Source organism: Doryrhamphus excisus, linkage group LG6, assembly GCF_037039965.1.
Source record: "Doryrhamphus excisus strain RoL-2023G ecotype Guam linkage group LG6, RoL_Dexc_Guam_v1.1, whole genome shotgun sequence".
Taxonomy (NCBI): Eukaryota; Metazoa; Chordata; class Actinopteri; order Syngnathiformes; family Syngnathidae; genus Doryrhamphus; species Doryrhamphus excisus.
This window is the reverse complement of record NC_136362.1, coordinates 7,206,530-7,424,029: the sequence shown is the minus strand read 5'-3', so window position 1 is coordinate 7,424,029 and position 217,500 is coordinate 7,206,530. Positions and strand designations below refer to the sequence as shown.

The window sequence follows — 217,500 nt, the reverse complement described above, 5'->3', positions numbered from 1 at the left end:
CATGTCGGAGAGCTTTGTCCCGCCTTAAATATTGATGTTGCACTCTGCCTTTACATTAGAATCCCTTTCAGCTTTTCAGCTAACATTTTAAGACTCTTGCTGTTAGCCTGTCACAAGCCTCGCATAGCATACTAGCATAGCATACTAGCATAGCATACTAGCATACACACCCCGGCCGGGAGACGCTCCCTTACCAAAATATGAACAACTAACATGAAAAAACATGAAATAGAACTTATAGGTTCAATTGCATTTCATTTGAGTGCAGTAAGTATTTGATTCCCTACCAACCTGCAAGCATGGTGACCCCCCCCCCCCCCCCACGGAGCCCCCACGGAGCCCCCACGGAGCAGTTACGTGTCCATGAAACACACAAATGAGTCCTGTACCTTTAAGAAAGTACTCAGAATCTCAGCTCATTAAAAGACACCTGTCAGGCTAAACACTTCCTTCCATTCAAACCGCCCCCCCCCCCCCCCCCCCGACCACAGCGCTAAGCTCAGGGACAAGATTGTAGACCTGCACCAGGCTGGAATGGACTACACTAGCACCCATATACCTTTGTAGACCTGTGCACTACTGGAATCTGGAATGGACTACAAAGGACTACAAGAGTTTGTAGACTTGTACAAGACTGCAACAGACTTGAAGACCTGAATGGACTAAAAAGGTACCAGGAAGGTTGCAGACCCACACAAGACCCTGGATAATAGGTAATTAGTAAGAATAACATTTTGGGTGGGTTGTTGGTTTTTTTGCCTTGACTCGTGTGAAAGGATTTGTGTACTATTTGACACAAAGCTGAATTTAATAGCTTTGATAAGGGGGTGATCGAACACGCTGGCATCTACTGGTGTAGCCCGGGGGGTGTCAAACTCCTGCCACGGGGGGGCCGAGACACCCCAGGTTTCCTTTCCATGTCAGTCACTAAAGCAGGTGATTTTAATGATTAATTTGAGGGGAGGAGCTTGTCGATGAAATCACCTCCTGGAGGGAAAACCTGCAGTCCTCCGGCCTGCTGGTGTAGCAGTCAAGTTGCCAGATGTTCATGTGATGTTTGTGTTGTCATGTCATGAGATGGCATGTCGCCGACACTCAGCGATCGCTTTTTGTGATCGGCTTTTAAAGGCATTTATCAGCATATGCCGATCACATGGTTTTTAACGGAAATTAGCCCATAATAATTGGAGCATCTCGAACTACAAGACCATCAGAATTGTAGACCTGCACAAAACTGGAATGGCCTAAAAGTCCGTCAACAAGATTGTAGACCTGTACATGGCTGTCAATAAGATTGTAGACCTGCACAAGACTGGAACGGGCTACAAGTCCGTCAACAAGGTTGTAGACCTGCACAAGACTGGAATGGCCTACAAGTCTGTCAACAAGATTGTAGACCTGTACATGGCTGTCAATAAGATTGTAGACCTGCACAAGACTGGAACAGGCTACAAGTCCGTCAACAAGGTTGTAGACCTGCACAAGACTGGAATGGCCTACAAGTCTGTCAACAAGATTGTAGACCTGTACAAGTCTGTCAACAAGATTGTAGACCTGTACATGGCTGTCAACAAGATTGTAGACCTGCACAAGACTGGAATGGCCTACCAGTCTGTCAACAAGATTGTAGACCTACAAAAGACTGGACTGCCCTACAAGTCCGTCAACAACATTGTAGACCTGCACAAGACTGGAATGGGCTACACGTTCATTAACAACATTCTAGACCTGCACAAGACTGGAATGGCCTACCTGTCCGTCAACAAGATTGTAGACCTACAAAAGACTGGACTGCCCTACAAGTCAGTCAACAACATTGTAGACCTGCACAAGACTGGAATGGGCTACAAGTCCATCAACAACATTGTAGACCTACACAAAACTGGAATGGGCTACAAGTCCATCAACAAGATTTTAGACCTGCACAAAACTGGAATGGGCTACACGTTCATTCACAACATTCTAGACCTGCACAAGACTGGGAATGGCCTACCAGTCCGTCAACAAGATTGTAGACCTACAAAAGACTCGGCTGGCCTACAAGTCTGACAACAACATTATAGACCTGTGCAAGACTGGACTGGCCTAGAAGTCCTTCAACAAGATTGTAGACCTGCACAAGACTGGAATGGCCTACCTGTCCGTCAACAAGATTGTAGACCTACAAAAGACTGGACTGGCCTACAAGTCTGACAACAACATTATAGACCTGCGCAAGACTGGACTGGCCTAGAAGTCCATCAACAAGATTGTAGACCTGTACAAGACTGGAATCCACTGCAGGACCACGAAGAAAAGTTTGGTTAGAAGGAGAGCAATCATTGATAAATGGAAGTAATCCAAAACGACAAGGGAGGAGCTGGATGATGTCAAGGGAGTTGGGAGCACACGAACCAAAATGATGGACCAGGCATAGGATTGACTTACTACATCAACAGGGGATCAAATACTTACTTTGCCACTGAAAGTCTTACATACGAGTAACCGTACTTCAAGAAGAAGGAACTACAGTATTAGTACTTCCAAAGGATGAATGCTAGTAGTAGTAGCGTAGTCGTCTGCATGCTGCTGACTAACATCTTCCTATTCTGACAAGTCATCCTTTCCACCTCTGCAGCCATGTCGGGCCTCGTCGTACCGCCAATGTAGAAAATGTCCCCCGTTGGAAGACGAGGACGAGAATGAAGGAGGCGTGTCTCCAAATGTCAGTGGGCGGGACCTCAAGCTGCAGCCGACCTATCCGAGCAGTCTAAACATTATTAAAAAAAAAAAAAAAGAGTTGAATATCGATTGGATTTGACTCCGCCCATGCGTTCTTCATAGGTCATGTGTCGCCGTGTCCGTGTCTGGAAGTCCTGCCCTTGCACTTGAACCCGGCTTGTCAATTTTTAACTCTGTTATTTTTTTATTTATTTTTTTTTACCAACCTTTGTTGTCTAAGTGGTGTGTGTGTGCATGTGTGTGTGTGTGTGTGTGTGTGGTCACTCAAAGCCGACCCTTCCACCGTTCTGGTTTTAATTGTGGAATTGTGAAAAGTTGATGTTTTTCTTCACACAAAATAAAAATAAAATTTGTAAAAATGACATATCAAGTTGATTTTTGATTTCTTTTTCATTTACAACATTGACTATCACGGCTGCACGGTGGTCGAGTGGTTAGTTTGGAGTACGGTAATCCCTCACCAATATATTCCATAATAAATAATTGCTGTTAATATTAATAGCCAATAAATACGCATATTACAGCACAGATTGATGTACTGTTGACGGTTGTTGAGATTAGGACAAGTGGTTAGCGTGCAGGCCACACAGCTCGGAGACCCGAGTTCAATCCCACCCTCTCTGTGTGGAGTTTGCATGTTCTCCCCGTGCATGCGTGGGTTTTCTCCGGGTACTCCGGTTTCCTCCCACATTCCAAAATAAACATGCTAGGTTAATTAGCCACTCCAAATTGTCCATAGGTATGAATGTGAGTGTGAATGGTTGTTTGTCTATATGTGCCCTGTGATTGGCTGGCCACCAGTCCAGGGTGTACCTGATACATATTTATATCAGGTGCACCTTTTGGGTGTTAAGTTGCTATGTGATGAATTTAGTGCTGTTGGTAGTGACAACATCATTACTGTCACTGTACACATTTGGCACCTAGACCTCACAGCTAGGAGACCCGAGTTCAATCCCACCCTCGGCTATATCAGTGTGGAGTTAGCACATTCTCCCCGTGCATGCGTGGGTTTTCTCCGGGTATTCCGGTTTCCTCCCACAAGGCAAACCTAGTGAGGAGAAAGCAACATATAAAATGGATGGATACATTAGTAGAATCCCATAAAATTATTTTCCCAAGACCCAGGTAGTAAAGTCCGCATTGTAAACAATAAGAGGCAGAAATCCAAATAGATGGATGTCCTCCATTAGTGCTGTTCAATTAGGCCTCATATTGATCATCTTTTCTCTTAATTAACCAATCGGCTTGGGATGTGCCCTCATTAGAAAGATCCTTAGTATCAATTGTCCCGCCTGCAACCTTTAAAGTTTGGTAGTTGAAGAAAGAACAGGTGAACTTCTTGTTCAAGCTTGTAAAGCCATGACGTTGTGTACGTTCTACAAGACGGGAATCAAGTAAATTGTTGGTGTATACATGACAATCAATATTTGGTGTATGATATCAATATTTGGTGTAGCACTACAGATATTCATTCATTCATTCATTTTCTACCGCTTTTCCTCACGAGGGTCGCAGGGGATTGAGCCTATCCCAGCTGTCTTGGGGCGAGAGGCGGGGTACACCCTAGACTGGTGGCCAGCCAATCACAGGGCACATATAGACAAACAACCATTCACACTCACATTCATACCTATGGACAATTTGGAGTTGCTAATTAACCTAGCATGTTTTTGGAATATGGAAGGAAACCGGAGTACCCGGAGAAAAAACCCACACATGCACGGGGAGAACATGCAAACTCCACACCGAGATGGCCGAGGATGGAATTGAACTTGGGTCTCCTAGCTGTGAGGTCGAGGTGCCAAATGTGTAAATGTGCAAATATACCAGTGTACAGTGACAGCACTAAATTCATCACATAGCAACTTAACACCCAAAAGGTGCACCTGATACAAACATGTATCAGGTACACCCTGGACTGGTGGCCAGCCAATCACAGGGCACATATAGACAAACAACCATTCACACTCACATTCATACCTATGGACAATTTGGAGTCGCTAATTAACCTAGCATGTTTTTGGAATATGGAAGGAAACCGGAGTACCCGGAGAAAAACCGCGCATGCACGGGGAGAACATGCAAACTCCACACAGAGATGGCCGAGAGTGGAATTGAACCCTGGTCTCCTAGCTGTGAGGTCAAACCACTCGTCCACCGTGCCGCCACTTACAGATATTATATAGTATAATATAGTACAATTCATAATATACTAGCAGTAAACATAGTAGTAGCATCGAGTGATACGACGTTTTTGAATGTCGAATGTCATCAATCAGTCATGTGGTCTTGTTGCTGTGGCGACGCCCCCCCGCCCCTCAAAGGGCGGCCATGTTTGTTGATTCAACTGACACAAGACAAACAAACTAATTACCTGCAAACAAAGCCGACGGCTCAGTGAGCTAACGAGGCTTAACGAGGTCAAGCACACACAGACGAGGTGTGTGTGTGTGTGTGTGTGTTTGTGTGTGTGTGTCGCTACATGGACACACACACACACACACTTAAATAATGGATGCTTCGGTGCATTCACGCTAACACACACTTTGTCTGCTTTCGATAAAAGTGTGTTGAATAAAATATCGCTTGTCATGTCGACGGATGAATTATGAATCGACACATCACCGAACCTGTCAATCACGCACACACGCACGTTCATGTCGTGTAGCGAGTGGCTTAGCTAGCTATGAAACATAAAACACACACACACACACACACGCTAACAACGTGTGTCTGGTCACATGATCTCTTTCCATGACTCGCCAACTAACTGTGACGAGTCGTCTGACATGAGACAAGAAAAGTGTTTTTTTTTGTTTTTTTTTTTTAAATTCCTGGCAGCCAATCAGAGGCTGAAATGAAAGTGCGCTTTAATCGGCGATGGCGATAAAAAAGTGTTATTATTTTTCTTGGAAAAGTTGGCTGTGATGGATGTCGGCTGCACATTCCACTCGGACCAACGAGGCAAAAAAAAAGGAAGTCTATTATTTCTTATCATCTTTGTTACATTACAAGGACTTTTATCAGCGCACACCCTGATTGGCTGTCACTCAGCCCCGCCCCTCCCCCCTGTGATGGCATCACGCTGCGTATATGTGGGTGGAAGAGGGTTGTGGGGTGTGGGGGGGGGGACTGATAGAAGATTTCAGCTGCGATTCCCTTCTTGGTGAGGATGAGGAGGGCTATCGTCTTCCTCGGCAGGAAGTGTACGGAGACCACTTCCTGTTTTAACTTGAACCTGCTTTACGATGTGTTAACTTATTCCCTACAGTGGCATGATGCGGCGGCGGCGGCGGCGGCGTAGGCGGGATGCGGAATCAGTCAGGCACAGCAAACAGGAAGTGACACGTGCAAGCCGGAAAACATTTAGCTTAGCATGTTCTGCTAAAAGGCTATTGTTGTTATCCAACACACATACATGTTAAATAACACATGAGTGTTTCAATCGGCCGACGGAGCATCGGCGCCGTAAATAAAACAAGAGTTTCTATGATTGACAGCTCCTCTAAAGTCATGTGACAGGGCAGTAGTGTTTTTTCTATTAATTTGATTTTTGGTCGTTTTTTATGGCGTATCTTTGTTGATGTTTGGGATCAGACTAGTCGCTGGATCAGCTTGCTTTATGTAGAACAGGGGTGTCCAAACTGCGGCACCTTTGCTAAATTAATGATGAACCGCCGTTCCAACGTTGCATTCATCAGTCGTCAAGGGTTCAGTCGCCATGATGACTTCCACTTGACGGGATGACGACCCCTCCGCTGGCAGTGCATCATGGGAATGAAATCAAACCCGCTCCGCTTAAATGAAAAGATGAGTGCGGCCGCGGCAGAGCGAGAGGCTGTTCATTAGTTCAGGAGCGCCGCAGGTCCAATTCCCCCAGAGGACGACGGCGGCTGCGAGACGCGACGTTTGCGGCCTCGCAGCGGCGGCGTTGAATCAAATATGGACGAAGGCGGCGTTCCCCCGTGGAAACGCCACACAAATAAACTCTTATGGAAATGTTGTTTTGTCATAATCAATTTCCCATTACCCGTCACCACGGCAACACGCCGCACAGGAACACGCACACAAACACACGGCGTGAATGAAAAAGTCATTTTGAAGGGAAGAAGCTACAGAAAAAGCAGCTGAGATGAAGAAGAGAAGAAATGAAAGCTCCAATGAAACTAAGTTACATCACGTTGCTACGACGGTACCAGCAGTACCGTAGTATGCTAGCATGCTAAAACCTAAACCACAGGGTCCGCGGTTTTATTGTCTCACTCAATGTTTTGTTTAAATAACTATGGATGTATGTATGTATGTATATAAGTATGTATGTATGGATGGCTGTATGTATGTATGTATGAATGAATGTATGTATGTATGGATGGATGGATGGATGGCTGTATGTATGAATGTATGTATGGATGTATGGATGTATGTAGGTATGTAGGTATGTATGTATGTGCGGACATATGTATATATGCATTTATGTGCGTATGTACAAATGTTTGCATTTATGTATGTATGTATGTATGTATGTATGTATGTATGTTTGTACGTATGTACATACGTATGTATGTGTATATGTATGGATGTATGAATGGATGTATGGATGTATGGATGTATGTAGGTATGTAAGTATGTATGTACGTATGTACGTATGTACGTATGTACGTACGTATGTATGTATGTGTATATGTATGTATGTATGAATGGATGTATGGATGTATGTAGGTATGTATGTATGTGCGGACATATGTATATATGCATTTATGTGCGTATGTACATATGTTTGCATTTATGTATGTATGTATGTATGTATGTATGTATGTATGTATGTATGTATGTATGTATGTACGTACGTATGTATGTATGGATGGATGTATGAATGGATGTATGTAGGTATGTATGTATGTGCGGACATATGTATATATGCATTTATGTGTGTATGTACATATGTTTGCATTTATGTATGTATGTTCTTACGTATGTATGTATGTATGTATGGATGTATGAGTGGATGTATATAGGCATGTAAGTATGTATGTATGTACATATGTATGTATGTACATATGTATGTATGTGCATATGTATGTATGTACATATGTATGTATGTATGTACGTATGTACATATGTATGTATGTACGTATGTACGTATGTATGTACGTATGTATGTATGTATGTATGTGTGTACGTATGCATGTATGTGTATATGTATGGATGTATGAATGGATGTATGTAAGTATGTATGTGTATATGTCTGGATGTATGTATGGATGTATGTATGGATGTATGTATGTATGTATGTATGTATGTATGTATGTATGTATGTATGTACATTTATGTATGTACATTTATGTATGCATGTGCATACATTTATGTATGTACATTTATGTATGCATGTGCATACATCTGTATGAATGAATGTATGTATGTACGTACAGAACCCATGTATGTATGTATGTACTTATGTATGAATATATGAATGTATCTATGTCTGTATGTCTGAAGCTATGCACATATGTATTGATGCATGTATTGATGTAAGTACGTATGCATGTACATATGTACGGAATGTCTATGTATGTATCTAATGTAAGTATTGAACATATTGGACATGCAAAACTACAGAAGATCAATCCTGAAATTTCATCCTGAAATATCTGAAATAGCTTCTTGTGAGTAATAGGTATGTATTTATGTAAGAACGTATTTATGTATGAATGTATGAATGTATGAATGTATGTAGTAACACATGCCTTATGCATATCAACACAAGACAAAGGGGATGCTAATAACGTCATCGTACGTTTGGCAGACTCTCAACCTTTATATGCTGATGAAAGACAAATGGCAGGATTGCAACTGTGTGCGTGTGCGTGTGCGTGTGTGTGTGTGTGTCATGTGACACACACCCCGATCCGTGCGTACAAAGCTGTGATGATGATGTCATTAAGCGGAACGTGTCACATGAGACATGAACGAGCTTGTTGTCGTGATGCACTTTGTGATGGAGTCCCGATGCGCTTGAATATGACAGCTTCCTTGTGTTGCCGGGGGCGACGGCTGTTAGGCGCGTGAATACAAAGGAGCGTGTTGCCACTTCACTTTATGCTGAGGCGGCATTCATGCACTCTGACGCTTTGGCCGACGCGTACGAGGGTTCTATCGGTGTGTAGCCTTTTAAGAAATATCTGGGATGATTGGGGGGGGGGGGGTAGGGGGGGCAAGATCTTAAAGAAGACTTCAAACGACTTAAGTTTTATTCATTTTGACACTTTTTCGAGATTCTACGCTCGAGTGCTTCAAACTATTCCCAACATAAAAAGTTGATCTCCTTCACGCCATTTAGGCTAACCACAAAAACATTCACAAATTACTCCGCCCACTTTTGTGATAAAGGTGCTCTCGGCTACGCTACGCTAACCTTAGCATGTAGTAACATGAGTTGCTCACGTCAGCGGGACGATGCGTCACAGGGGGGGGGTCAGAGGTCACGCTCCGGCACGGCTGCTTGGAGGCAGATATGACTTCCTGTGGGTGTGGATGACGGTTGCTATGGTAACTGTCTTGTCACGTCAAAGCGAAACGAGAGCCTCATCGCTCATTCTCGTACGGCCATGGAGACAAGTGTGTGTGTGCGTGTGTGTGTGTGCGTGTGCGTGTGTGTGTGTGTGTGATATCCATCTGGATTACACACAAGTGTATTTGTTTTTGTTTGTTGTTGTTTTGCCGCCAAACTAGCAGCTCAAGTCACATGACGGCGTTGCGTGTATGCTACGCAGTACCTGGACTGACCTGTGAGAGGCAGCAGAGTGCAGCATGGCACCCGATTACAAAACGAGAAAGAGCTACGATGCTAACTGCTAATTCTCTTCTTGAAGAGGACATAAGAACGGAAATAAGAAGACGGGAGGACATTAGCGCTTAGCGTTTTGTTTAATTCCTGTCAGTCATGCGTTATCATATTTATATCCCAGTTCGGAGGGGCGAGGATTTTAAATTGATCTTTCAGCACATCTGACAGGCGTGAGGAGGTGCGAAGAGGCGTGAGGCGGCGCGAGGAGGAGCAACGGGGAGGAGGAAAAGCGGAGGCGGACGTTTTCGGGCGAAATGCCAAACAAATGAGTTTACGTGCTTTATTCGTGGAACGACAACACAACAAAGGTGACGACGCTTTCGGACGCACAACACGACGACACGAACGGCGTTCGCCGCTCAAACCTTTACGCCTGTGTTTCCTTGACGACAGACAGGAAGTGTCAACGAGCGCTGGTTCATAAATGTGCTCATTAAAATGAGAGGTGTTAATAAAATGCTGCTAATTGATCTTTAAGAGGAATACACGTTGGAACTGACAAAAAGTCATCAATCACACTTTTTTTCCCTCTCTTTTTTTTTACACACACACATGCACACACACGTGCACGCGCACAGTGGGTGAAGTGGCGGCTGACGAGTTTGAGGAGGAAATGAACAAAGTCCAATTAGCATGAGTTTAAACGTGTGAACTTCTAAAAAAAAAAAGTTGGTTCAATTATGAAACTACCATTCAAATCTTTCTTAATTTAGTGTAGTAATACAGTAGTAGTAGTAGTAGTGCCGCTATATCATTAGTGGCAGTATTAGTAATATTACCATACTTTAAGATTGATATCAAAATTGAACAAAATTATGGAACAATATTAATTGTGGCTTTTAACGTGTTGACAACATGACATCAAATGTTAAAGTGGACCTAAGATGCTTTTTCCACTTTTGTGACCAATAAATCTCGTTAGAATGTTGGATTCTGGTGTTAAACCATGCCAACGTTTCAGGAAGTGAGCCCTGAAAGACATTTGGAATGGCTCAAAACGCTCAGTTTCAGAAGGCGTGGTAAAAGTGGCCCTTTGTGATGTCACAGAATGCGGACTTCCTTATATGGGCAGGGCTGTAAGCCAGATACACTGGGTTTTTCGAATTGAATCTTTCCAAATGACCTTTTCCGAAGACAATGGTATACATGGAAAGGAATATTCCAATCTCCCGTCTACATGCGCCGCTATAATCAAAGAGAATAGTCAACGGGGCATGCCCAGTAAAACGTAAACATCAACATCACGTGATCTCGCTCAGTCTCGGAATTTAGTTTGGATCAAAAACAAAGAAATATTTATATATTTGTTTGTATATATTTATATAAACAAATACTGTCTCACTGTTATGAGCAACAAGTGGTTGGTTTTTTGCACGTGCACGTTTGTTCCCTGTGATTTCCAAGTGTCCCTGAATGCAGCGGCAACTTCACCCGGATGAGCTACGTACATGATGCACGTGAAAGCAGCGTTCTTCGGAAAAGCTGTCACAGCACCGACCAGCAGTTTGCTAGTTTTGATCCCCGTAAGTACGACGTGTCCATGATCGGACTTTCCTTCTTCATAGTATCCGCAATGCAAAAACAAATACAACCAACGGGATAGTCTCATATTCGGGTGGGTTTCCACTCACTGAGACAGGCTTCCACCGCTGTGCCGTGTGATGATTGATTGGTATTGGAAATATATATATATATATATTAATAATATATATATAATATATATATTCCAGGTGAAATACTCTTAAAGCACAAAATAATCATTCAAACGTACTTATTTGCTTGTCTGATGCACACGGAGCAAAGTCAAAGACAACTTGACACTCAGATCCTACTATTTGCTGCTACGGGCTCCTGCCGTGAGGCGTTCGGGCGCACTCGTAATTGTGAGTGTTGGGCGCTAATTGTGCTAATTGTTTTTTTCATTTTCATTCACGTAACCCCGGGGCTACGTGTATACTACTTTGGGGACCTGGAGTGGTAGAGTAGTTTAGAGTAGTGTAGTGTAGTGTAGTGTGGAGTAGTGCAGTGTAGTGTAGTGTAGTGTACTATAGAGTAGTGTAGTGTAGTGTAGTATAGTGTAGTGTAAAGTAGTGTAGTGTAGTATAGTGTAGTGTAAAGTAGTGTAGTGTAGTGTAGTGCACTATAGAGTAGTCTAGTGTAGTGTAGTGCACTATAGAGTAGTCTAGTGTAGTGTAGTGTATTGTAGTGTAGAGTAGTCTAGTGTATTGTAGTGTAGTGTAGAATAGTGTAGTGTAGAATAGTGTAGTGTAGTGTAGCATACTATGGTGTAGTGTAGTGTAGTGTAGCATACTATGGTGTAGTGTAATCTAGTGTAGTGTAGTGCAGTGTAGTGTAGCATACCATGGTGTAGTGTAGTGTAGCATACTATGGTGTAGTGTAGTGTAGAGTAGAGTAGTGTAGTGTAGTGTAGAGTAGTGTAGTGTAGTGCAGTGTAGTGTAGCATACTATGGTGTAGTGTAGTGTAGCATACTATGGTGTAGTGTAGTGTAGTGTAGTGTAGCATACTATGGTGTAGTGTAGTGTAGTGTAGTGTAGCATACTATGATGTAGTGTAGAGTAGTGTAGTGTAGAGTAGTGTAGTGTAGTGTAGTGTAGTGTAGTGTAGCATACTATGGTGTAGTGTAGTGTAGCATACTATGGTGTAGTGTAGTGTAGTGTAGTGTAGCATACTATGGTGTAGTGTAGTGTAGTGTAGCATACTATGGTGTAGTGTAGTGTAGTGTAGTGTAGTGTAGTGTAGCATACTATGGTGTAGTGTAGTGTAGCATACTATGGTGTAGTGTAGTGTAGTGTAGCATACAATGGTGTAGTGTAGTGTAGAGTAGTGTAGTGTAGTGTAGTGTAGCATACAATGGTGTAGTGTAGTGTAGTGTAGCATACAATGGTGTAGTGTAGTGTAGAGTAGTGTAGTGTAGTGTAGCATACTATGGTGTAGTGTAGTGTAGCATACTATGGTGTAGTGTAGTGTAGTGTAGCATACAATGGTGTAGTGTAGTGTAGAGTAGTGTAGTGTAGTGTAGCATACAATGGTGTAGTGTAGAGTAGTGTAGTGTAGTGTAGTGTAGCCTACAATGGTGTAGTGTAGTGTAGTGTAGTGTAGTGTAGTGCAGTGTAGTGTAGCATACTGCGGTATAGTGTAGTGTATTGTAAGCACCCTTGGGTTTGCGCTGATGTATTTTCATTATGTTTATTTAGCTTTCACACGTACCCTGTGTTGTGTTCCTGATGATTGCTTTCTATGTTGCCATGGTGACGAGGGACTTATTGACTCATTTAACAACATGGAACATAATTGAAACCAAGGTGAACATTTGCAATTAAAGTGAAGTGTGTGTTTGTGTGTGTGTGTGTGTGTGTGTGTTCTTCCATTTGAAGACTTATTTTGATATTGCAGTTGATTGATTGACGTGTACACGCCGTTTGTTTACTGTTGGATTTTTACAAGAAACTACGCAGAAAGTTCAGTGCTCACGTGCACGCACACTTGCCAATGATGTAGAAAATGCACGCTCAGCACAAGAGTTCCTTCTTGTACCCCCCCGCCCCACCCCCCGCCCTCCTAAAGACGTGTCATTGGTCACACTGTGACATTTGCTTAAACGTCGTTAAGGCGGCGGCGCCATAAAAGAGCACCGCTATAAACCATCCGTACTTCTTATTTAACTCTACATCAGGCCCAGATCCCTGGTCAAACACCCCCCGCAACGGCCCCCGCCTACACTAGACCACAATAGAGTCAACTGGGATAGGCTCCAGCTTCCCTGCGACCCTACCGGTAACTATAAACAATGACACTACATAGTAATAACACAGTAATAACTATATAAAGGAAATAGCGCCGTATAGCAGAATAGACCGGAGTGGATATGAGGCACCGAGAGGTGCATGATGGGTAAAACGAGGAAGATGAGACAAAAAAAGGTTCTTTTCGCCATCATGCACCCGTCACACGACCTCGACCTTGAGCAGGCGCCTCAGAGGACGCGCTGGTCGTTGGAGGAAATGTGTTTTGGGCTGCGACAGACGGAGATGGACGGGGCTGCGAGACGTTAATAAAATCCAAGAGGCTGATATGATCAAGCATGAAGTACATTACAAAGGTAATGTGAATTTAAAACCACTTCCTTTCATTATCAAAAACACTGAGCCGGCGCTCGGCGGCGCCGCTCGCCGAATTTATGAGGCCAACTTCCTGAATCTAATAGAAGGATTCAGGTGTTACTAATGGACGTGCGAGGGACGTAATAGAGGGGAGAGAGAGCTAATATGGAGTGATGGACGAGAGAAAAAGTTGGAGACAAAGAAGAAGACAGGAAGTTGAAGAAAAAATCATGTTAAAAAGGCCCCGTGAATGACTGGCAATACCTGATTTCGCCACAGGGGTCGTTGTTTGCTCTGCATCTAGCTGGACATTTTTTTCATTCCTAATCACAAATTGACTTAACCTCGCCTCGCTTTTTGTGTGTGTGTGTGTGTGTGTGTGTGTGTGCACATGTGTACACGTGTGTGTGTGTGTGTGTGTGTGATCACTCAACTAAAACTGCAGCACTAATTAAAACTCTGCTGAGTGTGTGTGTTCTTGTCAGTACAGCTTTAGGCCCACTTGGGGGGGGGGCTGTGTATGTGTGTGTGTGTGTGTGCATGTGTGTGTGTGTGTGTGTGCGTGTGTGGCCGCTATTTCATGAATGTCACTGTGGTTGTGAACTCTTAAAGGGTCAACACACACTTTCTGCTTCTCCATTTTTTGTTCCTTCACTTGTGTCATTGTCTCCGTCTTAGCCGGACAACCCCCCCCCCCCCACACCCCCCCACCCCCATCCATCACTCAGCTACTCAAGCAACACATTACTAGCTTCCCCGCTCACACACACACTCTCACACTCAGCTGAGCATCATTACCAGGCGGCAATGAAGCAGAAAAGCTTGCTAATAGCAGGTCAGCGCCTGGTGTGTGTGTGTGTGTGTGTGTGTGTGTGTGTGTGAGCGGAAGAGTGTGTTGACCGCTTGGCAGTTTATTAGTGTGATGTTCTGACACGTGTGACGATGTTTGATACCGTCTGCTTCCGTCTAAGCGAGGCTAAGCTACTCGCTAACAAACACACAGGACACCCCATCCCGACGTGTGTGTGTGTGTGTGTGTGTGTGTGTGTGTCTGTGTGTGTGTGTGTGTGTGTGATTAATTCATGTATCTCTGAGTGCTTTGAAACAGGAAACCTCTCATCTCCATTTAGCTACAGGCACAATGTTCGCTGACCCCAACTGTGTGTGTGTGTGTGTGTGTGTGTGTGTGTGGTCAGCCGTGTCTATTACAAAAAGCACACACTTTGTTCCGTGTGTGTAAACCTTATAATGCACTGTGGAGTGTTGGATTTTGGTTGTCCCTAGGAATGTCCTTTTTTATGTCCGATACGGTAAACGATACTGCAGCCCTGTGTATCAGATGATACCAATACATTACATACAAATAATACAATACATGTTCTCCTCGCTTGTCGTATGCGTACTCTTTATTGTTGTGCATTTCAACGTGTAAGACTGGCCATACTCTTTACGATTAGCCTTTAGTTTTTATCACTTTTGATAGTACCAGTGGCGTCAGTAGGCCTATTTTAGCCCTAAAATGTTCTTAAGCCCCCCCTAAATAATTTGATATTTTTTATTGATTTGTTTTTATTTTTTAGTGATTTTTTTTCACAAAAAAAATCTGACAATTTTCATATAATAGGGCAAAAGCAGGCTAATAAGCAAGCTAATAAGCAGGCTAATACTAGCCTACTAGTACTAGTACTAGTAGGCTAGTATTAGTACTACTAGTACTAGTACTAGTAGTAGTAGTAATAGTAATAATTACCAGTAGTAGTAATAATCAGAAGAAGAATGAAAAATAAATAATAAAATAAATAATTTGATTTTTTTTTTTATTGATTTTTTTTTACAAAAAAAATCTCTGACAAATTTCATATAATTGGCCAAAAGCAGGCTAATAAGCAAGCCAATAAGCAGGCTAATACTAGCCTACTACTAGTAGTAGTAGTAGTAATAATAATCAGAAGAAGAATAATGAAAAATAAATAATAAAATAAATTTAAAAAAAAATGTTATTGATTTTTTTATTGATTTTTTTACAAAACAAATCTGACAAATTTCATATAATAGGGCAAAATAAGCAGGCTAATACTAACCTACTAGTAGTAGTAGTAGTAGTAGTCATAATTATCAGAAAAAGAAGAATGAAAAATAAATAATAAAATAAATAATTTGATTTTTTTTCATTGATTTTTTTTTAACAAAAAAAATCTCTAACAAATTTCATATAATAGGGCAAAAGCAGGCTAATACTAACCTACTACTAGTAGTAGTAGTAGTAGTCATAGTAATAATCAGAAGAAGAAGAATGAAAAATAAATAATAAAATAAATTGTTTGGGGTTTTTTTGTTTTTTTTTTTACAAAAAAGTATCTGACAAATTTCATATAATAGGGCAAAAGCAGACTAATAAGCAAGCCAATAAGCAGGATAATACTAGCCTACTACTACTACTAGTAGTAGTAGTAATAATCAGAAGAAGAATAATGATGATAGTAATAATAATAACAGTCTAATTAATAATATAATAATGATGATGATATCATTGATCACTCTCCACTGGACAGAATGGTTTCAGAGCTTGAGCAGCGGTTTTGCAGTATAGATTGTGTGTACTTGTGTACATTTAATGGTATCTCTACTAAATCTGTCCAAAAGTGGGAAAGTTATATCCCGGTTCTTGTTCCTTTGTTGTTTTTTGGGATTTTTTTGGAATGTTTATTACATTCATATAATAATAATGTTTAATAATAAAAATAATAACGTTTTGCTGTTGTTGGAGTTGTTGGTGGTTGTGTTTCCAACCTGTTTGGTTGCACGTTGTGGGGGGGTTTGAACCTCCCTCAACGTCCCCATGCTGTGAAAAAGTCCCTGAACGCACCACGGCTGTCATCAAGTTGACGGGATAATGTCGTTCGTAAATCTCAGTTGACTTTATGAGTGCATATGAGATTTGATTGACACACACATGCCTACGGACACACCCGCCCCCCCTCCCTGCTTACCCCCCCCCCTCCTGGTTGCCGTGGTTTACTGAAGGTGCGACGGCGCTTCCAAAGTGAACGAGGAGTCATTTTCTTCTGTTTTATTGGCTGAGTCAAGTCTGTCTGTCTGCTTGACGAGCTCTCATTATTAGCTCGTTAGCTCATTAAGGGGGGGGGGTCATTAAAGAGACAAACTGACCATCCTCCAGACATTCTCACACACTCGCACACACACACACACACACACACAGCAGCTGTTCAAGCACGACATTAAAAGTCTCATTTTTTCCTTTTATGGTGTCGTTAATGTTTTTAGGGGGCTGCTAATGATATCACACACACACGCACACACACACACACACACACACACAGGTAGAATGAGGAGTCGTTAGCTTTTAGTGACCGTAGCTGTTGACCTTTAGGACAAACCCAAGTTTCACCTGACAGTCAAACAGGAGCAAAGAATATTCCCATATGTGGACACACACTCACACACACACACACACACACACACAACAGGGCTTGTTTTTCAAAGTTTATGTCCTACTGTTTACCCACTCCCGCTCGATACCGACTGTGATACGATAACGACTACCGCGGTGCCATCCCTTGATGAACGCTTCTTACGCAACGGCCAATGAAACAACTGGCGTGTTTGTGCAGCTCGTTAACCGCCTTTGATCGGGGCTTGATCAAGTCATTAGCCAGGCCTGCTCCTCGTTAGGACTTTTAAAGCTAACGAGCGAGCTAAAACAAACACGTGTTGCTCTAACTGGGGGTTTGACCCCCGCTCAAGGTCAACCGTGACGTCGCTGCTGGATGGCCAAGTGCTGAGTCGTGTCAATCATCCTCCCGATTTGTATCTTTGACTTTATCATCAACTAATATGAACACACTGCATGGAGGAAGAACTTTATATAGACTTTCACAATAAAAGTGTTGTCTTCAAGGCGGGCAAGCGCGTTTGACTCCAAGAACATGGCCGCCAACAAGCGAAGAGTTTGCAAACTTGGTGTGTGTGTGTGTGTGTGTGTGTGTGTGTGTGTGTGGTTCACGCACGCACATGCACAAGGTAGCATCCAGCTGGCGTGTGCATGTGAGACAGACAGGAAGTGGATCATCTGCTAGCAGCAGAAATCCCAGAGAGGATTCTAATCGGCTTCACTGTGGTCACATGACACGCAGAGATAAACACTAAATGTGTGTGTGTGTGTGTGTGTGTGTGTGTGCTGGCTGGAGTTCTGTTCTTTTCTTTCTGGATGATTTTTCTGGATGACCTTGAAATGTCAGTACTTTTATGTCATGTGAATTAGTGTGTTTGTTGTCATACTTTGTTACGAGTTTGGGAGTTTGGGACTTTTTGTTAGGAGAAACAGAATTCCAGCAGAAAAAGAAGAAAAAAATCATTATTTTCCAAATTGAGGTGGGTTCCTGTCCTCCATTCGAAGGCGCTTGGGTCTTTGCACACACACACACACATACACACACACAAGAAACCTTAGGGCTTCCATTTGTTTTTATTTCTGTGTTGATTTTTTAGAATTACATGAGATTAAAGCTTAAGGAGATTTCTCATTCAGATAAAACCTGGATAATAAATCAATTAATCACACGATACGCCCACGATACATTAGCATACGTTAGCATGCATTGTTAGCATTGTTTCAATACAATACAACTATCTTGGTTTGTGCACATTTTCTGGTTAGCCTACAATACGGCGTGTGTCTTACGTTACGTCACGTTATTAATACACTTGAGAAGAGTTTTTTGCCCTTTTGTGTGTCAACTTGAGATAAATGAATCGTTTTAGTGTGTGAGCAATTGGGGTGAAACCCGTACTGTAACACGTACGTCGCTGTCGGCACGTCAACGGCGCTCTGCTGCCACCTGCCGACTGAAAATGTCACTGCCGAGTCCCGCCAATTTGCCGTTGAATGGTGACGTCACTTGGTGATTCACTTCAAAACAGAGTTTTAAACAGCATTTCCGGTTTAGCTCAGGGAGTTTCAAAATACGCAGTCTCAAACGTCATTTTATCATTGACAAACCTATATTTTAATAATTACATGGTTCAAAATAGAATAATAAGAAAACTACAAGCTGGTGTCCGTGGTAAGTAAATTGTACGTTATAATTATTTGTTAAAAGGCCATCCACAATAGCTGAATAAAATGCACTTTTCATGGCGGTTCAAGATATGTTTATGTATTCAATTATATGTTATAGATTCTCAAAAAAAGACGCATGGTGTGCTTTTAATTTGAAGAAGCCCTTCACCCACGGAAGTGACGTGTGTATAGCCGCTCGTGTTGAAAACTGGTCGTGGTCATTCAGAGGACAGAGCCACCACACAACACAGCGCCTGTCAATCAAGCAGTTATCCCTTTCTATTGGGCGGGAAACTACCATTTGCTTGATGCTAGCCTCAAATTCACTTTCAAGTTAACCGGATGTTAACTTGGCTCCTTTTTGACGCTTAGTTAGCCAGCCGGTATTAGCATGCAGTGTGATCGCCTTGTAAAGAGGTGTTTGGAACCGGAAGTGGATCTATGGAGCTGTAGAGCGGTGAGGAGCGTGTACGTGCGTGTGCGAGCTCTAGTCAGTAACTAATGATTTGTAATCAAGTAATTCGTCGATTGTGTAGAAGCGGGTCTGTTTGGAGGCGGGACTTCCGGCTTCTGACGATCCAATGGAGTTCCTCCCCACTCTGATTGGAATGACTCGTCAGGAGGACTCTCAGGTCGTGTTCCGACCCAGAAGTCCTCAGCTCTGTTGTTCCAGATGTCTGGCAGGGGAGCCGGTAAGACAAGATAAACTTTATTTATTGCACATTGGCAAGATTACGTTGACAATGAGAAGAAGTTGGAGAGTCAGCGTTAGTATACACAACGCAATGTTGTGCTGTCTGTCGTCTTTCAGGGCCACATCAACCACATGATGCATGAGGGAGGCGGGGCTTCGGTGAAACCACGCCACTGATTGGTGGAGCTGATGACGAAAGCGACAAACAGGAAGGTAGTCGGTTTAGCGCAAAATTGAAAGAATGTTTTGATGACGTAGTTTTATTTTTGTAATTTCTCAACTCAAAGGCATTTTGTTGACATCACTTTATGTTCTTCTGAAATTAAAACAGTTGACCAAAAAAAGAGACTAAATTTAATTCTGTGCTGCATAGCAGTGAAGTAATTATTCACTTGCTAACTAGCTTTCATGCACTGAGGAGGGCGGCGCTTATCCAACATGACTGCATCAGTCCTTCTGCTGAGTTTTGACTCGTTTGGCTGCAGGCACGTCACCTGCAAAGGTAAGAAGACAAAAACATTAGAATGGTTGATTATATGATAAATAAATGCAGAGTCACATACAAGAGGAGGGTGTAGCCCCTGGCTGGCAGGAGGTCTCCTTGGAGATCCTTCTGGTGGAAATGACACCGCTTGCCGTCTTCCTGGTTTCTGATCACACAAGTCACCTTTTATGTGGACCTTGTCTGACACCACTCACTTGGTATATCTGCGGCGGGAACTTACCTGCGTGAAGTAAGACTGATCGACAGGTGGAGGAAACGGCTGCTCTAGCATCTCCGTCTGAGAGACCAAACAACGTACTTCTGAGGACCGTGTCAGGAAAACAACACCCACATAGGGCACGGTAGGCTGTGCCAACAGGAAGGATACAAGTTGATGACATCATAGGGTCCTCTCAGCTCCAGAGGCTGAAGAGAGAAAAACGTGTGACATGTAGTGACCATCACAACGGGTCAAAGTGAGGGGTCACGCACCTTCTCAGCCGCACTGGACACCATCACGTTCTGAAAGACACACCACCGCATCAGCATCATTGTTACTGAATGACACAAACATCCGTACCTTCCCTTTGTACGTCTCCGCCAGGCTAATCGCGTTAGCAATGGTGTACCGTCTCATGGTGGCGTCTCTGATGGCTGCGGCGTATGAAACTTCAAACGCCACACCTCTCTCCACAGCCTACACACAGGCGCTGACTGTTAGCATTTTTTATTAGCATTGCATATAAAAGAGTAGTCAATCACCCCGCTGACTGGAGCTCTCTTAAGGAGGAACGGAAGTTTCTCCGTCACGGACACAGTAATGATGTCCACGTCTAACTGCATGCACGCCGCCTATGTCAACAAACAGAAGCGTGTCACTGTGTGTGTCGGTGTTTGTGCGCGCGCACGTGCATGTGTCTCACGTGAAAAACTTTTTCTGTCGTTGGGTGCACCGCTATCAAATCAAAACCTCGATACTCTGCAGCATTCGGCCTCTGAAGGAGAGAAAAGTAATACGAAAACACCGTGTTAAAATCATCTTTGACATCTTTGAGTGTGATGGTGCAACATTAACATTACTTACAAAGTGACACAAGTCTGACATGACCAACGTCAGTCTGTTGAGCACTCTGATTGGCCGAGAGCGACCCTGTCATACACACACACACACACACACAGTATTACATGAAGTAAATATATTTGCACGGTTGTGCTGATGTTACCTGGACAATAGGTAGCTGAGCGATGATCTCACTGATCGGCGTGGGGGAGGGAATCTCCTGCAGACGGGAAAATACATTACATACAAGTGGTTGAACTTGTGTGTGTTTGTTTCTCTCTTACCTGTTTCTTTTTGGCTGTGGGTTCAAAAGTGTAGTTGACGGCTACTGTGGAAAAACCAACTGGAGGTAGATAACCATATTATTATTATTATGGTAATATTTAATTTGAACATGCATCAGATTACAATTGAGTGCATCCCATAATCAGTTCCCAGTTCCACATGTCCAAAAGGAGTAGGAAGAAGCAAAGCTTATTAAATCCTACCCCTCTATCTGGTACTTTTACAATCAGTAACGGTTACATTTGTTCACTTCCTGCTTTCCATAATACAGTTTAATAGTTTTTTTAATAATGTACCTCGTACCGAAGTACAAGGTGATATGACCATACAATGACATAATGGGTACCCTAGTAAGGTGGCATTATGAATTATCCTTACTGACCTTTTTTGCAGTACCTTTAGCGAGTGAAGATTGCTTTTATAGTTATTAGCCCATATTTCCACACAATAAGTAAGATATGGTAGAACCAGAGAGTATTATTATGAGGCAAAAAGTATTTTGTCACATATACAAACACACGTATTGGTATCTTAATAGTTGTTCAAGTGTTTCCTACACAAACAAGCTAGCTTAGCTAACTACTCTAGCTGTAATAAAGTCGTCTTCGGAGTCACGCTTTCATTATAAGTTACATTCGGGAGACTCACGATGAGCTGCAGTCTCAATCAGTCGCTGCATATTGCTTTTATCTTGCGAGAAAGTCAGGTTTAAATCCATGAAGACAGACATGATGTAGCGATGTGAGCGGTCGGACTCCACAACACGCGGATTGCCACAACGAAAGGCATTGTGGGAAGCGGAGTCCTCGTGAAGATGCATTGCATTGGCCAGCTGTTTCCAACTCCATCCGCGAGGGGGCAGACCGACACGCTTTGGAGTTGAATATCGAAGACGAAGAAGAGTATGGAGCGGAAGAAGCCGAAGAATTGGAGGAGGGGGCGACCTCGTCGTGAAGCTGTGGGATTCTGAGGTCTGAATTGTTGTCCAAAACCCGTACCGCATGACACGAACTTGTCACTAAACCTGATAAAACAACATTTAATGTACATTCTGACTGTTGGCGTCTGTATATACAAAAGACGTACGATGTAAACACAACACTCCTGGCTGTTCTAACTTGCTGAGCCGTCAAAAAAAATTTAGGTGACCGGAAATACACCCCCCGGTATTATTTCATGTGTCCAATTCATTTTAATTTTTTATTGTTTTCAAGGTGCTTCATTCTTCAACCATGTTGAAACCTCTGAACTTCCTGTCCGCATCATCATGTGTGATGTTCTCCCGCCATTCAAGCTTTGTCTCCAAGATGAGGTTCCTGTTCCTTCACACGCTCACCCTAACCACAGACATTTATCATTTATTGCTCAATTGACTCATTGATTGTCCTTGTACAGGTACATGAACAAACTGAAGCAGGATGACGAGGCGTGCGTCGACGCTCTTCTCAACGGTCGTCTTCTTCTCTTCCATCGACTTGCGCCTCTGCTGCGGCGAAGCGAAGGAGGACGCTTCCGAAGCAGAATGCTGCAGTGCTCAGGTGAACGAGACATAGTCATCATTTCCTTTTATTACCAAGCAAACAAACAAAAAAGGAACAAGGGCCTTGTCTCCTGTTGCCTCTCTTGCGCTGGTACAAAAACCATAGGCCCACCCCGGTGCGGTGTGGGAGGAAACCGGAGTACCCGGAGAAAACCCACGCATGCACGGGGAGAACATGCAAACTCCACACAGAGATGCCCGAGGGTGGAATTGAACCCTGCTCTCCTAGCTGTGAGGTCTGCGCGCGCTAACCACTAGACCGCCCCAACAAAACAACAACAAAAAAGAAATCAACAGATATTAGAAACCTAGGAACACACTAATAAATAGCTCCTGCAGTGTCATTAGGGAAATATGGATATTACACGCTAACGATGGATCTGCGCGATTGATCGATAGCGCTGCGCCCGAGATGGATTCATCGTCAGCGCACAAATCGATCGATTTCTGCGCTCACGATGGATATAAACTGTCTTGCGCTGGAGACCGATGCTTTGACACTGCGCTGACGATATAATGACAATCGTTGATCTGCTAATTGCGTACAATGACAGGGTTAGGGTTTAGGGTTTACACTCCCCCCGCCGAGAACGGTAACAAAGTGAACTGCTTGACAATTAATCAAAGATTTGAAATTTGCATGCATCGACTTCTTGTTGATTCTTGTAAGTAACAACGCTCAGCGCTGCCATCTGTTGGCATCTAAACAAACTACACACATCCATCCCGGGCGCAGTAATATACCATCGATCGTGAGCGCAGAAATCGATCGATTTGTGCGCTAACGATGGACCCATTTTGGGTGCAGCGCTATCTATCGATCGATCGCGCAGATCCATCGTAACATGGACATAAATATCTAGAATGGTCGCCACCCCAACTAGATGCGTTACTGCCAAATATATCCCCGTTTGCATTGGTGAGAACCGTTTTCATGGGTTCAACCACAACTTTGTGTGGTCATGTGATTGCAGATGTGCAAGCTGTTCTTCAGAAACTTGGCACCGACGCATCGTTGGTGAAGGAATCGTTTCTGATCGGCTGTGAACAGAACCAGGCTCAGTTCTGCCTCGATGTCGGTAAGCTAAAAAAAATGCATGTTTAACGTCATCTCGGTGCTTTTGTTTTCACTGTCGATGCGTTTGGCAGGCCAGCTGGATCGGGTCTCAGTGGAGAACTTGTGTGAAGGAACGTTTGTTGACCTGAACAAGGCTTTTTTCCTCTTGTCCGGGGTGGAGGCGCCTCTAGTGGCCAAGGTGAATACTGCGATTAATTGTATTGTTACTGCTGTACCTAATAATAAATGGTCTCTTTCAGGGTAAGGCTCTGCTGCATTGGCATCAGACCAACAAGTTTTGCGGCGCTACCGGTCAGCTGACCTGCCGCAACCAAGCAGGAAGTCAGAGAGTGTGCAGCAGCAGCGGAAAAGTCTCTTATCCCATGGTAACGTAGCTTCACTTTGCTGAATTCAGAGCACAACATGTTACTCTTCTTTGTGCTCGTTGTCGTCCAGATGTCGCCGGTGGTCATCGTGCTAGTGTCCGACGGGAAACGTTGTTTGCTAGGCAGACAGTCGTCCTTCCCGCCGGGCTTGTACAGTGCCTTGGCTGGATTCTGTGACATGGGTCAGCGCTTTTTTTTTTTTTGTTAGCATTAGCATGCTGCAGTCATATGTCCGCCATTTTTTTCTAATCTGCGTGTTTCAGGTGAGAACCTCGAGGAGGCGCTGTGCAGGGAGGTGGCAGAGGAGGTGGGTCTAGAAGTTCAGAACATCTCTTATAGCTCCTCACAGCACTGGCCCCACCCACACAGCTCCTTCATGCTGGGCTGCCATGCCTCTGTCAGTCCCGCCCACACTGAGGTGAGACACCAGTCACCAGTCGTTCATGTTTTTTTTTTTAATGCTACAGAAGTTTTGAAAGAGCGAAAAAGTGATTTTGTGAACATTGGTTTCATCCAGCTGAGTGTGGACCACACGGAGCTGGAGGACGCGCGCTGGTTCAGCCTGGACCAACTCACCGCCGCCCTGCAGGTGAGGGCTCCGCCCCCCAAAGGCCAGCGTGGCGTTCTGTGGCTGCCACCCAAACACGCCGTCGCCCACCACCTCATTAGCGAGTGGGTTGAGCGACAGCGGCGCCTTGAGGCGGGACAGGAAGTGGCTCCGGCTTAGTTTAGAAATTACAAATTAAGTGTCCGGGTCTGAAGTCCAGTTAGATTTTTAAAAATAAAACAAAATCTGATGTTTTTAATATTTTGACTTTTATTCTGAAAATAACGACCAACGTATGTCTCCTGATCTTCAAAATAAAACGCTTGATTACAAATAAAATGTGTTTTTATTCATTCATTTTCTATTTATTAAGCATTTCTTTCATATTTTGACAAATCCATGTAAAACGATTTCCATCAATCCCTCTTTCACAAACTTCGTTCACCTGCAAATCTTCTTTGAAAGCCTGCCTTTTTTAAATATTTAAATTCCTTAAAAACATGTTTTAACATTTTGTTTTACGTCGTATTTTTGGTTTCTAAAACTTCAGAATGTATTAGCTTTAAGAACATTCGTACCAGGATTGGACACTGCCAAAAGAGCCGGAACCGGAATAGAAATAAAGCCACTTCCGGGAAACATTACTTCCACTTGTTCGGTAGATAACCCGGCTGTCGTTTTCGTCTTAAAACTTTGTACGAAGTGTAAACCAAACAAACTTCCGGTCGTTAGCATTTAGCCTTTAGTGTCACAGCATGAGCGACCCCGTGGACGTGCACGCGCAGCTGGCAGCCGTCATGGAGTCGCTCGTCCACGCCGCGGTTGCCGAGCTCCAAAAGCTAGCCGAGGAGCAGCCTCTTGTAGCGGGCAACGTTCACAGACAGAGCCGGGAGAAGTTGGTGAGTGGACGGCTTGGATCCGGTCTGTGTTCCCATTGGTTGATTTTTATTGGCGGTCAGTACTACCATTAAGACAGATGGTCACGTGCTTTTTCGGTCTTAGGTACGCTTTGCCGTCATCATGGAGACGCTGGCCAATGAGACGTTAGGAAAGATAGTCAACATCGTGGAGGACGTCAAGCCGTCGGAGGCGGAGGCGGAGTCCAGGCTGAGCAGCAAAAGACCACAAATCAGCATCATCAGCATCCTCAACAAAACCTGCGTGGGTACGAGCCAAGCCCCGCCCCCAAAAAGTTAGCACCAATGATGTCACAACTAACCCGCTCTGTACGCAGAGGCGGAGCATTCGTACGGAGTCTCTCCACTGGGTCAGGACGCAACCCTGGCTGTCAATCATACCGCTTCAGTGACCTCAGTGATGGAGGAGGAACCCCAGGAAGGCGACGCCGAGACACCATTGGTCCTGGCTGTCAGCATCAAAGACCAGCACGGAAACGTCAACCTGGACGCCATCGTCGAGCGTGAGAATCTCGATAAAGATAACGTAGCTGTGATATGACCATGACATCCAATTTCCTGTCTTTTCTCAGGTGCTCAACTTGAAGCTGCACCGCACGCCAACTCGGACTCAGACGTCAAGTGGAAGTGTCCCAGGAAGACCTTCACGTCTCAGAGCAGCTCGGCGTCGCACAGCCAAGCGTACAAACAAAATGGCGGGCGGCCGCACACGTGTCGGCAATGCGGGAAGTGTTTCGCCAAGCTGGCGCAACTCAAAACGCACGCCGTGGTGCACACGGGCGAGAAGCCCTTCGCCTGCGACCTCTGCGGCCGCCGTTTCACCCTTCGACAAAACTTGCACCGCCACGCCCACAGCCACACGGGCAGGAAGTTCTTCTCGTGCGGCGTGTGCGGGAAAGGCTTCACGCGCTCGGTCACGCTCAGGACGCACGAGCTCATACACACGGGACAGAAACCCCTCAAGTGCGAGCAGTGCCCCAAAACCTTCCGCCACGCCATCAACCTCAAGAACCACCTGCGGGTCCACAGCGGCTCGCGGCCTTTCGTGTGCGACGTCTGCGGCAAGAGCTTCCGCCAGTCGGTCAACCTGAAGATCCACTGCCGTGTCCACACCGGCGAGCGGCCATATTGTTGCAAGGAGTGCGGGAAGACGTTCAGCCAGCAGAGCAGCCTGATCACGCACGGGCGCACGCACTCCTCCGAACGCCCCTTCGCCTGCACGACCTGCGACAAGAGCTTCAACAACGCCAACAGCCTCAAACTGCACGTGCGCGTGCACACGGGCGAGAAGCCGTACGGCTGCGACGTGTGCGGGAAGACTTTCAGTCAGGGCAGCCATCTCCGTACGCACAAGAGCCACGTCCACGCCGGGGGGAAACGCTACATCTGCGACAAATGCGGCAAACGCTACGCCGACCAGCGCAACCTCAAGATGCACAAGTGCGGCTACGCTTGAACATCTACTGGCGAATGGACCAATCAGATCTCCTGGACTCTGTGCTATGACTTCATCAAGTCATCTCAACCTTAAAAATGTCAATTATGAAATTATGAAATCAAATTACATTTTTAGGCTGAATAAATTATTTTATTTTAATGAAAGTTGTCTGAGAGATGTCACACTGATGCTTAAAAAAAAAAGACTATATTAAAAACTGTCAACAAACGCAGTCAATGCATTTTGTCCGTCCGTCCGCTAGGGGCGCTGTGACTGCTTTTGCTCTTCCGGGTCACAGTGCCGCGCTACACGCGTGTAAGCTAGTAGTTGTTCAGAAGGCGTCAGCTAGCCTTTTAAAACAGTAAAAATGGGACAGGTAAGCGTCACTTTACAATTGAAAAGATATTTTATATGACTTGTACTTACCTTGTAGGAATAAGTTTGGTTATGTTGGCATTTTGGCATTTCCGACGAGTTCATGTGCCGTATTCTGTAAAGGAATGTGTGAAATTAAACTTTCCATTCATTGTCATTGGATTTTATATTCGTTTTAAATGTCTGCTATTCCTGCTATAGTCGGTCTGTTGTATTTAAATGTAAATGGGAATTAAGTGGCGTTGATATAATAGTGTAATGTTATGTGGTGGTCATTGTAACCAGAAGTATTTCTGTAGTTTTTAGGTGGCCTTTTTTTTTAGGCCCCCAAGTAGTCTTCATCACTTATTTATAATAGATATCTACCCTTATCAAGCATTCAAACGTCACTGTTTTGCCTCCTAGAAAATAATAACCAACTTTGAACAGGATTTCATAAAGATTATTGCAGATCATGTCTGCTTTCCTTATGTTTGTTTTGACTTCCTTCCTGTGACTTCCAGCCCCGCTCAAAGAAGCGCCGGCCGACGTTTCGGCGTCTGCTGAAGACGAGCAGCATGAAGCTGGACAACAAGCTGAAAAACCGACAGATGAAGCAGCAGAATTCGGCCAAGAAGCAACGGAAAGAGCAGAAGAGACTGCGACAGGCGGTGAAGGGCGCCGTCCTCAGCGTGCCCCGCCCACTGGAGACCTACAGCAAGAAACCCGGTAAGAGTTTTCCGGCGGCGAGGTGAGTCTGACTTTGCTGATGTTTTGTCATGTGATCTTCTGCGTGTCAGAGGAAGAAGAGGAAGAGGAGGAGTTCCTGGAGAGTCTTCCCACCGACATGATTGACGACGGCGATCTGCAGCAGATGGCCTCCTTCCTCGGCAGGGACTTGTCGTCATGGTAACTGCAGTCTACACACAAGCGGGGATGTACGCAGGAAGTGTGTCTCAGCCTCACGTTCGTACGTCGCAGCGGCCCCGTTCACAGCGGCAAAAAGCGAAGATCGGAGGCTCTTCCAAGTTATGAGAAGATTCCCAGGAAGATGGCCCGGGTGGAGGAGAAGGAAGTCATCCATTTGCTTCCCATCAAAGACAAGACCGGTGTCATCCCGCAGAGTCTGGAAAGAGGTGACCACCGCAGTATTGATTATCCAGGGCTACGCTATTGATTACCGGTATTGTCAGTATGCTAACGATTGATTGTGTGTGTGTGTGTAGTGATGACGAAGCAATCAGATGACGATGACGAGGAAGAAGAAACACCACACGAGGCTGAAATCGGTACGGATTTGGTAAAAAGCACCAACCTGTTTGACTTTCAAACATTTGACCACGCCCCCTTTTTAAAAAGCAGACCTCAAGGTGAAATGATGTCTTCCTGTTTTCAGGCGAGGCGGAGCCACAGAGCGCGGCGCCGCTGACGGCGGAGGAGCGAGAGCGAGCACGAGCTCAGACGATTAGAGAGAGGAAGCTGACCATCGCCCGTTTGGCGTCCGCCGTCACTTCCAACCCCGTTAACAACGTGAGAGTGACGCCCACGTCTACACGCCGTTGTGTGAGCTCATATTTATATATATATATATATGTGTGTGTGTGTGTGTGTGTGTGTGCGCACGTAGATCAAGTGTGTGAAGCAGCTGCGTGGGATGCTGATGGAGGCGGAGCCTTGCGTGGCGGTGACGGTCAGGAAACTGGTAATGGTGTCGTTAATGGAGATCTTCAAAGATATCACCCCCACCTACAAGATTCGACCCCTCACTGCTGCAGAGAAAGCCGTCAAGGTGTGTGTGTGTGTGGGGGGGGTGGGGTTAGCACACTAGCATGTCTAGCATGTTAGCTTCTGATGTTGTCATGGCACCGCAGGTGAAAAAAGAGACGCTGCAGCTGCGGGAGTTTGAGGAAGGCTTGGTGAGTCAGTACAAGTTCTTCCTGGAGGACTTGGAGCAGACCGTCAAAGGTACGTGACCACGTCGCCACCCGTCCCCGCACGTCAGCTGACCCGAGTTTTTTTTGGGGGCGTGCAGACTGGAAGCAGATGAAGAGGAAGCGCAGCCAGACGGTGGCGTTCGAGTCTTACGGCAGTCTGGCCCAGGTGGCCGTGCGCTGCCTGTGCGATCTGCTCCTCGCCATGTCACACTTCAACTTCCACAACAACATCATCGTGGCGCTGGCGCCGCTCATGAACGACTCCACCAAGACGGTAAGAGAGGCGGCGCGCGGTCCGTGCCACGGCGTCAACGCCATCGTGTGTTTCTGCGGCAGGTCTCGAAGATGTGCTGCGACGCCTTCGGGAAGCTTTTTCACCAGGACAAATTGGGCGGCGCCTCACTGGCCGCCGTGCGCGTCATCTCGGGTCTGGTCAAGAGTGTCAACTATAACGTCAGGCCCGAGGTAAGCGGTCACGTGACATCTCCCGTGTGAGAGCGACGACTGAGCCGCGTCTGCGTGTCCACACGCAGGTGCTGAGGACGCTGTTGAGTCTGAGGATCAAGGAAGTCCACGTGAAGAAGGACCTGCAGGACTCGGCCCCCAAAGTGAAGATGATGACCAACAAAGACAAGAAGAACAAACTGTCACGCATGCAGAGGAAGGTAATGCCCACCGTGTGTCACATGACCGTGGATGATTGACCTCCCTTCACAATGCTGTGTGTGTGTGTGCGTGTGTGTGTGTAGTGGAAGAAGGCGGAAGAGAAGTTGAACCAGGAGCTTCTGGAAGCAGAAGCTTCGGAGAGCAAAGAAAAGAAAATCAAACTGGTGAGTGGAAGACTCTTTTTTTTGAGTCATGTGACCAAAGCCAACTTCCTCCATCTCCTCCCCACAGCATACAGAAACGCTCAACATCGTCTTCCTCATCTACTTCCGAATTCTCAAAAAAGCTCACAAGTCGGTTCTTATTTCCGCTGTGCTGGAGGGGCTGGCCAAGTAAGACGCGCACACACACACACACACACACATAAACATACACACTCTAACCGTGATGTCACTTCCTGTCAGTTTTGCCCACTTGATTAACTTGGAGTTCTTCGATGACCTGCTCAATGTGCTACAGCGCCTCATTCAATCAGGAGTGAGTATAACACTGACTCCGCCCACTAAAAGTTATTGCATTGATGACCAACTGATGTGTAGGATCTAACCAATCGGGAGAGTCTTCACTGCATCCAGACCGTCTTCACTATCCTGTCCGGACAAGGTGTGTGTGTTTGTGTGTGTGTGTGTGTCACTGGCAGCAAGTGCAGGAAGTGATGACATTCCCTGTCTTTGTATCTCAGGCGACGTTCTCAACATCGACCCGCTCAACTTTTACTCGCATCTCTACAAGATGTTGCCTCAGCTGCACGCAGGTGGGTGTGGTCACACGTCTCTGAATTAGGTGCTGGGGGGTCGACAACGAGCCTTGACATCAATACCCGGGTCACTCAGGAACGCCTAACGACGACGTCGGCATCGTCCTGCGCTGCTTGGACGCCATGCTGGTCCGCCGCAAGAAGCAGGTGACGCTGCAGAGGGCGATGGCGTTCGTCAAGCGACTGAGCATGCTCAGCCTTCACGTCCTGCCCAACGCCAGCGTGGGAATCCTCGCCGCCAACAGAGCCACCATGCACGTGAGTGCGTCCACTTGACGCTTTCAGTCTGACTTTTTTTTTTAGTTTAGCTCCGCCCCTACTAGCCCAGTAAGGAAATATTGCTAATGCCTCAACGTGTGTGTGTGTGTGTGTGTGTGTGTGTGTGTGTGTGTGTCAGGCCTTTCCAAAGTGTGACTTCCTGCTGGACAACGAGGTTCAGGGCAGCGGCTTCTACCTACCAGAACTGGACCAACCGGAACACTGCAATGCTCAGAACACAGGACTGTGGGAGCTACACACACTACAGGTACACACACACATACACACAAGTCACACACATGTCAGCTGACGTCATGTGACGTCCCGTTATAGAGACACTTCCATCCAGTCGTGCGGCGGCTGGCGGTCCATCTGAGCCACGGCGCTCCCAGCGAAGGCAGCGCGGCGCTCGGCGTGGACCTGAGTCGCAGGTACGGTGGTGCGATGTGTGCGGTTGCTATGGTAACACTCCTTGCGTTGCGTTGACCCCGCGGGTTCTGTCACGTGACCTCTTTTTGTCCAGGTTGCCAGTGCAGCTGTTTGAGGATTACGCCATGAATGATATGACCTTTAACCCCCCAGTGGCACCACCCAGCAAGAAGAAGGTACACTCACACACACACACACACACACACACACACACGCCTGTTTATATGCATTGCGTCCTTAAATTGTTTTCCTTGTTTGCTTGTTAGGATCGTTTCGTAATCGGTACGGTGATGTTCGATGCCGACCTGCAGCGGCTGGTCGACAACATCCTTTCCGCCACTGAGGAGGCGGAGCTAGACTTTACTACTACTACTACACACACGCCCACCAAACACACACACACAGTGTGACATCATCACATGTCCCAGTTGCCTGTAGAATGTTTCTTAAAAAAATTAAAATGTAATTTTAAATGTATCAATTCTATTGTTGGTCTTCATGGTGAAATTGATGAGTCGGACCCAAAGAATTTTTTTTAGCGATAGCGTTGTTGTCTCTTCCTGTCCACTGATGCCTTCAGGATGGACGACACGGCAGGTGACATGATGATGACTGGCGTCTTTCTCGGCTCTTGAAGGCATCAGCAACAGCTCGCAGCGCCGCCTGCCGGTCACTGAGCGCCACTGCACACCTTAACATTCCTTAAATGATTCCTAATTGGACAAGACTGTGGAGTCTGGAGACATATTTAACATGCTAGCATGCTTCACGCGTTCCCACGGGAGCGCACACACACGCGCTTTCCCATTTTCGGGCAAAGTCAAGGAAGCGACTGGAGACAATGGTGATCAATCGGTGGTCCCTCCCCGACATGTTTCCTGTCCTTACATGAGACTAAGACGGGGAGGGGGGGCATGGATCCTTTCAGCTCCATTTTAGGACTTGATGACACTCGGATTGTTTTGCTTCATGCTGAATTTCTTGGGCTTTTTTCCTACAAGGCTCCGTGGGCGGAGTTTGGGCGTAGAAAGTCTGCTTTTCCCGCGGTAAAGTTTCCTTTTAAGGAGAAGAGTGCGCATGTCCCTCGCGATGCTTCCTACTGCAGTCGATCATGACTTCTATTGATTGCTTTTTACTTTTGCTGCCGCTGCCGGGAAAAAACTCGCCACCAGCGATTGGTGGAGCCGGCTGGAGGGGGCGTGTCCCAGGATGGCGCGAGGACAGCTGGACGCCATCACTCATCCCAGTCATCCCAGTCAGGACAAGAACCTGCACTTTCAAAAACCATTAGGGTGCTTTCTTAAAGCTCCGCCCCTTTTATTGACACGTTGACCTTTAGCCTCAGCAATGCACGATGGGAGACAAGCACTGACCACGCCCCCTGGCATGATGGCATGCCCTGGCATGATGACCCCCCCCAGGCTGCCCTATAAGGAATAGAGGATGAGAGTGAGGAAGGCGGCAATGGAGGACCACTCCATGTTTGGGAAGGAGGGAGGAAGGAGGGAAGGAGCAAAGGAGAGGAGGCTTCTTAAGGTCGCTCCCTTCTGCTCGGACCCTCACTTCGTCTCTCCTGACCTCACCTTCATCTCCCAACACCACGGTAAGATACTCCTCATCCTCACTTTTGTCATTTTCTCACCACTTTCATCTCCTCATCTTCTTCATCTCCTCACTCTCAACTTCATCACCTCCTCGTCCTCACCTTCATCACGACCAACTTATCCTCTTCCTCGTTCTCATCATGAGGTTGAGGGATGGTCACATGATGATGTTCGACTTAAGAGACGTCTCCTGGGCGTGTAGGTGATGGTCCACATGAGATGATAGTCTGGTTGGAGGCCAGCTGTGGAACGTCAACATGACCAAATACGGTCAACACAGCTGAAAGGAGGGTGGGGAGGGGGAGGGAGGGAGGGAGGTAGGGGGGGTATGGAGGGCCGAGGATCATGCCCAAATTAGGAGTGCGTTGCATGTGGACGTGTGGCGGTTCTGTTCACGTCCTGCTGGACTTGAGTGGAGTTTGGAGCTAACGTGTCCACCTCGGTGTCCCCCGCAGCGTGACTCGGTGTCCTAGCCCCCCCCTGCTGCCATGTGCGACGACGAGGAGAGCACCGCTCTGGTCTGTGATAATGGATCAGGTCTTTGTAAGGCCGGTTTCGCGGGAGACGACGCCCCCAGAGCCGTCTTCCCGTCCATCGTGGGCCGACCCCGGCACCAGGTGACTGGTCCACAGCGTGGGCGGCTTTCACAGAAGTTCAGTTTTTTACAAATAACGTGCGTGTGTGTCAGGGTGTCATGGTGGGCATGGGACAGAAGGACAGCTACGTCGGCGACGAGGCTCAGAGCAAGAGAGGAATTCTCACCCTGAAATATCCCATCGAACACGGCATCATCACCAACTGGGACGACATGGAGAAGGTCTGACATCACTTCCTGTCAAATTTGAACTCCGACCTTGAATGTGTCTTCTGCACCTCAGATCTGGCATCACTCTTTCTACAATGAGCTGCGAGTGGCCCCCGAGGAACATCCCACCCTCCTGACTGAAGCTCCGCTCAACCCCAAAGCCAACAGGGAGAAGATGACCCAGGTGAGGTAGCACTCTGAAGACCAGCACTCGTGTCACATGGGTGTCAGCCATTGATCTTCTTGTGTTCAGATCATGTTTGAGACCTTCAACGTCCCCGCCATGTACGTAGCCATCCAGGCCGTCTTGTCCCTCTACGCCTCTGGACGCACGACAGGTATCTTCTACCTTCTAGATCCTCCAACCACGTGCGTGCACGCAAGTAACCATTATGTGTGTGCGTAGGTATCGTTTTGGACTCCGGGGACGGTGTGACCCACAACGTTCCCATCTACGAGGGCTACGCTCTTCCTCACGCCATCATGAGGTTGGACCTGGCAGGTCGCGACCTCACCGACTACCTCATGAAGATCCTGACTGAACGCGGCTACAGCTTTGTCACCACAGGTACGGTCCGCCCGTGACATCGCCGCCGGGGCGACGGGACATCGCCTCTCTCACCATCGTGTGTCCTCACAGCCGAGCGTGAGATTGTGCGGGACATCAAGGAGAAGCTGTGCTACGTGGCTCTGGACTTCGAGAACGAGATGGGAACAGCGGCGACGTCGTCCTCCCTGGAGAAGAGCTACGAGCTCCCTGACGGGCAGGTCATCACCATCGGCAACGAGAGGTTCCGCTGCCCCGAGACTTTGTTCCAGCCTTCCTTCATCGGTGAGTCCTGAAGTCCGCTCGGTTTCCGTGTGCACCCTAACGCTGAGCTCCGGCAGGCATGGAGTCCGCCGGGATCCACGAGACCACCTACAACAGCATCATGAAGTGTGACATCGATATCCGCAAAGACCTGTACGCCAACAACGTGCTCTCGGGCGGGACCACCATGTACCCGGGCATCGCCGACCGCATGCAAAAGGAGATCACGGCGCTCGCCCCCAGCACCATGAAGATCAAGGTGAGCCTTCAATGTCGTAACGGGACGTTGTTGTTGTTGTCGTCGTCGTCGTCGTCGGCAAGGCTAAAGATCCACCAATGATGTCTCCCAATCAGATCATCGCCCCCCCGGAGAGGAAGTACTCGGTGTGGATCGGCGGCTCCATCCTGGCCTCGCTGTCCACCTTCCAGCAGATGTGGATCAGCAAGCAGGAGTACGACGAGGCGGGGCCGTCCATCGTCCACCGCAAGTGCTTCTAGGCACGCTCACGCGTCATCTGTCATGTGATTGTGCTTCCGGTCCAACTTCCTACCTGTGAGACGTCCCCCAACATAAGCCCCGCCTCCATAAAGTTATCTTTTTTTTTTTATTTTGGCTGATAAATATGAAAGGCGACAATTAAAAGCTCTCAGACGCAAAAAGTGTGTGTTTCACTCTTGTTGTCACGGCAACAGCAACAAGTCATCGAGCCTTTCAAGCCACATATGAATTTATTAGCAAAATGCTTAGCTAGCAATAGCAATAGCAAGAGCACATAAATGCAAGTTAGTCCTCCTGCCTCTAGGGGAGCTAGACCAACCTGTCACCTGTGTCACCTGAGGTCCAGCACATTGATGGTGGCGTCCCTCACCTGCACATGCTCACACACCTGAGAGGACAGACGCATAGCAACATGAGCGCTGGCGTTGGACTTGCTAAGCCGGTTTGCGTGGCTGCGGATGACGAAGACGACGAGAGTTTCTCACCGAGAAAAGAGGCGGGTCTTTGGAGTGAGGATGGAAACCTTTCAGGCGGCAGCTCGAAACCTCCGACATTCCTGCGCAGGTAAGCCTGAAAACGCCAACGCTGAGACACAACAACATGCCCTTAGCTAGCGAGCCTACCAGCAACACGTTAGCATAACCAGGAAGATGTGCTTATGCTAAGCTAGTCTCATTCATTTTCACACATGGGGGCGGAGTCACATGACTTAGGGGAATAATGCTACTCACTCGTTGTGTTTGGGAGCACAGACGATGGCGACGGCCTCCGGCAGCATCAGTTGGTAGGCGCCGTGCGTGTGGAGGTCCACGCTGGACAGGAACGCCGTCTGAGTGGGATGAGTCTGAGCACACAGACAAACACACGCACACGCTCAAACGTAGCAAGGAGAAGGTCTGAGCAGGATTCTAAAGAGGCTAAGAAGAACCTACGTGGATCCAGCCCAGCGTCAGGAGGTTATGTTGGTCCTGGAAGCTGAACAGCTCCTCCACGTTCTCCATGTCGCAGAAGTCGGGACCGGACGACTGTTTTGGGATCACCAGGAAGGTCACCACAAACTGGTCGTGTTGCTGCCAGAAGAACGGATGTCAATTAATGCACCGGACGTGACATCATAACTCCCCAGCCGTGATGTCATAACTCCCCAGCCGTAACATCATAACTCCCCAGCCATGATGTCACGGCTCACCACCCTGTCATCATAACTCGCCTGCCATGATGTCGTAACCCACCAGCCATGACATCATAACTCCCCAGCTATGATGTCATAACCCACCAGCCGTGACATCATAACTCGCCAGGCATGATGTCATAACTCCCCAGCCGTGGCATAACTCCCCAGCCATGATGCAATAACCCACCAGCCATGACATCATAACTCCCCAGCCATAATGTAATAACTCCCCAGCCATAATGTAATAACTCCCCAGCCGTGACATCATAACTCCCCAGCCGTGACATCATAACTCCCCAGCCATGATGTAATAACCCACCAGCCATGACATCATAACTCCCCAGCCATGATGTAATAACTCCCCAGCCATGACATCATAACTCCCCAGCCATAATGTAATAACTCCCCAGCCGTGACATCATAACTCCCCAGCCGTGGCATAACTCCCCAGCCATGATGTAATAACCCACCAGCCATGACATCATAACTCCCCAGCTATGATGTCATAACCCACCAGCCGTGACATCATAACTCGCCAGGCATGATGTCATAACTCCCCAGCCGTGGCATAACTCCCCAGCCATGATGCAATAACCCACCAGCCATGACATCATAACTCCCCAGCCGTGACAATATAACTCCCCAGCCATGACATCATAACTCCCCAGCCATGATGTAATAACTCCCCAGCCATAATGTAATAACTCCCCAGCCGTGACATCATAACTCCCCAGCCGTGGCATAACTCCCCAGCCATGATGTAATAACCCACCAGCCATGACATCATAACTCCCCAGCCATGATGTCATAACTCCCCAGCAGTGACATCATAACTCCCCAGCCATGATGTAATAACCCACCAGCCATGACATCATAACTCCCCAGCTATGATGTCATAACCCACCAGCCGTGACATCATAACTCGCCAGGCATGATGTCATAACTCCCCAGCCGTGGCATAACTCCCCAGCCATGATGCAATAACCCACCAGCCATGACATCATAACTCCCCAGCCATAATGTAATAACTCCCCAGCCGTGACATCATAACTCCCCAGCCGTGACAATATAACTCCCCAGCCATGACATCATAACTCCCCAGCCATGATGTAATAACTCCCCAGCCATAATGTAATAACTCCCCAGCCGTGACATCATAACTCCCCAGCCGTGGCATAACTCCCCAGCCATGATGTAATAACCCACCAGCCATGACATCATAACTCCCCAGCCATGATGTAATAACCCACCAGCCATGACATCATAACTCCCCAGCCATGATGTCATAACTCCCCAGCAGCCATGACATCATAACTTCCCAGCCATGTCATAACTCCCCAGCTGTGACATCATAACTCCCCAGCCATGACCTCATAACCCAGCAGCCATGACATCATAACCCAGCAGCCATGACATCATAACTCCCCAGCCATGACGTTATAACTCCCCAGCCATGATGTCATAACTCCCCAGCCGTGACATCATAACTCCCCAGCCATGATGTAATAACCCAGCAGCGGTCACATCATAACTCCCCAGCCATGACCTCATAACCCAGCAGCCATGACATCATAACCCAGCAGCCATGACATCATAACTCCCCAGCCATGACGTTATAACTCCCCAGCCATGATGTCATAACTCCCCAGCCGTGACATCATAACTCCCCAGCCATGATGTAATAACCCAGCAGCGGTCACATCATAACTCCCCAGCCATGATGTCATAACTCCTCAGCCATGACATCATAACTCCCCAGCCATGACATCATAACTCCCCAGCCGTGACATCATAACTCCCCAACCATGACATCATAACTCCCCAGCCATTACATCATAACTCATGACTTCATAACCAGCACTCTCACCAGGCGGCCGCACAGCACACCACAGGTTTCGATCCCGTGGGCGGAGTTGGAGTCGGCCAGCAGAAGGAAACGAGAGGTCAAGTCCTTGGGAATCACCATTCGTCTTAGAAGCTCCGCCCTCTCACCTGGACAACATCACACACGCGCACTTACACGGATGTGCAGATGACAGAATATTCTGGAAGGTCGCTAGGTGAACTTACTGTTCACAGCGGCCAGCGTGGCGGCTGATTGGCTGACAGGAGGAGGCGGCCTCTTTCTGTTGGGCTCCGCCCGCTGCGATCGTACGCCATCCCTTATTGATTGTCGAGACCAACAGGAGCCGTCTGGCACCTCCGCAACCTAAGAAACGGTGGTTGCTATGGTAACACCACACACCGACTGTCAACTCCAGCGAAGCTAACAACCACCTTGTGCTCCGCCCCCTCGCCTCTCCTGTTGTCCACTTCCTGTCGCCTCAGCTGCTCCTCAAAGTAGCGAAACTGTTCCGATTCAATCTGCATGCGTCGCATGGCGGCGACGCGCTGCCTCTCCGACTCCAGCAAGCGGACACGCCTCCTGTCCTCGTCCAATACGGGGAGGTGCTGCAGTGGCTGGTCCCGCCTACCATCGGCCTCCGCTTGTTTCTGAGGGAGACAAAACCTCAGGTCACATGACTAACTCTCTCAACCGTGCTTCCTTGCTAATATGAACACAGAAGTGGCACCTGGACTTGCAGGAAGTGGGCGTGTTCTCTGCTGTACTTCTCCTCCAATCGTCTTCTCAGTTCATCCTTGCGGGAAAACGCAACATCCTGGAGTTTCTGCACACAGTCAGGAACAGGAATAACGCCCCCTGCAGCTGATTGACAGACCGGAAGACCTTGGACCACACCCACTCCATCTTATTGGCTATACTGTCTGTTGACATACAAATAGCATTAGCTTTAGCTTCACCTGCATGACGAGCTGCTTCTCTGGAACGCGACATTGCTGGTAGTCCTTGTGGGCCGGCAACTTCTCCACAAATAAGCTGGACACACACACACACACACACACACACACACACATACACACACACACACATGAATACGTGATGCTGCGGAGGAGCGTCCAACAGTGCGTTCTTACGTGATGAACTTGGTGTACAGGACGTAGGCGTTCTCTAGGCTTCCCTCTTCCAGGTAAACGGCGGCCATGCGCTCCATCTCCACGCCAGAGCGGAAGTAACGCCACGGCTCCACGTCCTCGTTGATCTCGACGTTGGCACCCATCTTGGCGAGCGCTCGTACGCGCTCGGGGGCGGTGAGCGACACATCGGTGTAGTCGGCTTCCGCCGCCATTTTCTTCTGTACAATGACATGACACCTTTTCAAGACTGTACTAATCTGACCTTTGACCTCACCCCCACCCCCCACCCACACTCACCAGTGTAGTCAAGCTGAAGCCTTGGTCCATCACCTACTGTGTGTGTGTGTGTGTGTGTGTGTGTGTCACAGGATCAGGTTGTCGCTCGGTGGTCTTGTGTGTGTCAAACTTCCCATGACGCTTTACTGCAGAGACGATGGACACACACACACAAATACATAGGACTACATTACCCATGATGCCATGCCATTGTAGCAGGTGTACTTGGAAGAAGTGGAAGATTTTTCAAAGTAATGGTAACAAATTGACATGAACGGGAAAAAACAAACCAAAGAATAAATAAGAGCTGACGTGAATAAAACAAAAGAGACAATTTACCACTTCAGTTTCGGTTGCCCTGGCGTGCACGTGCCGAGCGCGTCACCGCGACCACACGAACACGAGGCGAGCTCTCATCCGCCCCTGACGCTCCCTTGGAAAGTGACGACGACTGGACTTGAGCTAAATAGAAGCTAGTTGTGTTTACGAAAAAAATCAAGCTCGTTGTGCTTAAAAAAGACGCTAAAATGGCTGAAAGCTCATCATGCTTCCGCACGCCGAGGGATGGTGGAGCTCAAAGATCGTCTACAGACGAAGAGACGACACTCCTAACGAGGTGCCGCGCTCCTTTGTGCGCATGCGCTGACCAAGCTAAAACACGATGAGATGCTTACTCTGACAAATATTTCAGCTACACTACAGCAGAATGGCGCGGATTCAAAGTTGTCTTCTTTCTTAAAAACTGAGTCTGTTTCTCAGTAGATTTGAACGTTAGATAATAGAAGAATAGATTATAATTTCCTGCTTCGTCACATCACAAATAACATTTTAAGTGTTATATGTACGATGATATGTACACTAAACGAGTACGCTCAGAATCCATCGTTAAACAAGTACGATTAAAAAAGGATTTTATTTTGAAAATGCAGGAAGTGTTGCAGTCAGGTGTTGTTCCCGCTGACTGGCAGACATGGGCCAGGTGTACTCGCAGGTAGGAAGACTTTTCTTTTCAACTTTGCTCCAACCGTCTCAAACTTTACTTCCTGTTTGTAACACAGAGTGTATGCGCGCGCGCGCATACACACATAAACACGGTGTATGGCGGTATAAACTGCAGCAGTGTATAAAAGTAACGACCGTGTTTGTGTTTAACGGGCGCCATGATGCAGCAGGTCCAACCGGTTGATTCGGGATGCAAATGAGTTAGCTCCACATAACTGGTGTGGTAGCTTTCACCAAAAAAGTCACGTGTCACCAAGTGACAAAGTGACTTTTTTTTCCCGCCAGCCTGCGTGTCAGTTGGCGTATGACGGCGACGTCCATCGGCTGTACGCTCTGGTGAGCCAACATCCCGGTGCCATGGACGCGCAGGATGAGGACACCGGGGACACGCCCCTCATCGCTGCCTGTCGCCGTGGCAACCTGAGTGCGGTTCAATTCCTGTTGAACAACAGTGCAGACCCGGGCCTCAGCAACAAGGTGTGAGTGATGGCGGCCATGATGCCTTGTTGTTCTTTATGTATTGTAGTGTATTGTTGTTGTTGTTGTTGTGTAGAAGCATCGCACGTGTCTTCACTACGTGGCCAAGCAGAACTTTTCAATACTTGACCACCTCATCATCCTCATCCTCATGCCCATACTCCTGCTGGGATACTTCCTCATGGTACGTGGTATGTAGTACCATGTTGTATCGGCCTTATATGGCATCATTGTGTGTGTTTGTTAGCTACACAAACAGCGGCGTAACGAGGCTCTGATGAAGGAAGTGTTAAACAGCAACGTGGACGTCAACGCGCCGGATTACGTATGAGCACACGCACACGCACATGAATGATGACGTAAGAGGATGTGACCTCGTGTGTGATATTGTGTGTGTGTTCAGAAAGGAAACACGGCTCTTCACTACGCATGTCTGAGGAAACGTCAGCATTTGGTTCCTCTGCTGCTCCTCCGAGATGCCGACCCCCACGTCAAGAACCACGTACGCGCACGCTAACGCATGTCAAGCGGACACGGCCAAGCCGGTGTGACCTTTTCGTGTTTGCAGGACGGAGAGACGCCGTTGGACATCGCCATGAGGTTAAAGTACAGCAAAGTGGTGCGTTTGCTCAGGAAGACGCAGTGACGCCGACTTGGTCCTTGAAGGTGGCGCCACTAACGTCATGAAGTTTCACAGTCAGCTCAAACCTTCTTCCAGAACATTCATCGAAAGGAAACATATTTATTTCACTCCAAACTTGATAGTGGATTTTTTTTTTTATGAAATCGTAAGGACGAAGGAATGACAGGAAGTTAAAAAGTCAACAAAATGGACTCCTTTGGTCTAAAACAGCCAATAAAAATGTGTAGAAATGTAATCTTACTTGTAGCTTCCCCTGAGGTCTTTATGTGATTTCTCTCACACACACACACACACACACACAGAGTGGCCCCGCCTACTGGTATTTCTGCAGAAGCTTCAAGACCATCGGAAACATCAGCTGAGGAGCATCAAGCCCCCATATGAAGTCCAGATGTTCCCAATGTTCAATGTGCTGATGGAAGACCAGATTGGACACCTAGACCAAGACAGACCAGTTACACCATCAACCGTATCTCACCTTTAAACCCAACCAGCACCTGAGTCAGGAGGACGGCCATGTCTTTGGGGTCGGCCAGCGTGTCCTGTCCCCCCGAAAAGATGGCCGTGGGAACCTTCATGTCTTGGACTCGGTACCGGGGGGGAGTTGACTGAGAAGTAGACAGCAAGTGAAGACCAGGCTGACAATGGAGGTGTTGGACTTTGAGCATCCTCACCTGGTTGTAATGTTCCATGTTTCCTGCGGCGCCAAAGTCAAACGCCATCAGTTTCCCGCCTCTGACGGCCTGAAGACACAAAGAATCGGACGTCACTTCATATTGTCTTTGTGTGTGTGTGTGTGTGTGTGTGTGCGCATGTGCACCTGGGCCCAGTGGAGCATGTTTTGGACGGATGTCCCAGCAGGACAGTGTGTGGTGTAGACCGCTGTTCGAGTCTGAAACAATGCCCAGTTCAGGTTCACGTCTTCATGACTTTAGCATCATTAGCATTGTTGCTAAAGATATCAAATCTAAAGCTCGACAGGTTGCTTCAGCAGACCACAACGATGACGAGACGATGGAGATGTAGGTGACACCAACCATGTTGAGGTTCTTCTCGTCAAAGCCACACAGGATGAAGAATAGATTTCCACACAGCTCGCTAAGCAGATGCTTGGCGCAAACATGCTCCGCAAACCACTCGATCATGTGACTCTGAGGCAGGAAATCCCGCCTTCCAAACAGGGTCTGGGGGGACAGCACACTTTTCATTACATTAGGTCATGTGACTGTTGCCACGTTGTTGATGGTGTGATGGTGACTGTTAGCATGTTATAGGTGATGGCATCATTTGACTGTTAGCATGTTATAGGTGATGGCATCATTTGACTGTTAGCATGTTATAGGTGATGGCATCATTTGACTGTTAGCATGCTGATCATTGGTGTACTGGCGTGATGTCGCTGTTTGATGGCGACTGTTGGTATGTTATCGTAGGTGTGATTGCATCATTTGACTGTTAGCATACTGATCATTGGTGTACTGGGGTCATGTCGCTGTTTGATGGCGATTGTTGGTACGTTATCGTAGGTGTGATGGCCTCATTTGACTGTTAGCATGCTGATCATTGGTACGTTATCGTAGATGTGATGGCCTCATTTGACTGTTCGCATGCTGATCATTGGTGTACTGGTGTGATGTCACTGTTTGATGGCGATTGTTGGTACGTTATCGTAGGTGTGATGGCCTCATTTGACTGTTCGCATGCTGATCATTGGTATGTTATTGTAGGGGTGATGGCATCATTTGACTGTTAGCATGCTAATCATTGGTACGTTATCGTAGGTAAGATGGCATCATTTGACTGTTAGCATGCTGATCATTGGTACGTTATCGTAGGTGTGATGGCCTCATTTGACTGTTAGCATGCTGATCATTGGTACGTTATCGTAGGTGTGATGGCATCATTTGACTGTTAGCATGCTAATCATTGGTGTACTGGTGTGATGTCACTGTTTGATGGCGATTGTTGGTACGTTATCGTAGGTGTGATGGCATCATTTAACTGTTAGCATGTTGATCATTGGTGTACTGGCGTCATGTCACTGTTCGATGGCGACTGTTGGTACGTTATCGTAGGTGTGATGGCATCATTTGACTGTTAGCATGCTGATCATTGGTACCTTATCGTAGGTGTGATGGCATCATTTGACTGTTAGCATGCTGATCATTGGTGTGACCGCATCATGTCACTGTTCGATGGCGACTGTTGGTACGTTATCATAGGTGTGATGGCATCATTTGACTATTAGCATGCTGATCATTGGTACATTATTGTAGGGGTGATGGCATCATTTCACTGTTAGCATGCTGATCATTGGTGTACTGGGGTCATGTCGCTGTTTGATGGCGACTGTTGGTATGTTATCGTAGGTGTGATGGCATCATTTGACTGTTAGCATGCTGATCATTAGTATGTTATCGTAGGTGTGATGGCATCATTTGACTGTTAGCATGGTGATCATTGGTACGTTATCGTAGGTGTGATGGCATCACTTGACTGTTAGCATGCTGATCATTGGTACGTTATAGGTGGGATGGCATCGTTTGACTGTTAGCATGGTGATCATTGGTACGTTATCGTAGGTGTGATGGCATCATTTGACTGTTAGCATGCTGATCATTGGTACGTTATAGGTGTGATGGCATCGTTTGACTGTTAGCATGGTGATCATTGGTACGTTATCGTAGGTGTGATGGCATCACTTGACTGTTAGCATGCTGATCATTGGTACGTTATAGGTGGGATGGCATCGTTTGACTGTTAGCATGGTGATCATTAATACGGTATCATAGGTGTGATGGCATCACTTGACTGTTAGCATGCTGATCATTGGTGTGACTGCATCATGTAACTGTTGGCACGTTACCATTGGATGTGTTCGAAACCGCATACTTACCTACTACTCATACTAACTATTTGAGTATGCAGTGTGTCTACACTGGCAGTATGCGATTTTTGAGTATGCGAGAAGTTATATATTATATATATAGGATATATTGCGAGTTGGTTCGCTTCTTGTTTTCAAAGTAAAAGCATTAATTTAACACTATGTTTTTTTTGTATGAGAAAATTAAGGGGGCGTTTTATTTTGTGAAAATAACCGAAAATGCGTCGCTCACAAGCTAGGTTAAATTTTGCCGAATTCGTCTGAACGAAATTGTAAACGCTTGGAAAAATAAAAGGCACACTCGGGATCTACACGTCACTTTCTCGCCTGATTTTTCTCGGGTAGGAGCGCAATGCATTGTGGTTTATGTAGTACGCCGTAGTGTAAACGCTTTGCATACTGTCTGATAGATTGGGTATGCAGTATGGAGTGTGGGTAGTATGGGCATAGAAGTATGTAGTAGTTAGTATGCGGTTTGGAACACGGCCATTGATGTGACCGCATCAAATGACTGTTAGCATGTTTTGGTGTGATGTGTCATATGACTGTTAGCATGTTATTGCTGGTGTGATGGCATCATGTGACTGTCAGCACGTCCTACGTGAACCAGGGTGTCGGGCAAGGAGGACAGTTTGGTCATGGGGCTGCTGGTGAAGGCCACTGTTGCCACGGGCGCCAAAGCAACAAACAGCTTGATCTTGGCAGCCAGTTGCGGTAGCGTGGAGAACGCCATGAATGCTGGGTAGTCACACAGTCTTTGTTAGTGTTACCATGACATGTGTGTACTTGTGTGTGTGTGTGTGTGTTACCTATGGTGGTCCCTTGAGAGTGTCCAATGTAAACAATGTCTTCTTGGCCGGTCTCCTTCAGGATGTAGTCCACAACGGCAGGTAGATCCTTCATAGCCATTTCATCATGACTGCATGTACACGTGTACACACACACACACACACACAGTTCAGTAGAAGTCATGTTGGACCTGAAGTGGTCTTGGTTAGCATACCTAAACCTCCAGAAGTCTTCCTGATCTGGGCGGAGCTTCTGGTGTTTCCTGGACCAGGTGTTTCCTCTGCTGTTTCCCAGCCAAACATCATATCCGGCGTCAGCTAACACGTAGCCCAGACTAGAAGCGGGCGGGTTGGTGATCCAGTTGCTCCCGGCTGCCAGGAGGCCATGTTGTAGTAAAACAGCCGGTCTCGGACCTGCACCGCACAGAACATCCCGAAAATGTAAACAGAGAGGTGGCGGCCACATGTGACATCATCACCACCACCTTGCATCTTCTTGAGTCCTACAGGAATCCTGTTCAACATCAGGATGTAGCCATCCTCAGTCAAAACCTCATGCTCTTCGGCCGGGTAGCCCCATCTCCTGATGATCTCTGTCTGCACCCACACACACACACACACACACACAGCTGACAATGTTACCATGACAACAAAAGGGGTTGCGTTTTCCTCACAATGTTCATGTGCACTTCAGGGTCCAGTGGTGGCTGTGCGCTAAATAAGGGATGCCTGGTTGGCGGTGACGTCTTAGCCACGCCCACAGCCAACAGCAACGTCATCCACAGCAAACATAGCATGGTGTCTGCACACACAAACACATAAAAACACTTTGTTTAAAGTTCTGTTCGTTTGAGGCCGGTCATGGAAGTCAAAGGTGAAAACAAGAGCTTTAATCTGAGTGGTGTCATAGCGTGACAACTTTGTAACACAAAAACACCCACGAAATTATCATTAAACACGGTGTTTGTTTAGTTTTAACGGAGTTCCTGTACTTCGAAAGTACTCACCCGAATCTCAGCTCAGCTGAACTGTAACCACGTGACACCGGATGTGATCTAACTTCGTGGTGACATGTCGGTCAAAGTACATCAAAAAATATTTTTATGCATCTATTTAAAAAAATCTACCAAAAGTTAATTAAGTGGTTATTTGTGCTCAAATTTGTGGGCCCACTATTTGAAGAAATACGGTATTCCTTTCCAGCTGTCTTTTGTTTTTGCTTCAACTCTGACCCACCACAGCACCAGACTACGTCACTTCCTGCCAAGGTGCTTCCGCTTCGCTTGAGGTGTTTGTGCTGTGTTTAAAAATGTCCCGGGTTCTAATCGTCGGTGCGGGTCTGACGGGCAGCCTGTGTGCGTGTCTGTTGAGGAGGGAGATGAACAACAAAGTCCACATCGTGGTTTGGGACAAATCCCGTGGTTCCGGTGAGAAATTCCCTTCCCATCAGTGTACTTGACATGTAGCTTAGCCTGGTTGCTAGCTTTGATTGACAGGGGAAGGCACCAATGAGAGGATGCTAAGCAGTTTTAGCGTGTAGTTTGGACCACTACGGTTCTCGACTTGCACGTGCAGCCTATTCTTTAATTGTTTACATTCTAAATTCTATTTACATACCAAAACGACATACAAAAACTAATTTTGCACATAGTATATTTTATATTTTTTATGGTGCGAAAGAAGATGGAAATTGTCCCGCCAGTTTCAGTTCATGCAGGCATTGGCTGGTCTGCATGTCAATCAACCAAGGCGAAATAATTGAACTTGTGTGTGCACAACACAGGTGGAAGGATGTGCACTTCTCGTCCTCCCGATTCGCTGTCTCACTCGGCGGACATAGGAGCGCAGTACATCACAGCCACACATGAATATGCTCAGTCTCACAAGAGGTAGGATGTTTGTTCTCCATGCAACATTTGAGAACATCTAACTCATCCAATATGGCAGTTTGTACTCAGAGTTGTTGTCGTCTGGTGTCCTGCGTCCTCTGGACTGCCAGATGGAAGGTTTGCGACACCAAGACGGGAGTCAGAACTACGTGGCGCCGCTAGGAATGAGCAGTGTGGTCAAACACTTCCTGCGCGAGTCAGGTGAGTGCGCATGACCCCCGACATGTGACCTTCCTGCGGCACATTTTGACTGCGGCCTCATCTCGCCGTTTTCCTAGAAGCTGATTTGTTCTTGGAGCATCATGTGACTGGGCTCTACCGCCGCGGTGCATCATGGGAGGTTCACAGGAAGCAGGGTGACAGCGAATGCTTTGACTCTGTGGTCCTGACCATGCCGGTTCCACAAATTCTGCAGCTTCAGGGAGACCTAAAAGACAGTGAGACGCCATGTTTTACATTTAAACACTCAGCACTCTCAATTGGTGCACTTGTATACTTACATACTTACATACTTAGACCTAGCCTTACACCAATTTTACACACTTAGGAACTAAGTACACAGTACAAATTGTATATGGGCTTGAAACAGCATCATGTTTTTTACTCATCCAACTTTTGGATGAAAGTGAATCATCTTCAACCAACCAGAAGTCGAGTTGCCTCTAATGCAGTGATTTTCAACCACTGTGCCGCGGCCCACTAGTGTACCTTGAGAAACCGTCGGGTGTGCCGTGAGGAATTATCCAATATCACTTTTTATAATTAACATTTATTAATCATAATTTGCAAATATTATGTCAATAGCCATTATGTCAATAGTATACATGGACCCAAATATTCCAATTGCATTTGCTCAAACGGAAAGAACTGAACGGGGATGGAATATTCCTTTCCCCAATCCGATTGAGGGATCTTGTACCCGCTTAAACGGAAAGTTGTCAGGGTGTGTTCTTCTTCCTGGTGTTTTTCTTCTTCTGTTGTTTATCGGCGGTTGGCAAGCAGCTTTCGTGTGCATTAGCGCCATCTGTGGAACAGAATCTAAACCCTTCTATACTTTATTCACAACTGCAGTTTTATTAAAAAAGAAAATATATATTGACATAAAACATGTCCTGAGTTTAATTATAAAATATTAGCAAGATTGAATTTGATCTTTTCCTGTTTAAATTGATCCCGGGTGCGTTCTTTCAGCGCATGCTCAGATATGACGTAACACGCAGATCCAGACGTTCTTCACTTTTAAAAATGGAGGCCAGCAATCGGCACTGGACTAAGCAAAGTTTGTTTTTGATTCAAACTAAATTTCAAGACTGGAAAGACGAAAAACTGGCAATACGGAGTTATTCCAACAAGTGAAAGAAAAACTCGGGGAAGCCGGTATCACGTGATGTTGATGTTTACGTTTTACTGGGCATGCCCTATTGACTATTCTGTTTGATTTTCACGGCGCATGTAGACATGAGATTGGAATATTCCTTTCCATGGATACCATTGTTTCCCGAAAGGTCATTCGGAAAGAGAAAAACTCGTCAACTGTGGAGTGTCTGTGGTGTAAAGACTGGCATAGCAATGTAATATTGGTCGGTGTGGCAACACCTGCCTTGTTCCTCCGATAGACTTATTGATGCACGTGTGAGGTCATGGTGACATTTTGGAACATTTTTGGTTAGTGGCGTGCCACAAGATTTTTCCAATGTAAAAAAAAGTGCCGTGGCTCAAAAAAGGTTGAAAAACACTGCTCTAATGAACCGTCGCGGATTACCAGGATATATATAGTACTACCAGGACATATGTAGTATTATGTGTTTTGTGTGTGTCAGTGTTGTCTGCCAAGCAGAAGGAGCAACTAGACGGGGTGGCGTATTCATCTCGTTTCGCCTTGGCGCTCTTCTTCCCCCCTGGTGTGGACATCGACGTTCCTTGGGGGGCACGCTACTACAACAACCACAATGATGGCAACAGCAGCAAGTCAAGCAGCATCTGCTACGTGACCGTGGAACATCGTAAACGCGGTACAGGTGAGTGACAAGCACGGACGGGATGACGATGGCGGTGATAATGATAACGTAACGTGGTGTTCAGAGGGGGGCGCGGCTTGCGGTCCGTCTCTGGTGGTGCATACCAGCGCTCCGTTCGGCCTGCAGCACGTGGAGCGGGACAAGGAGGACGTGCAGCCAATCGTCTTGCAGGAGCTCAACAAGCTCCTCCCCGGTTTGCCTCAGCCGGTCGGTATCAAGTGCCACAAGTGGAGGTACTCGCAGGTGAGGAGCGTCAAGACGCCACGCCCTCGCTTCTATCTGCCATTATTTCACCTTTGACCCCACCTCTCCTCGGCAGGTGCTGACCTCTGTGCCAAACTGCCCAGGTCACATGACCGTACTGGAGCACCCACTACTCGTGTGCGCGGGCGACGCTTTCAGCCATTCCAACTTTGACGGCTGCGTGGAGTCCGCACTGAGCGTGCTCGCTGCATTTAAAGCCAGCATGGAAGTTAATCTGTAACTTCCTGTCTGTGTTTAACCCGCCTCCAAAACAAAAGGACACTTGGTTGGTTGTTATAAATACTTTATTCACTTGACAGTGTTTGATGTCTTTAGAAAGGAGACGCTCCACTCTTAACGTTTTTTTCCGGAGACAAAATGGGCCGAACCTGAGCTCATCTTTGACCAGGAAACGATGACCCAAGTGTGTCCATGTCTTCTTCCTGTTAGCTTGCTGCTCAGAAAAAGCCCAGCAAGTTGTTGATTGACAGGTCATTACTATGGTTATCTCCAGGAATGGACGCCGACTCCACCCGTGTGACACGTCGGAGCCATCAAATCAAACACACCAGGGGTATTCCCAAGTGGCTGTACTGGAGGGACAGACAGGAAGTGGGATGAACATTTGTGTTCTCCGGACTGGTACTGGGATTCCAGTTGGGAGTTCTGCCTCTGCTGGCTCAGCACAGACCAGCACCAGGACCAGGACCGAAACATGGACCATGAAAGCAAAGTCTGCAGAATCAAGGAGGGAAGGACGAGGAATTGTGGGAGTCTTCCTGCCCTTCATTTTAACTTTTCCTCCTGGTGTCTTTGCAGCCTTCTTGGCCCCGCCCACTTCCCCCAGACGGATCACGTGATTGTCCAGCTGTGCGTTGAGTAGAAGATTACAGGGGGGTGGGGGTTCATCACACATTGGTGATCTGATCGCGGTCCTCGTCAAACAGCTCGTTCTCGGGGTCTGAGTCCGTGGTGTCCGAGTAGCGGTAGTGATCCGGTTCGTTATCGCTGACGTCCGGCGTCACCGAGGTGGACGTGCTGCTCGCCTCGCCATTGGCACCTTCCTCCACCGTCTTGGTGAAGAAGAGTTTGACCTGCGGGACGAGTCCATCAGTTGAGCGTGGTCACATGACTGACACACAACCACGCGGTGAAGTTCTTACCTTGAAGTTGGGCGAGAAGTTCCTGTTGGCTTTGTCCTTGTTGGCCTTGTCCAGGTCGTTCTTCAGCAAGGTCAGAACCAGGAAGTCCCCATCTTCACCTTCACCTGCCAGCAGAGCGCTACCCAGGTGCTGCTGCGTTCTGTCTGCGGCATCCCGCATCGTTCCCGTGCTGCCGTTCTCCAGCTTCTCCGGATTGTCCACCGGCCCGGGTATGAAGAAGGTGTTGACCCAGAAGTGGAACATCTTTTCCTGAGGGTGAAGAAAGATTAGCGTCCATGCGACATCACAACGATACGACATCTCCTCACCTTCTTCATCATCTGCTTGTGGAAGAACTCCACCTTGATGTCGCCGCACACAGGAAGAGGCTGCGGGAACTCGAACATCATCACCTTGTCTTCCCGCCGTGTGTAGGTGGGGTTAGAGGTGTGGATCTTCACCTTCAGCTGGTAGATGACAAACTGAGGATCTGCGGTGAGAAGAACCAGCAGCAGCATTGATTAGGCGAAGGTGTCAAATATGTGGCAGGCGGGATGGATGTGGACTCACTGCAGTTCCCGCCGGCAAACATGGGGATGGTTTCAAAGAGCATCTTGTGGAAGAGCAGAGCCACCGGCGTGTAGTGCAGCCTGCTCCTCAGCAGCGTGTTGTAGTACGTCACGTAACGTCGCTGGCTCGGGATGGTCACGCCCTACGCACACGCACAACTTTAATGATAAGCAGCGGGTTGTCTTTTGACTCACATGCTTCCGGGCTTGCTTTTCGCTACAAAAACCACCTTCTTGTCTCGGGTGCGAACTTCCCCGTAGAAGTCGAGCGCTTCCTGCGCCTCCTGAAACTTGCCCCGATGCAGCAGGTAGGCACAGATCATGACCCCCGTGCGACCTTTTCCCGCCTTGCAGTGGATGGCGGCGACGTGCTGCTCATCTTCGCTCAGCCACTGGTCCAGGTCTTCACAAAAGGGCTTAATAAGCTCCAGCTGGGGGGGATTGTGGTCCTCAAAGGGGTACTCGGCCACTAGCGGAGACAAGTCGAGTAAACCGGGGGAACTTTACTTAGCAGGTATAATCATGACACACATTGGCATTACTTTACAAGCACACGGTGCTTAATAAGAGGATTAAAGGAGACAGACATGGAGTCGTTCATTGTATTCAATAATGTATACACATACTCAAGATGATGAATGGATTCTGTGGCTGGAATCTTTCTGTAGTGCCCCAATGCAAATAAAAAAAACACAATCCATTCTTCCGAGACTAAGCCACCAACATGTGGATGCTTTGGTTGGCGGTGCAAAAACCGAGGTTCTACTCACTGATGTTCTGGGATTTGTGTGGCATCAAATACACTTTTGGGTCATGTGATCGTGTGTTATCCAATCAAATCACAATTGTACGAGATTGTCTTACCTTGACAGTTGAACTTGGACGTGTCGTAGTGTCGCTCCACACACCTGTGAGCCCACAAAAAACAGCAAAATGACCGACTTCCCACGGTGCAACGCGTCGCCGTGGCGCTACGGCCAGCAGCTTAACAATTACACTTCCCGCTGCGGCGCACTTACAGATTGTAGATCTTGTAGTGACTCTTGTGTTTTGCATCTAAAAACCTGAGAGACACAGAGCTGGAGTTAGCACGACAAGACACAGGAAGTAGAAATAAAAAGGGGACGCCACGCCGCCTCACCGCACGACGTCGTCAATGTTGTTCCTGTACACTCCCTCCAGACGCTCAGCGGGGAACCCCATGGCGATGATGTTAGGGTAGATGTCTGCTCAGCTTGTTAAGGAGCAACACGCCTCCATTGCACAGGTAGTGACGTCACAGGGTCGCTAATGAGTATCGGTGTGTGTGTGCTGGCTATCACCTGAACTGGACGTTCACCTAAGCTATTTCGTGGGGAAATGTGTGTGCATGCACTGACATTACTGCTTAGAGTAAGAACACGGTTAGCTTAGCATGTTAGCTGCTGCCTGAGACACGAGCAGCACCTCGAGAACCAAAGCGAGTTAATTTGTTAGCATTGAGAAGGATACAGGTCAGGTCCAGGTCGAATCCATCCTCCTGGTATCGTCTTTTATTTCTGCTGACAATTTCTTTGATGAGTGCTGCCATGACGACGGAGGAGGAGGAAGAGGAGGATGGAGATGTCTGAGGGCCTCTGAAGTGAAGCAGCGAGCCACCGCAAGCTGGATAGAAATCGACCGCGCAGGAAAAGATAGTAGATTGAATGTTAAAATGACAAAGAACCAGAAGGCGTCATCGGTCCCCGGCAGCTCCCAACAGGAGACGCCCAGAGAGGACACAGGCTAGCCGGCCTGCTAGCTGACAAACAGCCCAGCTACGGGTGCTATTTTCTGGGTCAGAACCAGGAGGAGTCGAGGCCTCCAGCCTGCTCGCACCGCAACCCTGGTCCTCCAGGTCCTCCTTCTAAAGATAGAACCATTCGAGTTCGGAATCAGCGTCCAAATGTCCAACTGTCCACACGTCCAAGTAGCCCGTCGTAGTCTTCGCGGCCTCGCCGTGATTGAAGGCTGAGAGCCAAACCCTCTCAGAGGCTTTCAGGGGGGAGCGGAATGAGTCAAGATGGTGACTGCAACACGCAGCCTTTCCGCTTTTGACTTTCAAAATAATAGTATAGTGCCGAATACTATTGGTTAGAGAAACTAGCTTGTGAGACTACACTTCCCGACGGCGACGGACACCAATCCGTCTCTCTGCACAGGATCAGCGTTGCGGAAAATATGATATAACTGTCAAGCTATTGTACGTAGCTTTTATTTTGTAAAAAATACTCGTATTGTCCTGAGAAATGACTACCTTTACCATGCTAGGTAAGCTCGTGAGCGTCTACGGTTGCCATGTTGTATTCATATTATCCCCCAGTTGACGATCTCCTTCTCGAGTCACATAAACAGTGCTTGAGCGAAAAACTCCCAACCTGGCAGGCAAACGAGCCAATTATCCACTTTGTTACTCAAATGCATTAATGGATTCGAATACTACAATAATTTTGGATGAGGGCACTTATGACGACACCGAGACGTGGTGTTTAGCTGTGTTTTACATTCACCTTCGATGTAATGGATTGACTGGGAACGATGACGTCATGCTCTCAATTGCTTTCTGGACGGTTGTCGGTTGTGTGCGCCCATCAAGAAACCATTACGTCATACTGTCAGCTCTTTCCAGTACGATTGTTGTCGGCGTGTTCCCATCCAACCGACAAAGAGACACGTCTGATATTATCTCCGTGTTTTAATTCAGACAACAATGGCACACGCAAAATTCTCTCCGTGTCTTAATTTATAAAACAATCGTACACGTCATTGTGTTGTGGACCTCATTCGCCTCTAAGTGGCAGTACTGAGGTATAGTTTGTAATCAGTTCGAAGCGAGGAAGACACACGGGAAGTTCCACCACCGGTCTCTATTAAAGGTATTTTTGGTCATTTCGCTAATCTATGTTGGTATTTCTTTATTTGCTCCTCTGTAATGTTTTGTGGTGTTTTACCGTCTTTTTGTGTCACCCTCCAACCCCCCCGGGGAGCCGCTTTGTAGTCGCGGAAAACCCAGAGGTCAAGCTAATGCTAATGCTAGTAGCGTTAGCTCGGAGTACTTTCGGTTTTGGAACAAACGTGACAACCGCAGTGTCCCGAACTGTGACCCTTGCAATTACATTCAGGAGCATCGTGATCATTGAATGACGCGAAATTAATCATCGAGGACTGTTGAAATTCCCAGGAACAGTTTTTAATTTGATCGAAACTTGTCGCTCCTATTTTGACAGCAACGTCATCGTGGTGAGGATGGTTCTGAGCGAGGTCCCCGCTGAAAACATCGCGCGTCCTCTCGGCAGAAACGAGGTTATAGGGCTCTTGTTCCGCCTGACCATCTTTGGTGCAGTCACCTACTTCACCATCAAGTGGATGGTGGACGCCATTGACCCCACCCGCAAGCAGAAAGTGGAAGCTCAGAAACAAGTGAGTTCCTGTCCCGGCTTTCTGTGTAGACACGTTATTATTCCCTTCTCTCTGTCTGACAGGCTGAGAAGTTGATGCGGCAGATTGGTGTCAAAGATGTGAAGCTGTCTGAGTACGAGATGAGCATCGCTGCCCACCTGGTTGACCCTCTCAGCATGCAGGTATACACACACACACACACACACATACACAAGTTGTGCAGCATGAGTAAGGCGATGGTGTGCACCTGACATACAGATCACGTGGCGGGACATCGGGGGCCTGGACGAGGTCATCACCGAGCTCCAGGAGACGGTCATCCTGCCCGTCCAAAAGCGTCATCTCTTCCATTCCTCTCGACTGTTGCAGCCTCCTAAAGGTTGCACACCTTGAAGTTGATGGTTGTGCCTTTTACACTGCAGGCCGTAATTGTTGTCATGACAACAGGTGTTCTGCTGTACGGGCCCCCCGGTTGTGGGAAAACGCTGATCGCCAAGGCCACCGCCAAGGAGGCGGGCTTTCGCTTCATCAATCTGCAGCCAAGCACGTTGACCGACAAGTGGTACGGTGAATCGCAGAAGCTCGCTGCCGCTGTCTTCTCGTTGGCGGTCAAACTGCAGCCTTCGGTCATCTTCATTGACGAGATAGGTCGTGCGCACACACACACACACACACACACTATGCTTGACACGATGTAGTAGCTGCAGAATGAAGACACTAAATTTTGTTTGCTTTTGCAGATTCGTTCCTGAGGAATCGCTCCAGTTCGGACCACGAGGCCACGGCCATGATGAAGGCCCAGTTCATGAGTCTGTGGGACGGGCTGGACACAGACCACCACTGTCAGGTGACAAACGGCGTGTGCCGCGTATGCTACGCTAGCACGCACAGACATCGTTAACACTGCGCTCGTGTCAGGTGATCATCATGGGCGCCACCAACCGACCGCAAGATCTGGACTCGGCCATCTTGAGGAGGATGCCCACCAGGTTCCACATCAACCAACCGGTACGCACTTGGCCTTTTAGAAGAGGGGTGGGGGGGTCCAGACTTTTTTTTTCACTGAGGTGTCACATACTGAAAAGTCAAAGGAGGCGGCCATTGTTAGCATTTGAGCTTTGTGGGTTTTTTTTTTTTTTTATTACTTACTAAATGTTTTGGAGTGGAATACAGCCTATTAGTATTTTTTAAAAATGCATATTTTATTTATTGTTGGCCTAAAACAAACATTTTCACCACCTTTCTGTGTGTGTTAGAGTTTGCATCAGCGAGAACAGATCCTCAAACTCATCCTGGAAAACGAGAGCGTGAGTCCCCTGGAAATGATTACTCAACCATCCGCTCAGTCCGATTGGCCCTGACGACCCGTTTGCGTTCACGCAGGTGGACGAGAACGTGCAGCTCTCCGAGGTGGCCAAGGAAACGGAGGGATTCTCAGGAAGCGACCTGAGAGAGATGTGTCGTGATGCCGCCCTTCTATGCGTGCGAGACTTCGTGCACCTTCACGACGACGGGTCGGTGTCCTGCGAATTGACGCGTTGCCGCAGTGTTCCGAGTTATGCAACGTCTCTCTTGTTTTGTCGCTTTCAGCCCGTCGGAGGATTTCATTCGTCCCATCCACACGTCTGACCTGCAGAGGGCCATCGCTAAGATGAAGAAATCCAAGACGGCAGGCGGGCATGGATCCCTGCTGCACGCCGCTCTGGACTAAACACAGCACCCCCCCCCTCACCCCTTTCCGCCCCCCTCTCCCTCCTGCAAGCTTTTTTTTGTGCCAACTTTTTTTTTTATAAAGCCCTCAAGGTTAGCTAATTAGGGTAAGCTGGTGATTAATATTGATTAGCATTTCCTGAAAAACTTGCCTCAAACGCGAAGCTGCTTTGGGGGGCTTTTATTTTGAAATGTGTCCCAACTTAATGTTATTGATTAGTAAACAAGTCATGTACATTGTCAATCATATCATATAAGTTATAAACTTAGGCTGGAAGGACAAAATGTCTTCTTGTTAGACATTTTGTTTCCAGGCTGGAATAAACAGTTTTTTTTTAAGTACATTTCTGAGTTCTAGTGAAAATATCATCACTGTCAGTCACGAAGAGGCCATTTTCAGTGAAACCACACTTCCCCCTCCAAACGTAATGTAAAATGGAGTCCACCAGTGTTTCCCATACATTCATTTATCCAAAATGGCGTCCTAACTGCTTCTTCAGCAGCGGGTCCTGCGACGTGATGATTGGCTGACGCCACATCACAGCTCGGTGTTGGGTCCTCGCCCGGCGGACGTTCCGTGACACTCCTTGTGGAAGTCGCAGCCGTCCAGCAGGTGACGGTACGTTGCGCGGACGTCGCGGTACAGAGGCACGTCCTCCGCCGACAGTCCCGGGAATCGAACCGGGGTCTCGTTGATGAGCAGCTGCAGTCGGGGTCCTCGCTGGCAGTCGTAGAGGACGAAGAGCACGTTGGCGGCGTACGGGACAATTTTGCTGGTTCGGAAACTTCGACCTTGCCATGAAAAAAGCAATGCTGGCGTTGCTATGGAAACACAATGGACACAACACAATGCGGGGCGGAGCTAACCATGCTGTCTGTGGTAGTTGTCTGCAGTGGGCGGAGCTTCATCCTTGTAAAGACCCAGCAGGGAAAGCAGGGGGAGGAGTGTCTCTGCGTGGCCAATCAGGATGGAGGCGGGCTCAGGTGATGCGTCAGTGGACCTAACCAATCCCGACAATACAAAATAAAGTTTTTGTGTATTTTATTGAGGCTTTTCATGTGAAAGAGCCTGACCTGCGGGGTCGTCCGGCCTTGTCGAGGGTCCTGAAGACATGATGGAAGAGCGGGCAGCTTGACAGGCTGTTGATGGCGTGGCCGTGCGCACGCTTCCAGTACTGCTTCAGGTCCGACTTGTACTCCAGCACCTGGTGGGAGAGAACCAGAGATTTTGACCTGTGTGCGGCAGAACCAGAAGACGTCGTACCTGTGCGTCATCTTCGTCAAACAGGAGGCACCATGGCGAGTGCTCGGACTTGATGGCCAGTTCGTAGGAGCACAAGAAGAACGCCGCCTCGAGCAGATCTGCAGGAGATGCACTTTATTGCCGCTTTTTCCCCCTGACTATACATGTGTTGCCACGGTAACCTGGTGTGAAGCTGTCCTCAGGAAGTCCAAGTCTTGCCGCCACTCTCTTCCGTACGCCATCCATCTCATGTCCGTGTTTGAACTTCTTGACCTCCGCCAGCGCCGTGCGGTTGTTCTCCACGCCCTCCACGTAACCACGGCAATGCTCGAAGGAACGCAGAAGTTCATCGTCCACTTGGTGGCTGTAGCGCACGTCTGAGACGGCTGGAATGACCATTTTTTTAGGAGAAGATGAGGAGGACGTGCGGAGCAGAGGACATCATTCATGAATGCGTACGTGACAGGTTGGCTTGCTGGTGAAGACCCTCCTGAAACGCCTCTACGCTGCTGATACAGCGATGCTTGGAGCTGGTCAGCAGACGGACACGCCCCCCTCGCACTTGCTCCTCCCCCAACAAAGATGGCAGCAGCACGGACAGACGCCTCGCTAGGTGGCGCACGTCTTCTCGGCCCTTGTGCACCAGCTGGCCTGAGAAGAAACAGAAGAAACAATGACCATGTTGTTGTTTTATGTACAAAAAACAACTTCACTAATGTATGACGTAACGTCACAGGTTAAAAAAAATGGCCGCTCACCGTCCATGTCGTCGGTGTACCACATTTTCCATCGCTTCAGGATGTCCCTCCTCCATCCGGTGGAGTCTTGCGGACTTTGGCTGCGAACCAACTCGCTGAGCTTGTCGATCGCCCGGACGTTTTTCACGGTCGGGTACCGGCTGCCGTGCCTGACCACCGCGGTTAAGTGAACCGGGGAGCAGCGCTCGCTGCTAGGAGCCCGGAGAACCGACTTATTTACAGACAAAATGTCCCGCAGCAGGTGCGGGTTCACCTCCTCGTAGCGGGTCTTGGTGCCGAAGTGAGAGGCGATGTTCGGGACGTCCGGAAGCGACAAAGCAGAGCAGCAACAGCGAATCATTACAGAGAAAAACAAAAAACTGGGGACCATTTCTAAAACCAGGTGGATTTTTGTTGGGCTTCAACCAAACGCCTTTGTTGCTATGTTGATCTTCCGGTTTGCCCACCTTTGACCTCTCCGGATTCGCTTGCTGATTGGACGACCAAACTAGTCCGGAAACTGAAACCCCCCTGCATTAAAACCTTTTAGAAGCCAGCATATTATTTACCTACCAAGATGTTATAAATAAAGGAAAGAGAAAGTTTCCACTTCCTATACTACAAAATAAAAGCAGCGACCCAAAAAGTAACTCTCGCTCTTTTATTATGTAAACAAGTACTGAACAAACACAATGATAGTTTTGACTTCTCTTCATTCTAAAATACATATGTGCGTATAAAACGAGGTACTGTAGCTTTAAAAAAATGTGCAGCACAGCGCCACCCTGTGGCCACTAAACGCTATCGGCAAATTACGCCCAACAATTAAAAACAATAATTCTCTGTTCACTCACACATCAAAAGCTCTATTTTATACAATAATTATGTATATTACAGTTCATTTTTATGACGTTTAATTCCGCAATTGTTAACACCTATCGAGTGTTTTATTCGTCATGAGTCAGCAGAACGTCTGCATGCGGGACAGCTCGCGATAGCGGCCATCTTTGATGCTCCTGTGACTTCGTGGGCGTGGCGGATGTGGGCTCACCTTATTTACCGCACGGACTTCCTGCCGATGACTCACCTGGGAAGCTAGCTAAGGTTCTAGCTAAGGTATCTATAGCAGGAGGCGGACTCTGCGGGAAACTGATCCTGGACTCTGTGCAGCCCCCTGGCGGCGGGAGAGTGAATTGCTCAGTTGAGTCCTTCGCTGACAGGCATGTTGATGTGCGCCGTGAGCAGCGGCGTGCTGCGCGCCTCGTGCAAAACAAACACCTTGATGATGTCCGAGATGCCCTTGTCACTTGTGCACTCTACCTCGGTCTGGACCGGGTACACGAGTCCCGGCACCAGCAGCGGGATCTTCATGTAGGGCTTGGTCATCCTGTACAGGTTCTCATCAAACAGGAAGGTGATGGCGAGGTTCATGATGGGTCGACACGCCGCCGTGTTCTGCATGTTGAGGGTGAGTTTGAAAGACGGACCCAGGCCCTGGACCACCGCGTTCATCTTGAGTGGTTCGCTGGGGCTGGATGACACCGGCGTCAAACTGGACTCCAGGGCGTTGGCGTAGGCTTTGGCCGCGGCGAGGCGCAGGCGTATCAGGTCCATCTGGAAACCCCGGTGCATGGCCACGCCGTTTTCACGCTCCCTCAGAGTTTGGTCCACGTACAGCTTGGTCTTCTTGGGAACATTGAGACGGATGCTCTGGGCGGCCGGCGGTCCAGGAGTGCTGTCCCGGTCCTCAAATGCGGCGGTCCTCTTCAGGATCTTGACTATCAGGCCGCCACTCTTTGTGGTCATAATGAGGGTCCCGTCCTCACGGCCGTAGCGGCCAAAGCAAATACTCGTCACCACGTCTGGCGTCCTGATGGTACTCAGCAGGTTCTTCTCTCGGTACAGCTGGACATCGCAGTTGGTGAGACCCACCAAAACCGCCTGGAAGCCTCGAGTCGGGAGGTCCATGGCGGCCATGGTGGAGATGGCAGCCGGCAGCACCACCTTCCACAGCTTCTTCCCCTGAGCACGGAACATCACATTGGTAAAACGGGATTTCTCTTTTCACGTGGGAGAGAAACCACCTCGTGACTTTAGACCCCATACAGTTCTTGTACGGGGCCTCAAGTGGCCTCAGGTTTACCTTCTGAGTGAATCCTTGCAGGCTCTGGTCGGTGGTGCCCACCACCACGTTCTTTCCAAGTCTCACCAGGCCCACGGGGTGTGACGACAACTCCACACAGTACTTGGGTCTGTCTGAGTCCCTGAGAGCAGACGCACACCACGTCAGCTGTCAGGTCTACATCGGACTTGGTCACATGCCGACACGATGGACTTGGCATTAAGCCTCCAGCAAGCTGACCTGTCCCGGATCCTGCCTAAGACTTGCTGCAAAGCACCCTGGAAAACGGAAATGATGCTTACCTGCGTAGAATGTAGATGTTTCCGTTACGACACGCCACCGTGATCCGAAACTCCACGTCAAACTGTCCCGTCACGTCCATCATGGTAGGGGGGGCGGGCAGCGCCATCTTCAACATGACCACACGCATACAAAGTATACAAAATTTACAAAGTTTGTACTCACAAGATCATGCTTCACACTTACAGGCCTTCAAAATAAGAGCGGCACACATCCTGTCTAATAGTAAAATAACTGTTTCATAAAGATAGCTTACATTAAGACTAAGTGTAAGTACACGCAAGTGTGCATTTATGCACTCAAAGACAAAGTACACAAGCGTGCACTTATTCACTCAAAGGACTAAATGTAAGTACACGAGTGTGCACTCAAAAATCTGAATTAAATATGAAACTGTGCACTCAAAATGTGCACGTTTGCACTCAAAAGACTAAGTAAGTATGCAAGTGTGAACAGCGAGAAGGAAGTGGTTACCTTTGCCAGGATGATGAAGGCTTCGGGGTCCAACACGTAAACATGGCTGCTCTCGGTGCCGATGACGAGGCAGCTGACGCCGTCTTCGTCAGCCGTGCTTTTCTTCAGGGTTGCGATGCAGGTGATGACAGTCTGTGGTGGCGAGGAGCGTGTGTCATGACGCGTGTGTGTGTGTGCGAGTGTGTGTGATGTTTACCTGTCGTTTGATGGCTTGCTGCTTGTGCAACTGGACAAAGTCGTCCAGGTGCTCGGCGTCCAGTGACAGGAAGTGGAGTGAGCGCACGGACAACGACACGTCTGCCTTCTTCCTGATGCCCTCCAACATCTCCTTCAAGGTCACGGGGTCAATTTGGCCCTCCTTGGCCTGCTGCCACACATCCTGATCAATGACACGACAGCATGGAGAATTGAACCAGCGACCTCACACACACGCGTGACGTAACACGCACACCTGCTCCAGCGCGTTGACATCAAGACCCGGCAGTGTGAACTTGAAGTAAGGCCTCATGTTCTTGTAGACGTAGACGCACGGTCCGGAGGCCACGGCCACGGCGGGGATGCGAGGCTCGTGCAGGTCCATGAAGAAGGCCACAAGGCCAGCGGGCAGGTCCAGCAGGGCGCTCTCGCTGGTGAGCGACGTTCCTCGGTACACCTTCAGCTTCATGGCTGACGAGCCGCTGCCCAAGTCGCCCACCACGAGGCCGCTGTCGCCGTCGCCGCTCAGGTCGGCCAGGTCCACGCACGACGTGAAGGTGTACAGCCCAGCCACCGGGTCGTAGTGGGCATCAAGCCACTTCCTGTCTTCGCCGCTGAACTCGGACATGACGTCGGCGGAAGAGGGGCCCCTGCTACACAACATGGTGGTCAGCTGACATGAACTTATCATCCAGCAAGGCATCATGGAGTCAGGTTTACACAACCTAAAGGACACATCAACAAACCCAGCCTCACAGATGGATATGACGTCATTTTCTGCTTCCTGTATGGAAGGAGGCCAAGTGGTATTGACAGGACATAACTTCCTTCCTCTTGAGGCGTAAGAGCAACATGAAAAGACTACAGTTCATATTTAAACATTGTTAAAACTACTATATGGCGCCATACAGGTGTCTGTGTGGAGATCTACCTTGTTGTCAGCAGCTGACTCGCCGTTGTCAAGGAAACGGACGGGGCGTTCTCCTCTTCCTGCCCAACGCTGCGTGCGTCCTCCAAAAATAAAGTATTTTAATGTTTTAATGCTGCAACAAAACAAAACCGAACAGAACAGAACCACAATGTTCGTGTGTGGCTTCTAATCCGCTAAATCCTCTCCGATCTTATTCAGCCTATCATGCCACTGTCCCCGGCTGATGACGTCACTTCCACACGACGCTACTCAAACCTACATTAAGTAGACATAAACGTTTTTTTCATAATGTAAAAGTAGTACAACTTGACTCACATGTCAGAATAATAATCTGTTGAAAATAACATAATTTTTAGTGTCATGCCTGGCGGCGCTGTGTGTGACGTCCCAGCTAACCGCTCTCCGATTGGTCCTTGCTTGCAGTTTAAAAAGTCGCCCGCGGTGGGTAGTCTAGTTAGCGACGACGCACCGTCTGAAGAATAAAATATATCCAGAGTGAGTTGAGCTTCATTTGGGAAGGCTGTCGGACACATAGGGCTCATATTACAACCAGTCGTTTTTTCTGAATATGTTAAACATGTATATTTTATAAACAAACCCCTGTGGGTTTTCTCGCTCGTCTGGTTGTTGTGGCTAATGCTAACAACAAGGGCAACACCGCCATTCATAGCTAACGGCAGAACTGCTAACTGCAGACATCTGAGTGGGTATGTAAAGATGCATTTGAAACGGCTTGGAATTTTAAAATTCGGAAACCATTGAACAAAGTGAGACTATTCTGTGTGCTGTGAAGCAAAAGGTAAAGCTTGTGTTTATTGGTGTGTTCGCCAGCCAAGATGATGGAGTCTTGTTTAGCTTTGAAACCGGAGAGAGTCGACCCGGTGGAGGTGGGCCACATCAAGAGGGACCTGCTGGAGGAATTCTCCGCTCTTCCGAAGCAGGTCTGTGACGTCATTATTGATCAGCAGTTCACCACGTTATTGATTGATTAAGATTGATGTGATGAGCTTGACGTTTGTTATCAGGACCAAGTTTCCACCAAGTCGGAGAACCTGCAGGTCTACCTGAGGGTTCGACCCTTCACAGCAGCTGAGAATGGAGAGTCACAGGTAACACACACACACAGTTAGAACCTCCTGTATTGTCCAGATATCCTAAAAACATTAATCTAGTACAATAGCAGAATACACATGGAGTAAATACAGTGTTTACATAATACAAATAATCAGGATATTTGGTCCTGACGAAGTTCTAAGTACGCATTTCTTCTGTTGCAAACATGATCAGGACTGCGTGACCATCGAGGGACCAGACACCGTGGTCCTGAAAGCTCCCAGGACCAGTCAAACCAACCGACAGGGTGACAAGCTCCTCCCACAAACGGCTCAAAGGTTTACCTTCACGCAGGTAACCACTCGTACGACTTTGTTGTCTCTGTGGCGATGTGTGAGATGGTGTCACTTCCTGGCAGGTGTTTGGGCCAGATGCCAGTCAAAGGAGAGTTTTTGAAGGGTCAGTCCATGGCTTAGTCCGAGATGTTCTTGAAGGAGAAAACTGCCTGGTGTTCACTTACGGAGTCACCAATGCCGGAAAAACCTTCACGTTTCTCGGTCAGGGAAGCAACAAACGCAATATCTGTCACGCTGTGTGTCTGTGTCACTCTATATGTGTGGGTGTGGGTGTCTCCAGGTCCGGACCATGACAGTGGTCTCCTGCCCAGGTCGCTGTGGGTCATCTTCAACAGCATTGAAGATCGGCTGTACACACGCTGCGATCTGAAACCTCAGCGCTGTCGAGACTTCAGCCGACTGACTCCGGATCAGCAGACGGCTGAGAGCAATACCAAGAAGAACCTGCTCAGGATGCTTAAAGAGGTAGCGCACACGCACCATCACATGAGAGACGTGTGGAAGTTGGAGGAAGTTGTCGTTCTGATTCATGTGTTTGTGTGCCCCCCCCCCCCCTTTCCAGAATGTGACGTCTGCTCGATCAACTTTTCTCGACAGTAACTTGTTTTGTTTTTTTTTTTGCTGGATATTTTTGGAACTAATGTCATTCAACCAACACACAACAGGATGTGTCGTTATTTAGTGTTTTTTTTTTTTTTTTGGCAGGCTCGTCCCTCAGCTCCGAATGCAGTGTCAACAGTGTCGGTGACGGCGACAAGTTCTGTCTGGACGTCCCCTCGACTGTTGGATTCTCAGTTTGGGTTTCATTCTGTGAGATTTACAACGACAATATTCACGACCTGCTGGACCAGGTGACACACACACACACACAACATAGGTTCTGATTAGTAGATGGGGTTTCTATAATAACACAAATGTGATTCGTGCACATTGTCATGTTTCTAACATGTCACTTGCCTGATTGGCTGATGGGCTCATGTGACCTTGTGTTCAGGTCCCTGGTGGACACATCAAGAGGACGGTGCTCCGTCTGTCTCAGGACGTCAAAGGAAATTCCTTCATTAAAGGTAACGTACGATGCCTCCAGCTTCCAACACACACACATTTCAAGAACCACATCTCCGTCGCGTGTGTCCAGATCTGAAGTGGATCCAGGTGAACAGCACTGAAGAGGCCTACAGGGTGATGAAGATCGGAAAGAAGAACCAGTGCTGCTACTCCACCAGGCTCAATCATCTGTCCAGCAGGAGGTGGGCCACTTCCTGTTTCCTTCTCGTTGTGTCCTACCGGCACCGGTACCCAGTCGTCACTTTGTTTGTGCAGCCACAGCATCTTCTCCATCAGGATCCTCAGAGTGGACCACAGCGGCGTTCCCAGAGTCCTCGGCATTAGCGAGTGAGTGCCGCCCGTCGATTGTCACGCCTCCACCGAGTGTGTGTCGAACCGTGTGCGTTTGTGCGTGTCCAGGCTTGCCCTGTGCGACCTGGCCGGCTCCGAGCGCTGCTCTCGCACACACAACACGGGAGAGCGCCTGAAGGAGGCGGGAAACATCAACAGCTCCCTGTTGACGCTCGGGAAGTGTATCAACGCCATGAGGCTCAACCAGCACGCCAAGTATGTTGTGTGTGTGTGGGGGGGGACGGGGGGTGCTGCAGAAAATTATACATTGTCCACCTCTGCAGGTTCCAGCACCATGTCCCCTTCAGGGAGTCCAAATTGACACATTTCCTGCAGTTCTTCTTCTGTGGTGCCGGCAAGGTGACCATGGTGGTCAACATTAACCAGAGTGCCTCCTGCGTGGACGAAACGCTTAACGTCCTCAAGTTCTCTGCCCTTGCCCAGAAGGTGCTGCCTTCACATTTGCCGTCATTCCTTCACCAATGCATGGCAGCCTCTGTTAGCGTGTACTTCTGTCTTTGTCCTGTAGGTGGTGGTGTTGAACACGAGGCCCGTCAGCCTGGACGTCGCCTCCCACAGGTCGGCTATGGAATTATCCATCCTCATCGATGAGGCGGACCAGCGCAGGAACATGATGATGGGACGCGGTCGCAAGAGCTCGCTGCTCCACTGGGAGACCAGTCTAGAAGACGTCCTGGAGGACGAGTACGATGAAGAGCCGGATGAGGACAAAGAGTCAGAGGAGGAGAGTCTGATGGAGGGAACGGTGCTGGAGGCTGGAGATGCGGAGGGGAACAAGACCATGGAGGAAGAGGAGAAGGTAGATGGTCTTCACATCAACGACCGTGGACACAGCTTAAGAGCATCAGGTGGGATTCCTTGGCTTTTCACCCGCCGCGTCATCTGTGTGTCAGTCGGACAGGGAGGCGGTGTTGCGTTTAGTCCTGGAGGCTCAGATCAGAGAAGAAGTCAGCGCTGAGTTCATGGAGCTCTTCAGCAAGATGGAGAAAGACTACAGGTGAGGAACATGACCCAACAAAGACCATCAGTGCCTCTCGCACGCCGGCGTCTGACGCTGTGTTGATGTTGCATCAGCGAGCGTCTGGAGAAGGAGCGCGAGGTCCTGGAAGAGCGCGCCGAGAAGAAACTGGAGATACTGAAGAACCTGGTCAGCAAGACCGCCGACTTGTCCGATAGCGTCCTGTGTCCCGCCAAGGTGAGTGCATCCTTTTTCGATCGCGGGCGAGTCCCGTAGCATCGCGTTGCCTGAGAGCGCTGCTGATTGGCCGTTGAAGGAGGAGCAGGCGGCGCTGTTGGAGGGAATCATCAGTTCCGTGAGCGAAGACCTGGAGAAGATCAGAGCAGACGCTGTGAGCATGCACCAATGTCTGAGCGAGCACACGCATGTTGCAGGTGCGTGCACGCCAGCAACACACTGCGAGCAAAAGCCATGACCTTTGACCCTGTGTGCGGTTCCCCCTGCAGAGCTGGAGAAGCGACAGTCGGGTGTCCAAAGCCTGCATGCTATCGAGGTGTGCTGACTTTCTTCTTCTGTGGTTTGCGGAGTGCAATGGATGTGATTAAGGTTGGACTCCATGTTTGCAGACACCCGGGACCTCTGAGCCAATGGACACGAGCCAGCAAGACCACCGCATCCCGGACCGCGTACCACACGTACAAGCCCCTCCCACTTACCCCCTACGACCAATCAGTGATTTGGAAGTTGAGGGCGAAAGGATGAGCACCAAGATAGGTGAGCCAGTGGTCATGTGGAGCGCTTCACCAAAACCAAGCCGTTGTTTGAACCCCGCCTGCCGCTCAGTGCTGCTGGAGGAAAAGCACAGGAAGGAGCTGAGCGAGAACCAGGAGAAGAGGACGGAGTTGGAGGCGGAGCTAAAGCAGCGGCAGATAGAAGTTCAGAAGTTGAAGGAGGAGGTGCAGAAATTGTCAGGTGGGCGCCGTGAGAGCAGTTTGATGCGACACGGATGATGTCACTTCCTTACCATGACACTTCCCGCAGCCCGAGAGGACGAGTGTCCAAACTGCGACGCCGTTGTGTCGACGCTCGAGCTGGAGCGGCGGGAAACATCCAGGCTGACGAAGGAGAACAAAGCCTTGGTGAACGGCATCTTCCAGCTTCAGACGGAGGTCCCGATCCTCCTCTTCTTTCTTGCTCACTCCCCAGCGAGCATTAGCATTAGCATTAGCATCTCACGGGGCGCCTTGTCTTGCAGGTTACCGACCTTCAGCGCCAGCTCAGACGGGAAACCGAAGGAGTCGCCAGCATGTCTGAGGAGCTCGCCGCCGTGAAGGCCTGCCTCCAAGGCCGTGAGAGCCAATCAGACGTGAAAGCTCAGCAAGTCAAGGTAGCCATATTGTTCACGATGGACGTGTCGCTGCAGTACGCGCTTTGACCCGATTGCGTCTGACTCAGGAGTGGGAGGGTCTTAGCGCCGGCACCAGCCAGTTCCACGCCAACATGGCCGAGCTGAGAAAGGAGAGCCAGGCGGCGCTGGAAAGATCCGCCCACAAATCCAAACTGATCCAAGAGCTGCAGCAGGAGAAGGATCGACTGGAGGAACGACTTGCGCTCAGGTCAGGTGACCTTTTGATGATTGATTGTTCTTGTTATGATAGCTGCTCGTCTTTCTGCAGAGATGAGGAGTGTCATCAGCTCAGCCTGGAACTGGCCAATCAGAAAGGAGAACACTCCTGGCAGCTGCAGAGCCTGAGGGCGGAGCTTGAGCTAGAAGAAGGAGCTCTTCGCAGGAAGTTGGAGGAGACGGTTAGAAAGGAGGAGATGAGGAAGAGCGAGGACCAGAAACAAATAGGAGGTGATTCGTCATAGAGTAAGACCGCAATGCGTGCGGATTGTAACATACGTGTGTGTGTGTGTTTATGTCAGAGCTTCAACGTCTCCTCTGCGAGAAGGAGAACCGTCTGGAGGAACTTGTGAGGCAGACGGACACAATGAGACAAGGTGACTGTCTCCAGCGGCGAGGTGGCGGCCTCCCATCATCAACTCTTCCACTGACTCCACCCACTTTCCTCGCCACCAGAAATGGCGCGTGTGACGGAAGAGCTGCAGAGCAGGGAGGCGGAGGAGCGAAAGGAAAACGAGGAGCCGAGGACGGCGCAGAAGCTGTCCCTGCAGGCGAGGAAGCACAGACGGCGACAGGAAGTGGACCAAAGCAAAGAGCTCGGGCCCATGGAGTACCACGCGCAGGTCCGTCACCATGACAACGTTGCACTCATGATATCACGTGAAGTATGAATCGTGGATGTGTGTGAGCAGGAACACGTTCATGTCGCCGCTTTGAGGAATGATGTGGTCGACCTAGCCAACATGGCCGACATGCCGACGTCAAAGGGCAAAAGGGTCGCCAGGAAGAGGAAGAGCTGTGAGGTCGAGGTAGGCGTGGAAAAACTATTTTTCATTTCATTAAAGTGAACCCTGAAAGACGTTTGGGACACTCGGTTTCAGAAGGCGTGGTAAAACTGCCCCTTTGTGATGTCACAGAGGGCAGACTTCCTTATATGGGTGTGGCTGTAAGCCTGATACACTCTCTGCCCTCCCCTTCAAGCTCTGCGTCTGTATTTATGTTGCTAGCAATGGCTAATAAAGGAAAGCTACATTTGCTTCCAATTCCCAAAAACGCCACCGTCAGGCACAAGTGGTTGGAGGTCCTGATTCCCTACCAGCATTTTAATCTGGCAATGGCATTTCACCCTGGACTGTTTGGTGAACATGGGCCACTATGCTGCTGGACTAGCCCAAAAACCTAAGCCCTACGCCTTGCCAACGTTACTTGGTGGTGTGGAAGAGTCAGAAGAGCAAGCAGGAAGTAACAGTTTATTAGTGTTCATTTATAACTGTTTTTATTCAGTTTATTACTCGTCTGTGTAGCATTATAGAGTGTGCATACAGGGAGCGGGGTTTGCTAAAAGGCGTTTCCCACCACAATTAGTGGCCACATTAGACGCTAAAATGTTGAAGCTACTTACCTTCGAGAGACTTCCTGAAGTAACCTTTGTCTCTACTTCTGGATCGTATCGGCGTTTATAATCGACTCCTATAGCGTTCACAGCTAGCAGTACAAAATGGAAGTCCTCTTAGGCACTTCCAGTGGGCGTGCCTGGAGGCGCACCGTGGGTGGAATACATTAAAACAGACCATTTTCGCTGGAACCACAAAATCCCCCCAAAATACAGCTGAATAGGTGCAGATTCAGGAAGAGCGTGAAAGCTGTGTGTAGCTAGGAGTCCACAACTCCAATACAAAAGGCTGAACACTTGCTAAACCAACATTGTACACTCGGTGTGTGTGTTTTAGGGGTTGGTGTCAAGCGGCAGCAAGCGAAACAGGCGCAGAGCGAACGTGGGAAACACGACACAGGTGAGATGTGCGCTACGATTGGTCAAGTCACTTCCTGGATGAGAGGATCATGACTAAAGTTACCCTCTGCTGCAGCAAACCCTCGACACGCCGAAGACGCACACGCTCAACGACGGGAACCACAAGTTGCCGTCTGCGCTGCTCTGCACAGGTGAGATGAGTCATCAGCTCTTTGATCAACGGCGCCGGCGATCCTTCCCCCGACATCACTATACGAGCGTATCTTTTGATAGTTGAACCTCACGTCGTCGTCGTCGCCGCCACCGCGGCGAGCAAACCCAAGAGAGGACGGAAGAAGCTGTACAAGGATGACTGCACGCCGCTGCTCACCTCTCCAAACATGGTCAGTTTGACCTCTGCTTCACCTTGACGGGCTCGCCTCGGACGTGTTGACATGCGAGCGCGTGTACGTTTGTGTTCAGGCTTTCGGAGGTGCCGATGAGGAGAAGGAGAGCGACCACATGATCATCAAGCGCCAACTGCGCTCCAAGAACAGGAAGTGACATCAGACCGAGCAGAGCTGTTGAAAAGTCATTGTGAAGAGTTTAAATAAATGTTTTTTTTTCTATTTTGTAAGTTTTGTAATGTTTTTCTTGAAAGCGTGACAACTTTTTTTAGCGTTGCACCGACGTCAACACGTCCAGTATTGGGCTCCACTCTGATTGGTTCTTCTGGTTTTCAGCCAAAGTCAACCAGTAGTTGGCGTTGGGCTCCCCTGCGGTTATTGCCATTAACTTCCTGTGCTGATGTATTGATTTAGAGCAGGGGTCTCAAACACGCGGCCCGCGGGCCATATGTGGCCCGCAGGACACTAGTTTGAGGCCCCCGCCTTGATATGAAAATTTAATGTTAGTGCGGCCCGCGCAAGTTTGATATGGATGCTGTATGGTATCATGTACTCAGAAAAAATTATTACGTTTGATTAATGTTCATGTTAAAGGTTAAATAGCTGTTAATAGTTATCCTCCCTATCCGTGTGGAAGTGGTAAGTCTTTGGCTATTTAAGTTTAAAGGAAATAACTTGGAGGCTACAGTTTAGGTCGCTAGCTCTCTAGTTTGCGAGTTAGCACGTGTCTCAAGACCCTGCAGTTGCGCAATATGTTGTAAATAAAAAGAGTATAAATGTGACTATAGTCGTGTTTTGTCATGTCTACAGGGCTCTAATAATGCTTTGTTCATTTTAATCTGAAAAAAATCATTTGTCTACCCACCAACTATATGTGGTTTCTTAAGTTTTTATTATTTGCTGTTTTATTATTATATTTATTTATTACTGATTGATTGATTTTTTTTATTCTTGATTTGTTTATTTATTTTTCATCTTATTTTGTGTAGAAAAATAAAAATTAAGATATTTGAGAACAGTGGAATGTTTTATCAGAGCTTTTATTGTAGAAAATCAATGAAAAAGTTTGTATATTTTTCTGTTTTTAATAAATGCATTTTTTTGGGGGGGGGGGAACCTGATGCGGCCCAGCCTTGCCCAGACCCTAGCTCCAGTGGCCCCCAGGTAAATTGAGCTTGAGACCCCTGATTTAGAGGTTGATTAGTTGTAATATTTGTCATATTTCCTAGTAAATGTAACACACATTGAACTCCTCATATATAGTTTTATTTTAGCACCCAAGTATTGAATGGTAAACTGAGCTTGAGTGTATCACTTGCGTTGTTGTCGGTGGAAGGAGTCGAAAGAGTCGTTCGGAGAGTCATTGTCCCAGCTGCGTTGTGGCAGCATTTCCCGATTGGAGTCCTGCAAGCATTCCGATTGGCCGCCCTGGTGGTGGAAGCCCTCGTCGACGGCGACCTTGTGGCAGCGTACCCACGTGCCGGTCGCAAGGATGAGCGCGCTGGCCAGCAGGGCGGCGCCACTGAGAAGGAAGGTGGCTGTGTAACTTCCTGTGATGTCAACGAGCCAACCTGCCGGAAGCGAAGACGACGACTTGAATTATTTATTCTTTAACAACAGCCCGCCTCAGGAAGTAAACCTCACCTCCGATGGGCGGGCTGAGGAGATAAGGGATGGCGTGGAGGAAGTAGACCACGCCCAGAGCCGAGGACAGGTACGTGGCTCCCACTGCATCGGACGTGACCACGGGAATCAGCGCCACATAGGCGCCGTCGAAGTAGCCGTAGAGGGCGGCGAAGGGCACAAGTAGCGGAAAGGAGCGAAGAAGTGGCGCCGCCAGACAGCAAAGACCCTCCATGGCGACCGAGAAGACGTAGCACAACACTCGTCGTCGTTTCAGACACCTGAGACCCACAAAATGGACGTCACCTTTGATGTGACGACAGACTGAACGAGTGCGTTCATACTTCCTGTCTGTCAGCCACCCAAACGTGATGTTTCCTACGATGTCGAGGACCCCCAGGATGGACATGAGGAAGGCGGCGTGCTGGTGTGCCACGCCCACACTGAGGGCGTAGGGCACGGCGTAAACAAAGGGCAAACTGCAGCCGCTTGCCAGGAAGACGAAGGACACCGCAAGGACTGCGAATTCTGGCAGCAGCAGGAAGGCGTAACCCTGCACGGACAGGAAGTGGCACCCGAAGACCCGCCTCCCTTTCAGCTGAGTGGCGGCCAGAAGGTTTCCCTCCATATCCTTCGCCAGTTCGGTGTTACCTGCGCCAGGACGAAGAACAAGATAGTCGGGAGCAACATAACTCTGTCCGCCGCCCATTTTCTCACCATGTAGCTCCGCCTCCTTATTTGGCTGTGTCGTGATTGGCCGAAGCAGCGCCCCGCAGACGCACAGATTGGCAACCACGGCGCTGAGCACAAGCAGCGCCCCCCTCCACGTGTAGAGTTCAATGAGCAGCTGCACCGCCGGCGCCAACACGAAGGTTCCAATTCCGCTGCCTGACATGGCGACGCCATACGCCAACGCCTTCCTGCGGCGGAAGTAACAGCCAACCATGCCGATGGCCGGCGTGTAGCACAACGCAAAGCCAAGACCTGCGGACACAATTCGGTGATAGTCGGTCCACAATGTGGGAGGGGCTTATCCGGACAGGTAACCTGTGAGCACGCCCATGCTGAAGTAAAGGTGCTCCAAACAGGAAGCGAAGGAGCTGACGAGGAGGCCGCACGAGGACAGGAGTCCTCCCGACATGACGGCCACCCGGGACGACCACCGGTTGGCCACCAGGCTGCCGATGGGAGCTGCACACACACACACACACACACACGCACACACGTTTACTGTCCTCCGCTAGGTCATGCTAGCTTGCGTGTGCACTGACCGCACAGCATGGTGCTGCAGTCCACCAAGCTGTGGATCCACGCCGTGGACGCGTAGTCCGCCTCAAAGTGAGCCTGAAACTCCACAAAGAAGATGGCCACGCACCTGCGGAAAACACAGGAAGTGGAGACAGCCATCTTTGTTTACAAAGGTCAGAGGTCACCGTCGACATGCGCTAGTTAGTTACCAAATCAGGCTAACGAAAAGCCTCTGTTGCCGTGGTAACCCCACCAACCACCATTACATGAAGCGCTACTGGAAAAGAAAGCAGCTGATTGGCTGCTGAGAAGGTATGTGTTACCTGGTCACCGCTCGTGTGCACACCGTCACCATGAAGCAGCAACCAACAACCACCCAGCCCCACCCTCCGTCAGGGGGCGCCATCGAGAGGGGGTGGGCAGCCTGTCCTGACCCGGGACTGATGGCTGGGAAAGAGACGAGGGGTCCCAGGTGGAGCAACGAGGAAGAAGAGGAAGAAGAATAGGAGGACTTGGTGGTTTGAGTAAAAATGTTGTCTTCAGTCAATAAGTCACCGCAGGACCCTCAATCATTAACCGCCCCCCCCCCCCACTCCCCGCCACGCCACCAGGTGAACCACCCTCGTGTACCGACTTACACGTGTGTGTATCACTAGACCCTTAGACCCACCCCCCCACCCCCCACCCCATTCAAGTCGTGGTGTCAGAGGTCATGTTTATTTCTGTCCTCGCGTTTACTGTTTGCCACTCAGGTGAGCTTAGCATCACACACACACGCACGCGCACACACACACACATACACACACACACACACACACACACACACACACAAGGACTGTTAAGTGTGTGAAGAACGTGGACTTTCACGTACAACACTAGATTTAGTGTGGGGCGGATGTCTGCCTCGAGCAGGAGTAGAGGCTGTAATATATCCATTCATATATTAATTCATGTATCCACTCATACACTCATTCATTCATTTATGTATCCATACATACATACATTTATTCATTCATGTATCCATTCATACACTCATTTATTCATTCATTCATGTATCCATTCATACATTCATTCATTCATGTATCCATTCATACATTCATTCATTCATGTATCCATTCATACACTCATTCATTCATTTATGTATCCATACATACATACATTCATTCATGTATCCATTCATACACTCATTTATTCATTCCTACATGTAGCCATTCATACATTCATTCATACATTCATTCATGCATGTATTCATTCCTACATGTAGCCATTCATTCATTCATTCATGTATCCATTCATTCATTCATTCATGTATCCATTCATTCATTCATTTATTCATTCCTACATGTAGCCATTCATTCATTCATTCATTTATTCATGTATTCATTCCTACACGTAGACATTCATACATTCATTCATGTATCCATTCATACATTCATTCATACATTCATTCATACATTCATTTATTCATTCCTACATGTAGCCATTCATACATTCATTCATTCATTTATTCATGTATTCATTCATACATTCATTCATACATTCATTCATACATTCATTCATACATTCATTCATACATTCATGTATCCATTCATACATGCAGCCATTCATATATTCATTCATACATGTATTCATTCCTACACATAGGTATTCATACATTAATTCATGTATCATTCATACATTCATTCATTCATACATTCATGTATCCATTCATTTATTCATTCCTACATGTAGCCATTCATACATTCATTCATTCATTTATTCATTCATGTATCCATTCATACATTCATTTATTCATTGCTACATGTAGCCATTCATACATTCATTCATACATTCATTCATGCATGTATTCATTCCTACACGTAGCCATTCATACATTCATTCATGTATCCATTCATACATTCATTTATTCATTCCTACATGTAGCCATTCATACATTCATTCATGCATGTATTCATTCCTACACGTAGCCATTCATACATTCATTCATACATTCATTCATGCATGTATTCATTGATACACGTAGCCATTCATACATTCATTCATACATTCATTCATGCATGTATTCATTCCTACATGTAGCCATTCATACATTCATTCATACATTCATGCATGCATGTATTCATTCCTACACGTAGCCATTCATTCATGTATCCATTCATACATTCATTCATTCATTCATGTATCAATTCATACTTTCATTCATTCACGTATCCATTTATACATGCATGTATTCATTCCTACACGTAGCCATTCATGCATTCATTCATACATTCATGTAAGACTGATGACATATGTTCCAATGGGGACATCTAGTGGTGGACTGTGCTCACTACAATCCCAGGTCAGGTGGACCAATCCGGTTTCTATGGTTGTTTTGTGTCTACTTGTAGATGAATGAAGATGATAGAACATGAACACGCCTTCCTTGACTTGTTTATCTCGTGTGTTTACGACCACACCATACGATCATGTGACCTTTGGATCAGAACCGGCTGATAAGGACAACAAAGTTGATGTGAGCTCCAAAACGCAAGTCGGTGAGTTGGACGTCTTTTGTTTTCTTGTTGACAAGTTGCTTGCCTTGTAACATATTTCATATATTTTTATCATTTGTATCAAATATTTTTTAATCTTCTTGTGTGTCTTAAACAGCTAACACTTTGTATCACATACTGTGTGTGTGTGTGTGTGTAAAGGTTTGTGTACATTTGTGTAAACGTGTTGTTTTCGCTGACAGTGTGACCAACAAGATGGCCAACAGGAAGTGTTGTGCTTTTTCCTCCTTGGAGGTGATGCTGATGGTGCTCTTTGTTGCCATGACGACTGTCAGCATCACAATGATTACGCTGATGGTGACTGGCAAAAGTGAGTTACGTTTCTTTCATTTTGTCTCAAAAAAAAAAAAAAAAACACAGACTTGATCATCTTCTCTTAGGTCCTGACCCGACTCCGCCCCCAAGTCCAGAAACGCCACACCAGCCTTTCCTAATTGGCGTAGGCCGCGCCGACTGCACGGGGCCCCCGGCTGACATTCCTCTGGTTGGTTGTGACCTGCTGGAGTTGTACTAAATAAATACTTTGCACACTCCTGACGTGTGCGTGTGCATGTGTGTGTGTGTTTGTAGATGGGCTATGCTAACCCTCAACAGACAGCCGCGGGAATTCACACTCGCTTGTTCAGTCGAGCCTTCATCGTTGATGATGGCCAGCACAGAGTAGTCTTCGTCACTGTCGACGTGGGAATGATATCACAGAGACTCCGACTGGAGGTCCACATACACACACAAACTACACCGTGTGCACAATGATGGGCTAGTACTTTAGTAGTACTTTAGTAGTACTTGAGTAGTGCCTACTACCAACTTCATACTGTGTAGTGCACACTTTGTAACACAAACAATGTGTGTGTGTGTGTGTGTGTGCGTGTGTATGAGCAGGTCCTGAAGGCCTTGCGGGTGAAGTATGGTGACCTGTACCGCCAGGACAACGTGGTTCTGAGTGGGACGCACACCCACTCAGGCCTGGGCGGATACTTCCAGTACACGCTCTTCATGATCAGCAGCAAAGGATACATCAAGTCATCCATACAACCCCTGGTAGCCGGCATCGTCAAAGTGCGGCTCGCTCGCTTCTTCTTTCAGTCATTCATTCGTTCATACACTCATCCATTCATTCATTCATGTATCCATTCATACACTCATGTATCCATTCACTCATTAATTCATTAATGTATCCATTCATTCATTCATTCACTCATGCATCCATTCATACATTCATTCATTCATGTATCCATTCATACACTCATTTGTTCATTCATGCATTAATTCACTCATGTATCTATTCATACACTCATTCATTCATATATCCATTCATGTATTCATTCATACACTCATTCATTCATTCATGTATCCATTCATGTATCCATTCATACACTAATTCGTTCATTCATACATTCGTTCATTCATGTATCCATTCATACATTCATTCCTACATGTAGCTATTCATACATTAATTCATTCATGTATTCATTCCTACATGTAGCCATTCATTCATGTATCCATTCATACATTCATTCATGTATCCATTCATAGATGAATTCATTCATGAAGCCATTCATACATTCATTTATTTATGTATTCATTCCTACATGTAGCCATTCATATATTCATTCATGTATCCATTCATACATTCATGTATCCATTCATTCTTTCATATAGCCACTCATACATTAATTTATTCATTCCTACATGTAGCCATTCATACATGTATCCATTCATAGATGAATTAATTCATGAAGCCATTCATACATTCATTGATTCATGTGTCCATTCATGCACTCAAGTAGTGAATGTTAAAGTGAGCATGAGTTTATGTTGAAGTAAACATTGTAGTTCAAAGACCAGTCAAAGACCAGTCTAAGACCAGTCAAAGACCAGTCAAAGACCAGTCAAAGACCAGTCAAAGACCAGTCTAAGACCAGTCTAAGACCAGTCAAAGACCAGTCAAAGACCAGTCAAAGACCAGTGTAAGACCAGTCAAAGACCAGTCAAAGACCAGTCAAAGACCAGTCTAAGACCAGTCAAAGACCAGTCTAAGACCAGTCAAAGACCAGTCAAAGACCAGTCAAAGACCAGTCTAAGACCAGTCTAAGACCAGTCAAAGACCAGTCAAAGACCAGTCTAAGACCAGTCTAAGACCAGTCAAAGACCAGTCTAAGACCAGTCTAAGACCAGTCTAAGACCAGTCAAAGACCAGTCAAAGACCAGTCAAAGACCAGTCAAAGACCAGTCTAAGACCAGTCTAAGACCAGTCAAAGACCAGTCAAAGACCAGTCTAAGACCAGTCAAAGACCAGTCAAAGACCAGTCAAAGACCAGTCAAAGCGGGTCCATGTCCAGAGTAGACCCACACACACCACGGACTGTCCTGTTCCAGAGTATAGCCATAGCCCACGGTACCATGCGCCCGGGTCGGGTCTACAGGAACCGAGGCCAGCTGGATGGCAGCAGCGTGAACAGAAGCCCCCACTCGTACAACAACAACCCGCAGGACGAGCGACTGAGGTTCGCTGCGGCTGTAAGCGAAGTCATTTGACCTCGGGGGGGCGGAGACCTCATCCATGTTGTTTCAGGTACGACGACAACATCGACAAGCAGGTGGTGGTTCTGAAGTTCACGGACCTGGACGGAGACGGCATGGGTTTGATCAGGTGACCCCGTGGCGGGCATCAATACGTGTGTGTTGCGTGTGTAACCGTGCACGTCCTGCAGCTGGTTCGCCGTGCACGCCGTCAGCATGAACTACACCAACCGCCTGTTGAGCAGCGACAACATGGGCTACGCCGCCTACCTCATGGAGCAGGACAAGAACCGCGGCGCGCTACCTGGCCAGGTGACATCATCGGCACACGAACGCATCACACACGGTGGCGCCAAGTGCTTGAGTGTGTTTGTGTGTGTGTGTGTGTGTGTGTTAGGGCGCTTTTGTGGCTGCTTTCTCATCCAGTAACCTTGGCGACGTCAGTCCAAACACTCGAGGTCCTCACTGCGTCAACACCGGATTAGCTTGCGACTACCTGAACAGCTCGTGTCCTGATGGAGGGGTGAATACACAAACACACACACGTACATGACGCACTTGAACACACCGTAAACAACAAGTGTGTGTGTGTGTGTGTGTGTGTGTGTGTCAGACTAAGATGTGTAAGGCGTTCGGACCCGGTGAAGACATGTTTGACAGCACCAACATCATCGGACTCAACATCTACAGGAAGGCCAAGGTACGTTTGTGTCATGTGACAAGACTTTACATGTATGTAAAGTCACACATGTGTCACATGTTTCCAGGAACTATACGCCAACGCCATGGAGGAGGTGACGGGCGCCGTTCGCTCCGCCCATCAGTGGGTTAACATGACGGATGTCACCGTGCACATAAATGACACGCATGTGGTGAGTACACACACACATACACACACATATATGGAGGAATGTAATTGATGATTGATGTGATGCGTTCAGGCGACGACTTGCAAACCCGCACTGGGTCACAGTTTTGCTGCAGGAACCACAGACGGGGGAGGAGACCTGAACTTTACACAAGGTGACACACAAATACAACCATCTTGGAACTATTATACCCCGTTACCGAATGTGTGTACAGGTGCCGTGGAGGGTGACCCCTTCTGGGACGGCATCAGAGACACCCTCCTGGGACCGCCGTCCAATCAGACGCAGGAATGCCACCGGCCCAAACCAATCCTGTTTAGTACAGGAGAGGTGGGTAGAACTAGAGGAGGATGTCACACACACATGTCAACAGTGTGTGTGTGTGTTTGTGTGTGTGTGTTTGTGTGTGTAGATGAACTGGCCGTCCATTCATCCATGTATCCATTCATACATTCATGTATCCATTCATACACTCATTCATTCATTCATGTATCCATTCATACACTCATTCATTCATGTATCCATTCATACACTCATACACTCATTCATGTATCAATTCATACACTCATTCATTCATGTATCCATTCATACACTCATTCATTCATGTAGCCATTCATACACTCATTCATGTATCAATTCATACACTCATTCATTCATTCTTTCACGTATCTATTCATACACTCATTCATTCATGTATCCATTCATTCATTCATGTATCCATTCATACACTCATTCATTCATGTATCCATTCATACACTCACTCATTCATTCATGTATCAATTCATACACTCATTCATTCATGTATCCATTCATACACTCATTCATTCATTGATTCATTCATTCATGTATCAATTCATACACTCATTCATTCATTTTTTCACGTATCCATTCATACACTCATTCATTCATGTATCCATTCATTCATTCATGTATCCATTCATACACTCATTCATTCATGTATCTATTCATACACTCATTCATTCATACACTCATTCATTCATCCATTCATGTATCCATTCATACACTCATTCATTCATACTCTCATTCATTCATCCATTCATTCATCCATTCATACACTCATCCATTCATGTATCCATTCATACACTCATTCATTCATGTAACCATTAATACACTCATTAATTCATGTATCAATTCATACACTCATTCATTCACACATTCATGTATCCATTCATACACTCATTCATTCATGTATCCATTCATGCACTCATTCATGTATCCATTCATTCATTCATGTATCCATTCATACATTCATTCATGTATCCATTCCTACACTCATTCATCCATTCATGTATCCATTCATACACTCATCCATTCATGTATCCATTCATACACTCATTCATTCATGTAACCATTAATACACTCATTAATTCATGTATCAATTCATACACTCATTCATTCACACATTCATGTATCCATTCATACACTCATTCATTCATGTATCCATTCATACACTCATTCATTCATGTATCCATTCATGCACTCATTCACGTATCCATTCATACACTCATTCATTCATGTATCCATTCATGCACTCATTCATGTATCCATTCATGCACTCATTCATGTATCCATTCATTCATTCATGTATCCATTCATACATTCATTCATGTATCCATTCCTACACTCATTCATCCATTCATGTATCCATTCATACACTCATTCATGTAACCATTAATACAGTCATTCATTCATGTATCCATTCATACACTCATTCGTGTGTGTGCGTGTAGATGAACTGGCCGTTGCCATGGCACCCAGAGATTGTTGACGTTCAGATCATCACGGTCGGATCCATTGCAGTGGTTGCTGTTCCTGGAGAGATGACGTAGGGAAACCATTACACACACACACACACACACGGTGCTGGGACACACAATGACCATGTGTGTGTGTGTGTGTGTGTGTGTGCGTGACAGCACTATGGCGGGCAGACGGTTAAGAGAAGTCGTCAAACTGGTTAGTGTCACACACACACACACACACACACACACACACATGTAAATCTGTACATATAAGTGTGTGCACACATGTGTTAGGAGTTAGAGTCTGGTGGTGCGTTCAAGGACCCCGAGGTTGTGATCGCAGGCCTGAGCAACGTGTACACTCACTACATCAGCACCTATGAGGAGTATCAGGTACACACACACACACACACACATGTCAATCAAGTAGAAAACATCATGATGATATCGTTCCTCAGGTTCAGAGGTACGAGGGCGCCTCCACCATCTACGGCCCGCACACGCTCAGTGCCTACCTGCTTAAGTATGCTCACCTGGCCCACGCCATTGCACAGGTGTGTGCCGCCATCTTGAACCGTATCGATCGCAGGTCATGGAACGCCGACATTGAACGCAGGTCATGTGATGTTTCCAGAACAAAGCTGGAGATCTTCCACTGGGTCCGCCGCCTCCGTTTTTTGAGAATAATCTCTTCAATCTGCTGCCGGCGGCGCCGGTTGACAGGAAACCGGCTAACAGCAGTTTTGGAGAAGTCCTGAAGCAAGTACTTCCTGTTTACAGACAGGTAGGACCGCCCCCCGAACATGCATTTGATGATTGAAAGGTCTTCTTAAAGCGACACCTTGGTTGCCGTTTCAGGGCGACGTTGTGTCCGTCACGTTTGTGGCGGGGAACCCGCGGCATTCCGGAGACGTGGTGAGAACCGATGTCGGATCAGAAGATTTATCAGATGGGACTTCCTGTTGACGAGTCTGGCTCTTGTGTTTCATCAGAGGGATGGAAGCTTTGTTGCCGTGGAGATGAGCGACAACACGAGCGACACCTGGACGCTGGTGCACACCGATGCATCGTGGGAGACCAGGTGTGTGACGGACAGGAAGTCGTTCCCCCGGGTGACAAGAACATGATGCATTCATGTCATTGCAGGTTTCATTGGCTCAAAGGCCCGAACCGCCACAGCAACGCCACGGTGGAGTGGTACATCCCCCCCAACGCCGCCGTCGCCGCCTACAGGATCAAACACTCGGGACACTACAAGACCATGAAAGGCCTGCGGCCCGTCATCGTGTCGTACGAGGGCGTGTCTGACGTCTTCCGAGTGGTGGCGAGTTTTTACTACGAGTGACGTCTGCTGGCGCTGACCCCTGCCACTTCCTGTATTCATAGCTGAGATAGGAAACCGCCAATCAGAGAAAGATCAGTGAAAACTTTATGCAAATAAATCAGTTGATAATCTGTGTGTGTGTGTAAGGAGAAGAAAGTTCTAGAAAATGTCCGGTCCACTTTAGAAGGTTCTGCAAAGGTTTTCGGACCAGGCGGTCCACGGTCTAAAAGTCGGCGTCCCATCCCGAGTTGTCGTCCGGCGGCGCCTCCTCGCTGTCTTCAGGGAAGGTGTCAAAGTTTCCGGTGTCGGTCGCCGAGGAGACCTGAACACAACACGACCATCAGGATCCTTGGCGGGAACCCCGTCATGTGACCCGCGACTCACATCAGGCGTGATGGGCGGAGTCAGCGTTCCTTTTTTTAGGCCTTCCCAGTCGAAGCCGTCAAACCACCTGACAGGAAGAGCATGTGAGTCCTCACTGTTTCACCAATGGGGGAAGGGGAGCGGTCATGTGACTCACTTGTGTCTCTGGATGTCCTTGACGCCGTTCCGCTGACCTCCGAGTCTCTCTTTGGGTTCGTCTCTGCGGGGTGGGAGTCCGGTAAGCTTTTATTTTGAAAGAGAAAGCGTAGCTCGACACGGTGGGCGCCGCCTACCTGCACAGCTTCTTGATGAGGTCGGCGGCGTTCTCCGCGACTTTCTCCGGGAACTCCACCGCCTCGATGCCCCCCAGGATGACGCTGTAGGTCCTTGCAGGATCCGGACCAGAGAACGGCGGACTGGAGGTACAGAGAAGAAACACAGTTGGACCGGAATGATGGATTCCACTTCCTGTCCGTCTCACCTGCCCGTCAGCAGCTCAAACATCAGGACGCCCAGCGACCAGTAGTCGGCCGAGAGGTTGTGACCTTTGTTGAGGATGACCTCCGGCGCCACGTACTCCGGCGTCCCGCAGAAGGTCCACGTCTTACTGGAAAAGCCCATCTTCTTGGCGAAACCAAAGTCTGCCTGGAGAAGGCACGCAGTTCTTAGTCAGGTGACCTGATGATGTCACAGCGAACGTACCAGCTTGGCGTATCCGCGACTGTCCAGAAGGAGGTTTTCGGGTTTGAGGTCTCTGTAGACGATTCCTTTGGCGTGCAGGTAGGACAAGGCCTGGAGGACGCATGCCGTGTAGAACCTGCTGCTGGTGTCATCAAAGGAACCCCTGGAAGAGCGAGGGGCTTCCAGATATCACAGAATAAAAAGAAGAAGAAGAAGACTTCCTGTCCTACCTGTCCCTCAGAAGAGTCCACAGCTCGCCGCCAAGACACGCCTCCATCAGCATGTAGAGATACTTGCTGTCCTTAAAGGTTCGATACAACCTGTACGTGGACACAAGATCATGTGGCGTCAGAGCGCTTTTATTTTGAAAGAGCTCGGATTAACAGCCGACCTGACGACAAAGCGGCAGCGCGTCTCGCTCATGATGACCTTCTCCGAACGGACGTGCTCCTGCTGCCCGCTGTCCACCACGTGACGCTTCTTCACCATCTTCATGGCAAACGTCCTCGCCTGGTTGCTCTTCAGCTGCACCTGAGCAGACCACGCCCACTCAAGCGTCAGGTGACCCCGGCCATGAACCTCGCCCACTCAAGTGTCACGTGACCGAGCGTCGTGCTTGGTGGAGTCATACCAGCTGAACGCGTCCGAAGCCTCCAACTCCCAGCGTCTCCATGACGTTAAAGTCGCTGAGCTGGAGGCGGGAAAAGAAGACGCCGTCTTCCGCCTCGTCCCTGGAAGAAGACAAACATCAAAGGGTCAAGAGGTCAGAGGGGTTCTGCTGGTCTTCTCCAGCTCCGAAGTACCTGCAGCATTTGACCACATGGAAGAAGGGGAACTTCCTGGAAGTTTGTACGGAGAAGGAAGGGATGGAGGGGGACGAAGGATGGCGTCCCGCCGGAACCGCAAGCAGCTCACGCATGTCCCGATCGGATGGAACAACCTGGAATTCCGTCAGTTCTGTCTGGTTGGATTGTTGATCAGGAGAAGGTTCTGTGCGGGTTCCTCCAGGTCCACTTCCAGATTCACTTTGCAACAAGACGCTCCAACCTGGTGGAGTCCGAGACCGAGCCTACTGACTGACCGGAGTGGCGCTGGAGACTTCCTGTCAGGGCTCAAGATGTCTCTATGATGTCACACACACACACACACACACACACACACACACTACTAATTTTAGCAGGGGCAAACATTGCTGAGAGGTTCCGATGCTAAAAGCAGCTCCGTCACGAGGACCTGAGTCCTGACCTCAGGACTTCGCCCCTTTTCATGCAGACCTTGACGGACACGCGAGCCGGAAGTGATGTCACCACAAACAACTAACTTGATCAGAAATTTGTATTTGTTAAACGTGTATACACATAACTCTGTATCAACTTTGTCACATGACCTTTGTGTGTGCGTGTGGAGTCATAACACACACACACACACACACACACACATTGAGTCCTTGAAGATGATGTTGCTGCACAACAAGAATTTGAAACGGAAAAAGTCAGAATGATTAAATTTAGTTTAATTAAATTTGTTATTAAAGATAACATTAGTATTAATGATGAAATTATTATTGTAAATAACAACATTATTATTATTAATCATTACATCATTCTTATGAAAGGTTATTGTAAAATCTAACATATTAATGATAACATTATTATTGTAATTATATTATTTAAAAATAATATTCAAATTTAACTTTATTTACATTGTTAAGTATGAAATTATTGTCATGAGAGAGCATTATTATTAGATATTTTTATTTATGATTAAAGTAGTTGTAATTGTAGATTCAATTGTTATCAATACAATTACATTATTATTAGAAATCACATAATTATTCAAAATGTATTCAACTTTATTTAAGATAATTTATTTACATGATTAAAATGACGTTATTATTATTATTAGATAACATGATAATTATTATTGCATAGTACATTATTATTAAAGATTACATTAGTATTGAAAACGATTTCGAAATTAAATATTTTATTGTTTTTGAAAATTCATTTATTTTGTTATAGCACATTATTCATAAAATGACCCTCGGCCCCCACCGTAGTTTGATTGAAGCACGGTTCACGGTTGGCGGGCTTGTCAACGTGATGACGGTGGCTGTTGTGCTAGCATTAGCCATTTAGCATGGAACTAGCTAGGGGACGATTTTCAACATCTGGGTAAAACATATGTACATTATAGACATGTGATTGATCCTATTTATCATCATGTATTGTATCGAACTGTGGCAGAACAACATGAAATGAAAAGCACTAAATGAATAGAGAGCCACCATCTGTCATGGTGGACTTTGTTTGTGTACCACAATGATGCACATTAGCACTCAGAGTCACCAAATCTTACCTTGATGCCTTCCTACATAGTATCAGCATTCGGTAGCACGTATGAAGTGTAAGAAAAAAGGGGGGAAATACATCCTAATACATCCTAATACATCCTAATACATCCTAATACATCCAAATACATCCATACATTTCTCTGGACGTCGGAGAACGGTAGAAGGTGCGTTCAATGACTCTCAAAAAAGTAGGACAAATCGCAGCTCACACGAAACATTCAAAAACTGTGGGATTTCAAATGAATAGTTAGAGTATTGTAATAAAATAATATTAACTGTAATATAATGATGAATTTATAGGTATTTAATGTGTTTTAAAAGAGAAATAAGATTATATTGAGTTTGCAATTTGGATGAAATGTTTTAGGAATATTGCCCTAAGTTTTGGGTATTTTCATTTGTACATTTCAGAAAGGAAAGGTGCACTGAGGCAAATCTTTTATAATAATTATTTCTGAATGTATTGATATATATATAATATATATCATATATATAATATATATCATATTATTGATAAAAACATTTCTATCTGTGATTAAATGTGATTAACTCCGATAACTATGGACAAAATGCGTTTAATTACAATCAAATATGTTAATTAATAGACCTAATAGCCCTAATATTTCCTTATTATTATTATTATTAAAACTTACATTATTATTGTTATTATTATATATTTTATTATTATTTGTTAAATCCCTTTACATAAAATTTGATGTAATCATCTTTGTAGTTGCACATCGAATCGTTTACCACAAAGATTTCCCATACTTATATTATAGATCATCATATCATATTATATATAATAATATATAATATATAAAATATATAATACTATATATATGATAATTAAAAACATATTTCTATCTGTGATTAAATGGGATTAACTCTGAGTTAACTATGGACAAAATGTGATTAATCACAATCAAATGTTTTAATCAATAGACAGACAGCCCTATATTTTTAAACATTATTATTGTTATTATTTTTTAAAGATTATTGAACACCCCCAGCAGAGGTGGGAAAAAAATAACATGTGTGTGTGTGTGTGTGTGTGTGTGTGTGTGTGCGTGTGTGTGCAGTGCCCAGTTGAAGCAAGTGTTTTGACTCGGTTTAAACCTTCTTGTTTAGTTAGTCTCAGTTGTCAAAACAAATGACATCTTCACACTAAAATGATATACCGAGGACAACACACACGCAGTGTGTGTGTGTGTGTGTGTGGTGTGTGTGTTTGTGTGGTGTGTGTGTGCACAGATAGCAGCAGGTTAAACATTAATGGCGGCTTGTAAAGCTAACACCAAGACAGTGAACCTTTGGAGTTTGATATGATGGCCCCACATACACACACATAGACACACACACAGACACACACACACACACACACACACGGAGCGGTCAGAATGACACAGGTGTGAGTGGAGGAGGTTGATCTCTGAAATTGCTCAGGTGGGTTTTTCCATTTTTCATGCAAACAACCAGAAAAAGGACGTAAAGCTAGAAATTAAACCATAGGAGTTCATGTAGTTGTGGCGGGAGTGGAATGTTGGGGGGGGGGGGGGGGGGGGGGGTCAAACGAAGGCAGGACAGCGGCATGTCAAGCTACAAGCTAACATGCTAACATGCTAAGCGTGTGTGTGTTTTTCATGTTGTTTTTATTAGCCCTTATTGTCTAAGTCTAATTCTTCACCGCTTTTATTGTTTGTCATTTTGACCTGATTTTGAATGATTATTTATGACTTTTCATCATATTAATTATCACCAATCTTTTAATCGTCGCTCATCATTGCAACCTTCAACCTCACACCGCCCCGCTACCAGATTGGTGGATGAGGAGGTCACATGACCTCCCGAGCGCGGCGGTTACATGACCTGCGTCCGACACGCCATGGCCGCGGGTCAAGACGAGGCAACCTTTGACCTTTACTGTTGTTGTTTTGGCAGCGAGCGCCGCTAATTAGCTTGATTTGCTAAGCTGTCAATCAAAGTCAATGGAAACCAATCAGAAAGCAGGAGGGGACGGCCTTGCCGGGATGCAGAAGGAGGCGGGGCTAAGGGCGCTGATACAACGGACAGGATATCGTCTGCAACAGGTGAGGAGGCCGTATGTCGCTCGTCATCGTCCGAGCTAACGCTCTTCGTCTCAGGAGAACGGACAGCGGCGCTACGGCGGACCCCCGCCCGGCTGGGACGGCCCACCCCCGGAAAGAGGAAGTGAGATCTTTGTGGGAAAACTCCCGAGAGACCTGTTTGAAGACGAACTGGTTCCTCTGTGCGAGAAGGTGGGAATGACGCCATACCAGGAAGCTAAGCCGAGCTAGCACGTCAACTTCCTGTTTGCTTGCTTAGTTCGGGAAAATCTACGAGGTGAGGATGATGATGGACTTCAACGGGAACAATCGCGGATACGCCTTCGTCACCTTCGCCAGCAAACAGGAAGCCAGGGCGGCCATGAAGCAGCTCAACAACTACGAGATCAGGTGACCTTGGCGGACAAGTCGCCATGACGCCACGCATCAACGTCTTTGACTCCACCCCCTCTGTTCCAGGAACGGCCGCCTCCTGGGCGTCTGCGCCAGCGTCGACAACTGCCGTCTGTTTGTGGGCGGGATTCCCAAAAGCAAGAAGCGGGAGGAGATCCTCGCCGAGATGAGGAAAGTGACAGACGGCGTGGTGGACGTCATCGTGTATCCCAGCGCCGCCGATAAATCCAAAAACCGGGGATTCGCTTTTGTGGAGTACGAGAGCCACCGAGCTGCCGCCATGGCTCGCCGTAAACTGCTGCCAGGTAACGACACGGCGTCCGCCACGTCCTCCCGCACGTGACTTCCTGTCTGTCCTCACAGGCCGCATCCAACTGTGGGGTCACGCCATCGCGGTGGATTGGGCGGAGCCTGAGGTGGAAGTGGACGAGGACACCATGGCGACAGTGAAGATCCTGTACGTGAGGAACCTGATGCTGCAGACCAGCGAGGAGAGCATCGAGAAGGAGTTTAACGCCCTCAAAGCAGGTGACTGTGAACACATCACCAACGCGCCGCCTTTGTGACCTCTGACCCCAGTACTGCAGGCGCGGTGGAGCGAGTGAAGAAGATCCGAGACTACGCCTTTGTCCATTTCACACACCGCGAGGACGCCGTCAATGCCATGGAGGCCCTCAACGGGAAGGTAGGTTCCGGCATCGAACCTTCCGCCTTCCTCCGTTTACGCTCTGTCGCTAATCTCAGGTTCTGGATGGGTCGCCCATCGAGGTGACCTTGGCCAAGCCCGTGGACAAGGACAGCTATGTGCGCCACACGCGAGGAACGGGAGGACGAGGAAGTTCACTGCTGCAGACCGACTACGCTGCCTACACTCTGGGCCAGGTGGGAGGGGCTTAAACAGGACGTCCACTTAGTGAACGATGGAGGATGTTTGATGGCGGTTCTCTCCCCCCTCTTCAGGTGTACGATCCCTCGGTGGCGTACCTCGGTGCGCCGGTTTTTTACGCCCCGCAGGCCTACACCGCTGTACCGGGTCAGTTCCGCTTTCCGGCGGCCAAAGGTCACGTTGGGGGGCGTGGTTTGATCAGGACGCCATCGATTCGAGGTGAGGTGAATTTCGTCTTGTGTTTTTTCCGTTTGTACGTAATCACGTCTGCTGGTTGTTTTCATTCGCACAAGACCGGCTAATTGATTTGCGCTATGCTAACTAAGCTGTTCCATGCTAGGCTAAGTACTGCACTACGCTATGCTAATACTGTCCTATACTATGCTATGCTACACTATGCTAATGAACATGTTATATGCTAACAAGCACAGCTTATGCTCTGCTAACCAATAATCATGTTCTATGCTATGCTAGCTAGCACATTGGACACTAACATGTTGAGATTCCCAAAGTTCCGGTTGGAACGCTGGTCTTGTGGCGATGGAAACTCCAGTTGAGCGTTTAAATCACCAAAGATGGAGAATGTTCCGGAATGTTCCGTCTCGGCTCTCGTGTGTTTCAGACGATTGTGGTCGTGATTCGAGGTGATTTCATTGATTTCGCTGCCTTTTCGGTCTCCTGTAGAAATTTACATGACTGTACCTGTAGGGGCCGCTGGGGTGCGGGGGCTGGGTGGGCGGGGCTACCTTAGCTACGCTGCGGGAGGCGGAGCCATGTGCCGTGAAGGCGGGGCCTCCTTCGGGCCAAAGGCGGACAAGCAGGCGGAGGAGAAGCTGTACGACCTGCTGCCCGGCATGGAGCTGACCCCCATCACCCCGGCCGCCATGAGCCTGAAGGTCGGCGCCATTAAACCGGCGCCGCAGGTAAGGAGGCCATGCTGCCCCCCCAACCAAGGCGAGGGTGACATCGTGACCACAAGAGTTGTCGCCGCAGGTTTTGGAGGAGCTCTGTCAGAAGAACAACTGGGGTCTTCCCGTGTACCAGCTGCACTCGGCCATCGGGCCCGACCAGCGCCAGCTCTTCCTGTACAAGATCAGCATCCCCGCACTCGCCAACACGTACGGACCCGCCCCCACCGCCACTTCTCCTTTCCTGTCAGCGTCACCTGACTGACTTGCTTGCATCCGCAGGCCCCCCTTCACGCCCGCCAAGCTGAGCGCTGCCGTGGACGAAGCCAGGGTGCACGCGGCCGAGCACGTGCTGCACTCACTCGGCTTGCAAGCGGAGGGCGCCGCCGAGGCCGTGGCTGCGGTCACCTTCCCAGGTACGTGAAGGTCCGTACCCACCACTAACACGCTGGCAAGATGGCGTCCTGCCGCGTTGCGGGAAGTGAAGGCACGTCTGTCTCTTTCAGGTTACGCTCTGGCAAGCCCGGCGCCGTCGGCCGTTGCCTCCCAACTGAAGCAGGCGGTCTCTCTGGGCCAGGATGTGGCCGCTTATGCCGCCTACGAGGGTTACCCCGCCACCTTCGCTATGGCGGCGCGACACAGCGACGGATACGGCGTCTTTTAGGGCTTTTATTTTTGAAGGTGGCCTCAAATAAATCCCTTTGCTTCTTTTTGGCAAGTTTACGAGGTCCTACCTTGCTGGATGATCTTTTATTTTGAAGAGACAGTATTAAAGTGTTCAAGCACTTCCATCTTATTTTGATAAGCAGGACAAACAAATCTACTACTTCTACTACTTCCTGTCTGCTTCCAAACCCCAACTTTGATTGATTATTAAAACCATCAACCCAACTACGTATGTGCTCTTACACCTTACTATGAAGTACACCACTTCCTGTCAACCGGAAGGGAAGGGCTCTGACTCATTCGGTGGCCACGTGTTGGCTTCACAGCTGTGTGGCAGCTGCTCTTTCTCACCACAAGAGGGCGACATTACGCAGTTTAATGGGCCAACTCAGTTTCTGTCAAGACTGTAGGAAGGTGTTTTGGTGGTTTGCAACCACCTGACCAAAGAGGCACTTCCGGTATGACATTTGGTGGGTTGGGCCAAACATTTAAATACCGCCAAACACATTAAAAACAATCAGTTGTCGGCACATGTATGATGCATTTTCCGACTTCCGAATACGCTTGTTTGAACGTCACGTAAAATCCTGTCAATTGTTGAAACGCGATGGACAAAATAAAGTTTATTGCTGAAACAGGATTGACAAAATAAAAGTTTATTTGCCTTTCCTGAGCCCCAGCTTCTCCTCCACCTGCAAACGGAGTTCTTGTTTCTGGACCTGGAAACAGGAAGTCCGTCAGCTTCCCAAAGCACATCCAACTATGCTAACCCAACTATGCTAACCTTCCCGAACTGGTACCCTTTTCGTACCCTTCACGTTCCAGCAGCACTCATACGCTCGTTCATTCAACTTTACCTTTGCAGTCACGGTCAGCGGGAAGCTGTCGACGAACACCACGTAGCGAGGAATCTTGAAGTGGGAAAGCTGCGGACAGACAAAAAAATCCTTTACTGTCATTCCCGGCGACACACGCCACAATCAAGGTCACGCTGACCTTTCCTCTGCAGAAATTCTTGATGTCGTCTTCCGTGCACTCCTGGTCGTCCATGACTTTGACGCATGCACAAATCTCCTCCCCCATGCGGGGATCGGCCACACCCACCACCTGACACACACGGGTCAAAAGTGGGCGTTACAAGGAAGGCGTGAGAGGCGCGCGTGCGTTACTCGCCTGTACGTCCTTGACTTTGGGATGCGTGTGGAGGAACTGTTCGATCTCAGCAGGATACACGTTCTCGCCGCCACGGATGATCATGTCTTTGATGCGACCTTGGATGCGACAGTAGCTGAACGCGTCCATGGCGCCGAGGTCCCTGCCACGCGCACCCGCACACTCAGAACCACTGCGATGCCCTTCAAAACGCCAAGGTGGCGTTCCGGTGGACTCACCCAGTCTTGTACCATCCGTTTTTGGTGATGCACTCGTCCGTCTTGTCCCGGTCGTTCCAGTATTCCAACATTACACAGTATCCGCGGATCAGGATTTCACCCATCGAACCCAAAGGGACGACCTCGCCGCTCATCGGGTCCACGATTTTAGCCTGTGGGTACGCTCAGTTTGCGTGATGTGATCTTTTGGGTTTTTACATGTGGGGGCGTGGTCACGCCACCATGGGCGGTACCTCGGTGTGGTCCATGATGTAGCCCACGGTCTCAGACTTCCTGTCCAAGTTGTCCAACGGCGAGCCGCAGAAGGTGACGGGACTGTTCTCCGTGGTGCCGTACCCGATCTGTGCATCACAGGGGGAAAAAACAGCATAAAAACAAGGAAGACGGCGGCGCCGTGCGCCGTTACGTAAGAGCGACGGCGTGCCAGGAATGTTTGCAGGATGTGTGGGGGTGATGAAAGGTCAGCTGGCAGACACGCTTCCTCCTCACAGGAGCTTTAAGGTTTTTTTCTCCCTGTCAATGGCGACCAGTGTTCACCCGAGGGACGGCCTCCCGGAGCCGGGACTCCGCCCACTCACCTTTTCCCCCGCGCCCAGCCCGTCAGCCCACTCAGTCTGCGTGAGGACGCCATGCGCCGCATCAGCTGGTTGCTGCTGGGGACCTTCCTGATGGCCAGGGGGGCTCCCAGCCAGTGCCCGGGGCCCTGCCATTGCCACGGCGACCTGCAGCACGTCATCTGCGACGGCGTGGGCCTGAAGAAGATCCCGCGAGTGTCCGAGTCCACCCGGTTGCTCAACCTGCAGAGGAACGCGCTGGGCGGCGTTCCGAGCGGCGCCTTCAGCGAGAGCGGCGGCCTGGTGTCGCTGCACATGCAGCACTGCCAGCTGCGCCACGTCGCCGCCCACGCCTTCAAGGGGCTGACCAAGCTGGTCTACCTCTACCTGTCGCACAACCACATCGCCAGCATCCAGCCCTCCGCCTTCGACGACCTGGCCCAGCTCACCTACCTCCACCTGGACCACAACCGAATCGGCGAGCTGGCCAAAGGAATCTTCTCGCCGCTGGTCAACCTCTTCGTGCTGCGTCTGGACGACAACAAGCTGCGAGAGCTGCGGCCCGGCACCTTCAACGGTGCCAAAGACCTGCGCTGGCTGCACCTGAGCGCCAACGAGCTCACCACGCTACAAGCCGGGTCCTTGGACGCCGTCGAGAACCTGGCAGTCTTGCACCTGGACCACAACAAAATGGCCACCTTCCCCGCCGCCGCCATGAGCAAGCTGCGTGTAGTGGAGGAGCTGACGTTGAGCAGGAACCCTATGAGGAGCATCCCGGACCACGCCTTCCAGAGCTTCGGACGCTACATGGAGAAGCTCCACTTGGACCACATGGGCCTGGAGAAGGTCAGTGGGCATCGGACGCGTTCAAGCGCACACATGATTTGGTGTTTTCACAGTGGGAGGGGTCGAAGGTAAACACATTATTTATAGCCCGCGCACACAAGCGCCTCTTTGCACGCTTCCCGCCACAGCAGCAGCCGGGAGGCTGGAAGGCGGCCATCTTCCCCCTTTCCAGTGGCGGCGCTCCAGTGGAAATTTCCCTCATGGCGCTCAAGTCACACCTGGACGAAGCTTTTAGCGCCTGAGCGTGTTGACACACAGATGAGAGGAGCCTTTCACGCCGCCGCCGTGTTTGGGATGGCTTCCCACGCCCGGGAAAACCTGGAAAGTTTTCTTGGGGTTGAGACAGCCGGAGGGGGCGGGGGCAGTGGGCGGGGGGCGGTTGCATCCGACCCATGTGACCTTTGGACTGACTCTGTTTTCTTCTTGCAGTTGTCAGACGCCGCCTTCACGGGCGTGACGGCGCTCACGTCGCTTCACATCAACAACAACAAACTCCGTTCGCTTCCCCGAAGTCTCGACTTGTCTCGAGTCACCAACCTCACCGTGTCCAACAACCCGTGGAGCTGCACATGCCAGCTGGCGCCGCTCCGCAGGTAATAGCACGCACACGTGTGCACACGCACACACACACACACGTCAACCTCTCGTGTGTTCCCGCAGGTGGATGGACGCCAACCGAAACCGTCCGGATGCAGTGTGCGCTTCGCCATCGCCACAGCGAGGCAAGCAGATCCGAGACAGCGGCGCCTTCGCGGGCTGCAGGGTCAAACTCAAAAAGGCCAAGGCGGGCCCTCGTCACTGAACAAGTCCGAGTGCACAAGTCCCGACCAGAAACGTCCTGGCAGACGTCCTTCGGGGCCTGATTTTGTTGAACTTTCTGCTTGTTTGCTAGGATGGGAAGCTGTGCTCGCTCCGTCGCTCGTGTTAGCATCTAGCTTCCTGTTAGCAATCAAATTCAATCAAACTTTCAGCTCAATAAAACAAACATTTAACCTCCTTCTCTCAACCTTTGCTGCCAACGCTAATCCTGAAAGGCGGGCGCAACAAAATAAAAACACTTTCAGCTTACATCCACACGGGGGCGACATAACGCAGAGGGAATCAAACGTTGGAATAGTCTGGAAGCTACTTGTCTTGTTGGCCCACACGGCAAACACCTCAAACGTAGAAATGCTTCAAATAAAAAAAGACAAATATTCCTCAGGTCTGGCAACCCTGTTAGCCTAGCTAACATCCTACTAGCCTAGCTAACATCCTACTAGCCTGGCTAACATCCTACTAGTCCAGTAAAAAAAAAAAACGTTTTTACTGATGTTTCATAAAGCAAGTATAATGGTGCTACAAATATGAGAAGAGAATGACATATATAAGTAGACTTAAAGATATTAGTGTATGATTTAACAACACTCTAACAACTTCCTACTAGCATGGCTAACTTCCTTTTAGCCTAGCTAAGGTCCTACTAGCCTAGCTAACATCCTACATGCCTGGCTAACATCCTACTAGTCCAGTAAAAAAACGTTTTTACTGATGTTTCATAAAGCAAGTATAATGGTGCTACAAATATGAGAAGAGAGTGACATATACAAGTAGACTTAAAGATATTAGTGTATGATTTAACAACACTCTAACAACTTCCTACTAGCATGGCTAACTTCCTTTTTTAGCCTAGCTAACTTCCTGCTAGCGTGGCAATTCCTGGTAGTCTGGCTAACTTAGGTTTTGTTGCTGAACTTGTAGCATTTCTCCTCATGTATGCGTTTTTTTTGGGGGGGGGTTGCTGTTCTGGTTTTGGAACAATTTGGACGTTGCTACCCATCCACCATAGAGGGAAAAAACTAAATAAATAATAAGAAATTATTGACGTGAGATAATAATACTCCCATCATTTCCGATAGGACTTGTCCTCATTAAGCCTGTTCAAGTGTGAGACATGTCGCCCTCTAGTGGACATCAACACTCACTGTGACTTCCTTGATTCCCAAGGTGGAGATGATGGTCTTCACCAGCTCTGGAGGACACGGCGAGCCAGCAATTATGCCTACATACACACACACACTTTGAGTGGGAGGACACACACACACACACACACACACACACAAAGAGTGTCTCACCTCCGACAACAGTCGACAGGTCGTACTTGTGCACGTCGGGCTGGTGGGTCATGTCCACATACATGGTGGGCGTCCCGTAGACAAACGTGCACCTGAAATCAAATGTGCACGTGGGTCAGCAGCGACAGGAAGTGTCCCGACTGGCCGCCGACTGCCTCACTTTTCGCTCTCCATGGCAGCCAGGTTGGCTCTCCCGTCGTACGATGGCGACGGGAAGACGAGCGAGATGCCGTGCACGGCCATGCAGACGGAGCCGCCCACGGAGCCGAAGCAGTGGTACAGCGGCACAGGAAGGCAGACTCGTGTGGGCTGAGGACGATAAACACAAGGTGAGGGAATTGAACGGCCGTACTGTTTTCACGCGGCGTCCTCACCCGCCAGTCGAAGCCGACGCGTTTGCCCACGAAGAAGGCGTTGTTGACCATGTTGTGATGCGTCAAGGTGGCGCCTTTGGGACGTCCCGTGGTTCCCTGCCGACACACGTTTACAAGTACAAGGTGGTTGTCATGTGATCATGTGATCACAATCTTACAGAAGTAAACAGGATGTTGATGGGCTCATCGAAGGACAACTTCCTCTGAAGATCGTCAAGTTGATGCAGGAAGCGGCTGCTGCCCGCTTGCATCACGTCGTCCAAGTGGAACATTCCAGGTTGTCGGCTGTCCAGGACGATGACGGTGCGAAGGTCGGGAAGTCTGCAGACGAGCGCACGTTAGAGAAGCCAACGCCGACGTGTCGGGCGCGCTCGTACCTGCGGCTGTGGAGGTCGCCGGGTTGGCAAGAGTGGATCTCGGGGCAGATGTCTCTCAGCATGTCGCAGTACTTCTGGGTCTTGAACGTCTCGGGACACACCAGTGCTTTACAGCCGACCTACACACACACACGCACACGCACACACACAACTGTCACGCCGCCATCACGCAGATGCTAATGGCGGGTGACGTCACTCACCAAACGCAGCGCATACTCCGCCTCCTGCGATTGGTACGCCGGGTTCACGGACACCTGAAGAGCAGAAAATTCTGGGTTTACTTTGGCGAGCAGAGAGGAAGTTCCAAATGTCACTTCCTGTCCAGCACACGCACCATAATGATTCCTGCTTTGGCCGTGGCGAAGTGGAACAAGACCCACTCGTACGTGTTGGGCCCCCACATCCCCAGTCGCTCTCCCTTCTGCAGCCCCAGAGCCAGCAGGCCAGCGGCGGCGCGGTCCACCTGCACGGTGTGCGGCAACCATTACAGGAACATACAGCTTCACGTGACGCTACCAAAATAAAAGCACTCACGTCTTCTTGGAACTGGGCGAAGGTCTTGCGGACGCCATCTTGTACAAAGACCACGGCCTCTCGCTCGGGCCAGCGCTCCGCCGCCTTGAGAAGCACGTCGCCGACAGTGGCGTGCTGCAGCGTGAAGGAGGAAGTGCCGTGGGCGTAGCTGGTCGTTAGCGTGGGCATGATGGGCGGAGTGTCCACGTGGATGCCGCTACGGATATGGCAAACATCGTCTTTGGTTACATTTGGGCTGCTGAACAAACATTACACAACGTTGCCGTTTGTGTTCTGTTGCTAGGAAGAGAACAATAAAAGCCTGCTGCTCCTGATGGCGCAGACCTCACAGCTAGGAGACCAGGGTTCAATTCCACCCTCGGGCATCTCTGTGTGGAGTTTGCATGTTCTCCCCGTGCATGCGTGGGTTTTCTCCGGCTACTCCGGTTTCCTCCCATATTCCAAAAAAACATGCTAGGTTAATTAGCGACTCCAAATTGTCCATAGGTATGAATGTGAGTGTGAATGGTTGTTTGTCTATATGTGCCCTGTGATTGGCTGGCCACCAGTCCAGGGTGTACCCCGCCTCTCGCCCGAGGACAGCTGGGATAGGCTCCAGCACCCCCGCGACCCTCATGAGGAAAAAGCGGTAGAAAATGAATGAATGTTCCTGATGGGACTGGAGTCTGGTGCTTGTGTGTCTCACATCACATTACAGTGACATTACTGACACCTAGTGGCCAGTGTAGAACATTTCATATCATTACTGTCCTCTCAACGCCTTGTCATTATATTTTACTTCATTTAGTCATTTTAATGCTCGGAAATGCTACATTTAGCCCCCCAAATTTTGTTTGTTTGTAAAGTTTTGTTTGTTTTTTTTAAAAAATACTTTCCCCCCCCCCAAACAGAACACAAATCCTCACATCAACAAACTTTTTCTAACTACTGAAAGGTGTCGGTGTTTTTTTATTTCTAACATAGAATAATCGTCACTAAGGAATGTGTAGGAAGAGTACATCAAGTCCCCCCCCGCCCATCCCCCCTCCTCCTCATGTTTATGAAAGAAAGCAGACCCACCCTGGCTTGGGGTCTTTAATCTCCTCATGTTTTATCAAGAGTTGTTTATGAGATAACACGCCATCAGCCGCAGAGTCGGGAAACCAAAAAAAAACGAGCTACTGAATTTGGATCTTTTTATCCCCCGCAGCTGTTTTGAATTCCTTCACAACATTCCAACATTGCCGTGGATTTTCTCCTGACGTAACGTCCCCGTTAACGACTTCCCAAAGGAGCCAAGCGGACCGAACGTGAGCACGGATCCCAACGTTTAGGAGACGTTACGCGTCCCGGCGGGCCCAATCACTGCACGGCATTCGTTTTGGTTAGCGACACAAGACGGAACCAACTCACCGACTGGACTCTCCTCGTCTCCAGGGGCGCGCAAAGTTAGTTCTTCCATTGCAAAGTGTGCAAAGTGCGGACTTCTTGCGAAGAAAAGAGCGCAAAGCGACGTTACCTATCATGTTGTCGCTCAGGGACAACTTGTTCTGTTCCGGAAAAACTAGAAGTGGACATAGTTATGATAATGACGGCCTGCAGGGGGCGGTGCTTCACACAAGCGGAAACGTTGTGAATGTTTCTTTAAGAGCTTTAGTAAACAGGAAGTCAACACAAAATAAAAGGTCATTAGTTAGGTCATCGGAGGGTCAGGAAGTTGTTCGGAGAAGAGCGCGTCCCTCAGGTGGCGGTAGCGTCCTCTCTTGGCCATCAGCTGCTCGTGTGTGCCCTCCTCCACGATGGCGCCGTCCTCCAAGAAGATGATGCGGTCCGCCTTCTCAGCGCTGCTCATGCGGTGCGCCACCATCAGGACTGTGCGGCCGCGCCGCAGAACCTCCTGCAGGACCTAACGCGCGTCATCAGCTGGCAGGGCTGAAGGTCATGTGACTGACTCACCGCATCCTGCGCTTCGCCGTCCAGTTGGCTTGTGGCCTCGTCCAATAGGATGACCCGAGGGTCTCGGACCAGAGCCCGCACCACAGCCACGCTCTGCTTCTCGCTCTCTGACAGGCAGTGGCTGCCTCGGAACGCGTCTGCACGCGAGCAGAAGATGCAAAAGATCTATGGCGGTCAGAGGTCACATGGTGTCCGAGCCTTACCCGCATCCTCGTCTTCCATCTTGGACAAAAGCTCATACGCTTTGATCTTCACGGCGGCTTCTCGCACCCGCTGGAAGTCGCACGACGGCAGGCCGTACTTCACGTTGTACCTCAAAGACCCGCACATCAGAACCGGATTCTGCTCAACCAGAACCACCTGCAGGACCCAATGACCCAGAATGAGGCTTGGCAGTGTTGTTATGTAAACAGAACCGCCGTGCCGGATCATGTGATCGCTGCAAGGACGCCACCTTTTCATGGAGGTAGCGCTTCTGGTAGCGGTGCAGCGGCTCGCCGTCCAGGAGGATGCGACCCTGTTCGGGTTCGTAGAACCTCTTCAAGAGGCTGACGCAGGAAGTCTTTCCGCTCCCGGAAGGACCCACCAGCGCCGTCACTTTCCCCGCCTCCAACTCCATGGAGACCGCCTGAGCACAAAAGTCTGTGACCCCGCGGTCCAAGTCCGTCGTCTCCTGGCAAACGTTTTGAGGCGTTACCTTCAGCACCGATTTGTCCGGATCTGTGGACGGGTACCTGAAGGTGACATCCTGGAAAACAATTCCCCCCCGCATCATTTCGGGCGCCAAGGGGCCATCCTTGTGGCCTTTTGGCGTCCGGTCCAGATAGCTGAAGACTTTGGCGATGACGCCCACCGTGGACAGCGTCTCTCCACAGCAGAACAAGATCTCCTGAGATGCCGACAGCGGTCAAACATGGCGAGGCCACCCGCACGGCGAGCCACTCACCTTCAGGTTGTGCGACATGGGCTTCCGGAACAGGAAGAAGGAAAGCAGACTTCCGATGCTGACCTGACCGCTCGAGATGAGCGTGCGAGCGCGAAGCAGCATCGCCATCTTGATGGCCAAACTTCCCAACTGCACCCACAAAAAAAAAAAACACATCAACGCAAGTTGAGCGGCGCCACGAATGGGGGGCGTGGCCACTCTTACCCGCCGTGTTAAAATGAAGATGGCGTTGTAGACTCCAGCGCGTCTTCTGACGGCGGTTAGCTTATCCAGAGCCCCTCGATAGCGCCTCAATTCTTCACGCTCGCCGTTGAAGCTGCGGACAATGCGAATCCTGCCCACCGACTGATTGGCGAGCTCTTGGACGGCGGCCAGACAGTCCTGCTTCTGGTCCGTGAGCTCCTGTTTGGGCGGAGAGAGCGCTAGAACCTCACGGGTACTTCCTGTGGGAGCACCGTCCCTCACCTTGGAGCGGGCCAAGTGGTGCTTCTGCAGCGCCGCCATCAGCGGGATCTCGATGCACGTGAGCATGGTCAGCTGACAGGACAGACTCAACATGACCGCCATCATCAGGATGGTCTTCACCGTGCTGCGGAGCACAGCATTGGCGTTGAGCGCCACCGTCAGGCCCATCTTGTCCACGTCCGAGTGCAGGCGAGAAGAAAGATGTCCTGTCACGTGACACAGCAGCCGTGAGACCTCCTGGTCTGACCGGCGGGAACATTTTCTGTGCAATTTCACCTGGATTGTTCTCCTCAAAGAAGTTCACTTCCTGTGTCAGCAGCGACTGGAAGAGCACAAGTTTGAGTCTCTTGTTGAGGCGGCCGTGCGAGCACATGAAGAATGCCGCCCTCAGGCCCGCAAACGCGCAGCTGCAAGCAGGAAGACCACTTCATGACACGCATGTGACCCTCCTAGGATCCTAGGACACCAACGTGACTTGTAGGACACCAATGTGATTAGCAGGATGCTAATAGGACACCAAAGTGATTAGTAGGACACTAGCAGGACACCAATGTAACTTGTACGATGCTACTATAACTAGTAGGACGCTAGTAGGACACCAAGGTGACTCGTAGGACACCAATGTGACTAGCAGGATGCTAATAGGACACCAAGGTGACTTGTAGGACACCAATGTGATTAGCAGGATGCTAATAGGACACCAAAGTGATTAGTAGGACACTAGCAGGACACCAATGTAACTTGTACGATGCTACTATAACTAGTAGGACGCTAGTAGGACACCAAGGTGACTCGTAGGACACCAATGTGACTAGCAGGATGCTAATAGGACACCAAGGTGACTTGTAGGACACCAATGTGACTAGCAGGATGCTAATAGGACACCAAAGTGACTAGTAGGACACTAGTAGGACACCAATGTAACTTGTACAATGCTACTATAACTAGTAGGACGCTAGTAGGACACCAATGTGACTAACAGGACACCAATGTGACTAGTAGGATGCTAATAGGACACCAAGGTGACTCGTAGGACACCAATGTGATTAGTAGGATGCTAATAGGACACCAAAGTGACTCGTAGGACACCAAAGTGATTAGCAGGATGCTAATAGGACACCAAAGTGACTCGTAGGACACCATTGTGATTAGTAGGACACTAGTAGGACACCAATGTGACTAGTAGGATGCTAATAGGACACCAAGGTGACTCGTAGGACACCAATGTGATTAGCAGGATGCTAATATGACACCAAAGTGACTCGTAGGACACCAATGTGATTAGCAGGACACTAGTAGGACACCAATGTGACTAGTAGGATGCTAATAGGACACCAAAGTGACTCGTAGGACACCAATGTGATTAGCAGGATGCTAATAGGACACCAAAGTGATTAATGGGATGCTAATAGGACACAAATCTGACTTGTAGGATGCTAACGTGACCAGTAGGACTTAATAGGACACTAACGTGACTCCTTGGATGCTAATGTGACTCGTGGGATGCCAAAAGGACGCGCAGGATGCCAGTGTGACGAGTAGAACACTAATATGACTAGTAGGAAGCTAATGTGACTTTCGTAGGACGCTAATGTGACTAGTAGACGGTAATGTAACTCTCGTAGGATGCTACTGTGACTGAAATGTGACCAATATGATGAGTAGAAAGCTAATGTGACTCTCGTAGGATGCTAATAGTAAGCCAATGTGCAGCTAATATGACTGGTAGGACACTAATAGGACACAAATGTGACTCGCAGGACACTAGTAGGATGCCAATACAACGTCAGTGTGACTAACACAATGTGGATAAGACTCCAGTGGGACATCAATACAATGCTAATGTGTGTACGTAAGTACCTTCCGAGAGACAAGGAGGCCAGCAGTGCCACAGTGGAGAAGAAGCTCGAGTCAAGGTGCGTCCCTTGGAGCATGTCCATGATCTTGCCCTGGTACAACGGGATGAACGTGTCACCTGTTGACACCAACCAGGAAGTAGACGGTGACGCAGAAGTAATCATGTTTTTATCCTTCCAGCTGCACCTTTAATATAAGATCAGGTCATCTACTCACAGCCCACGGCGAGGATGAGGAAGCTGAACGCTGAAGACAGCAACAGGAAGTCAGGTTTGAAGTACTGGAATAACCTGGTGAGCAGGCGGCGAACGTCCTGACGTGGCTCATCGTCCCGTGCCCGCCCGCCACCGATGCCCACCTCCCAAACAACGCAACTCAGCACCGAGCTCAGCGCCGACAGCAGCGCTGTCCCAGGGCTAGGGGGCAAGGTCTCGTACGGCTCCAGGGGGGGCGCTGAGAGTGACCGCCCGCTTTCCACCACGGGAGGCAGTAAAGAGAGGAGCGCCGCCAGCCTCCCTAGCGCCCCCTGGCATCTCCCATTAGTCTGTGCATATGTGAAGGAGTGAAGGACTACCCACTTGAGCACAGCAAAGCCCCACTGTTCCACTGCGCCGCAGTTTGATACCCCAAGCAGAACCACCCCAGTCCAAAAGGCCATTGTGAGCAGCGAGTCCACCAGCAGTAGCAGGAAGCCACAAAGTACAGCTTGCTTCTTCATGGCAGGAAGTGGGCCTATTACATGATCACACACACACACAAATGTAAAACACATAAACACAAGATTATTGTCACGTGACTCGCTGTGGACGTTAAACAACAATATTTACACATAACACACTTTTAAGCCAACCTGTTGTCATTTACACGACGTATTTTCTGTGCAGCTGAAGCCACTCGCCGTCAAAGGTGCCCTTTCTTCTTCTAGTTTCACTTTCACTCTCAGCTGTTTTGACCTTTGCTCCAATTTCCCTTTGAGCCCACAAGAAATCGTCATCTCGCTCGGATCTTCTTTGCCGCTCTTTATTTGCCCGTCGTTTTACACCAATCTTCACTTTTATCACCACTGAAGATACAAAACACTGTCGCATTTCCGCCTACGTCACTTTTTCCGCCAAAAGTCGATGTGACGTCACTGGCTATGCCACAAGAATATCAGTAGAAACATGGGGCACGTGGCTAGCTAATTAGTATGTATTTCATATTATCACGCGATGGATTTGGGCAGCCAGCAATCTGTCAGTCAAACCGAGAAAAAAGAAACGCTTTTCAATCAGTAGCATTTCTGCAGGCACAGCCGATTACGTCGTTCAGTCGAAACGACACCGGTAGTGACGTCATAACTGAGAACCAACGCTGTATGTTTTAATGTCATGTCCACCGGAAGTAGGTGACAAAGTAGTGATGAATGAAACCATGTCTCATTTTGAGATGTAGTTTTGTTCGGAATAATTTATCCTGAATATAAGCGTTTTGTCTGTATCATTTACATCAAATGTTCTCCTTTATCTGACAAGCTGTCGGCGCTGCTGCATTCTGTACGTTCCAAGTAAGAGACGAGTAAGAAACTGCTCCAGCCAATGAGAGCGCAGCTTGTTGCGAAGTCAAGTAACACTCAAAAAAAAAAGTCCACAGAAGAACATCTGACTTTCCCTCAAAGTGTCTCCTGATGACAGAAAGCCGTTTTCCTCTCCATGACAGCGAGCGTGAGTGCCTAAAAAGCTTCCGCTTCCGTTGCCGAACATGCTTGCTAATGTCACCGGACTCGGTTGACTTGTACGCCAATTTAAGCAACCAGCGAGCAAACGAACACGACGTTTGTGTCCGGCTAATTCCTAACCACCAAACAGCAGTTGTGGTGGCTAAATCCACATGTAAGCCGAATGAAACATCAATTGCCATTCTAATTAACGATGAGGTATTTGAGTCGTTAGAACGCCCTTTAGTCGTTTAGGGTCCACATTTTAAGATTTTTGTAACCAAGTTCCGCACAAGTTAACCTGTCACGGTCTTGAAAAGCTCTTCCTCGTGACCAACACGAGGAGACACACAGATACAGTATATAATGGGAAAAAAAAATATATATATATATACACATACATATAATGTGTGTGTATGTGTATATTTTTAACAATTTATGTATATGCTGGTGAGATTATTGTCAAATTGTGTGTAAACGTGTTTTACCAGGTGTGTGTGTTGTACTTCGCTAAGAGCGGAGAGCTCAGCGGACTGAAGGAGGAGATCGTTCAAGTCTCCACACCAATCAGCGGCCGGGACCTTTGGACCCTGTTGTTAGGCCGACACCCCAGGTAGGAACCCCTGTGCCGTTTCCTCGGCAAACCGAGCGAGCACACGGCCCCCGTCTCTGCCATTGACGGTTCTTGACGTGCCCGTGCAGACTGTCCACCTTGCAAGGTCACGTGGTGCTAGCTGTCCGACATCAGTACATCGCCATTGACGACCAGCTGCTGACGCTGGAAGACGGGGACGAGGTCGCCGTGGTGCCGCCCCTGAGTGGAGGATAACGGGTGAAAGGCGTTCGCTAATAATAAGAGTCAAACACACCGATGCTGAACTTTCCGTCACAGATGGCGCCGTCAGAAGAGGGGAGGAACGTCTTCAAGCTGAGTCGTGATTGGCTGTCTGTGCAGGAAGTGGTGGCCGCTGTCAGCAGTGCTTCCTGTGGAGCCATCTCTCTATTTATCGGTTAAGTTACGGTCAGTAAATTAGCACCAGCCACGTTAACGCTTACTTACCTGAGTGCACGTGCAGGTACGACGCGCGAAGACGAGCTGCAAGGCAGGAAGGTGATTGGTCTGGAGTACGAGGCGTACGAAGACATGGTCCAATCAGAGCTGAGCAGGCTTTGTGATGACATCAGAGCACGCTGGCCTGACGTGACACACATCTGTGTGCACCACCGCCTGGGGTCACGTCACATGCTAATGCTACTTGGTCCCGGTGGCCACTTGTTCAACTCACCTTTGAACTCCTCCCCCCCCCCCCAATTTAGGTGGGTGAAAGTGGGCGAGGCCAGCGTAGTCATGGCAATCTCGTCCCCTCACCGCCATGACGGTCAGCAGGCCATCCAGCACTTGATGGAGCAGCTGAAGGCCCGTGTGCCCGTATGGAAGAAGGTTAGCGCACATGCTAGCGTCTTGCTGGCGTTCCTGTGCTTGTGTTGATTGGAATGTCGTTGGCAGGAAGTCTACGATTCCCACGAGGTTGCCTGGAAGGAGAACGCAGAGTGCGGCTGGTCCAGTTGCCATGGAGACGCTGCCCAAAAACCCTAAATAGTCAATAAACACCACATTATATTATATTAATCCCCAATGCGTGATGTGTAGACGACTTTTCACAAAACGGTGGGGGGGTCAAAGGTGCAGAATGCGTCTTCAAAGACAGACGGTGTTTATGAGCCTTCTGGTTAGATGTGTTACAGAACAACATTTGTAGACAAAATCTGCAATAAATTAAGGAGACAAAAGGTGTCTCACAATACTGTCAACACACGTGCACAAAAGGCATGCAGACTGAAATGAACACGAGTCTCTGCGGGACGTTGGTGCCGTCTGATTGGTCGCTTGGGAGGCTGATTGACTGTTAGCATAATTAGCCAAAGGGCCCGACAGCAGTTAGCCAACAACAAAGAAGATGTGAGGATAAATAGAACAGCAAGACAGCCCCCAAACACCCCCCCACCTCCCCCAACCATGCATCACGACACGTTTTTCACCAACACGGACTAATTCCAGAACACGACACCTTTTTCACGCCCTTTCATGCGCTCCTTTTCCTCGTGTGCACAAAAAGATTTTTTTTTTTTTTTGCAGTCGACTCGCCAACCCGTTAATTTAACAACTGACAACGGACCAATTCCCTGACTTTTCCAGAGCCAATCAGTTCTACGTTTGATCCTGCAGATGAAGCGGCGGCCGGCAATGCTAACAGACGACACATGCTAACAATGCTGCCGTGTTAGCATGCTGTAACTAACAAATCTGGCATGCATTTGTTTTCGGTTCATAAAATCCCACCTGGCATGCTGACGCCCCCCCCCCCAGCTAAGACTGTGAACTTGGTTCTAACAGCGAGCATGTTAGAGGAGGTATTTGTTAACATTGTGACTGACAACTACCCACTCCTTATCCCAAAGGCGCCGCACACAAATACACAACGTGTGTTAAAATGTCAACATAGCGGCCAGACGGCCTCCTTTTCACTGATCGAACGTTTACTAAGTTTAAGACGCGCTGTGATTGGTTGGGGGAAGACACGTCCTGCAGGAGACGGAGCTCGTCCAAAGTCTCGACTGGAGCACACGGTGTCGGACCGCATGTTCGTATGTTGGCAAGAGGAGGGGTCACAGCCCATGCGGCGGAGGTCGCCATGGATACGTGAGACAGAGACAAGTCACTTCCTGTTTGTCAGGAAACGCTCTCATTCCGTTTGGGAGAAGCGCTGACGTTTGGCAGGAAGTATCCCGACATCAGTGCGCACCACTGCCGTGAGGGAGGGGGAGGGGCCAGCGTGGTGGAAGGCACACAGGAGGACGTAATGGTGACGATGTCGACGATGGGTGGGTGGGCGTAGTCAAAGTTCTGCTTTGTGGGACGGACGTCTCCTTACATGCGGGAGCCTCGCTCCTGCAGGATCTGAGGGTAGGAAAGGGGGACAGGTGAGCGCCGTCCCGGGAGCCCCCGCCCACAGACACGCCTCACCTTGGCTTTTTCGGTGGGCTCGATGACGACTCCGTTGGTGGAGTTGTTGAGCTCGCGGGAGACCACGCAGAGGAACTCCGCCTGGTCCTCGTTCCCGTAATTGTACGACGAGCCGATGCTGATCAGCTGTTTCCACAAATGCACGCCGTCAACAAACGCGCCCACTCTCAAATACTTAAATAAGTACACTAGATACACCGTTCCTGAGTGTACCAAGAGTACTAAAGGTTAAGAAAAAAGATGGCTCACCTGCTCAAACTTCCATCCGTCTGACATGGTGGAGACCATCTGAGTGAGCTCCTCCTCCTGGCACTGCAGGACGCGATAGACGTGCTTGACCGGTCCCTGCACGAAACCACAATGATCTCACACACACACACACACACACGTATGTACACAAACACAGGTGAACGTGGTAGGCACTCGTACCTGTGACGTGCGGTTCTCGTTGTCACGTATGCGTTCTTTGACCAAGCGGACCAGGGAGGCAATGTTGTAGAACTCGGCTTCTTCAAGAACACCTGAGAACCCACACACACACGTGTCACGCATTCCCACACCTCCACTATCCAAGCCTCCACTATCCAAGGGGTCCTAAAATGTGATTTTTAATTACTCGTTTTTTAAGTTAATTTCTCTCCGGCGCCCCCTAGTGGTGACGGGGCCCGAAGCAGGTGCTGAGTTCGCTTATGCCGTGGGCCGGCTGTGTCCACTATAGAGACGCGCACGGCTGTGTACCTTCCTCGGCCAGGTTCTTGTCCAAGATGAGTTTTCCGTGCCGCAGGTAGTTGAGGATGGGTCCAAAGTAGGTGGGGTCCCTGTCAATCAAATAGGCCCCCGTCTGGTCCTGCAGAGAAGTCCAACACAGCGTTTCCATGGTGACACGAGCAGGACAATAATAATAATATGGCACCTGGAATGCATGCACTTACTTTGTCCGAGTCCAGGTCGGGGTCCTCCTGGCACAGGCGGGACAGGAAGGACTTGGGGTCCCTGCACATAGTCTGTTTGGTGGTGATGAAGTACGTCCCGCCGACGTTCAGACGGACCCAGCGCGACCCCGGCTTGTCAGCCGCTTCGGACGGGGAAGTCGGGCTGCTCTTGACCGGGAAGCCGAACACCGAGCGGGTGGAGACGGCGGGACTGAGTTGACCGGCCCGAGGCGGAACTAGCAAGCTGGGCGAAGGCAGGCGAACCGAGCCGCGGACGTCGCGGTGCTCCGCCTGCTCGACGGTGCTGGTACCGCTCGGTTCGACCGCATGAAGCTCGGCCATGATGTGCTCGTCTAAAAAGTCAGGCACGGTTAACGGTCGACGGAGGACTTGAACACGCACGCTAACGACAAGGCGCACTTAGCAACATGGCATTAATCAAACATTTGGCCTTCTGACATATTCAAACCTTCTTCTGAGAAGGACAGTTCTTCCGGGTTGTAACGTGTTTACTGTTTACTTCCGCTGTGTGGCTTTTCAAACTAAAAGCTAATTGCTAGCCTGCTAACACTTTAGGACAACTACCCTTAGTTAATTTTGGCATATTTCTACCAAGAAACGACTGCGAGCCGTCAAAAGACAAACAAGCGTTGTTTATTACGTTTATTACCGTTCAGACGATGACGCCGGCACTTGTTGTACAACATATCACCCGTGGGGGGCAGTGTCGTCAACGCAACATGAAGCGTAGAAGAAGAATTCGACGAAGGCGCCTTGAGCAAATCATAATGGACGTGACGGGAAGGTCCTAGGAGGTTCGGAGCTCTGCTGACATCGGGTTTTGGAGCGGCACAACAACCGACAGCAGCTTCTTTGTTGGTAAGTTTTGTGGCGGGCTCAAACTCGGTTAACATGCTAGCTCGCTTGCGTCTCCGAGAGAAGATGACGTCTTGAGATGTTAGCGTGACAAAGATGGTGACGTAGCGGGCTGTCCTCGCAGCGCCATGAGTGAGTTTCGGATCCACCACGACGTGAACGAGCTGCTCAATCTTCTTCACGTGCGGAGAGGCGATGGAGCTGAAGGCTACATCGACCGTCTGCAGAAACACAGGACACCTTACGTCACCACCACAGTCTCCGCCCACAGCGCCAAGGTGAGCCCTCACGTGACTCAGCAGTCCGGGCAGCGTGACATAAACGTGACGCTTCTCATTCAGGTCAAACTAGCAGAGTTTTCCAAAACGCCGGAAGATTTTCTGAGGAAATACGAGGAGCTCAAGTCGAAAAATGTCCGCTACTTGGACCCGCTGGTCTATCTGCTGTCCAAACTGTGCGAGGACAAGGAGGTAAGTCCCAGGAAGTGGACAAGAACCCTGTTATGTAATCACAGAATAAGAACCATCTTGTATTTGCAGACCCTCCAGTGTCTCCAGCACAACGCTAAAGAGCGCTCAGAGGCGTGCAGCGCTACCACGACAACAAGCGGCCCAAGCGTGACGACCAGCAGCTCCAAGATGTCCATGCAGGAACTGGACGAGCTGAGGAAGAAACTTGGCAACGTGACGGCAGCGTCCAGTGCTCCCATGGTGAGAACCTCCACCCACATCCGACATGTGGAATGTGACCTTTTGTGTCATTGGTCCACAGTCGGCGGAGGTCACCAGGAAGATGTTGCGAGACAAACACAACAAGAAGAATCCGGGTCAGCTCAGTCCCGTCTTCCCCAGTTGGGTGTATGAGCGACCATCCCTTCTGGGGGACTTCATTGCCGGCCCCTCCCCTTCCGCCAATCAGGCTGTGTCAGTGGGTGAGTGAGCATCTGTGTGTGTGCGTTGTGGGCGTGTCTAACACGGCGACGTGCCTGCAGGCACCATGTCACTGGCTGCTCAGGAGCAAGTCGTGCTGGAGGACCTGCTCTTCGTCCTGGTCGGCGTGGACGGACGAGATGTGACGTCTCAGCCAGTTCTGGGTCGTCAGAACCGTTCCTTCATCGTGGACGCCACGCTGGACACGTCCGTCAAGGAGCTGGTGAACCGGATCTTACCCGTGGCGTCGTACTACTCCACCGTCACACGGTGAGTTGGTCCAGACATGTCGGGTCTCGCAGGAAAGAGAAGTTGATGCGGTGTTTGACCTCCAGCTTCATCGAGGAGAAGTCATCCTTCGAGTATGGCCAGGTCAACCATGCTCTGACGGCGGCCATGCGCACACTGATGAAGGAGTACCTGATCCTGGTCACGCAGCTGGAGCACGTGCACAGACAAGGAACGCTGTCCTTGCAGAAGCTCTGGTTCTACATCCAACCCACCATGAGGACCATGGAGATCCTGGCCTCTGTCGGTAGGTCACCCACTTCCGTCAGGTGAACGCTCCTCCCTGTCTGACAGCTCGTTTGTGTGCGTTAGCGTCATCTGTGGACAAAGGCGAGTGTATGGGCGGAGCCACGCTGAGTCTTCTTCACGACCGCACCTTCAACTTCACGGGTGACGCTCAGGCGCAGGAAGTGTGTCTCTACCTCACCAAGGCTGCCAGCGTCCCCTACTTTGAGATCCTGGAGAAGTGGATCTACAGGGGTATCATCAGGGACCCCTACAGGTGATGTCAGGGGGTGGTGAGGTCAGAGGCGGGGCTTGGTGGAACTCCATGTGGACGCCTGCGTCTTGGCATCTTGCAGTGAGTTCATGGTGGAGGAACACGAGCTGCAGAAGGAGAAGATCCAGGAAGACTACAACGACAAGTACTGGGACCAGAGGTACACAGTAGTGCAGCACCGCATTCCCTCCTTCCTGCAGAAGATGGCCGACAAGATCCTCAGCACAGGTAAGCTTTCAAATGTTCCGGGTGAGGGAACGCTCCAACGTGGGCTGAAGTGCGAATGTGTGGCAGGAAAATACCTGAACGTGGTGCGCGAGTGCGGGCGCGACGTCACATGTCCTGACGCCAAGGAGGTCTTGTACACGTTGAAGGAGCGCGCCTACGTGGAGCAGATCGAGAAGGCCTTCAACTACGCCAGCAAGGTTCTGCTGGACTTCCTGATGGAGGAGAAGGAGCTGGTGTCGCGTCTCAGGTACTGACTGCACAATTGTCTCACACAAACGCACACATGCACGCTATCTGTTCCACTTCCTGTCTGCAGATCCATCAAACATTACTTCCTGATGGACAAGGGGGATTTCTTCGTCCACTTCATGGACCTCACAGAAGATGAGCTGAAGAAACCCGTGGACGACATCGTTCCTCCCAGACTGGAAGCTCTCCTGGAACTGGCGCTCCGCATGAGCACGGCCAACACCGACCCGTTCAAAGACGACCTGAAGGTCCACATTTCCGTGAACGTTCACATGGCGTGTGGAGCGGCTCCAGGAACGCGTTGACTTCTTTGTGTGCAGATCGACCTGATGCCTCATGATGTCATCACCCAGCTGCTGAGAGTACTGGCCATCGAGACCAAGCAGGAAAAGAGCATCGCCAACGCCGAGGCCGCCGACGCCACCCTCAGCGGCCTGGAGGCCTTCTCCTTCGACTACATCGTCAAATGGCCGCTCTCGCTCATCATCAACAGGTCACATGACATGCCATGGTGATGATAATGGTAAAAGTGATGATGATGATGATGATGATGATGCCGGGCAGGAAGGCGCTGACGAGGTACCAGATGTTGTTCCGTCACATGTTCTACTGCAAACACGTGGAAAGGCTCCTGTGCAACGTGTGGATCAGCAACAAGGACTCCAAGCAGTATTCCTTACACACCGCCAAGTGGTGAGTCTTCCGCGCCCCGCCCACTTCCTGTCTACATGACCTCACGAAAGGTCGCTCTGTCCTGTGCAGGTTCTCTGCGGCGTTTGCGCTGCGTCAGCGCATGTTGAACTTTGTCCAGAACATCCAGTACTACATGATGTTTGAAGTGATGGAGCCCACCTGGCACCTGATGGAGAACAACCTGAAGACGGTGCGTGTGGAGTCTCGTAACTCGACTTCCTCTTGTCTTCAGCGCAACTGAAGCGTGTCGGTTTTTTTTGTGCACGTAGGCGTCCAACATCGACGACGTGCTGTGTCATCACACCAGCTTCCTGGACAACTGCCTGAAGGACTGCATGCTGACCAATCCCGAGCTGCTGCGCATCTTCTCCAAGCTCATGGCCGTCTGCGTCATGTTCACCAACTGCATGCAGGTGCGCGCACGCCGCCTCGCACCGGTCACGCTCGCTCACGCCGTTGTCCCACACATCCTGTGTTTGCTGTGCGCTAGCGTTTCACGCAGAGCCTCAGGCTGGAGCGTCTCTCTCTCGATGCCCCGCCCACACAGAGCCAGGCCGAAGCCGACAAGAAGAGAACCGCTAAGGTAGTCATCCTCATGTCAAGTCACGTGACGCGTTGAGCTTACTCGGTTCCTGTTGCAGCACGTGGATACGCTCCCGGCATCGGACAGCGGCTTCGAGGCGGCCATCGTCAACTTTGACAACAACTTCAGCGTGTTGCTGCTGGATCTTCTGGACAAGCTGAGCATCTTCAGCACCAACGACTGCGAGCACAGCATGATCAGCATCATCTACAGGTCAGTGCGCCCTTCCGCCCCCGCCCCCAATCCCGCCATTGTTGTAACCTCTGACCTCTTACAGGCTGGACTTTAACGGCTTCTACACGGAGCGTCTGGAGAGGATGGCGGTGGAGCGAAGTCAGAAATAGCATTACAGTGCTCCACACGGGAGAGTACATAGAAGAGTGTGATACACATGATGTCCACCAGGGGGCCCCCACCTCTGTAATAAAGACTTTTTTTTTTACAGAGTCAAGTCATCTTTATTCAACCTTCAGAAAGATGACAAATATTTGTCCATTGCACTGCAACAAACACAAGAACGTGAAAATCAATGTGCAACCATGTGTGTGTGTGTGTGTGTGTGTGTGTGCACACTAACCCCTCCTAGCTTGTTTGGTCCCATCAATCAATCATTGTGATCACGTCCTCAATGAGCAGAAAGGTGACAGGGCTTAGTTGGTTGTGACTTCCTCAGCGTTTTGGATGGGGGGGGGGGAAGCACAACAACATGAGGGGTCCAAAAAAAAAAAAAAAAAGCCTGTGTGTCAACTGTTGTCTCTTCATGCCAGGATCATACATGTCAGACGACAACGCCACATCCTGACTTTAGTGTTGAACAGCATTGGGGGGGGGGGGTCCAGTGTGACCTACGCGTTTCTCTTTTTGAGTTTGGTGCTTAACGTTTCATACTTGGTCCAACTCCAGTCTTGGTCCTTCAAGGAGGAGAAACACAACATGAACTCTGTCTGCCAATCACACACACACACACATAGAACAAGCTCCGCCCACTCATTAACTCCCAATAAATATGATCAACGTATAGTGAGGATAAGTGGCATAGAAAATGAATAAACGATGAAGACAAGACGCGCTCACCACGATGCTCTTAGCCTGCTCGTCAGCGGCTTCCTGCATGAGGCTGGTCAGCTGACTCAGGTACTTCTGCGTCTCCTGCAGCAGGCGGGGGGCGGCGTCGCTGGTGGAGAAGCGGGAGTCCATGAACATCTTTCACAAAGCGTCCACCTCTCATAGGAGCGTACCTGTCATTGGGTCCGGGAAGTGACGTGAGCGGGTGCGGTGCGCTGACGGGCGGAGCTGACTGAGACCACTGGGAGACCTGCGGCGGGTTGGAGCCCTCGGGACTGGCGGCCATTGAGCTACGTGCCGAGTTCTGAGCCTGGTGACAACACGGGAACGTGGCGGTCACATCAGCCCCATGTGAGCCCCTCGATGAGGGGGACACTTACACATGCGATCTTGAGAAGATGCCAGAACTCTCGCTGCCGCTTGATCTGCATCTGCATGACCGTGTTGTCCGCCTCCTTGATGCTCTCCAGCGTCTTTTCGATCCGCGGAAACAAGTTGATGATCTTCTGCTTACTGCTCAGGATCTTACTGGTGGGATGGAACACGCGAGCATCAGCGTGGCAGCAGCCAGCCACCGTGTGAGACCTCGGAGATCTTGAGACCTGATCTTCTTGTACCTTAGATGTGTGTACAGATCTTTCAGCACTTTGTCCTGGTTGTGGACCGTCTGGATGATGGCCTTGACCATCTCGGAACTGTCGCTGCTCACGTCTGCTTCTGGCACTGCAAGAAATCCACACGCTTGTGAGCAGAACAGTGAGGGGAGAAGAAGGAAAAGAAGTAGAAGAAGAAGCAGGAAAAGAATGAAAAAGAAAAAGTAGTAGAACGAGAAGAAATAGCGTGAAGGAGAAAAGGGAGAAATGAGTAGAAAAAGAAGACCAAGGAGGTCTGACCTTTGCATTTCATCTTCAGCTGCTTGTAGAGCTCCATGGCCTTCTCTTCGCTGGAAAGACAAACATCCGTCATGTGACGAGAAGCTCCAACCAATCACAATTTCTCTGCACGCCAACTTCCTAAGCTTCCTCCTGTGACCCTCAACAGGACCACTTCCTGCACACACTCACAGCTGCTCCATCTTGTCGCCTTGGCGACGAGCGTACGGACTCCTCTGAAGCTCCACGATCTCAGAGTGCAGCGCCATGATCTCGTCATCCAGATGGCCCACCTCCGCCACCTGCAGAATGACAGCGCCAAGTCACGTGACGGCCGATACGGCGAATGACGTCATCGCCGCAATCAGCGGCGTCGTCAGTGACCTGAGCAAAGGCCGCCGCTCGCTCCTCGTTCTCCTGCCAGGCCTTCAGCATCTTCTCAGAGGCTGTGGAGGACATCGGAGGTTAAGTCACATGCCGTGTCACGTGACCGGGGAGGCCAGAGTTCGGCTCACAAATGCCGTAGTGCATCTGGTCGCTGTACTTCTCCAGGTCGTACTGGATGCTGCTCCTGAAGAAGTCCAGCTTGGCTTTCAACTGTTGGGAGAATCCGAACATGCTGTTCTTGCACCTCGTCAGGTTGGTGTTGTAGCGCAGGAGACTCAGCCTGGACGAAAGGGGGGGGGGGGCGAGAAGGAGAAAGAGGACATGCCATGAGACCATGTCACACGGCACAAGGAGGAGACTCCACATGACAACGCCACACGGCATGAGGAACGCCACACAGCATGAGGCGGCGTCGTGAGGGCACACGCCACATGGCAGGAGGACGTCCAGAGAAGCCAAGAGGAAGCGGGGGGTGTGACTCACATGGCAGCTCTCTGTCCCTGGAAGAGACGACTGTAGTCATCTTTGAGGCCGCAGATGTAGCTGACAGCTTCGCCCCAGACCTTCTTGAGCGCGGCGAGGGGCAGCTGTGTTCGGGCCTCCTGGACTGAAAAGCAGATGGCGGAGTTGAGCCCGGGGGCCATCGACGACGTTGCGAACGTTCATGTTCTACTCACCGATGGTGTTGACCTTATCGGGCAGCTGTCTGGCGCTGAATGGCCCCGAGTACTCGGTGGCGCTCTTGTCGAACAAGTAGACGATGTACGAGTCCCAGCCTCGCTGCAGATGAGAGACGCTTTTAACGGGACGTTCTCGATGGGGGGGAGGAGCCAATGTGTCGCGCACGTACCACACCGTCGAGGACGCACTGAGCCGCCGGCTTGCGAGGGTCCAGAGACACGCCCGTCTCCTGTAGTAGCTCCTGGCGGACCACGTCGATCCCGCTCTCGGCCTGGATGCGCTTCTGAAGACTGTGCAGGGACTCGTCTGGCGCCAGCTGGAAGGAGTGCACCTGGGCCGTGGTCATGTTGAGGATGTGGACCACCTAAAGACAGACGGGACTCTAAAGTTCTGCGGCAGACACAAAGTTGGACAAGGTGCTCACCTTCATGCCGAGAATCTGATCCAGAAGCTCAAAGCAGAGCGGCTTCCTGCTGTCGGGATGGACTCCACCTCCTCTCTGGACCGGGTCCCACTTGAGCATGAGTTGGAGCAAAGCTTCCATGGGCTCCAGCAGCGTCCTGCAATGAGGACACTGTCACACCCAAGTTGACCCAGATCTGGCGCCGGTGTCACACCTGCTCAGGTTGTTGGGGTACGGAAGACGAGTGGAGAAGCGAACTTCTCCGTTGGGCTCCTCCACCGCCATGATGTCTTTCGGACCTTTGTTCCGCACTTTGCTGGCCCTGCCGCCAATCAACAAGCCTTTTTATCAACAATGTGAAGCTCCGCCCACCGTGTGTGGGTCGTGACTCACCACTGCACGGGCTGCAGATTGTGCAGAAAGGGCCGGAAACCACAGGAGCACTCAAAGATCATGGTGCCAAAGCTCCAGTAGTCCACGCTGACCGTGTACGCTTTGTTCTCAAACAACTCAGGCGCCTGCATGCGCCAAAAGGACCTTCAGAAACCCACCACAACGATGAAAAAGTTGAAGTTCTCACCAGGTACTGCAGCGTGCCCACAAACGACGTGCACAGACTGCCTTGGTCCAGGTCTTTGGCGTAGCCCAAGTCAATGATCTTGTGGACCAACTGCACGGGAAGCGATAAGACGTCTCAGAGGACCTCAGTGCCTCCAATTCTAAACCAAGCGGCTTACCTTCCCATTGGTTTCCTGCAGCACAATGTTCTCCGGTTTCAGGTCTCGATGGATGATCTTGTTCTCATGCAGATACTGGATGCCGGAACCTGCACGGTAGCAGTCCGCATGTCAGTATCAAGACTCAGGAGGAGCGACTCAGAAGAGACTGCACGTACCAACGTCATTGAGTAAAGACAGAACCTCGCTCTCCTTTAGCCCGCAGCAGTTCTCGGGTCTGCTCAGAACCTGCAGGCAAAGTTTACAGCCACACACAAAGTAATCTGATTACATGCAGTGCTGCACCGAGAGTCCTGGAAACAGGAAACAATGGCACCACCTTCCTCAAGTCCCCACGTGAGCAGAACTCCATGGCGAGCAGGGGTAGGTCATTCATGGCGATCAACTTCATTTCTTCCGGAACGTCCCGCGCAGTCACTACGTTGATGTGGTTCAACCTGAGCCGCAGAGAAGCAAAGTCAGAGGGAAACATGACAGGCCCAAACTTCAAGAGGTCAAACTACCAACTTCTTCATGATCTGGATCTCTCGACTCCAGCGGTCCTTGTTCCTCGGCGTCAGTTCCAGTCGGCACATCTTCACCGCCAGCTTCTCATCACTCGCCTACACAACACATGAACGCATCAGCATCCAGATGTACCGACAACACACAGCAACGCATCTGGATCCAGATGTACCGTCTGGTACACGGGCGGGTCCACACTCACTTGATGCTGGTAGAGATATACGTGAGCGAAGCCTCCCATTCCCAGCCGTTCTTTCAGCTCCCAGTCCCCGCAGTTCTGGTTCTGCCTGAACGGAGGTTTCTCCATGGTGCGGCCACAACCTGAACCAGAGAGTAGACGGTTACAGTACGCTTCCATTGACAGGCGAGCACAGGATCCGACTACATCCTGGATGCGCAGTCAATCACTGAACGACTGAGCTAACATTTGTTGACACAATGACACTAACAAGAGTTGTTGCAAAATGACGTTATAACATAAAAATAAAAACAGTAATGTCAAAACTTGAACGCGGTGATCTTGTTGTCTACGTTAGCTTAAACTGTTAGCTTAAGCTAACGCCAGCAACAGAGTGCGCTCCCGGACGTAGACGGCGGAAGCCGTGTGCTAACGACCAGGAAGCGAAGACCAAGTGTTTTAATTGGTACTCGCTGGAGTTGAGAAACGTCGAAAAACAACTCACGTCGTCCTACATGAGACACGTCCACTTGTTTACACGTCCGAACACCGTCAGTGTGGACGCTCCTGCGTGACGTCATCAGTCCCCGCGGCCGTCAAAGTGAAAGCGAGTCGCATTCAACAACGCAAGTCACAACACTTTCCACTCTTCATAATTTTTTTTTTTAATGTATCAAAACACATCAACTCTTCAAGCATTTTATGTCTTTATTTTCACATTCTTTTTTGCGATGAAATGCTGACAAACAAGCTGAAACATCAAAAATATTATTAAAATTTCAAGTCGCGGGTCAAACCAACATGCTTTATTTACATTCACAAGTGGAGAAAACTTTTAAAACTAATCAAGATCAACTGCTTAGCCGTCGCCATGGCGACCATACAGTGACGTCACAGCACGAGCTGCTCTCAGTCAGGGAGCAGGCTGCCTGCGTCCACCTGTTATATGGTAACCAGCACACACAAGTCAATGACGGAACCTTCTAGATCCTCTAAGGTCGTGTTTGTTACAATTCGCCGGTGCTTAAAAAGTTTGGTCTCCATCTTAAAAAAAATGTGATTCAATCAAAGATGACGATTGACAGCATGGAAGCTGACGTCAATGTCACAGCGTGGCAACCAAAACCAGCGTCAGGCAGTAAGTCAGCAGCAGAGGAAGAACATTCCGTATCAGTCTGGTGGGCGTGGCTGACGTGCACAGAAGGAAAAAAGGAAAGAGGCCACACAAGACAGTGTGACAAGATGGCGGCCGAAAACATGACAATCAGAGACAAACATGGCGGAAAAAAAAAGTTTATGTGGCGCTCATCAGCACCTTCCTGTTCTCACCATACGCCGCATTGGGCGCCGTAGTCCCCCGCCTAGCCAATCACATGACCCGGGTGCCCGGGTGCTGGGCACGGCGCTGGCGAGGGGAGGTTGGGTGGACCCTCGCTCCTCCAAAGCTTCCTGGGTGTCAAATAAAAACCAAAGCAGGGTCCCCGCCTCACTTCTTGACAGCCTGTCGGTAGCTGTGTCTCTGGCCGTCCTGGCGAGGCTTGCCGGCGCCTCCGCCCCCTGCTCTGCCGCCGCCGCCGTCACGGGTGCTGCTGGCTTGACTGCTGTCCCGCAGGGTGGGGCTGGACTGAGCCCGCTGAAGACCGCCGTCCTCCAGGAGCTGCGACTCTAGCATAGACAAGTCCTCCTCACCGCTCTGGATCTTCGCCCGCAGCAACGTGACGTATGTCTCGTAGCGTGTTTTCTGCGGGGATCGAACATTGTGACACTGTTTTTGTTACAAAGGAAATTCATGTCTACGCCACCTCACCTCAAACTCCAGATACTCGTCTCTCTGGCGGTACTCGTCGAGTTCACGACCTTTAACCTTGCGGTCAGGGGGGTAGGAGCGTAGCTCAGCGAGTTCTGAGGCCACGGCCCGGAACCGAGCCTCATGGGATCGGATCTGCTCCTCCTGGAAGTACACGCCCATCAATGCTTGTAGGCCTTTTTGGATGTAGCGTGTTATCAGAGTGTCGCCGCACCTCAGAGAGTTTGGAGGTCGTCCCCGGTAACAGCGGCCGGCTGAACTTCTTTTGGGAGCCAATGGCTGGCGGGAAGGGTGGAGCGGAGAACATGGCAGCCACCGTGTTAATCCGAGTGATCCAGGACTGCATCTGCTCGGCGTTCCTGTCACAGATCACAAATGCAGTTAACCTCGCTCCCAGAAGACGGCGTGAAGTGGGTGGGACTTGACTATCTGGGCCAAGGCAACTTGTGTGTTTGCGTGTGTGTGTGTGTGTGTGTGTGTGTGTGTGAGAGGGACATGCTGCACCCGCCAGCTGCCAGCGTGAAACCTGGACTGATGAGACCAGCAGACCTCCCTCGCCATGTGACCTGGCCGCTGCGTGTGCACACACACGTGCACACACACGTGCACACACTCACGGCGCTTGGAAGAGGAAGAGCCTCCAGTCGGCGGTGCGCAGATAAAAGACGTTGGCGCGTTTGCTGTAGTCGCAGGCTTTGATGGCTAACGAGTGATGGATGGACACGGCGTTCTTCAGGTCGTCGTCCGACAACGGCTTGTCGGGTCGGTACTCGCCCTGGAGGCACCAGGAAGAGGGTCAGCGCTCGTTGAGGTTAGAATGAGCTTTGAGGTCACGTGACTCACTTTCTGCAGGTAGAGAATGAGTCCCTTCAAGATGGCGTAGAAGGTCTTCCAGCCTCGCTTCCCCCTTGGCGCTGGGGGACACAACAACACAACAGTTTGTACGTGCGTGCGTGTGTGTGACATCATGATGACATACTTCTCTTGCCGTCCGAATCGGCGTGCACTTTCCGGACCAGGAAGCCGTTCTTGTACATCAGTGTCCCGGGTGGCGTGTCCTCCGGCGCCGCCTTACTGCCGCCCGCCCCCTTCACAGACCTGGAGGAATCGCCCAAGCTGTCCCCGAGCTCTGAGAAGGACTTCCGCAGTTCCTCCTCGTCGCTGTGGAGACGGCAAACCGGTGTCAACTTCACATGGTTTAAGCATCAGGTTGCCATGGAAACCACACAGCATCTTCATCTCCCTTGTGTGCGCCCCGTGCGTGCGCTAGCAGGAAGTATGCGTCACTGATTGTGTTGTGTTGTTAGCTCAGCAGGTGGCGCCGTGTCCAAAATAGAAGAATGAGAAGAGTTGTGAGTCCACCAATCAGCACGCAGCCTGTTGCCTGGTAACTGCAGCACTGCTTCAATGGCTAGTGGGGGGAGGGGCAATGTGTTTCCACGGTTACGACTTGCCGCTCTCTGCAAAGTACACACAAAAAGGACACGGACACTCCTCCTCCTCCTCTTCACCATCTTTGGACTCCGCCCACGAGTCAACAATGACCTCACTGGCGCCCCCAGCGGACACTTGTTGTCCTGTGGAGCCGTGTCACGTGACGTCGTCTCAGATGACAGTTTTTGTTTCTTTTGACCGGTCCTGATGCTATTCTGGGAGAGGGAAAGTGGGAGGACGCGGGTGAGGATGGAGTCGTAGTCATGGTGCCGTCGCCAGGGCAACAAAGCTTTGCCAGCCAGCGACTTAATTGGCATCTCGGCGCTTCCGTGGAACTGCAATCCAGAATAGCAGCCCTTGACACACTAATGTTCCCCTCATCAACATCCCTTACTGTCTCCGGCACCGTGTGTGTGTGTGTGTGTGTGTGTGTGTGTGCAGGACTTACAGTGTCCACTGCAGCTTCTGGGTCTTGATGGAGTTGTAGAGCGCCTCGAAAACAACAAAAAACAGAAGAAAATTAGCAAACAATCAGCGATCAACAAGCCATCACTTAGCAATAAGCTAGCCATCAGTTAGCGATCAGTTAGCAATCAGTGCTAGGCATCAGCTAGCAATCACTTCGCGATCAGTTAGCGATGAGTTAGCGATCGATTAGCAATAAGCTAGCAATGTCGTCAATCAGCCAATGGGAAAGCACGGATAAGAACCGGTGTCATCTTTTGAGGGCAACGGCCTTGTCCATGTGTACCTTTCTCCTCTTTCGGGCCTGAGGGTGGTTCTGTCCATCCTGAGCTTTGCCCAGCAGGTCCGGGAACACGAGCGGTTTGAGGGAGCGTGAGCGCGGCGTTCTGGGATAGCGGAAGGGGTCCATCATGCGGAAGTCCCTCCCGTAACGCACCGTGCACAGCGAGCGTGAGCGCAGGCGTCCCGCCGAGTGCAGGCTGTTCACGCCAATCATGGCGGCAGACGGTGGTGGTGGTGGGGGGGAAACTTCCTCCCGGCGCCGTGAAAACAGGAAGCAGCTGCTGAGGTGTGGTGGGGGCGGCTGTCAATCACTGGCCGTCCAGGTGCATACCTGACTCGATGCCGTTCATGGCCGCCGCCACACAACTTCTCTGTGCCGTGAAGTGAGGCGAGGGGGCGTGCGCGGAGATTCAGGAGGGGGAAGGGGGCCGCCGTTGGACTCAGGCGGCGGGATTCCGAAGAGTGCTGGTTTCGTCACAAGGCGACATGGAGGACAGAAAAGAAGCTTCCTGTTGCTCAAGGCGTCCGCCACTCCTCCGTTTGCTTTTTTCCCATCAGGCTTTTCTCTGCTGCCTTTTTTTTTTTACAATCCTTTCTGAGTGTTGCCAGGGAGACGAGGAGGAGAGGAAACAAGAAGGCGCTGACTGCCGAATGTCAGAAGCTCTCTCTCGCTCCCTCTCTCTCTCCATCACAGTGTACCGCCCCCGCTCGCCGCCTCCCTCCATCAGCGGCGCTCCGCCTCGTCCTCGCACATCCAGGCGGTGACGAGCAGGTGTGAATGTCCACCATCCAGTCAGGATCCACTTCCTGTCGGAGCAGTGTGTTGCGCGTCGTGGCCGCCGGGTGGCGCCACCGCCGACACCACTTCCTGTTTCTTCAGCATCTGATCTTCCTCGTATTGGCAGCTCGCGACGACAACGCCGTTAGCCAAAATGTTGAATGACCTCGTTTTTTAGCTGGAGATATTTTTCTATGTGTTACCGTAGCAACGCAGGAAGGAGGAGAGACGCTAACAAGCTAGTGGGCTATTATGAGAGGGCGGTTGGGGCCGAGGGGGCAGATTCTGGAGCGGGTTGCCAGAACATTTTGGACAACAAAAGAGGCTCGAGAGCGGCTTCACTGACTGAATAAAAAGCGAGTGCTTGTCTAACGCGCATAAAGGATTAAGTGCATGTCTGCCCCGCTTTGCTTGAGGCCACATGGCGGCGGTGGAAGCCTCCATAACAGCTCTTTTATTTATGACATCATTATGGACACTCGAGAAAAAAAACATCAAAACATCAACAGCAAATATAAATCTGTCCACTGGGGGCAGTGTGCTGGGCGTGGGTCGTGCATGTTACTTGCGCTTACTTTGAGCAGATCTTTGGGGAAATCGCCACCGTCGTTGAGTCCTCGCAGGTTATCGACAAACTGCGGCCATGACATCTTCCTGCCCACGTTCTGACAAACAAACAAACAAACGTCAGTAATTTCACACGCTAATGACACCAATCATGTTCCTAATGCATTGGCAAAGGTCACACACACTTACCGGTCCGTGCAGGTCAGTGTTGAGAAGCATGAGAGCGCACGTGAGTGTGTGCACGGCATCTAAACAAGAAAACCATAAACACCTTGATGGCGGCCATTTTGAGTCATTATGATGATAGTATATTATTATAAATACATGTATTATACAATTATAAAGTTGCCGAAATGTGGCTTTAACTGCACTAATTCTTTTAACACGAAATTAAGTCCTGTTTGACCCTCGGCTGTAGTTTGAGGAACCGCAGCCACGGCTTTTTCTCTCCAAGACCAAGTTATTTGTGTCTACTTTTGAGTCGCCACGACGGACGTCACTTCTGGCATAGGAGAGAAATAACTGGCGGAATGTATGTATATTTTAAATTGTCATCCATACACAAGTGCCTTAGCATACTAAGAAGTTTTTTTTTTAGACGTGAGCTGTCTATCAACACGTTTTTTTTTGCTTTGAACTGCTAGCTAAGATTTGGGCTAATAGCTGCTGGTTTCCGGTATATACATAACAATTGTCAATGGCAATGAACGTAAATAGCATTAGCTTGAGCGCTAGCAAGCTAGCACCGGAAACATTTTCAACACATCAGTAAAAAAACACGATCCAATTTATCTTGTTTATTACGCATTGCGCAGAACTATGACATGACCACCATTAAATTAAACACTAACTGTATACAGACCCACTATCCACCTGAGCCTGGAGTTCGTTTTTCAAAGAGGTTTTGTACCACAAATATTCTCATTAGCCCTCAATAAAGTTATCAGCTCTTACCTTGATGCATTCCCACATGGGATCGGCATTTGGGAGCAAATGTGACGTGAAAGAAAAAGGGGGAAATCGGGCATAGCAGCCTATCTGTGCAGGTGGGACAACGTAGATAGTGCGTTCACGGACCGTCAAAACGGTGGGACAAATCGCCACTCTCATTAAACATTCACAAATAGGGAATTTCTAACTGTATATTAATTTTAAATAAAATAATGGCTCATATTTCCAAAATTGACTCCATTTACATAAAATTCGATGTAGCTATCATTGTAGTCTGCGATTAATTATGAGTTAACTATTGACAAGATGTGCGATTTCTTCTTTTTTGTCACATGTAAATGTTTCAGATCATCAAACAAATGTAAATATTAGTCCATGACAACACAACTGAACACAGAATGCAGTTTTTAAATGAATCGTTTTATTATTAAGGGTGTAAAATAAGCTATAAATAAAAAGTAATTGCCCCTAAAGCTAATAAGTGGTTGGGCCACAACAGCAACCAAGCGTTTGTGATGGTCCACTCGTCTTTGCAGAATTGTTGTCATTCAGCCACAGTGGAGGCTTTTCCAGCATGAAGCCTTTTTAAGGTCATGCAACAGCATCTCAATAGGATTCAGGTCAGGACTTGGACTGGGACTAGGCCACTCCAAAGTCTTCTTGTGGTTTTTCGTCAGCCATTCAGAGATGGACTTGCTGGTGTGTTTTGGATCTTTGCTTTCAGGTGGAGGTCACCAACAGATGGCTGGACAATTCATTTATCACAGCAAGTCTTCCAGGTCCTGAGGCAGCAAAACAGCCCCAGACCATCACACTACCACCACCATATTTCACTGTTGCTATATCCAAAAAGTTCAACTTTTGTCTGGTCAGACCAGACCAAAGAGTATTTTCCCAAAGGTCTTGGGAAAATTGAGACGAGCCTTGTTTTCCCAGTGTCTTTCTTACGGTGGAGTCATGAACACTGACCTTAACTGTGAGGCCTGCAGTTCTTTGGATGTTGTTGTGGGGGTCTTTTGTGTCCTCTTGGATGAGTCCTCGCTGTGCTCTTGGAGTAATTTTGGTTGGCCGGCCATTCCTCTGAAGGTTCACCACTGTTTTGGCCATTAGTAGATAACGGCTCTCACAGTGGTTTGCTGGAGTCCCAAATCTTTTCCACGCTGATAGATCCTCAATTAGGTTTTAACAGTGGGGCAATCACTCTTACAAAAACTGCCACAAAGGTTTGGATTTTTTTCCCTTTAATAATAAAATGTTTAATTTAATGTTGTTTAGTTGTCATTGACTAGTATTTGAATTGTTTTGATGATCTGAAACATAAACATCTAAAAAAATAAGAACACTTTTTCACACACATACATTATATGTGTGTCATATACTATGTCATATATACATATACTATATGTACTGTAAGTACGACGTTCCTCACCATCTGTGGCAAACATTGTTGGGTTGCAGAGCAAGTAACGTCTGGAGAAATGTGAGAGCATCCTCTCCCTCTCCTGACTCTCCCCCATGATGACCACCTGCTTTAGGAAGCTTCTGCGCAGACACACGTACACGAACACACGCAAAAATGAGCAGTACAATAAATGAATACGGAACAACAAGACAATCCACCACCAGAGGGCAATGTTGAGCAGGGTCCACACACGTATGCACGCACACCTGAGAGCGCCATCCAGGTGGAGGTGCGAGAAGTCAAACAGACTAAGGTACTCGTCGGCCACCAAGCGGCTGAAGTCGTTGCTGCAACACAAGAAGAAGAAGAAGAAGTTCAAAGCATGCACCAGCCAGTGAGAAGCCGTGACAGAGGTCATGTGACTCACTTCTTGCTGAGCTGTCGGGACACGTCACACTTGCGGAAGCCATCCAAGTCAAAGAGTCTCTTGGCCAAGCGTTTGGCGGCGGCCATGTTGGCAAGGTGGCTGGCGTTGGTGAGCGTGTCGGTGCTGAGATGGTGGTCCCACTGTGCCACTCGGTGGTCCCTGCTGCAGAGTGGACAGCGTCATCGTGAGTGTTAGCTTAGCATTTCACTAGCCTAGCTAGAGTTTGACAGGCGCTCCGCCACAATGGTTCAGGCAAGCCTCGCTGCGCCACTGTGGGTTTTTGTCTGACGTCCGAACTTAGGGACTAGTTCCAAGTCCACTTCGGCAGTGTGCTCACTGGAGGCGGACTTGGTTTTCTGAAGACCACGTGTTCTATACACCCCAAGATGTTGATGTAAAGCCACCTCTTCTTTTCCTATTTGACTTTTTTAAATGTGTTGAGATGCCTCACCTTGACAACGAGGGGGAGGGGACCAGGCTGCACCAGCTGCTCCCCAGCTGGGAGTAGTCACGCCTCCTGGGGGGTGTGTCCTCAGAGGCGCTGCTCAGCCTTTCGCTGGACGGCGCTCGTGTTGCGTCCGAGTCAGCCATCGCCGTGACGATGGAGTCGGAGAAGGTGGGTCTCTCTTGGGCGGCCAGAGGTGCGAAGCTGAGCTGGACAATGTGGCGTGTGCTGGCAGAGGGCGGCGTGCGCACGGCGGGCGTGAACGAGGGCACGTCCGCCGTCAGTACAGTTTGGACGTTGGAGGTGAGCAGATCCTCGCTGTCCAGGCTGTTGTAGGACGTCCCCTTAGCACGATGGGACTCCATGATGCTCTCAAAATGGCGGCTGAAGGTGTCATCGGTGCCACATCGAGGACCCGGGACCAAGATGGGGGATTTGAGCGCCGGATGATGTTTGTCAAAGAAGGTTTCTGTCGGCCTGCACACGGAGACATGATGAATAAATAAAACCAGAGAAGAAGAAAGCTAATATGCTAAATGTGTTTGCTAACCTCTTTAGGTGGCGGAAGTGGTCCGGTTCTTCCTCAGCAGCATACCACTGTTTCCTGTTGTCTCCTTGCATCCTCACACTGGCCCAGCTCACCACCTCTTCCTCCTCCTCCTCCTCCTCTCCTCCGAGGACTCCTTCATCTTCATGCCCCTCATCCTCATGCTGTCTTGTGTAGGCCACACCCCCAAGAGGACTCCTGCCCGCCTGCTGCACACTGCGGTTGCTCCCAAACGCGGAGTCAGCATCATCCTGCTCGGCGAGCAGCACCTCGTCGATGTCGGTCTCACGGTAGCAGCGCAGCGGGATGGCGTCCAGGTCCGTCTCGGAGTACTTCAGAGTCCGACGGATGATGCCCGTTTTGGGGGATGTCCCAGTCGCTGTAGGGGGCTTGGTCACCAATTCCACCTCCACGTGTTGCACTTCCTGATTTGGAGTGAGCGGAGGCAGGGAGGAGGTGGGGGTCGGAGTGGGTGACTCGCTGGAGTTTCCACTTGGGGGCGCTGTGGAAGCTTCCAGAAAGTCTGCACAATAATGAAAGATTATTTCGAATAAACAAAGTACAAGAAAATCTCAAAAACGTACTTCTGGGTCCGCTGCTGGCGCCCCCTTCAGGTCCGAAGAGAAACTCCCACTTGGCGCGTGCGATCTTCTGACAGTGCAGCGATGGCATCGGCGCCCCGCTGTCCGTCTGCAAATGGTTCAAAACCCCAGCAAAAGTTAGCACATTAGCTTAGCATATACCTTGGCACTCCAAGTCTCACCTGGATTCCCGAGCTGCTAGCCACCGTTTCGTTGTCTTGGTGGCAGGATCGAAGCGACTCAGGTGATGTGTAGTCCTGGTCCACCAAACTGCCCGTCACCCCACTGGAGCTTTGTGAAGATCTTCTGGTCGTCTCTGAAAGGTGGTCCGGTCCCTGCGATCGTGGCCACTGCTCCTCTTCCTTGTCAGGCGAGTCCAGGACCACCGGTCCCAGAAGGAGGCGTTCCCGCCTTCTCTGCTCAGCCTGCTTATGCAGCGATGTTGGGCTCAGGGGGCGACCATGACTAGTCTGTTCACTTGCATGGTCCAGGCCTGGGGGGCTCCCCCACTCTTCTCTGAGAGTCAGAGAGGGTGTCCCCTCAAACGTCTGGCTGAGGACGTCTCTCGGGACCAATTCCACATGTGTCCCCCTTTCTCGACAGCTTGTGACCCTCCTGTCCCCGCCAGCGTATTGCGGCAGCTGACACCGATGCAGGGTTGGACTCTCTCGGAGCTTGGCCAGGGATAGACCGGGGTCCCTGATGGGGGAACTAAACTCAGTTGGGGGGTGAGAGGGGCGGTGGACACTTCCAGGAAAGGAAAAGGACGGAGACGGTGGTACTGAGCTCTGGTTTTGCTTGTACTGGTGGAGAGATCCCCCTAGAACGGGGACTGGGATGTTCATTTTCAGGCATTGCTGTGCACCTGAACCACTTGGAGACCAGGTTTGGGATTCTTTGGGGTGGAGGCAGCAGGCGGAACATCTATTGACGTCACTTAACTGATTTAATCCTTGGATAACATTATCACCAAGTCGGATCGTTGCCTTGTCTGCGGGTTTCTGAGGGGTGGAGCTGGCTGAGTGGTGAAGGGGGTTCTGGAGTCGTGAAGACGGCCACCCCCGCGTCCCCCCGCCGTCTTTGGTGTAGACGTGATGCTGGACAGGGGAGCCAGCCCAGGACTGACATCGGGCGGGATGATATCTCCGTGGCGGTGACGAGCGCTGAAGCGCATGTGCCAGTTTGATTCTTAGTAACGGGGATCCAAATTCCTCCAAAGCTCTTTGAGTGGCAGCCTGGCCAACGCGGTCCGTTGCTGCCAAGTGAAGGTCGTACATCGTTTCCATGTGACTTCCTGGAGAACCTGAAAGTGGGAATGTCATCTTGGGACTAGAGCTGCAAGAAGAACCCGGACTCTCTTGTCTCCTTTGTGGATCACAACCAGGACTCCCTAAGGTCTTGACGTTGGACTTGTGCACATAACGGAAGGTGACCACAGACCGTTTCCCGTCGTTCCCATCCTTCCTGCAGCAGCTGGAGGATGTGGGCGGGACCTTTGAGGCAGCTGGGGAGCTGCTGGCTGGTTGGAGGTGAGACTGCTGGGGCAGGTGAGGAGCAGTGGTGGGCTTGGCCGAGGTCTCACAAGCGTTCTGCCTGTTGAGCTGGGACAGGAGCTCATCAGGGCTATCTTCAAGTCCTGAGTGGTCCAGAGGAGCACTCTGTTCACTGTCTCCAAACATCTTCTTATCTCCATTCAGGTCTGAAGCTGACCTCACTTCCACGTACAGATGGAGCACTTTCCCTGACTGGGACATGCCCCCCCCCCTTTGTCCTTTGATATTGACCTATGTCTCTCCTTTCAACTCAACCTTTTCAGGTCTCCTGTGAAAGGGGACACAATTTGAGGAGCTTGTTACTTGCAAATATGGCGGCTTGGGCCCGGCTTTTATCTGGCACCCAACAATCATCACATTGCAAGCCTGGAAAACTGACCAAAGCCTGCCAAGTGCCCATCCCCCAATGCCGCATCAATCCCAAGCTTTTAAAGCGCCACCCTGGCAAGACATTTTTTGTGAGAACCCACACATGGAAGAGAGGATTGTTTTGTCATGGTGAAGGTGAAGTGGGGGTGGGGGTGGAGGGGGGGGCCTATAGGATGGGTGCTGCATGAGTTAGAACAAAAGTGAGGATATGAGGAGGACATGAGGACGTGACCTGGCCACGAGTAAGACAAGAGTGAGAACATGAGGAGGCCATGAGGACACGAGTAGGACAGAGATAGGAGATGAGTGAGGACATGAGGAGGACATGAAAGTCGGCCATGAATAGGACATGAGTGAGAACATGAAGACGTCATTTAGGACATGAGTCGTCTATGAGGACATGACTGCACATGAGGAAGCCATGAGGTTGACATGAGGTGACATGAGGATGACATGAGGACACGAGGAAGCCATGAGGTTGACATGAGGACATGACTAAGGACATAAATGAGGACATGAGGAAGCCATGAGGTTGACATGAGGTTGACATGAGGAAGCCATGAAGTTGACATGAGGTGACATGAGGTGACCTGAGGACATGACTAAGAACATAAATGAGGACATGAGGAAGCCATGAGGTGACATGAGGACACGACTAAGGACATAAATGAGGACACGAGAAAGCCATGAGGTTGACATGAGGACATGAGGATGGCATGAGGACATGAGGAAGCCATGAGGTTGACATGAGGTGACATGAGGACATGACTAAGGACATAAATGAGGACACGAGGAAGCTATGAGGTTGACATGAGGTGACATGAGGACATGACCAAGGACATAAATGAGGACATGAGGTTGACATGAGGTGACATGAGGACATGACTAAGAACATAAATGAGGACATGTGGAAGCCATGAGGTGACATGAGGATGACATGAGGATGACATGAGGACATGACTAAGGACATAAATGAGGACATGAGGCCAATGAATGAAGCCATGAGGGTGACATGAGGATGACATGAGGACATGAGGAAGCCATGAAGTTGATATGAGGTGACATGAGGATGACATGAGGACATGACTAAGAACATAAATGAGGACATGAGGAAGCCATGAGGTGACAAGAGGAGGACATGAGGAAGCCATGAGGAAGCCATGAGGTTGACATGAGGACATGAGGATGACATGAGGACATGACGAAGCCATGAGGTTGACATGAGGTGACATGACTAAGGACATAAATGAGGACATGAGGAAGCCATGAGGTTGACATGAGGTGACATGAGGACATGACTAAGGACATGAACTGGGACATGAGGAAGCCATGAGGGTGATATGAGGACGATAGGATGAGTGAAGGCATGAGTAGCCCATGAGGATGACATGAATGAGGACACGAGTAAGGACATAAGTGAGAACATGAGGTTGACATGAGCGAGGACATTTGCACACAAGGAGGACATAAGGACAATGTCAGCGACTTGTCAAGAAAAAAAACATGGCTGTCCACTTGAGTGAGGAGCTTTATAGTTCACTTGAGAACCAGTGAGGACGTTCTGATGTGGTCCAGAGAGGACATACTGTCCAACGTCAACATCACCGTCCTTCGCTTCCTCCTTGAGGAAGAAATCATTCCAAGGTGAAACATTCTGATCCAGGCTTTGGTGGAATGCATCAGACGTCTTCAAGAAGAAGACGGAGTCACGTTGGAGGACACACGCTAATATTCCTCCCGTGGACCAGACCAGCACTGGTGGGGGGCGGGAGTTGACAATTTTAGCTTGCTGTCGTCAGGTGACAAGCATGGAAGACTTGTGATGTCACTGTGATGTCACAATGACATCGCATGACCTCCACGTGCGCGACTGCAGCAGTCCCCACGTGCACGCCGTGACCTCACGATGACCTCACGCTGTAAAGATGCTAGCAGTGTAGCATGAGATGCTACGCTAAAAGGTTAACGTTGACACACTGCTAGCCGCATGCTAAACACGCTGATGACATCAAAGGTCATTCTGGGGTCAAAGCTAACTAGTATCCACCGAAGATGATGATGATGACGAAGATGATGAGAAGGATGTCAACTTTTGGCGGCAAGGTGAAAGTTGTGTGACAGGAAGTTGATGCGTCAAACGACCGTGTCGGCAGAGAAGAAGCGCTTACTCACCGGGAGACGCCAGCGGCTTCATGTGGGCGCCGACACGCGTACCGGACCACTGCAGTCGGTCCCCGTGGCGCACGTGCGCGTGCTCGTGGCGGTCTGTGTCACGTCAGGTGGAAGCAGACTGCGATGCCGTGATGCGGACCTCTGCCCCTCCCTCCCGGTGGGACCGAGCGTGCGCAGTGTGTTCCCTCGGTGTGTCTCTCACGTGCGCGCACCAAACAAACGCTGCTGCAGTGCACAAGCGAGCTGCTTGGCGGGAAGCGGCGGAACCTCCTCCGGCGTGCACCTGCAGCCTGGGTGAAGATGATGAAGATGATGAAGGTCCTGGAGGAGGTCATGTGCACTTTTACTCAGCAGGTGGCGCCAAACTCTCTCTATCTCACACACACACACACACGGGATTGCATCACAGTGAACCTCTCCACAGCTCATTTGTTCTGGACCAAAGGTGGCACACACACACACACACACACACACACTGTGTACATTGTGCTGTTCCTGATTGGACTGATAAGGAACGCTGACCTTTCACCTCGTTATGTTTGCATGGCATCAACATCCTATGCTTCACGTGCCCTCAATCTCCCAAAAGCGCCAACATCGCCCCATTTACAGGATTCATCTATTGTTATCCCTCTATTGTTATTATTAGTCTATCCCAGCTGACTTCGGGCAAGAGGCGGGGTACACCCTGGACTGGTCGCCAGCCAATCACAGGGCACATATAGACAAACAACCATTCACACTCACATTCATACCTATGGACAATTTGGAGTCGCTAATTAACCTAGCATGTTTTTGGAATGTGGGAGGAAACCGGAGTACCCGGAGAAAACCCGCGCATGCACGGGGAGAACATGCAAACTCCACACAGAGATGGCCGAGGATGGAATTGAACTTGGGTCTCCTAGCTGTGAGGTCTAGGTGCCAAATGTGTAAATATGTACAAATATACCAGTGTACAGTGACAGTTATGATGTCGTCACTACCAACAGCACTAAATTCATCACATAGCAACTTAACACCCAAAAGGTGCACCTGATATAAACATGTATCAGGTACACCTTGGACTGGTGGCCAGCCAATCACGGGGCACATATAGACAAACAACCATTCACACTCACATTCATACCTAAGGACAATTTGGAGTCGCTAATTAACCTAGCATGTTTTTGGAATGTGGGAGGAAACCGGAGTACCCGGAGAAAACCCACGCATGCACGGGGAGAACATGCAAACTCCACACAGAGATCACCGAGTGTGGAATTGAACTCAGTTCGTGCTAACCACTCATCCGCCGTGCAGCCCTAAATACAATATACAACAAATACATTTAGAAATTAATAAAATTCATTCATTCATTTTCTACCGCTTTTTCCTCACTAGGGTCACGGGGGCATGCTGGAGCCTATCCCAGCTGACTTCGGGCGAGAGGCGGGGTACACCCTGGACTGGTTGCCAGCCCATCGCAGGGTAGAATATATAATATAAATATAAAAATTTCAAAATACTTTGATAACCCTATCATTAAATAAAGAAATATATATAATATCTAAGTAATAATAGATATACAGTATATTACAAATAATAGATATAAAGTATATTCCATATAATAATAATAGTATTGAATGTGTAGTACGTCACTGACAGCCAAGTGTTCATGTTCATGTTCATATCGATAAGGAAGTAGAGGTGATGCAAAACAAAGTTCACTGCTGATATGACTTAGGCCACGCCCCCTCTGTACATCACACCCCTTCACAGTAAAAGCTTGTTCTATCGTGAAGACAGACAAAGGAGCAACGGTACGCCGGCATAAAAACACTAAGAAGGTTGGAGGTTGGATTCTTTCTTCGTGTGTTCCGATCCCTTCAATTCCAACCTGTAAGGCCTCCCGCCAACAAGCGGTACCTTATTTTATTGTGAAAGTCCCAACAGGAAGTTCTCCAAAGAGCACAGCTAGTTCATGAGGCCGGAGTAACAGCAGGAAGTGTCACTGTCCTGTTCCAACAGAGCGGCAAAGATGATGGATTTTGAGCGGACGTTCGATGAGAGAAGTGCGCTGCGTTGGATGCAGGACAACTGGTGGGTGGAGCCATCTAGCGGCCGCCACGGAGGCTCTCGCTTGCCTTGATGTTGTGGTTGTTGATGTCGGTTGTATCACGGTGTGTCGGCAGGAGCAAGGCGTTCGTGCTGTGCGGCATCTATGCGGCGCTGGTCTTCGGGGGTCGGCGCTGGATGAGGGAGCGTCCCAAGCTGAGCCTGCGCGTCCCGTTGATGTTGTGGTCGCTCAGCCTCGCCATCTTCAGGTGAGGGGTGGGTTCCCGTCGCCGCACGGCGTGTGCTGATGCTAATGCGGGTTCTGTGCACAGCCTGTTGGGAACGCTTCGGACCGGAAGCTACATGCTTCACATCCTCGGAAACGGCGGCTTGCAGAGGTCGGTATGTGATAGCGGTTTCTATAGCGCCCCCCTTACAAAGTTCTGGGCCTACGCCTTCGTCATCAGCAAGGCCCCCGAGCTGGGTAAGACCGCCCCGGCCTACTTATTACTCTTCTCTCTGAGAGGTATTTTGTAAAGGTGGCGTTGTTTGGGTCAGGTGACACGCTCTTCATTGTACTGAGGAAGCAGCGGCTGATCTTCCTGCACTGGTACCACCACATCACCGTGCTCCTCTACTCCTGCTACTCCTACAAGGACCAGGTGGCGGGAGGCGTCTGGTTCATCACCATCAACTACGCCGTGCACTCCGTCATGTACAGCTACTACGCCGCCAGGGCGGCCGGCCTGCGTGTGCCCCGCTCCTTCGCCATGATCATCACAGCCGCTCAGACGGCGCAGATGGCGGCGGGGCTGGCCGTGTTGGGCCTCGCCTACCGTTGGATGGACGACGTACACTGTCCCACCCACGTGCACAACATCGCGTGGGGGTCGCTCATGTACCTCAGCTACTTGATTCTCTTCGCGGTCTTCTTCTACGACTCCTACCTCAGGGGTGGGGCCGAGCGGGCCAAGCGGGCATAAACACTTTACAAGAGAGGAGTCATTGTGACTTATGTATTTGGAAGTGTCTCCGCCCCCTTTCTTCAATTCTTAAATAAAGTGATGAAGTCACTGATGACATCACAGGCGACGTCAGCTGTGCTTGGCACCGGCGAGACCAAGAGGACAAAAAGTCCACTGTTGATGCGGAGTCGTCGGCCATGTTGGCAGCAGACTCGGTGACAAATGAAAGCTTCTAGAAGCTGAAGAAAAAAGAAAAAAAAAGAAAAAAAAGAAAAAGACTGATACTGATTGATACTAAGGGCCAGGCGCGTGCATAACAGCCTTGCCTTGGCAGCGCAGGCGCGCCCCCCAGCGGCCTGAGCGTGCACAGCGAGGAGGAGCGTGTGCGCGCCCGGTGAGACCGCCGCTGAAGAGCAGACACGTCCGCGTGCACTCAGGTAAGAAGACTCGAACCTCCGGTGTCATTTCTTCGCTCGGGTCGGTACCGAACCGCCGAACACCCCCCGTAAGTGACACATTTAAGGTGGCGTGCACGCGCGAGCACGGTGTCTTCATCTTTTTTTTTTTTTCCTGACGCGCATGGGAGAGGTCGGGCCCGGGACGCGTCACGCGCATGAAGCCGACACTTGCCGCTATAAAATGCGCGGGTCGGTGGAGCCGAATGGCGCGAGCTGAGCGTGCACGTCGAGGGTCTTTGCAGCGTTGACGTGTTTTGTACAAGAAGCGCGGGCGTCGCTGGGCGCGTGCACGCAGCAGAAAATGTCTACATCCCCCCCCCAGAGCGGGTCCTCCCGCCGACGTGCACGTCCCTCCTTTGTGTCGCGCGTGTTATTCCACAGCTTCCTCACGCACGCGCTGCTTCATTCTGGAGCGTGCAAAGGTGTTCGCCCCCCCCCCCCCCCCGAAGAACATTCTCGCACTCGTCCACCCCGCCCCCCTCCAACTCGGTGAATTAGCATCATGCACGCTCGGGATCAGGTGCACGGTAGTGGTCATATTAATGTGTGGGTCGGCCTGCACGTGATAACAATGGCGCTCACAGTGATGGGCGCGCGTGGCACGCGCACACACTTTTCAGCTAGCCTGTTAGCTCACAGCAAACGCCACGGTTGACATGCTGATGACGCAACCGCGAAGTGGGTAGGCCTTCATATTTGGGATTCCTTCATGCTTTTCCCGAGAGGGGGTGAAAGGTCACGTGGCTTGGCCCCGCCTCTTAGCTCCACACAGCAAAGTGGGTCAGGATCAATCAAGCACAAACTGAAGGCGGAGGCTCCGTTGTGGGGGGGGGGGCAAAGGTGGCGTCCAATCAGGAAGAATCGGTGCTGGATCAGGACCTCCTCACCCATGAGAGGTGGTCAGGTGATGTCTTGGCTTCCTGGAAGCAGACCCCCGTGTTGTCAGTTGATTAAGCTCCGCCTACTCGATGGCGTCTGACTGGCAACGGTCCATCATAGACCAAACTTGGCTGCGGGAATGCCGCTTTCTTGTATGGACCTGTTCGTGCGGAACGCCACTGCTGACTAGGAATGGAGCGCTCCAACGCCGCCATTCATCATCGTCGGCCACATTGGCCGTGTCGGCCATCTTGCTGTGGTGCAGTGTCCTGTCAGAAACTCGCTAATGAAATAGACGCCACGGCGGTCGAATGTTGAAAAAGGTCATATAGTTACCATGGCAACCATTCTAGACACTGCCGTTGCGGCGTCATCATGACACGCCCCCTCACCTGCAATAACCCCCCATATGCTTGGTCGCCCTCCCCTTCCCCCAGCATGTGGACCAGTTTATTTTGGTCTTGGGGGGGGTCTATATTTGTTTCACAGGCCGTAACATGAAACTTCCCGCATCGTGTCCGTTTCCACTCATGTCAGACAAAGTGTCCGTCATGTATGACATCACTCCCACTGACTCCGCCTTCTCTGTACCCGGCAGACATCACTCAGCATGGACTACGCCGCCAACAGCTACACAGCCGCAGGGGGTGCAAACGCCTCTTTCGCCGCGATGAGCCTCAACGAGCACCGCCAGGAGAACGGCGTGCAGATGGGCCACGCCCAAATGACAGGTCAGTTCCCTTTTACGTGTAGGACGTCATCGCCTTCAGCCTAGCACCCTACTTCCTGTTTTGGCGTGAAGAGCTCAAAGTCACGATGAACTTTTTTGATTGACTGCTGCTTGATAGCCACAAAAACAGCCGCAGTCGCGACAGTGTCTTTGTCCACCGGTGGGCGGGGCTTCCATAAAGACACGCCCTGCTTGTCAGTCACCTGTACCTAGCCTGCCTGGGGTCTTGATTGCGGTGATGGTTTAGAGCAGGGGTCTCAAACTCAATTTACCTGGGGGCCACTGGAGCTAAGGTCTGGGTGAGGCTGGTTCAAAAATAAATAAATACATAAAATACAAAAAAATATATATATATAGTAAAAACAGGAAAAAAATAATAAAAATATAATACAAATATTAACAAATATTAATTATATTAAATATTAATGAATATATATATGTAATAGTCTTCAATGCTTCTGCTATACATAGTGCTTTGGAAAAGCTCTGATAAAATATTAAATTATTATAAATCATTATAAATTAATTTTCATTTATAATTAAATTATTCAATGTTTAATGTTAATATTTATTTTTCGACACAAAATAAGATGGAAAAATAAATAAGCAAATCAAAAAACAAATGAAACAAATTAAATTAATTTTTATTTATTTTTAAATTATTAAATAAATGTTTAATGTTAATTTTTATTTTTTGACACAAAATAAGATGGAAAAATAAATAAGCAAATCAAAAAACAAATGAAACAAATTAACAAATTAATTTATATTTATTATTAAATAAATGTTTAATGTTAATTTTTACTTTTCGACACAAAATAAGATGGAAAAATAAACAAATCAAAAAACAAATGAAACAAATTAAATTTTCATATCAAGGCGGGGGCCTCAAACTAGTGTCCCGCGGGCCGCATTTGGCCTGCGGGCCGTGAGTTTGAGACCCCTGGTTTAGAGAAAAGGGTAGGCGTGTCCTGAATCCGAAGAATTCACGGCAGCAGTGGGATTGATGGTCCAGAGTTTGGCGCTAGAAGACCCGTGAGGTCCATCCTCACTGAAGCTGGTGGGCTTCAGCTTTAGGCCTCCAGAACAGGACCACATGGAGTTTGTGTGGTCCAACTGGTCCCCAGTGAGGCAGAGACCAACAGGGAAGCTTCAGGAAAAGCCGATGTTGTGGCGACTGTTTGTGTGTGAGGTGGACTCATCTTCTCGTCTTCTCGCTATTTTTTGTTTTTTGTCCAGCTCCTGCCAAAATGGATAACGGCGCTACAGAGAAGGTACGTGATGACGCCCTCATCGTTCACTTTGTGTTTGTTCCTCGTGACAAAGACACCCATCAAAGTTGCCAAGAGTAACAAAACAGCGGCCCCAGTGCCATCCCTGGTAACTCTGCAGAGCCGCATACGGCCATAGCAATTTCGGGATAAGCGGTGGACAGATTCTTCGCCGACTTGCCGACCTCATCTTCATCCACGTCAACTTGGACTCATGAAGACGACTCAAAGGACTTTGTTGTCTTGCAGAATGTCTCCGCCGCAAAGTCTCAAAATTCCGGAAGCAAAGCGGTCGCCAGAGCCCAGCCAGGTAGGACCACCTCGGGAGCTCATGTCCTCGTGTCCCATTCCAGTCGTCCAGTCCCTGAATCCGGTTCCTGTGATGTTTTCAGACGCGGTCAGCGGACAAAGCAGTCCCGGCACCCCCAAGTCTCCCTCTAGTCAGGCACCCTCCGGAAAGTCAGCGGGCGATGCCAACAAGCTAAAGAAAGTAGCGGTGGTCCGCAGTACGCCCAAGTCGCCGGGTTCCCTGAAGAGTCGCCCGCCGGCCCCGCTGGCCGCCGCCGCGACGCCCATGCCCGACTTGAAGGGTGTGAAGTCCAAGATCGGGTCCACGGAAAACATGAAGCACCAGCCGGGCGGCGGAAAGGTAACGGCACGGCCGAACAACCAACTGCAGTCAGGCTGTAAACCCGGTCTTTCTGCAGGTGCAGATCCTGGACCAAAAGGCGGACTACAGCAGCGTGCAGTCCAAGTGCGGATCCAAAGCCAACCTCAAGCACATGCCCGGCGGTGGAAACGTGAGTACTTTTGGCGTAAACAAGCAAATCTCGTATCTCATCTTCTTTTCCTTCTCGCTGCAGGTTCAAATCCTGGACAAGAAGATGGACCTGACAGGCGTCCAGTCCCGCTGCGGCTCCAAGGACAACATGAAGCACACGCCAGGAGGCGGCAAGGTGAGGAGGCGTCAATGCCGCACGCCACTTCCTATTTGCACAGAGACCTCAAAGATCTTATATTGACAGGAGCATTCACTCTGATGTTCCCTCACCTCTGTGCTCTTCCAGGTTAAAATACCTGATCAGAAGGTGGACTATAGTAATGTCCAGTCTAAGTGTGGCTCCAAAGACAATTTGAAACATGTTCCCGGTGGAGGCCATGTAAGTAACGTGGACCTGCCAGTCACGTCCAACGTGGGCAAAGTGTCACCACTTGCGCATTTATAGGACAGAGAAGCCCCGCCCCCTTCCTCAGTTAGCTCAGCTCTGCGGCCGCGGTCCGTGCCTCACTGAGTTTCCTCCGGGATAACATGGTTTTTCCCCACGTGTCGACTTCCAGGTTCAGATTCTAGACAAGAAGTTGGACTTGAGCACCGTGCGCTCCCGCTGCGGTTCCAAAGATAATATGAAACACGTTCCCGGTGGCGGAAATGTGAGTAGCTCTCTGATTGGCTGCTGGAGAGCCAAAGACCCTCCCCTTTCCCTATTAAGGCCCTTCATCCCTGAGAAGAACTCACTAGACCACTTTCAAGACTAGTGGGTTTGGTCCTTTTGTGTCATTAGTGTGACGTTACCGTGACAACAGCCATGTTCGTGCCACCCCCTAAACGATGCATGATTGTGGAATGTGAATATTCGACACATTTCAGCCAGCGTCGATGTTGGGCTAGGAATTGTCCGCTGCCAACTAAAACCTCCGTGTTGTTTTGTTTGACGCTCAGGTCCAAATCCTCCACAAAAAAGTGGATCTGAGCAACGTGACGTCCAAGTGCGGCTCCAAAGCCAACATCCATCACAAACCAGGTGACGTCACAACCCCATTCCAGGAATGTCCTCCCTTAGTCTGACTCAACCGGGTCGTTCGTTCCGTGTCCATCAGGCGGAGGGAACGTGGAGATCAAAAACGAGAAGCTGGAGTTCAAAGTTCAGTCCAAGGTCGGCTCGCTCAACAACATTGGCCACGTTCCCGGAGGCGGACAGAGGAAGGTAACCGTGTTTCGCTTGGAATCTTTCACTACGTTTTTTCCATGTACACAGTATTCCACTGAAGGTGGAAACAAGACATGTTTGTGTACACGAGCAAGAATATTCCTGTTTACATGTTCACCTCGCCAAAACTAAACAAATGTATAGTAATCCCTAGTTTAGCACGGGCGATTGGTTCCAAACACAACAGTGATAAGTGAATTTTCGTAAAGTAGGATTTCATGGATTTGCATGGATGGAAATGGTAATAAGTAATTGTGGTCAATCTGTGCTAAATAATTAGCTACATATGTACCCATAAATCATATAAATCCATTCATACAATACCGTATTTTCTGGACTATAAATCGCTCCGGAGTCGCACAAAGCCAAAAATGCATAATTAGGTAGAAAAAAACATACATAAGTCGCACTGGAGTATAAGTCGCACAAGGCCAAAAATGCATAATTAGGTAGAAAAAAAACGTACATAAGTCGCACTAGAGTATAAGTCATACAAGGCCAAAAATGCATAATTAGGTAGAAAAAAATGTACATAAGTCGCCCTAGAGTATAAGTCACACAAGGCCAAAAATGCATAATTAGGTAGAAAAAAACATACATAAGTCGCACTGGAGTATAAGTCGCACAAGGCCAAAAATGAATAATTAGGTAGAAAAAAAACGTACATAAGTCGCACTGGAGTATACGTCGCACAAAGCCAAAAATGCATAATTAGGTAGAAAAAAAACATACATAAGTCGCACTGGAGTATAAGTCACACAAGGCCAAAAATGCATGATTAGGTAGAAAAAAACATACATAAGTCGCACTGGAGTATACGTCGCACAAGGCCAAAAATGCATAATTAGGTAGAAAAAAAACGTACATAAGTCGCACTGGAGTATACGTCGCACAAAGCCAAAAATGCATAATTAGGTAGAAAAAAAACATACATAAGTCGCACTGGAGTATAAGTCACACAAGGCCAAAAATGCATGATTAGGTAGAAAAAAACATACATAAGTCGCACTGGAGTATACGTCGCACAAGGCCAAAAATGCATAATTAGGTAGAAAAAAAACGTACATAAGTCGCACTGGAGTATAAGTCACACAAGGCCAAAAATGCATAATTAGGTAGAAAAAAACATACATAAGTCACACTAGAGTATAAGTCACACAAGGCCAAAAATGCATAATTAGATTGAAAAAAACGTACATAAGTCGCCCTAGAGTATAAGTCACACAAGGCCAAAAATGCATAATTAGGTAGAAAAAAATGTACATAAGTCACACTGGAGTATAAGTCACACAAGGCCAAAAATGCAAAATTAGGTAGAAAAAAACTTACATAAGTCGCACTAGAGTATAAGTCACACAAGGCCAAAAAAGCATAATTAGGTTACAAAAAAACTTACATAAGTCGCACAAGGCCAAAACTGCATAATTAGGAAAAAAAAACATACATAAGTCGCACTAGAGTATAAGTCACAAAAATGCATAATTAGGTAGAAAAAAACATACATAAGTCGCACTGGAGTATACGTCGCACAAGGCCAAAAATGCATAATTAGGTAGAAAATACTAAATACCTTTTAATACTTTTTTTTAACATTAGAGACCTTTACACATGGAATAACACCCCTATAGTCACCGGTACCTTCCTATTACCCGATATAGCAGACATAATAAAGGGAAGTAAGACATGGAAAACCTGTTTACGACCTTCAAAATAAGTTTTTTTTAATATTGTGAGAGCCCTCTGGGCATGAATTGTGCGAATTGGGAAGGGATTACTCTACTGTTAAAAGCTTTAGTTTTGATGTTTTGATGGATGTATGTCCATTTGTTTCCTCCTCACCCCACAAATGTTAACCTTTACCGCATCCTTTGCCATCTGAGCATGCTCCACTTCATATTCCACATTTAGGTCTTTTTAATAACCGCAAAACCAAATTCAGCATTGGCAATGTCAAAATGGTGTATTGCGTGCATGGAAACGGACTGAGTGGGAAATTCGGGACAATTTCCGTCGACGCCGCATCGCCCCTTGTTCACGTCCCACCATTCCCATTACTCCCCTCACTTCCATTGCCAAGCATTATGATTTCTTTTTTTTGGATGTACGGCACTTTATTCTGATTTATTGCTTTGAATGTTTGGATTTCTGTTGACTCCATCACGTCTTATTTTTGTTGCATGCCTCCCCCCTCCTCCCCCGCCACCCACCCCCCCCCCCCCCCGTTCCCACCCCTGCTGGCACCCCGTGTAGCGAACGAAGGGGACGGAAGGCGAGCGGAGCGCCTCAGACAGGCCCTCCATCCCCTCCCCCGCTGCCACCCCCCCTCCGTCACCTCAGACTGAGGTCCCCTCCCCTCCCAAAGACGGAGGAGTGCAGTAAGTACAACCGTGTCATCACTTCCTCCTCATTACACCCTTTTTTTGTTTAGTTCATCATTCATTTGGAGCCTAACCCTAACCTACACCGTTTGGTGCAGTTCCTTGGTTGGACAGTTGGGGGCAGTAATCAGGCCTGGTCGTCGTTTTCACCTGACAAATTTTGATTTAAGTACAATGAAGAATTACATGATTTGTTGCTACTGATAAGGAGAATGTATCATCTTTAGGAATTCTAATTGAGGCAAAATGGAGTGCACTTAATGGAAGTTATTGTGATTATTATGTGTGTGTGTGGGTGGGGTTGTTGATATTCAATCCGCATAGTAGTTAGCAGTATAGAAATGTAGGAATATAAGATGAAGGAACTTAGCATCGGCACAAACAGGAAGTTAGCTTAGAGATACAGGGTGGGAGGAGCGTGTTGACGGACAGCGAGCGCGTGCGCGGCGTCACGTGTTCACGCTTGTACGCAGATCGAAAGCCACAAACTGACCTTCCGCGAGACCGCCAAGGCCCGCACCGACCACGGCGCGGAGATCGTGTCGCTGGAGGACTCCCCCCAACAGCTCAGCACCGTGTCGTCCTCCGGCAGCCTCAACATGGCCGACCCCCCTCAACTGTCCACGCTGGCCGACCAGGTGAGCGCCTCGCTGGCCCAGCAGGGCCTGTGAGCGCCGGCCTCCCCACCTTCCCCGTCACCGCCTCGTCCAGCTGCGTTGCCTTCCTCGTCTTCTTCTTCTTCTTCTCCTCACCGGACTTTTTGTAATCGCCATCACTCTTGAAACCACACTTTATTGTCCTTACGAAGTCTCTTTGGTCTTTACTGTGCCGCCATTTTGACCATCCAGTGATTAGACGCGTCCCGCTGAGTCGTAGAGGTAAGGTTCGGAGCTGTTCGGGTCCAGTTCGTGGACACGTTTTGAACAACCCCTAGCGTTGGTTTTCTGTCGGACATTTGAGGTGTTTTTTGATGAGAAGAAACGTTCGTATCGTGCCTGCTGCCGTCAGTTTTTCTATGTCTGTTTGCGGGCTGACTGTATTGTGGCGCCATTTGAGTGAAAACTAATTTTGTCAGCGGAAGTTCACACCTCCAGCCAGCAGGGGGCAGCACTCAAGAAGCCTTGTGAGGGCCAGTCACTTCCTGCAGTAATTGCTGATTGACTTATCTACCTACCTTGTATGTCGCGATGTGTGTGAAGGTTAACTCATTTTTCATGGGAACATCTTTCTACTTTTATTTGATGCACATTCGTTGTTTTGAAAACTACATTTTAATCAATTAAAAGTTCCTGCTGTTACGTCACTTCCTGCATGCGCCTAACCGAGGACCTTCTGGATTGGGGGGGCTCGTCTAGCCTGTGCAGGGTAGGCCTCACATACAGATGGCGCTAGTTTAAAAAAAAAGTATTTATAGTTGAGGTGCATGCAAACTCCTTCAAACGTGAAGAAGCCATGTTGACATGAGCCAGTTTCCATAGTAACTCACCTTTCTGTTGAGACGCTGTACAGTGGTGCCAATGTGATTGTTGTTCTTGTGCATTTACTAACTCTTCACGATGACTTGTTGCTGTATGTGTTTGAAAAATAAATGCTACTAAGACACCAACTTCTTTTCTTGATTTGTCAGCGCAGCTAAGCAGCAGAGAGAACACTGTGGCCAAGATATAACATAAATGTTTTAATGGAGCTATTTACAAAAAGAAACGTGATTAACTGCTGCAACAATCAAACGGTACATCGTGTGACGTCACTACTGAAAAGACAACAGTGATTGGCTGTGGCAAAAGCAAAGGATGGATTTTTTTTTTCTTTTCAATTTTGCATAGTAATCAAGTCAACGGGAGCGTGTGGTTCGGATGTGAACAGGAGAGTTTCCCTTAAGGTTGAACAACCTGAGCTCTGGTGGCATCTTGCTGAGAGCTGCTACATGTGACAAGTGTTAGCATGTTTAGCATGCAGCAGCGCCTCCTGCAGGACAAATGCTGAAAGACACCCCAGCGTCACGTAGGAATGGTTCACTAGTCAAAGACAACGTTACGCTGGAACACACAACATACAAACATGTCCGGAATGGAAAAAGCAACAAAACTAAACAAGTGCTCTGATGTCAGGCCGCCGCCAAAGGGGAGGGGCCACATCCTAAATGTACCTGTTTATTTGGATGGGGGGGTGGGAGTTTTTTTTTTTCTTTTGTTATTTGTCACTCCACTAAAAATGTACATGGGAATTACAAGCAAACTAATGATAGAAAAACACCCTTTGGCCATATTGGGAGGAGTCGCTACATAGTGCGCTACGAGTGTACACGGCACATATGAAACACCACTAAGCCCCCATGTACATTGTTTAGCCTACTACACAAACCATACTGTAACATGTTTTTTGTCGGGAAAGGCTTCTATCTGCGTCATGTTCACTAAAAACTGTGAAAGAATTAGACTGATGTTTGAATATCAAACAACAGGAGCCACTTCAAGTCCGCTCAAGTTCATGTACGAGCGCCGCCCGCTCATCGGTGGCCTGACGCTTTGTGTTTTGGACCGCCATCCTCACAAGGCGTTTCACCGTCGTCTGAATCCAGTCGGCCATAAGTGCTCGCTCGGCAGCCTGAGATGCTTCGCATCCTAGGCCTGTGGGGCTCGCCCTCCACCTCGGGCTCTGGGGTGGGGTCTTCGGGCAACGGGAAGTTTCGCCGTTCCCACGGCGCCACAGTCTGAAAATGTCAGCAAATGAGAATGCAGCTCCAATGACCGCTGACGTAAGCATGCGCGTGTGCTCGCGGACATACCCTTTCCTCAAAGGTGAAGTCCGGCGTGGAGCAGCGCGTGTCCTCGCTGGACAGAAGTCTATGGGAGTCCCTGGAGCACGGTGTGTGGGGGTTGGATGCAGTGTCGGGGCTGGCTGGACTCATGGGTGACGGCACGTGGCTGTAGTCGTGAAGCATGGGGTAGTGGCTGGGGTCGGGGGAGGCCGGCTGTGGGGTAGACGGGTTGGTGCCGCACAAGAGTGGGGTGGTGCGGCCATCGACAGACTTGTACGACCTGATGGTGACAAGGACAACGGCGTCAGTGTCACGCCGCCGCTGGACCACCTAACACTATCACAGCTTACCTGCTGCCCCTCCTCTTCGCCGGGGCCAAGGCCATCCAAGTCCAGCGAGAGCGCTCCTGGTCCTCATAGGGCTGATGCAGCAGGATGAAGGCGGCGTCCGACAAGTCCTCCACCTGCAAACACACGTGCATGCCATGGTGGCCTTCAGAGAAATACCGTCACTTATTTGTTTCGACTGGCTGCTGATGACTCACGTCACGCTCATCCTCGTCCTCCGCCATGGGCTGAGATAGGACGTCGACAGCTCGCCAACTGCACACACGGGGAAGCCACATGAGCCAACGAGCGCGGCAGTGTGGACAGCGGGTGGTCGCCATAGAACTTACCTGGGCGTGAGGATCTCTTTGTACTGCAGCTTCTCCACTCGCGTGGTCGCGGCCACGGACATAGGAATGACAATGTTGTTGATATCGAAGGAGCTTTCTCCCCGCCTTCTCTTGATGGGCAGCTGTCGGACAACAAGTCAGAGCATCAGGACGTACGTAACGTGTACGTGTACTGCGAACGGACGGCGTTTCTTACAGGTGGGCCGATGCCCAGCGGCATGGCGTTGTCCGATGACGTGGACAGCTGGCGTGTGACGGGGCTGTGCAAGGACGCATGCATGCTGGCCAGTGATGGACAAGGACCGCTGGTGTCCACAAAGAGCTTTGGAGAGGCTGCAAAAGACAGACATATTACACACAGTGGAGACATATTGAAGGACGTGGGACAGGTTGACACGGCAAAGTGGGAATCTGCGGTTCCAGCACACTCACAGTCACTGGTGTCCAACAAGGGCTCTCGCAGTCTCTTGCGGCTGTAGTTCCTCTCGTACGGACCCAGTGGTGCGGCATGTAGCCGCTCCGTCTTACACGCAGCGGCGCTGCTCTCCAGTGTCCTCAACTTGTCAGCTCGACTCTTGTAGTGACCCAGCCCTGAAAGCGTGCGGACGCGTCACTGCAACTGCTCAAAGGTTAGCATGGCGGGGCAGAGAGCACGGGCACTTACTGACTGCCATGAGCGAGTTGGCAAACTTGTGCTTCTCTTTGGAGGACGACAGCTTGTGTTTGAGAGAGAGCTTCTTGAGAGGTTTGCTCCTCTCCAGCGACCTGCTGTTCCATGAGCTCTTCATCACCTGCTGCAGACGAAGGCCGATACAAACGTCTGCGGCGACAAAAGGAAGCCGCTTCATCAGCACCGTGACTTTGGCACACGACCGTGACAATGCAAGCTTCGGGCGAAGTCGTCTACCGTCAGGGAACGAGAGGATGGGGTGGACGCCAAGATCCAGTCTTGACAGGCGCTCCAAGGTGGGCAGCTCGTACTGGGGGTCTTCTCTGGGGGTGGGCCGGCCACCGCACATCACACAGCTTGGGTTGACCCTGCACGTGCACTGGATGAGGCTGCTTCTGGACGCCTGCACACATTCGCGGTTCAACAAGAGCATGAGAGGCAGGCGTGCACGCACACACGCACACACGAATGATAACTCACCTTGCCAGTCAGGTTGGCCACGGTATTGGGCTGAATGAGCCTCCGTCGGCGCCAACTGACGAGCGGCCGCGTCCGTGCTGCCACACACGTACTGTCAAGCGGCTGCTGGTGTTTGCCATCCACACACTCCGCCATCCTGCCGAGAAGCCTCAAGTTAACGCAGCGGCTTGAAGAGGTTATCATCATCATCATCATCATCATCAGTACCTGCTCAGGACGCCGTTGACTGGCTGCCCGTTTTGACCTTTCCAAGGCTCTGCAGGGGAACCGTGCTCTAGACGCTCTGAAGCCGCATCCTGCAGGAAAGCACACCGTGGGTCTTAGATGCGTCCACAATTTCCTGCTGAACTTCACCACCAAGAAATCTCAAGCGTTCATGAATCTTAACCAACTCGGAATTACCTGAGCATTTCCAGGCTCCATCTTGACTTCTTGAGGACCAACACCTCCTAGCTCCACTGAGCCCTGTGCAGTCAAATGCAGCAGCATATCAGAAACGTCAATAACGCCTCGGTGGAGAGGTGATGTTTCGTTTAAACATATTAAAAGGGACCCAGACCTTGCTCGCGCGAATCTGTCTGTAAATGTCTGTCTGTTGCCGTATGCGATACTCCAAGTCGGAGATGTGAGCCTGCAGCCAGTTCCAGTGACTGATGATCGCTGCCCTCTCCAGCGTGTAGCGACTCTCCGCACGCTTCCATCTGAGGAGCACAAAGCACGCTCAGCTTTCCAGAGCATTGCACCATCTTGTATGCAGTGACATAAACCCGACATGATGGAAAAACACTTCAGCTTTCATGGGCTGCTCCTGCAGTATGCAGCGGCCACCACAGGGGGCACAGTTCAGTGATGTGACCCTGTCCGCTGCCCATCCACCAGCAACGAAGGCGCTCTAAAAAGGCAGTGGGGGAGGAAAGTAGGGCAGGGAAGACCGGGACGGTCTGGCAGCCTGCAGAGTAACAGAAGGGAGTGCTGGAGGGTGTGGGGCTGGGAAACCAATATTCCAAGCAGGAATCTTGTCCACACTTCCCCTCCATCTGCTTTCCCATCATGAAAATCTGATGACAGGTAATTCTATTCATTCTTATTGTTATGCTGTGTTATTTTGGGGGATGTTATGTGTTGTATCAAGTCAGCAATCAAGAAAGCTTGGGAGTCGCAACACTCCTGAACACGCCCTGGTGCATCCGATCAATGCACTGGCTGCACATTTGCATAGACTTGTCCCCATGGAGATGCTCACAAACACTAGATGCGAGTGTGTGTACCATCCACTGCACCAATTACGCTGTGTCTGTTCTTATAAACGAATAGTCTGCCAATTCTGGGGGATGTTGAAGAGTGTAGTGAAGCCTTACAAAGAAAATAGAAATACGGAAATGAAGATGAGACGAGGTGTGCACTACAAGAACACAGTTCAATGGCCTAATAGTCCAAGAGGAGGAGTCAGCCAGCAGCACTGGCAAACAACGTCCTCACTTCACCAGAAGCTCTGCCCACCCCCACTAACCAGGACATACACACCCCCCCCCGACAAAAAATACCAGCATCACTCCATCCAGTGTTTTGTGTCCATCAGCACATTCTCCACTGTGGTGCTTGTCTGGTCACAGTACAGACGTTGTGGAGCGACCACACGTGGTAGAGACTAGTCCAAAAACCCAACACACAACCAACGTGTTGTGTTTGCTGTGTGTGTGCGTGCATGCATGCACACACATCAGCCTTTCAATCCATAAATACATGATCATGTCCATACATGAGACAGGCCTGTCACAAAAATTGAACGGAACGGAAAAAAGGTGATAATTTTGCCAAATAAGACATTTGCATGCAGTGTTTTTTTCCCTTGTCTCGCTGTCAGGCTGAATGACAGAAGGTTTCACCCTGCAGGTGTTTGTGCATCTTTAAGCTTCTTTGTCCCAGTATGTGGAGGTAGGGCTACGTGGTGAGCAACAATATGCCAACATGAATGACGACACAATAGCCATGTTTTCTGAGGCCAATACCAGAGCCCCAGTTTCAAGATACATCAGTTTTAACAGAATGAACAAGGTGAGCTACATTGCAAAAAAAAAAAAAAACAACAACATTTGGGGAATTGTTTGACAGTAAGAATTGTCTGAGAGAACGAGAACATGTCACAAACAGCAATTCCTATAACTGAGTGGAAAAAGGCGTGTCGAAGAACATCAGAAACATTGCATTTTACTCCCATGTGGTCCATGTAGTCCAAATATGACCCCCTACATCAGTTGAACAATGCACTACATAACTGCATGCGTATGTGTTTGTGGTTGTTTTCCTTCAGAGATCATTTTATTTTTAGTTTTTCTTTTTATTTAAAAGCACTTGACATTCCAATTACAATGTTCAATACTCTTGAGAAATTAAAAGTGTATTGCATTGCTACAATGTACTCTTTATTATGCCATGTAATTCATAAAAAAAGTGGTCTTAAAAATGTCAATATCATCAGACAATAATTTGTAGGATAATGAACATTTCAGGTTACTTTAAAGGGGACCCATTAAGCTTTTCCCACTTTTCTGACCTACTATAAATGTAGTTAGAATGTTGCATTCTCCAGGCGTCCAGATAATGAGTGCGCATTTGGAAGTGAGCTCTGAAATCAGTTTGGAATGGCTCAAAACACTGTGTTCCAAATAGCATGGGAAAACAGCCTCTTTGTGATGTCACAGAGGAGTAGAATTCCTTATATGGCCATGGCTGTAAGCCAGATAGTTGCTGGGAAAGGTGCATTCATTTTGGACACCCCGTGCACCCATGCGGTACCCTCATGTCCACCTTCTGAGCACCACCGCACCAACGGCGCCTCTGACAAAGTGTGTCCGACAATGACCGCTCCACCGCACCATTCAGAGTTCATACACGGCAAGTCAGGGGTCTCCAGCAAGTAGCTCATGAGCTTCCAGTAGCCCCTAAATGCTTCAATTAGCTCTCCAAAGACTATTCATTTATCATCAACTATTTTAGAAAGTGGGGTTCATTCATGGTTAGGAAGCACTTTGGGCATGTGTCCAATCACAGAGTGGCCGAGCCCGGAGACGGGCCATGTGTGGAATAAATTAAAACAGTTTTTCGCAGGAAGCACAAATCCAAGTCCATGTTAAAAAGCTTCAATTGAATTGGTTTCATGGCATCTAGTGTAGCTAACTCACCCGTAAGTGCATAAGGGAAGTGTAAAGCAAATAAATGTAAGTTTCACCTGTGAGCTATGTTCTCTTGAAGTCAGTCTGGTATGTTTTGGTCATGTTATGGTTCCTTTTTGTATATCATGTAGCCCTTTGTGGGAGACAAGTTTTTGACTCTGTTAAATTCGGTCAGGGGGCCAGAATATATCTTTGATACACACACTAATTAAAGCTTAGAATCAGTCCAGCTGAAATTACTCTGAAATATTGAAAGATGAATTTTCCAGCTTCTTTTACCTGAATAAGACATCCAAAATGCACATGAATAAAATGTGTGCTATATCAGCATGTGAACATCCCACCTTTTCTACTCCCCAGACAGCGCAGTGGGTAGGTCAAATTGTGTGTCACATATTTGTCTACTGGTGTTTGGCACCATTGGGGGGGGGGGGGGGGGGTAGTATGTCTAGATGGCTGCATGTGAAAAGCTACTTAAACCATCAAAAGGTGTCTTCCAGCTGGGCGATATATCATTCATTCATTTCCTTTACCGCTTATCCTCAAGAGGGTTGCAATATTTTTTAAACAGCGATATTTCTTTTAAGCACGATATCAAACAAGCATATCGTTCATAGTGATGTGGACTGGTTTTGATGCGGCGGTCTCATGTTTCAAGATGGCACCGCCCGAGTGCCAGCTAGTTAAAGCAGCTCCGTAACGTCTCCTGCATTTTTAGTGTTTAATAGTACTTAGTTTGTATTATTGTTTATTGCCATACCGACCGCTTAAGCAAGTGTGCAGCCGTGGATGGTCATCTCGTTACCTTTGTAGCTTGCATCTTGCTCCATTGTTTACACACAGGAGCAGCTGCTAGCAGCTGCTACACCGAGTGACTCGACGTCCCCGCGGAAGTACGGAGGAGGAGAGGCTGCATCGCGGGATTGAACAGCAAAAAAGACGGTATAAAGGTGGCTGGATGAAGACGGTATCAACTGTGTTTACTACATGGGGAATGAAAGCGCTAACAATGCTAACCCAGCTGCAGAGAGGCTACCGTGAGTGCAGCATCATTGCACATTAGATTTAACTATTTATACTTAAAAAAAATATATACTATTTTATTTCAGTGGCTCTTTCTATTAGCTTGTTTAAATTTTAATAAAACTGCACTCATATTTGGCTTTGACTTTTATGTAAGCTCACTTTGGGGAAAAATATCATGCTAATTATCTTATATAGATATGCAAAGTAAATATAATTGAGTTTTGGTCCATATCGCCCAGCCCCAGGTTGTGTCAGATTGACTGACTCAGACTACTTGCAAGTCATGTTGCCAGCTTGTATGCTAAAAGTTGAAATACTTTGGAAGTGGGGGGTGGGGAGGATCGTTTCGAAATCAGCAGCATTAAACCCCGATCACAGCGTCCATAATTTACATATATTTTTTCATGTTAGCATTTTTGGATCCAGGCTACATGACTCTACTTTCTTCAACATGCTTTGAACTCTGGGCGTAAACAATGATGCAGATCATTTATGGCTAAAAGAACTACAGTTCCCATGATGCTTAGAATGTCAAAACAGCAGCTGGTATAGCATGTTTTGAAGTCTTGCGGCGATCGTGTTTTGCAGAAGCTCTTGAACGCCGTGTGTGTGTTTGTGTGGGTGGGTGGGTGGGCAGCAACACATGCAGCGTCTAGGCAAGTGCAGCCTATATATGTGCAAATTAACTGTTCCTTTTCTAAAATTTGTTGGGTGTGCCTTATATTTGTGCTCAATAGTCTGGAATTGAGAGCATTTTTATTCACATTTTTTAAATGGAAAAATGTATTTGTATTTTTATTAATATTTCAAGACAAAGCTTTGTGGTATTATTAGCTATCATCAACACATCCGCTTCATCTTTACATTTTTACTACTTTGTACAATGTACCACAGGTCAAAGAAAACCCCAACAAAACCTGCAAATGGCCCCCAGCGCCATACTTTGAACACCCCCGCCATACACTGTACCACTGAGTGTTAAACATAACACACACATAGAAATGAACATGTTTCACAAACAAAACAGGCCAAAACCAAAGTCAAATGTTCCCAAAAAGTGAACAACACAAAGACTGAGAGTGTGTCCAAGTGGTCTAGGCGGAAAGAGTCCAGGATTGGGTGTGGGCAGGAAAGAACTGCAGCAGTCATTACATAAAAGAGAGAGAGGGGGGTTATGTAACAACCGTGGCTCCATGTAGAGGAACTAAGGAGCGAGCACAACATATCCAGATGTTTCCAAAAGCCTCTCACATCCATACGTGAATCAGGAATGTTTATAGACACGAGTAACGCCGGAGCTTCTCACGAGAAACATTGAGGATAAGTGCCCTCCTTCTCCTTTCTCGCCTTTTGTGTGTCGCTGTCATGCAAGATGGAATTTGTTTGTTGCCTTAGACACTACTCACTCTTTCCTCTTCCAAACAAGGCGTGCTCCGTAAGTCACGTCATTCCTACGACTCGACTGTCCAATCCAAAGAAAAGCAGTCACACCGACACACCAAATGTTGCACTCAAAGCGAGGTGAAAAGTGAAGATGTGGAAAGAAGGCACGTCTGCAGTGAGGACAGGAATGACGCTACGCTGACAGTTAACATCTGAGCTAGGGCGAAGACATTAAGAAGCCGCTTGGAATTTCTCACACATGACAAAAGGAAGCTGCATGTTGCATCATGTCTGTTGTGTTGGTAAGCAGGATAACCCACAATGCAGCTGGTAATGACTGACGAGGACGAGTAATACGTGGAGCGATACAAGTCTGCACGTCTGATGACAAATCCAATTATCACTTGAAAGCAGAACTGCGACAATTAATTGATGTTTTAGGCAAACCAATACATTCACACACATCAGATTGGACCTTGGAAAACAGTGGCCGACATTTTTGCCTCTTTTCTGATATACTGCAAACCAAAATACTGTTTGGTTCATATTGATTGACTGCCTGGGCCCTAACTTCACCTGATCAAAACACAAGCTTCAGATTCATCAACTAAGAAAATACCAGTTAGCTGCAGGCTGACTTAATCAGATGATTTGCTAATTCCTTGTATAAAAACAACCAATAAAAAGAGGAGGAACCAGTCGATGTAAGCTTTCCATAAGTGGGTCAAGCACACAATATACATAAGCTTTCCTGTTTGGCTTAAAAAGATATTCAGGTTAAGGGTCGGGGCGACAAAGGAGGGATAATAAAAATCAAGTGTTCTTCGCTAGTTTGTTAATAATCTACTCACCTAGTCCATTAACACAGCCAGCAGCCTGCTGTAGTTGACTTACTTGAAGTCAACTTCCTGTCAAATAGTGCTGAAGCCAGTGCTGAGGTGAACATGACATCACCCATCGACTCCCCCACCCCCCCCCTGGCATTTTCATCTTGGTTTCAGTTGCATGCGTGTTCATTGCACTGATAAACAAGACTTTTGGCTTTTTCAGTTAAAGCCACTGGAGTGGACGTTGCACCCACCCAACTCCACTGGCCCTGCCAGATGCTATCTATGCTAGCACTCTTAGCATTAGCACTAAGCGGAATCATATATACAACCTGCTCAGTCACTGCAGCGGGGGTTGTTATTGCATGACATGCTCCTACTTACATTTACATTACAGTTACACTTACATTTTGACATGGCGCTGCTCAATGTCCACCCGGGTCAGCTCCTCCTCTTCCAGGTCTGAGTCTCCTCCAGAGCTGCTCTCCGTTACATCCGAGTCAAACGCCGTCTCTGCCGAGTGCAGGTTAGCCGAGCCGCTCAGATACAACCTCTCCAGTTCCAAAGGCATGGAGCCGCTCTTTAGGAAGCGCCCCAAACTGTCTCTGTTGTTTGACGAAGAGTGGCGGCCTGTCCTCCATGTTGCCGTGGGGGCGGCCTGGTCTTTGCGGTTCCCAGCCAACAGTCGACTGACAGCTGTATCCAGGAAGCCGCCGAGCTGCTGCTGAATGTGTCGTTCCACCTGCTTGGCCTGGACCACCTGAAGACGTTTGCGCAGCCGTCGAAGGCGATTTTCAATTTCGACTTGCCGGCTTCTGCTGAGGCGTGTGCGCTCCGCGACTTGCGTGTCAAGAATGTCCAAAGACGGGGAGCCCTGCTGGCTACAACCCGGTCTCTCCCTGTCTAAACCATGTGACGGACTAGTACTGGTACTAGTAGTTGTGTGCGCATCCGTCTCCTCCAACTTGACTTCTACACCGGCGTCGCGGTTGTCATGCGAACAGCGGGAAAGTGCAACAGTCTGATGGTCTGTTGGTTCCGTATTTTGACAAACTCCAGGGGAATGCTTGTGTTTAACGGTTCCTTTCACTGGAATATGACCTACTAGGTTTGCTGTCAGGGCGTTTGAGTCCAAAGTCTGGTTCTGGGATTGGGAGTCTGTGGAGGCAGGAGTCTTATCTCCATTCATGGCCATCACACAACTGGAGCCAGACATGGTGGCCAGCTTCTTGGCTAGGCCATTGACAGGTGCCATCGGCTGGCCCCCACCGTTCGTGCTGCCACTCATGAGGCTTTTGAGTTGGCCTCCTGAAAGTTCGATGGCGTGCCGCTTCCTCAACAGGAAGTCTCCGCCGTTGAGCAGGGAGCTGGGCAATATTCTGTGACTTTTCAAGACCGACTGTTTGATGAGGACTCCTTGAAGAGTGATTGACTCCTTAGTTGATGGAACAGATTTCACATCAGAACAGAGATAGGAAGCCACCAGTGGCTGGAGCTTGCCCAGGGCCGACGCCTGGGCCACGGAGTCGGCTTGGGACTGCTGCTGCTGTTGCTGGTCCTGGTCTCCGCCACAGAAGTCAACAAGAGGACCCGTTTCTTCAGACGCGACCTTACACTTGGAGGGGCCGGTGCCGTGGATGAGTATGTTGTTGGCGTTACCGTTGTTCTCTGCACTGGCTGCGGACAGACTCGATGACGGGGCAGCCAGTTTGAAGCGGATGTGGTGAGCTTCGGCTGGGGCGTCGGTGAGAGCGGGCGCCATCGCAGCCATGCAGTGCAGAGGGACGGGCACCGCGGCCTGCTCCACACCACCCGCTTACTGCCCCCCCGGAGGACAGCCTGGGTACGAGAAACAGGAGTTAATGGGTGAGCACAATTAATACAACGTGGACGTCAGTCCTAATTCACCTTGGTGGAGGCAACAATCTAACCTTGCACATTCACGACACTGATAAAAGTGGAGTTTGGCATGTTATTTATACCACAAATGTCACATATAATGCACCTTTCTTGATTATGCGCCAGTACACAGCATCTTCAGTGAAGGAGGAAGTGGTACACAACACCGCTAGGATATGCAATATACACATACAACTTGAACTACAGGTTGTCAGCCTTCAGTGCAAAGGTCATACATTCATTCTCAACAAATCAAGTTAAACGCTACACTGCAACAAACTGGACCATCTTGTTGATGCTAAGAGGAAGAATTTGTAAGGTGAGCATAAAAAAAAAAAGATTAGCGCTAAAGGCTACATGTGGCCTTAGTGCTGAGGGCAATAAGTAGATGGATTTAAGACCAAAGCCCATGATGTCATCATCATTCAAGATGGGACTATTTAGCAAATAGACACACACACACACACACACACACACAAACAGTGACAGTCAAAGCAGCGAGCTGTGCACTTGAAAGAGGGCTGCCTGTGATGGCAAAGATGAAGGCGGATGTGTGCAGGCTGCCATGAATGGGCCTCTCACTATTTCACTGCAGTTTCTAGTCAGCGCCACTACGCCATGTTGGGATTTCCGACGCACATTATGTAATGCATTTTAGCACATAACACGTCCATCCTACACACCGATGGCATGACTGGGGCATACATAGTGACAATGCGTCCATTTACAAGCTCGCAAACATCAAAATGTCTTCATAGTGTTTACCAAACGTGCACACGCATGTTGGCGCCAGTGACATCAAGCTGAGCATGTATGACAGTGTGAAATTAAATGTCAGGAAGGCTAACGTTAGCCCTGTTAGCTCTGCTGATGCAACCAACACAACACGACTCTATTATTAGTAGTCTTATTAATACGGTTCTTTATCTATCCGCATTATACAAGCTAGCGTTTAGCCAGTGGCTACGTAGAGCGAATAACGCCCACAGTGGAATCCACAGCCACATTACGAGGTTATTATGTCAAGTCAATCCAAGCACAACAGCAGCGCACATCGACGGGATCCACGGAATGGCGAGCTAGAAGCCTTGCAAAGACACAACGGGGCCAGGCTTCCATTCCTGCGTATTGCACGGCAATAACAACAGCCGGTGCTTGTTGAGAGCAGACTGGCATGCTAACGTAGGCTAGCTGCTAACAAAGAAAAAGGAGGAACCTACCACGTGACGAGCTTGCACTATCCGAGGGAATTTGGTTAACAATCCCCAACACTTGGGTGGAAAAAACAGGGGCGCTGTGGCAAGAAGGCGGTAGGAATCGACCTCTATGCCATTAATGTGTCCAAAAATCGCAACCGGGGGTGCCAAACGGCCCGCTTCACGGCGCCGCTCGGCTTCGTTCCGGATTGAGGCAATGGACGAATCAACGATCTACACCTTGCTCGCCTACTAGCTCCCCTCGCTGCGGCCAATTTCGCACAAGGCCGTCAAACACTCCTTTCCGTCCCAAACTTGCTCAAATGGAGGCAATCTCGCGGATACCGTCGGCACAATCCCCGATTTTCGACGAGCGGAGGACCATCCGGATGGCGTTTTGACGCGAGTCTTTTTCTCTGCTTTTAGGGAGAGACGCGGAGAAAATGGCGGCTAGCTGCTCGCGCTCGGCTTTGAGTCTGACAAACACACTAGCGTGCGTGTGCGTGTGCGTGTGCCGCTTGCCAGTAGGCGGGATACGCTGCCAGCGCCCGCCGCTAGGGGGAAGAAACGCCATAAAGGTTTCAAAGACAATATTATCATCCGATATAGTCATGATCATATTCATTTAATAACATCTTCGTGATCGTACTCATCTAATATCTTCTTGGTCATATTCATCCGTCTTCATGATGATATTTCATTTTGATCATATCGATCTCATGTCATTTTTAGTATCATATTGATCCAGCTTATCTAGAAAGAACACCCTCTGGTCTATTTATAACTTATTAGAATTCAATTTGTTGTTGGAATATGAGCATTTTACGTGATTTAAAACGTACTTTATGTGCCGTGTGCATTGATAATAATAAGCATTTGATCGTTATTTATCAGGTGTTATTTTGATAAATGTACATAGGAATTGTTTAGTCTAACATGTGCTACTGGACGTTTGAATTGCTTTCGAGATCAATACATGATTGTTTCGATTGAAAGATAAAGATATGATCAATTGTTGTCATTTTAGAAGCCGTCGCCCTTTTTTGAGAGTCCCGTAAATATTCCACCTATGTTGTCCTTGTTTCCAGGCAGAGCCGTACGGATGCATCCAAGGCGGTCCTCTCAGGTGAGACCACTTCCCAAAGCAAAGAAAAAAAGTCAAAACAGGAATGAATACCTTCACCTCCATCGCTGGTTGATTCATCAGTTCCGTCAACTGCAATAAACAGAAGACAAGTGAGTGAATGGTTTGCAAAGTGACTTAATGATAGCATCACTGTTAGCCACACAGACGAACCGCCGCTGATTTTATACGGAAAAGTTCATTGGTGACAACATTTGAGACCCGCAACCTGCAGCCTACTTTTCAAGTGCAATTATTCGGCCGTTGACGTGGCGAATCATCTGCCGGCAGATTTGTTTGGACGGTAAATAACAGTCACCGTACTTTCCGATGGAGCTAACGGAGAGGCTCATGCTAGCCACGCTAACCTGAAAACGAGTCCGGACGCTCGCTAACATAGGGCTAAAGCTAAGCTAGCGCTCGTTAGCTTGTTACAGCCCACACTCACTTCTCAATGACTGGAGATGCACTACAAGCGCACTGAAAAGTTAAATATTCATTTTAAGATCATCATTCCCGACAATTAACTCTTTGAGCCAGCCATTCTTTTGCCGTGACAAATGTGCTGTTTATTAATTTCGAGAAAATAACGACAAAATCTTACTTACCTGCTTGCCCTGTTACTAACCGTTTACGACTGGATAACACCCGCCCCCGGTCTGCTATTGGTTGGTGCTGAAATTTGAGTTTTCCCATTGGCTCACACGGCTGCCAATTTGCTCATATCCCCGTACAGCGGAAATGTGGACGAAAGTTGATAGCACGAAACTTCATGATACAAAATAATTGTCAAATGTTGACTGTAGATTACCAATGTATTTGTTTAATTGACCCACAGTATCATTATTAATCAGACTGCGCGTGTGAAAGCTAGCCTTTGTGCACGTAGATGCATTTGCGCCGTAAGTGCATTGATTAGCGTATGTGGGCAATTTTCTTTCTCTGGACAAATCTCTTCTTACATCCATTAGTTTGTTGCACATCAGTTAGAAAGTTAATCTGACGACAATATAATAGGAAGAAGAAATTATATACAAGAGTGCAGTGTAGCAGCGGGCATGTAAAGTACAGCAGTTTAGCAAAATGACAAGCAGTGACGTCATCCCCCTCCTTCTCCATGGCACCAGTGTATTATGGACTATTCTCCACAGAAGGATAACAGTGAAAAGTTGTCACATTGAGAAAAAACAAACAAAAGAGAAGAGCAAAATTGTTCACCATAACACGACAGAGATGAGTCAAACTGTTTCATGTACCGTAATTATTCTGTCATTGTTGACATGACTGTGCTGTCCTCCTGAACGACGAGGAGGATAAAGGAAAGATGATGATGATGTCCACACTCATAGAACAGGCCGTGTATGTGTAGTTACGCTTAGCTGACACGGGGTGGCGCTGTGGTACAAAATACAAAACTGGCAAAACCATCGCAAATGTCTTCATGTGGTCAGATGATGCAGCGGAAACACCAGACGCTGCAATCGCTGCTGGTGGCCTGTGGGCCTCATCTTGACCTTGAAAAGTCCTTCAAAGTCCTCCCACAGAAAGGGAGAGAACCTCATAATCTCTTTTTTTTAAATAGTGTTGGTGTCATAGGTTCCCATATACGAGCCGTATTAATTGAAACAAACAAACTAATTGTTGTAACAAATTGGTATAATAATGATAAAGAATCGTCATAACAATCATGAAGAATTTCTGCAATGACAGTTAAGAATGATTACAATGAGTGTAAAAAATGATGGTAAAGAATAGTTCTAATTGTCATGAAAAAACAATGATCATAAAGAAACGTTACACTGATCGTAAAGAATAGTTGTGATTGTAAATAACTGTTGCAATGATCATATAAAGAGTCGTTAATGTTGGGAAAGAATCATCCAAATGATTGTTAAAGAATCGTAACGATGGCAAATGAACAATTTTGGTAAAGAATCATAATGAATAATTGATGAGTTGATTCTAAAGTATTGTAAATAATTGTTATGATAGTGTTGAATTGGTACAATGATCATCAAGAGTCGTTTGTACATATTAAAGAATCGTGTTGGTGATGATTGTGGAGAACCGTAGAAAGAATCATTACAATAATAAAGAATCATACTGATCAGGAACAGGATCGTCCTGTCACTTCCCGAACACGTTGCATTCCCATTCCAGACAAATACACCCGTCACATTTGATGGGGGGGTAAAAAATCCGAACTGCATCATAGCCTGCAGTTTGTACTTTATTTGGTCATGGAAAGCATCCTGACCAATCTGAAAAGGGGTTGTCCCCACTCCCGGGGCCTCTTAACGGACTCCAAGGTTCACGTACAGGTCATACGCACTTTGGGAGCGACAGCGTTCCCCTGTTCCCTGGATTGACTCGATGAAAAGGAGTGAAAGCTTAAAAGGATGACAAGATGCTCCGAACACTGACTCCGATCTCGGGAGGCCCCCGGAGGACGGTGGTGTGATGCGAGCTGTGGGCCTTGGATTGTATAAATAAAGAAGACACTCAGCCAGCCACTTGCTTCACATCCCTTAAAGCAACACACTTTATTTCTCAGCGTCGTTAGTTGCAAATAAATAACAATAAATAATCAAACCCTTACTTTGACATCTTCACTGGAAGTGCATGAGAATGTGCTGAAAGCACTTTGCTTTGCAAGTGAAGTCGTGACGTGACAAGACAGGAACACCAAGGGAACAAAACACACGGAGACCGGGATGCCACGGCAGGTGGGAATGTGAAGGTGAGATGCTGACACGTCCATTTACAGGAAAATATTTACACGACACATCATGATGGTCTTCAACTTCCCAAAGTATTCTTTGACCCTCGTTTGCTCCCTAACGAGCTGAGCGCTAGCTAGCCGCACGTTGGCGCAGCTAAAGCCGCTCCGATCAATACATGTAACGATCCGAGCGGCTCGCAAGTAATGAACTCCAGCGCGGCTCAGATGTATGCGGCGAGTTGAGTGTGGAAAAACAGATGCTAACACGCAGCTTAGCTTTGGCGTTTGGATCTTTATTCTGCGACCACACCGACGCCATTTCTTCCACCCCCACCCCCCCTCACCATCTGCTTCCAATCGCCGCTTGACCAGCACGATCCGAGTGGGAATATGGTTTTGGTACGAACTTGCGGAATGACGATGAAGGCGATGCCGCACCAAGCTGACAACGGGATCCGCAACGCCGAGCGAGGACAACATTGGCGTCCCGTGAGAGTCCTCGGCAGTCGTGGCGGGAAGATGGCGGACATGACGGTGCTGTACATTCACGGTCAAGTTCCACATCCAAACTCAGCTCGGTCGCACCTTTTGATCCACAAACCTTTCCGAGTCTTTCAGCAAAGTCAGGCCACCCGTCGCGTGTGAGCGCTTCATAACGAGGTGGACTGCTTGATGCTGTGGAAGCTGACCCGCGAGGGCGACGTGGGGATGGACATGGCCTGGGTCATCCTGGCCCGGATGGAGTGCTGTTCCTGCCAGCGATGGAACCGCTTCCTGGCGGCAGAGCGCACCTGAGGGCACCGCACATGTGACTTCTCTCCTCTTCTATGTGTGTGTGTGTGTGTGTGCTGAGTGGGAGGCAGTCACCATGGCAACCAGATGCTGTCCATCACAATAACAATGATTACGGCTACACTCCTAAGATCAATGTTGTCATGTGACCCACTTCCTGTCTAATGAACAACATACCAAAACCTTCTGTGCACACATCGGGGAACCGGGATGCTTCCTTGAAGCTCCAGCTTGGAATGAATGCTCCCTGATCACCGTGGCGACCATTAGGTCACATGATCATCATTAAGCGACACAGACACCGTGTTCATATTGCGTCTGGTTGCCACAGTAACACACGGCAGCTACTTACCTCACTGTTCAGGAAGCAGTAAAAGACGGACACAAAGAATCCCTGTGGAAGGATACAGCGGGAGTTCAGCACAATGTCCGTGACACCCCCCCCCCCCTCCCCGCCCCCCAGCCAACTTACCTGGAAAGATTCCAAGAAGGAATTGAAGTAAATGAAGACGATCTGCGAGATCTCGTCTTCGCCGGGATTGACGAAGAACAGCATGTACGTGATTCCCAGGAGTGGGAGCAGCACCAGCGTGGCCTTCACGGCTTTCCTGCCCACACGCACGGACAGAAAGGCGTGAGTCGCAAAGCCCCGCCTCCTGGCCGCGTCTCCCCTCACCTGTACTGGATGGTCTCCGACGTGGTGGACGCTCGCAGTTTGGTCATGAGGATGCGGACGATGTTGAAGAGGAAGATGAAGTTGATCTGTGGAAACACGCCCACATTCCTCATTAAGCTTCCATAAAATGTCATGGACTAGTTGATTTAAAAAGGGAATTTTTTGGGAAAACCTGGACTTTTTGGATGTATATTATGACGATATATTATTATTATTATTATATGATGATTATGTCAGTCAGGTGTGACAGCACAGGAGCAAAAATAGCAACGGGAATTCTTTCCAGCGCCAAGCTGATCTGACCACGGCCTGGAAACGGAAAATATCCGCTCATGGACTCATCTGGGATTTGCTTGCTGCCATACTTGCACACCCGCTGTGGCTGGGGGGGGCAAAGGGGGAACCAGCCAAGGATTCCACAAATATTCTGGTGCCAGATGGAGACGCTGCAGGACTTGGGCTGGGCGTCCTGGACTGATCTGAGGAATATTGGAGAAGGCAGATGTTCGCTGGAAGCCAGCGCAAGATTCTGTCAAGGTCACTGCCAATATGGACGCACTGTGGACACTATGGACTTCATGGACACTATGGGCATTATGGACATTGTGGGTATTATAGGCACTATAGACTTTATGGACACTATGGACTTTCACGACATTGTGTACTTTATGGACATAAAGGACATTGGGCATTTAAGAAAGTATAGGCTTTTTGGACACTACGGACACCGAGGACACTATTGCCATGATAGACAATATGGAATTTATGGGCACTATAAATGCGATGGACATGAGAATCATAGCCACTGTCGACTTTATGGACACTATGGGCATTATGTACTTCTTAGACACTGTACTTTATGGACATTATGGGCATGATAGACACTAGAGACATTAGAGACACACTGGACATCAAAGACATTGTGGGCATTATAGACACTATAGAGTCTAGACCTTATAGATACAATGGACTTCATGGACACTATGGGCATGATAGCCATTGTAGGTTTATAGACTTTATGGACACTATGGGCATGATAGACACTATGGACTTCAAGGACACTATAGATGTGATAACATGAAGGACATTTGGACATTATAGCCACTGTAGGTCTATAGACTTTATGGGCATGATAGACACTATGGACTTCAAGGACACAAGAGATGTGATAACATGAAGGACATTTGGACATTATAGCCACTGTAGGTCTATAGACTTTATGGACACTATGGACATTATGTACTTTTTAGACACTGTACCTTATGGACACTATGGGCAAGATAGACACTAGAGACTTTATAGACACACAGGACATCAAGGACAGTGTGGGCATTATAAAAACTAGAGTTTAGACCTTATGGACACAATGGACTTTGTGGACACTATGGGCATGATAGACACTTTGGACTTTATGGACATTATAGGTGTTAGAGATGCAATGGACATTAATGGCACACTTTATAGACACTATGGCTATTAGGGACACTGTGGGCATTGTAGACACTATAGGCTTTATAGACACTATGGCTATTAGGGACACTGTGGGCATTGTAGACACTGTAGACTTTATGGATACTATGGGCATTACGGACTTTACAGACATTGTGGGCATTATAGACACTATGGACTAAATCTACCATAGGTGTTATGTACTTTATGGGACCTCAAGACTTTATGGACACTATGGGCATTATGGACCTCATTGACATGATGTACTTTCTGGACATTATGGATATAGGATACACTGCTAAGCCATCCTCCAATGGGATGAATTAGTATAACTAGCGGGTGAGGGCGGACCTCACGGCAAGCGAGACGGCCAATGAGAGAGGGAGGTCTCCAGACCCTCCAGGATGGAGGGGGGGGGGTACGGGGGACTGGGGTGAGAGAGTCCAGATGAGATGGTGCTTGGCTCGGAGCCCGGACAAACCCTAAATCGCGTTTCACACCAGTCTCGCAGCAGGAGCTCTTCTGCTGGTGTTCCTAAATGTTCCTCACGTTAAAGGAATGCCGCGGTGCTCAGCATGAAACACGGAGGAACATTTCCTGAAGCAAACAAAAGCAGCTTTGTCCTTGGACGACTTTCACCTGGGAAGGGTTAGTGTGCTGGCATGCTAACATGGACGCTTTAGCATCAACATCGAAAATAAGAGAACTCACCACTAGAACCAGGATCATCGGACCCTGGTAGATGTAGTCTGTATAGACGCCTGCTCGCTTCCCAAACCAGCACCTGTTAAGGAGATACGTGTTACCATGGTAACCATGCTAACAAATAAACATTAGCCATGCTAGCCTTGATCATCAAGGCACGTCATTTTTGTTCGTGGACCAGATCCACTTCACCTTCGTTTGTAGTCGACTAAAACGAGGGGGGGGGACGATGGGGGTGGGGGGTTACTAGCTGTTGGGGAAATTCCAGTCCAGGAGGAACTGGATGAGCTGATGAGGGGGGATGGAGGAGTCATGGGAATCATGTCATGTGCTTGCTGGACATCCCGAAGGTTCTCTTTGCTGGGGGGGGTAGGGGGCGGGGGCTTACGTAACCAGACCAGAGCCTCAGCAGGAATTCCAAAACATTCCCAGTGGATGCGTAGCACTGCCAGGCTCCCCTGGCTCGGCGGGAAACGTGTTCGGTGCAGATGGCTCCATGGATGTTGAAGATGGCGGTCGGCGGGGGCGGGGGCGGGGGCGGGGTCGGGGTCGTACCTTTGCTATTAAGCGGCAGATGTTCTCCCAGAAGGAGATGGACTACATTGCAAACGTGATCTCCCACACTCACTTCTCGTTGTCATAGTAGAGCTTCCCGATGGCCCAGGCCACGATGATGGGGAACGGGATACCTGCCGAAGCAAAAGCACAACATCAAACGTCGTTTTGGAGCTCTGTCAAAGCCATTCGCGCAGCGCCGCGTGAAGACACAAGGGCCGCCCTTTTGAACGCCGCCGTCGCCGCCGCTCGTCTGCTGGAAACCCGATAGAACATTTTCCAGCAGCAGCTGTCATCTCGACTTCACACACGGGCTTCACGCCGCCCGGAGCCAACGTGATTGCATTCGCATGAGAATCAAATCTGCGGCATGTAGTTTACTTTGACTTGGAGAGCCCGGGGTCAGTGAACGCCACATCATTATGCACCGTGCTAAAAAGCTAAGCTAGCGTCCGGCGGCGTACGCACACCAGCCGATGCAGATGAACATCCACTTGCGCAGCTTGTCGGTAGAGTAAGTGAGCACGATGGCGGTGTGCAGGTAGCATCCTTCCCCGAACATCCAGAAGAAGTTGGTGGAGTGGAAGTAGTTGAAGGAAGCGGTCACCAGGCGGCACCACACCTTCAAAACAAAACAGGAAGCTTGACATCGGCGCCACGTGTGTGTGTTTGTGTGTGTTTGTGAGCAGGCCGGCGGGGAAACGCACCACGTTGCTTTCGTGGACCTCGGGGCTCATGGTGAGCTGCACCACAAACCATGTGGTGTTCCTGAGGATGAAGGCGGCGATGAGGTTCCAGTGGATGATGTTCCTCAGGCAGCGGATGCTCCTGTGAGACGCAAAGGAGGACAATTCAAGATGGATGCTGGCAATGAGTAAGAATAGTAGCATCAACCGACCTCGGGACACAATTAAGCGGATGAGAAATCTCGTTAGTGGTCACCCGCTGACGGCATTCCGGCATCATGCATCCGTGCCGACGGAGCGGGCCGCCGACCTTTTTTACGGAGGCGGCGCTCGTTAGGAGCGTGAGGATGACAGGTGCGCTCGTTAGCGGGAAGGGCGCCGGCGGCCGCATAAATGACTTGTTTTCCTAAAAACCGTCGCAGATGACATCACTTCCTTTCCTTCCTTTTTTGCGCCGTGCCCCCGGTGTGTTTTTAATTAAGAGAAAAGCTCGCCGTAAATAAAACACTGCTGACCACCCCCCCCCCTGTGCCTTAACGCGCTGTGACATCCCACCCCCTCCCTCGTTTTCATTCGATGACTGACTCGTGACACGTGATGTCATCGCATGTGACGGCGTCCAGCCGAGCGCCTGTTTGTGTAGGGCGGCTCGGGCGGGGCGGGGTGTTAAAACGGCGAGCTTACGGTGAGCGGAGTAAAAAGATGGTGGTCCCACCCCCCACACCCCCATCCCCCTCCCCTACTTGTGCACGCGGACACTTTGATGGATTATTTTGGTGCATTTACTTTTTCCGCCAATCTTATTACGTGAATGTATTTGAGGAATATTTAGGAAGTGGACTGATCTTCTTTTGCCCCCACCCCGCTTCCCCATCACCCCCCCCACACAAGCTCACAGCCACACACAAACACGACTTGTGCATAAAACCACGAAAGCTCCTCTTATGCTCTTTCGCGCTTTTTGCACTCTCAGGGGCGTGTCTTGGATCGATGACACCCCCCTCTCACCCTCCCCAAGTGTGTGTGGAGACGTGTCCTACTTTGGTGGAAGAGCGGGATGATGATGATGATGATGATGATGATGACGATCACCCACCTCAAACACAGGAAGAGGAAGAAGGCCACCAGCAGCGCCAGCATGGAGATGCAGTGACCCAGGAAGTTGATGATGACGGCGATCTGGTAGTGCATCTTGCCTTTCTTCTGCAACACACACGTGACAACACACACGTTGGCGGGACAACAGGTGGCGCTAGAACTGCTTGACACCCCCCCCCACCCCCCACTACCGCCAACCGGAAGGCCAACACGGACGCTGGAAGTGACGTTTTTATAAAAGCCTTTTTCCAAAAATCCCATTTTTGTCCAAAGACGGCATTGGGTTTACGTAACCTGCTGGTGTCTGCATCGGGATTAGAGCGTTAATCCGCTCCATCATCATCCCTCACATCACGGCTTCTCTTCACCTGACAACATCAGCCCTTGATTGAAGAGGTACAAAAGTAACTAATCTCCGAGTGAATATTCCCGAGCTGCAGGCGAGCAGATGGAGAAACCCCGCCCTGACCCGCTATCTCGCCATCATCTGGAAAAGAACACGTGACGGGATGAGAAAGATCCCAAATGATTCCTCACCTCCTGGTGCAGGATGGCCTGGCACATGGAGTAGTTCCCCTTCGCCGCCCACGTCCCGTTGGCCAGGCACTTCCTGTACACGCTATCTGCACGCACACACGGTTAGCACAGGCTAGCACGCGCTAGCACATTTTAGCACGTGTTAACTCGTCAGCACATGCCAGCACACTTTTCCACACAGGCTGGTACACGTTAGCACAGGCTAGCACATTTCAGCACACATTAACTCATTAGCACATGCTAGCAAACTTTAACGCATGGTTAGCACAAGCTAGTACATGTTAGCACAGGCTAGCATATTTCAGCACACATTAACTCATTAGCACATGCTAGCAAACTTTAACGCATGGTTAGCACAAGCTAGTACACGTTAGCACAGGCTAGCACATTTCAGCACACATTAACTCATTAGCACATGCTAGCAAACTTGAACACATGGTCAGCACAGGCTGGTACGCGTTAGCACAGGCTAGCACATTTTAGCTCACATTGACTCATTAGCACATGCTAGCAGACTTGAACACATGATTAGCACAGGCTAGTACACGTTAGCACAGACTAGCACATTTCAGCACACATTAACTCATTAGCACATGCTAGCAAACTTTAACGCATGGTTAGCACAAGCTAGTACACGTTAGCACAGGCTAGCACATTTCAGCACACATTAACTCATTAGCACATGCTAGCAAACTTGAACACATGGTCAGCACAAGCTAGTACACGTTAGCACAGGCTAGCATATTTCAGCACACATTAACTCATTAGCACATGCTAGCAAACTTGAACACATGGTCAGCACAGGCTGGTACGCGTTAGCACAGGCTAGCACATTTTAGCTCACATTGACTCATTAGCACATGCTAGCAGACTTGAACACATGATTAGCACAGGCTAGTACACGTTAGCACAGACTAGCACATTTCAGCACACATTAACTCATTAGCACATGGTAGCAAACTTTAACGCATGGTTAGCACAAGCTAGTACACGTTAGCACAGGCTAGCACATTTCAGCACACATTAACTCATTAGCACATGCTAGCAAACTTGAACACATGATTAGCCCAGGCTAGTACACGTTAGCACAGGCCAGCACATTTTAGCACACATTAACTCATTAGCACATGCTAGCAAACTTGAACACATGCTTAGCACAGGCTGGTATGCGTTAGCACAGGCTAGCACACGTAAGCCCACATTACCACATGCGAGCACACTAATGCACACTTACGCACATTTTAGCACATGCTAGCACATGCTAGCACACACATAAACAACACAAAAAATGGTTGTTAGAATTTTACGATGCATGCCTTTGTGCACAAAAACTGCACCAAACATGCTCTCTTCGATTGTGGAGTTGCACCATCACCTCGAACCTAAAAGACGTGTAAATACGCCTTTGGGAGCAAGCGGTCGTGTTGAAAAAAAAACTAAAAATACGTCTTTGGTAGCGATTGAGTTAAGCTAAGTTAGCACACTTAAGCACACTTAAGCACACATAAGCACATTATCACACTTTAGCACACTTAAGCACACACGATGACGCGTTAGCACATGCTAGCACACATTAGCACACACCACTTGTAGGTGCCAGCACAACACACGTGTCCTCGGAGTGACCTTTGCCATCTCAACACGTCGGCGTGTGTGTGTGACCTTTGGTGTGTGAGCACGCTCATTAGAGCGTTCGCACCTTTCATGTGTCAAGATGAGGACACGCCCCTCCTTGGAGCGGCGCGTTCTTTCCACTCGGAAACCCGACACGGCGTGTGTGTGGGTTTCACATGAATGAGCGCTAAAGCGGCACAAAACGAGGCCTTTCAAGGCGTGTCGGGAGGAGCAGGAAGTGTCGGCTCGGAATTAGCAACGCCGCATCGCAACACGACAGCTGCGCCGCTTTGGGCGTCAAGTCGTTGTCGGCAAAAGTCGATCAGACCTCTCGTACCGTGTAAATGAAACGTCATGATGTGACGTCATTGCGTCAGTGATGTCACGTTACTGTGAGCGGGAAGGAGAGGAAGGTGAGATGATGAGGATGAGGAAAGGTTAGGAGCATACGAGGAGGCAGAGTGTGCCCTCCGGGTGCTAAAAATAGCCGGTTAGCGCTGAAAGGGAATGTCATCCCCCATCAAGATTAGCCGCATCAGGCGTTCGTCCCCAAATCCCAAAGCTAATATTTTGACTCTGACTCTCCCGATGGAGTTGAACTGATGAGGGACACTGTGACCTTGGCGTGCCACGCTAAGCTAGCACGCTGTTTCACTTCTACGCGGGTCAAAGTTGTTCTCTTTTGAATCTTCCTGATGCGGGCAATGTCGTAAAAAGCGGCGCCAAAATAAGTGCTGAGCTCAGGCGGCGCCTCTGCCAGGGGTTCTATTACGGGCCCGCCTCGTATTTCACCTGGAACGAGCGGCCATTGTGGCTGGCTGGCAGCTGCGGACCCGTCCCACACGCTGATGAGCGCCGAGTCCAAGTCAATGCAGCAAAGTCACTGCAGTGATTCGGGGCGAAGGCGAAGGCGAAGGCGAAGGAAGCGACTGGCTGCAGTGAGCGTGATGCGGTGAGGTGTAAAGAAAAAAACAAGATGGAGAAGTTTGCATTGTCAACACAGCAAAGAGGAAAGTGGATCAGGTTCCACTGAAGGGAATCGAGGCGGAGTGTTTGTTCTGGCGCTCTTGACTGCTTTTTCACACGGGGCGTGGGGGGTAGTGGGGCAGCTTGGGGGGGGGGTCTATTTGCATACAAGAATAAGCGTGCGCGTCGCCGCGCCAGTGTGTGCTGCGTGTTCACGTGCACGCCACACAAGACGCCGCCGCATGCTGGCAAGGAGGATAAGAATATAACAATGCCAACCCCCCCCCATCTTAAGATGGCATGCTGTGGCGGGGGAGGGGTGTGCTTGAGCCACATGCAGAAATGATTAAATGACGGGGTTGGGGGGCTGTCACAAATCAGCATCTGGACAGCCGGGACACGCCCCCCGGACATGTCTGACAACACGTGTCACGCACTTGCAACGTTAGCATTATTAGCCCCATTAGCTGATGGCCGCGTAGCGCCATTCATCAGGAAGACAAAACACGCAGGAAGTGCTTATCTTTTACAATGAGGAGATATTTTTAGCTTTTTTGGTGATGACGTCTTCTTCTTCTTCTTCCTCTCCTTCAGGCCTTTTCCTTCCACCTCTTTGGACGTCATCTGATGCTCCCACTGCTGACCTCTTCCTGTTTGTCCATATGACTTCCTGTTTCTTTATGTGACTTCCTGTTTGTCCATTTGACTTTTGATTGTACCTTTCATTTCTTGTTAGGCCATGGGATTTCCTTCCAGTTTGGCGGTGTGACTTCCTGCTTGTTCATGTGACTTCCTGGTTGTCTGTTATTTCCTGTTTGTCCATGTTACTTCCTTCCTGTTGTCCCTTTGTGTTTGCCAATGTGGCTTTGTCTGGGAGACTTTTGTTTTTTCAACCTGACTTCCTGTTTGTCCTTTGGACTTCCTGTTTGTTATGGTGACTTTGTCCACAAAGCTACCGTTTTTTCAATGTGACTTCCTGCTTGTTCATTTGACTTCCTGCTTGTCCATGAGGCTTCCTGTTTGTCCATGTGACTTCCTGCTTTTCCATTCGACTTCCTGTTTGTCCATGTTACTTCCTGCTTGTCCATTTGACTTCCTGTTTGTCCATGTGACTTCCTGTTTGTCCATTTGACTTTCTGTTTGTCCATGAGGCTTCTGGTTTGTCCATGTGACTTCCTGCTTGTCCATTTGACTTCCTGTTTGCCCTTTTGACTTCCTGTTTGTCCATGTGACTTCCTGCTTGCCCATTTGACTTCCTGTTTGTCCATGTGACTTCCTGCTTGTCCATTTGACTTCCTGCTTGTCCATATGACTTCCTGTTGGTCCATTTGACTTGTTGTTTGTCCATTTGACTTCCTGTTTGTCCATGTGACTTCCCGCTTGTCCATTTGACTTCCTGTTTGTCCATGTGACTTCCTGTTTGTCCATTTGACTTCCTGTTTGTCCATTTGACTTCCTGCTTGTCCATGTGACTTCCCGTTTGTCCATGTGACTTCCCGCTTGTCCATTTGACTTCCTGTTTGTCCATGCGACTTCCTGTTTGTCCATTTGACTTCCTGTTTGTCCATGTGACTTCCTGCTTGTCCATATGCCTTCCTGCTTGTCCATATGACTTCCTGTTTGTCCATTTGACTTGTTGTTTGTCCATGTGACTTCCCATTTGTCCATGTGACTTCCTGCTTGTCCATTTGACTTCCTGTTTATCCATTTGACTTCCTGTTTATCAATGTGACTTCCTGCTTGTCCACAAGGGTACAAGTGTGCCAGCGTGACTTCCTGTTGACGTCATAAGGTCTAAGAGCGGTCCCACCACGGCGGCCTTTGCTTTGGCCGACATAGACGCCACGGTAACGACAACAACCTCATTAATTGGAAGTCATCTCATTTCCTCAGCTATGGTTTCACCTTTGACCTCACACATTTCCTCATGTAAGCAACGGCAAGCCAAGGTCATCAGCGGGTCAGGAGATGATTCCGAGCCTTTGTTTGATGTTCCCGGCGTGTGGCGTGTGGCGTGTGGTGTGTGCGTGTAGAATGATCGTTCATAAGAAGGATCACGAAGCTGAGCTGACGTGACGTCCACAATGTACGCGTTTATCGGGATGACATCGGCAGGGTTGGGCAGATGACTTCGAAAAAAAGTCATTAGTTGGAGGTGCTAGTTGCTCTTTCACAAATCTAATTGGTTAGCGGCCAAAGTAATTATTGCGTAACTTTAAAAAAATATTGAAAAGAATGTGGATTTAGCTTTGTTATATTCCGGTTTGATGTCAAAAGTGGAATACGCCACTGATTCTTTTGCTTGAACTCGTGAGGTGTGTCCTATTACATGACTCATTCAATCAATAAAAAAGCTGATATCTGATATTTCCACCAATATATATATTCAACATGAACATAAATTCATTCAAGTTTTGATTGGCTGGCCACCAGTCCAGGGTGTACCCCGCCTCTCGCCCCACGACAGCTGGGATAGGCTCCAGCATCCCCCGCGACCCTCGTGAGGATAAGCGGAATGAATGTTTTAATTTCAACTGAATGCTACTAAAATGACGTTATTTCTCTGCATATTACGACATTATTACGACTTTTTATTGAACTTTTTTCCAAGTATTTTGACTTGCAGTGCCGCAGATTTTTTGTTGATATTATTGGGTTTTTTTCCTTCTTAAATCATATTTTTAGACTGTGCCACAGGCCGCAAATGGCCCCCGTGTTTTCACCTGGAATGCCATCGACACAATAGAGCCCCCATTTTCACCGATTAATCACCGATTAATCAACATGGGTAGATATGGCCATCGATTTTTTTTGTCTCCGTGCTGCACGCTCCCCGAGTACCTGCCCCCCCTCCCATACACAGTCAGCCAGACCAGCTCTACCTGTCACACCCACTCAGCCGCAGCAGAGAAGACGACGAGAGGGGTAGGGAACCTATACCCCCCCCCCCCCTTCGGAGTCAGATGTGGCTCTGCATCTGGCTCTCAGACATTTCTTAACATGATAACATTTATTTATTTTCTTTTGCTGACATTTGAAGTAAAACGGCCACAGACATTTTTCATGTCAGACAGAAAACTTCATTATTACTGGATAATCATGGATTATTAATGGATACTATTAATGGATACTGGATAATAATAACTGCAGAGAAAAAGAAAAGATGGCGGAAAGACACCAAGTATGGTGGAAAACCATGATGGGAAATATTGTACGTACTTATTATTGGTGCTCTTCGGTATCACAATGTTATTAAAAATCATACATTCGGAGACGTCTTCATTTGTAAAATTGTTGGCCGTGATTGGTCACTCACCCAAACGCACCTGATTATCGTACTTTCAGACGACCGCCGAACGTCGCACTGGAGTATAAGACGCATTTTTTGCGGGTTATTCAGCTACATGAAAAATAAACATAAACAGAAAAAGGGGGGTGGGGTTTGAACACAATTTGTTCAAACCCGGAGTGTGGGTTTTCTCCGGGTACTCCGGTTCCCTCCCACATTCCAAAAACATGCTAGGTTAATTAGCGACTCCAAATTGTCCATAGGTATGAATGTGAGTGTGAATGGTTGTTTGTCTATATGTGCCCTGTGATTGGCTGGCCACCAGTCCAGGGTGTACCTGATACATCTTTGTATCAGGTGCACCTTTTGGGTGTTAAGTTGCTATGTGATGAATTTAGTGCTGTTGGTTGTGACAACATCATAACTGTCATTGTACACTGGTATATTTGCATATATTTACACATTTGGCACCTAGACCTCACAGCTAGGAGACCCAAGTTCAATTCCATCCTCGGTCATCTCTGTGTGGAGTTTGCATGTTCTCCCCCGTGCATGCGTGGGTTTTCTCCGGGTACTCCGGTTTCCTCCCACATTCCAAAAAAACATGCTAGGTTAATTAGCGACTCCAAATTGTCCATAGGTATGAATGTGAGTGTGAATGGTTGTTTGTCTATATGTGCCCTGTGATTGGCTGGCCACCAGTCCAGGGTGTACCCCGCCTCTCGCCCGAAGATAGCTCGGATAGGCTCCAGAAACCCCTGCGACCCTTGAATGAATGAATGAATGAAAGTACTGATACTGATAATACGCTTTTCCTATTATATCATGTTACATGTACAGGAAGTGGACATTTCATTTTTCAGTATGTGGACCTCGGTGGAAAAAGGTTGGCCTGGTCCACCTCTTACGTGGAACATGTGGGTTCTTTCTTCTTCGGGCCTTCCAAATGGTGTAGTGACTATGTTTCCATTTTCCATCTTCTCTCATATTTACAATTGCTTGTATTTCACCCATAGACAGCTCTCTGGTTTTCATGTTGTTTTTACCTCTAAATGCAATCTACACAGGCAAAAGCTATCCTAGCCAATCTTTGTCGGCATTCAGTCGGCTATTTATTGATTGAATAAGTCATGTCATCGGACATAATATACAGTATCTTTTTTTACATCAGTAACGCTCTTCCTTTTACCGGCGTGACTGGACACCAGCTATCTTGCTGACATTTCAAAATCCAAGGAGTCATGTGACCCCAAAGAAGAATGAATAATAAATGAGTTCATCAATAGCATCAGTGCTCGAGTGTGGTCGTTAGCATCATAGCGCCCTGAGCACAGTAACAAGAATGAAAATGACCATGAGAATAAAAACGCCTTAAAAAAAAAAAGCCAGTGACAGCGCCACCTAGTTTTCGCCTTTTTTATCCTACGAGACTTAAAGCACCTGGAAGAACATCAAGGTGTCCTTCATATGACCTTCAATGACACGTTTCACATTCTTGTCTTCCGCATGTTCATCCACGTTCACGCGTCCTACTTTTTTTTTTTTTTTTTTACACTTTTGTGTCTTTGCTAATTTGGACGTTGATGCTAATTTCTATAAACAAACATGCAAGGCCCTGGGGGGGGACGGAATGTAATCTTCTTTTTCATCTTTTTCCTCCCTTCGCTGGCGCCGTGACTGTGCTTGGCATGCGCGTGCTCGGCGTGTTCTTACTGGTGGTGTTGTATCGGACGCCGTAGAACATCTCCGGACAAGGTCGCGACACCATGTGGCCGGCGGCGCTGCGGGGCCAGCAGGTACCGATGCCGTCGACGGACGCGTCACAGAACAGCCCGGATCCTGGGCAGGTCAGAGGTCAGAGTGGGTGAAGCCGTGCGGGGGGCGGGGGCTCTCGTCTTTTTGCGGTTCTTCTTCACTCACCAATCACACGACCGCTTCCGTTGTTCTGCGTCTCGTTCCATGCGGACCACGGCTGCACTGCAACCAGGAGAGAATGGCATAAACACACACGCACGCACTTACGTCTGTGTGTGTGTGTGTGTGTGTGTAAGGGCAACAGTGAGCGGTGCTGACAGGTCCGCGGGCCATGAAAGCATCAGCAGAGAAAACATGAATGTGGACGGGTCCCCAGGCGTCGCCTTCTTTCCTAAGCAGTTAAGATGGTTTGGACCTTCCTTGGGGGAGGTCAGCTTTGCGACAACATGAATGAAAGTCAAATGTTGTTAATTATTCGTATTTTTAAACCTTCTTCCTGTCTGAGCGTGTTAGCCGTCACGTATGTTTCATTCCGCGACCAAGACACAAACACCACAAAGTACCACAACAAATATTTGGAAAATGTTCTCGGCTGTTAGCGAGGAGCAACTTACGTGAAGAGGCGTTGGCGGCCATGACGAGCAGGGCGTCACATGTCACCTCCGACAAAGAGGCCGGGGGGAGGAAGATGAGGACAGCGCACACCTGCGTACATGCATCACATGATCACACACACACACACACACGTCCGACTTCAAACATATCATCACATGCTAAGGTGGTCATGTGACGTGAAGACCAAGACCGCGTTTGGCTTTGAACGCCCCGATGCGCCTTCCTGAGTGTTTCAATTTGTGCCCCCCCCCCCCCCCACAGAGACGTTCCGTCCAACGTGGGCGCCAACATCAGGTGTCCTTACATCCTGGCAAGCACACGTCTCCATGACAACGCCAACTTCACTACGACACGTCATGCTTACCATACCGTGACGTCATCATCAGGCTTCAACTTCGTGGTGGACTAAGGTGGACTATTCTGGACTATGATGGACTAAGGGTAAGGTGGACTTTTCTATGGTGGACTATTCTGGACTACAATGGACTAAGACTAAGGTGGACTATTATTGACTATTCTGGACTAAGGTGGACTATCGAGGACTACGATGGACTAAGGCTAAGTTGGACTAAAACTGACTATTCTGGACTTAAGTGGACTATTGAGGACTACGATGGACTAAGACTAAGGTGGACTATTACTGACTATTGTGGACTATCGCGGACTATGACGGACTAAGACTAAGGTGGACTATTATTGACTATTCTGGACTAAGGTGGACTATCGAGGACTACGATGGACTAAGGCTAAGGTGGACTTTTCCTGACTACTGTGGACTAAGGTGGACTATCGAGGACTACGATGGACTAAGGATAAGGTGGACTATTCCTGACTATTCTGGACTAAGGTGGACTATCGAGAACTATGATGGACTAATGCTAACGTGGACTATTCCTGACTATTGTGGACTACGGTGGACTATCGAGGACTATGATGGACTAAGGATAAGGTGGACTTTTCCTGACTATTGTGGACTAAGGTGGACTATCGAGGACTACGATGGACTAAGGTTAAGGTGGACTATTCCTGACTATTGTGGTCTATCTAGGACGAGGATGGACTAATGCTAAGATGGACTTTTCCTGACTATTGTGGACTACAGTGGACTATCGAGGACTAGGATGGACTAATGCCAAGGTGGACTATTCCTGACTGTTATGGACTAAGATGGACTAAGGCTAACGTGGACTAAAATGGACTATGATTGTTTATGGTGGACTAAAGCGGACTACATTGCAAGCGTGTCCCACAGAAGGACTGTGAAGTGTCAAATAGGTGACTCTGCTGTGGAATCATCAGGAATCATGAGGACAATGTTAGGATAAAGTGCATGCTAGAAGACTGGTGCTTTCAACTCACCTGAAGAAGGAACACGGACCGGACACGCATGTTGCTGATGTTTTCCTCACATGCTTCCAGGTGGATGGGCGAGGAAGAGGAGGAGGAGGAGAAGAAGGAGGCAAGCTGCAGTGTTGCGTTCACAGACACCCCGCGGTCTCCTCCAAAAGTGTGCCGGCGTCCATGAGGAACTCAGCGGTCCCGTCCGGTCGGGCTTTGCAAAGCGAGCCTTCGTGCCGGCGGCACCGGTCCAGCCCCGACGCATCCAGCTTGTGGCTGCGGTGGCGCGCCGGCGAGCAGCTGCGGACACGCGCATGCACGCGCCGCCCACGTTGAGCCGCGTCGAGACTGGAGACGAGCGCGGGAAAAGCCCAAGTTTTGACGTCTGCGCTTCAAGAAGGAATGACGCGGGGGGGGGGCGGCACGCGGGCGATGACGTCGGCGTTTGCCTGCTGAGAGGTCATTGGTCAGCTCGTGGGAGTTGGCGCCGGGTGGACGCTGGCCTCTTGATTGGCTCTTCGGGGCCACGTGACGGCACACCTGTCACCAGGGCGGTATGCTATATGCTAACAGTGAACCCCCCTGCTGGTTATTTATTGGAAGTGAATAGCAAAGTTAGCTAGCACCTTCCCCCAACCCGACCCCCCCCCCCCCCAGGAGGTCACATGACCTACAAGTGTCTGAACAAACACAAAAAGTGTCATACATGTCCTATTTATAACGCAGACATATTTAGAATGTTAGCTCGCTAACGGCATGCTAACCTGGGCTCAGATAGCGGCTGCTCTCTAGTGCCCCCCTTGGCGCCTCTTCCATCACGCCCCCCCGTGGCGCCCGCCATTTTCCCCGCAGATTTCACTGCAGTCGTTACGTAAAACGGATTTTATCTTCAATTTTCCCACAGCTGGAAGTGTGACGCTGCCCCCCCGCCCTTAATCCCAAAGACAATTTGTCTACAATCCTGTCACTTCCAAAACCTACATTTGTGTGTGCGTGTGTGCGTATTAGAAGAGCCGCCATCTTGGATTTGTCATTTCCTGTTTGTGAGTAAGAGAAAGTTCCAGAAAGAAACTTTGATGATTGCTACTTTTCCAAAGTACATCTTCAAAACCCTTCAAACACTTTGTGACCTAGAAAACACGTGTGTGTGTGTGTTTGTGTGTGTGTGTGTGTGTGCGCTGCACTTGAAGAGCTCGCCAACATCAGCAAACACACTCAGTGGGCGGAGTCAGCGTGTTCCTAACAACAACAAGGAGACAAAAACACTTTCAGCATGTTTTTTTCAACATGGCCGCCATGTCAAGCTGTCAGCTGCTAAATGGTGTCGGGGAGGGGTAGCGTTAGCGGGGGCCTCGAGAAGATGAACTATTGATTTTGTGACACGCTAACGCCGCAGTGACATCAAGACGCTCTGGTGTTTTATCACGGCCGCGCAGAGTAAGCGGATTATTAAGGGGTGACGTTTGTCATGTGACGTCACACACGTGGGTCACGTGATGACATTCCACCGACAAAACATTTGCCCACGGAAGATGAACGACGATGGCGTGACAAAGATTGTTGATGAAGACAGCTGCTCCTCTTCCTGCTCAATCAATACTTCCTTCACACACACACACACACACACACACACACACACACACACGCACATGCGTGCACGTCTTTATTTATTGACTTGTGTAATATTGTCTTTTTGCTGCAGCAGGTGTGAAGGTCAAGCCTTTTTAATCATGGCTGCTAAAAATACAAGACAGCCAGCAGGCATGCAGGGGGGGTGGGGATGGCGGAAGGGAAGAACGGGGGCTGGGGGTGACAGGACAGTGGGGACGGGGTCCGGACACGTGAACACATCCAGAGACTTGCACACGTGGTCCCTTTTACATAAATGTCATTCCACGGCTCTGAAACGCTTAAGTGTGCACCTGGAGCCCCGCTACCCCCGGTGCGTGATGGCACCCCCTGCAGGACACGTGCGCTCACATGCAGCCGCACGGGGGCGGGGGGCCAAAGGCGTCAGCCGGTTGTTCCGGCAACCTTATTGCTAGAAGCTACCCATGCTAGCAGCTTGTACAGCTTAGCATGACAAGGCGGAAGCTACTCATGCTAACAGCGAACAGGGTTAGCACGGTAGGAGCGCCTCATGCTAACAGCTAGTATAGGATATATGCTAATATATACAGCTTTGCATTGTGGGAAGGTGCCATTACGCAATCCGTACCGGAAATGCAACCAGTTTTATGTATGTGCAGAACATGTCCGCATCGTGTTGACCTATTTTTGCAGCATGTGTAATCTACGCCATCCGTCAATCTATTTTAGGACAGCAATATATCATATAGAATAAGAACCTACTTTCGGTTATTATTAACCTACTAGCGGTTCGAATCTCCGCTAGTTAGCATTATCGGTATTCGTCAGGAAGGGCATCCGGAATATTAAGGGCTCAAGTAAAAAAATCAGTATGCGGATCAAAAAGATCCGCTGTGGCGACTCCGTAATCAGGAAAAATCCGAAAGAAACAAATATATAGGATACCATTGCTAGAATCTACTCATGCCAACAGCTAGTATGACTTAGCATTTCTAGAAGCTAACCGTGTTAACAGCTAGTATAAGACAGGATTTCTCAAAGCTACTCATGCTAAAAGCTGGTATAGCTTAAAAGTGCTTGAAGTTAACCATGCTAACAGACAATATAGCTTGCCATAGGCTCATAATGCTAACAGCAGGTATGGGTTAGCACTGTAGGAGCTACTCATGCTAACAGCCAGTATTGAGTATCATTGCTGGAAGATACTAATGCTAACAGCTAGTAGAGATTAACATTTCAATAAGGAATCTACTCGTGCTAACACTGCAATAAGCTACCGTGTTCATGGTTAGCTTACGTTGCTATAGCTAGAAGCTACCTATGCTTGCTAACAGCGAGGGTAACGTAGCATTACAAAAAGCTAAAATCAGCGTAGCAACAGCATAGCATTGGTAAAAGTATAGTGTAAGCTAGCTAGCATAGCTTAGCATTGCTAGAAGGAAGCTACGCTGACACATTCACTAATGTTCTGGTGTCGGTTAAAAAGAACGAGAGTGACAACATCCTTGCTTGCAAACAAATAAAATAAAAGATAAATAGCAAAACTGACGTCAGAGTGTTGCTGCAGGCGCGCCCACATGGACCAATCACAGTAAAGCACTTAAAGCCTTCAAAATCAGCTCGAGACGATTGCTTTGGCGCCACCTAAAGATCATGTGACGCTATGTACATAGTAACGTTAAAGAGCAGTGCCCGCGGATATTTTTGTCTCTGCTACCCCCTGCTGTTTGATTCGTGTCATTGCGACTTCGAGCACTAACTCCGGCGACCGCCAGAGGACGCACGCCTCGCTGCCCTGCTCGTGCACGGACCTCCAAACAAGACCAAGACGGCGACGCCTCGGCGTGCGTGCGCGCGCGTGTGTGTACTGTGTGTGCGTGTGCCGCGGCGGGAATGAGAGGCATGTAGCTGCGACGATGGCGGCTGTCCGCGTGTATCGTGTGCTCGTCTGGGCCTGCGTGTGCGCGCTCTGGGAGGCCAAATCTGTGCCCGAGCAATTTGGTAAGATCTCGTCACGCACGCGGGGGCCGCTGCCGCACGACGATGACATGGGCGTGGTTGCATGGAGGCTTTTGTGCTCATCTTCATCATCATCTTCTTCTTCATCTTCGTCGTCATGTTATACCCACGCGTATGTGGACATCACGCACGCGCATGAACCGTCGTGTGATCTATGCTACATCATTGCCGCGCGCGTGCACGAGGCGTCATTATGTTCCTGCGATGCACAAAGGCCCAAATAGACGTCAGTGTTGTATGACGTCACACGTGTGTTACGAGTGCGTATGTCACCATGGTAACATCTCAGCGTGCCCCACATTCAGCAGTCACGTGACAGTGTTCTTCATCGCCATGTTAGCATGCTACAAAGCTAACATATTGCGTGTCATGGCGGTCGAACGTGAACTAGCGTGTGCTGTGTTGCAGAGGTTCAAATCAAAGTCCAGGTGTTGGACAACAGTGACATGTCGCCGGTGGCTGACGCCTTGGTGGAGGTCCACGCCAATCACAGTGTCCTGGCTTCCTCTCAGGCGGGCGGTGACGGCGTGCTGAGGGTGGGCTTCCTGTACCGAGTGGGAACATGGGTCATCATCAGCGCCTCCAAAGCAAACTACATCACCAACTCGGTGCCCTGGTACTCGGGGCGGGTCCCTCGTAAGACAAACATGTTTTGATTGATGTTTGTGGCCCCGCCCACCACAGGTTTCCCATCATTCTCCTTTTCCTCGTAGTTTACGCCTCAGTCAGCTTGTACCTGCTGGCGCAGCGGCCCGGAACACTCATTGTCTACGATGACGTTCTACAGGTTCTGTCTGGCTCGCCAGGTAATGTCCTAGCTTGTTCTCCAACAAGCTACACACATGGTGGTCGATACATGGTGGTCGTCTACCGGCTTGGCGACTTTTCAACTGATGCGTCTTTGCCGCTCAGCAGGTGGCGCCAAGCAGCCGCTGGTGCAGCTTCAGAGGAAGTCCCTGCAGCTGCCGCCCGACTCCAACGACACGACGCTGTCGGCCTCGCTGACGACCGCCAGGAGTCACTTTGAAGTCGGCGGCTTCCCGTTCCTGCTGGGACGAGAGACCAACGCCTCAGGTGAGCAACATAAACCAAGATGGCGTCGGCATGCTTGAGGAATTTCCTTTGGGAATATGAGATCATTTTTCCTTGCGGTTTCAGGTGCGGAAGCGGGTTGGACGGATCTGACGCCGCTGGCAGTATTCAGTGTTCAGCTCTTCGACAAAGATGGCGTTCCGGTCCAGGTGTCGGATTCTATCCACGTCTCTGTGCCGCTTCCGGCTGACACTCGTAACAGAATGGCCACCAGCGTTCCCACCTGGATGTATCAACCGATGACAGGTGAGGGAAAGTCCTCTCCATCATGTCTCTGGGAATTTATGTCATCTAACGGATATGCCGGACTGTGCAGGACTGTGGGTGCGCAACGGGACAGGATACATCCAGAAGGATGGGACTCGGTTTGTGTGGAACGTTGTGGTTCCTCAGATGGGATACTGGTTAGCAGCCTTCCCCACATCGTCAGGTAATTCTTCCGCCTTCTTCAAGAAAAACAAACATTCCAGAACCTTTCCGCTGTCCTTATGTGTCATATGACGCAGGTCTCGGGCTGGGCCACCCGGGTCTGAGGGACATCAGTACCTACCACACGTTGTTCCTGCTCGCCATCCTGGGTTCCTTGGCACTGCTGGTGCTCATTCTGCTTTGTGTGCTGCTCTACTACTGCAGGTCTCATCTCCACTTCACGGCTCAGGTCCAAATGTGACATTCAGGTGACCTCGGTCTGCTTGCTTTCAGACGGAGGTGTTTGAAGCCACGTCGACAGCACGGGAAGCCCATCTCCTCCAATGTGAACGGTGCCAAGAGGGACCAAGGAACATCCACATCACGTCTCAATCTCATATGTGGCGGTCATGTAGAGTCCGGTCCGTCCAATGACAAGTCAGACCTGTCGGCTTCCAGAGAGGACTTGACGAAGCATGTTCCCGCTCACATGTTGCGACACGCTAAGGGAAAAAACTCTTCTTCCCAGCGTTGCGAAAGCTTCCCCATGAAGGTCACCCGAGCCACGGACACCAACAATCTGGACAACCCGCTGCTGCACGAAGACTACAGTCGTGGTTATGGTCCAATGGAAGGCGGCGAGTCCGACTACCACCAACACCACAGCGCCAACGACAACCGCGGGTACTCCTCCGACCCACCGTCGCCGCCGCGCTTCCAAGGATACGTCCCGAGCCAACCTGACAAACCTCCAGAATACTCTGCGGCGGCGGCCGACAGCCTCGCCCGACCCACGTCCCTCAACACCCAACCAGGTCAGATCATCTTCTGCAGCTCCATTGACCAGATGAAGGAGAACATGTACCGCAGTATGGTACCAACCCTGGTCATCCCCGCTCACTACATGCGCCTGCCCTCTGAGTTTGCGTCCAAGGACGGCAAAGAGCAGAAGGAAGCGGACAAAGATGGCGTCCAGATGGGAGGAGGCCAACAGCACCATCAGGTCCAGAAGCAAGGCCAGCAGCAGCAGCAAAGCACCTCCCACGGCGACAAATCAGAGGAGCCGAGCTGGGCGTCGGACACATCAGGAGGACCCGTGACAATCCCGGTGCTCTTCAACGACTCCACCATGGCCCAGATGAACGGAGAACTGCAGGCTCTGACTGAGAAGAAGCTCCTGGAGCTGGGCGTGAAGCAACACCCAAGGGCGTGGTTTATCTCCTTGGACGGACGCGCCAACGCACACGTACGGCACTCCTACATCGACGCCGGCAACGACCTCAGCGGTGGTGGATTCGGAGGCGGGGCCAGCAGCTGTCCCAGAGATGTCAATCTGGAACCGCCACTGGAGGCTCATGAGCACAAGTCCGGAATCAACCGGAAGGGAAAAGATGAGCGCTGGGAGACGGGGCGGAAGGGACAAGGGACCAGGAAGAGTTACTCCAAGTTGGCCTACCCCGACCACAGCGACCCCAGCAGCAGCGAGGGACGTCCGGTGTCGCCCGAGGAGAATTCGCTCACCCCTCTTCTGGATGACGGACCGTCTTCTCGAGGATCCATGATTCCCAGGAAAGGTCGCAGTCGCGGGAACAGCAGTCGAAGCAGCAACAGCGAGACCTGCCGGGACTCCATGACCAGCCCTGAGGAGGACCCAGATGACAAGGAGGAGAACAAGAAGAGTCCGTGGCAGAAGATTGAAGACAGGCCTCTCATGGTGTTCCATCCCAGGAAGTAAGATGGCCGAATCTCACCAGCCTTCCCTGTCTCAAAAAGCACAACAGACCACTGCTTCTCTGCACTTTGACCTCTCGGGTTCCCGCTGGTCGCCGCTGTGACAGCGAAAGCCGTCAGCTGTCACGTCTGAGCCATGACTGACACGTCCTTCTGACGTCCTGTGAAGGAAACATCTAGAAACATTTAGCTTTTTTTTGCTGTGTTGTCTTGTAATACCACTGTGCTCCTCCAGAGGCGCCAGAGTGGAGGACTTTGAGAACCGAGGTGTGCGTTAGTTTCTCACCTGTTTTCCAAGGCTGCATGTCAACGAACCAACTGCACCGCCGCGACCGCCCCCGTTGGCCCCACCCCCGGCCCCACATTGGGCGTGTTTACTTGAATCCTTGTTCCTCTCCTCCAAGTGCCTTCTCTCCAGGAGGGCCTGCTTGGCATGGAGGTTTCCTACCACGCCCGGTCTAGCGCCGCCTGCTGGTCCACACTGAGCACACGGCTTCTTCCCGTTTGGATTGCTCATCTTCTTCTTTGTCCGCCACGTGCATGCGTAGATGTTTCTGCAAAAAAAAACAAAAAACGTTACCTTCTTCCAGTCGTCAATGTTTACACTAACATGATTCTTTCATTTCAGAGTAAAAGCTTTTGCAAAGTGTAGTGTTGTTTGCTGCGTTTAGGACTTTCCACAGTGCGGGAGGATGATGATGGTCAAGTTGTGAGCCTCCATCCACTTGTAAATTCTTTATGTACAAATAAATGTGTTCCCTAAGTCAGTCGCTGTTGGGCAATTTATTTTGAAAGGAGAAATACCATAATCCATAAAAATATAGAATTTAATGTACTCGTACTATGTTAGGTGGAAAAATCCATAAAAATATTGCATTTTATGTACTAATATTAACTCACACATGCACAACGAATTCAGCGGCCAAACTGTAGATGCTTGGCGAACACCGGTGGGTCAATGAAACTCGAGTCTTGAAGGAGTACCCGTGAGTCAAAGAAACTCGAGTCTTGAAGGAGTACCCTTGAGTCATTGAAACTCGAGTCTTAGTGCGCCTGTGATGCAGCTCGGACAGGAAGGGTTGATTTGAAGCAGGTGCAGAGGACTAATACATGTGTACACATGCAGTTAAGACGTCTAAACCGCTTGCTTAAGTAGTAAGTTAACGAAGACGAGTACAAGTGAGTTCCATTTCAGTGCGAGTTGTGAACGACTCGTTAAGGACTGACACAAAATTTTACCACAAAAGAAAACATGTGTTTATTTGTAAACGTTTTACGGTGCAGCCAATCGAGATGTTTGGCGATGAAAGAAAGTGGCTCTCGCATTTAATTCACATGAGAAAACAACCAACAGACGTTGACCATCCGCCATGACACCAAGAGCTACTGTCTCTTTAAGAAGCCGTGCGGTCACGTGTCATTGTGTCATGTGATTGGAAATTGCGTGAACCGAGGGAGACGTTGAAGACATTGTTAAAGACTCAGTTTTGAGTCACTTTGTCTCTGTGACTGCCTTTAACTCTTGGCGACGAAGCCAACACGGCTACTAAAGTGTTTGTCAGCCGACAAAGTATGCTAGGCTAACTTCCGCTGCTAGCTTAGTGCGTGACGTTAGCTTGTGTGCCAGAAAGTGTGCTTTAGCCCGACAGAAAGTGTATTTTTGTGTTGTTGGAGGAGTACAAATGCATACGGGAGACGTTTGTGCTTAAATGACGTCATCTGCCGCCTCCATGATGGTAAGCCTTTTGTCTAGCGATGTTTAAAAAATCAGAATTTTGTAAAAAGAAAGAAAGTCGGTGTCATATTTTCCATGCACCTACGTCACACTGCACTGTTTTCACCGTTTTCACCACAATGCAAAAATGATTAAAAATATATATATATAAACGGTCAATTAAATGTTGTGTTAGCAACAAGAGACGATGTGTAGCTTTTAACATTAAATAAGACTACTAAATCTCTGCCCTCTTTTAAGTGATGGTCTCAAACATGTGGTAAATGGCCTTCCTTTCATATCCAAAGCACCAAAAATACTTGTCATCATGGAGGTTTGTTGTTGTTGTTGTTGCAGACCCTCCTGATGTCTTTTCATCACCGCAGCATTCTGGGATTGACCCTGCTGGCGGTGAGCACTGCTGCTCTCGTCTGTCCTGATGGCGGCGTATGCGAGGACAAGAGCACCTGCTGTAAAAGCACAGTGGGAGGATACGGATGTTGCCCACTGCCGCATGTGAGTCGCCTGCACTACCTCCACGTTAGAACCAAGTGTGAGTTTGTATTGTGTGTATCAATCAGGCTGTGTGCTGCTCCGATGGCCTCCACTGCTGCTTTGAGGGCACCGTGTGTGACCTTCTCCATGCCAGATGCGTCAACAAAACCACGTCCCTTCCCTGGATCACGCCACGTTCTCCCAAGCAGGTCGGAACATGTCGAGGACGTGTGCACGAGCATGGAATAAAATATCATTCATGTGTGTCATTCAGCTGAGTCTGCGAGCAGCGGCCATTATGTGCCCTGACCAACAGTTCGAGTGCCCGGACGACACCACGTGCTGCCAGCTTCCTAATGGCTTCTGGGGATGCTGCCCGTTGGCTAAGGTGACGTCAACAAGTTATTTCGTTATACTTACAAACCCACAGCTTTGATTCCGATGTCGCGCCTTTACAGGCGGTGTGCTGCGAAGACAAGCGTCATTGTTGTCCTGAGGGAACCACGTGCGATCTCGTTCGCTCCATATGCGTCTCGCCGTCGGGCGGGTGGCTCCCTCTAATGGGAAAAATTCCTGCCAAGACTCGCGCATTAAGGAATGATGACATCATCATCACCGCAGCGACCGCCGTGGCATCAGTGACATGTCCCGACGGAGGAAGTAGCTGCCCCGACACTTTCACCTGCTGTCTGCTCGCCAGCGGAGACTACGGATGCTGTCCTTACCCAGACGTACGTGTCCTCGAACGTGCACGTTCATGCTAATGTTAAGTTGCTAGCTTGTGTTCCTGATGTTAGCACTGTTGCTATCGAACTCGAGTTTACTGTCACGTGTTCTTTCGTGACCACGTCTTTCTCTGCAGGCCGTGTGCTGTGGCGATCATGTCCACTGTTGCCCTCGAGATAGCGTGTGCGACCTGCAGCACAGGCTGTGCCAATCTGGTGATTCTCACGTGCCGCTCTTAAAGAAGCTTCCGGCCTGGACCAGTGACAGTAAGACCTGTTCTCTTTTTCAATACCTACTACATATTACGTTAACTACTACACGTGTTACAATACCCACTACATGTGTTTATGTTTTCTACTACATGTTACGATAGGGCAAGGCAAGTTTATTTATGGCGCACCGTTCGTACTAATGACACATTACAGCTGCGTATTACCTGGCCTAAAGGGAGCATGTACAGATTGAACAATAGCGGCCCCAGGATTGACCCCTGGGGAATCCCACAGGTCATAACCATTTGGTTTGAAGTACTTCCTTTCTTCCCATATTGGGCTGGAACCATTTTAGAGCAGTACTAGACATTCCCACCCAGTTTTTTTGTCGGTAATAAGATGACAACATTACATTACATGTGCTACCCACGACATGTTACGATACCCAAGTACGCATGTGTTGTGTTGCGACATACACCACATGTGTTGTTACGCATATGTGTTACCTACATATATTGCATGATGTCCTACATGTAACACTACGTCACCTATTACATGTGTTATGTTACCTATAACATGCGGTGACCTTAAAGCGCTAGTTTTTTTTCATTTTTTACAAAGGTTGTAACTGACAAGGCGGCACGGCGGTCGAGTGGTTAGCGCGCAGACCTCACAGCTAGAAAACCAGGGCTCAATTCCACCCTCAGCCATGTGTGGAGTTTGCATGTTCTCCCCCATGCGTGCGTGGGTTTTCTCCGGGTACTCCGGTTTCCTCCCACATTCCAAAAAAAACATGCTAGGTTAATTAGCGACTCCAAATTGTCCATAGGTATGAATGTGAGTGTGAATGGTTGTTTGTCTATATGTGCCCTGTGATTGGCTGGCCACCAGTCCAGGGTGGTGCACCTTTTGGGTGTTAAGTTGCTATGTGATGAATTTAGTGCTGTTGACGACATCATAACTGTAACTGTACACTGGTATATTTGCACATTTACAAATTTGGCAACTAGACCTCACAGCTAGGAGACCTGAGTTCAATTCCGCCCTCGACCATCTCTGTGTGGAGTTAGCATGTTCTCCCCGTGCGGGCGTGGGTTTTCTCCGGGTATTCCGGTTTCCTCCCACATTCCAAAAACATGCTAGGTTAATTAGCGACTCTAAATTGTCCATAGGTATGAATGTGAGTGTGAATGGTTGTTTGTCTATATGTGCCCTGTGATTGGCTGGCCACCAGTTCAGGGTGTGCCCCGCCTCTCGCCCAAAGACAGCTGGGATAGGCTCCAGCACCCCCCGCGACCCTCGGTAGAAAATGAATGAATGAATGTAACTGACTAACTGTTGCGTTACACACTGCTAATGTGTCACGTTAGCTACTATAACTCTAATGTCTCCTAGTGGAGTGTCCCGACAAGACGTCCGTCTGTCCTGACAAGACAACGTGCTGCCAAACGAGCTCCGGAGACTTCGCTTGCTGCCCCATGCCTGACGTACGCATTCAGTCATTCTCTGGTCGGCCATGAGCCGACGGCACAATTCATCAGGTGGATATAACTGGTTGTGCTGGTGGCCGCAGGCCGTCTGCTGTGCCGACGGCCTCCACTGTTGTCCTCACGGCACCGTGTGCAACATGGCCACCGCCACATGCGATCATCCCACAGACGCCGCCGTGTGGCCCCGCTCGGCCTTGGGGGAGAACACCAAGTGTGACGAGTCGGTGTCGTGTCCCGGTGTGTTCACCTGCTGCAGGACTGTCGGCGGGGCCTGGGGCTGCTGCCCCGTGGAGCAGGTAAAGATGGCGGGTGGGTCATGTGATGTAAACGTGTGACATGCGACCCCCCCCCTCCCCGGCCAGGCTGTGTGCTGCGAGGACCACCTGCACTGCTGCCCTCACGGCAAGAAGTGCAACGTGGAGGCTCAGACATGTGACGACCCCTTAGGCGTGTCGCCGCCCCTGCCTTGGGTTTTGAAGATGGCCGCCATGCATGACGAGGAGTGCGACCAGCAGACTGTGTGCCCCGCCGGGAGCACCTGCTGCAAAGTGGCGGCCGGGCAGTGGGCATGCTGCCCGTTACCGCAGGTCAGCGCCGCCATCCTGCTTTTAATTTGTCAGGACTCTGACGTTGGCTCCGCTTGCAGGCCGTCTGCTGCGACGACCTCCAGCACTGCTGCCCCGGCGGGTATAAGTGCAACCTCGCCGAGCAGACATGCGACAAGCCTGGCCAGCTCCGCCTACCTTGGTTCCGGAAGATGGCGCCCCGTCGACGGCTCTCTTTAGCCAGGCAGATGTGCGACGACAGAACCAGCTGCCCCAGCGCTACGAGCTGCTGCTTCATGAAGAGGACTCAAACGTGGGGCTGCTGCCCACTGCCACAGGTAATATCGCATGACAAAGCACGCCACCACCGTCACACCCTGACTAATGTTTACCCCCCGCAGGCCGTGTGCTGTGACGACGGCGAGCACTGCTGTCCTGCCGGACACGTGTGCGAGCCGCACCGCGCTTCCTGTTCCAGGGGACGCCATGTCATGCCCTGGCTCTCCAAAGCTGTTGCCCACACGCATCCGGCGGCCGTGACGGACATCAAATGTGATGATAAGAGCAGCTGCGCGTCGGGGACGACTTGCTGCAAGCTGCCCACTGGCGAGTGGGGCTGCTGCCCGCTCGTTAAGGTGGGAACGCCACTTCCTGTTTTGGTGTGTCATTTGAAAGTCTGAACCCCAATCCTCATGTCCCCGACAACAGGCCGTGTGCTGTGCGGACCACGAGCACTGCTGCCCGCAGGGATACACGTGCAACATGGAGACGGGTACGTGCGAGAAGACGATGCTGGAAGTCGAGGCGGTCCGCGCTGATGACGCGTTGGTGCCGTGTAATTCCACGGCGGCGTTTGGCTGCCCCGAACACGAAACATGCTGCCAGAGCTCCAACTCTGGTTGGGCTTGCTGTCCCTCCCCTAAGGTGGGTCCATCTTGACAAATAAACGTATGCCGGGCGGGAAAGGGGGCGTGGCCTGACTCTGTCTTTGTGTCCGCAGGCCGTGTGCTGCGCCGACATGAAGCAATGTTGTCCTGCCGGTTTCTCGTGCGATTTAAAGACTGGCGGCTGCAGTCCAATTCCGTACATCTCGGACAGACCAGGAGACCTTTAACATGGTGCTAGAAGAACCCTGGACACCCCCCACCGCCAACCCCCAACCCCCCACCATCAGCTGATTTGATGATTGGATGCGACTCTAATCAACATGGGCTGGTATTAATGAAGAGTTCATTTTTTTTTTATTTTAGATTTGTTTGATTGGGATCAGTTTAGATGATCATTTGATCACATCTGATTCGTGTTCAATAAAACAAAAATTTGACCTTGTCCATTTCAGCTTCATCCGACAGGAAGTGGTCTTGCTAAACCGCCTTTAGGGGGCGTCAAGTCTGTAACTAATCCTAATCCTGTTTTAGAATAGAAATATGAACAAACAAACAAACTTGATGGTAGTTACAGTTAATATTTACAATGGGGGGGGGGGCAACCGTGGCCAGGTCCTCGCCACCGCCACTGATGGGACGAACTCGACGAAATAGTACTTAACGCTTTAATTTGCGATATTTTACACAAAAAAGCAATATTTTAACCCTTCTGATAAATAACACAGTGGGCATGCTGGAGCCTATCCCTGCTGTCTTGGGGCGAGACAGCTGGTGGCCAGCCAATCACAGGGCACATATAGACAAACAACCATTCACACTCACATTCATACCTATGGACAATTTGGAGTCGCTTATTAATCTAGCACGTTTTTGGAATGGGGTAGAGTGGAATCGAACCTGCGCACTAGCCATTCGGTCACCGTGCAAACGGCAAACAAATTGAGTGAATGAAATTATAAATCTTATTTTAAAAAGACTAGCAATTGAATAAATATAAAATATTACACAGGCTAATGTTGTGTTTACAGCAATGTTTTCATTTTAACTGCAATGATGTTATATCTCCAGTAGAGGTCACTGTTGAGTGACCAACACGGCGTCAATACAGGGCCGAGTCTGACACACTTTTGTGTATCAATACACTCCTTGAGGTGTCATCAACCCATCACAGCAGGTGACCGCTGCACAAACAAACCCCCCCCTCCATACGCCGTCACGGGCCAACCGGAGAGGAGAAGAGAGGAAACAAAAACAAAAAGAGGATCCGAGCCACAGCCGGCTTGAATTTAAATGGCCTTATTTAATCAGCACATGACAAACAGGTGCGTTACAGGAACAGGGATGTGTGGGGGGTGTGGGTGTGAGGGGGGGGCGCTTTCCATCCTACCACAACAACATAAGATGAGTTAATTGAACAAATGCTAACGGGACAAACCGGTTTAAAGTTTAAGAGCACCTCCATTGGTCCACTGTTGCCCCCCCACCCCGTGTTGCCAGGGAGAACACACACACACACACACACACACACACACACACACACACACACTGGTGTCACCGGGTGCACCAGCTGGTCCAGAACAGAATCTGAGGGGTGGGGTGAAATGTATTTGAACCAATGAGAAGTCTTGGTGGGGGCGGGAAGCAACGAGGTGACACTCAAAATACACGAAGAAGTCCGGCCGGTCGTCAAGGACCAGGACCACATCTCTACTGGACCCGACGAGGACAGGAAGCCATCGAGGTAACGTCAGGAGGAAACAGGAAATGAGCATGATGGCAACTTTTTTCACGTTCTCATCCGCTTCGGTGGTGTCAAGATGGCAGCCGCACCAAGATATGAGTGGGACAGCTGGGGCGGAGGGGGGGGGGGGGGGGGTTGACTGTGTGCTATTTTTGCCTCAAACCTTCAACTGTGTTGATATCTGTCACCTTTGACCTCCAGCGTCACATGAGCGCAGGGTCCGACGTGCCGGTCCGTGTTGCCCCCCCACACCTGAGTCGAGCAATGCTGCTGGGAACGGCGAAACACCTGATGGACAACAGAGAACATTGTAGCCTGTCCATCGTGGCTCAGGCCGAGAGTGAGACGCACACACACGCACACACACACACACACACACGCACACTGGCCATTTAATTAGGTACAGTTCATGTTCTCGCAGGAGAAGACTTCCAGGAGTTCAGCCCGACCGACATCTCCAACTCGCAGCATCACCTGCTGGCAATGTTCAGGTAGCCGAAGCACGCCAGTCATGTGGTAACGCCACTTCCTGATCACAGGTGGCGTCTCTACTGTGATTGGCAGGTGTGTTCCCGGGGGCGCTGGGGCCGCCAAAACCGAGGACAGCCTGAGACGCCCACACCGGCGCAGAAAAGTCCAAAGACCAGATGACTTTCAAGATGATTGGTGCACAGCACTTGATGACATCATACCCCCGCCCACTCCGTTTAAGGACTCACAGCCCCGCCCCTTTGTGGAGTTATTTCACGATGTCGCCACGGATGTGCGTGACGCGTCTTCACCGTACGAGAGTCCGCACGACCTGCGCAACAGCGGCGCTGCATCCGAGTCCAAAAGCGACGACTCCGACGTTTCACATTTGACCTTTGACACCATGAAAGGCTCCTCCTCCTTGTTGGGCCGTAAGGGGCGTGGGTCCGCCCGCTCGCCATCACGCACCTGTCCGAGCGCTAACATGACGCCGATGTCAAAACTCTCGCTTTGGCCTTTTGTCATCCATCAGAAAACACGCCCCCTGCTGATATCTTCATCTTCATCATCATGTCCTCACCAGGGATTCCTATTACACAACGTAACACACACACACACACAGTGACAACACACACACACACAGACGTAACAGGAAGTGTGTTGTTGTGTGTAGAAACTACGACCCAGCAACTGGCGGTACCGTGAAGGCGAGGAGTACAGCGTCCTCCGACACATCCACAGTGGGTCCTACGGGGACGTGTTGTGTGTGCGTGACAAGACCAGCGGCTTCACGTGCGCCGCCAAGAAGGTGAGGACATCTTGGAAGTCCAAAGATGGCTGCACCTCCACAACAACATGTGTGTGTGTGTGTGTGTGTGCGTGTGTTACCAGCTTCCTCTCAGTCGCTTCAACCAGGAAGAGGTGACGGCGTGGAGCATGTTGGATTCTCCTCGCGTGGTGCGGCTCTTCGGGGCCGTGAGGGAGGGGCCCAACGTGGTGATCTTCATGGACCTGAAGCCAGGTAATCTTTGACCACGGTTTGTCCACGGTTTGCGAACAGCCGATGAACGGCGATTATGTTGAAACGTCCTCAGCTAGTCTGGCTCAGCTCATGAGAACGGCCGGCGCCCTCCCTGAGGACTTGGCCCTGCACTTCCTGCACCAGTCACTGGGGGCGCTGCAACACCTGCACCGCAGGAAGGTCCTTCACCTGGACGTCAAAGGTGAGGTCTCTGAACACATTCAATTATTTATTCATTCATTGCTGGAGGCTATCTCAGCTGTCTTCCGGCGAGAGGCGGGGTACACCCTGGACTGGTGGCCAGCCAATCACAGGGCACATATAGACAAACAACCATTCACACTCACATTCATACCTATGGACAATTTGGAGTCGCTAATTAACCTAGCATGTTTTTTGGAATGTGGGAGGAAACCGGAGTACCCGGAGAAAACCCACGCATGCACGGGGAGAACATGCAAACTCCACACCGAGATGGCCGAGGATGGAATTGAACTCGGGTCTCCTAGCTGTGAGGTCTAGGTGCCAAATGTGTAAATGTGCAAATATACCAGTGTACAGTGACAGTTATGATGTCATCACTACCAACAGCACTAAATTCATCACATAGCAACTTAACACCCAAAAGGTGCACCTGATACAAACATGTATCAGGTACACCCTGGACTGGTGGCCAGCCAATCACAGGGCACATATAGACAAACAACCATTCACACTCACATTCATACCTATGGACAATTTGGAGTGGCTAATTAACCTAGCATGTTTTTGGAATGTGGGAGGAAACCGGAGTACCCGGAGAAAACCCACGCATGCACGGGGAGAACATGCAAACTCCACACAGAGATGGTCGAGGGTGGAATTGAACTCAGGTCTCCTAGCTGTGAGGTCTGTGCGCTAACCACTGGACCACCGTGCAGCCCACATTGAATTATTATTATTATTATTATGATGTGTGAGTACAGTGGACAACGTGCTGCTATCTGCTGACTGCACGCAAACGTTCCTGTGTGACTTTGGACTGTCCCACATGCTGGACCACAACGGACACAGCACCAAAGACTTCATGGGTAAAAACCAAATCAATCCTCTATGCGTCATACTACTTTTACGACGGTGTGCCTATGTGTGTGTGAGGCAGCCTTCCCCGGCACGGAGACCCACATGGCCCCCGAGGTGGCGTGCGGGGACCGCCTGAACGCCAAGGTGGACGTGTGGAGTAGCTGCTGCATGCTTCTGCACATGCTCACTGGCTGCCACCCGTGGATCCGCCGTTACTCGCAGCCGCTGTGTCTCCACGTAAGCCGCGCCTCTTTACGTTGTGCCGTAGGACCGCGCGGTTACGCCTCTTGTCGCTCCTCAGATTGCCAACGAGCCTCCGCCCCTGTGGGAGGTGCCATCCGGCTGCAACACGTTGACAGCGAGGGTGTTCTGGGCCGGACTGCAGAAGGACCCCGATAGGCGGGCGTCGGCGAGCCAGCTGAGGAGGAAAACCAGCAAGGCCCTCAGAGCAGGTATGTCAACTGTGATTGGCTGCTCCTAAACGCCATACGCTGATGGCTCCACCCACGCTGACATGTGACCACAACAACGCCCCTCAGTTGGCGGTCTGAGTCCTGGATCCGTCCAACGGGCCTGTGAACAGCTCGCTGACAGAAGCGACGCCCGCTCTGGCTCGCCGGGCACAAGAGCTCCCACAATGCACTGGGTGAGCCCGTGGAGAACCACGGCGGTGGACGAGGATCATGATGAGGAGGATTCCCTCACTTTGGAACGGGAATGCCATCCGAGGTCTCTACGGGATGAACACGACTGGGATGCAGATTCCGACGTGGATATTTACACAGGAGAGGACAAAGGTCCCAGGGACATGAGGCTGGGGACGGATGTGGACTATGAAGGGGACTGGGAAGACGAGGGAGATGATGATGAGGAGTCCTCACAGTATCTGAGAGAACTCCGAGGATTTTTCCCTGTCCTGCGGCGAGGCCAGCAGACCCGTCCGACTTTAACAGGATCAGATAGTGACCTGGAAGACCTCCGAGATGGTGAGAAGTTCAAGTCTAGGTAAAGGTCTGAAGGTAATTGGTTCTTCCTGTGTCTCGGCAGGTGTGGACCCCAGGGTTGACATGCGGACCCCATCCCCGGAGCCGCGTGATGACCCCCCTTCCTGTTTCAGCAGCTCTTCACAGGCCGGCTCCTCAGACCTGGTTTGTAACGAGGACGTGAGCCTGTCCGAGTAGCTCTTCTTCAGTCTGGACTTTTTTTTTTTTAAGGACTCGGAGTGCTCGTCTGATGACCTCAGCTCAGGGGTCTTCTCTTCATGCGGCAGCCGCATGGAGGATTTGGCGTGGACGCGTCGCTGCCCCTCGCGCTGCTTTGAAGGTAAAGACCGAGGTGCTGCTTGGCGACGGCGGGATGTTTGATGTGGTCATGTGACTGGCAGGCGTGGACGTGTGGATCGAGGATGCCCAGGGGGAATGTCTAAGGATCAGGGAACGTCACCTTGTCCAAGTGGGACATGTTGCCGTCGGAATCAGCGAGCAGGTAAAAAACCAGGAGAATGGCGGCTTCTACTGTCTTCTTTTCCTTTTCCTGATGTTTCCATGATGATGTGATCGTTCAGGTGTCAATGACTGCTTTCACCTTGGAGACGCTGGACAGGAAGTTGGTGTCCTCGGAATGGGAGATCCAGGAGCCTTGCCTGTGGCTTCGCTGTGTCCCTGCGCCGGACGCTTGTCAACGGTGGACGTGGCGAGTCCGCGATGGCACACTGGAACAACGGAATTGAGAAGAAACATCTGCTTCTTCACCAACTTGAAGTTTCACTCCAAAGCAGCAGAGGGCAACGTCTTACCAGGGGAGGGAAGGTGCCCATGCCAACTTCCTTAGCATTAGCTTAAAGTCCTTGCTAGCTGAGGCTGGAGATAGACACGGGGGACACTTCCTGTGACAATTTAGCTTGTGCTGGCTTTAACCAAGACGAGTACCCGTGAGCACCGATTCAGTAAACAACTTGCAAATTTTGAATGACTCGTTCATGACTCGCACATCTCTAGATGAAGACAAGGAAGCAGCTAGCTAGTAGCGTAAAAATCCAATTTGAGATCCACATCACTTATAAATTGTGAACATAAATGGTTTTTGTAAAGATTTCTTCTTTTCTTTGCTGTTTGTTGACTTTCTGGAGGAGTAAAAATGACAAAACTTGGTCAAAAAACATCTTGTACTGATGGATGTAAAAGATGCTTGAAATATTGTCATAATGTTTTGTGAGCCCATTTCTAATTAAAAAAAAAAACATGTTCATTACTTCCTTCTTCAGCCTTCTTCCTCGAAGAACAAGTCACTTGCTGCAAAGGAAGCAAATTCAGGATGGACCAGTTTATTTGTACACACAAGCGCAGGACAAGACCTCGACGCCTGTTTACTGGCCTTAACATCATCTGCTGTCATCTTCTACATTTGAAACACTTTTATACAATCTACTGTGATATACTATTTTTTTTGTATTTTACATACTGCAATATTAGCTAAATACATTTTAGGTTAGCACCTACATTTATGTCTAATTGTCAGTCGGAGCCCCCCCAAGTCAAAACCTGATCAGCATTGCCTCCCCCACTCCACAAAAAAAAAAAAAAAAAGAAAAGACCACTTCCTCGACATTTTGTGAAACGTACAGACTGTGTCACGCGGACTGTGATTGGACAGCAGTGTCAAAAAGGCGGGACTTGAGTGACACCATGAAAGCTGTGATTGGCTCTGATTTGATAGTGGGACGTGCTCGTACGCCGGCGTCTACCGGGTTGCGCAAGACGCCATTTTGGAGTGACAGCGAAAGATAACGGAAAGATCGAGAAGCTAGCCTTGGAGAAGGTAATTTTGTCCACAAGTCGATTGATTTGTAAATTAGGATTCGGGTTACGTTGCCAAAATGTCTCACGGTGGTAGCCACATGTAAAGGAAACGTTTTATTGAGCGTTTCGCATGACGTCACGGCATTCTGTCTACTGTGACGCGGCATTTCGCTCGTAGCGGCTCGGCGAGCAAGTTCCTGTAACGGGCGATTTGGACCGTGCCTCTGTGGGTGTTTTTCAGTACTTGGATGTCGTTTAGCTCGCCGATTTTTCGATGAAATGCCTAAAAGGAGGCACGGAAAGGCACATTTAATACAGCGGTGCTTAAAATACGCGATTTTGACGATGGTGTGTCGCCTGCTATTAGCCGGCTAGCGCTAACTAGCTATGTATCCGCCCTAGGTGAAGCTAACGTTAGCAGTCATGTCTTCGAGCGACCACGGCAAACAAATAACCTGCTCTCCCACTGATTTCCAAGAGCCAATTCACGCGGTGTTATTTATTATAGAAAAACGCGTGTCGAACGCGGTGAGTTTTTGCGTAGACCCCTTGATAATGCATTTAGTGTCCAGTGGAGGCCGGTGCTCTGAACAGGCGGCCGTTATCTGATTAGCTGCGGTTTGGCACAGCAGTGGCATCTAACAACCAGTTTTGACGCTGACTCACCTGTGATTGCGGCCTTGTAATTAATGCTTGGCGTGCTTGCTGTTAGCCCGCGGCGAACCTAACGTTTTAGCTTTGTGTAAACTGCCCCCCCACCCCAGGATGTTGTATGATGACGATCAAAACTAACCTGAATACTGTCGCTGCTGTCAATATGCTACTTGTACACTCCCAAGTGTTGGCAAACTGGTTTCTGGTCACATTCTTCTCCCAGGAAATGAAACCACCACAGATGTTACTCTATTAACCTCATTTTCTTCTCCCCCCCTTTGACAGCGTTGTCGCCATGGGGAATGTATTTGGTGGCTTATTTAAGGGCCTGTTTGGCAAGAAGGAGATGAGGATTCTAATGGTTGGCCTAGATGCTGCAGGGAAAACCACCATCCTTTATAAGTTGAAACTTGGAGAGATAGTCACCACCATTCCCACCATCGGTACGTATGTCTGCTTTGTCATTTGAAATCAATTTCAACCAATATTTACCTACATTTTTTCTATTTCAACATGGCGCAAACCAAGCACACAGTCTATAGTGTTTACACGGTAAAAGTAGCAAGATCTGACCAATAAAGTAATGTTTTAATGCAAACCTGTACTGACTTAACTGTGTGCACAAGCGTATCAATATATGGATTAGGTCCTCACCTTGTCACTGTCCTCCCATGTAGACACGCTGCAGACAATGACCACTGTCACTTTTGTGTGTGCTTTTGTTGCAGGTTTTAATGTTGAGACTGTAGAATACAAGAACATCAGTTTTACAGTTTGGGATGTGGGCGGCCAGGACAAAATCAGGCCGCTGTGGCGTCACTACTTCCAGAACACTCAAGGTCAGTTTGCATTGCTGCCTGGAGGTGGCGCCACATTGAAGCACAGTGACTCACGCACACACAATGGCCGCGTCTCGGTTGGTGCACTTAGCTTAGACGCTGCTCGCACTGAGAAGTATGTTGAAAGGCAGTACACTTAATATGGTTAGTGTACATTGACGTTGATGGACACTTGCCCCCCTCTCTATAATTGCAGGGGGCTACCAAACAGAATGGACTGTAATCTCAGCCACATTTGAAGCAGGGGGTTACATGCAAGCGAGAAAAGTCATTCATTTTTTAATTGTGTGTAATTAAGACGTGATCAGATATTTTATTGTGTAGTCCAAATGTTATGCGGTAATGTCCATGGAGTGATTGCAGTTCACCATTGAAAAGGAGCGAAGAAGGTAAACATTAGGATTGTCATTTCAGGGGCGCTCATACTGACAGTGGTACATTCGGGGCAGCTCTACACTATACTGTCAAAGTACTCAATGTACAGATGAAGTATTGTAGTCAAAGTATCAGAGCTGTCATGTTTTGAATGCTCATCTGACATCTGTGTGGGTGGGGCGATGGTGCAGGGCTCATCTTTGTGGTGGACAGTAACGACAGGGAGCGCGTGAACGAGGCGAGGGAGGAACTCTCCAGAATGCTGTCTGAAGACGAGCTGAGAGACGCCGTGCTCCTGGTGTTTGCAAACAAACAGGTGAGGCCGTCCGCGCAAAGATGTCAACTCTGTGGCCACGTGTGACGTACCGTTGTCGTGCAGGATCTCCCCAACGCCATGAACGCTGCCGAGATCACAGACAAGCTGGGCCTGCATTCCTTGCGCCAACGCAGCTGGTACATCCAGGCCACGTGCGCCACCAGCGGCGATGGCCTGTACGAGGGTCTGGACTGGCTGTCCAACCAGCTGAAGAACCAGAAATGATCCATTCCACCACTTGAGGTTTTTCTTTGTCGTTTCTTTGTTCTGTTTCAACACAATGGCAGCACCGGATCCAGACTCCCAACGTGACCCGACTCTTTCAAGAACTTCCTTCATCCCCCGCCCACCCCCTACCACTCTCGGCCCCCCACCCTCACTTCTCTCGGGGTTCTTGCCTGTGCTGCACGTGTGTGTGTGGCGTGCGTGTGTGTACCTTGTGTTTGGTGAGTGTGTGGGCTGGGATTGGGAGGAACCCTGGCGTGCCTTTTACACCTCTGGAATCTGCAGTCCCAAACTCCGCCTCTGCCACGCCCACTCTCGGTCTGCACGCCCCTGCTCCCACCTGTAAACCCCCCTCCCCCCAATCCCACCGGTCCCCGCAGAAGAAGCATGGTTTTCATTGGGCCACGAGAGCAAGGGTGCACACTGGCCCCGACCCCACTGTATTAAACACCTGATTGCTAGATGTTCATTTAACCTGAGAGCCCCGCCCACCTGTAAGAAGCATTTAACCTGTATCAGGTCAGTCCACACGTGTCCATCCTTGTTCTTGTGCCGCCATGTGAAAGTCATGCTGTCTCTTCCCCTACTGGCCGCCACCACCAAGCACAACGTGCTTCTTGTCTTCGGACTCAATGAGACTTTGTGACCAGCTTCAAATGCTTCACACTGTCTTTCCTGTTTTTTTTTTCTTCTTCCTGTGACTAGTTTAGCTATTACTATTTGTACTTTGACTGCGCAACCAAAAGCATCGGAGCAGTTTGACAAATCCCGTTTAGGAAAAGATCTAGCAGGGCTTTGAGGAGCTTTTTCTCACCAGCGCTTTGGATGAAGGATTGGCACCAAACAAGATGACCGACGTGCGCCTCCTCATCCCAGCACCGCTTCCTTCCCTAAAGACCAAGACCACACAGTACTCTGAAGGCTGCGCCGTGGCGAGCCGGAGGCCTCGGATAGCGTGCATTTGGCAGGTCGGGAAGTCCTGGCGACGCTGGGCTGGCTCTTGTGTGGAGAATGATTGTAAATCTGTAAAGTGTTTGTGTGGGCTTTCCTCAACACATTAATAAACATGATTTGATCCAAACACACCTCGTCTTCCACCTGCGGGGTGCCCCAGGGTCATTATATGCTGGTGGCCGCTAGGTGGCGCCAGAGAGTCGCCAACGAACAATAACCCTTACGCTCTTTAGCCTTTTGCACTTCCTTCTGTCGTAAAAGTTGCTGACATCCGGCAGAGTCAGTGACGAGGGGGCGTGGTCAAGCTCACACCTGACGCTCTGGCTCCTCCCATATTGTCGCGAGTAATTCGCCGCTCATGGCCGGCGTCCTGGTCCAGCTTGAGGTTCCCGCCATGGCTGACGGCTGACGGATTCCCACCGAGAAGGAGCACGACCCCAGGTGGGTAAAGGTCACTTACCTGTCCTCAACACATCTTGGCAACACGCACCTGGAAGCGGAGTTTGTTGTTGCCACCGGGGTGACGACAGGTGAGTCATTTTAGTTTCACCGGAAGCTGTGGTGACGTCACCAACAAAGTCAACTTGAGCGGGAATTGAAGTTAAACAGTTTAAATGTTTTTTTTAAGTCCTGCGTTAATTAACGACTTTTTGGGCAGGTGACCGGATGGAGGTGACGGGTTCCTGGACGGAAGTCTTTGAGACGACTACGGCAGTTGGGGTGGGGGGGCCGCCACTGATGGCCGATGGCGCCGCCATCCGCCGCTCAGAGCCCATCGCCATCACCTCCAACAGGTCAGGAACCATTGTTATGTTAGACCAGCTGTGGTGGAGGAGTCACGCAGATTCGACTTCCTGTTTCCGGATAAGATACAGAATCGCAGACTTGGTTTCTTTTTTTTTTATATTCAGGATGAAAAGGGCGGAGTCTTTCTCGTCCTCAGCTCCCTCCATCCCGAACCCTTTTCCCGAGCTGTGCAGCCCTTCAAAGTCCCTCGTTACCATGGCGACGCTTGCAGCGCCATCTGGCGACAAACACGTGAGTCTGCAATCGGAAGCACACTGTGGACTTCAGTGTGATTGACAGCAGAGCCTAGCCAATGTGTAGCGTCTTACCTTCCTCAACACACACGGCATGCCCCGCCTCTGTCAGTTGCTGGTCCGACCAGTCGAGGCTGCTTGGTTGCCGGCTGGATCCGTCCGGTCGGGCTGGTTTGACGCTCCTCTCTTGGAGACGTGAGGCCGGATCCTGACGTGCACCAGACGGCGTGTAGAAACCTTGTGACCTTGTGACTCATTGAGGTCACGCCCATTGTCGTGTGTTGCTCAGCTCGTGAAGGTGTTTGGCGAGGACAGCTACGGCCGCTCGCTGTGGGTCGGCGCCGGCGCCACGGCCAGAGATGTGTGCCAGATGTTGGTCCAGACGGCCCACTGCAGCGATCAGGAGAACTGGGCACTGCTGGAGGTTCATCCCGATCTAGGCCTCGGTAAGACGCACGTGCAAAAGTACGCCCTTTGACCCGAGTGACACCGCCTGGATGTGTCCCGTCAGAAAGGTGTCTGGAGGACCATGAGGCGGTGCTGGAGGTCCAGGCCAGCTGGCCCCTGAAGGGGGACACCAGACTGGTGTTCTGCAAGAACTACGCCAAATACGAGTTCTTCCGCAAGCCCACGGTATGTCCATGATGACATCGTGGCGCCGATGATTGGCGGCTGACTGGAGATGTTTGACTTTGCTCCTGCAGCTCTTTTTTCCGACCAGCATGATCTCTGACAGCTCCGACGTCAGCAGGGGGATGACGCCATCACAGCTCATCCAGGTCCGACACGCCCACTTCGTCTCAATGGCAGGCCCACACGTATGTGACACCTCCTTCTGGTCCTCAGAACCTGCTCCAGTCGGGAGCGTGTCCCGAGATCCAAGGGTTCCTTCACGTCAAGGAGCCCAACCGCAAGGCCTGGAAGAGAGTCTACTTCTTCCTGCGGCGCTCCGGACTCTACTGCTCCACCAAAGGCTCGTCCAAGGTCAGAAGTCTCAGCGGGACCGGCCGGACTCCCTCTGGGCTGAGCTGAACTGGTTTTGTGTGTGGTGTTCCACCAGGAACCTCGTCACCTGCAGTATGTGGCCGACCTTCAGGACCTCGACGTGCACAACGTGGTCAACGCTCGCAAACTGTACGCCGCGCCCGCCGACTTCACCTTCTGTATCAAAGTAAGTCCTTTAGCAGCCCTGCTGGAACAGAACCAAGACCTGTGTCTGTGTGTGTGTGTGTGTGTGTGTGTGTGTGTCCTTGTGTGTCCGCCCGCCCGCATGCAGCCTTCAAAGAGACCAGTTCGTCTTCAGGACTTGAAGATTCTGTGTGCCGACAGCGAGCAGACCAGAACTTGTTGGACGTCCGCGTTCAGATTGTTTAAGGTTTGATTAGGCTTCTTTTTAGCCAATCAGCACCCAGCATCAACCACATGTGACCTGTGTGTGTGTGTGTGTGTGTGTGTGTGTGTCAGTACGGGAAGCAGCTGCAGTGTAACTACCAACGATCCAAGTCCAGCCGGCGAAGCCTGGATGCAACCAACTTGGGAGATGGCAAAGTGAGCCACACAGATGTGTGTTTGTGTGTGTGTGTGTGTGTGTAGATGTGTGTGTGCTGTTTTGGGGCTGCGTCCCAATATGTGCATTTGCACACTTGCACTAAGTACACAGTCTTTTCAGTGCACAAAATGCAGTACACTGTCAGAGCCAGGATGTACTGACAACTCTCAGAATGGGGAGTGTGCAGTGGGCCACCCTTTGCCACCCTCCATCGCCGGCGTCTTGGCTCTGTCGTGGAAGGGGAGGGGCTACCAAACCTTTACAAACTTAAAAAAAGAGAAAAGGACTCTTAAGTACACGATGCACACAGTGTACTTACTGAAGTGTACTTGAGGAAGAATCCTTTAGAGTAGGGGTTCTTAACCTTTTTGACGTTGAGGCCCAATTCTTTCAGTGCAGAGTGGCCCGGGGCCCATAAAATATTAACACTGATTGATCTTATTAATTAGTTGTCAATAATAAATTAAATCCACTCACAGATTAACAAGCTAACTAGCTAAAACCAGAATAAAGTTTAATGAATAATAACATGATAAAATGTGATCATCACAAATATTTTTGTTAATTTTATCTTAACTTTTGATCATATTTCATGGAACAAATCAAGTCAGCCTTATTAATAAAAAAAATTATAAATGAATATGAAAAAAAATCAATAAAAATGGTAGTGATATGAAGCCGTTCTTGATGAAGTCAGGATTGTACTTCAGTGAAAATGTAGTTTTTTTTGGGGGGGTGGGCCTGGCACCACTTTTGTCTTGGTTCCAAAAAATGTCTCCATTGCTAGTTGTAGTAGAACGTCTTCTTCTGATCTTCTGTCAGCTTGTTAAACAACCGACAGACACATTAGCGCCACCGTCTGGTCAGAAGCTGCACTGTAACTGAGCGTCTCATGGATAGCATACAGTAGCATAGCGGCTAGCCTAAATCTGGTGCCTTCAGTTGATGACCTACTACGCAGTCCCACGGCCCTCATGGACCACTGGTGTAAAAAGTCAAGTTTTTTTGCGGCCCCGTAGGTGGCGCATGGGGTCCAAGTTTGGGCCGCGGGCCGATGGTTAAGAACCACTGTTGTGGAGACATACTGTAATGTGTGTGTGTGTGTGTGTGTGTGTGTGCAGGCCAAGTCGGAGGCCAGCCTGGTGGCCATGGACTTCTCGGGGAACGCCGGTGGCCGCGTCCTTCAGAATCCCACAGAGGTTCGGAGCGCCGAGCGAGAGGAAGGCCAAGCCTGGAGGGTGAGGAGGGGGCGTGGTCATTGTTTGTAGGGGTGTAATTAATGTAATTAGTGGCTTTGACCTTGTGTGTGTGTGTGTGTGTGTGCGGCGACAGCGTAGAGAAGCGCTGAGGTACAGTCTGCCCAACTTAAGCTCCGCCTCCAGACCATCGGGTAAGTCACCATGAGCCGCTGCCGCCATCTTGTCACGGTTTTCAACGGTGTTGCGTTTGTTGGCAGCCGTGCACGTGACGCAGCCGTGGTTCCACGGGGGCGTGTCCAGGAAAGAAGCACAGAGGCTGATCGAGAAGCAGGGCCTCATCGACGGGTGAGCGCACTGGTCTCCATGGCAACCGCCTCACTTTGTCCTACTTTTTCCATCAGGAGGTTGGTAAGTCTGGAACGCTGTGCGTGTGTGTGTGTGTGTGCGTGTGTGTAGCATGTTCCTGATCCGTGAGAGCCAGCAGCACGCCCAGTGCTTCGTGTTGTCCCTCTGCTACCAGCTGAGCACCAAACACTACCTGATCATCCCCGTGAGTTGTTTGCACTCGAACCCCCCGCGCATGTTTGAGCCGCCCACGTACACGCCCGACGAACGCCGGCTGTCGTTGCAGTGCGAGGACGGCGGCAGGAAGTACTTGACCATGGACGACGGCGCCACCTTGTTCATGGACCTTCTGCAGCTGGTGGAGTTCCATCAGGCCAACAGGGGCATCCTTCCCGTCTGCCTCAAACATCCGTGCGTGTGCGTGGCGCTGTGAGCGCTCACGCAGGAAGTCGGTCGTACGGTGTGATCTCTTTTGCCCCTCCCCTTTTGAACCTTTTTTGGCAACACACACTGGGACCTAATGGGGCCTGGTCCATGTGACTAAGGACACGCCCTCTTGTATGGAATCATGATGAAGTCATGATTGTCTTTTTATCTGTAAGTTGCACTTACTTAAATGTTTGCATTTATAATTTCATAATTTCATATTAAATATCAACTTTCTCCGCATATAAAATATGGATATCGTAGCAAAAAAGCCGGGTTCATAATCTATTAGTAAGTAATTCAAATTAAATTCTTGTAAAATACAGTCTATCACGTGGATAAAATATATGACATTTAATGTTAGATAAATACAATATTTTTATTAATTAAAATATTAAATAGGGATTTATCCATATATTTTCTATTCCGCTTGTCCCCCCCCACAGGTAAGCATACAGAGCCTATCCCTGTGAGTGTGTGTGTGTGTGTGTGTGTCACGTGTCTCGCTTCAGTCCTCTTTGATCTTCTCACTTACTCCAACCCTACACACACACACACACACACACACACACACACTTCCGCCCTGCTGGTGCTGAGACGGTGACGCTGGCCCTTTAAGAGGCGCCTGCAGGAGGACGGGGGGGGGGGGGGGGTTTATTATTGAGTGGCGGCGCTCAGAAGAACGGACCATGCTCACGTGCACCCGAGCAGTCATGGCGGGAAGCCGAGGGTGACGTGGAGACGTCTTGAAGCGAGACGAAGACGAGACTCGGGATGGGCAATTCCTCCTTCCCAGGCAGGTACAGGTAGCTCAGGTATTTCCAACTTCCTGCTGGCTTTTCCTTCGGTGCGCAGACGCTCGCGTGCGTGCGTGCGCGCGCGCGCGCTCGAGCGTGTCTGCGGCTTTCCGCGCAGCGTGCCGTGGGAAACGCACGCCCGTGTTCGTCGGTCTTGAGTCTGCATGCATGCGGATGTTGGAGCGCTGATCCCACGCTGGCGGACGTGGGTCATATGACCACCGACATGAGAACCGCGTGGTCACGTGACCCACGTGAGCTCATCTGAAGAGCGGTACTCGCAGTAGTACTGCAGTAGTACTAATAGTACTGATGAAGGTAAGGGGAGCCTGTGAGTGTTCTTAGTGTCGCAGGCGTGCACACGCATGTGCGCAGTAACGCGCACGGGTCGAGAGATGGAGACAGATGAGAGTTCCTTGTGTGTGTGTGTGTGTGTGTGTGTGTGTGTGTGTGAGAGAGAGTGTCCCTAATATATTGGCCAGTAAATGATGACTTTGAGTCTCCGTGAAGGACGTGTGGTGTCATGTGAAGGTCAGAGTTGATGGTGCTTGCTAAGACTTGTCTTCTGGACCTCTTGTGGTTCTGGAACGGTCTTTCCCGAAGGGCGTCATGGATGTGCGAGTGAGGAGAAGGTTCACACAGGCTTCGGAATGCCAACTTTTCCAACCAGAATCCTCTCAGAACTGCAGAGGAGATCTTTGGGCAGCTAGCGACTGTGCCGGATCCGTCTGGAGACACTCCATGTTGGAATTAGGGACGTCCTGATCCGATCTCCAAGATTGGGATCAGCTGAAGATTGGTACGATCCAGTTACCATATAATATATAATCTCTGGGCCACACTCCCAATATGGTAGTGGCGCCCCAAAGGGGATCGGGGGGTCACCATCGCATGGCGTCCTACCTGGTAGAACATGACCAAGCCACTCGGCCAATGGGAGATGCTGACTGAACTAATTTGTTGTGGGGTGTCAGCTGGAATGTTAACCCGGATTGGCCTGCTCGCTCAGAGACGGACCCTACTGGACCCAAATACCAACCTCATCAGGACCCAAAACTCCACTCATTAGGAGTCATATGCTCCCTCAACAGGACCCATCAGCACCTCAAATGTCCCCTAATTTGGACCCAAATATCCACTCATCGGGACTGAAATTCCCCCTCATCAGGAACCACCAGGACCTCAAACGACCCCTCATCAGGTCCCATCAAACCTCCCCTTATCAGGTCCCCCCCCAAACCTGCCTTCTCACCAGGACCACAAATCCCCTCACCAGGACCCCAAACATACTCCCATTAGGACCCCAAACATCCCCTCGTCAGGACCCCAAAAGTCCCCTCGCCAGGACTCCAAAGGTCCCCTCGTCAGGACCCCAAACGTCCCCTCGTCAGGACCCCAAACATACTCCCATTAGGACCCCAAACGTCCCCTCATCAGGACCCCAAAAGTCCCCTCGCCAGGCCTCCAAAGGTCCCCTCATCAGGACCCCAAACGTCCCCTCGTCAGGACCCCAAACATACTCCCATTAGGACCCCAAACGTCCTCTCATCAGGACCCCAAACGTCCCCTCGTCAGGACCCCAAACGTCCCCTCGTCAGGACCCCAAAAGTCCCCTCGTCAGGACCCCAAACGTCCCCTCGTCAGGACCCCAAACGTCCCCTCGTCAGGACCCCAAACGTCCCCTCGTCAGGACCCCAAAGTCCCCTCGTCAGGACCCAAAGGTCCCCTCGTCAGGACCCCAAAAGTCCCTTCATCAGGACCCCAAAAGTCCCCTCGTCAGGACTCCAAACATCCCCTCATCAGGACCCCAAACGTCCCCTCGTCAGGACTCATCAGGAACCAAACATCCCCTCATAAGGACCCAAACATCTTCTTGTCATCTTCCAGGATCCATCAGGACCCAGACATCTTCTTGTCATCTTCCAGGATCCATCAGGACCCAGACATCTTCTTGTCAGGACCCATCAGGAAGCAAACATCCCATCATCAGGACCCCAAACGTCCCCTGATTAGGACGCCCTCATCAGGCGCCGCCCGGTCAAAGTTATCTGATTAAGCGTGTGGTCTTAAGGGTCCATGCAGAACCAGGCTGTGTTCTTCACTCACACCATCACTTCCAAAAGTTCTGACCCGACGGCGTCAGTTAGTTCGCCGCCCTCATTACAATTCATTGGTTGCTAGGAGACCAAACATTAAACAACCTGGCAGTACTGCAATACGCAGTATAACGTTTGGATGACATCATGAGCTCATCATGAAGGGAGTTTGAATATTCAGACGCAGCATGAACGCAACATGATGGATTTGTCACTTGCGGTTCTTTTTTTTTCCTGTCTGGAAAATGTCCACTCTGGTGGTGAGTTCAAGGACACTCACTTTCACACATCACGCTGCGCCACTGCCTTCCTCCTCCCGCCCTGGAAGTGTGCGGATGATTGCGCGTTGGCCAGATGAAGCCATAAAACTAAGTAATGGCGTCTGTCTCGCACACACACACACACACACACACACACACACACACACACAGCGAGGGCCTTGAGTGGGATTTCAGATGCGACCCCGCCCTCCGAAGGCACCACGAGCATCAGTCACTCACTGTTTGCTCTCAAGATGGAGCATGAATCATGTGACGTGCTGACACCTTGACGTGTGTGTGCATGTAACACCTGAACAGTGCCCCCCCCCCCCCATAATAAGGACATGCTAGGAGAGGCTAATCTAAGGTAGAGGATCACGCGGGGCTCTGATTGGCTGCTCGCTTCAGTGCGTTTGACTTTGTCTCTGACTCCGCCCCCTCGCCCCCCTGTGCAGGTCGAGAGAAGAGAAAGGCTCCGATGATCTCCGCCGGTGATGCCGAATTCCCCCGGGACTACCACACGCTGGCCGGCAGCGTCAGGGCCCGGCGGATCAAGGACGCCTCCAACGGGGGTTTCACGTCGTCTTCGCTGGACCGCCGCCACAACACGGTGGCGGCCAAGAGCCTGGAGGCCCTGAACAGCATCCACAAGGCCGACATCGAGCGCCAGCGGGACGCCCTGATGGAGCTCCAGAAGAACAAGTTGACGAGCAGCCCTGGCAGCTTGTCACTAGGGGGCGCAACGAGAGGACGCCAGGTACTTTCTCATGTTGACTGCACTGTTGATTGACGGCTGTGGTGGGTGTGGCCTCGACGTCTGGCCCCGCCTGTCAGTCCTGTACTAATCATGACTGACATTCAAGAAGATCATTGTCAATGATGAATAGACGCCATGTTTGTAGTCTTGGTGCTGAAAGCGAACCTCATGTTAAGCTAGTATGCTAACAGGATGAAGTATTCCATTGTTGTCATGGCGACCCAGCATTTCCCTTATAAGGCAGCTAGGTGAAATCATATGGAGGGAGGGAGGGAGGGAGGGGTGAGAGACAGTGACAGACAGCTGAGAGAGAGAGAGGAAGAGGAGGGCGGGGGAGGGGTGGCGGGATGCCGAGCGCCTCCGAGGTGCTGCCGCGTTACAGCGATGAGCAACTCCGGCACATCCTGAGGGCGCGGGAAACACGACAAGCTGCAGTGCCAACATGGAGAGGGAGGAGGAGGAAGAGGGAGGCAGTGCCAAGATGCTGGCTAAGTAACCACGGTAACCGTCTCCGCTCGTCCTTCATCCTCAGAGGAGACGCTTCCTCTGCAGCACGGCCGTCGCGCTGATGCTTCTTCTGCGGCGTGCACGGACGCAGTCAAGGACTGTGTGTGTGTGTGTGTGTGTGTGTGTGTGTGTGTGGGGAGGTGCAGAAGGGGGTTCGGGGATGGGGCAGGTGTGCGTGTTGCCGCGGTGATGTGACATTACGTATGCCCGCCCGGCAGAGCGAAGACGTGCGCGCGTGTGCATGTTGGTCGTTGCATGTGCGCGCACGTTTGGCCGCAGAAAAAGAAGAAGGGTGTGTACAAAGATGGCTGCTTGGCTCGTGGTGGCATCGCCATCGCCATGGTAACGTGACATCGACACGACTTAATTGCTTAGCCCGTCGGCTGCAGTGGGAACGATGTCACTTCCTGTTGTGCACGTACACGCACGTTGAACAATGGAAGTGACCACTCGAGTCATTCACGCCAATATGCGCCTCCTGGTGGCCAACCCCTGGTATAACGTTTACATTAACGTGTGTACATCAGCGGGAACCTTCCTCCTTGAATACAGTTCATCCATTCATTCACTCATTCATTCATTGGTTCATTTATTGACTCACTCAACTACACATTCATTCATGTATTCATTAAGTCATTCATTTATTGACTCACTCAAATACCCATTCATTTAATCATTCATTCATGTATTCATTCAGTCATTCATTCATTCATGTATTCAGTCATCCATTCCTTTACCCACTCATCTACCCATTTGTTTGATCATTCATTCATGTATTCACTCAGTCATTCATTCATTACCCACTCAACTACCCATTCATTCAATCATTAATTCATGTATTCACTCAGTCATTCATTCATTTACCCACTTATCTACCCATTCATTCATTCATTCATGTATTCATTCAGTCATTCATTCATTTACCCACTCAACTACCCATTCATTCAATCATTCATTCATGTATTCATTCAGTCATTCATTCATTTACCCACTCAATTACCCATTTATTCATGTATTCACTCAGTCATTAATTCATTTACTCACTCAACTGCCCATTCATTCAGTCATTCATTCATGTATTCATTCAGTCATTCATTCATTTACCCACTCAACTAGCCATTCATTCAATCATTCATTCATGTATTCATTCATTCAGTCATTCATTCATTTACCCACTCAATTATCCATTCATTCGTTCATGTATTCACTCAGTCATTAATTCATTTACTCACTCAACTACCCATTCATTCAATCATTCATTCATGTATTCACTCAGTCTTTCATTCACACATCCGTCCACTCACTCACTCATTTACCAAGTCAGTCACACACTCGTTTGTTTCCGTGCTCATTCATTTATTCATTCATTCATTCATTCATTCACTCACTCGTTCATTTGCTCACTCACACACTCATGCACCTACTCATTTATTCAGTCATTAAATTTTGTGTACATTAATTCACTCACTCATTTTCCACTCACTCACTCACTCACTCACTCACTCACATTCATTCATGTGATCCTTCACCCACTCATTTATTCATATCTCTTCTCACTGATTCATTCACTCATTTATTCACTCAGTTATTCCGTCATTCATTCATGTATTCATGAATACACTCACTCACTCACTCATTTAGTCATTTGATTGTCACTCATTAGTTTCTCCTCTCACTCACTCTTCACGCATTCATTCATCCACTCACTTGTTCATGAATTTATTCATTCACTCACTCATTCAACCGGTCACTCACTCATACATTCATTCATCCACTCACTAATTTGTTCACTGACTTGTTTATTCAATTATTGATTCATTCACTCATCTGGTCGGTCCATTCATTCATTTGTAACCCATTCATTCATCCATTCATTAATTCATTCATCCATTCATCCATTCACGCATTCACTGGTTGACTGAGCAGGAAAGGTCCTGATTGAATCCTTGTCGTTTCTTCTTCTCGTCCTCAGCAGCAGCCGAGTAACTACTGGAGCTTCAAGGTCAGCATCTCTCTTAGTCCTCATGTGTTCATCATCTCATCATTTTCATCACACATGCCAAACTATAAATGTACTTTGGCTGTTGCCATGGTGACCGTCTTAATCACGCACCCCTGTGGAACCAGTGGAAATGTCTAATAATACAACTTCATGGGCTCTGAAGACTAGATGCTAGAATGCGAATCTAAAATGTACAATTCCAACCACATGTCATTGTCACATGATGGCAGTGTTGACTTACCTTTCCCCACGTCCCCCAGCAACCAAACGGCCGGTAATGCTTTGATTGGTAGATGTGGATTTTTCCACCAATAGGAAGGTGGCCCCACGTTTCATTGTCTGCTTTTACTTTTGCTTTGCAAGCAGATTCCTCTCCTTTCTTCCTGCTAACACTCAGCTACACCACACACAAACAATCATGGTGGATGTTCCACTCCGTTCCGTCTTCCTCCGCTTATCCGGATCTGGATGTGAGGGAAAAGTCTAGACTTCCCGGTCCCTGGACACCTTGGAATACCCCAGCCAACTTTGAGTCATGAGTCCCTCCAGCCTGTCCTCGGTCTCCCGTCTGGGTAACACCTCACCAGGGAGCTCCACACTGAGCTCCGCCCCAGTAAAGGCCCCCGGCTGATAAGGCCCCCAGATTGGACCCCTTGATACCTTGGTTCCACCTAGTAATTCTAATGTATATATTGTACATCATCTGGTGTCATGTGATTAGATGGGAGTCGTTACGGTAACGCCCCCACGCAGGCGAGATGAAACTACGGCGGTATCGAACGCGCTCTCGTGCACCCTCTAGCAGCAGGATTTCGTCTCCATTTTGTGCCTCTGCTGTTTGCGCGTCGGCAGCTTTGAGGGGTTTTCCTGGTGCGTGGGAGCGTCGCCATAGCAACAGCAGCCAGGGTTCCCGGCGGGGGGCTTGTGTGTTCTGAGCTTGGAATTGATTGACAGAAACAATGCGCACGTGCACGGCGGTGAAGAACTTTTGTTCTGGAAGCTCGTGGAAGGACTCGACCCGGCCTCAGTGGTCCCAGCGAGCCGGATGAAGGATTTAGTCTCCTCTGCTGGTCGGATGCTGATATCAAGCTTGCTGGAAAATCATTATTCCCAAGTCGGACCAGCGCCATCCAACTGTGGCCGCGCACGTGACCCGTTTTCCTGGTTGGCCCGAACGGAGAGAGGAGGATCAATGGGTCTAAACTTTGGAAGATTCCGGTTCTGTTCAGGCGCTCATTGACCTCCATCTTGTTAGTCTTCAATAACATCATCATCATAAAAAGTGCTTCCTTGCGTCGCAGAGCCGCACGCCACGCGTGACCCGACTTAGCCCGACGCAGCCGGTTCTGGTGGATCAGGCCGGCAGGGTTTCCTTCGCGTCAACAGAACATCTGGAGGCCATGTCCGAGTCCGACGTTCCGATGGGTTTCAACCGGATGAACCGGCTCCGTCAGAGCCTGCCGCTGGCCCGATCGTCCAGCCAGGCCAAACTGCGGGCACCAGGTCAGAACCTTTTTGAACTTTGACCTCATACCCCCCCGTCTTTCTGGATGACAAGGACCTTGCCTCCTTGCAGGGATCCTGTTCCTGCAATTTGGAGAGGAGACGCGCAGGGTGCACCTGACTCACGAGCTGAGCAGCCTGGACACCCTGAGGGCGCTCATCGTACACGTGTTCCCTCAGAGGCTCACCATGGCCGCTCTCAGGTAAGCCACCAGGTGCCTCCGGAGGCCATGTTCCTTCTGCTCCTTGCTCTTCTCGTCCAGGTCACCCACCACTGCTCTGCTGATCAAAGACGAGACTCGGAACGTCTTCTATGAGCTGGAAGACCCGCGAGATGTTCAGGACCGATGCGTCATCAAAATCTACTGCAAGGAACCCGTTTACGGAACCTTCCCCGGGCACCAGAACCCCCACTTGGCCAACGGAGACCTGCGGGTAAGTCTTTGGTCCCCCCGAAAAGGAGTCTCGGCGAGGTTGGTGTCACCCTTTCAAAGTGTGTGCGGCCATTTTGTGTCAATCCTCACAGCGGGAGATGGCCTACGCCACCCAGGACTCGCCCCCGTCACGCCGCCTCGCCAACGCTCCCATGTCCTCCCAGCATTCCTCCGCTTCATCCTCCCCTCCTCATGGCTCCCCGTCGCGCACACGCCTCCTCTACAGTGGCGGGCGGCCCTCCTCGTACGCCGGGCCGCCCCACCACCCGCACTCCTCCCCCCACCACAGCCAGCCGGCGTTCTGCGCAACGTCCAGCGCCATTTTGGAGCGTCGTGACGTCAAGCCCGATGATGAAGTGGGCGGGTCCAGAAGCGTGGTGCTGCTGCGCGCTGATGAACGTGGGGGAGGGGGCATCTACGCCGACCCCTACTCTTTGGCTGTGGAGACCAATCGTATTAGTCTCGCCAGCGCGCCGCACTCGCCGCTTGCCGGCAGGAGCGACCCGTACGGGTCCCTGTACCGGCGAGGAGGGGGTGGGTCCGTGCGTTCGTTGACGTCCTACTCGGCCGCTGCGTTGCAAGGGGAGCTGATGGAGAGTGGCGCCCTCTACAGACCGGGCGGACCGCTTTACAACGACGCCTACGCCGCATCGGTGTTGGCCGTGGGCCTGCGCGTGCCTCCCCCCTCGTCCCCTCAGAAGATTCCTGACATGCGAGACTCGTACGCCAGCACTCTCCCCACTCGCGGCTCCCCCGGCAGACCCGGTCTGCGCCGGGACTCGGTGACGTCCTCGCTGTGCGGGGACAGTCCCAAAAACAGGGGTCAAGGATCAGGGCTGGGTTTGACCCCGGAGCAGCTCTGCCTCATGGCGTCTGGAGACGGGGGCGGGGCCAGAGGCTTCGCATCACCTCTCCTCGGCAACGAGACGGAAACCAGGTGAGGCGGCGTTTTTAAGAATGACCTTTGATGTCGTTAGTTAAACACGCTAACCTTGCGTGTGCAGGGAGCGCATGGAGGTCATGGAGAAGCAGATCGCCAGCCTGACTGGCCTGCTACAGCGCGTCCTCAGCAGGGCGCCGGACGCCGAAAGCCCGTAAGAGATGACATGGCCGCCAAGCCCCTGCCCCAAATGCTTTTTCATGTCATGTGATTCTCCTCCTGACAGGGACAAAATGGAGTCAGCCAGCGACGGCTCGGGAACCGACCGTAAGTACGCCTGTTCAAAAATAATACCATCTTTCACCGCGCCATCTTTGTTGCTCTCGCTTATGCCTTTTGAGCTGCTAGCCCCGAACTGCTAACCGCTTGCTAGCTCCCAACTGCTAACTGCTTGCGAAGCGATGCTAACGTGTGAGCCGCTAACTGCTAACTGTAGTTTGTAACCGGCGACTGCTTGCTAACTTTGCTAACTGCTTGCTAGCTTGTAGCTGCTAACCGCCGCTCGCTTGTAACCGCTTGCTAGCTTGTAACTGCTGACCATGCTTCTTGTTCTAGCTGGACCTGCTAAAATAAAGAAAGGTAGATATACATTCAAAGTTCCTCCCTAATCTGGTAGTCTTGTGTGTGTGTGTGTTACTCGGACATGTTTGTGTCAGAAAGTGAAGATATGAATGCTAAACTGGTGACTAGCTTGATTTAATTGGCTTTAAAGGGGAGCTATAATGCTAATTCTTTGGCCCGCCAAAGGCGGGATACACCCTGGACTGGTGGCCAGCCAATCACAGGGCACATATAGACAAACAACCATTCACACTCACATTCATACCTATGGACAATTTGGAGTGGCTAATTAACCTAGCATGTTTTTGGAATGTGGGAGGAAACCGGAGTACCCGGAGAAAACCCACACATGCACGAGGAGAACATGCAAACTCCACACAGAGATGGCCGAGGGTGGAATTGAACCCTGGTCTCCTAGCTCATGCACATCATAAAGATGTTTCAAGGAATTCTCTGGAATCTGTCTATAGTGCCTGAACTCTGATACTCATACCCTATTTTTGTAGTTACAACCTAAATAAGTTGTTTTACCTTTATTAGAGCTCTCTAGATATGAAATAACACCCCTATATTCAACTTTACACTCGTGTCGCACAATATAGTAGATGAACTGGAGCCTATCCCAGCTGTCTTGGGTCGAGAGGCGGGGTACACCCTGGACTGGTGACCAGCCAATCACAGGGCACATATAGACAAACAACCATTCACACTCACATTCATACCTATGGACAATTTGGAGTGGCTAATTAACCTAGCATGTTTTTGAAATACCCGGAGAAAACCCACGCATGCACGAGGAGAACATGCAAACTCCACACAGAGATGGCCAAGGGTGGAATTGAACCCTGGTCTCCTAGCTCATGCACATCATAAAGATGTTTCAAGGAATTCTCTGGAATCTGTCTATAGTGCCTGAACTCTGATACTCATACCCTATTTTTGTAGTTACAACCTAAATAAGTTGTTTTACCTTTATTAGAGCTCTCTAGATATGAAATAACACCCCTATATTCAACTTTACACTCGTGTCGCACAATATAGTAGATGAACTGGAGCCTATCCCAGCTGTCTTGGGTCGAGAGGCGGGGTACACCCTGGACTGGTGGCCAGCCAATCACAGGGCACATATAGACAAACAACCATTCACACTCACATTCATACCTATGGACAATTTGGAGTGGCTAATTAACCTAGCATGTTTTTGAAATACCCGGAGAAAACCCACGCATGCACGAGGAGAACATGCAAACTCCACACAGAGATGGCCGAGGGTGGAATTGAACCCTGGTCTCCTAGCTCATGCACATCATAAACATGTTTCAAGGAATTCTCTGGAATCTGTCTATAGTGCCTGAACTCTGATACTCATACCCTATTTTTGTAGTTACAACCTAAATAAGTTGTTTTACCTTTATTAGAGCTCTCTAGATATGAAATAACACCCCTATATTCAAGTTTACACTCGTGTCGCCCAATATAGTAGATGAACTGGAGCCTATCCCAGCTGTCTTGGGTCGAGAGGCGGGGTACACCCTGGACTGGTGGCCAGCCAATCACAGGGCACATATAGACAAACAACCATTCACACTCACATTCATACCTATGGACAATTTGGAGTGGCTAATTAACCTAGCATGTTTTTGGAATGTGGGAGGAAACCGGAGTACCCGGAGAAAACCCACGCATGCACGAGGAGAACATGCTAACTCCACACAGAGAGGGTGGGATTGAACCCTGGTCTCCTAGCTGTGAGGCCTGTGTGCTAACCACTCGACCGCCGTGCCGCCCTATATAGGATTTGATAAATGTTATATATGTTATACCAACGTTAGCATGGTTTAACACCAGAATCCAACATGCTAAATGTAGTTAGCATGTTGGTCATTGGTCAGAAAGGTGGAAAAAGCATCATGGGTCCCCTTTTAAATGACAAAAAAAAAGCCAAAGAAAAATGACTGACATGGTTAGAAGGTCCACCGTGTGTCAATCATCAATTAATTGAAGCTGAATTAAAGTCATCGAAGCGTCCTCCATCCCAACTCCATCGGCCGCTGCAGCTTCCATGCGCATGACGCCTGTGAAACGTTCACGTGTCGTTGAAGACATGAGAATGACATCTATCTCCTCCAGCTGTGACGCCGTCGGCGCCATTGGCCTTGATGCCGCCGCCGCCCCCGCCGCTGGGCGCCCACCAGCCGGTGGCGGTGTCCCGTGTGCAGATGCAGCACCACCTGCAGGGCCTGCAGCAGAGCACCAACGCGTTGCGTACGCAGCTTTCGCAGCTGCGCAGCATGCAGGTGAGTTCAGCGTTCCCGAACGATCCGACACCTGTCATGCTCTCGTTGTGTCCCAGCTGGAAAACCGGGACGCCGTGGTGGCCCTGCTGAGGCAGACTGAGGTGGAGCTAAGCGTCATGATGCTGGAGGCTTCACCCCCCCAGGAAGACCCCCTGCAGAGACAGCGCCTCCTCGTGGAGGAGGAACGTCTCAAGTACCTGAACCAGGAGGAGATGTTGATACAGAAGCTGCAGTGAGTCCACAACTCAACGCCTTGCACGGCAGCACTACTGAGTTTTGACCTCTAGTGTCCTTCACAGCGACCTTGAGAAGTGGGTGGAGGATCTGCAGAGGAGACGCGGCCTGGTGAGCGAGCGCGACGTGGAGCAGAGGAGTCAGGAGCTCAGCGTCCTGGGAGAGACGCTCAGTCAGCTGAAGAGTGAGTCTCTCTGTCGTCAAGGTCAAAGGTCCACGTCTGCACGCACGTACATCTTCATCTTCATCTCCATATTCCCAGACCAGTTCCCGGGCCTGCAGAGTCGGATGCGGGTGGTCCTGCGCGTGGAGGTGGAGGCGGTCAAGTTCCTGAAAGAGGAACCTCATCGTTTGGAAGCGCTACTCAAACGCTGCAACAGCGTCAGCGACACGCTAAGCGCGCTGCGCAGGTACGGTGATCGCACACTTCCTGTTTTCCGCACTCATGTCCTCGTCTTCTCGTCATCTTCAGACAAGTCAGCGAGGGCGCCCAGAAGGACCCGGAAGACACGTCCGGCTCAGCGCAGAAGAGTTCAGAGGACGTGGACATCGTGGAAAGTCCTCCGCTTAGCCTTGCTGACCTTGGCGCCGACTCAGGCCTTGCCGATTGGATGCCCGGCCCGAGTCCCGCCCCCGAGCTGGACAATACGGTGCCGTTGACTTTCAGAGGTCGAGCCACAGATGAGTTGCAGAGTCGGCGCCCAGCTGATAAATGCGTGTCGGCCGAGGTCAGACTGGTGAGTCACATGAGCGTCATGTGACGAGGATGATGAGGATGACGCGGCGCAATGTGTGTTTTTCAGGCGGCCGAGCGAGACTGGGAGGAGAAGCGTGCCAGTTTGACTCAGTTCAGCGCTCAGGACATCAACCGCCTGCTGGAGGAGACGCAGGCCGAGCTGATGAAGGCCATTCCCGACCTGGACTTTGCCACCAGGGCCGTCAACAAGCCGGCGGTGCCGCCCAAGCCGCAACTCAGCGCGCCCATCGCCGCCGCCGCCAGCGAGCAGACGCCTGGCAAAGTGCAGCTGGCGGCCCAGAAGCTCAACAGTCTGGAGGGGGCGGGGTCTCATCGAGGCTCTGGTGAGTCGTGAGTCGTGACCCGTGCGCCGCGGCACATGTCACCCGACTCACGCCGCCATCTTATTGCATTGCCAGTGGACCTGGGCGTGGTCAGGTGCCGCAGTGAGAAGCCCTCCAAGTCTCCGCCGCCTCCTCCGCCTCGTCGAAGTTTCCCGTCGGCCCTCGGACTGACCGCCGCCCGTATGGGCGACACCGCCGTGACCAATAAGAGTCTGAAGGTGAGCTGGATGGTTTTGTGTCTTGGTTGACCTTGTGATGCACGCCATTTTGCATTCAAAGATGGACGAGGACAGCGAGCTCCCGAAAGCTCTCGTCAAGCTGAGGCGGACCCCTTCTGAGAACCCCCGACCGGCCTCCACGCCGCCCGTCATGGCGCCATCGGGACTTCAGAACGAGGATGACAAGGAGAAGATTGTCGCTGAGCAGGAGGTATACGTTGCTCTTGTTTTATCAAACTGTTGCTATGGCAACGCACACACATCATTGGTCCCGCCCCCACAGAACGGCAGCAGCGCCACCTTGCTCAAAGGTCCAACGGTTGCAGCTCGCCTTAAACACCTTGAGCAAGGCAACCAGGAGAGGAATGTGGGCCGCAGGTCCAAAGAGGAAGTCAAAGTAGTCCAGGGAGGGCAGCAGCAGGTGTTCCACTTCTAGAAGCTCCGCCCACAAAGTGTAGCAGCGCATGAAAGCAGGTGGGGGGGGGGGGCGCTAACACTACTTCTCGATGTTTGAATTCGTGGAGCTAACGTAGCTTCTTTGTGTTGTTCCGAAAATTAGCTTCATGCTAATGTTGGTTTTGTCATCGTGCAATAACCTTCAGACACATCACATGACCTTCATGATTATGATTGTTGTTGTCTGTTAGCGTTCATGCTAGCAGGAATTAACTTCACCTTCAAAGTAAAAGACCCCCATCCCCCAGTTCAAGTCTTTTAGGTGTAGAATGTTGTTGCTGCCCCCTTGTGGCAATCATGACATGTTCAAGCTTGAAAGCTAAGCTCCACTCGTCTTATCTGCGCCTGCACACGTTCCGAGCGGACCTGACCCGCTGAGCCGAGCCTCCACTGTGGAATGACTGATAAGCACAAAGAAAC

The 217,500-nt window shown here is 49.5% G+C and overlaps 38 protein-coding genes and 1 long non-coding RNA gene across 73 annotated transcripts in view; 24 read left to right on the top strand and 15 right to left on the bottom strand.

Moving 5' to 3' along the window:
• LOC131125759 (transcription factor COE3-like) overlaps window positions 1-3,022 on the top strand; it is a 13,526-nt gene extending 10,504 nt beyond the window's left edge. Inside the window, exon 16 of the mRNA XM_058067602.2 lies at window positions 2,618-3,022. Within this exon, the coding sequence (XP_057923585.2) occupies window positions 2,618-2,649 (32 nt within the window). The 3' untranslated portion in view covers window positions 2,650-3,022. The remainder of the gene's footprint in view (window positions 1-2,617) is intronic.
• A 15,929-nt stretch (window positions 3,023-18,951) lies between these two features.
• Window positions 18,952-19,802, top strand: LOC144898608 (uncharacterized). The gene is made up of 3 exons (XR_013627501.1): window positions 18,952-19,227; window positions 19,307-19,462; window positions 19,582-19,802. It is a non-coding gene; the product is annotated as an uncharacterized LOC144898608 (long non-coding RNA).
• Window positions 19,609-22,099, bottom strand: rpp30 (ribonuclease P/MRP 30 subunit). The gene is made up of 12 exons (XM_058069270.2): window positions 21,942-22,099; window positions 21,293-21,351; window positions 21,172-21,228; window positions 21,033-21,098; window positions 20,872-20,943; window positions 20,711-20,800; window positions 20,529-20,645; window positions 20,441-20,470; window positions 20,337-20,374; window positions 20,190-20,269; window positions 20,028-20,114; window positions 19,609-19,958 (listed from the first exon to the last, which is right to left on the bottom strand). The coding sequence occupies exons 1-12, from the start codon at window positions 22,021-22,023 to the stop codon at window positions 19,912-19,914; spliced, it is 825 nt and encodes a 274-aa protein (XP_057925253.2). The 5' UTR covers window positions 22,024-22,099; the 3' UTR covers window positions 19,609-19,911.
• Window positions 22,100-22,208: 109 nt separating this feature from the next.
• On the top strand, window positions 22,209-25,140 carry nudt13 (nudix (nucleoside diphosphate linked moiety X)-type motif 13). The gene is made up of 9 exons (XM_058069282.2): window positions 22,209-22,264; window positions 22,508-22,605; window positions 22,689-22,831; window positions 23,808-23,912; window positions 23,983-24,089; window positions 24,151-24,276; window positions 24,347-24,458; window positions 24,540-24,694; window positions 24,794-25,140. Exons 2-9 carry the CDS (start codon window positions 22,526-22,528, stop codon window positions 25,001-25,003), a joined length of 1,038 nt encoding a protein of 345 aa, XP_057925265.2. The 5' UTR covers window positions 22,209-22,264; window positions 22,508-22,525; the 3' UTR covers window positions 25,004-25,140.
• Window positions 25,141-25,455: 315 nt separating this feature from the next.
• On the top strand, window positions 25,456-27,325 carry LOC131124803 (uncharacterized). The gene is made up of 4 exons (XM_058065580.2): window positions 25,456-25,722; window positions 25,826-25,988; window positions 26,058-26,243; window positions 26,313-27,325. The coding sequence occupies exons 1-4, from the start codon at window positions 25,579-25,581 to the stop codon at window positions 27,194-27,196; spliced, it is 1,377 nt and encodes a 458-aa protein (XP_057921563.2). The 5' UTR covers window positions 25,456-25,578; the 3' UTR covers window positions 27,197-27,325.
• A 67-nt stretch (window positions 27,326-27,392) lies between these two features.
• On the top strand, window positions 27,393-32,038 carry noc3l (NOC3-like DNA replication regulator). The gene is made up of 21 exons (XM_058069250.2): window positions 27,393-27,554; window positions 28,057-28,261; window positions 28,333-28,441; window positions 28,514-28,668; window positions 28,759-28,821; window positions 28,929-29,062; window positions 29,160-29,321; window positions 29,404-29,497; window positions 29,565-29,740; window positions 29,803-29,931; window positions 30,000-30,131; window positions 30,216-30,296; window positions 30,364-30,464; window positions 30,537-30,609; window positions 30,672-30,735; window positions 30,815-30,886; window positions 30,966-31,147; window positions 31,287-31,415; window positions 31,481-31,578; window positions 31,671-31,752; window positions 31,843-32,038. The coding sequence occupies exons 1-21, from the start codon at window positions 27,546-27,548 to the stop codon at window positions 31,984-31,986; spliced, it is 2,394 nt and encodes a 797-aa protein (XP_057925233.2). The 5' UTR covers window positions 27,393-27,545; the 3' UTR covers window positions 31,987-32,038.
• A 976-nt stretch (window positions 32,039-33,014) lies between these two features.
• Window positions 33,015-35,456, top strand: acta2 (actin alpha 2, smooth muscle). Its single transcript, XM_058069276.2, has 9 exons — window positions 33,015-33,179; window positions 33,636-33,797; window positions 33,869-33,997; window positions 34,059-34,169; window positions 34,239-34,323; window positions 34,392-34,553; window positions 34,626-34,817; window positions 34,874-35,055; window positions 35,151-35,456. The coding sequence occupies exons 2-9, from the start codon at window positions 33,669-33,671 to the stop codon at window positions 35,292-35,294; spliced, it is 1,134 nt and encodes a 377-aa protein (XP_057925259.1). The 5' UTR covers window positions 33,015-33,179; window positions 33,636-33,668; the 3' UTR covers window positions 35,295-35,456.
• Window positions 35,457-35,489: 33 nt separating this feature from the next.
• Window positions 35,490-40,312, bottom strand: stambpl1 (STAM binding protein-like 1). Its single transcript, XM_058069265.2, has 12 exons — window positions 40,061-40,312; window positions 39,743-39,867; window positions 39,446-39,663; window positions 39,272-39,347; window positions 39,043-39,138; window positions 38,747-38,962; window positions 38,540-38,678; window positions 38,337-38,461; window positions 36,228-36,365; window positions 36,027-36,139; window positions 35,781-35,880; window positions 35,490-35,683 (listed from the first exon to the last, which is right to left on the bottom strand). The coding sequence occupies exons 2-12, from the start codon at window positions 39,770-39,772 to the stop codon at window positions 35,627-35,629; spliced, it is 1,308 nt and encodes a 435-aa protein (XP_057925248.2). The 5' UTR covers window positions 39,773-39,867; window positions 40,061-40,312; the 3' UTR covers window positions 35,490-35,626.
• Window positions 40,313-40,581: 269 nt separating this feature from the next.
• Window positions 40,582-42,079, top strand: ankrd22 (ankyrin repeat domain 22). The gene is made up of 6 exons (XM_058069285.2): window positions 40,582-40,712; window positions 41,009-41,200; window positions 41,277-41,384; window positions 41,448-41,525; window positions 41,604-41,702; window positions 41,769-42,079. Exons 1-6 carry the CDS (start codon window positions 40,692-40,694, stop codon window positions 41,844-41,846), a joined length of 576 nt encoding a protein of 191 aa, XP_057925268.2. The 5' UTR covers window positions 40,582-40,691; the 3' UTR covers window positions 41,847-42,079.
• Window positions 41,923-46,698, bottom strand: lipf (lipase, gastric). The gene is made up of 11 exons (XM_058069269.2): window positions 46,526-46,698; window positions 46,193-46,320; window positions 46,004-46,115; window positions 45,734-45,932; window positions 45,540-45,649; window positions 45,332-45,468; window positions 42,881-43,027; window positions 42,664-42,735; window positions 42,518-42,586; window positions 42,341-42,451; window positions 41,923-42,279 (listed from the first exon to the last, which is right to left on the bottom strand). Exons 2-11 carry the CDS (start codon window positions 46,313-46,315, stop codon window positions 42,157-42,159), a joined length of 1,203 nt encoding a protein of 400 aa, XP_057925252.2. The 5' UTR covers window positions 46,316-46,320; window positions 46,526-46,698; the 3' UTR covers window positions 41,923-42,156.
• Window positions 46,699-46,762: 64 nt separating this feature from the next.
• On the top strand, window positions 46,763-52,053 carry rnls (renalase, FAD-dependent amine oxidase). Its single transcript, XM_058069281.2, has 7 exons — window positions 46,763-46,945; window positions 47,302-47,407; window positions 47,466-47,608; window positions 47,686-47,844; window positions 49,228-49,425; window positions 49,490-49,668; window positions 49,745-52,053. Exons 1-7 carry the CDS (start codon window positions 46,828-46,830, stop codon window positions 49,907-49,909), a joined length of 1,068 nt encoding a protein of 355 aa, XP_057925264.2. The 5' UTR covers window positions 46,763-46,827; the 3' UTR covers window positions 49,910-52,053.
• Window positions 49,956-53,412, bottom strand: ptenb (phosphatase and tensin homolog B). Its single transcript, XM_058069268.2, has 9 exons — window positions 52,871-53,412; window positions 52,521-52,605; window positions 52,399-52,443; window positions 52,244-52,287; window positions 51,610-51,848; window positions 51,381-51,522; window positions 51,140-51,300; window positions 50,832-51,080; window positions 49,956-50,762 (listed from the first exon to the last, which is right to left on the bottom strand). The coding sequence occupies exons 1-9, from the start codon at window positions 52,947-52,949 to the stop codon at window positions 50,577-50,579; spliced, it is 1,230 nt and encodes a 409-aa protein (XP_057925251.2). The 5' UTR covers window positions 52,950-53,412; the 3' UTR covers window positions 49,956-50,576.
• Window positions 53,413-53,645: 233 nt separating this feature from the next.
• atad1b (ATPase family AAA domain containing 1b) lies at window positions 53,646-56,842 on the top strand. Of its 2 annotated transcripts, none has more exons than XM_058069279.2 (10): window positions 53,646-53,668; window positions 54,625-54,817; window positions 54,880-54,978; window positions 55,055-55,175; window positions 55,244-55,444; window positions 55,537-55,643; window positions 55,715-55,804; window positions 56,053-56,103; window positions 56,180-56,310; window positions 56,387-56,842. In XM_058069279.2, the coding sequence occupies exons 2-10, from the start codon at window positions 54,644-54,646 to the stop codon at window positions 56,505-56,507; spliced, it is 1,095 nt and encodes a 364-aa protein (XP_057925262.2). In that variant the 5' UTR covers window positions 53,646-53,668; window positions 54,625-54,643; the 3' UTR covers window positions 56,508-56,842. The 2 variants fall into 2 exon arrangements, with proteins under 2 accessions (XP_057925262.2, XP_057925261.2); XM_058069278.2 differs by lacking the exon at window positions 53,646-53,668 and adding an exon at window positions 54,035-54,273.
• Window positions 56,658-59,042, bottom strand: minpp1b (multiple inositol-polyphosphate phosphatase 1b). The gene is made up of 7 exons (XM_058069264.2): window positions 58,508-59,042; window positions 58,209-58,400; window positions 57,932-58,135; window positions 57,771-57,868; window positions 57,581-57,711; window positions 57,374-57,507; window positions 56,658-57,298 (listed from the first exon to the last, which is right to left on the bottom strand). The coding sequence occupies exons 1-7, from the start codon at window positions 58,875-58,877 to the stop codon at window positions 57,045-57,047; spliced, it is 1,383 nt and encodes a 460-aa protein (XP_057925247.2). The 5' UTR covers window positions 58,878-59,042; the 3' UTR covers window positions 56,658-57,044.
• Window positions 59,043-59,133: 91 nt separating this feature from the next.
• bbs1 (Bardet-Biedl syndrome 1) lies at window positions 59,134-62,738 on the bottom strand. 2 transcript variants are annotated; one of them, XM_058069262.2, is made up of 7 exons: window positions 62,509-62,738; window positions 61,834-62,227; window positions 61,579-61,761; window positions 61,383-61,514; window positions 60,911-61,017; window positions 60,630-60,750; window positions 59,134-60,508 (listed from the first exon to the last, which is right to left on the bottom strand). In XM_058069262.2, the coding sequence occupies exons 2-7, from the start codon at window positions 62,203-62,205 to the stop codon at window positions 59,684-59,686; spliced, it is 1,740 nt and encodes a 579-aa protein (XP_057925245.2). In that variant the 5' UTR covers window positions 62,206-62,227; window positions 62,509-62,738; the 3' UTR covers window positions 59,134-59,683. The 2 variants fall into 2 exon arrangements, with proteins under 2 accessions (XP_057925245.2, XP_057925244.2); XM_058069261.2 differs by having other exon boundaries at window positions 61,834-62,230; window positions 62,509-62,737.
• A 131-nt stretch (window positions 62,739-62,869) lies between these two features.
• LOC131126568 (kinesin-like protein KIF20B) lies at window positions 62,870-70,287 on the top strand. Its single transcript, XM_058069245.2, has 31 exons — window positions 62,870-63,215; window positions 63,340-63,449; window positions 63,534-63,617; window positions 63,796-63,915; window positions 63,980-64,118; window positions 64,198-64,382; window positions 64,480-64,513; window positions 64,623-64,768; window positions 64,912-64,984; window positions 65,056-65,167; window positions 65,241-65,312; window positions 65,385-65,531; window positions 65,600-65,762; window positions 65,845-66,135; window positions 66,230-66,333; window positions 66,411-66,531; window positions 66,611-66,728; window positions 66,801-66,847; window positions 66,921-67,068; window positions 67,138-67,266; window positions 67,336-67,463; window positions 67,550-67,681; window positions 67,750-67,910; window positions 67,971-68,149; window positions 68,221-68,295; window positions 68,375-68,541; window positions 68,611-68,727; window positions 69,649-69,711; window positions 69,787-69,862; window positions 69,945-70,054; window positions 70,134-70,287. The coding sequence occupies exons 2-31, from the start codon at window positions 63,345-63,347 to the stop codon at window positions 70,212-70,214; spliced, it is 3,627 nt and encodes a 1,208-aa protein (XP_057925228.2). The 5' UTR covers window positions 62,870-63,215; window positions 63,340-63,344; the 3' UTR covers window positions 70,215-70,287.
• Window positions 70,288-71,368: 1,081 nt separating this feature from the next.
• On the bottom strand, window positions 71,369-73,334 carry slc16a12b (solute carrier family 16 member 12b). Its single transcript, XM_078791029.1, has 6 exons — window positions 73,252-73,334; window positions 72,952-73,055; window positions 72,728-72,871; window positions 72,025-72,664; window positions 71,702-71,961; window positions 71,369-71,628 (listed from the first exon to the last, which is right to left on the bottom strand). The coding sequence occupies exons 1-6, from the start codon at window positions 73,332-73,334 to the stop codon at window positions 71,369-71,371; spliced, it is 1,491 nt and encodes a 496-aa protein (XP_078647155.1).
• A 2,093-nt stretch (window positions 73,335-75,427) lies between these two features.
• Window positions 75,428-82,044, top strand: asah2 (N-acylsphingosine amidohydrolase 2). Its single transcript, XM_078791335.1, has 21 exons — window positions 75,428-75,465; window positions 75,666-75,793; window positions 75,864-75,967; window positions 76,054-76,197; window positions 76,366-76,542; window positions 77,863-77,990; window positions 78,059-78,136; window positions 78,198-78,318; window positions 78,404-78,529; window positions 78,620-78,706; window positions 78,774-78,878; window positions 78,948-79,029; window positions 79,090-79,205; window positions 80,627-80,721; window positions 80,813-80,852; window positions 80,933-81,031; window positions 81,097-81,192; window positions 81,273-81,422; window positions 81,497-81,553; window positions 81,631-81,719; window positions 81,785-82,044. The coding sequence occupies exons 2-21, from the start codon at window positions 75,679-75,681 to the stop codon at window positions 81,981-81,983; spliced, it is 2,208 nt and encodes a 735-aa protein (XP_078647461.1). The 5' UTR covers window positions 75,428-75,465; window positions 75,666-75,678; the 3' UTR covers window positions 81,984-82,044.
• An 18-nt stretch (window positions 82,045-82,062) lies between these two features.
• On the bottom strand, window positions 82,063-83,953 carry LOC131126587 (cGMP-dependent protein kinase 1-like). 2 transcript variants are annotated; one of them, XM_058069277.2, is made up of 10 exons: window positions 83,810-83,953; window positions 83,638-83,737; window positions 83,398-83,537; window positions 83,237-83,326; window positions 83,028-83,169; window positions 82,807-82,970; window positions 82,619-82,741; window positions 82,483-82,545; window positions 82,347-82,413; window positions 82,063-82,284 (listed from the first exon to the last, which is right to left on the bottom strand). In XM_058069277.2, the coding sequence occupies exons 1-10, from the start codon at window positions 83,923-83,925 to the stop codon at window positions 82,186-82,188; spliced, it is 1,104 nt and encodes a 367-aa protein (XP_057925260.2). In that variant the 5' UTR covers window positions 83,926-83,953; the 3' UTR covers window positions 82,063-82,185. The 2 variants fall into 2 exon arrangements, with proteins under 2 accessions (XP_057925260.2, XP_078647459.1); XM_078791333.1 differs by having other exon boundaries at window positions 82,134-82,284; window positions 82,811-82,970.
• Window positions 83,954-83,986: 33 nt separating this feature from the next.
• On the bottom strand, window positions 83,987-98,022 carry acsf2 (acyl-CoA synthetase family member 2). Of its 2 annotated transcripts, none has more exons than XM_078791332.1 (16): window positions 97,882-98,022; window positions 96,490-96,685; window positions 96,290-96,418; window positions 96,156-96,209; window positions 95,956-96,074; window positions 95,737-95,899; window positions 95,579-95,674; window positions 95,365-95,513; window positions 95,205-95,296; window positions 95,055-95,131; window positions 91,924-92,031; window positions 91,691-91,842; window positions 91,473-91,614; window positions 91,296-91,406; window positions 91,157-91,225; window positions 83,987-84,129 (listed from the first exon to the last, which is right to left on the bottom strand). In XM_078791332.1, exons 1-16 carry the CDS (start codon window positions 97,992-97,994, stop codon window positions 84,112-84,114), a joined length of 1,788 nt encoding a protein of 595 aa, XP_078647458.1. In that variant the 5' UTR covers window positions 97,995-98,022; the 3' UTR covers window positions 83,987-84,111. The 2 variants fall into 2 exon arrangements, with proteins under 2 accessions (XP_078647458.1, XP_057925240.2); XM_058069257.2 differs by lacking the exon at window positions 83,987-84,129 and adding an exon at window positions 90,940-91,018.
• a1cf (apobec1 complementation factor) lies at window positions 86,662-90,351 on the top strand. Of its 3 annotated transcripts, none has more exons than XM_058069259.2 (13): window positions 86,662-86,805; window positions 87,301-87,449; window positions 87,504-87,638; window positions 87,706-87,836; window positions 87,906-88,144; window positions 88,203-88,367; window positions 88,427-88,524; window positions 88,584-88,721; window positions 88,800-88,944; window positions 89,434-89,648; window positions 89,719-89,843; window positions 89,916-90,049; window positions 90,140-90,351. In XM_058069259.2, the coding sequence occupies exons 2-13, from the start codon at window positions 87,348-87,350 to the stop codon at window positions 90,295-90,297; spliced, it is 1,785 nt and encodes a 594-aa protein (XP_057925242.2). In that variant the 5' UTR covers window positions 86,662-86,805; window positions 87,301-87,347; the 3' UTR covers window positions 90,298-90,351. The 3 variants fall into 3 exon arrangements, with proteins under 3 accessions (XP_057925242.2, XP_057925241.2, XP_057925243.2); XM_058069258.2 differs by having other exon boundaries at window positions 89,410-89,648; XM_058069260.2 differs by having other exon boundaries at window positions 89,410-89,648; window positions 89,916-90,059.
• chad (chondroadherin) lies at window positions 92,259-94,380 on the top strand. Its single transcript, XM_058069266.2, has 3 exons — window positions 92,259-93,090; window positions 93,520-93,683; window positions 93,751-94,380. The coding sequence occupies exons 1-3, from the start codon at window positions 92,320-92,322 to the stop codon at window positions 93,890-93,892; spliced, it is 1,077 nt and encodes a 358-aa protein (XP_057925249.2). The 5' UTR covers window positions 92,259-92,319; the 3' UTR covers window positions 93,893-94,380.
• A 124-nt stretch (window positions 98,023-98,146) lies between the features above and the next one.
• On the bottom strand, window positions 98,147-103,426 carry tap2t (transporter associated with antigen processing, subunit type t, teleost specific). Of its 2 annotated transcripts, none has more exons than XM_078791330.1 (12): window positions 102,531-103,420; window positions 101,909-102,424; window positions 101,696-101,810; window positions 100,112-100,242; window positions 99,836-100,041; window positions 99,575-99,772; window positions 99,371-99,499; window positions 99,122-99,313; window positions 98,879-99,052; window positions 98,628-98,784; window positions 98,425-98,561; window positions 98,147-98,374 (listed from the first exon to the last, which is right to left on the bottom strand). In XM_078791330.1, exons 1-12 carry the CDS (start codon window positions 102,550-102,552, stop codon window positions 98,162-98,164), a joined length of 2,190 nt encoding a protein of 729 aa, XP_078647456.1. In that variant the 5' UTR covers window positions 102,553-103,420; the 3' UTR covers window positions 98,147-98,161. The 2 variants fall into 2 exon arrangements, with proteins under 2 accessions (XP_078647456.1, XP_078647457.1); XM_078791331.1 differs by having other exon boundaries at window positions 98,162-98,365; window positions 102,531-103,426.
• mocs2 (molybdenum cofactor synthesis 2) lies at window positions 103,213-104,217 on the top strand. The gene is made up of 3 exons (XM_078791334.1): window positions 103,213-103,395; window positions 103,880-104,001; window positions 104,091-104,217. Exons 1-3 carry the CDS (start codon window positions 103,384-103,386, stop codon window positions 104,215-104,217), a joined length of 261 nt encoding a protein of 86 aa, XP_078647460.1. The 5' UTR covers window positions 103,213-103,383.
• A 63-nt stretch (window positions 104,218-104,280) lies between these two features.
• Window positions 104,281-105,161, top strand: LOC131126594 (molybdopterin synthase catalytic subunit). The gene is made up of 4 exons (XM_058069286.2): window positions 104,281-104,398; window positions 104,465-104,621; window positions 104,706-104,829; window positions 104,896-105,161. The coding sequence occupies exons 1-4, from the start codon at window positions 104,281-104,283 to the stop codon at window positions 104,983-104,985; spliced, it is 489 nt and encodes a 162-aa protein (XP_057925269.2). The 3' UTR covers window positions 104,986-105,161.
• kctd2 (potassium channel tetramerization domain containing 2) lies at window positions 104,464-108,473 on the bottom strand. Its single transcript, XM_058069283.2, has 6 exons — window positions 107,346-108,473; window positions 107,152-107,260; window positions 106,843-106,934; window positions 106,663-106,758; window positions 106,414-106,539; window positions 104,464-106,347 (listed from the first exon to the last, which is right to left on the bottom strand). Exons 1-6 carry the CDS (start codon window positions 107,685-107,687, stop codon window positions 106,318-106,320), a joined length of 795 nt encoding a protein of 264 aa, XP_057925266.2. The 5' UTR covers window positions 107,688-108,473; the 3' UTR covers window positions 104,464-106,317.
• Window positions 108,057-112,130, top strand: tubgcp2 (tubulin gamma complex component 2). The gene is given in 18 exon segments (XM_058069251.2): window positions 108,057-108,224; window positions 108,346-108,499; window positions 108,563-108,691; window positions 108,761-108,931; window positions 108,993-109,152; window positions 109,213-109,420; window positions 109,486-109,685; window positions 109,751-109,940; window positions 110,020-110,165; window positions 110,232-110,412; window positions 110,482-110,662; window positions 110,735-110,907; window positions 110,979-111,107; window positions 111,177-111,297; window positions 111,377-111,520; window positions 111,598-111,738; window positions 111,740-111,903; window positions 111,968-112,130. Coding segments are annotated over 17 exon segments (2,655 nt in total). The 5' UTR covers window positions 108,057-108,224; window positions 108,346-108,349; the 3' UTR covers window positions 112,035-112,130.
• A 7-nt stretch (window positions 112,131-112,137) lies between these two features.
• Window positions 112,138-117,129, bottom strand: LOC131126573 (inhibitor of nuclear factor kappa-B kinase subunit alpha). The gene is made up of 22 exons (XM_058069252.2): window positions 117,023-117,129; window positions 116,542-116,660; window positions 116,343-116,437; window positions 116,155-116,272; window positions 115,994-116,063; window positions 115,836-115,924; window positions 115,679-115,768; window positions 115,492-115,616; window positions 115,313-115,420; window positions 115,120-115,255; window positions 114,865-115,059; window positions 114,692-114,794; window positions 114,498-114,621; window positions 114,143-114,294; window positions 114,012-114,073; window positions 113,820-113,929; window positions 113,649-113,698; window positions 113,373-113,478; window positions 113,136-113,283; window positions 112,929-113,065; window positions 112,765-112,864; window positions 112,138-112,601 (listed from the first exon to the last, which is right to left on the bottom strand). The coding sequence occupies exons 1-22, from the start codon at window positions 117,096-117,098 to the stop codon at window positions 112,536-112,538; spliced, it is 2,379 nt and encodes a 792-aa protein (XP_057925235.2). The 5' UTR covers window positions 117,099-117,129; the 3' UTR covers window positions 112,138-112,535.
• A 179-nt stretch (window positions 117,130-117,308) lies between these two features.
• LOC131126567 (PH and SEC7 domain-containing protein 1-like) lies at window positions 117,309-130,591 on the bottom strand. 4 transcript variants are annotated; one of them, XM_078791325.1, is made up of 17 exons: window positions 130,298-130,590; window positions 126,386-128,024; window positions 126,207-126,312; window positions 125,626-126,145; window positions 125,082-125,552; window positions 124,631-124,792; window positions 124,470-124,550; window positions 124,231-124,343; window positions 122,040-122,098; window positions 121,859-121,948; window positions 120,207-120,250; window positions 119,304-119,485; window positions 119,168-119,238; window positions 118,942-119,099; window positions 118,539-118,683; window positions 118,325-118,468; window positions 117,309-118,258 (listed from the first exon to the last, which is right to left on the bottom strand). In XM_078791325.1, the coding sequence occupies exons 2-17, from the start codon at window positions 127,955-127,957 to the stop codon at window positions 118,004-118,006; spliced, it is 4,173 nt and encodes a 1,390-aa protein (XP_078647451.1). In that variant the 5' UTR covers window positions 127,958-128,024; window positions 130,298-130,590; the 3' UTR covers window positions 117,309-118,003. The 4 variants fall into 4 exon arrangements, with proteins under 4 accessions (XP_078647451.1, XP_057925223.2, XP_057925226.2 ...); XM_058069240.2 differs by having other exon boundaries at window positions 124,231-124,550; window positions 130,298-130,591; XM_058069243.2 differs by lacking the exons at window positions 124,231-124,343; window positions 124,470-124,550; window positions 124,631-124,792; ... (3 more) ...; window positions 126,386-128,024; window positions 130,298-130,590 and adding an exon at window positions 122,805-123,526.
• Window positions 130,517-133,409, top strand: LOC131126592 (very long chain fatty acid elongase 6-like). Its single transcript, XM_058069284.2, has 5 exons — window positions 130,517-130,651; window positions 132,308-132,379; window positions 132,472-132,603; window positions 132,667-132,818; window positions 132,893-133,409. Exons 2-5 carry the CDS (start codon window positions 132,318-132,320, stop codon window positions 133,315-133,317), a joined length of 771 nt encoding a protein of 256 aa, XP_057925267.2. The 5' UTR covers window positions 130,517-130,651; window positions 132,308-132,317; the 3' UTR covers window positions 133,318-133,409.
• A 98-nt stretch (window positions 133,410-133,507) lies between these two features.
• Window positions 133,508-143,206, top strand: LOC131126585 (microtubule-associated protein tau-like). Of its 6 annotated transcripts, XM_078791328.1 has the most exons (13): window positions 133,508-133,736; window positions 135,235-135,367; window positions 136,606-136,640; window positions 136,887-136,947; window positions 137,030-137,286; window positions 137,345-137,437; window positions 137,501-137,593; window positions 137,705-137,797; window positions 137,976-138,068; window positions 138,358-138,439; window positions 138,516-138,622; window positions 140,876-141,000; window positions 141,477-141,640. In XM_078791328.1, exons 2-13 carry the CDS (start codon window positions 135,247-135,249, stop codon window positions 141,493-141,495), a joined length of 1,179 nt encoding a protein of 392 aa, XP_078647454.1. In that variant the 5' UTR covers window positions 133,508-133,736; window positions 135,235-135,246; the 3' UTR covers window positions 141,496-141,640. The 6 variants fall into 6 exon arrangements, with proteins under 6 accessions (XP_078647454.1, XP_078647452.1, XP_057925255.2 ...); XM_078791326.1 differs by lacking the exon at window positions 140,876-141,000 and having other exon boundaries at window positions 133,512-133,736; window positions 141,477-143,206; XM_078791327.1 differs by lacking the exon at window positions 140,876-141,000 and having other exon boundaries at window positions 133,722-133,804; window positions 141,477-143,206.
• Window positions 142,662-156,846, bottom strand: LOC131126569 (KAT8 regulatory NSL complex subunit 1-like). Of its 4 annotated transcripts, XM_058069249.2 has the most exons (16): window positions 156,826-156,846; window positions 156,272-156,310; window positions 152,407-153,838; window positions 146,150-146,291; window positions 145,993-146,055; window positions 145,798-145,886; window positions 145,591-145,726; window positions 145,348-145,513; window positions 145,105-145,260; window positions 144,873-145,031; window positions 144,637-144,773; window positions 144,441-144,562; window positions 144,309-144,366; window positions 144,115-144,227; window positions 143,792-144,044; window positions 142,662-143,716 (listed from the first exon to the last, which is right to left on the bottom strand). In XM_058069249.2, the coding sequence occupies exons 3-16, from the start codon at window positions 153,768-153,770 to the stop codon at window positions 143,513-143,515; spliced, it is 3,162 nt and encodes a 1,053-aa protein (XP_057925232.2). In that variant the 5' UTR covers window positions 153,771-153,838; window positions 156,272-156,310; window positions 156,826-156,846; the 3' UTR covers window positions 142,662-143,512. The 4 variants fall into 4 exon arrangements, with proteins under 4 accessions (XP_057925232.2, XP_057925229.2, XP_057925230.2 ...); XM_058069246.2 differs by lacking the exons at window positions 156,272-156,310; window positions 156,826-156,846 and adding an exon at window positions 155,119-155,775; XM_058069247.2 differs by lacking the exons at window positions 156,272-156,310; window positions 156,826-156,846 and adding an exon at window positions 153,908-154,371.
• Window positions 156,847-159,037: 2,191 nt separating this feature from the next.
• LOC131125617 (corticotropin-releasing factor receptor 1) lies at window positions 159,038-175,413 on the bottom strand. 2 transcript variants are annotated; one of them, XM_058067322.2, is made up of 14 exons: window positions 175,036-175,413; window positions 173,676-173,766; window positions 173,227-173,283; window positions 173,020-173,145; window positions 165,438-165,523; window positions 164,899-165,005; window positions 163,824-163,944; window positions 163,585-163,738; window positions 163,190-163,250; window positions 162,568-162,640; window positions 160,408-160,493; window positions 160,204-160,339; window positions 160,084-160,125; window positions 159,038-159,730 (listed from the first exon to the last, which is right to left on the bottom strand). In XM_058067322.2, exons 1-14 carry the CDS (start codon window positions 175,063-175,065, stop codon window positions 159,590-159,592), a joined length of 1,311 nt encoding a protein of 436 aa, XP_057923305.2. In that variant the 5' UTR covers window positions 175,066-175,413; the 3' UTR covers window positions 159,038-159,589. The 2 variants fall into 2 exon arrangements, with proteins under 2 accessions (XP_057923305.2, XP_057923307.1); XM_058067324.2 differs by lacking the exons at window positions 165,438-165,523; window positions 173,227-173,283; window positions 173,676-173,766; window positions 175,036-175,413 and having other exon boundaries at window positions 173,020-173,132.
• Window positions 175,414-178,398: 2,985 nt separating this feature from the next.
• On the top strand, window positions 178,399-182,621 carry fam171a2b (family with sequence similarity 171 member A2b). 2 transcript variants are annotated; one of them, XM_058067183.2, is made up of 8 exons: window positions 178,399-178,605; window positions 179,032-179,259; window positions 179,337-179,429; window positions 179,536-179,697; window positions 179,782-179,961; window positions 180,032-180,145; window positions 180,222-180,348; window positions 180,418-182,621. In XM_058067183.2, exons 1-8 carry the CDS (start codon window positions 178,521-178,523, stop codon window positions 181,856-181,858), a joined length of 2,430 nt encoding a protein of 809 aa, XP_057923166.2. In that variant the 5' UTR covers window positions 178,399-178,520; the 3' UTR covers window positions 181,859-182,621. The 2 variants fall into 2 exon arrangements, with proteins under 2 accessions (XP_057923166.2, XP_057923167.2); XM_058067184.2 differs by having other exon boundaries at window positions 178,400-178,605; window positions 179,539-179,697.
• Window positions 182,622-183,286: 665 nt separating this feature from the next.
• Window positions 183,287-189,027, top strand: grnb (granulin b). The gene is made up of 13 exons (XM_058067001.2): window positions 183,287-183,590; window positions 183,926-184,084; window positions 184,150-184,272; window positions 184,338-184,451; window positions 184,522-184,794; window positions 184,926-185,055; window positions 186,397-186,488; window positions 186,575-186,787; window positions 186,854-187,078; window positions 187,138-187,374; window positions 187,438-187,671; window positions 187,745-187,960; window positions 188,037-189,027. The coding sequence occupies exons 1-13, from the start codon at window positions 183,564-183,566 to the stop codon at window positions 188,148-188,150; spliced, it is 2,157 nt and encodes a 718-aa protein (XP_057922984.2). The 5' UTR covers window positions 183,287-183,563; the 3' UTR covers window positions 188,151-189,027.
• A 468-nt stretch (window positions 189,028-189,495) lies between these two features.
• map3k14b (mitogen-activated protein kinase kinase kinase 14b) lies at window positions 189,496-194,598 on the top strand. 2 transcript variants are annotated; one of them, XM_078791324.1, is made up of 15 exons: window positions 189,496-189,664; window positions 189,866-190,004; window positions 190,086-190,155; window positions 190,229-190,736; window positions 190,809-190,943; window positions 191,027-191,156; window positions 191,230-191,358; window positions 192,122-192,226; window positions 192,298-192,455; window positions 192,520-192,670; window positions 192,758-193,204; window positions 193,266-193,366; window positions 193,433-193,541; window positions 193,603-193,703; window positions 193,810-194,598. In XM_078791324.1, the coding sequence occupies exons 1-15, from the start codon at window positions 189,539-189,541 to the stop codon at window positions 193,945-193,947; spliced, it is 2,547 nt and encodes an 848-aa protein (XP_078647450.1). In that variant the 5' UTR covers window positions 189,496-189,538; the 3' UTR covers window positions 193,948-194,598. The 2 variants fall into 2 exon arrangements, with proteins under 2 accessions (XP_078647450.1, XP_078647449.1); XM_078791323.1 differs by having other exon boundaries at window positions 193,783-194,597.
• Window positions 194,599-194,869: 271 nt separating this feature from the next.
• Window positions 194,870-198,506, top strand: arf2b (ARF GTPase 2b). 2 transcript variants are annotated; one of them, XM_058066315.2, is made up of 5 exons: window positions 194,870-195,035; window positions 195,956-196,113; window positions 196,399-196,509; window positions 197,076-197,200; window positions 197,264-198,506. In XM_058066315.2, exons 2-5 carry the CDS (start codon window positions 195,966-195,968, stop codon window positions 197,423-197,425), a joined length of 546 nt encoding a protein of 181 aa, XP_057922298.1. In that variant the 5' UTR covers window positions 194,870-195,035; window positions 195,956-195,965; the 3' UTR covers window positions 197,426-198,506. The 2 variants fall into 2 exon arrangements, with proteins under 2 accessions (XP_057922298.1, XP_057922300.1); XM_058066317.2 differs by lacking the exon at window positions 194,870-195,035 and adding an exon at window positions 195,077-195,242.
• A 138-nt stretch (window positions 198,507-198,644) lies between these two features.
• Window positions 198,645-203,175, top strand: grb7 (growth factor receptor bound protein 7). Of its 2 annotated transcripts, none has more exons than XM_058066313.2 (15): window positions 198,645-198,820; window positions 199,038-199,173; window positions 199,291-199,417; window positions 199,709-199,865; window positions 199,931-200,052; window positions 200,124-200,198; window positions 200,266-200,403; window positions 200,480-200,590; window positions 200,696-200,794; window positions 200,884-200,967; window positions 202,090-202,206; window positions 202,301-202,358; window positions 202,425-202,512; window positions 202,624-202,717; window positions 202,799-203,175. In XM_058066313.2, the coding sequence occupies exons 2-15, from the start codon at window positions 199,046-199,048 to the stop codon at window positions 202,943-202,945; spliced, it is 1,545 nt and encodes a 514-aa protein (XP_057922296.2). In that variant the 5' UTR covers window positions 198,645-198,820; window positions 199,038-199,045; the 3' UTR covers window positions 202,946-203,175. The 2 variants fall into 2 exon arrangements, with proteins under 2 accessions (XP_057922296.2, XP_057922297.2); XM_058066314.2 differs by having other exon boundaries at window positions 198,645-198,909.
• The window catches only part of LOC131125113 (SRC kinase signaling inhibitor 1-like), a 17,499-nt gene continuing 2,443 nt past the window's right edge, over window positions 202,445-217,500 (top strand). For 2 of the 12 annotated variants that reach the window (XR_013627500.1, XM_078791313.1), the window contains exons 1-18: window positions 203,583-203,734; window positions 206,547-206,848; window positions 209,328-209,357; window positions 210,659-210,860; window positions 210,934-211,063; window positions 211,124-211,295; window positions 211,387-212,231; window positions 212,299-212,388; window positions 212,461-212,501; window positions 212,790-212,813; window positions 214,926-215,092; window positions 215,149-215,324; window positions 215,392-215,510; window positions 215,589-215,736; window positions 215,799-216,063; window positions 216,130-216,406; window positions 216,482-216,624; window positions 216,686-217,500. The exon at window positions 216,686-217,500 is cut by the window's right edge. Coding sequence is in view for 11 of the 12 variants with exons in the window: in XM_078791313.1 (XP_078647439.1) it covers window positions 203,713-203,734; window positions 206,547-206,848; window positions 209,328-209,357; window positions 210,659-210,860; window positions 210,934-211,063; window positions 211,124-211,295; window positions 211,387-212,231; window positions 212,299-212,388; window positions 212,461-212,501; window positions 212,790-212,813; window positions 214,926-215,092; window positions 215,149-215,324; window positions 215,392-215,510; window positions 215,589-215,736; window positions 215,799-216,063; window positions 216,130-216,406; window positions 216,482-216,624; window positions 216,686-217,060 (3,528 nt within the window). In the remaining variant the exon portion in view is untranslated. Of the gene's footprint in view, window positions 202,576-203,582; window positions 203,754-203,877; window positions 204,054-206,546; window positions 206,849-207,199; window positions 207,350-209,327; window positions 209,358-210,658; window positions 210,861-210,933; window positions 211,064-211,123; window positions 211,296-211,386; window positions 212,232-212,298; window positions 212,389-212,460; window positions 212,502-212,789; window positions 212,814-214,925; window positions 215,093-215,148; window positions 215,325-215,391; window positions 215,511-215,588; window positions 215,737-215,798; window positions 216,064-216,129; window positions 216,407-216,481; window positions 216,625-216,685 lie in introns of those variants that run through there. The other 10 variants (XM_058066308.2, XM_058066305.2, XM_078791320.1 and 7 more) reach the window with 10 other exon arrangements.

What these genes read in the sequence shown, in the direction of transcription:
- rpp30 (XM_058069270.2), bottom strand. Translation starts at nt 22,023, where the DNA reads ATGTCTGTCTTCATGGATTTAAACCTGACTTTCTCGCAAGATAAAAGC. An exon ending in CCCTATGATGTCATCAACTT is followed by an intron (nt 20,270 to 20,336) that starts GTATCCTTCCTG and finishes CACGGTCCTCAG; the next exon opens with AAGTACGTTGTTTGGTCTCT. An exon ending in ATCAGTCTTACTTCACGCAG is followed by an intron (nt 20,115 to 20,189) that starts GTAAGTTCCCGC and finishes TTGTGTGATCAG; the next exon opens with AAACCAGGAAGACGGCAAGC.
- nudt13 (XM_058069282.2), top strand. Translation starts at nt 22,526, where the DNA reads ATGTTGAAACCTCTGAACTTCCTGTCCGCATCATCATGTGTGATGTTC. An exon ending in CAGAATGCTGCAGTGCTCAG is followed by an intron (nt 22,832 to 23,807) that starts GTGAACGAGACA and finishes ATGTGATTGCAG; the next exon opens with ATGTGCAAGCTGTTCTTCAG. An exon ending in TCAGTCCCGCCCACACTGAG is followed by an intron (nt 24,695 to 24,793) that starts GTGAGACACCAG and finishes GGTTTCATCCAG; the next exon opens with CTGAGTGTGGACCACACGGA.
- LOC131124803 (XM_058065580.2), top strand. Translation starts at nt 25,579, where the DNA reads ATGAGCGACCCCGTGGACGTGCACGCGCAGCTGGCAGCCGTCATGGAG. An exon ending in GACAGAGCCGGGAGAAGTTG is followed by an intron (nt 25,723 to 25,825) that starts GTGAGTGGACGG and finishes TTTCGGTCTTAG; the next exon opens with GTACGCTTTGCCGTCATCAT. An exon ending in CCTCAACAAAACCTGCGTGG is followed by an intron (nt 25,989 to 26,057) that starts GTACGAGCCAAG and finishes CTCTGTACGCAG; the next exon opens with AGGCGGAGCATTCGTACGGA.
- noc3l (XM_058069250.2), top strand. An exon ending in CTTCCAACCCCGTTAACAAC is followed by an intron (nt 29,063 to 29,159) that starts GTGAGAGTGACG and finishes GTGCGCACGTAG; the next exon opens with ATCAAGTGTGTGAAGCAGCT. An exon ending in CACTATCCTGTCCGGACAAG is followed by an intron (nt 30,736 to 30,814) that starts GTGTGTGTGTTT and finishes TTTGTATCTCAG; the next exon opens with GCGACGTTCTCAACATCGAC.
- acta2 (XM_058069276.2), top strand. Translation starts at nt 33,669, where the DNA reads ATGTGCGACGACGAGGAGAGCACCGCTCTGGTCTGTGATAATGGATCA. An exon ending in CTACAGCTTTGTCACCACAG is followed by an intron (nt 34,554 to 34,625) that starts GTACGGTCCGCC and finishes GTGTCCTCACAG; the next exon opens with CCGAGCGTGAGATTGTGCGG. An exon ending in CCAGCACCATGAAGATCAAG is followed by an intron (nt 35,056 to 35,150) that starts GTGAGCCTTCAA and finishes TCTCCCAATCAG; the next exon opens with ATCATCGCCCCCCCGGAGAG.
- stambpl1 (XM_058069265.2), bottom strand. Translation starts at nt 39,772, where the DNA reads ATGGACCAAGGCTTCAGCTTGACTACACTG. An exon ending in CCCACTTCCTGCAAGTCCAG is followed by an intron (nt 38,963 to 39,042) that starts GTGCCACTTCTG and finishes TGTCTCCCTCAG; the next exon opens with AAACAAGCGGAGGCCGATGG. An exon ending in GCGAGGGGGCGGAGCACAAG is followed by an intron (nt 38,679 to 38,746) that starts GTGGTTGTTAGC and finishes ACCGTTTCTTAG; the next exon opens with GTTGCGGAGGTGCCAGACGG.
- ankrd22 (XM_058069285.2), top strand. Translation starts at nt 40,692, where the DNA reads ATGGGCCAGGTGTACTCGCAG. An exon ending in TGCTGGGATACTTCCTCATG is followed by an intron (nt 41,385 to 41,447) that starts GTACGTGGTATG and finishes TGTGTTTGTTAG; the next exon opens with CTACACAAACAGCGGCGTAA. An exon ending in ACCCCCACGTCAAGAACCAC is followed by an intron (nt 41,703 to 41,768) that starts GTACGCGCACGC and finishes TCGTGTTTGCAG; the next exon opens with GACGGAGAGACGCCGTTGGA.
- lipf (XM_058069269.2), bottom strand. Translation starts at nt 46,315, where the DNA reads ATGCTATGTTTGCTGTGGATGACGTTGCTGTTGGCTGTGGGCGTGGCT. An exon ending in AGGACTCAAGAAGATGCAAG is followed by an intron (nt 45,933 to 46,003) that starts GTGGTGGTGATG and finishes TGTGCGGTGCAG; the next exon opens with GTCCGAGACCGGCTGTTTTA. An exon ending in TGCCCGACACCCTGGTTCAC is followed by an intron (nt 43,028 to 45,331) that starts GTAGGACGTGCT and finishes CTGTCCCCCCAG; the next exon opens with ACCCTGTTTGGAAGGCGGGA.
- rnls (XM_058069281.2), top strand. Translation starts at nt 46,828, where the DNA reads ATGTCCCGGGTTCTAATCGTCGGTGCGGGTCTGACGGGCAGCCTGTGT. An exon ending in GGACAAATCCCGTGGTTCCG is followed by an intron (nt 46,946 to 47,301) that starts GTGAGAAATTCC and finishes TGCACAACACAG; the next exon opens with GTGGAAGGATGTGCACTTCT. An exon ending in ACACTTCCTGCGCGAGTCAG is followed by an intron (nt 47,609 to 47,685) that starts GTGAGTGCGCAT and finishes CCGTTTTCCTAG; the next exon opens with AAGCTGATTTGTTCTTGGAG.
- ptenb (XM_058069268.2), bottom strand. Translation starts at nt 52,949, where the DNA reads ATGGCAGCACTCATCAAAGAAATTGTCAGCAGAAATAAAAGACGATAC. An exon ending in ATTCGACCTGGACCTGACCT is followed by an intron (nt 52,606 to 52,870) that starts GTATCCTTCTCA and finishes CAAGCTGAGCAG; the next exon opens with ACATCTACCCTAACATCATC. An exon ending in TTCGCACCCGAGACAAGAAG is followed by an intron (nt 51,523 to 51,609) that starts GTGGTTTTTGTA and finishes GCGTGTGCGTAG; the next exon opens with GGCGTGACCATCCCGAGCCA.
- atad1b (XM_058069279.2), top strand. Translation starts at nt 54,644, where the DNA reads ATGGTTCTGAGCGAGGTCCCCGCTGAAAACATCGCGCGTCCTCTCGGC. An exon ending in AAGTGGAAGCTCAGAAACAA is followed by an intron (nt 54,818 to 54,879) that starts GTGAGTTCCTGT and finishes TCTGTCTGACAG; the next exon opens with GCTGAGAAGTTGATGCGGCA. An exon ending in ACTGTTGCAGCCTCCTAAAG is followed by an intron (nt 55,176 to 55,243) that starts GTTGCACACCTT and finishes TCATGACAACAG; the next exon opens with GTGTTCTGCTGTACGGGCCC.
- minpp1b (XM_058069264.2), bottom strand. Translation starts at nt 58,877, where the DNA reads ATGGTCCCCAGTTTTTTGTTTTTCTCTGTAATGATTCGCTGTTGCTGC. An exon ending in TTGACGAAGATGACGCACAG is followed by an intron (nt 57,712 to 57,770) that starts GTACGACGTCTT and finishes CTCTCCCACCAG; the next exon opens with GTGCTGGAGTACAAGTCGGA. An exon ending in AAGGCCGGACGACCCCGCAG is followed by an intron (nt 57,508 to 57,580) that starts GTCAGGCTCTTT and finishes GGGATTGGTTAG; the next exon opens with GTCCACTGACGCATCACCTG.
- bbs1 (XM_058069262.2), bottom strand. Translation starts at nt 62,205, where the DNA reads ATGTCCGAGTTCAGCGGCGAAGACAGGAAGTGGCTTGATGCCCACTAC. An exon ending in CCTTCATCATCCTGGCAAAG is followed by an intron (nt 61,018 to 61,382) that starts GTAACCACTTCC and finishes GTCATGTTGAAG; the next exon opens with ATGGCGCTGCCCGCCCCCCC. An exon ending in AACATCTACATTCTACGCAG is followed by an intron (nt 60,751 to 60,910) that starts GTAAGCATCATT and finishes GTCTGCTCTCAG; the next exon opens with GGACTCAGACAGACCCAAGT.
- LOC131126568 (XM_058069245.2), top strand. Translation starts at nt 63,345, where the DNA reads ATGATGGAGTCTTGTTTAGCTTTGAAACCGGAGAGAGTCGACCCGGTG. An exon ending in AGAGTCCTCGGCATTAGCGA is followed by an intron (nt 65,313 to 65,384) that starts GTGAGTGCCGCC and finishes GTGCGTGTCCAG; the next exon opens with GCTTGCCCTGTGCGACCTGG. An exon ending in AAGGATGAGCACCAAGATAG is followed by an intron (nt 67,069 to 67,137) that starts GTGAGCCAGTGG and finishes CCTGCCGCTCAG; the next exon opens with TGCTGCTGGAGGAAAAGCAC.
- slc16a12b (XM_078791029.1), bottom strand. Translation starts at nt 73,334, where the DNA reads ATGGCGCCCCCTGACGGAGGGTGGGGCTGGGTGGTTGTTGGTTGCTGC. An exon ending in TGCACACGAGCGGTGACCAG is followed by an intron (nt 73,056 to 73,251) that starts GTAACACATACC and finishes TGTTTTCCGCAG; the next exon opens with GTGCGTGGCCATCTTCTTTG. An exon ending in CTGCAGCACCATGCTGTGCG is followed by an intron (nt 72,872 to 72,951) that starts GTCAGTGCACAC and finishes GTGTGTGTGCAG; the next exon opens with CTCCCATCGGCAGCCTGGTG.
- asah2 (XM_078791335.1), top strand. Translation starts at nt 75,679, where the DNA reads ATGGCCAACAGGAAGTGTTGTGCTTTTTCCTCCTTGGAGGTGATGCTG. An exon ending in ACATCTACAGGAAGGCCAAG is followed by an intron (nt 78,707 to 78,773) that starts GTACGTTTGTGT and finishes ACATGTTTCCAG; the next exon opens with GAACTATACGCCAACGCCAT. An exon ending in ACATAAATGACACGCATGTG is followed by an intron (nt 78,879 to 78,947) that starts GTGAGTACACAC and finishes TGATGCGTTCAG; the next exon opens with GCGACGACTTGCAAACCCGC.
- LOC131126587 (XM_058069277.2), bottom strand. Translation starts at nt 83,925, where the DNA reads ATGCGTGAGCTGCTTGCGGTTCCGGCGGGACGCCATCCTTCGTCCCCC. An exon ending in TGGACTCTTCTGAGGGACAG is followed by an intron (nt 83,170 to 83,236) that starts GTAGGACAGGAA and finishes TCGCTCTTCCAG; the next exon opens with GGGTTCCTTTGATGACACCA. An exon ending in CTCCGCCCATCACGCCTGAT is followed by an intron (nt 82,285 to 82,346) that starts GTGAGTCGCGGG and finishes TGTTGTGTTCAG; the next exon opens with GTCTCCTCGGCGACCGACAC.
- a1cf (XM_058069258.2), top strand. Translation starts at nt 87,348, where the DNA reads ATGGAAACCAATCAGAAAGCAGGAGGGGACGGCCTTGCCGGGATGCAG. An exon ending in CAGGATATCGTCTGCAACAG is followed by an intron (nt 87,450 to 87,503) that starts GTGAGGAGGCCG and finishes TCTTCGTCTCAG; the next exon opens with GAGAACGGACAGCGGCGCTA. An exon ending in CCATTAAACCGGCGCCGCAG is followed by an intron (nt 89,649 to 89,718) that starts GTAAGGAGGCCA and finishes TTGTCGCCGCAG; the next exon opens with GTTTTGGAGGAGCTCTGTCA.
- chad (XM_058069266.2), top strand. Translation starts at nt 92,320, where the DNA reads ATGCGCCGCATCAGCTGGTTGCTGCTGGGGACCTTCCTGATGGCCAGG. An exon ending in ACCACATGGGCCTGGAGAAG is followed by an intron (nt 93,091 to 93,519) that starts GTCAGTGGGCAT and finishes TTCTTCTTGCAG; the next exon opens with TTGTCAGACGCCGCCTTCAC. An exon ending in CAGCTGGCGCCGCTCCGCAG is followed by an intron (nt 93,684 to 93,750) that starts GTAATAGCACGC and finishes GTGTTCCCGCAG; the next exon opens with GTGGATGGACGCCAACCGAA.
- acsf2 (XM_058069257.2), bottom strand. Translation starts at nt 97,994, where the DNA reads ATGATAGGTAACGTCGCTTTGCGCTCTTTTCTTCGCAAGAAGTCCGCA. An exon ending in GCGTCGGCTTCGACTGGCGG is followed by an intron (nt 95,514 to 95,578) that starts GTGAGGACGCCG and finishes TATCGTCCTCAG; the next exon opens with CCCACACGAGTCTGCCTTCC. An exon ending in GCTGCCATGGAGAGCGAAAA is followed by an intron (nt 95,297 to 95,364) that starts GTGAGGCAGTCG and finishes ATTTGATTTCAG; the next exon opens with GTGCACGTTTGTCTACGGGA.
- tap2t (XM_078791330.1), bottom strand. Translation starts at nt 102,552, where the DNA reads ATGACAACAGGTTGGCTTAAAA. An exon ending in GACAACAGGTTGGCTTAAAA is followed by an intron (nt 102,425 to 102,530) that starts GTGTGTTATGTG and finishes ATCATGTAATAG; the next exon opens with GCCCACTTCCTGCCATGAAG. An exon ending in CGGACAAATCGGTGCTGAAG is followed by an intron (nt 99,053 to 99,121) that starts GTAACGCCTCAA and finishes TTTTGTGCTCAG; the next exon opens with GCGGTCTCCATGGAGTTGGA.
- mocs2 (XM_078791334.1), top strand. An exon ending in TTGTTAGGCCGACACCCCAG is followed by an intron (nt 104,002 to 104,090) that starts GTAGGAACCCCT and finishes GTGCCCGTGCAG; the next exon opens with ACTGTCCACCTTGCAAGGTC.
- LOC131126594 (XM_058069286.2), top strand. Translation starts at nt 104,281, where the DNA reads ATGGCGCCGTCAGAAGAGGGGAGGAACGTCTTCAAGCTGAGTCGTGAT. An exon ending in TGTGTGCACCACCGCCTGGG is followed by an intron (nt 104,622 to 104,705) that starts GTCACGTCACAT and finishes CCCCCAATTTAG; the next exon opens with GTGGGTGAAAGTGGGCGAGG. An exon ending in GTGTGCCCGTATGGAAGAAG is followed by an intron (nt 104,830 to 104,895) that starts GTTAGCGCACAT and finishes TGTCGTTGGCAG; the next exon opens with GAAGTCTACGATTCCCACGA.
- kctd2 (XM_058069283.2), bottom strand. Translation starts at nt 107,687, where the DNA reads ATGGCCGAGCTTCATGCGGTCGAACCGAGCGGTACCAGCACCGTCGAG. An exon ending in ACGAGAACCGCACGTCACAG is followed by an intron (nt 106,759 to 106,842) that starts GTACGAGTGCCT and finishes GGTTTCGTGCAG; the next exon opens with GGACCGGTCAAGCACGTCTA. An exon ending in AGCCCACCGAAAAAGCCAAG is followed by an intron (nt 106,348 to 106,413) that starts GTGAGGCGTGTC and finishes TCCTACCCTCAG; the next exon opens with ATCCTGCAGGAGCGAGGCTC.
- LOC131126573 (XM_058069252.2), bottom strand. Translation starts at nt 117,098, where the DNA reads ATGACGTCACGCAGGAGCGTCCACACTGACGGTGTTCGGACGTGTAAA. An exon ending in AATCTGCAGCCCGTGCAGTG is followed by an intron (nt 115,421 to 115,491) that starts GTGAGTCACGAC and finishes GATTGGCGGCAG; the next exon opens with GGCCAGCAAAGTGCGGAACA. An exon ending in GATCTGTACACACATCTAAG is followed by an intron (nt 113,284 to 113,372) that starts GTACAAGAAGAT and finishes CCATCCCACCAG; the next exon opens with TAAGATCCTGAGCAGTAAGC.
- LOC131126567 (XM_058069240.2), bottom strand. Translation starts at nt 127,957, where the DNA reads ATGTCCCAGTCAGGGAAAGTGCTCCATCTGTACGTGGAAGTGAGGTCA. An exon ending in CTAGCAGCTCGGGAATCCAG is followed by an intron (nt 126,313 to 126,385) that starts GTGAGACTTGGA and finishes AACCATTTGCAG; the next exon opens with ACGGACAGCGGGGCGCCGAT. An exon ending in TCCCCAAAGATCTGCTCAAA is followed by an intron (nt 120,251 to 121,858) that starts GTAAGCGCAAGT and finishes GTTGTTTTCGAG; the next exon opens with GCGCTCTACAACTCCATCAA.
- LOC131126592 (XM_058069284.2), top strand. Translation starts at nt 132,318, where the DNA reads ATGATGGATTTTGAGCGGACGTTCGATGAGAGAAGTGCGCTGCGTTGG. An exon ending in CGTTGGATGCAGGACAACTG is followed by an intron (nt 132,380 to 132,471) that starts GTGGGTGGAGCC and finishes GTGTGTCGGCAG; the next exon opens with GAGCAAGGCGTTCGTGCTGT. An exon ending in CAGCAAGGCCCCCGAGCTGG is followed by an intron (nt 132,819 to 132,892) that starts GTAAGACCGCCC and finishes TGTTTGGGTCAG; the next exon opens with GTGACACGCTCTTCATTGTA.
- LOC131126585 (XM_078791326.1), top strand. Translation starts at nt 135,247, where the DNA reads ATGGACTACGCCGCCAACAGCTACACAGCCGCAGGGGGTGCAAACGCC. An exon ending in ATAACGGCGCTACAGAGAAG is followed by an intron (nt 136,641 to 136,886) that starts GTACGTGATGAC and finishes GTTGTCTTGCAG; the next exon opens with AATGTCTCCGCCGCAAAGTC. An exon ending in CCGGAGGCGGACAGAGGAAG is followed by an intron (nt 138,623 to 141,476) that starts GTAACCGTGTTT and finishes GCTTGTACGCAG; the next exon opens with ATCGAAAGCCACAAACTGAC.
- LOC131126569 (XM_058069249.2), bottom strand. Translation starts at nt 153,770, where the DNA reads ATGGCTGCGATGGCGCCCGCTCTCACCGACGCCCCAGCCGAAGCTCAC. An exon ending in GACAGATTCGCGCGAGCAAG is followed by an intron (nt 146,056 to 146,149) that starts GTCTGGGTCCCT and finishes TTGACTGCACAG; the next exon opens with GGCTCAGTGGAGCTAGGAGG. An exon ending in CTTGTTGGACACCAGTGACT is followed by an intron (nt 144,774 to 144,872) that starts GTGAGTGTGCTG and finishes TGTCTTTTGCAG; the next exon opens with CCTCTCCAAAGCTCTTTGTG.
- LOC131125617 (XM_058067322.2), bottom strand. Translation starts at nt 175,065, where the DNA reads ATGCGTGTCCGGTCCGTGTTCCTTCTTCAG. An exon ending in TTCCTCTTCCTGTGTTTGAG is followed by an intron (nt 163,945 to 164,898) that starts GTGGGTGATCGT and finishes TGCGTCTCACAG; the next exon opens with GAGCATCCGCTGCCTGAGGA. An exon ending in CCTTCTTGGAATCTTTCCAG is followed by an intron (nt 160,126 to 160,203) that starts GTAAGTTGGCTG and finishes ATCCTTCCACAG; the next exon opens with GGATTCTTTGTGTCCGTCTT.
- fam171a2b (XM_058067183.2), top strand. Translation starts at nt 178,521, where the DNA reads ATGGCGGCTGTCCGCGTGTATCGTGTGCTCGTCTGGGCCTGCGTGTGC. An exon ending in GTACTCGGGGCGGGTCCCTC is followed by an intron (nt 179,260 to 179,336) that starts GTAAGACAAACA and finishes TTTTCCTCGTAG; the next exon opens with TTTACGCCTCAGTCAGCTTG. An exon ending in GATGTATCAACCGATGACAG is followed by an intron (nt 179,962 to 180,031) that starts GTGAGGGAAAGT and finishes CGGACTGTGCAG; the next exon opens with GACTGTGGGTGCGCAACGGG.
- grnb (XM_058067001.2), top strand. Translation starts at nt 183,564, where the DNA reads ATGACGTCATCTGCCGCCTCCATGATG. An exon ending in GATGTTGCCCACTGCCGCAT is followed by an intron (nt 184,085 to 184,149) that starts GTGAGTCGCCTG and finishes TGTATCAATCAG; the next exon opens with GCTGTGTGCTGCTCCGATGG. An exon ending in CTTGCTGTCCCTCCCCTAAG is followed by an intron (nt 187,961 to 188,036) that starts GTGGGTCCATCT and finishes TTGTGTCCGCAG; the next exon opens with GCCGTGTGCTGCGCCGACAT.
- map3k14b (XM_078791323.1), top strand. Translation starts at nt 189,539, where the DNA reads ATGAGAAGTCTTGGTGGGGGCGGGAAGCAACGAGGTGACACTCAAAAT. An exon ending in CGCAGCCGCTGTGTCTCCAC is followed by an intron (nt 192,456 to 192,519) that starts GTAAGCCGCGCC and finishes GTCGCTCCTCAG; the next exon opens with ATTGCCAACGAGCCTCCGCC. An exon ending in AGGCCGGCTCCTCAGACCTG is followed by an intron (nt 193,367 to 193,432) that starts GTTTGTAACGAG and finishes TTTTTTTTTAAG; the next exon opens with GACTCGGAGTGCTCGTCTGA.
- arf2b (XM_058066315.2), top strand. Translation starts at nt 195,966, where the DNA reads ATGGGGAATGTATTTGGTGGCTTATTTAAGGGCCTGTTTGGCAAGAAG. An exon ending in CACCACCATTCCCACCATCG is followed by an intron (nt 196,114 to 196,398) that starts GTACGTATGTCT and finishes CTTTTGTTGCAG; the next exon opens with GTTTTAATGTTGAGACTGTA. An exon ending in CTACTTCCAGAACACTCAAG is followed by an intron (nt 196,510 to 197,075) that starts GTCAGTTTGCAT and finishes GCGATGGTGCAG; the next exon opens with GGCTCATCTTTGTGGTGGAC.
- grb7 (XM_058066313.2), top strand. Translation starts at nt 199,046, where the DNA reads ATGGAGGTGACGGGTTCCTGGACGGAAGTCTTTGAGACGACTACGGCA. An exon ending in CTCCGCCTCCAGACCATCGG is followed by an intron (nt 202,359 to 202,424) that starts GTAAGTCACCAT and finishes GTTTGTTGGCAG; the next exon opens with CCGTGCACGTGACGCAGCCG. An exon ending in AAGCAGGGCCTCATCGACGG is followed by an intron (nt 202,513 to 202,623) that starts GTGAGCGCACTG and finishes GCGTGTGTGTAG; the next exon opens with CATGTTCCTGATCCGTGAGA.